This window comes from Cervus canadensis, chromosome 15 (genome assembly GCF_019320065.1).
Source record: "Cervus canadensis isolate Bull #8, Minnesota chromosome 15, ASM1932006v1, whole genome shotgun sequence".
In the NCBI taxonomy this organism is placed as follows: Eukaryota; Metazoa; Chordata; class Mammalia; order Artiodactyla; family Cervidae; genus Cervus; species Cervus canadensis.
In genome coordinates, this window is record NC_057400.1 from 53,724,635 (window position 1) to 53,961,962 (window position 237,328).

Consider the following 237,328-nt stretch of genomic DNA (forward strand, 5'->3'; position numbering starts at 1 on the left):
CCAGTCGCTGACTGCTTGTGTTTTTATCGTGGGTGGAACCACGCGTATCCCCTCAGAGTACTGAGAGGACACTGATTGTACTGGTGAAAAACTTAACAGAGCAGGAACTGAAGATACAGGAAAATAATGCATTCTGTCCCCGTTCTCCTCACTTCACCCTTGTTCTCTATCTTAACTTTTAACAGCCCTCCCTATTTGCCTTGAACCTGGCTACCTTTTTTTTTTTAATCTGACAGTATCTCAAAGCTGAAAGGGTTTATTTAGAAAGTTTGGAGATGAATTCAATGGAATATTTATTGAGCTTTGACTTTTAGCGAAAAACTGGAAGATAGGCCTGGACATGAACGGTAGGGTGAAACTCTAGGAAGTTTCTTAGGTTAGCCTTGGAGTTTGGACCATATCCTCTGACCACAATAAAACCATTAATTTTTTTTTCCCCCATGAGAACATGTCTTAGTGATTACACTAATTTTGGATATGCAATCTGGAAGTTTTCCCAGGTTAGTTGAAAGACTGAAAGCAAGAAAAACAGCTGACTTTGGGGAAAAAAACAAGCCAAGAGGAAATAAAAGTGAACTCTCGGGTGGTGGTAATGAAAAGAATGGAAAAGATTTGAGAGACATTACGAAAGAACTGTTGGGACTGGATTACTGACAAGGCTAAGAAAGAGAAGGAGATAATGAACCTAGGTATTTGCTCATCCATTACAATAGAGAAAGTGAAGAAGAACTAAAGAGCCTCTTGATGAAAGAGGTGAATGAAAAAGTTGGCTTAAAAAAGCTCAACATTCAGAAAACAAAGATCATGGCATCTGGTCCCATCAGTTCATGGCAAATAGATGGAGAAACAGTGGAAACAGTGGCAGACTTTATTTTGGGGGGGGGGGGGGCTCCAAAATCACTGTAGATGGTGACTGCAGCCGTGAAATTAAAAGACTCTTACTCTTTGGAAGAAAAGTTATGACCAACCTAGACAGCATATTAAAAAACAGAGCCATTACTTTGCCAACAAAGGTCCATCTAGTCAAAGCTGTGGTTTTTCCAGTAGTCATGTATGGAAGTGAGAGTTGGACTATAAAGGAAGCTGAGCACCAAAGAATTGATTCTTTTGAACTGTGGTGTTGGAGAAGACTCTTGAGAGTCCCTTGGACTGCGAGGAGATCCAACCAGTCAATCTGAAAGGAAATCAATCCTGAATATTCACTGGAAGGATTGAGGCTGAAGCTGAAACGCCAATACTTTGGCCACCTGATGTGAAGAGCTGACTTACTTGAAAAGACCCTGATGCTGGGAAAGATTGAAGGCGAGAGGAGAAGGGGATGACAGAGGATGAGATGGTTGGATGGCATCACTGACTCAATGGACATGAGTTTGAGTAACCTCCTAGAGTTGGTGATGAACAGGGAGGCCTGGAGTGCTGCAGTTCATGGGGTCACAAAGAGTCAGACATGACTGAGCGACTGAACTGTACTGAACTACAATAAAGAAAAGGAATCAAACTAGGGAGACTCTTAACACCCTTACTAGTTCTAAGACTCCACCCTTTCCTATCATTCTGTTATCTGAAGATGAAGAAATATGTCAAGTGAGGGAAGTGGTTACAGAAGATAATGAATTTGATTTTAGGCCTAAAATCTAAAATCTCAAGAAAGTTAGTCTCCTCTCTTGAAGAAGTTATCACCTTCTTCATTTGAGGTCCTGGAGATTAAGTCATTGGTCTAAGAACAGCCAGCAAGAGAATGGGACTCTAGTGCTCATTGTCCTCAGAACTAATTGCTCATGAAAGTATCAGCACCTGTAAGATTGCTAGCAGACACCGGAAGAGAAAACAAGCTCAAGACAAAGAAAAAACATAGCCAAAGATGTGGTTTGGAGCTAGCTGCACAGAGTGGACAAGTTTTCCGGTACAAGCAGCTGGCCGGGGGACAACGGCTCTAGGAAAAGTATTTACAGAAATGAAGGACTGCATCAAAAGTCATTCTTAGATAAGCATTTACTGATAAATGCCATAAGGTAACCATTTAATTCCATTATCATGTCTGCTAGTCCTTCTGTGAGATGCTGATCTGTATGTACTATTAACTGAAAATAGGACGTGGAAAGCACAACACTTCAGATAACTTCTGTTAACACTTTACTGTAAATGTATCACTTTTTCCTATGCATATAAAAACCAGTAAAGAAAAGTAAGTTCATACAATACACATTATTTTTCATACACATGATTTTTAGTAACCTTTTCATTTAATAATATTTAACATTTTTATGCATAAATATAGATCTCTATCATAACTTTCAACACCTATTGAATATTCCCTATTGAAAAGTTGAGAATTATCTCCCTTAAAATTCTTTGGACTTTCTCTCTTTGGACTCTGGACATCCATAGTGTCTAATCAAAGATGAGTAAAGAAGAGGAAGGTAAAATAGTAGAAGTGTTCAGAGTGACTTAAAATGTGTTGTTTGAAGTCACTACTGTGGGCCAGAATCTCTTAGAAGAAATGGAGAAAACCGCAGAGTCAACAAGAGTCCGAAATATAGTATTTGGGTGCAATCTCAAAAATGACAGAAAGATTTCTATTCATTTCCGAGGCAGACCATTCAATGTCACAGTAATCCAAGTCTATGCCCCAACCAGTAATGCTGAAGAAGCTGAATTTGAACTGATCTATGAAGACCTACAAGACCTTCTAGAACTAACACCACAAAATGATGTCCTTTTCATTGTAGGGGACTGGAATCCAAAAGTAGGAAGTCTAGAGATACCTGGACTAACAGGCAAGTTTGGCCTTGGAGTACAAAATGAAGCAGGGCAAAGGCTAACAGTTTTGCCAAGAGAACGCACTGGTCATAGCAAACCCCTCTTCCAACAACACAAGAGAAGACTCTACACTTGGACATCACCAGATGGTCAACACCGAAATCAGATTGGTTATTTTTTTTGCAGCCAAAGATGGAGAAGCTCTATACAGTCAGCAAAAACAAGACTAGAAGCTGACTGTGGCTCAGATCATGAACTCCTTATTGTCAAATTCAGACTTAAATTGAAGAAAGTAGGGAAAACCACTAGACCATTCAGGTATGACCTAAATGAAATCCCTTATGATTATATAATAGAAGTGACAAATAGCTTCAAGGGATTACATCTGATGGACAGAATGCCTGAAGAACTATGGACTGAGGTTTGTGACATTGCACAGGAGATGGTGATCAAAACCATCCCCCCCCACAAAAAAAAATGCAAAACGGCAAAATGGTTGTCTGAGGAGGCCTAACAAGTAGGTGAGAAGAGAAGCTAAAGGCAAGGGAGAAAAGGAAAGATATACCCATTTGAATACAGAGTTCCAAAGAATAGCAAGGAGAGATAAAGCCTTCGTAAGTGAGCAATGCAAAGAAATAGAGGAAGACAATAGAATGGGAAAGACTAGAGACCTCTTCAAGAAAATTAGAGATACCAAGGGGACAATTCATGCAAAGATGGGCAAAATAAAGAACAGAAATGGTATGGACTTAACAGAAGCAGAAGAGATTAAGAAGAGGTGGCAAGAAAACACAGAAGAACTATACAAAAAACTTCATGACCCAGATAACCACAATGTTGTGATCACTCACCTAGAGCCAGTCATCCTGGAGTGTGAAGTCAAGTAGGCCTTAGGAAGCATCACTGTGAACAAAGCTAGTGGAGGTGATGGAATTCCAGCTGAGCTATTTCACATCCTAAAAGATGATGCTGTGAAAGTGCTGCACTCAATGTGCTAGCAAATTTGGAAAACTCAGCAGTGGCCACAAGACTGAAAAAGGTGTTTTCATTCCAATCCCAAAGAAGGACAATGCCAAAGAATGTTCAAACTACCACACCATTGCACTGATTTCACATGCTAGCAAAGTAATGCTTAAAATTCTTAATGCCAAAAAAAAAAAAAATTCTTAATGCCAGGCTCAAGCAGCATATGAACTGAGAACTTCCAGAAGTTCAAACTGAATTTAGAAACAGCAGAGGAACCAGAGATCAAATTGCCAACATCCGTTGGATCATAGAAAAGCCAAGAGAATTCCAGAAAAATATCTAGTTCTGCTTCATTAACTATGCTAAAGCCTTTGATGTGTGGATCACAACAAACTGGAAAATTCTTAAAGAGATGGAAATACCAGACCACCTTATCTGCCTCCTGAGAAACTTGTATGCAGGTCAAGAAGCAAGAGTTAGAACCAGTCATGGAACAACAGACTGGTTCCAAATTGGGAAAGGAGTACATCAAGGTTGTATATTGTTACCCTGATTATTTAACTTATATGCAGAGTACATCATGAGAAATGCCAGGCTGGATGAAGCACAGCTGGAATCATGTTTGCTGGGAGAAACATCAGTATCCTCAAATATACACGTGACACCACCCTCATGGCAGAAAGCAAAGAGGAACTAAAGAGCCTCTTGTTGAAGGTGAAAGAAGAGAGTGAAAAAGCTGGCTTAAAACTCAACATTCAGAAAACTAAAATAATGACATCTGGTCCCATCACTTCATGGCAAAAAGATGAGAAACAATGGAAACAGTGAGAGACTTTACTTTCTTGGGCTGCAAAATCATTGCAGATGGTGACTGCAGCCATGAAATTAAAAGACACTTGCTCCTTGGGAGAAAAGCTGCGACAAACCTAGACAGCATATTAAACTGCAGAGACGTTACTTTACCGACAAAGATCCATCTAGTCAAAGCTATGGTTTTTCCATTAGTCATGTATGGATGTGAGAGTTGGACCATAAAGAAGGCTGAGTGCCAAAGAATTGATGCTTTTGAACTGTGGTGTTGGAGAAGACTCTTGGGAGTCCCTTGGACTGCAAGGAGATCAAACCAGTCAATCCTAAGCTTAAGCTCCAATACTTTGGCCACCTGATGTGAAGAGCTGACTTATTTGAAAAGACCCTGATGCTGGGAAAGATTGAAGGCAGGAGGATAGGGGGACAACAGAGGATAAGATGGTTAGATGCCATCACTGTCTCAATGGACAGGAGTCTGAGCAAGCTCTGGGAGATGGTGAAGGACAGGGAAGCCTGGCATACTGCAGTACATGGAGTCACAAAGAATCGGATATGACTGAGCAACTGAACAAACAACAACAATATAATTTCAAACTTCTTTAAAAAATATTTAGTTTCTTTGAAACTCTCTGTCCCCTTCCTGACAGAAGCAATTTCTCCTTCAGTCAGTTCAGTTCAGTCACTCAGGCTAAGCCTTATTTTTGTTAATTTCTGTAGTCCTAGCAATTATAATAATGTTTTCCTTGACATATGGTAGGTGTTCCATAAATGGTTTTTGAATGGTTGAATAAAACATAACTGCCTACCAACTATCCAGGATGTTAAAGCATATTTCTTTCTATTGAATGGGAATGATGGAGCTTGGGGCAGGTGGTTCCCGAATATGCCAAGGTGGCACATTGATTATTTTGATTTTAAGTTACTTGAGATAGAGCTGGTATAAGAACAGTCTCAACCTCCTTTGTCCCCCTGAAAGCAGGAAACAAAGCTCCCTAAGGAAGGTATCTTCCCTATTCCATGAGGATGAAGGGCACTGAGAGAGAAAATCTGAGGCCGAGAAAGCTGTATAAGGGCTCCCCAAGTGGCTCAGTGGTAAAGAACCTGCCTGCCAATGCAGGAGAGGCAGGTGACTCAAGTTTGGTCCATGGGTTGGGAAGATCCTCTGGAGGAGGAAATGGCAACCCGTTCCAGTATTCTTACCTGGAAAGTTCCGTGGACAGAGGAGCTTGGTGGGCTATATAGTCCATAGGGTCACGAAGAGTCAGACGCACTGAGCAACTGAGCACACATGCAGGCTGTATAAACAAACTTTGTTATTCCTTCATTAGTTTGCTACCCTAAACAAAACCCCCTTTATTTTGTCAAATTTTCACAAATGATTGATTCTTTTTCTGAAAAGGCATTTAAACAGACTGCTTTGGTCTCTTCTCAAGTATGTGTGAAATTAAATTTGTTTCTCTCTTGTTAATCTTTCTTATGTTAATTTGATTATTAGACCAGTCAAAGGAACATAGAAGGATAAAGGAAGCATTTTCTTCCCCACAGGAAGCTATTTGATACCAGCAACTATGGTATAGCTCTTTCATAGTGGCTGGATTTCTTATTTTTTCCAGCTTTTCACTTAGCCCAGGTTTATAGCTTTATATAAACATTCTCTGAAATTATGGCTTCTTTTTGCTGTTTTACATGCTATGTGCTCAGTCACTCAGTCATGTCCGTTGCTTTGCGACCCCATGGACTGTAGCCTGCCAGGCTCGTCTGTCCATGGGGATTCTCCAGGCAAGCATACTGGAGTGGGTTGCCATGCCCTCCTTCAGGGAATCTTCCCAACCCAGGGATCGAACCCAGGTCTCCCACATTGCAGACAGATTCTTTACCATCTCAGCCACAATTTCTGACCTGTCAAGGTAAAACCCTGAAAACTACTTTTTTAAATTCAACATTGTATTTTTGTAAATACATAGTGGCTTTTTCCCCTTTTCAGTTTGCTATTAAAATATTCTTACAAGGCTGAGTTGGTGGACACATGGACGTACCTGGAGAAGGATTCCTCCTGAGAGAGCATGGAAGTTCCAAGCTCTAGTCTCACATACTTTGCCCTATGCACCTCTTCCATCTGGATGTTCATTTGTATCCTTTAGCATATCCTTTAATAATAAACTAGTAAAAATAAATTGCATTTGTTATTGTTATTGCTGGAGAAAATAAGAAATCCAGCCACTATAAAAGAGTTATACCATAGTTGCTGGTACATATACAAATTATATATTATATGTATATTATGTATATTTTTTTTTCCTTAGGGAAAATAGAATCTAAACATTTCACCTTGTTACTGATTTGATTGATGTCAGGTGAGACTCAAGTGTAGTTAAATAGACAAGGGCTTTTGTCTGGGTCAACACTTCAGAAGTTTTAAGGAGAAAAACAGTGAAACCAGAATGAGATTATGAAACTAAAAGTTAAATCAATGATTTAGATAAGCTAGAGTGCAGAAAGTATGCAATAGCAACATGTTGACTTTGGAGCCCATCTGATTTGCCTCAGGATTTAGCGTCTTGATACAGTACTTGTGGTTTTGTTTTGACCTTTTTTTTTTTTTGTAAAAGGGTTAGAGATCAGGAAAATGAAAATGAAGAACAACAAAAAATACTCCTGTTGTTACTGCTAGTTTGTTCAGTAAAAAAGGTGCTCACAGACAGACTTATGTAATAGGCAGTCATTCTATAAAGAATCTTATAAATGTGTAGAACATTTTGTAATTTGAATGATCTCTAAGATGAGACACTGTAAAACTAACCAACTTTGTATGATATAAAGAGGAAGTGGCAAAACCGCAGATTTAGTTTTGACTTTGGAGTAAGGTCTTTAGCTGATTCTTGTTAAAATTTGGATGGAACTTTTGAGTTTAATAGCTAGTTCAAAAAACAAGTTATCTATCATATCTTCAGCATAAAAGTTAAGCATAGACCTCAGATGCATTCTTCCAGTAGATTTTGTGTTTCAGGAGTTCTACATTCCTTCCTTCCTTGAAAGGGTAGGCACTTTATCTGTGTTGATTTCTGTGGTATCCTTAGTACCTGAAACAGTGCTTGGCACATAGTAGGCACCAGATAAATATTTGTTACCCTGCCAACTCTTGGAATACCAGCTAAACACTTTTATGAAGTTTCCATATTTAGAGAACTTAGGACATTAACACCTGTTCTTTCTTGTACTGATTCTTTCAAATATCAACAAAAGTAACTGAAGAAGAAGTATCAGAACTCAAGTCTCTGAGTGGCAGTCGAGGAACCAGATTGTTTTGTGACTATCAATGGTTGAAAAAGCCAAATCATGAAGAACTGTCATTCCCTGATGGCTCAGCAGTAAAGAATCCGCCTGCAATGCAGGGGACACAGGAAATGTGGGTTTGATCCCTGGGTTGGGAAGATACCCTGGAGGAGGAAATGGCAACCCACTCTAGTATTCTTGCCTGGAAAATCCCATAGACAGAGGAGCCTAGTGGGTTATAGTCTGTGGGTCGCAAAGGGTCAGACATGACTGAGCGGCTGAGCACTGGACAGACTAAATGTGATAATGTCCCAAGAATCAATTCTACAAATATTTAAATGTCCCAAGAATTCCAAAGCAGCAGCAGCAGCAGCAGAATTCCAGAAGTTATTTAGACTTTCCTTTTACCTTAACTTCTATGCAAGCTTTCCCTAAGCCATTCCAAAAAGTGGAAATAGGACACAGAACTTAAGACTTATGAAGTATAAAAGCACTACCCAGACTGAGTCAGAAAGATGCCTGGGCACTAGGTTTGGAGTAAGTTGTTCTTGAAGAATAAAACTGATAAAAGTGAGTTTCTCAGTGCAGTGTTAATTGGCAGCTAGGCTTCTATAGCCTATAGCTAAAAGGACTATTAACTATGTCCTCAAGCCTGGCTCCAATAGCCTAACTCAAGCCCTCTCCCGTGGGTGTACATTTTGGAGACAAGATGTTTATATAATGCTAACATGTGATAAAATTCCTAGAAAAGCCTTAGAAATTTCATTTCATATGTTGCCTCAGTAATTGGTTAAGGATCTTCTTTTTACATGATAGTCTTTGTCAAATGAAAAACTCCTATTAAAAAAGCTTAAGCCCAATATTTGCCACAGTGAATGTAATTGTTTTAGAGGCAAAAGGAGATTGTCCCTGAGGGCAATTGAAACCGTATTTAGAAATCTTCAAACTCAGGCAGTGATCTCAGAGAAATTCAGAAGCATCTCCCTGAATCTTTCTTCTCAACCACTTTAACCTCACTCATCCAACCATGTTGTGTCAAAAACTAGAGTATGAAGGAAATGATCACTTTTCTTGTTTGTCCAAAATTCTTCTGCTAACTTTGGAAGGTGGTAAGCAGGAAAAGTGGTAAACTCCCTCTGTTATAGGGAGTTAGTCTATGTGAATGTACAGGTTTCCTGAAAGTAATTACGGAGTAATCTGAAAAAGAGCAGCTTGTCTCTTCCACTCCTGGAAAGGGAAATAAGAGAGCTTAGTATCAGTCTCTCTGAGGGAAGGTGACCAATGGGAAGCTGTTGCTAAGGAGCCAGCTGGTGCACGGATATTGCTCTAGGTGATGTTCTATAAAAGGATAGAGAGTGGAAGGTTAGTGTTCAGACACTTCCTCCATTTTGACAAGACCTGTTCCATTGTTTCCTCTTTTAGGCCTTATTCTTGATGTGCTTTCAAGCACTCTATCATTCTTTCACTTTCTCAGCATGTTCTCATCTTCTCGTTTCACTGTTTTTACAGGCATACTTTGAAGATATTGTGGGTTTGGTTCCAGGCTGCCACAATAAAATGAATATTGCAATAAAGTGAGTCACATGAACTTTGGGGTTTCCTATTGCCTATAAAAGTGATATTTACAGTATAGTCTGCTAAATGTGCAATGTGTACAAATGTACATTATGTCTGTAAAACAATTTACATATCTTAATTAAAAAATACTTCATTGCTAAAAAGTGCTAACCATCATCTGGCAATGCAGGGTTTCCACAGATGTTCAATTTGTAAAAAGCACAGTTTTCTGTGGAGCACAATAAAACCAAGTGCAGTAAAACTAGGTATTTCTGTACATGCTAGCAATTTGGTCCTACCAAGCTACCTGCTTGCTCCACACATTATTTGTTTAGCATGATTTTAATGTGTAGGTTACTGATCATGACCTAGGAGAGTCACGTGAGCAAAAGATGGAGTAACATGGGGCAGGGATCAACCATAAGGACTGAGGTACAGAGGGGTAAAAAGTAGAACGTTTAATCATAGTCAGAAGTCCAAAGGTCTGTCACATTGCTCAATCAGCTTCACACCAGAGTCATCTGGGGAATTAAATTTTTTAAATTGAAGCATAATTTACATACAATATTATGTTAATTTCAGGTGTATAACAATGATTTGACATTTCTATGCATTGCAAAATGATCACTTGGGGAATGTAATTTTTAAAAATATAGATGCCAGGCCCCTGTCAGACTTACTAAATCAACATCACTGGGATTGTGTCCATACCTTTCCCCCCAGATTCTGCACATGATTCTAATGCAAATTTTGACACATTTAGGGAATAAAGTCTAAATTATAAATCTGTTTCAAAGGCAGGCAGGAATATTTGTCTTAGATGAAGGCAGAAAAAATTTCGAGTCTCAGTCCTCTATGGGGAGAAATGTGTTCTTATTGTGGGAAAAAGGGTACACTGAGTCTGGGAACTTCCTTTGGAAATCCATCTCAATAGGGTTTTTCCTATCAGGATGTATTTCTCATATGAAACCCATTTCTTTTTGGTTTGTGGATAAAAACAAAACAAAAGAAAACTGACCCCTGTTTTCATTTCTCATATATTTACACTATTTCCTAACTATAAGGCCATTATCAGATTCCAGTCAAAAAGTTCATGTTATCGGTAAAACTGGATGAAGTAATTTTCGGATATATTCAGTAACTCAGTCAATACATTTACTGTATTATAGCAAAACCTCAGTGCCTTCATTTCATCATCTCTTAAAGCTTCAGTTTTTTAGAAACAGTCATAATTTCCTCTTATATTTCTTCAGGGATGTTATTTTCTAAAATACAGCTTTTTACTAATCTTATAGTTTGTGCATTTGGTGTCTTATTTAAGGAATCCTCACCTGTATCAAGGTCATAACAATATCCACCTACATTTTCTTTTAAAAGTTAAATGTCTTTGAAAATTGTTCTTCTTTACACCACTTTCCAAATTCTTATATGTGATTATAGCCCCACTCTAGACTCCAAGTGTAGAAAGTTCTCGCCCAGCACAGAGAATGTTTCTGTAGTTCTTGCTACAGAATCAAGATCCAAAAATCCTCAATGCAGAATAAAATAAACTAGGAATGTACAGAGATAAAAATCTGTCAAATGTGGTAAAAGAAGATAGCAGAATAGTATGAGCTAATGGGAATATTAATAATGGAAATATTATCTCAAAGTCAATGTGTATTTGCCCTAGAGATACCTAAGAGATGAGACCTTAAGCCTTAAGAAGGCTGAGCAAATGAAGGGCGTGTGGACTAATGACTGGTAATCATGCTGTGGTTATGTTTATTGCATGTTTGTCAGACGTCTAGCCAAGGTATACTTATCATGTGTTTGCCAATATGTCTAGCAGGGCCTTTAAGATGTCCTTGAGTAAAAGTCATTGTACAGCTCCATGTCAGCTCTAATAAAAAAAAAAACCAACTACCTCAAAGAAAGTAATCTTGTGATAAAATTCCTGGAAGACATCTCATGTCTGAACCCCTATTACATATCCGACTACTTGCTCAGGTTCTTGGCTCAGCTTTGGAGCTGGTGGCTGGATCTGGGGCTCCATCTCTGGCCCTGCTTTGTTGTTGCTTCTGCTGTTGTGCTCAGTCATGTCCGACTCTTTTCAACCCCACGGACTGTAGCCCGCCAGGCTCCTCTGTCCATGGAATTCTCCAGGCAAGAATACTGGAGTGGGTTGCCATTTCCTCCTCCAGGGAATCTTCCTGACTCAGGGATTGAACCCACATCTCCTGCACTGCAGGCGGATTTTTTGTCACTGAGCTTCCAGGGAAGTCTGCACTGCTTTATGAATGTCTATCATCTAGTGTCCCCCCCACCTCCAGGATTGTGTCAGACACTTGTGTCTACTGTGATTGACTTGGCTCACTTGTATCCTCTGCCCTAGCTAATCAGAATCATTCGGCCTCCATGTAGGATACTTAATACCATCTCAAGCCAATGAGAAGAAACTTCTGGCCCAAATTTCCAAACTGTTACCAGGTGGGAACCATGACTTGCACTAAGAAAACCAAACCTTTAGGATACTCTCCACATACTCAAACGATCTAATTGACAATTGTCCCAACAAAATAGGCATCTCTACTGATAAAAATAGTCCCTTTTCAAAGGTGTGACTTGTGTAGGCCACCCTGTGCAGAATAGCACCACATTTCTTGGGAAGCACCCTCTTGTCAAGTGAATCTGTTAGCTGGGTGGCCTCAGAGGGTGATTCTGCTTCTCGCCAGGAGCAGCTTTCCCTACTGTCCACTGTAAGAAGTGTTACTGCTGTCCTCGTGACCTTGCCTAGAGGAATGGCCAGACAGACCAAAATGGCCAGACATTTTCTCCGCTCCCCCCCCACAGTCACAACCTTTTTCTTTTCTGATTATAATAACAGACAGTATGTGTGCACACTTTAAAAAAAATGCAGTTAATACCAAAATGTATATACTAGAAAACAAAAAGTATTCAGTAATACCAACAGAAATAATCTTAGTTAATATATGCAGAAACATGTATACATATGTATATATGCACTCAAAAGCACATATATGTTTATTAAAATGCAGAATTTTATAACTTCCTTTTTTAACTTGAAATATTGAGAATAAATATTTTTTTCACTTCAACTCAATCCTTTTTTTTTTTAACTGCACTATAGTTTTCTATATATGTTTGTCATCATTCACTTAATTCTCTAATGGGAATTTCAGTAACTTTCATGAATATTTTCTTCATTTTTGAAGTAGTTACCATTAAATTATTAACATATGAATTTAAGTAAGCTTAACAAACAACCAAAAAACCACCAAAAACCCAAAGTCTGAAATTAATCTCTGGACCCTTCCTGGACAAGAATAGAAATTTTAAACACTTTACTATTGAACACAGTTCACCTGTCACTCTACCATCTTCCTTGCTAATATTGCTTAGAATTGTAATTTTGCCTCTTTGAAAAACAGAATAATTCAATTCTTTGAAGTTTAGAAAATATATTACCCATACGTTACTACTTGCTATGCTCTCTAGTCTTCCTGAATCTAACTCCCACCCACTCCCTCCCCTTGATCCTCTGGACTCTGGAAGTGGCAGGTACATGCAGAGACTCCAAAGTCAGACTGCCTGGATCAGACCCTTAGTTCTGCCACTTGAAAGCTGAAAGCTGTGTGGCTTTGGATAAGGGACTTAACTTTTCCATGCTTCGGTTTTCTTGTCCATAAAATCAGGGTAATTATAGTAACTAGCTTTTCAAATTGCTGTGAGAATTAAATTAATACCTTTGAACAGCACCTTTGCACTAGTAAGTGGCCAATAATTATTTGCTAATATTATAATTGTGGGCTTTCTAGGTGGCTCAGTGGTAAATAATCTGCCTGCCAATGCGAGAGATGCAGGTTCTATCCCTGGGTCAGGAAGATTCCCCTGGAGTAGGAAGTGGCAACCCACTCCAGGATTCTTGCCTAGAAAATCCCATGAAGAGAGGAACCTGGTGGACTACAGTTCATGGGGTTGCAAAGAGTCAGACATGACTGAGCGACAAAGCATACAGTATTACAATCGTTAGTTTCCTATAGTAGGCTCTTTCCACTAAGGGTCTTTTAGTTCCATACCTACCTCTACCATTATATTTTATATTTTCATATGTTTTCATGTTTCATTCTTTCATTTCAGCTTGAACTCCCTTCAGCATATCTTATAGTACAGGTCTAAAGGTGATTAACTCCTTCAGCTTCTATTTGTTTGGGAAGTCCATCTCTCCATTCCTGAAAGACAACCTTGCTAGGTAAAGTATTCTTGGCAGATTTTTTTAGGTTAGTTCTTGTACTCTTGAATATATTATCTTACTCTCCTCTGGCCTGCAAGTTTTCTGCTGAGAAATCTTGGTCATGGCTTTCTGCTGGTTCCCTTTATATGTGAGAATTTTTTTCCTCTTGCTGCTTTTAAAATACTCTCTTCATCTTTGGTTTTAGATAGTTATATTGTATTTTGGATAAAATCATTTGGGGTTGAAATTTTGGGATTTATTAGCTTCGTTGGGCTTCCCAGGTGGCTCTACTGGTAAAGAACCCACCTGCCAATGCAGGAGATAAAAGAGACATGGATTTGATCCCTGGGTTGGCAGGATCCCCTGGAGAAGGGCATGGCAACCCACTCCAGTATGCTTGCCTGGAGAATCCCATGGACAGAGGAGCCTGGTGGTCTACAGTCCATATCGTTGCAGAGTCCGACATAACTGAAGTGACTTAGCACACATGCCTTAGCTTCGCTGAACTTGGACATCCAAACATATCCTCAGATTTGGGAAGTTCTCAGTTACTGTTTCTTTAAAAAAAGACTCTCTGCTCCTTTCTCCCTTTCTTTTCCTTCTGGACTCCAGTGATGTGTAGATTGTTTCTTTTGATGGTATCTCATGATTCACATAGACTGTCTTCATTCTTTTCATTCTTTTTTCTTTTTGCTTCTCTGACCAGATAATTTCAAACGACTTGTCCTTTAGTTATCTAGTTGTTTCTTTTGATTGACTGAGTCTATTTCAGCTCAGTTGAAACTATTGAATTCTTCAAGCATTGTATTCTTCAATGCCTACGTTTCTGTTTTTCTTTATGGCTTCTATTTCTTTGTTTAACTTCTCATTTTCTTCATGCATTATATTCCTAATTTCATTTAATTGTCTATCTTTTTAGTTCACTAAATTTCCAATATTTTTATTTTTTAAATTATGAAAGTATGATAACACATTTACAGGAAACTTGGAAAATATAGAACAAGTTTACATGTAGTTCCACTATATATTACAATTATTTTTTAAAGTAGCTATATTATGATTTTTAGTTGGAGTTTCAATATCAAACTCACAAAAATAACTAGAATGTATATACAGAGAAGTAAAAGAATATAGTAGGCCTGAAAAGCACTATGAACCAATTCAACATAATTAAGATCTAAATTTCTTTAAGAGGATTATTATGAATTCTTTGTCAGTTCATAGATCTCCATGTCTTTAAGGTCAGTTATTGGACTTTTAATAGCTTTCTTCGGTGGAGTCATGTTTCTTTGATTATTGATCCCCTCAGGCCTTGTATTGGTGCCTATAAATTTGAGGAAGTAGTCATCTTTTCCAGTCTTTACAAACTGTCTTTGCCAGGCAGAAATCTTTCACCAGTCAGCCTATCCAGAGATTCTAGGTGGATTGTCTGGTGTGTCTATGGGCAGGCTTGCTACTGGATTCGTTGGGCAGGCAGGTCTGCTGCCTGCATCAGCATGTAGGAAGGCTTGGTCCTTGGATAAATAGGGGCCAGCTTGGTGCCTGGGTCCACAGTAGCTCACTGGGCAGGCCTGATGCTTGGGTCTGCACTGATGAACCTGCGCCTGGGTCATTATGGGCAGACCTGGATCTTGGGTCCACGGGAGCCACCCAGGTGTCAAGGACCAGTGGGGTAGGCCCATCATCTTAATCTGTGTGGGGCTATCTGGTACTAGGGTAGACTGGGAGCCTGACTGCACAGGAGCTGGCCTGAAGACTGGGGCCACAGCGCTACCCTGGCACTAGGACAAGCCTGGAGCCTGGGGATGCAGGAATCATCCTGTCACCTGGGGCCTGAGGGGCCAGCCTGGAAGTTGTGTCTGTGGGTCCAGACTGGTGTGGTATGGACTGCAAGCATGAGCCCATCAGAACCAGCCTTGAGGGTAGGGCCTCAGGGGCTGGCCTAGTGATGGAGAAGGCTAGGAGCCTGGGTCTGTAGCAGCCTATCTGGAGTCTGCACCCACAGGGGCCACTGTGGCATGAGGTGGCATGGGATCCTGGGATTATGGGAGCTGGCCTGGTGCTGGGTTGGATCAAAAGCCTGGTCCTTGGTAGTTGGCCTGGTGCTGGGCCCAGCCAGGAGCCAGGGTTTGTGGAAGCTCTTGGGAAGCCAGAGGCCACCGGAGTCACCCAGGGCCATAGGAGGTGGCTGGTGCTGGCATGTGCCAAGAGGCTGGATTAGCAGGATCCTGCCAGGAGCCTGGGCCGTGGAAGCCCTCTGGGGCTTCTGGAGCTGGCTGGCACCCAGGTGGTCTAGGGCCCTGGGTTTGCAGTTCCTCTGGGAACCTGGAACCATGAGAGTCCCCTGGTGCCACTGGGACCTGCAGACCCTGGAGTGAGCTGGGCCTATGTTCAAGGGAGCCTACAGAAACCACCTAAAGCCTGAAGGATTTGGCTGGGTTCTGGGGAGGGTGGCTCTGGGGTCCACAGTGAAATTGCCTGCTCACTACTTCTCTCTCTTTCTCCCTTGGGGAGGTTGTCTGTCTTGACCCAGGCAGTCTAGACTTGGAGAAGGGGTGACAGGAATAATGTGAATCTATCATTCCTACTCTCCTCAATGCATTTTTTTCTTATTCCTGTGTTTCGCTCAGACTCTGTAATTCATCACCCAGACTCTTGTGAAGGTATTTTTATATGTGGATAGTTGTTCAAATTGATATTTCCAGGAGGAAATCAGTGGTAGAAATTCCCATGCTGCCATTTTGCTGATGCCATTCCCCTCCTGGATCATGTTTTTTGATCCACCCTGACAATCTCTGTCTTTTAGTTGATGCATTCAAGCTATTGACATTCAAAGTGATTATTGATATAGTTGGATTAATAGCTACCACTTTTGTTACTACAATTGACCCTGGACAATGCTGGTTTCAACTGCATGGGTCCACTTATACGTGGATATTTTTCAATAGTAAATACTACAGTATTACATGGTCTGTTGAATCCACAGAGGCTGAGGGCCTACAAGTTATATGCAGATCAACCCCCACTGTTATTCAAGGGTCAATTGTATTTTCTGTTTGCTGCCCTTCTTTTCCACCATTTATAGCTTTAATTGACCATTTTGTATTATTCCTTTTTATCTGCTCTCAGCATATTAGTTGTATTTGTTTTATTTTTTTCCAGTGTTTGTCCTAAATTTTTCAACACATGGATACATTTGGATTTACTAACCCAAATCCACTTTCAGATAACACTATGTACTTCTTCATGAGTAGTGAAAGTACCCTATAATAACAAAATAATCCTAATTTCTCTCTTCTGTCCCTTACATCCTTGCTGTCATTCATTTTACTTATACATAAGCATACACACACACATACACACAACACACACACACATATATATAGCTATATGTAGTTGAGTACTGTGTTGCTATTATCTGTTAGATCTATAAGAATACAAAAATAAAAATTTTAATTTTCCTTCACTTATTCCTTCTCCAATGCTCTTCCTTTATATAGATAAGAGTTTCTGACATGTATCATTTTTGTTCTCTCAAAAGAACCTCTTTAAACCTCTCTTGCAAGGCAGGTCTACTGACAACAGATTCCCTTAATTTTTGTTTGAGAAAGTCTTTATGCTTCACTTTTGATGAAAGTGAAAGAGGAGAGCAAAAAAGTTGACTTAAAGCTCAACATTCAGAAAACTAAGATCATGGTATCCGATCCCATCACTTCATGGCAAATAGATGGGGAAACAGTGGAAACAGTGGCTGACTTTATTTTTCTGGGCTCCAAAGTCACTGCAGATGGTGATTGCAGCCATGAAATTAAAAGACGCTTACTCAATCTATAGATTCACTGCAATCCCTATCAAGCTACCAACGGTATTTTTCACAGAACTAGAACAAATAATTTCACAATTTGTATGGAAATACAAAAAACCTCGAATAGCCAAAGTAATCTTGAGAAAGAAGAATGGAACTGGAGGAATCAACTTGCCTGACTTCAGACTCTACTACAAAGCCACAGTCATCAAGACAGTATGGTACTGGCACAAAGACAGAAATATAGATCAATGGAACAGAATAGAAAGCCCAGAGATAAATCCACGAACCTATGGACACCTTATCTTCGACAAAGGAGGCAAGGATATACAATGGAAAAAAGACAACCTCTTTAACAAGTGGTGCTGGGAAAACTGGTCAACCACTTGTAAAAGAATGAAACTAGAACACTTTCTAACACCATACACAAAAATAAACTCAAAATGGATTAAAGATCTAAATGTAAGACCAGAAACTATAAAACTCCTAGAGGAGAACATAGGCAAAACACTCTCCGACATAAATCACAGCAGGATCCTCTATGACCCACCTCCCAGAATATTGGACATAAAAGCAAAAATAAACAAATGGGACCTAATGAAACTTAAAAGCTTTTGCACAACAAAGGAAACTATAAGCAAGGTGAAAAGACAGCCCTCAGATTGGGAGAAAATGATAGCAAACGAAGCAACAGACAAAGGATTAATCTCAAAAATATACAAGCAACTCCTGCAGCTCAATTCCAGAAAAATAAAGGACCCAATCAAAAAATGGGCCAAAGAACTAAACAGACATTTCTCCAAAGAAGACATACAGATGGCCAACAAACACATGAAAAGATGCTCAACATCACTCATTATCAGAGAAATGCAAATCAAAACCACAATGAGGTACCATTACACGCCAGTCAGGATGGCTGCTATCCAAAAGTCTACAATAAATGCTGGAGAGGGTGTGGAGAAAAGGGAACCCTCTTACACTGTTGGTGGAATGCAACTAGTACAGCCGCTATGGAGAACGTGTGGAGATTTCTTAAAAAACTGGAAATAGAACTGCATATGACCCAGCAATCCCACTCTGGGCATAATCACCGAGGAAACCAGATCTGAAAGAGACACGTGCACCCCAATGTTCATCGCAGCACTGTTTATAATAGCCAGGACATGGAAGCAACCTAGATGCCCATCAGCAGATGAATGGATAAGGAAGCTGTGGTACATATACACCATGGAATATTACTCAGCCATTAAAAAGAATTCATTTGAATCAGTTCTAATGAGATGGATGAAACTGGAGCCCATTATACAGAGTGAAGTAAGCCAGAAAGATAAAGACCATTACAGCATACTAACACATATATATGGAATTTAGAAAGATGGTAACAATAACCCTATATGCAAAACAGAAAAAGAGACACAGATGTACAGAACAGACTTTTGGACTCTGTGGGAGAAGGCGAGGGTGGATGTTTCGAGAGAACAGCATTAAAACATGTTATTATCTAGGGTGAAAAGATCACCAGCCCAGGCTGGATGCATGAGACAAGTGCTTGGGCCTGGTGCACTGGGAAGACCAGAGGAATCGTGTAGAGAGGGAGGTGGGAGAGGGGGATCAGGATGGGGATACTTGTAATCCATGGCTGATTCATGTCAATGTATGACAAAAACCACTACAATATTGTAAAGTAATTAGCCTCCAACTAATAAAAATAAATGAAAAAAAAATAAATAAAAGACGCTTCCTCCTTGGAAGGAAAGTTATGACCAACCTAGACAGCATATTAAAAAGCAGAGACATTACTTTACCAATAAAGGTCCGTCTAGTCAAGGCTATGGTTTTTCCAGTGGTCATGTATGGATGTGATAGTTGGACTATAAAGAAAGCTGAGCACTGAAGAATCGATGCTTTTGAACTGTGGTGTTGGAGAAGACTATTGAGAGTCCCTTGGACTGTGAGGAGATCCAACCAGTCCATCCTGAAGGAGATCAGTCCTGGGTGTTCATTGGAAGCACTGATGTTGAAGCTTAAACTCCAATTCTTTGGCCACCTCATGCGAAGTGTTGACTCACTGGAAAAGACCCTGATGCTGGGAAAGATTTAGGGCAGAAGGAGAAGGGGACGACAGAGGCTGAGATGGTTGGATGGCATCACCGACTCAGTGGACATGGGTTTGGGTGGACTCTGGGAGTTGGTGATGGACAGGGAGGCCTGGCGTGCTGCGGTTCATGGGGTCACAAAGAGTTGGACACAACAAGCGACTCAACTGAACTGAACTGTACTTTGAAGGATAATTTTGCAGAATGTGGAATTCTAAGTTGGTGAGGGTTTTTTTCTCTCAGCACTTTAAACATTTTACTCCATGGTGAAATGTTTTCTTACTTAAATGGCTTCTGAGAATAAGTTAGTTGTAATTCTTATCTTTGCTCCTTTATAGATGAGATTCCCCCAACCTCATCCCTCTAGCTTTGTTCAGGAGTTTTTCTATATTTTTAATTTTCTGTACTTTGAAAATGATATGCCTAGGTGTGGTTTTTTTGGGAGGCTTTAATTCTGCTTGGTGTTCTCTGAGCTTCCCGTATCTGTAGTTTGGTGTCTCACATTAATTTGAGGGAAATTCTTAGTCATTATTGCTTTGAATATTTTTTCTTTTTTGTTTGTTTGCTGTTGTTGTTGTTCTCCTTTTGGTATTCCCTTATGCATAGGTACACCTTTTGTAGTTGTCTCACAATTCTTGGATATTCTGGGTTTTTTTCCTTCAGATTTTTTCTCTTTATTTTTCAGTTTTGAAGATTTCTGTTAAGATATCCTCAAGCTCAGAGGTTCTTTCTTCAGTTGTCTAGTCTACTAATAAGTCCATCAAAGGCATTATTCTTTTATCTTTCGGTGTTTTTTATCTCTAGGATTTCTTTTCAGTTCTTTCCACCTCTTTGTTTATATTACCCATCTGTTCTTACATGCTGTCTACTTTATTCATTAGACCTTTAGCATACTAATAATAGTTGTTTAAATTATAAGTCTGATAATTCCAACATCCATGCCATGTCTAAGACATGTTTCTAAGGCTTGCTCTTTTTCTTATGCCTTTTTCTTTTCTATTTTTCACTCTTTGTATGTCTTGTTATATATAGGGCTTCCCTGGTGACTCAGATGGTAAGGAATCTGTCTACAATTCGGGAGACCCAGGTTTGATCCCTGTGTTGGGAAGATCCCCTGGAGGAGGGAATGGCAACCCACTTCAGTATTCTTGCCTAGAGAATTCCATGGACAGAGGAGCTTGGCAGGCTACAGTCTGTGGGGTCACAAAGAGTTGGACTTGACGGAGAGAATCTCAGTAACCAAGCATGATGTACTGGATAAAAGGAACTGCTATAAATAGGCCTTTAGTAATGTAGTAGTAAAATGTGGGGGAGTGGTGGAGGAAGGGACGTGTTCTATAGTCCTAAGATTAGGTCTCAGTCTTTTAGTGAGCCTGTGCCTCTGCATTGTGAACTTCACATGTCCTTCTCAGTCCCCTCATCCATACCCTGAAATGGAACAGGATGACTGTGGGGGCGGGTGGAGGGGTGGGGGGTGGGCGGTGGAGTTGGGGCACTGGAAGTCAGACCCTGAACTGGTTATTTCTCTTTCCCAGGCCAGTTAGGCTCTGATAAAACCCCAGCTGGTTCCACTCTGGTTAAACAGTTTCTTCTGAAGGCAGACCTTGTTAAGAAGAACTGAATGTTCTGATTTACTTCAAAATCGTTCCTGCAGAATAGTTCCAGTAGAAGCATGGTGGGGAAGCAGGTTGTGGTGGGATTTTTCTTCAGTATTCACTGTGAGAACCTGGAGGAGATCCAGAAGGTAAAACTCATGAATGTGTGGAAGCCCTCAATGACCAGATCCCTCTTGAGTTTTCAGAGTTCTCCACACTGAGCCTCCAGCAATTTGTAAATCACAGTTCAGGTTTCCCTACTTCAACACTGGTTCCCACAGAGGTTGCTGCTCCAGTAAGCTGTGATTCTCTGTATTTGCCTGTTGGTTTCTCCAATTTGGGGAGCAGCATTTTGCCCTGTGACTTCATTTGTTGATGAAGATTTGTTGATTTTTGCTTTACTTATTGTTAGGTTGGAGTGGCAACTTCCAAGCTTCTTACATGCTGTACTGGAAACTGATATCTCTTTTTACCTATTCATCTCAGAAGTATGAAAAGTCTCAGTGATTCTTTGTGAATCTTTGCTAGGCCTCTTTCTTCTAGCAGTTTCTCATCTGTTTCCCTTGTTTGCCCTATTATTTTACTGGGGCTCCCAGAAATTATATGTCAGTAGACTTCATATTCTATTGACAGAATGTCCCTTGGACAAAATTGTGAAAAACCTAATAACTGGAATGGCTTGATCGGTTCTACCCTTTCTAACAAGATTTTCCTAATCTGTCATCCAGTCACCCTACCCACTTCCTTTTGTTTCTTAATGACCCCTCTTCCATTCCAAAAAATAACCCAAAGTCCTCACTAGTTTATCTTATTTTCACAGGTGTCTATTTTTTCTTTTTACCATACTCATGGTTTTGCACATTTTTAAGGAAACTAGTTGTACATTTTGTGGTAAGTACTTTGTTTTGAATACTTCTGGCTTTATCTCTGACTTTACATCTTTTGTTGCTAGAGTGATAATATCTGTTGAATTATGTCTTCAAATAAATGTCTCTTTCATTTTCAACCTTCCAGTTCTCTTATGTTTTATATCTATTTCCTTGGGAGTGGGCTCAAACTTCTCACTCCTTATATTCCTTAAATATTTCCCCTTCCTCTTTTATTCAGTGTAAGAATTCTGGTTGTATTGATCTAGATTAGCCTCACATATCAATTCTCTCTTTTCAGTGACTCTTCTCACTGATGCCTTGTGCCTTATCTCTGGAGGCTTAGTCTCTCACTTGGTCTAACTCCTTTCAGTATCTCCCCATTTCATATTATTTTCTATGACAGTGGAACACTTTTAATCTCAAGTACCAGAAAACTCAAACATATTTACTCAGTGAATGTGATTTACTGGCTAATAGAACTAACAAGACCAAGGTAGGATAAGCTTCAGAGTTGGTTTAATTTAATAGTTCCACTATGTCCTCAAAGACCTGAACTCTTTTTTTTTTTTAATTAAACTTTTAATTTTGTCTTGCCATATAGCCAATTAACAAACAATATTGTGATAGTTTCAGGTGATCAGTGAAGGGACTCAGTCATACCTCTACATGGATCCATTCTCCCCCAAACTCCCCTCCCATCGAAGACCTGGATTCTTTAGCTTTCTCTGCTCTGCCTCCAGTCTTACCAGCATCATTCCAAACCTGGCTTCTCTCAGAGTGGCAAAATGAATCCAGAAATTAAAATTTCATATTTATATCCCACTCTGCCCAGAAAGGGAAAGAGTATCCCTTATGGTTTCTCTTCCAGAGAACCGAGAAAGCTTCTTTCCTAGAAGCCCATTACTGTAAAGGATACAGTGTGTGCTACTGGACAGAATTAGCCAGATGCCCATCCTGTACTGACAGGTATGCCTGAGAAATGGCATGCACTGTGTGGCTTAGGTGTGGCTTTTTATGAACCAATCATTGTAGAAAGAGGAAGGGTTGACCTGACGAATTTAAATCAATCTGAAACCATTTCTCTCAGTGAAAAGAGTAGAGCTTTTTTCAGTGCTAGGAGTTCAATCAGCGTCTAGACAAACATGATAGAGAAGTTGACATCTGACTGAGAGACTGGAAATTCTGAGGAAGGAGGGATGGGGAAATAGATATTGAGTAATTAAGAAATACCCAGAACCCTTACATGGCTATTTAAAAAATGGTTAAGACGCCACTTCTCTGTCATTGTTCTGATGCCCTAATCCAACAAAATCTGTCCCACCACCTGTTTTTATAAGATTTTACTGAAACAAAGCCATACTTATTTTAAAAGTATTGTATATGGCTGCTTTCACACCACAATGGAGAATTGAGTAGTTGTGGCAGAGACCCTATGGCCTGCAAAACTTAAAGCATTTATGATTTGATCCTTTCAGAAAGTTTGCTGACCCTTGCCTTGAAAGATTAAATCTAAACTCATCCTGGATTTCAAAGCTGTTCTGTCATCTTTCACCACTCTACTGATCTTATTTAATTGGCATTATTCACTGTATACAACCTCTAATCCAACCAGATTAATTTATTTACCTACCCCCAAAAGTGTGTGTTCATTCCCTACTTTTCTCTTTTGTTTCTGGCCTTTCCAATTTGGAATGTTTTGCTTCAATCTTCTGTATCTTTGAAGGCCCATCTCAAGTTCCTGAAGTTTTCTTTGTTAACTTTACCCACATTGGAACCTTTTTTCCTACACTTATTTCCTCTATCACACTATGAGGCATTTTGAGTCTGTATCTGTTTTATAAATATATAAATACATATCTGTCCAATTGAATGCAAAACTCCTGGATATTAGAGTCTTGGTAATATAATATTTTTGGTGTGTCTTTTTATAGAAATCCAAGCAATGCTGAACAAAGAGAAGGCACTTAACTGATATTGTCAGACTCTGCCTCCCACATAACCAGGATTAGTCAGTGTCTCTACACCCCTCTCCCACCCTAATTTGAGCTTCACCTCTTCTCATCTGGCCTAATGCTACAGTCTCCCAAGTGCTGCCTGCTCCTTCTGGCCCCACAGTCATCTCCCCACATGGCAAACAGACTGTGGTAGTTTAGTCACTAAGTCGTGTTCGACTCTTTGTGACCCTGTGGACTGTAGCCCACCAGACTCCTCTGTTCATGCAAATTCCCAGGCAAGAATCCTGGAGTGGGTTGCCATTTGGGAAATCTTCCTGACCCAGGAATTGAACCCGCATCTCATGCAGTGCAGGTAGTCTCTTGCATTGCAGGCAGATTCTCTACCAACTGAGCCATCTGCCTGGAATATTTCCCTTCCAGGTCACGAATGTCTGTCTTTTCATAATCTGGGTCTCTCTCTCCTCCTTGCCTGACCACCCAATCTGTACTGACTTCCCCTCACTTCCAGTATGTCACTTTAGCATCCAGTTTCACTGTCTTGATTGTCCTGATCTTGACAAAAATTGTCTTGTTTTCTTGTTTAGCCATTTCCCCTGTAAATACAGTTCAAGGAGCTTACCTGATTTGTTCATAGCTGTATCTTCAGCCCCTAGAACAATGCCTGGTGTATGAGGTGTTCAGTAGCTCTTTATGGAAAAAATAAAACCATTCATAGATTTATTTTCTTTTAAAATAGGAAAAAAGAACTTGTGTTCACTCTCATTAACATGCATTTACTAAGCACCTACTTTCATGGTATTACCATTTAGGGTTTTGCACAAATTGTTCTTAGAGGCGGTATTAGTTTCCTAGAGATCATAACAAATTACCACAGACTGAATGGCTTATATAACCTTATTCTCTCAGCATTCAGGAGGCCAGAAATGTTGGCAGGACTGAATCCTTCTGGAGGCTCTGAGGGAAAATTCATCCCATGCCTCTTTCCATGTCTGGTAGTTGCTGGCAATCCTCGGCATTCTATGACTCATAGGTACATCACTCCAATCTCTCCTTTCATCTTCACATCACCTTTTCTCGTGTGCTTCTCTGTGTACCCCCCGTCTCTTACAAGAACACTCTCATTGGATCTAGGGTTCACTCTAATACAGTAAAATCTAATCTTGATTTTTAACTAATTATATCTTCTGTTACCTTCTTCCCAAGATCACATTCTGAGGTTCCCCATGAACACGAATTTGGGGAGGACACTATTTAACCTGTTACAGGGGTCTCTTTGATACAGAGACTAATAATCTACTCTTCCTGTAATTTACTGCACTTAGGTTGTTAGTTGAGTGGCCAGCAATCACCTCCCTTCCCTAGAAAACCCCAATTTCTATTGGGAAATTGCTTCTTCCACTTTGTGAACAATCTTGGTAAAGATGTAAATCAAAATTTCTCATCCCAGCATAACCAAGGAACCACATTTGACCCAAAGGAAGACAAATGGACTCCTAGGATTTTTATTTTTCCAAATGGATCTTTCTTTATATTTTGGCAACCTTTCAAGATAGAGTTTTTACTAAATTTCCTATGATAGTAGCACTAGAAATCTGAATTGACAGAACACATTCCACAATCTGGACTCCTAGCACTTTTCACCTGGAGTAGGGACACACAAGGATGGGAAGTAAAGGGTGAGCGTACATTGGAGCAGCAGCACCTTGACAAGATCTGTAAGTTGCTGCTGCCTAGACCCCAGCAGCCTGTCCCCACTCCTGTCTTGTGTCCAGGTCTGGCCCTCTAGCCCCCAGCCCATCCCATGAGTCCCTGACTAGTACTCTGTGGAAGTCCCTGCTTGCTTGTTAGCCAAAATCCATTCCTATCATTTACAACTAAAGAAACTCAGCTGTTACTCTGCAATTCAGGTTTGTTCAGCATTGGTGCAGTTTTTCATATTTAGCTCTGAATTCTGACATGCTGAGTTTACTACTACAGGAGATACTACCTTCAAAATGTCAGTTTCAGCTCAAACCTACAAACTAGTGAAATTACAAGACAGTATATATTAGCTTTATTATTAATTTATTTATAACCCATCTTGTTCCAAAAGGATTGCATTGTGTTAAATTATCCTACAAAGGTACAGCAAAAAAAAAGTACATTTAAAATAAGAAACAAAAATGAGACAAGGGAAAAATAAGGTTAGAAAAGTGAGATGGGGCCACAAGTGAGCCTAATCCTTAAAATGGTTCCCACGATGGCCTAGACAATAGAGAAAAAAAATAATAACATGAGAGGGTGTACAAGTTACCGTTGTTGCTATGGTATTTGGCAACAATATTTTTCACTTGAAATAATACCTGCTCAACCCACATTTCTGTTAAAAGAACTTGAAATCTCTTTATAGTAAAATGGGACCATGAAATAGTCAACTTGCCAAATAGGAGCTGCCAAATCCCAGAAAAGACAATGAATTTGCTTAAAGTCATTATGCTATCACTTTAAAGATGGTTAAAAAAAGTCCTAAAATATCAACTTTAATTAATTAATTTATTTATATAGGTTAATAATACTCAAAAAACCCTTTAAGCTATAGTGCCTTATTTTATTTTTAAATTGTTTTAATTTTTTAAATTAAAAAAAATGTTATTGGCGTATAGTTGCTTTATAATGTTGTGTTGGTTTCTGCTGTAAGGTGAAAGGAATCAACTGTATGTGTGTATATATATCCTCTCTTGGACCTCTCTCCCGCCCCCCTCCATCCCACCCGTCTAGGTCACCGCAGAGCACGGAGCTGAGCTGCAGCGCCTTATTTTAAATCATTGATAATTTATTTTTCTTTACATGATAGATGGGTCTTGGCAAACTTAATTTTATAACATTTTGTTGCAAATTAAACTATTTTAAATTCAATAGAGAAATGCTGTTTGAAAGAACACCTGTGGTCAATCTTTTTGCAAACCAAGTATCAGTCCCTTAGGTATTAGTGATGTAGCGTTTTCACATACTATAGAAATGCTGGTTCCCCTCTTGCAGTTTTTATAAAAGAGGCAAAGCCCAGATTCTAAATGCAAACACTGCATAAAGATATTGCTCATACATAGTAACATAGTAAACATAATCATAAGATACTGATCTTCATTATTATAATGAAGATTTTCCCATTTTAATATTTATTGCATTTTTTTCCTACCAAACCTTTTCTACCAAAATGGATCTGAGGCAACTTTTGAATACATCACAAGTGCCACCTAGTGCTTTCTTTGAAAATAACATTTTTGTATCTTCAGAAACTAGACCGAGAAACAAGATGTGAAAGGCCCATACTCCCAGGGCAGAACCTGTTTAAATAGCTCTGCTTCCTAAAAAAAGAATCTGTTTTCAGCCAAAAAAGCAATTTGAAAGAAGAATTTGGCAGTAAGTTTGACTGTAGTCGGATCTTCCAATGCTGGTTGGTTTTATTTCTGCATAGATACAGATTTCCCCTCTATCTGAAAGCAGAGCGTTCCTGTGAAACCTTTTGTAAGCAGAAATGAAACCTTTTGTATGCAGAAATGACGTAAAGCAAAGAAGCAATTGCCTTAGGACACTCCTTGCTAAAGGATGCACAGAGTAAACTGAGGTATCAGATGCTGAGTTGCTGGGAGGCTGGTGGTGCCACTCTACTTGTGTGTGCTACTTCTGTTGTGGCTTGCTGCAAACCACGTGCTGAACGGTATTTTCGCTTTTTTGCCTTGTTTTGTAAAAGTGAAAATCTTTTTTCAGATTTCTTTTAATTAGCGAAAACAGGTACTAATGTAGGTCTTTTGTAGAGATGAAGTAGCATAGGGCAAACTTTGGCAAAGCAGGGGACACCTGTATGAATGGAATTAACTAAAGGATACTAAAGAAAGGGAAAATGAAGGTATTTCCATACAGAAGTAACAGCAATATTTTCAAAAGTTCTTCTTCCCAACTCCCAGTAGGAGCTGATAATCTCTTGGAAGCTCTAATTCTACCATCATTTATGCCCCAAGTCGCTCCTCTTCCCCACTGTCTTTAAAGGCACTGAACTGTTGTTACCATCATCGTCTTAACACCACCACCACCCCCACCTATAGTCATGATCACAACCACCATCTGAGTAACTCTTGTCGTAGGACCCAGTGCTGCTGTCAAGGAAACAAACACAGGTTTTAGCTGCTACAATCAATGCACTTAATGTCAACTGGGAGAGAGAAATAGAAGAAGGAGAAAGACAGGGAGGAGAAATATAAGTGTAATAGTAAAACAGCAATACTTTCAAAAGCCATCACCGTTTGCCCAGTTCACAGAACGGAAATCATTGGAACCATCCCTGTCCTTTACCCACTCCTGGTGCCAGAGCTTTGTAGCCCTCATTGGAAATGTCTTTCTGGTTGTTCTCTTTTCCTTCTCTACTGTCTGTTTATTCCTCCACCTCATGCCTGGAAAATTGCAACAGACTTATCCTTTGGCTTTCTGTCTCTCCTCCTGCCAGGCCAACATCATGGTAGTGCTGCCTTTAGCTTTTCATTCTCTTCCTCAGTAACTAGCATGGCTCTCTGTGCTTATCAGACTATGGACACAAATCTCTAAGACCAGAGTAGAAGGCCTTCCATAATTTACACCAACTTTATCCATTCAATCTGATAGGCCACCATACTCCCAACACTAAAACGTTTATCCTCAAAGGGCAGTTCTCTTTTTACTTTGAAACCCAGTGCCACACCATGCTTTCATTTCCTTTTTTAAATTGTGTGGGTTCCCTCCTGCCCACGCCAGTATTTCTACTTTTTTTTCTTTTGTCTTTTGTGGTCTTTGCCTAGTTTCAGCCTTTCCCAGTTCTTTCAGTTCAGTTCAGTTGCTCAGTCGTGTCCGACTCTGCAACCCCATGGACTGCAGCACGCCAGGCCTCCCTGTGCATCACCAACTCCTGGAGTTGACTCAAACTCATGTGCATTGAGTCAGTGATGCCAACCACCCATCTCATCCTCTGTCGTCCCCTTCTCCTCCTGCCTTCAATCTTTTCCAGCATCGGGATCTTTTCAAATAAGTCAGCTCTTTGCATCAGGTGGCCAAAGTATTGGACTTTCAGCTTCAACATCAGTCCTTCCAATGAACATTCAGGACTGATTTCCTTTAGGATGGACTGGTTGGATCTCCTTGAAGTCCAAGGGACTCTCAAGAGTCTTCAACATCACATTTCAAAAGCATCAATTCTTCAGCACTCAGCTTTCTTTATAGTCCAACTCTCACATCCATACATGACTACTGGAAAAACCATAGCTTTGACTAGATGGACCTTTGTTGGCAAAGTAATGTTTTGGCTTTTTAATATGCTGTCTAGTTGGTCATAACTTTTCTTCCAAGGAGAAAGTGTCTTTTAATTTCACGGCTGCAGTCACCATCTGCAGTGATTTTGGAGCCCAGAAAAATAAAGTCTGTCACTGTTTCCATTGTTTCCCCATCTATTTGCCATGAAATAATGGGACTGGATGCCGTGATCTTAGTTTTCTGAATGTTGAGTTTTAAGCCAACTTTTTCACTCTCCTCTTTCACTTTCATCAAGAGGCTCTTTAGTTCTTTGTTTTCTGCCATAAGGGTGGTATCATCTGCATATCCAAGGTTATTGATATTTCTCCTGGCAATCTTGATTCCAGCTTGTGCTTCATCCAGCCCAGCGTTTCTCATGATGTACTCTGCACATAAGTTAAATAAGCAGAGTGACAATATACAGCCTTGACGTACTCCTTTCCCGATTTGGAACCAGTCTGTTGTTCCATGTCCAGTTTTAACTGTTGCTTCCTGACCTGCATACAGATTTCTCAAGAGGCAGGTCAGGTGGTCTGGTATTCCCATCTCTTTCAGAATTTTCCACCGTTTCTTGTGGTCCACACAGTCAAAGGCTCTGGTGTAGTCAATAAAGCAGAAGTAGAATGTTTTTCTGGAACTCTCTTGCTTTTTCAATGATCCAGCGGATGTTGGCAATTTGATCTCTGATTCTTCTGCCTTTTCTAAAACCACCTTGAATATCTGGAAGTTTACTGTTCATGTACTGTTGAAGCCTGGCTTGGAGAATTTTGAGCATTACTTTACTAGGTTGTGAGATGAGTACAATTGTGTGGTAGTTTGAGCATTCTTTGGCATTGCCTTTCTTTGGGATTGGAATGAAAACTGACTTTTTCCAGTCCTGTGGGTACTGCTGAGTTTTCCAAATTTGCTGGCATATTGAGTGCAGCACTTTAACAGCATCATCTTTTAGGATTTGAAATAGCTTAGCTGGAATTCCATCACCTCCTATAGCTTTGTTCATAGTGATGCTTCCTAAGGCCTCTTGACTTCACACTCCAGAATATCTGGCTGTAGGTGAGTGATCACACCATTGTGATTATCTGGGCCATGAAGATATTTTTTGTATAGTTCCTCTTATTGTGCTCATCTTTGCATGAAATGTTCCCTTGGTATCTCTAATTTTCTTGAAGAGATCTCTAGTCTTTCCCATTCTATTGTCTTCCTCTATTTCTTTGCATTGATCACTGAGGAAGGCTTTCTTATCTCTCCTTGCTATTCTTTGGAACTCTGCATTCACTTGGGTATATCTTTCCTTTTCTCCTTTCCTTTTGCTTCTCTTCTTTTTTCGGCTGTTTGTAAGGCCTCCTCAGACAACCATTTTACCTTTTTGCATTTCTTTTCCTTGGGTATGGTCTTGATCCCTGCCTCCTGTACAATGTCATGAACCTCTGTCCATAGTTCTTCAGACACTCTATCAGATCTAATCCCTTGAATCTATTTGTCACTTCCACTATATAATCATAAGGGATTTGATTTGGGTCATACCTGAATGGTGTAGTGGTTTTCCCTACTTTCTTCCATTTAAGTCTGAATTTGGCAATAAGCAGTTTATGGTCTGAGCCACAGTCAGCTCCCAGTCTTGTTTCTGCTGACTGTATAGAACTTCTCCATCTTTGGCTGCAAAGAATATTATCAATCTGATTTCGGTGTTGACCATCTGGTGATGTCCATGTGTAGAGTCTTCTCTTGTGTTGTTGGAAGAGGGCGTTTGCTATCACCAGTGTGTTCTCTTGGCAAAACTCTGTTAGCCTTTGCCCTGCTTCATTTATTCTTTCATTATATTGTTATTCTGTCACTTATTGCCATTCCCCTCCTCCACCCCTCTCTTTTTTCCCCTTCTGCCTTCCTCCTGGGCATCACATTCTCCTCCTGTCTCTCCTGGTTGCTCTTTCATCTTGCTCGACAGCAAATCCTATGGGAACTTCCCTTTCCTGCTCTTTGGATTTATTTTGCTGTTTCCTAGGTCTCGGATATTCCTCTTTTTTTCCTCCTCCTTTTGTTGCAAAATATTTTCAAGCAATTTCCCCAGAATGAGCATGTTAAGAGATGAATATTCCAAATCCTTGCAGCCTGAAAGTGTCTTCTACTTTCACACTTAATTGTGTTTGTCTGGATACAATATTCTAGCTTATAATCATGTCGCAAAGAACTTGGTAGCTTTTCCTCATTGTGCATTAGTACCTTGTTTCTGATAAGAAGTGAAATGTCAGTCTAACTCTTGTTCTTCTGTAATGTGGAAGATGAATTCCTTCTGTTTCACTATTTTCAAGTCAAATCCTAACAATCGATTTTCCTGTTTTAAACCTGAGCCCCAACAGGTCTGTGTTCTTTTAATGCTAATTTATGATATTTCAGAGATTGACTTTGAAAATATAGAACTTAATCATTCAACAAAAAAAATCTAGTAAAGAGATGAAAAAGATGTTTCTTTTCTACTGCAGCTACAAAGGGAGAGACGTTCTTGCTCATCTTTTGGTGAAAGGATCTGATGAAGTAAGGTGTTACATGTGAACTCTCACAAGGACACCAGTCTTGTTTTCTATGTGAAGTCTTGCACATCTATTTGTAACTGCTACCAGTTCATCATGTTCTCTCTAAAATAAATCTGTCATTGGAATTATTATTTGAACAAAGGGCTCTTGTAGATGCTAGAGATTGTAGAAATTATTGCCATGTCATGTGAACATAACCTTCAGTGACCCTGTCTTACTTGTTAAGGCTTGTTAGGATAGTTTTATATGTTGTCCTGGTGATAATGCTATAGTTAACAACTATGTTCCCAAGTGATCTAAACATTATCAGAGGAGGTTCCTTGGCTCTCTCTTCTTCCTGTTCACATAATGGACAAATAAGTCTGATTTGCTAGAGCCCTTCACATGACAGAAAGTTTAAGTCTTGTCTATCTACGTTTCCACATGGTTGTATATTCAGTTGCTTCAGCACCATAGAACATAGCAACAATTTCTCAAACCAAGAACTGGTTTAATAAGATATTTTACTTTTTACCCTAATACCGAGTGCCATTCAAAGCATATCTCTTTTTCAGTGTTATTTGCAACATAATTGTATCATTTCAGTGTCTCTCAGGAATTTTGGGAGGGGAGAGGAAATTGAACAAGAATATTAAAAAGCAAAGTGGCAGTTCCTTTAATTTAAAAAAATGTTACTCCCTGATCTCAGATACACATCAAGGTGCAGGAAGACAATGTCCTATAGTATTCTTCTAAATACTGTAAAAATCTTCCTACCAAAACCAAAAGTATTCTCTATATTACTGTAATATTAAATCTTTACTAGATCTATTATTCTATAAAGTAATCAGTTCTAGGACATAGAACAATAGAAAAAAAATTACATTGTGGAAAAGAAACTTTCCTCAGATCCATATGAATCTCCACATTATCACTGAAAGTGATCAGATAGATAAAAGATGAGCAGAACAGAATAGGGTGCAAAAATAGGCCCACATATAAAGGATTATTTGATTTATCACAGAAGTGCCAATCAAATTCATCGGGAAAGGGAGGACTTTTTAATATATGGTACTGGTTCAAAGGATGAGCTTCCCAGGTGGTGCAGTGGTAAAGAATCCGCCTGCCAATGCAGGAGACACAAGCAATGTGGGTTCAATCCCTGGGTCAGGAAATCCCCTGGAGTGGGAAATGGAAACCTCTTGCCTGGAAAATTCCATGGAAACACGCTGAAGTCCATGGGGTAACAAACAGTTGGACACTTCTGAGCAACTGAGTAGGCACACACTGGTTCAAAGGATATTTGCATTTTAAAATTGGGTAAATAGTAGCAGATTATTCACCAGAAAGCTAACAGTAATTTACACTCTCACCAACATGCTTAAGAGTGCTTCACGACCTACTCAGTGTTCAAGGATATTTGCAAAGGATGGATGTTCTGTTTATTAAGCACAAAGTACTCTTTCTGTGTGTGTATATAATACAATTCATTCATTATTCAAGCAACAAGTATTTACTGGATGCCTCATATATGCTAGGTACTGCTCTAGGCCCTGGCGATATGGCTGAAGGCAAAATACTTACTGTCTTAGAACTTACATTCTTGTAGGGGGAAGACATAACAAACAGATATAAAAATACAATTTCATAGAGTTCTAAGTTGTATGAGGGGAAAACCCAACAGGTAAGAGCTTAGGGAGATGAGGGGGGAGAGCTCTAGTTCCTAAAGGAGAATCAGGGAAGGCCTCTCTGCAGAGGTGAGAAGGAGGAGGCCAAGCAAAGTTAAAGGGGAATGTGTGTGTGTCCAGGCGGAAGTTCTGAGAGTAGAAAGGCCCTAAATCAGGAAAGTGCTTGGTTTGGGAGAGACTCCAAGAGAGACTAATATGGCTGGAGAATGTATGCGAGATACAGAGGTAGGCGGGGGCTGGTTCATACTGACCTTGTTGGCTATAGGAAGACATTTAGATTTTATTCCAGTGTAATAGGAAGCCATTGAAGGGTCTTCAGCACTGCTGTGGCATAAGCTGATTAATATTTATAGAAGATAATTTTGATTGTTGTCAGGAAATGAATGGGAGGGGAAGGAAAGGGAGCAAAATGATCTTTAGTTGTGGCCAGAGGGACAGTAACTTGGACTAAGTGGTAGCCAGGAAAGTGTGGAAATGTGACCAAAATTGGGACATATCTGGATGTTGTAACAGTTAGGGCTAGCTGATGGTTTGGATATTGGGGTGGGGTGGGACCAGGGGCAGAGAGAAGTCAAGGATGACTCCTTGTTTTGGGAACCTAAGCAACTGGGTCAATGGTAGTGCCTCCAACTGAGAGAGAGATGATTGATGAGGGAGACAGGAGGAGGCACTGGAAGAACTGTGGTGTGCATGAGTGGAACAACCCAATATCCATCGATAGATGAAAAGATAAACAAAATGTAATATATCCGTACAATGAAGTATTATTTAGCAATGAAAAGAAATTACATACTGATACATGCTACAACATGGCTGAACCTTGAAAACATTATGCTAAGTGAAAAGAAGCCAGACACCAAAGGCTACATATTGTGTGTTTCCATGTGTGTGAAAAAAATATCCAGAATAAGCAAATCTTTAGAGTCAGAAAAGAGATTGGTATTTGACAGGGGCTCAGGGTCGGTGGAAGAACTGGACAGTGACAGCCTAATGGAGGTTTCCACTGGGGGCGGGCGATGAAAAACTTCTGGAGCTAGACAATAGAAGTAGTTGCACAACATTGTCAATATGCTAAATGTCATGAAATTTTATACTTTAAAATGATTACAGCAGTAAATGCTATGTTGTTTGTATTTTACCACAATTAAAAAAAATCTGAGACTAACAACACAAATTTTAGGGAAGTTTTTGTATGTAGGGAAAATTTTTGTATGTAGGGAAACTCAAGCATTCAGTTTGGGACATGTTAAATTTGAGATGCCTGCTACATATTCAAGTAAAGCTGGATTCAGGAATCCAGAGCTCAGGGGAAAGTTTAGGACTGGAGAAGTGAATCTGGGAGTCATTAGCCTAGGGGTGATGTTTAAAGACTGAGACCTGGGTGAGACCACCTAGGAAAGTAGTGTAAAGAGAGAAGAAAGGAGAAACTGAGCCTGCACTACCTTGATCATGGTCGGGAATAGGAGGAGGACCAGCCAAGCAGCTGTGGGCATGCTGGCTCCACAAAGCAGTAGGAGAGTTAGGACAACATGGCATCTCTGGAGCTCAGGTAGAAAGTACTTTGGGGAGAAGGGGCATCAAGTGTCGATTACTGTTGAGAGATGGAGTAAAATGCAGACAGCTGGATTTTGTGCGATGGAAGTCCCTGGGACCTTTACAAGGTTGTTTGTAGTTTGTGAGGAAATGAACTGACAACCCAGACTCAGCCAGGCTCTCCTGTCCCATGCTCTCATGGCCTCAGACCTTATGTTCTGTAAACAATGATATTGCTGACCGTGGAAGCCCGGAGCCTGTGTGCCCACTTGGCCACAGACCACTTTGGTCTGTCTTAGTGTATCTTTGAAGACTCCCTGTTGCCGCTGCTCCTGCCCAGAGAGAATGAACATGTCTGCAGTCCCCACAGCTCCTCAAGTCTTTTTCCAGCTTCCCTGGTCACGCCTTATCTACCGGGGGTTTAGTGAACAGTGTGAGCAGCAAGACATAGTTCCAAGTGCTTATATGCATTACTCAAATGCACTAGCTTAAAATATTTTTTTTGTTTGGTTTATCAATTTCTCAAAGAGATGTATTAAGGTTTCTAACATCAATATAGATTGATCAATTTGTATTTCTTTTTGTGAAAAATATTTATTATTTATTTATTTGGCTGCACTGGGTCTTCACTGCTGCATGAGGGCCTTCTCTAGTGGTGGAGTGAGGGGGCTGCTCTTTAGCTGTGGTGCACAGGCTTCTCATTGGAGTGGCTTCTCTTGCTGCAGAGCGCGGGCTCTCCCAGGCTCCAGCAGTGGTAGCACACGAACTTAGTTGCTCCGTGGAATGTAGAATCTTCCCAGACCAGGGGTGGAACCGGTGTCCCCTGCATTGCAAGGCAGATTCTTAACCCCTGGACCACCAGGGAAGCCCTAATCTTGTATTTCTAAGGCCTTCTGCTTGTTGAATTTAAAAATTCTGTATTAAGAGATTAAGTGTTCTTGACTCTCATGTCTTGTTAGTGAAATGTGATTTTTATCATCTGGAAATAGCTGTCTTTCTTTTTAATTGTAATGGCATATAGCTGGACTTTTAAAAATCCAGATCAAAACTTGGTTTTTTAATATGGGAACTTAACTCATTCACATTTTATATTACTAACATATTTAAATATACTCATGTTATCTTGGCTTATGTTTTCTATTCAGTTTTTTTCTTTCTGTTTCTTCTTGCTGTCTTTTATTAGATTGATCAAGTTTTCTCATGGTTATACATGTTTTTAAAATCAGCATCTAGAATTAATCCATCTTTATGTCTTTCCATTAAATAAGAAATTTTTACTCTGACTTCCTCCTTCTACCTCTACATGTATAACTGATTTTACCAAATTAATTTTATTCTAGTCAAGTTTTACTGTTGGTTTTGATTCAGTTTTTTTCTCTTTTATCTCACAGCCTCTGTTTCTTTGGATTATCTTTTGCCATTGTTGTTTTGTTTGAGTGCATTTTTGAGTCCTGTAATTATTTTAGAGATAATATGATTGTGGCAAAACTGAATCCTTGTATGTTAAAAATGTCTCCAATTTTGCTCTCATATTTGATTGTAAGTTTGCCTTTATAGATTTCTAGGTATGAAATCATTTTCTTTCAGAATATAGCACCCAAGATTGCTGATGAGAAGTCTGATGCTAATCTGCCTCTTCTCTGATTATAAGTAACAGAAACTGGCTCTGGCTAATTTGTGCACAAAACATTTTTTTGGCAGGTTATTGGGTAGCTCACAGAATTACCTTGAAGGCTGAAAACCAGGCTTAAAAAACCAGCAGGATCCAAGGTGGCCCCAAACAAGGATACTCTGTAGGAACAATCTGGTTAGGTCGTTGCTGCCAGTCTTTGTGGTCACTCCAAATTCAGGTCCTGGATGGAACAGTTAACACTCAAATTGCCAAACCTGAAAGCAGAGTTATCTGCCAGGCACCCAGTAAACATGTGTGATAGGCAGAAAAATGGCTGGAAAGATGTCCATAGCCTAATGCTTGGAACTTATAAACATGTTCCTTTAAATGGCAAAGAGACACTGCAAATATGATTAAGTTAGACAATTTGAGAAAGGGTGATTAGCCTGGATTATCCAGGTGGGCCCAATTACATGATTCCTTAAAAATAGAGACACTCTCCCAGCTGTGATCGGAGGGAGACATGACTAACACAGAGGGGTCAGAGAGATGCAGTGTTACTGTCTTTGAGGATGGGGGAAGGCGGCCATGAACTAAGGTATGTGGTGGCTGTTGGGAATTGGAAAACGCAAAAACCAAAGTCTCCCCTAATCTCCAGAAAGGAATGCTGACACCTTAGTTTATTCCTGGACTTTTGATCTACAGAACAGTAAAGTAATAAATTTGTGCTGTAAAGTAATAAATTTGTGCTGTTTGAAGCCACTGTGGAAAATTGTTACGGCCACAATAGAAAACCAGTACACCACACATTTGCAGTATTTCTCTGTTGTGATGCTAGAGCAATGGAAGGCCTCACTCTGGTGGCAGGCTATGAACATTGTGAGCCTTGCAGAGCTATTTTGTCATCTAACACTTCCTCCTGTCTTCTTGCATCCCATCACTCTCTGATGTCCCTCTGATGTCTTCTTTCTGCTAGTTTAGGGTCAGGGGAAGGCCAATGGACCCCATGTTCTGAATACAGTTCTTTAATAAGTTATCCTGATGGTTGATTCAGAGCTGCCTTCTGTATTATTGTAAATGTCCCTCTGAGTGTGGAACTCGACTTGCTCTTTCCATTGTTTTAATCATTTATTTGGTTTTTCAGCAGCCAGTTTGGGGATGTGATTTTTTTCTTCACTCTTGTCAATGTTGTTAACTTTTATATTTCAAATTTTTCTGATAATAGTGCCTTTTCCTGTTTATCAGTGCTATGTGAATTTCTTCTTTAAAAATGCTTTTCACCTGTCATTGTAAGAAAACTGGGGTGGAAGGGGACGTGATCTTATGTGTTCAATTCACCATCTTGATCCAATTGATGCCTATTACTTAGGCTGATTATTCTGAACCTGGGGCTCAGGTAGACTCTGAAGGACTAGAAAGTTCCCTGAAGGGTGGGCCATGTGGTCAAGTTTCAGCAGGGAGGCACAGGAGGAAGCCAGTGGAACACAGGGTTTAGGAGAACCCAGGTGTTGGTCAGGTAAGCCCCCTAACAGGAAAAGACAGAACAGACCTGAGTTCAAACCCCAATTTTGCCCCTTTTCAACCAGGTAAACTTAGGCAAGTTTCACCTCTATGAGCTTCCGTTTTTTCATTTTAAAATGGGGTTAACACCATCTATCAGACAAGGTTGCTCTAAGAATTAAATGAGACAATATTGGCAATGTGCTTATCATAGGCTTGGCAATATTGGGTATTTACTGACTGCCTTTACATGGATTAATCTTGTTTAATCCCAACTTTTAAACCTATTACACAGATCAGGAAACTGAGGAATAGGGAATTTAAGTAAGCTGCTTAAGGCTGTAATCATAAAGTGGCAGAGGAGGGATTTTGAACCTGGGCAGTCTGGCTGTCACGTCTGCACACACACATCATGCTGCCGATTACCCTATTGGGCTGAGTGCTCTCTTTTGCCTTTCAAAATTTCCTGTGTGGTTTTGGTGGAGGGAGCCAGATTGATTTTAGGAACTAGAAAAGGATTGAGTCAGCAAGAGAGGATTAAGTGGCCCCAGTAACAGGCAAGCTGAAGCTGGTGGATCTTGTAGGTTATTGTTTAGTATCCAAGTTTGTTGGCTTATTTGCTTTTATTACGTACTTATTTTGTGGAGTTAACACTTGCATAACAGTAACGTGTACATATCTTAAAGGCACAGCTCAATGAATTTTCACATGTGTTTACACCTGAGTATTTACTATCTGAACCAAGCCAAAGAATGTTTCTAGCCCTCTTGAAGGCTCCATTGGGCCCCCTCCCAATTGGTACCTGGCCAAAGGTAACTATTGTACTAACCTCTATCATTTTGGGTCGGTTTTTAGTCCATTTTTAAGCTTTGTATAATCGATTATAGGGTTTGTGTTCTGTCATGTCTGGCTTCTTTTACTCATCTTACTTATTTAATTTGATGAAGAATCAGATACTATGAGCAGATGACCACCTTCCATGAGCAGGTAGTTAAGGTCTCCGAGTGTGACCCCAAGGGCTCTGTATACAACGTACCCTTTTGTGCGTCTCAGTAGCTAGCTATGGGGGATGGGGAAGAAAAGGAAAACTTGCCCAGTCAGGGCCACCATCTGCTCTTGAAGGCTCTCGAGGTGCCCTGAGCTCGAGGGTGGACGTTCTAGATATACTGTGTGTGTGAAGTGAACGTTAGTTCCGTTTTTCTTTCTGGGATTCCCCTTTGAGGTGGGACAGCTGCCTGAGTTTGTTTGAGGGTAGAACTTTCTTTGCCTTTTTGCAGCTGTGGTGGTGCAGTGGAAAACTCTGACTTGCTCTACGCACTTGGGTGCAAGTAATGTCCATGCCTGACTCCAGCCTCTGGGAACCCATTTTCTCAGGGTAGGGGCATAGCTGTCTTCTCTGTGAAACACTGCCTTCCATGTCCTCCCTCTTAAGGATAATTCCAAGAACATTACAGCATACTAACACATATATATGGAATTTAGAAAGATGGTAACGATAACCCTATATGCAAAACAGAAAAAGAGACACAGAAATACAGAACAGACTTTTGAACTCTGTGGGAGAAGGTGAGGGTGGGATGTTTCAAAAGAACAGCATGTATACTATCTATGGTGAAACAGATCACCAGCCCAGGTGGGATGCATGAGACAAGTGCTCGGGCCTGATACACTGGGAAGACCCAGAGGAATCGGGTGGAGAGGGAGGTGGGAGGGGGGATCGGGATGGGGAATAAGTGTAAATCTATGGCTGATTCATATCAATGTATGACAAAACCCACTGAAATGTTGTGAAGTAATTAGCCTCCAACTAATAAAAAAATTAAAAAAAAAAAAAAAAGGATAATTCCAGCTTCTTTTCTGGAAGAACCAAGAATTCTCAACCAAAAAGAAGCTCTTAAAGTTCTCACACCTAAAGCATGAGAGAGTCCTGAGCTTTGGAATAAAAAGCTAGGTTTCCTTCCAGAGAGGAAAGGAAGGGGAAAATCGCTTTTCCCTTCTATCCAGTAAGTCTCCAACAGAGGTAGGAACGGGGTATAAGCGACTATATCAGTAATCTCTCCTGTCCCACAGTGCTGGGTTCTAAATCTGCTCTCCGTGAACCACGGGGGAAACCGGGCAAAATCACACTCTAATCATCTCAGTGCCAGGTTTTTCAGCTACAAAATGATGGTGATACCAACCTTGCAAAAATGTTTTCATTGGTAAATGAAACTAGCTATTTGTAAAGCTCCATATTTAGAATCCTAATAAATGTATTATTATTATTTTTTTCTACAGGAGGCATCACCTGCTTGCATGGAAGTAGGAATAGCTGAATTGGGTGGCCTGGACTGCAGAGGAGCGAAGCACTTTGTCAGGTAGGTGGGAAGCAGGCTGGGGCTTCTCTGTCTCCTTTATGTTTCTGAGCAGGTAAGTGGCATGACTGAGCAGGTACTGGGAGGTGGCCCTGTGCTGTCAACATAGTACCCAAACCTGACCAATAATAGAAGCTCATGGAGAGTTTAAAAACATTCCTACCTCAACCACTTACTTTCTTTAGCCACTACTCTGGTTGAGGATCTGATTCAGTAGGTCTTCAGGACATGGGGAAAAAAAAATCCTAGGTGATCCTGATGACCAGTAAGGTTTAGAAACTTGTTCTAGAATATATTCCTTCCCAAAAGTCCGATGGTTTGAAACATTTCCATATTATCTGAGAGGGGGGTATAAAATTAGAACTGGGGGTGTCCTAAGTCATCTTAACCACCGTGAAGGAATAACTTTTGTGGAACTGTCTAGATGACATGACCCTTATCACATACATTGTAAAGCCTGTGTCTTGATTTCTGTGACAAAATTTTCATCAAGGTAGAGGAGCAAAGCTCACCAGTACCTTGTTCGAGTAATTGCACGATGCTCAGTCCCAAGCTCTAACCAAACTATTCCTTTAACTGGGAATCGTTATTACATTAAAGTAAATTAGAATGATCAGGCATGCTTTTCTCTTCTTTGTAGCCCCTCCTTAGCTTCTGTTATTGAAGGCATATTAATAACTACCTCTCTAGAATGCAACCTCTGAGCATTCTGATGAGAAAGAACATGAGATGATAGGCTCTTAGGACTGTGAGCTAAGAATGTCCATTAGAGTCCTAACAGATTTTAAGTCAGCACCTGGAGAGAATGGGAATTAGAATTCTGATGGGAGATGGCTTGAGGGGATCAAACAAATCTAAGAATCTGGTAGTGCTTTATTACATATTACTGTAATTGAAACATTAATTTTGTAATTTATAATTGAGTTTGGGAGTATTGAAAATTTAGAGAGAGGGCAGAGATGAGAAAGGCTTGGGGAAGCCAGAGGATGTGAGCACAATACAAGTCCAGGTGGGAGATGAAGAGAGAGAGAGTCAGAGAGTAAGAAGGTTGTTAAAGTAGAACAATACCCAAGGTAACAATTATCTCCTTCAGCTTTTTATGGTCCTTGCTGGACAATTCCCACCCCAACTTTTCCCTGCCTCTTGTTACTATTTCACCCTGGTAAAAGGGAGAACTAAACTAGTTTCTTGAGGTAGTCTCAAGATGACTTAAGTAGAAGTCTAGGAGATGGCTTAGATTATAGCCAAGAAAATACCTAAATGTATCTGATCACAGCTTTGTCCTGTATTACTTAGATGCTTTACTGGGGGTGGAGCTCATGGAACTTTTGCAAACAGCCTGGAGCTTAGAGGGTGTTTTTGAGAATGTGAATCCTGTCTATGCTGTTTATTGTGTGTGTGTTGCATTTGTTTTTTTGAATTGAGTTCATTTGGAGCAAAACTGGCTTATTGCTGTGAAGAGGTTTGATTTTTGGTTTTGCTGCACTTAGAGAAAGCAAATAAAACCTAAGAATTAAGTTTCTTGGTTCTATGTGCACTAGATTTATATTATACCTTCTCAGAATGAAGAGGCTTTACTGCTAGGGAATAAGTGACTATAAATCCTCCTAGCTTGTCATTCCCCCAACTTTAACCTCCACCCCTACTCCCACTGGGTTATTTTGAGGCATTTGAAGTAAATCTCAGACGTCATTTCATTTCTGCTGTAAGTATTTTAGCATGTGTCTCTAAAAGATATGGATTCTTTTTAAAAACGTAGCTTCAGTTTGGATTAAGTGATTAGCAAAATAAAGAGGTGTACTTGCAAAACAAAACATGGCCACAATACTTTTTTTTTCCCACAATACCTTTATAGTACTCAAAAATATTGATAAAAATTCCTTATTATGATCAAATATCTAATCAGGTTTACATTTCCTCCATTTTTGGATTTTGCTGATTAGTTCACTGAGATGTTGCTTAACAAGTTCCTTTATTCCCTGTACATCCTGTAAGCTGAATATTAGCTCTAGAAGTTTAATCTGACTTGGCTTGGTTTTTTTGGCAACACACTTCGTAGGTTATATAATATAATTCTAAGCTTATATAATTCCATTGGAAAGCATATGATTGTAGCAGGCATTGACTAGAAGATTTGTTCATTTTTGACTGTCCCTCAACTATCAAGCTATACGTACCTTAGACATACCTCATATACATACCCTCTCCTTTGTACTATTTTAACTGATTAGGAAATGGTTACTTGGTATAAGCTCATCTCACAGAAGGTTCCATTAACCTTCAATATATGTAAGTAAGCATTTTCTCAATTCCCACCTGTGGTGATATTGCTGGTTGTCTATTCAACTACCATCCATCTCACCTGTTTAATGCACTGACAGAGCCTGCTTCCTGTTAAAAAGCCTGGCCACTTTTTCCAAAGTGCCTGGTTTCTGGGAAACCCTTTCCTTCTTTATGAGGATTCTTGTCATCTTTGGTTTTTTACATGAGGTGTGAGGTTGTCATTTGGTGTTCAGTGGCCATCTTCTGACCTTAAGGAGTAAGCTTAAGGATTAACACCGATGTGTCCAGGATGATGGGATGGAAATGTGGGATGAGTCCAGATGCTCAGTAAGTCATGGAGCCACTGGATTAGGCAACCTTGCAAATGCCATGCCTCCAGACTTCTTATGTGAGATTATTTAAAAAGGTGTATTTAAACCGCTTTCAGTTGATCGTTTGCAGCTATAAATAACACACCAGGTATATTCAAATAAATTTCTTTTGTGTTTCTGTTCACTATCTAAAGCCCTGATATAGGGGGGAAAAAACCCTATAAACTTTGATCTTGAGTCAAAGTCTCTGTTAACCACACTAATAGAGCTAAAATGATGATACAGATAGCACAAATCATTGAATCATCAAAATTAACTTGTTTTGATGTCATATTTTAAATCAGTTTTTGATTAGATACAAATTGAAAAAGCACACAGCAACTTAAAAGTAGAGATAGAGGCCTAAACCTTCTGTGTTGGTGATAAGAACTGGAGTTGAAATATTTTCCCAAGTCTCATCATCAAAGCACATAATCAAGAGGTGACTTTGAGTGCTGGCAACAAAGGGAAACTTTTCCTCTGTTACATTATGCTGGACATAATATTCGTATTAAATAGGAGAATTGGAATTTCTGAATCTCCTCCTTTGCAAGAAGACAATTCCCAGCATTCAAATTGAATGCACAAAGTTAGCAGGCAGTGATGAGGATTTAATTTTTTAAAAAAGGTATGATGTTTGAAATCTAAGAAGCAGCTACAGAACTGAAAAAAGCAAAGGCTATCTAATGATCTGACCTGTGCTTGTTCCTGATTCTGTTTTTTTTTTTGATTGATAAATAACATGATGCTCCTGCTTGTATTTTGCATTCTCAGACTGTTGAAAGCAAAGTTTTATTGTTTTTCGGTCAGTCGTAGATTGCACCTTTGTCCTTACAAACAAGGTGATGACAGTGAGTGATTCCATGAAACCCTTGGTAACAAACCTCCTTTGTGCTGTGTGAAGAAGCCCTGGCTCATAAGTGGATGACATCAGCAGGCTTCCCACCCGTTCCTATGGATCCCTCAAAGTACAGAGACTCATTGTTGATGACTTTCACTCTGAACAGCTGCTGGTCTCACTGGCTTCATTCACTGTGAAGATGGTGATCATACCTCCTAGAATTCAAATAATCTGTTTTCAGACCATGTGTCAGGCCATCTGCCCTCGGGTCTGTTTAGGAAAATATGATCACCTTAATTATGGCACAACCCCTTCCAGTTTCTCTGCCTGCTTGGAGGTTTTCCTCACACGTCTCATTGTTTTGGACAGGTCTCAGGTGGTGTCCCTTCTCCTTTGCTGACTACACAGAATTACATGTGTATTCAGTGGAAACATCCTCCTATAGGGATCCTGCCTAGAAGGCATTTCAACATAGTCAATACTTACACACAGTAAGGCAGAGCCTACCTCCCTAGGAAAAACTACCTGATCAGAATTCTGAGTGAGTTAAATGTCCATTAGCACAATAAAATTCAAAGCTTTTAAAATTGCATAACGTGATCCATTTAAGCAGGTGAGCATAGCTTATCTTGGAAAAGTCACTGAAAGGAAGAAGGCAGGGTCAGGGTTCAGCTTTGGAGATAGGTAAGAGCAAAGAGCGACATTTGAGCCCACTGGGGGCAGGCTCGCTGTCTGCAAGTGGTGGCTCAGGCAGCAGGCTTGCTGTTTGTCTGTCACTGTGGCTTGGAGAACGTACCAGAATTTCTGCTGTCTTTTCTGTCCTGAGTGCAGTGAGCCAGGCACATGAAAGGCACTCAGGAGATACTTGCCAAACTGCATTGACATGTAACTTTTACTTGAATCTACTGTTTGCTACCCCAGATAAATGCACTTGCAACCATCTTTCTGGTTCAGAGTCTCAAAGCTCGTCTGAAATGTCATAAAGAATGTTTGTACTTAAGGATAGTTTTTCATGGAGGTAAGACTTTGACCTTCTGAAAATTTTTTTAATCTGATTATGTAGCCAGAATATTAGAAATAAAGTTTAGAAGAGGACAGACAGTTCTTGGGTATAAGGAGATTGGTAATGGCTTGGGACAGGTGAATAAACATATTTATCTGGTTCTGTGAGCCTTACCCCTTTCTACTACTACCAGTATTTTATAGACACATTTTTCTATTCAGTAGTCAAGCTGTAAACACACTGAATCTTGATAGTCATGTCTTAAAAAGGGGGAGGCGGGGAGAGAAAAGAGAAGCACTGCCGTCATTATCCCAATGGAAATACCTTTTGTCTTTGGAAGCGCAGGCTTCCATGTGGACCATCACGGGCCTTCACTCCACTTTCAACCCATCCTGACCGTGGGCTTCCCATAGGTCTGCCCTCGTATGTAACTGGTGCTCTGAGAGGAGACTGTTTCCTAAATCCAATTCCAAGGTTTTTTTTTTTTTACATAGAATTGTAGGTACTCAGTAACTGTTGGGTAAGTAAAACAACAAGTGGTGTTTAGCAATATTGGTGAGTGGTGTAGCTTTTCCTTCACGCTCACAAGTTCCCTGGGCCCAGGATCAAATCTCCCCACCTAGATCTCTTAGCATACATATGGACACACTCAGTGTTTATGTCTGAGTAAGCAGAGCACGGACCGCGTTCATGAATACCACGGGAGACTGTGGTGTTAACTTCCCCCCATGTCACCAGCGTTGCCTGCTGAGCAACAGGAATGTCCTCCCAGGTCCTTTCGAGATCTCACAGGTTCATGGTAATTGGTGGGAAAGGACCAGAGAGGTTTTTTAAGCCAAACTCTTCATTTTATTGGAAAAGACCCTGATGCTAGAAAAGATTGAAGGCAAAAGAAGGGGATGGCAGAGATTGAGAGGGTTGGATGGCCTCACCGACTCAACAGACATCAGTCTGAGCAAACTGTGGGAGACAGTGGAGGACAGAGGAGCCTGGCATGCTGTAGTCGCATGGGTCGCAAAGAGTCAGGGTCGCAAAGAGTCAGACATGACTTAGTGACTGAACAGCGACAACAACTTCATTTTATAAGTGAATAAAACTGGGTCTGGAGAGGTGGAGCAACTTATGCAAGAATCACATATAGCTAGTCTTTGGCAAAACCAGGAAGAATCTGAGTCTCCTTGAAAGTCATTTTTCTTCCAGAAATATTTTAAAGCTTCATGTTAAAGATCCTCATTTTATGGCTATATATATGCCATCAAATAGTTATAATCAATTACTCCTCAAGGAAACTCTAAAAGCTTTTAGCTAATTACTTCCCATTTGACACATTTCAGGATGTCAAATAGTTCTTACATCAAGATAAAATACATGACAAGTTGAAAAGAAGAGCCATAAAAAGATAGAAAACTTTAAAGGAGTTATCCAAAAAACTGGTAACATGACTCCAATCCTTTGGGGTACATTCAAGGTAAAAGGCTGGGCCTCTGAGGAGGGCTTAATAAACAGTACCTATCTTCCTCACCTGGATTCTGAACAAATTGAGAAACAACAGGAAAGGTAGCGGATAGAGGTAAAAATATCACCTTTGTTACTGAAAGAAGCTGAGTGGAAAGCAGAACTTAGTGTAGCAGCCAAGTGGGCTATTAACTGAACCCAATTCAGGACCACCTTCTGGGCAGAACCAGTAATGCCTGAGGGCAGGACCACTGCCAAGAGGAAGAAGGGCCAGGCTAAGCTTTCCCAGTGAGTGAATAGTGTTGGAAAGTAGTGCCAGGAAGATTCCAGGATGTTACAGCTGGTGCTGGATTCAGCTATTCCCCATAACAAAAAGGGGGTTGAAGATGGGGAGGGAAGATATGTGAATGAGGTTTCTCTGGAGGAAGATGATCTGACTCCCACTTGTAAACTAAAAAGGAAAGAATTCTAACTGTGGGAACAAAGGAGAAGTGGTTGGGCTGGGTGGGCCAGTGTTGGGAGAGAGAAAGAGAGAAGTAGGGGGAACGAGGTGGGGAGGGGATGGGGGGGTGAAGAGAGGGAGAGATAGAGACAACTTTATTACTGTCCAATAGGGCCACCTAGGGGGGCTCTCAGGCTTTTGAAGGGATAAGCTGGAGTTTTGACCCAGAGCTAAGGAAGTTTTAGCTGATCTAGGGAACCTCAGGTGAGAAAAGGATGGTGGGTGTCTGATACTCCCCATGAGAGCTCCCCACACCAGAAAGAGGCAACTTTTAATACACTGCTGCTGCTGCTGCTAAGTCACTTCAGTCGTATCCGACTCTGTGCAACCCCATAGACAGCAGCCCACCAGGCTCCCCCGTCCCTGGGATTCTCCAGGCAAGAACACTGGAGTGGGTTGCCATTTCCTTCTCCAGTGCATGAAAGTGAAATGTGAAAGTGAAGTCGCTCAGTCGTGCCCGACTCTTTGCGACCCCATGGACTGCAGCCCACCAGGCTCCTCCGTCCATGGGATTTTCCAGGCAAGAGTACTGGAGTGGGGTGCCATTGCCTTCTCCGTTCAATACACTAGCTTAGTCCAAAAAGAGAAAAGCCAGTCAATTAAGAACCCCCAGCCCCATCCTCCTTTACTTCTTCCTTTTCCCACTTTGACCCTGTAACAACCATATTTAGTGAAATGGGGCAGATAATTGGAAACAGTAGGTAGAATAAAGGAAAAGATGGACCTTGCCCCTGTCCCTGGCTTCTTGACTGCCCGATGCCCCTGAGAACAAAGGGAAAGTTTCACTTTTAAATCTGATTCCGGGATTTGATTATTACACCAGGATTGGTTCTTTATTAATTGAGACTGTCGGAGACTTACAGTGGCTGTAGGACTTGTTACCTGGGAGTGATTTAAAACCAGTCCTAGCATAGGGTTATGGAGGTTTTCATCCAGGGGCAGGGAAAGAACATTCCTTCACTGGATAATTTTAAAAGTGACAGTGGAAATAAAAAAGTTGCTTTCTCATTTGGGAAGATTAGTTTCTCCTTCAAATTGAACAGCCTGTTGACTTTGTTTTGTTGGTTTTTATTTCTCTTGCCCACCAGCGTGGGATTGTTTGTGGTGTCTCCACATTTATTGGGGCTTCCCTGGTGGCTCAGACGGTAAAGCGTCTGACTGCAATGTGGGAAACCCGGGTTCGATCCCTGGTTTCGGGGAAGGGAAGATCCCTAGGGGATCCTAGGAAGATCCCCTGGAGAAGGCAATGGCAACCCACTCCAGTACTCTTGGCTGGAAAATCCCATGGACAGAGGAGCCTGGTAGGTTACAGTCCATGAGGTTGTAAAGAGTCAGAAATGACTGAGTGACTTCACTTTCCTTTCCTACATTTATTAAACATGCTGCCTAAACCAGTATTTGGGACACTGAGAACACCGGAAACTCCAGCTAACCAAGGGCCCCATCCCGCTGATGGCACTTGCTGCATCTTCCCCAGGTGGCGGGGCACATGCACAGCAACGTGGGGCTACTTCCCTAATGAGTTACGAACTCAAGAAGGAAAATGATCAATGCATTTGAGTCAGTAACAGTGGTCTTTCCATGATCTCTTCTCTTCAAAGCACCCTGCCAGCAAATAGCACTGCTAATTAAATCTGTTGGTGAGTAAACTTAAGGGAATATATTGAATGGCTCCCTCCAGTCCTGCCCAAAGCCTGGAAGAGGAGGCCAGCTTGAGTTTTTACCACCATCTCCAAACACCCTTTGTTATTTGATCAGAATAGTTTCCCTCTAAGATATTAATGATTCCTAGGGTTGCTTTAAAAAGTTTCTTTATTATACATGAAGTGATTGAAAACTGCCAATCATGAATCTGGCAATCCCCTCTCATGAGCTTAAAGACTGTTCTGATTACGATAATTACATTTTTATGAATATCCTACCTAGACAGTAACAATTTTACTGTGTCAGACTATACCACACAAAGATACATCAATTTCATCTGCAATGAAAAATAGATCCTAATAGCTCAGTTATATTTATATGATAGTCAAACATCAGGATGCAATGTAAGTACTTCAACTGAATGAATTCTGATCATTATTTAACCTTGAGATGGTGGTTAAGGATGAAGGCTTGTCAGCTTTCATGAATTATTTTTTCATGATTTTTGCTGTTTTGATTTGATTTTTAAAACTCTGTAATTTAACACTTATTAATATTTGGATTCTACCCCACCCTCCGTGATATGTGGACAAGGCAACAGTAACAAAAAGATTAATAGATATGATTGATGGTCAGAGAGGATTAGAGGATTGTAAGACCTAATTTATGTTTCAGGAACAGTGCCATGCCAACTGGTTTTCTTCTTGCCTAAGTTTCTTCAACCATGATACAAATAATGGACACAGTATTCAGGTTTGATGCTATGAATACATATTATTTTAATACCAAGGAAAAAACTGTTCCATTACTACAGATAGTCAACAGTGCTGGTCAAACAAGCAGCATCAAGGGTCACCTAGACGCCAGTTAGAAATGTAAATTCTCCCGCCCCAGATTTGTTGAGTCAGAATCTTTGGCAGTGGGGCACAGGACTCTGTCTTAACAAGCTCTCCAGGTGATTCTCTGAGGTTTAAGAACTGCTGCTTTAGCATCTTGTAGCTGTTTCCTTTGGCTACAGTGAAACACTGCCAGGAATGGAGGGGTAACCCTAGCAGCACTAACAGTGTTCCCTGTTAACTGTGGCCATGTCCGTTCCAGGGGAACTTAAATGAACAAGCTCTTTTGGTCAAATTCCCCTTAAGTGGGTTTTTTCTTTTCTTCAGATCCCCAGATGTCACAAACCATAGGTTCTTCCCATTACCACTCATTAGTTCATCCTCCCTGGTAGAGGTATGTTTGTGATTCCTTTCTAATGTCAAAAGCTTTCCGCCACCCTTGAACCTCTGCTGATCCTTTCCCTTTGTTACAACCTTTTCCTTATGGTCATCTTGAGTTGCTTAAAAAATTTAACATCCAACATGATGCTGTTTGTATTTCTTATGGCAGTAGCTGCACTATATATTTTGATAGCACTTTGAATCAAAACTATTTACCAGAACTCACCAGAAAATGTTATGAGGAAAGGCCACACATTGCAAGCACACTTAATTTAAGAAAACACAAAAGGACATACTTAATATGAATGCTGATGCAAACTCACCAGGACTGTGCAAGGATGTCAGTAACAGTTTTTCTTTGACTGAGAGATTAAGGAAATGTATTACAGAGTTTGGTAATAGATAACAAAGGGGGAGAGAGGAAGGGGAAGAGTTTGACAGAGATTTTTGTAATAAAAAAGTATTTCCAAGACTAATAGTATTCTAATGAATCAACATGCGTGGGGCAGTTTTAAATGGAGTAAATGGGTATGACGAAAGTGAATGGCATCTTATGATTTAATCTCCGTATTACTTTATAAAAATACATTCTTATATATACGAGTGTATGCTGCAGCAGCAGCAGCAGTATGCTTTTAAAGACCCAAATCTAAATCCTGAATGTGCATCAGAATGACCTTGAAGCTTGTCAGAACTACCAATTTTCATGCTTGCTATGGTAGCACAAATACCAAAATTCAAGCCTGCAGAGAAAATTAGCATAGCCCCTGTGCAAGGATGACATGAAGATTCATGAAGCATTCCATATTTTTAAAAATTTTCTGAGTTCCAAGAGACTTTATTTTGGTAGGCCTGAGGTGGAGTCCAGGAGTCTGTGTGTAAAAACCACTCTAGGTGATTCTAGTGCAGGTAGTCCTTAACTTTCATTTTGATGCAAATCTCACTCAGAAAGAGGGAAACCTTTTGATTTGTGATTGTGAGGTAGTAAGGCTCAACCAGTGTCAAAGTATCTTTGGATCCCCGTGATGCATTAAATCAAGCTCTTGACTAGCACATGCTTTCTGTCTAGTTCTAGAGTTATTTGTGCACTTGCCTCCACCCTCAAAAGGCTATAAGCTCCCCAAGACACAGGAATTATGTGGTATACTGACATTTGTATCTGCAGCTAGACTCACACCCTGCCTTCTCCTTATTGAGAAGATTGCTCAATAATATTTGTCAAATGAATGAAGACAGTAAGGGTTAGAATGCAATTCAGTGAGTGTGATTGAAACAGATCCTTTCACCCACAGCTTTTGAGACCTTAGAGTCAGGTTTCTGTCTGTGTCTCAGCCCTGCATTTGTTATGTGGGAGGTCAGTTTCTTCTTCTTTCATAGGGCTGCTTTGGGGTAAAATGATGTAATGTATGTGAAAATTCTTTGAAATTGCAGAGCCACTTGTTTCAGGTTTTTAGAGTATGACTCTCTTTTTTTCCCCTCTAACTTCGTATTTCCTGTGAATGAGTGCAACTTATATGACTGAGGCAAAGGACACAACATTCACTTCGGGCAACTGTGGGAAAGCGAATCCTATTATTTGAAATTGGAAAGAACCACCTGGCTTTTCCAACTTCAACACTAAAAATTGTAATACAAATAGAATAACTACCCCACAAATAATGGGCAATACAAAGGAAGGGAAATACACAGGGGAGCAAATGAGCTAGTCACACTGATGTTTGACTCTGAGACAGAACTTTCAGATATCTGTGTGTAATGAAGTGATCTCTGAACTTTAGTGGCTCCCCTAAGATCCCCTTAAAAGGTAACTGTTGTCTGATAAGATAAGCTGAAAGGTACAAGTATGTAACATCTCTTTCAAAACCTTAAGGTAAAGATTATGATTACTCCTCAAGCTAAAAAGAACTAAAGAGTCGAAAGAAACTAGGTCACTTAAAGAGGCGATGTGCCCTGGGTGGTAAATGCTGGTCCAGGTCTGAAGCAGTACATAGCCCAATGAGGAAAACAAGGACGAGTTTTCCATGGGATTATATGTATTCAGTTGAGCCTATATTGTCTTTTATGTGTGTATGTATTTATTATTTTACTTAAAAAAATTGAAGCATGTTTGATTTACAATATTTTATTAGTTTCAGGTATACGGCATAGTGATTCAGTATTTTTCTGACTGTAGTCTGTTATAGGTTACTACAAGATGATGGCTGTATTTCTGTTTTGCATATAGGGTTATCGTTACCATCTTTCTAAATTCCACATATGTTAGTATGCTGTAATGTTCTTTATCTTTCTGGCTTACTTCACTCTGTATAATGGGCTCCAGTTTCATCCATCTCATTAGAACTGATTCAAATGAATTCTTTTTAACGGCTGAGTAATATTCCATGGTGTATATGTACCACAGCTTCCTTATCCATTCATCTGCTGATGGGCATCTAGGTTGCTTCCATGTCCTGGCTATTATAAACAGTGCTGCGATGAACACTGGGGTACACGTGTCTCTTTCAGATCTGGTTTCCTCAGTGTGTATGCCCAGGAGTGGTATTGCTGGGTCATAAAACAGAAAAAGAGACACAGAAATACAGAACAGACTTTTTAACTCTGTGGGAGAAGGTGAGGGTGGGATGTTTCAAAAGAACAGCATGTATACTATCTATGGTGAAACAGATCCCAGCCCAGGTGGGATGCATGAGACAAGTGCTCGGGCCTGGTGCACTGGGAAGACCCAGAGGAATCGGGTGGAGAGGGAGGTGGGAGGGGGGATCAGGATGGGGAATACGTGTAAATCTATGGCTGATTCATATCAATGTATGACAAAACCCACTGAAATGTTGTGAAGTAATTAGCCTCCAACTAATAAAAAAAAAAAAAGAGCAAAAAAAAAAAAAAGATGATGGCTGTAATTCCCTGTGTCATACAGTACATTCTTATTAGCTATTTTATACATAGTAGTTTGTATTTGTTAACCCATATCCCTAATTTGTCCCTTACCCCTGTCCTCTCCCCTTTGGTAACCACAAGTTTTCTGTATCTGTGAGTCTGTTTCTGATTTGCATATATATTCGTTTGTATTATTTTTTAGTTCCCACATATGTGATAATCTTATAGAATATGTTTTTGTATGACTTTTCCCACTAAGTATAGTATTTTCTAGGTCCATCCACATTGCTGCAAATGGCAAAATTTTGTTCTTTTTTATAGCTGAGTAGTATTCCATTGTGTGTGTGTATGTAGCACATCTTCTTAATCCAGTCATCTGTTGATAGACTCTTGGGTTGCTCCTATGTCTGGGCTATTATAAATAGTACTGCTTTGAACATTAGGGTGCATGTATCTTTTTGAATTAGTGTTTTGTTTTTTTCTGGATAAATGCTAGGAATAGAATTGCTAGATCATATGGTAGTTCTGTTATTAGTTTTCTGAGGGATCTCAAAGGTTTCCTTTTCTCCACATCCTCTCCAACATTTGTTTTTTGTAGACTTTTTGATGATGGCCATTCTGACAGGTGTGAGGTGATATCTCATTGTGGTTTTGATTTGCATTTGTCTAATAATTAGTGGTGGTGAACTTCTTTTCATGTACCTGTTAACGATCCAAATATTTTCTTTGGGAAAATATCTATTCAGATCTTCTGCCCATTTTCTGATCGGGTTGTTTTTCTGATATCAAGTTGTATTAGCTGTTTACATATTTTGGATACTAATCCTTTGTTGGTCACATTATTTACAAATATTTTCTCCCCCCATTCCACAGTTCATCTTTTCATTATGTCATTTGTTTCCTTCACTAAGCAAAAGCTTTTAAATTTAATCAGACCTTATTTTTTGTTTTTGCTCTTCTTTCGCCTTAGGAAACTGATCCAAAAATATTGCTACAATTTATGTCAAAGCTGAAGCTCCAATATTTTGGCCACCTGGTGCAAAGAGCTGACTCATTTGAAAAGACCATGATGCTGGGAAAGATTGAGGGCAGGGGGAGAAGGGGACGACAGAGGATGAGATGGTTGAATGGCATCACCGACTCAATGGAAATGGGTTTGGGTGAACTCTGGAAGTTGGTGATGGACAGGGAGGCCTGGAGTGCTGCGGTTCATGAGGTCGCAAAGAGTCAGACACAACTGTAAGACTGAGCTGAACTGAACTGATGTCAAAGAGTGCTCTGCCTATGTTCTCTTCTAGGAGTTTTTTGCTTTCCATTCTTACATTTAGGTCTTAAACCATTTTGAATTTATTGTTTTATTTGGTGTGAGGGAATGTTCTAATTTCATAGTTTTAATCTCATTGTTGGCTGTCCAGTTTTCCCATCACCACTTCTTGAAGAGTTTGTCTTTTCTCCAGTGTATATTTTTGTTGTAGATTAAGTGACCATAGGTGCATGGGTTTATTTCTGGGCTCTGTATTGCTCTATTGATCCCTGTGTCTTTTTGTGCCAGTACCATACTCTTTAAGTTACTATAGCTATGTAGTATAGTCTGAAATCTGGGAGAGCTATATCTGCAGCTTTGTTGTTCTTCCTCAAGATTGTTTTTTTGGGGTCTGTTGTGGTTTCTGTGAATTTTAGGATTATTTGTTCTAATCTAATTATCTGTGGGCAGTACAATGACTGAATTATTTTAGAAATAGCTATAGGCCACTCTATAGTACAGAGGAAGCAAACACTTTTGCTCTGTACTCTTTATCTGGAATTCTCATTTTACTCTTATAGAAAGCCTGTGGCTTAAACTTTTTTTAAAGACAATCACTTTGTTCAAGTTCTATATCAGAACCTTGAGGGAGGACCATAATGTGAGGACAGATCCAGGTTTTGTGAGGCTGGAAGCTTTAGATAATTTAGGGGGCTCTATTGTTTAAAAAAATACAGTAATAAATTTAAACATTTGATACAAAAGTGAGGAATTAGAAGGAAGCAATCCTTCCAAGTGGTGGTCACAAAGGTGGAGTTTCATTTGTTTCCTAGAAACGTGCCTCTGGAAGCAAAATTTTAAGATAAAGGGATTTGCAATAGAATGTTGATGGGTGGGACATTTCCAAACATTCACCAGTGAGAGAAATACATATATGCTACATGTAGCTCCAGAGATAGACACTAAGCGCCAAATGGTCAGAGCAGAGAGAAGCAGGGCTGTGGTGCAGACAGCAGAGGAGGGCCACTCTAAATTCTACATGCAGGAAGCCTTCAGTTACTCAGAATGCTTAAGAGAACTGAGTAGACTTTTCAAGTTAATCAAAAACAACAACAAAACCCCTCATTTATTGGCCATCAAAACTTAAAAATAATACAATCTTTTTCTTTTTTTCAATTTCCCTGTAGGTTTAAGAACTTAAAAAAAAAAAAAATCAATCCATGTAATTTACCAATTGAGTTTAAGAAAAAAAGAAACCAAATAATTACTTAGAGGGGGAAATAATAAAGTATTTATTCTCGCCTTAATAGAGAATCCTCTGTTGATTGCATGACTGAAGGAGTGCCCATTCCAGCTTCTTAACTGCCTCTCAGAGATATTGGCCTTCTTAACTGGATGTTGGCCTTCTTAACTGCTTCTCAGAGATCATTCAACTGGTAGAGTTATGGTGGGAACATTAGTTTGACTGTGGTGAAGCTATAAATGCTCAATTAAAATTTATTGAATGAATTAATGAACCAAATGAATGGTTCCAGTTTGGACAAATCAGAGCAGTTTCAGAAGCATTTTTATTCCTAAGAATTCTATAATCAAATTTTATCAAACTCTTGAATGCATTGAAAACTCCTTCCTGAATATGGCCTACATGTGACAGCAAAAGGATTAGGAAATGGAAGGAAACTTTTACTGAGCGCCTGACATATGCCAGGTATTTTGCTGATGTCTGTATATTTCTTTAAGCTCTGTAACCATTTTGTGGTGTTGGAAACTAGATCTCAGGGCTAAATAACTTGTCGGTGGCCTTTCAGGGAGCAAGTGGCAGAGCTAGGATTGTTGTACTAAACCAACTGTGATTAGCACTCCCTTCCACTTTCAATAGTGTTCTACTGTGGATCATAAAGTCTAAGGCTGCCCTATATATGAGGTCTTGATTCTATGATTTCAAATTGAACCTAATAATTTTTTTGATTACTGAAGCAACAGGAATTTTCATTTCCCAGGCCTGTGAAGTATGAGGGACTGACAGCACATGAAGTGACCCCTGTCTAGAGTTTGCTTTACATTTCTGATACAGAAATTCTGCTATTTCTCCTTTAAAAGTATAATTGTTAATCCCCTTCTGGTCAGTTTGGTTCTAGTTAATTTGGGATTATTATATAAATATTTACTTCTACTAATAGTGGCTACCACTTATTGAGTGCTTAGAATAAGTCAGGCTAAGTACATGGTCTCATTTAATGCATTTATTAATATTATAAGATAGTTTCTTACTTTCTAGATAAGGAAACTGAAACTTAGATCAATTAAGTGACTTGAAGGAAGAGATGAAAGCAGATTTTCCTAATCTCTTAACCTTTATACTACATTAAGATGTGTATACAAACACACAGCAGATAATTTAAAAAACTGTCAAAGTTGGAGACAAGATGGCAGGTAGAAGGACTTGAGTTCACCTTCTCTCATGATAACACCAAAATCATAACTGACTGCTGAACCACCACTGACAAAAAAGATCCGAACCTACACAAAAAGACATTCTACCCCAAAGGAGAAGCCACAACAAGATGGTAGGCGGGGTACTTTTGTGATATAGTCAAATCCCATATTGCCAAGTGGGTGACCTACAAACTGTAAAATAATTATATTGCTGAGGATCTCCCACAGGAGTGAGAGTCTGAGCCCCATGTCAGGCTCCCCAGCCTAGAGGTCTGGCACTGGAAAGAGGAACCCCAGGAGCACTTGGCTTTGAAATAGGCAGGGCTTGAGTGCAGAAGCTCCACAGGACTGAGGGAAACAGATTCTACTCTTAGAGGGCTCACACAAGCTTTCACTCTGGGACCCGGGGCAAAGCAATGACACCATAGAAGCCTGGGCCAGACCTACCTGTGAGTCTTTGAGAGTCTCCTGCGGAGGCAGCAGTCAGCTGTGGTTTACTGCGGAGGCAAGGACACTGGTGGCAGATGCACCAGGGAATGCTCATCTGCATGAATTCTCCTGGAGGTTGCCATTTTGGCACCGAGACCTGGTCCCACCCAACAGCCTACAGGCTCCAATGCTGGGACACCTCAGGCCAAGCAACCAACAAGGTTGGAACACAGCCCCACCCATCAGCAGACAGGCTGCCTGAAATCATCCTGAGCCAACAGCTGCCAATAAACACACCCCTTAACATGGCCCTGCCCATCAGAGTGACAAGACCCCGTTCCACCCACCAGTGGACAGGCACCGGTCCCTCCCACCAGGAAGCTTGCACAAGCCCCTGGACCAAATTCACCCATAAGGGGCAGACTCCAGAACTAAGAAGAATGACAATTCTGTAGCATGAGGAATGGAGACCACAAACACAGAAAGTTAGGCAAAATGAGACAGTAGAGAAATATGTTCTAGATGAAGGAACAAGATAAAACCCCAGAAGAACAACTAAGTGAAGTGGAAACAGGCAATGTACCTGAAAAAGAATAGAGTATTGACAGTAAAGATCACCCAAGATCTCGGAAAAAGAAGGGAGGCACAGACCAAGAGGATACAAGAAATGTTTAATGAAGAGCTAGAATATTTAAAGAACAAACAGAGATGAACAATACAATAACTGAAATGAAAATTACACTGGAAGGAATCCATAACAGAATAAATGAGCAGAAGAATGAATAAGTGAGCGGGAAGATCGGTAGAAATCACAGCAGGGGAACAAAATAAAGAAAAAAGAATGAAAAAAAGTGAGGACAATCTAAGAGACGTCTGGGACAACATTAAATACACCAATATTCACATTATGGGGGCCCCAGAAGGAGAAGAGAAAGAGAAAGGGTCTGAGAAAATATTTGAAAAAAGGTAACAGTCAAAAACTTCCCTAACATGGGAAAGGAAATAGTCACTCAAGTCCAGGAATCCCTGAGAGTTCCATACAGGATAAACCCAAGGAGGAATATACTGAGACACATATTAATCAAACTGACCAAAGTTAAAGACAAAGATAAAATATTAAAAGCAACAAAGGAAAAGCAAAAAATAATATACAAGGTAATCTCCATAAGGTTATCAGCTGACTTCCCAGCAGAAATTCTGCAGGCCAGAAGGGAGTGGCTCGATATATTTAAAGCAATGAAAGGGAAAAACCTACAGTCAAGAATACTCTACCTATCAAGACTCTTGTACAGATTTGACAGAGAAAATCAAAAACTTTACAAACAAGCAAAAGCTAAGAGAATTCAGCACCATCAAACCAATTTCACAACAAATGCTAAAGAAACTTCTCTAAAAACCTTGCTGATGTCAAGTATTTATAAAGACATGGAACAAGAGGATGTCGCATGCAGTGTAGCACAGTAGAAATCCGTGCATCACCTATTAAAACTGGCCAGTCAATTCTATTCCTACACACTTATGGATGCTAGCAAAATTCTTGCACATGTACATCAGGAGATGAGAATACAGTTTATAACAGTATTATTTGTAATAAATAAAAACAACCTGAAATTTCCATTAACAGTGAAATAAACAAACAAAATGTGATATAATCGTAGCGTGGACTATCAAATGGCTGTGGACAGCAAGTGGCATGGACAAGTCTCAGTAATGCTGAGGGGGGATAAAGTAAGTCCCTGAAAAATATATTCCAGCAGTCAGGAAAAGATGAGATTTTGAAAACTGAGAAGTAAGTTAGACAAAGAGAAGAAAGGACACTGCAGTCACGGAGACAAGCAACAGCAAGACCCATTTAGGAACTGAGATGCATGACACCTCCTCTGACGCATGTGTCCCTAACACGGAATTCTGATATACCTGAATTCACTTCTGGATACCTTTTTTTGAACCATGAGAAATTCTGTAAGTGAATTAACTGCTTATTAGGAATAGTTGTAGGAGAAGAGTGAGGATGGAAAGTCAATAAAAGATAAAGCAGTTAGAAAAGAAATAGAGATGATTATAATTAATTCCTCTCTAGGAAGCCAGGTGGGGGAAATTAAATCTTGTGGTTCTGCCTGCCCTCCAGTAGCATCCTAAAGAGGAATGGAGCAAAGGTCAATGTCAGTCATGCTTCAGTGTCAAGATTACCAAGATTAAAGGAAGATACACTAACCTGGGGGCTTCCCTAGTGGCTCAGATGGTAAAGAATCCACCTGCAATGCAGGAGACCCGGATTCGATCCCTGGGTTGCGAAGATCCTCTGGAGGAGGAAACGGTAATCCACTCCAGTATTCTTGCCTGGAGAATCCCATGGACAGAGGAGCCCGTACAGTCCATGGGGTCGCAAAGAGTCGGATATGACTGTGTGACTAACACACACGCTAACCTGAAGATTGAAAGCTATACTAACCTGGAGATTGAAGAGAGATTTTAAAAGTCAAAGACAACTAAAGCTTTTCTCTGTGCTTTTTCCACCTCAAGCACTTAAGTTATGGTGTCTGAGATCACAATGGGAATGATCAATGGTGTTTTTAAAAGAAAATATTTGTGTCTAGAAAGAAAGGTTACTATAGTAGAGCTTAGTGCTCAATTTATTGAAGCTATAAACTCAGAAATTGTTTTTATGGCTGTTTAAATTCAGTTTGCAAATCTTGCTTCTTTTTTTCCCCCTAAGAAATATAGTAATTGTCCAAAAACAAACAAAAAACAAACAAACAAAAACTCTATTGAAAGTGAAAAGTAAAAAAACCCTATTGGGCCTCCTAAATTTCCACTGGCCTTTCCTTATTTATCAGTGTCAGTGATAATCTTTGTAATTACATCTTCCATTCTTTCCACCATCCATCATTTACCTCAGAGTAGAGGCATTTGCCTCAAGTAAACAGACAACAAATTCTGACTAAGATGCAAGTTCTCAGGAAATACAAGATTTGAAAGTGGATTGCACTAAATATTTACTTACTCTATGGACCTTCTTCTTTTTTCAGTTTGTCTTTCTTTACTAGAGTATAAAGCAGAAATCATACACTTGTTTTTTCACTTATATTTACATAGACAGTACTTAAAACCCACCAGTGCTCGCTTCGGCAGCACATATACTAAAATTGGAACGATACAGAGAAGATTAGCATGGCCCCTGCGCAAGGATGACACGCAAATTCGTGAAGCGTTCCATATTTTAAACAAACAGAAAAAAAAATTAAAAAAAAAATTAAAAAAAAAAATAAAACCCACCAGATGACAGTCTTACCATTCTGCTTTTATTTATTGTCTGGCTAATTTACAAAGACGCAGATATCTAGGGTAGGTCCTACCCCACCATATAAACTATCCTGATGACATAGGTACCAAAATGTGCATGTTTACACAGTACAGTGGTATGAAAAACATTTTCTTGCTTTACAGTCCCTCACTATAAATAGGGAAAAATTAATTTCATCATGCCAGAAAATTTTGGGCACTTTAACAGTCATCACATTTCTGCTACTAAAATAACAAAATTGATATTACAAGTTAAAATATAAAGGCCTAACAGTTTTTACAAATATGCAAATAATCTGCTACTTAGACATAAAAAGTCAATTTCTCTCAAATCACCAAGTAAGGCACCATTGGATTAAACATTTTTCTTGGTTTTTACTAAATAAAATGCATACTGAAATAAATACTGAACACTGAATTTTAATACTGTAATACATTTCCATATAAAATGACATGTAAATGTTAAAATACTGTATTGTATCTTGAATACATTTATCTGAAAACTTTATGGGAAAAAAAACATATGTAAGCTCTGGTTTCAGGGAAGGATGTATTAATTTCTGTTATCTGCTATAGTTAAAGATTTTAGCATAGAATTTATTCAAAGTTTTGGACACAATTAGGTTTCTAAATTTCAAAGAAAGGGTGTACATGTATTAATGGAATATTCACTTAAAAATACATTTTAAAACATCTCTATCCTGGATGAATAGCAACTCTGAGCTGTGACCCTGTTTCACACTTTAGGATGGTACCTGCAAAGTTGGAATATATATAGAAATTGGCTATTCTTACTACCCCTTACAAATTTTAGACCCATTTTTTGGGGGGTCAGATTTTTCTCTGCCATATTTGCTAGGAGAGTTCAACTCCATCTTTCCTGAAGTGGGTCAACATGCTTTTATCATAGGGATTTTTACCAACTATTGATATCCGATCAAAGAATTCAAAATAAAATGATGCCATATTATCAAAATATTAGAGATTAAAAGCTTTTTTCTGAAAATACTTTACCAAGTTTGTTACACCTTTATATTCCTTGATTTTCTTTGGGTAAAGGGCCCCAAGTGAATGTATGAAAGACAAATGGAATGGTAGAGGAGAAGTGGGGAAAAACCCAAGTTATCTAATGTACTAATAAACCCAGAACTTTGGCAAGGAAAGTTATAAAAATACAATATACTCAAATGGGCAACTTCATAATTTATTAGACATCCCATTTATTAGAATTCTAAGTTCTTTTGATTTTATAAAAATGAAACAATTATTCTATAAATATGAATGCTTCTTTCAAATTTTCCTTTGGATTGATTTCTTATTAGCATCTCCCAGGAATACATGAACAATACACTGAAACCATGATACAAAGTTTAGGTAGATATACATATACATATATAGCTGTGAACTTTTAAAAAATAAGTAATGGTAATTTTAAACATAATCAACTATATAAAACATCTAAATGGAAATAATTTTTTCCAAGTCTATAGCTAGATTTAAAAGTCCCAGTAAAGTTTTGTAAACAAAATCATACAAAAAAGGCAAGGCTGGCTCATCCCTATGGTCCTCTGGGGGAGCTTTATTTGCATAGATCCAAGGCAAACGATTCTCCCAGATAGATTCAAAACAAGTTCCCTCCAATTTCCAGCAGCAATCTCTTTCTCTCAACCCCATAAGCATCAGATTTCGAATTTTAGAGTTTTGCCCATCAATTCAAATCTGTTCCCTTCTTCCACATTTCTGATTTGCTACTTTTCCCTGACTTTCCCCAACTATGGAGCCTATGAGCCTCCTGCCCTAAGGAACAAGCTGGGCTGGAGAGGAGTGAAGCCACTTGAAATGCATAAGGCAGGAGGCCAACCAACAGGTGAGCTTAAGGAAGCTGGTTCTGAGCTAGAGCCCCGACTGGCTTTCAGTTTCTTTTCAATGGCTTTATTCCACATAACTGTAAACCCTATTAGATCAATTTCTGACCTTGGTACTGTGAAGCAACACTTGTATACAGATTTCAAGGGAAGAGGGAAAATAAGGGAGCAAAATCTAAGGAAAACTATTTGCCAAACAAGGGTCCTAACTTTATTTTTAGCTACCTCTTGAATTGCTATAGCTCATCTGGCCTTTTCTGTTTTTGAAACAAAAGGTGTTTGCACTAGGCTCTATCTTATAGATCTGTATTGTCCAACATGGTAGCTACCAATCATGTGTGGCTACTGAACACTTGAAATGTGACACGTCCAAATGGAGATGTGTTCCAAGTGTAAAGTACACACTGGAGTTTGAAGACTTAGTACCAAAAAATATATATATATATATAAAATATCTCATTAAAATTGTTATACTGACTGCAAGTTGAAATGATATTTTGGATATTGGGGTTAAATAAAATATATTAAAATTAATTTCACCTATTTTCCTGTTTTATGTTGCTACTAGAAATTTTAAAATTGTTTACCTGGTTCACATTATATTTCTATTGAACAGCTCTGTCCCAGGGCTTACCTCAGACCGCCCAAGATTGGACATCTTGTAACTGCAAATATTTTATGTGAGCAACTTGTTTAGGTGGTCTGTGGTTCATGGAAACAGACAGGAGGCCAAACATGCAAAAAAAGGCATGGAAACAAACAACTCTCAGGGACCTTAATACTGTGGTTTGTAGCAAAAAAGCAGTGAATGTTTGAATATGGTTGGTTGAAAGCTGGGACACAATTTCATCGCTGCCTACTTGTCACAAAAGCCTGTCGATCCCCAAAGCAGCGAACAGGCTGTAGCTGAAGCAAGCAATAGCTTTAAGGATATACACAATATAAAAAGCGAGGTGCATACCTTTGCCGCATACCCACCCTACACACACATATTCCCACGTCACCTCCCTTCTTCCCTGCTGCCATTAGGAAGGGAACAAGGGAGGACAGAGGACGAGGGTGTGCGACTTGGACAGCAATGACAGAGGGAGCTCTGGGGCTTGAATGTAGAAGAGCAGGCAAGGATCACCTCGGGATGGGAGGAAGGGGTGGGGCACCCCTCTCTCTTCGGTTAGATCCACCTTGATGAAAAATTAGACAAAATACAAATTTTGGTTAGAAAACTTATGTTCTCACTGTAAAACTCAAGAATGGTTGCAAAAGTACCCACCACCCCTCACCTACCCATGATCAAGGCTGTAAACAACGAGCACACATCCATGAGAAATGAAAGGAAGAACCGGTAAGGACCTGAACAAATTTTACTAGAGAAGGAGGACCTGCCACTGAACTTGTGGGAAGTTAAAGTACTTTAAAAATTACTTTTTTTTCTCATCACAAACTTCATATATGTGATTATACATATATATATTATAGATTGAGAAAATATGGATGAGAAAAACAAAACAAAAATTCATTAATGCTTGTACCACCTGGAGATAACCTATAATGTCATGTGTATATCTGTTCTTTTTTCTTCCAAAAGCAGGATCATTTGAACATTTTTCAGTCATTCTTTATAAATACAATTATTAATGACATATTGCATTTTATTATAGAAGTATACTATAGTTAATCTAATCAGTTCCCTTTTGTTGGGCATTCAGTTATCTTCTCCCTTTCTAAAAACTACTTTTTTGATAGCAGCCATCCTAATGAATGTTAAGTGTATTTCACTGTATTTTGATTTGTGTTTTCTTAATGGTTAGTGGTGGGATGACTCCACAATGGCAGAGTAGACAGAAGTGCGCTCATCTTCTTCTGCAAGAGCTCCAAAATTACAACTCACTGCTGAATAACCATTTACAGGAGAATGTTGGATCCCACCAAAAAAAGTTACTTCAGTATTCTTGCCATGATAACCCTATGAACAGTATGAAAAGGCAAAAACATAGGACACTGAAAGATGAACTCCCCAGGTCGGTAGGTGCCCAATATACTACTGGAGATCAGTGAAGAAATAACTCCAGAAAGAATGAAGAGACAGAGCCAAAGCAAAACAATACCCAGTTGTGGATGTGACTGGTGATGGAAGTAAAGTCCAATGCTGTCAAGAGCAATACTGCATAGGAACCTGCAATGTTAGGTCCATGAATTAAGGTAAATTGGAAGTGGTCAAACAAGAGATAGCAAGAGTGAACATTTTAGGAATCAGTGAACTAAAATGGACTGGAATGGGTGAATTTAACTCAGGTGACCACTATATCTACCACTGTGGGCAAGAATCCCTTAGAAGAAATGGAGTAGCCATCATAGTCAACAAGAGTGTGAAATGCAATCCCAAAAATGACAGAATGATCTCTGTTTGTTTCCAAGGCAAACCATTCAATATCACAGTAATCCAAGTCTATACTCCAACCAGTAATGCTGAAGAAGCTGAAGTTGAACGGCTCTATGAAGACCTACAAGACTTTCTAGAACTAACACCCAAAAAAGATGTCCTTCTCATTATAGGGGACTGGAATGCAAAAGTAGGAAGTCAAGAGATACCTGGAGTAACAGGCAAATTTGGCCTTGGAGTATAAAACGAAGCAGGTCAAAGGCTAACAGAGTTTTGCCAAGAGAACACACTGGTCATAGCAACCACCCTCTTTCAACAACACAAGAGAAGACTCTACACATGGACATCACCAGATGGTCAATACCGAAATCAGATTGATTATATTTTTGCAGCCAAAGATGGAGAAGCTCTATACAGTCAGCAAAAACAAGACCAGGAACTGACTGTGGCTCAGATCATGAACTCCTTATTGCCAAATTCAGACTTAAATTGAAGAAAGTAGGGAAAACCACTAGACCATTCAGGTATGACCTATATCAAATCCCTTACAATTATACAGTGGAAGTGACAAATAGATTCAAGGAATTAGATCTGAGTGTCTGAAGAACTATCGACGAAGGTTCATGACATTCAAGGCAGTGATCAAGACCATCCCCAAGAAAAAGAAATGCAAAAAGGCAAGATGGTTGTCTATGAAGGCCTTACAAATAGCTGAGAAAAGAAGAAGAGTAAAAGGCAAAGGAGAAAAGGAAAGATATACCCATTTGAATGCTGAGTTCCAAAGAATAGCAAGGAGAGATAGCAAAGTCTTCATAAGTGAGCAATGCAAAGAAACAGAGGAAAACAATAGAATGGGAAAGACTAGAGAGCTCTTCAAGAAAATTAGAGACACCAAGGGAACATTTCATGCAAAGATGGGTATAATAAAGGACAGAAATGGTATGGATCAAACAGAAGCAGAAGATATTAAGAAGAGGTGGCAACAATACACAGAAGAACTATACAAAAAAGATCTTCATGACCCAGATAATCATAATGGTGTGATCACTCATCTACAGCCAGACATCCTGGTATGTGAAGTCAAGTGGGCTTTAGGAAGCATCACTGTGAACAAAGCTAGTGGAGGTGATCGAATTCCAGCTGAGCTATTTCAAATCCTAAAAGATGATGCTGTGAAAGTGCTGCATTCAATATGCCATCAAATTTGGAAAACTGAGCAGTGACCACAGGACTGGAAAAGGTCTGTTTTCATTCTAATCCCAAAGAAAGGCAATGATACTCAAATGCACAACTGCACTCATTTCACATGCTAGCAAAGTAATGCTCAAAATTCTCCAAGCCAGGCTTCAACAGTATGTGAACTGTGAACTTCCAGATGTTCAAACTGGATTTAGAAAAGGCAGAGGCACTAGCGATCAAATTGCCAACATCAGTTGGATCATCGAAAAAGCAAGAGAGTTCCAGAAAAACATCTACTTCTGTTTTATTGACTACGCCAAAGCCTTTGACAGTATGGATCACCCCAAACTGGAAAATTCTTAAAGAGATGGGAATACCAGACCACCTGACCTGCCTCCTGGGAAATCTGTGTGCAGGTCAAGAAGGAACAGTTAGAGCTGGACATGGAACAACAGACTGGTACCAAATCAGGAAAGGAGTACGTCAAGGTTGTATATTGTTACCCTGCTTATTTAACTTATATGCAGAATACTTCATGAGAGATGCTGGGTTGGATGAAGCACAAACTGGAATCAAGATTGCAGGGAGAAATATCAATAACCTCAGATATGCAGATGACACCACCCTTATGGCAGAAAATGAAGAAGAACTAAGAGCCTCATGATGAACGTGAAAGAGGAGAGTGAAAAAGTTGGCTTAAAACTCAACATTCAGAAAATGAAGATCATGGCATCTGGTCCCATCACTTCATGGTAAATAGATGGGGAAACCACGGAAACAGTGAGAGATTTTATTTTTTTGGGCTCCAAAGTCACTGCAGATGGTGACTGCAGCCATGAAATTAAAAGATGTTTGCTTCTTGGAAGAAAAGCTATGACCAACCTAGACAGCATATTAAAAAGCAAAAACATTACTTTGCCAACAAAGGTCCGTCTAGTCAAAGCTATGGTTTTTCCAGTAGTCATGCATGGGATGTGAGAGTTGGGACTACAAAGAAAGCTGACCACCAAAGAATTGATGCTTAGAACTGTGGTGTTGGAGAAGACTCCTTGGAGAGTCCCTTGGACTGCAAGGAGATCAAATCAGTCAATCCTAAAGGAAATCAGTCCTGAATTTTTATTGGAAGGACTGATGTTGAAGCTGAAAGTCCAATACTTTGGCCACCTGATGCGAAGAACTGACTCACTGGAAAAGACCCTGATGCTGGGAAAGATTGAAGGCTGGAGGAGAAGGGAACGACAGAGAATAAGATGGTTGGTTGGCATCACTGACTCTATGGACATGAGTTTGAGTAAGCTCCAGGAGTTGCTGATGGACGGGGAAGCCTGGCATGCTGCAGTCCACGGGGTCACAAAGAGTCGAACGCAACTGAGCGACTGAACTGAACTGAATGATTAGTGATGTTGAGCATCTTTTCATGTGCTTATTAGCAATCTGTATATCTTCTTTCAAGAAATATCTATTCAAATATTCAACTCATTTTAAAAATTGGGTTTTGTTGTTGGGTTGTAGGAATTCTTTATATATTCTAGATATTAATCTTTTATCACATATATTATTTGCAAATATTTTATCTCATTTCATGGATTGTCTCTTCTCTGTCTTGATGGTGTTCTTTTCAAAACTATGGGGTGGGGAGGGAGGCATGAGGGGCGATCAGGATGGGGAATACATGTAAATCCATGGCTGATTCATGTCAGTGTATGGCAAAAACCACTACAATATTGTAGAGTAATTAGCCTCCAACTAATAAAAATAAATGGTAAAAAAAAAAACTATGCATATCTGTGGGCTATTAGCACACCATAACTTGGTTTAAAATCCATTCACAACTAAAAAATTCATTTGTCCCATACATATTTTTTTTGAGGATCTTACAGGTGTCAGGCATAAAGCCAGGTGCTCAGATGCTGTGAGCAGGTCAATCAGGGACTCGTGTCAATAAGGTAGGTCTGCTATGGCCACTGTTATTAGACTCAGGTGGGCTGGCACTGACAGATTCCTCAGCAGGCAGCCACTTTTCTGACAGAAACCAAAATAGCCCACTTAGGGATTTCTTAGTTAGAACAAATCTCTGACCAAGGGGAAGAGTTAGAGGAAAACATTGGCAGTCCATTACCTCACCTCTTCCTCTTTTTATGCTAGCCAGGTCTTTTTTGGGGCAGGGACCTGACGAAAGACCGCCTAGATGTAAGCCAGCCATCTGTTACGAAGCCCTGACCATCAACTGATAACACCACAAATGGTTAGCACATCGAGGGCTGGCCTTGTGCAGAGCTGCAAGTAGGCTGTGCTATTTAGGGCTGTCTGGGTGCCCTACCAGGGCACCTCTGCTTGGAGGCAGAGGCAGGTACAGGAGCAGGGTAAAACCACTCCACAGCACTTTGTGTTAGAGAGATGCTCAATTATATTATAAAATATTAAACATGCCTAATGCTAGAAATATTAAAGGTACAAGAACATTTTTGGAGAGCTGTGGAAATTGATTCACCAATTTAAGAAATATTTTTAAATGCCTACTGTATTTCAAGCTCTGTGCCACTTGTGGCAGATGCAGTAGTGAGCAGGGACATGGATCCAGTCCTCAAGTTGCAGACAGTCATGAAGACAGGAGGTTGGGGGAAAGAATGTGTTCAGCTATTAAATTAAAAATCTAAAGGGGCTGGGGAGGATGGTTCTGTTACTGACTTAAATACATAAATAGTGCAGATAGGGTGAGGTGAGGAGAGAGCAAACTCAAGAATATTTGTCACATGTGAAGACTTTTTCACCAAAAATTTCAACCACCAACTACTGCATAATAATTTTATTACAGTTATGCCTCTTTTATTAGGCATTATCTAGAATTCAGTATTCCACATAACTTTTTCTAGGACTTAAACTGGTCTTTTCAGTAAAATATTCTGTTTACTTTTGGCATTTTTTTCAGGGAAAATTTTCTAAAATATTTTCTAATTCTTTGAGTTCTTCAACAGAGGCACCAGGCAAAATTTGTCCGTTTTTAATAACCCACTAGACGCATCTGGTATTGTCTGGTGATACCTAGCACAGCTGTGTCCCTAGCTTCTCCTTTGACCCAAGACTGCCACCTATCATCTCTGCAAAGTCAGTGATTTTGCTTCTAACCAACCTTGACTTCAGCTGATACTAATCTACTCTAAGGCTGGGAACCAACCAACCAAAAATTAGGAACTATGTATTAAGAAAGAGTCAGTAGTCTCGGAGTATGTGAAGGAGTTCTGCTGGACAGTGAGCACAAGGCTAGGGCTATGTGACAGCTGTTTGACTTGCTCATATACTTTTTCTCCACACATCTGTGGCTTGGGAGTTTGGTTCTGAAGCTAACACTGTTATAAGACAGAGCCCCATCAAAGATATATGTATATTTCACGCTAATTCTTCCTTAGCTGTATACATTTTTTGTTAAAAAAAAATCTAAATGTCCAATAATGGTAAACTAAATAATTATATGCTGACTTGATGGAATCCTGTAAAATAAAAACCAAGGGATAAAATAGGGAAGTATTTACTTAGCAATGTTATATAAATCTCATCACCCAAAACCCATATTCTATAACTATATACATTAATCAGAATTAGATAAAAATTAAAGAGAACCTGGTAAAATGAAAATATGTTATGCAGAGAGATTATAGGCATACTTAAAATTTTCATGTAATGCTCTGTAAATTTATATTTAAAAGATCAAAATAGTTACAGTGAGTTTTTTTTAATAACTAATGAGACATCCTGCCAGTCTCAAAACTAGTAGAAACAGAAGAGACTCTAATTGTGCCAACTTTAGGAAGATCAAAATGGGGAAAGATTGTCCAAATAAGCAAAATAATAAAATTTAACTTACTAGTAAACTAAAGGTGTTTTGAACTTATAATGACACATTAAAATAATCGCTTCTCATATGCATTCTGGATGTCTCCATTTTCCTCAATGAATGTAGAAGGAGAGTTTACTAGAATTTAAATGGTTCCAAATCCAGGAGTAATTTCTCTGAAATCTCCCCACTCCAGACAAGAGACCTGGATTTCCTACACAACCCTCAGTTGTGTACGACCCAGGCTACTCAAGTATGAAGCCATCTAAAAGCCCTTGTAGAAATACTTACTCCGGCTTTCATTTCTCGCCAGTTTACTGGGATAACTTTTGGTTGTTGGTACATATGGCTCTGGAGGTGGCAAATCAGAAATCGGATGGAAGTAGAATCTGCTTTCCCACTCATCTGAGGGAGAGAAACAAACAGTATCTTCAGTAACAGACAATCTGTTCTGAAGACTACTATAATGAAAGGCACAGAATGAAATAGAACAGCAGAGATCACATCTGGTTTTACATCTAGAAGTTTAGAGAAAAGCCCCAAATGCTACCAATGTCACTGATTACCACAGTGATAAAATGTACTGGTCTGCAAATCAAACCAAAGACAGATCCAAGTGACTTTAACTAGAGTGACTAGGACCCAGCCAGTTCCTCTCAGGAGATGAGGGCTGGGGTTTGGGATACTTTTCTTAATTATTCCTCCACCAGTAGAAAGAGTAACTGATAACAATGGCAGAGATAAGCTGCTCAATACCTGCAGGCCATCAGGCCTCAAACCCACAGCAAACTGTTCAGAAAGGTAAGTAATAAGAAAGGAAGCTACAAAAATGCTTCTTTTCAGAATTCTAGAATCTCTGGAAAGTTAACAAAAATGAGACTCAAACAAGGAACAGAGAATAATGATCTGCCTTTTTGCAAGGAAAAGGGATTACTGTTTTTCATTTGAAATCATAGTGGGCCCTAGAATGCTTAGATTAGTGCTGTGCAGTGTGATAACAATGGAGGTCACATAAACAAGAAATGTTCATGCAAACATACAACACACCTGCCACTCAATTGCTGCCCCATCATAGCTTCCCAGGAGCTGGGACCACATCTTACCTTCACATGAAGAATCTTGGAAGCCATTTCTAATTGATGTTGATGGTGGAGGTGGGGGAGGTGCCCCAGTGCCAGGCCTTTCGGGAGGAAGAGGAGGCCGGGGCCCACTTCTGGGACTAGAATCTATTCCACTCCTGGACGGCAACTGAGGGGTGGCGGGCAGGGCCCGAGATGTGCTGCCATTTCTGTTCATTGGAGGAGGTGGTGGGAGAGGGCCTGGAGCCAAAGAAAAATGACATTCAGTGCTATACCTTACATAATATGTTACCATTATCATCAACATGCAGTTACTGAGTGCCTGCCGGATACATGCCCTTTTACTCAAGAAAATAGAGAAATGGTGGAGACTTCCTAGGAGCTTTAGCCAAGAAATGAGGCACATATAAACACAAAAATGCACAAATGTACACACATGTGGAACAAATGCACACTGATGGCTAACTGGCTATTTGGCTTTGAGTCAGTATTGAGATTGGAGATGATGTAGTTGAGAACAGGTAATCAACATCTGTTTATACTGACAACTGTGTACTTTAAAAACATTTAAAATTCCTTATAAACAGCTATTGAAATAGTTTCTGTGACATACTACTTATTAAGTAAATGTTTTATTTTTTATTTATTTATTTATTTAACTCTTTTTTTTCCCCAATTATTTTTATTAGTTGGAGGCTAATTACTTTACAATATTGCAGTGTTTTTTGCCATTCATTGACATGAATCGGCCATGGATTTACATGTGTTCCCCATCCTGAACCCCCTCCCAAAAGTAAATGTTTTAAAAATAAGATAGTTATGGACTTATTTTGGGTCTCCAGAGGAATTATCTTTTTAAATGCAGAGTATTATTGCTAATTATACAAGCATGTTTCTGTGATGCATATAATCTATTTCCAGACAGAAGTGGGATCAGGAAACCAAATAGTCATCCTGAGATGAGCAGGAGTTCCTTCTTGGTTCTTCATCTTAATCTGGGGAGGCAGATTAACACAGGGAGTGACAGCTAATCAATGTGCATGGTTATAAATGCTACTGCAGGACACTGGCCCCACACAGGCTGATTATCCTATGGAACTTGATTTCCTGTCTACAAAAGAGCACCTTTCTCACTGCACTGTTGCCAGAAACAGTCAAAAAGCATATAAAAGGAACTTGAGCATTTCTCATGCAAATCAAAATGGCCTTAGTAGTTATGCCTAATTTTCAGCACTGTGTTCCACTAGCAAGATGCTGACATTTTATGTAAACACAACATCTTATGGTGCTATAAGTATAAATATCTTTTGTTAACTACAGATTCAAAATCCAACCGGAGGACCTTATACTGAATGACCCACCCATCGAAGATATTCCTGCCTGGAAGTCTTGGCTCAGACCCCTAATGGAGGTGGGAGGCACACCCAGCCCTGGTTCATCTCAAGGAGTCTTCAGTGCCCCACCTGGCAGGCTTTATTTATTGCTTCTTTTATTGCTTTATTTATTGACTCTGCTTCTCAAAGCTGAAGTCCCAGTCAGTATAAGTAGATTCATTGGGGAAGAAGTGGCTCATACGCTGTGGGCTTAAAGGCAGTGGTAATACTACCTCGTACTGTCACTAAATGTAAACTAGACTTCCAATACTATGGGGCCTGGTACTGTGTAATGTCATCAACTCCAACATCTCTCTTTAAAAGTAACTGTTCATGTTCCTAACTGCCCAACCTTTTAGCCCCTACAAACCTAGGCAAGCATAACAGAAAAGAAAACAGATTTCTATTTCCTGTTGGCAGCATAATAATAAAAATGATCACTGACTCTTGAGAGTCCCTTGGACTACAAGGAGATCCAACCAGTCCATCTTAAAGGAAATCAGTCCTGAATATTCACTGGAAGGACTGAAACTCCAATACTTCGGCCACCTGAGGTGGAGAACTGACTCATTTGAAAAGACCCTGATGCTGGGAAAGACTGAAGGCAGGAGGAGAAGGGGACGTCAGAGGACAAGATGGTTGGATGGCATCACTGACTCAATGGACATGAGTTTGAGTAAACTCTGGGAGTTGGTGATGGACAGGAAGGCTTGGTGTGCTGCAGTCCATGGGGTCGCAAAGAGTCAGACAAGACTGAGCAACTGAACTGAACTGAACTACATGCAGGGAAGTAAGACAACTACTCTACACACTTGTCTCATTTAATTCTGATGATAACCCTGAGGAGTGTCAGGACAGCAGGCAAGGCCTCAGAGACATTGGAAGATTAAAGATCTCAAGTCAGGAGGCTAGTGAGTAGAAGAATAGGATATGACTCCATTCTGTCAAATGCTAAAGCACTCCCTTAACAATGAAGCCAAACCTCCTCTGAAAATATAAATGGCCCTTGACGACTTCTCACAGGTTCCCTGTGGAAACGTAAATTGGTGGGAATTTTTAGAGGCCTATTTAGCAATACCTATGAAATCCATAGTTTACTACGCATATCCATTGTCCTAGAAATTCCATTCCTAGAAATTCTTCCAAAAGAAATACACAGAGGCGTGAACAAATATTTAGCTCCAAGAATGTATCCCTGCATTATCTGCAACAGCAAAACTCTAGAGATGGCCTGTATGACCACATGACTAATAAATAAGCTAAGGTACTCATGTGGGATTTAATATTATGCAGCCATTAAAAGTCACATTGTAAAAGAACAGTTAATCATATCAAGAAAATGTTAGTGAGATATTGTTAAATAAAAGCAAATTAGTAAACAATATATGTAGTGTGATACTGATTTTGCAAACTTTTATATACATGCATTTATAAAAGACAGGGTATCTAAAAAATGTTACATCTAAATGTTGGTGATGGCAGAATTATAGATGATTTTTATTTTCTTTTATGCATTTCTATAATAAATAGGTATGACTTATGTAATTGTAAGAAACAAAATATATATCACTGCCTATCCTACTTTGGGAAATATTTAATCTTGGTAGAAGAAAATAGCTCCTCAACCACTTCGGGGGTTTTGGATAATGAGAAAACAACACACTTCATTTATCTGACTATTGTTCTTATTTGTTCACTGAAGCATCCTTAATGAGATGACACAGTGTCTAGATTGAACAGACTAGCCACTTTTTGTATCTGTAGCTGACTCTCCCTGGCAAGGTGGTTTGAAGGAGTGGTTCTCAAACTTTGTGACACGTTACAGTCACTGGGGAGCTTCCTCATATCCTGGTACCCAGTTTGCAATGCAGACCAATGAAACCAGAACCCTGGGGTACAAACCCAGGCATCATCATTTTTAAAGCTCACCAGGTGATTCCAGTATGTGGTCAAGTTTGAGGATTACTGGTGAAAAAATGGTGTTTATTAGGTTCTTGACGTCAGAGCGTGAAAAGTCAGTTAGCTTCTCACAGAGAAAAAAATACCCCATTTCCAAACATCTTGTATGTATGGTTAAATTTAAAAATGAGGTAATTCTTCTGAATCTGTCAATAACCAACAGAAAACAAAAAAGCATCTATCACAAGTAGGAGAGAGATACAAAGTCCTCACACTTTGTATACTGTGAAGGTTCTGCCCTTGGATCCAGGTTTCTCAGCCCTGGGTGTGGGCACAGATGGGCTTCAGCAGGTCCTTCAACCCATGAAACAGCAGGCAAATTGAGTTTATGCTTATGAGCATTTTTATGGAGAGAAGGCGGCCTTATACCTTTATCTAACTCTCCAAGGGATCTCTGTGCCCAAGATATGAACAGATAGCAAAACGGACTCTACTATGTGCCTTTACTGAGCATGGAAGTGGCCTCAAAGCTTGACCAATGAAGAGAAGTAGTACAGGAGAAGTTCACTTGCTCTTAAACAACTGCCCTTCTTGGAATAATGGGCTCTCCTGCTGGAGATGGGAATTTAGTTCCCATTAACACAGCAGAATTTCCCTTCCAAGAGAGGAGGCAGAGCCTCAGATGGAAGGTGAGTTGCCTATTCTTAATTTAACTCATTTGGGATCATTTCACTTCATTAGTTACTCAGTCACCTCACTTTCAAAACATGGACAGAAATATTGGCCTGCACTCTCCTCAGAGGTTTAGGGGCGGTCAAGAGGAAATCACATGGGCTATGTGTCTTCAAGGGTCAGAGCAGTCTGAGGGTTCACTGAAGCCCTTGTCGGGCTCCGGGCCCCTGAGCCTGTTAGTGACGTGTGGGCTGGCGGGGAGGCAGGGGACCAGCTCCCCGCGGTTTCCGGTCTGGCCTTACCTGATCTGCCCGGTGGGTCCCTCACCGGAGGAGGAGGTCTCTCATTGGGCGGGGGCGGAAGAGGGCCTGACCGTCCTGGTGAAGGTAAGGGAGGCGCCGACGACGACGACAGGGACACATTCCTCTGCGGGAGCCTCGGGATTTCGTCGCCACTGCCAGTGGACACGGGGGGCAGCGGAGGAGGGCCGGGCCGGCTGGGGGGCGGAGGCGGCGGGGCCTGCGAGGAGGAGGAAGGCCGCGGGGCGGACGGCACAGGGGGCTTGCTGTTCTGAGGGGGAGGCGGCGGCACAGGCTCCCTGTGGATGGCCGGCCTGTTGCCCACCGGGGGAGGCGGAGGAGGGGGCTTGTCATCCAAGGCCCTGCTCGGAGTAGGAGGCAGGGGAGGCCTATTGGAGAAAGGCGTGGAAGAGCCTGAGGGGGTCTGACGGATGGAGCCTCCTCCGAAAGCAGCACCTCGGTTTCCGGGGAAAGGGGGAGGGGTCAGCCCAGGACTGGGCTGCCGGGGGGCCCCCGGCACTAGGGGGGACCCCCGGTTGTGCAGACTTGACTGACTGGGTCTTGGCGTATTAGGCACTGGAGGGGGTAGGTTATCAGGCTTTGCGCCCACTTCGGGCCTCGGCGGAGGCATTCGGTTCCTCTGAAGCTCTGGGGGTCCGCTTCTGTGGCCTGCAGGAGGCACTGGGAACCTCCCTGCGCTGCTTGGGGGTGTGAAAGGTTTGGCGGATGTGGCTCTTCCTCCAGGTGGCAAGATTGGGGGTCGGCTTCCTCCGGACTCTGAAGAACAGGAAAAAAGCCGGAAAGTTAGGAACCTGAAAGGAAATCAGAGAACTAGAGTATATTGCCAGCTAATGGAAGCCCTTTCCTAGATGCTGTAGACTATAGGTAACTATTATTTATATAAATTGGGCTTCAGTGTGTCCTTCCTGGAGGCAGAGGAATAGATCACAGCTCTATTTCTCTTCTAGTCCCAGATTCTACAACCCATCAGCTTTCAAAGGGATTCTGGAGCACTCTCTTGGAATTATGGATGGACAAAAACCAGGATGATGTTGGTAAGAGTTCTGGAGAGATCACTGTTCATTACAAGGTCAAGAACAGAGGTCAAGAACATGGACCTTGGGACTGCTCCTGGGGGTTTCTGCTAAGGATTTTCTTTTCTCCCCATCACTATCGCAGTCCCCCCACCCTGTATCTCACGTTTGAGAAATAATTTAGCCATCTTCAGTTCAGTCACTCAGTCGTGTCTGACTCTTTGCAACCCCATGAATCGCAGCACGCCAGGCCTCCCTGTCCTGTCCATACCAACTCCCGGAGTTTACTCAAACCCATGTCCATCGAGTTGGTGATGCCATCCAACCATCTCATCCTCTGTCGTCCCCTTCTCCTCCTGCCCCCAATCCCTCCCAGCATCAGGGCTTTTTCCAATGAGTCAACTCTTCACATGAGATGGCCAAAGTACTGGAGTTTCAGCTTCAGCATCAGTCCTTCCAATGAACACCCAGGACTGAACTCCTTTAGGATGGACTGGTTGCCATCTTAGGTGAAGTTATCCCAACATAAGTTTCTATAGGGGAGGGCTTACCTAGCCCCTTTGTAAAGAAATGTGCAAGACAGGATGGGAAAATATAATGGAAGAATTATGGCTGAAATAAGAAACTGCAAAGGAAAAAAGAACCTGTTAAAAAAGAGCTGACACCAGGAAGTGGTCTTAATCTGGAAACAAGTAGGCAACTATACAGTTTTTTCCATAGTGGGTCGTTCCACTTCAATAATATAAGACAGAACCACCCTATTACGTAATTAATGTTTGACTGCTTTGGTTCAACAAAGGGCAGAACTAAAGAGGAACCAAAGTTATGGAAAAATTCAAATCACTACTGCAGAGTCTCTTGCAACCCAAACTAATTCTTTAAAAATGCTTAGCCTGAAAACTCCTACCAGTTCAACCATGCACCAATTATTTATTGAATACCTGCTATACTATAAACCATTATTCTAGCTGCTAGAGGCAGAGGAGTAAACAAAAATAGAAACAATCCAGTTCTCTTGTAGTTTATGTTCTTATGGCGGAGATGAACAAAAACCCGGTAAACATAAATATTTTCAGATCATTGTAAGTACTAAAAAGAAACTAAAATAGGCTGATGAATCTGAAGAGTGCTAGAGAGGTCTGGACAGATGGAAATGGCTGGGGATGGCTCTTCTGGGGATGTGACATTTGAGCTAAAGCCAGCCATGGAAAGGAGGAAGAGAGGTGCTTCAGCTGGAGTGTCAGCAGGTACAGAGGCCCTGAGGTGGAAGTAAGCTTAAGTTAAAAAACGAAGGCTCATCTGCCAGAGACACAGTGAGCACAGAGGAGAACACTGTCAAATGCAGCCTGAGTGGTCAGCAGAAGCCGAGTGATAAAGAGCCTTGTAGGCCAGAAGGAGTTCAGATTTCACCCAAAAGTCCAATGAGAAACATTTGGCTGGATTTATACAGTGGAGTAATGTGAACTCTAGAGAGAACTTTTTGTTTTGACTTTAGCTCTAGAAATTAGCTATGTTTTCTTTGGCTGTGTGGTATGGTTCTATGTCACCAACTTGTGATAAGTTTTATCTTCAAAGTTTGGATTAAAGTGAAAGAAAGTGAAAGTCACTTGGTCGGTTGTGTCCGACTCTTTGCAACCCCATGGACTATACAGTCCAGGGAATTCTCCAGGCCAGAATACTGGAGTGGGTAGCCTTTGCCTTCTCTGGGGTATCTTTCCAACCCAGGGATTGAACCCAGGTCTCCCACATTGCAGGCAGATTCTTTACCAGCTGGGCAACAAGGGAAGCCCAAGAATACCAGAGTGGATAGCTATCCCTTCTCTAGCGGATCTAACTGACCCAGTAATTGAACTAGGGTTTCCTGCATTACAGGCGGATTCTTTACCAACTGAGCTATCAGGGAAGCCCTAAAGGTACAGTTATTATCCATATGTACATCTACATGTAGGACCCAACATGCAAATTGTATACTGTGAAAGCATATACTTCTGGTACACCATTTTGTGCACTAACTTCAATTCCATCTTCATTTAATTATTTTACTTCCAATTGTCTCTTGCCTAAATTTCCTCACTTACTATTAGAGTACTGAATGTATGCATATGTCTGCTGCCTCAAGACCTTTCAGTGGGTTTTAAATATACAAATTTTAAATGCAGGCCTAGCAAGATAAAATCTCTTATATTAGTGAGTCTCCTTTGACAATCCAAAACTAAAATAGTCAGCTAACCCTGAGGATTCAGTGCCTTTATCTTCATGTGAATGTGAGAATTTCCCAGTGACATTTTAAAAGACCATAGGATTAGAAATAAAGTTCTTCCAGCACAGTAAACATTAAAAAATAAAATTTCATGGAAAAATTTCTTCAGTTTCTGTCGCAATCAGGGGAGAGCCTCACACACTCTGTAAGGTTTTTAATTTAGGCATGACCAGGTTCAACTTTTCTTTCTGCCATTCTGTTCATAGACAATCCTGTAAGACCCATTACCATGGCTTCCTGCAGAGAATAGTTAGAATCTCTGGCCCTGAAATGGCAAGTGTCTGTCAGGCAAAGTGCCTTTTTAGATTTTGTGAGATATGTAATTATATTCCATATGACATGCTCCACTGTGTGTTTGAAAAGAGACTCACAAGTATTTACTCCACTAGACAGCTAGGTCAGACTACCTCACAAAGAAAGCTGAATCTGCCAGGTCACCAGGCAGAGTTTCCAGGGGTGGCTCTCATTTGCTCCTTCCTTTTCTTCCCAATCTAGTTCATCCTCTAGAAAAGTACAAAAAATTACAATTTTCCCCAAGGACACTGGGCAAATATTTAACAGCTCGATGGAGCTGTCTGATCCTGATTTAAAAAGAAAAAACGATGCTAAATGGAGTCCCTCTTATAAAACGGCGTGAGCATTTCAAGCAATCTAAAATGTTTCAAAGGGCATAGTGCCTTAGAGGGGATGCCAAGTCTCAAACCACCAGATTGTGCCTTGTCTTTGGTTATTAACGGAAGGAAATGTTCTTTACCATTCTCCCTGTTGGCTGTGGATCTCAGCTTCGGCATTCCAGCCTGGAACAGTCCTCCCAAACCGGGTGGTCCACCTCCTCCAAAACTTCCACCACCTCCTCCACCACCTCCGCCATAGCTGCCGCCGCCACCACCACCACCAGCAGCAGCTCCTTTAGGTTCTGTAGAAGGAAGAAGACACATTCTTTTCACATGTACGAAGACACTTTCGGAGAACGTCACCAGTCCTGGCCCAAGTAAACAATAATGATACAGCAGGAAGCTGGCTGACCCTAAGCCCATGGTGGACAACTGGGATTTCATTAAAGGGTAGGATTTTAAGGACTCACCCTATCTCCAGTCAAAAGCAGAAGAGGGTTCTTTCTACTCCAGGGCTATCTCAAGCCCTATGGTGGAAGAATCAGTAATAGTTAATGTCTTTCGCCCACCTGGCTCACTGCCATATGAATTAATAATATCTATTTGCTCTATATCAGAAGATTTGGCAAATAAAAGTATATTCAAAGAAAGAATGTGTTAAGGGAGGAGAAGATGCAATAAAAGGTGAGAAGAAAGTAAGATAGAAGAAAGTAAAAGCAGCAGAAGAAAGTAAAATATCCCATAATTTTGCTTCATGGAAATACCCACTGTTTTTGTATATTTTTCCCCCTGCCAGTTTTTTCACTGTATACACTTTTTTTCTTAAAATTAACACCAAATTCACTACATAGTTTTTAGTCTGTTTTTTTCACTCAATATTGTTAGCATTTCCCATGTTATTAAATATTCTCTGAAAACATGAGTTTAAAGGATTGCATTGTGTTTTAGAACATGAATGTGCTATAATTTATTTAACAATTTACTTATTTGATGGCCTTTCAGGTTGATTTCAATTTTTAAAATAAAACCCAACAGTAGACTTTAACATTTTAAAAATTCTTTGCAACTTGAGACAATGTAAAGATTATTTTATTTTGCATTTGTTGCCAAAAAAAAATTGTGAAAGATTCTGAAATGGGCAGACCAACAAAAAAGGAAAGGAAGAAGAAAGAAAAGGATTACCAAGTATCCAGTTAGCCTTCTGGGCCATTTCCCATTGCCTTTGAGTTAGTCTGTAAGTTGTAGAAAACTGAAAATAATGTAAATGTATTTGTCCATAGAAATGCATATTGGCTGTGTTCAGTGTAATTCAACTGATTATTGACCTATTTTACATTTATTTGCAAATTTATTTCAACACTCACCTGCCTGCATATGTGTAGTACTTAAAATTCTCCTTTGAATTGATAACATCATATTGGTTTCCTCATTAAATTAATGAGCTAAATAAAATATTTGATATATGTTTATTTTATATCCATATTAGAGCCATGATTTTACCCTCTGTAAAAAACTCTCTCTTAACAATTTATGTATGTTATGTTTTATGAAGCTAAGTACTGTTTAAAGTTCTATCCCTGGAAAACCTTGTTGAGTCTTTGATAAGTATTACATGATATCTACAAAATAATCTGAGAGAACTGACACTTTTATGATATTTGGACTTTTGGAAATATGCTGTGTTTTCCCATGTCTTCTGATTCATTCAGTAAAATTATATAATTTTCATAATAAGAGTCACCCATACTTCTTTCAGGGTTACTTCGTATACATTTTTGTTGAAATGATGAATGTTTTTGCTACTATAGTTTGGATATGGTTATTATTGGCATCAGGAAATTTCATTTGATATTTAATAAATCACTTTGCATTTTCAAAATTGAAGTTTATTAATTTTTTACATTGGATTTTCTTTGCTTCCCTGGTGGCTCAGGTGGTAAAGATTCTGCCTGCAATGCAGGAAGCCTGGGTTCAATCCCTGGATCAGGAAGACCTCCTAGAGAAGGGAATGGCAACCCACTCCAGTATTCTTGCCTGGAGAATCCCCCATGGACAGAGGAGTCTGGTGGGCACAGTCCATGGGGTCGCAAAGAGTTGGACACAACTGAGTGACTAACACTTTCATTTTGGATTTTCTAACAGAAAAATGGTCTGCAAATCATAAAGGTTTTACCTCCTCTTTTCTAACAGTTGTATATCTTATTTCTCTTTTATATAAGAAATTACTTTGATGACTGAGTTTCCATAATAATGTTATTAATGTTTTATTAATTTAAAGATGTTTAAAAATTATTTAAAATAATTATAAAGAATAAATATACATTATATATTTATCTTAAAAGTAAGTTATTAATGTCACCAGTACTATAAAACTGAGTAAATCATATTTTTATTTTAATGAGAATTACTCTAATGTTTCAAAGTTACATATTGACTGTTGGTTTGAAATAACTTTTTTTTCTTCTAAATATTCATAGTTAGCAAGGATCGTTCCACTCTGGGTTTTTAAGACTATTTTATAGCATGGAATTTTATCAAATGCCTATTTAGGATTTACTGAGATCATTATATAGTTTTCCTTATTTGGTATGATGGATATATAGACTTTGTAACATTAAAAATGAGATAAACCCTGGTCTTGGTAAGTTATAAAATTATTATTTTTTAATACTGTATACTACTGAACTAGGGTCTGGTTTTTTAGTATCCTTTCATCTATGATTCTAAGTGGTCTATACGTAGTAGGGTTTCTTAACCTTGGAACTACTGACATTTTGAGTCAGATAATTCTTTATTGTGGGTTCTCTGTTGTTATTCTCTGTAGAATGTTTACAGCATCCCTCTGCCCACTAGATGTCAGTAGGCACACCTCCCTCAAGTTGTAATAACTAAAAATGCTATTAGGCATTGCCACATGTCCCCTGAGACACTGATACACAGCTGCCTTTGTCATGTTTTGATATTAGGATCATTTTAGTCTTATTACACCGAGCAGGTAGCTTTCCTGTCTATGTTTAGGGATGATTTATATAGTGTTTGAATTAGCTATGTCTTAAAATCTGAATTTTCTGATAAAAATTATCTGGCTCTAAAGCTTTGTAGAGAAAAAGTAATTTGATAAAGTTTTCAACTTTTCCCTTGTTCATTGAGGCTTCATAAGTGATTTCTGGTAAATCTGTACTTTTTTTAAAAAATTAAGATTTCAAAATGTTTTAGCATATAACTTCATTGTAGCATCCTTAATTTTAGAAAATCTGCTTTGAATCATTTATTTAATCTGCTTTCTGAGCTCTATTTTATTCATTGATGTTTTCTTTTTTTTTTGGATTAGACGTATTATAAGTCTGTGTTGGCTCTGTACCTTTTCTAGGTATAAGACTTTCTGGGATACTGATGGGAACTGCTAATAGAACAATCTGATAATGAGCTCACAAGAATTACTTCACATAATAAGATATATCAAGTTAGAATAACAGTTTCTGGAAGTGTGTGTAAAATTGCTTCCTAATAAAATTTAAACTTTTACTAATTTTAATTATTGCCAGTAATATGAATAATGTCCTTGTCATTCAAATGTTATTCACTGATGAATGATACATTTTGGAATACTACAGCTCATAGGACACCTTTACCTAGTATTGAACATTCAAAGAGAATGATGTACTACTGTTCTAACAGACATCATACATTAGCGTTCTTAACTTGCAGCATTTGTGCTGCTTTCAGATAGGAAAACTAAACTAGTTGAGGTTAGCTAACTGACTCCAGGTCACTTTGTTAGCATTAAATTGCAGGACAAGGCTGACCTCAACTGACCTCAACATGCATAACCATGGTCAATATTTTAACATAGAGCCCAGGGAGGTTTTACCTGCAAACAATACAAAACCATGGATGAACTCTGCCACTTGTAAAGAGCTTGAGACAACAGTATTAGTGTCCAATTAAGTTCATGGACAAAAAGGGCATGCATTGGTTTGCATCTGGGGTCCACAAAGCACAGTGCATCCTTAAACATCAGTGAGCAGCTGAAAGGGAGAACTAACACTTATTTCCATTTTAATGAGAGAAGTGTATCTTGAAGAATATAATGAATTTCCTCTAGTGGATTCAGAACTAGGCCCCAGACTGTCCATCCTCCTTCCACATCTAGGGACTTCACATCTACCTCTCCAGAGTCTGTGCTCCCTCTCATAGTGAGAGAACCACTGGGCTCTGTTCCGGAGGTTGGCAGTTTGTGGACGGAGTTCCTCTGGCCCCATAGCAGGCACCAGGATTCAATGGCGTTGGATGTAGGCTCCCCAGACTGAATTGCCTGGGCTGGGCAACCCCCAGGGAGAACCTTGTGACAAAGATAAGGAAAACTAAGGGACTGATTATACACTAACCATACCATTTTGTGGGCATTTTGACCCAATATAGATAAGAGTTTGTTGAAAGTCAAAGACCCCCTAGTTCCACTGAGGTGTGGTGCATTCTGATCTGTACTACCCTGCCCAGTAACAGAGCTGGGTAAAACACTCAAAGGCCTTTGTCATGACATTCCTCTTTCTACCTTCCTCCCACACCAGTGTTCTCACCTAACTCTCGTCTTTCTCTTCTACTCATTAGGATTCCCTGGTGGCTCAGCTGGTAGAGACTCCACCTGCAATGTGGGAGACCTGGGTTTGACCCCTGGGTTGGGAAGATCCCCCAGAGAAGGGAACAGCTGCCCACTCCAGTATTCTGGCCTGGAGAATTCCCTGGACTGCATAGTCCATGGGGTTGCAAAGAGTCAGACACGACTGAGTGACTTTCACTTTCACATCTCATAATTCTCATCTTTCTCTTCTACTCCATTAGGCACTCTTCCTAGAAACTCTTCCTAAGCTCTTCTAATCCTCCAGTCGGCTAAAATCCTACATCATTATTCCCTTGTCTACAAAGCTCCCTCTGGTGATTTTTGGGCAGTCTATTTTCTATTGAGTCCAAGTGGGATGCATAGTCGAGGACAAATTCTGGGCATACCTGGCTGGCAGTGGAAATGTCTAGGAGCGCTAGGAGATAGTCTTGAGGCCTAATAATTAACTTCTGGTAGATTTTAGTCATCTGTAATGTTTCATTCTGTTGTAAATGGTAATAAGTAGCCCTGTATGGTAGGTGCTTGTTTGTTTATACATACTCTGTTTTGTTCCAGAAAGTAGCTCAGATTTATGATGGATTTAAGCAAAGTTGTGATCTCATTTCCTCTCTCTCCAACCTCATAATAATCATATCTGTACATGTGAATTATACATTCTGGGCAACATAACACTCTCATAAGCATTGTCTCATTTGATGCTCACAGCAAACGTGTAAGGGCAGTGAAACAGGTATTATCTCCATTTTACAAATGGAGACAAAGGGTTGAAGATGGTCAGGGCTTAAATCTACATTCTTTGATTCCAAGACTAGGGCTCTTTCCATATTTCATGCTGCCTTTTGCTCTGTGGCAAGACAAGGGGTTAATTTCCAGAAAGTGTTGTAAAGTGTTGTGAATAATTCAGAGAATCACTGCTGTGTGTGTCCTGGACAAAGAATTATTATACTGGCTTCCTGCAGCATTAGAGGGAACCCAGGCCAGAGCCATGGCCTACAATGAATGATACAGTCCCTTATTCTGCTAGCTTCACAGCTGTTGTTAACCAAAAAAAAAAAACAAAAAAAACTTTTTTGGTGGGAAGGGTAGGGTTGATCGTTAGGTCATAAACCACTTATCTCCATGGAAAATAACTTTTTTTTTAACTTACTGTCCAATATTGGTGCACTTCTGTCATTGGTGACTGTCTTCTTTAGTTTCTTCCCTTTGCTGATGTCAGAAAGCAGAGCATTTCTCCCAGCCTGCTCTGACTTACTCAAGGAAGGCTTTTCTGTATTGGCCTGAAAGGAAACCATGCAAACATGTATTCATCTTCTGAATTAACATCATGTACTACAGCACTCAATGAGAACAGCTAGAGTATTGGAAGCTTGTTATTAAGGTTCTTGGCAATAGGCTGTAAATTCTCCGCAAGTTTTAGACCCAATGTCATTCTTTTTAAGATCCAGACATTTGGGAGCAGATGCAGCAATAAATTACATTCATTTTTCATGCAGGAAGAGTCAGTCCCTGATCAAAGTCTCTGAAAATTCAGACCACAATCTGGCGGTAACTGACAGAGCCAGGGTTGGGTGGCTAGAGACGAGACGGGAATTTTAAGTCTGAGAGGAATCTGCAGGATACTGTGAGGCTTCATCTTCTAGAATGTTCTCTGAAGAACATATTCTCTTTCCTGTCTTTTGGAACTAACCTGGTGCAAGAGGAAAACTGCCTTTAGTAAAAAGGGTCAGCTGTATTTTTTAATCCACCAAAATTTTAGAAAATAATTCCCTATGGTTACATTGCCAGATTATTTTTTCTTTTTAATTTAAAGCAGATTGGAGGTATATGGTACATATAGTTTTTACATTTTACATATAGTAAAATCCCCCCTTTAGTGTAAAGTCCTGTGAATTCTGACAAACATATATAATCGTGTAGCCTAAGATTTCCTTTACCTCCCAAGCTCCCTTCACATCCTTCTGGCCTAAGGGGTTCCTCATGTGTAATCCCTTTTTACAAATTGTTTATTTTTTAATTTTTTTCCACTATGGCTTATTACAGGATATTAAATATAGTTCCCTAATTCTTTTGAAAGCTTACCTCACAGAGGCTGTGCAGTAAACAAAGGTGCTACTTTAAAACCTTTGGGTATTTTCTATGATTTCAGAGTTTTTGGGAAAGCTCCTTACTGTGAAATTAGGATCTTGTTTTTCCAGAATTCCTTTGGGGAGCAGGGACACCAAGAGCCCACCAAATGGACTCAGAAGTGGGCATGTGCCTGTGTCTGTCACACCTGGAAACTGGCTTGGTCTGGCCTGGTCCCAGGCAGAGTCGTCTTCCCCAAACCCAGAGGTGCTTCTGGCAGGCGTGAGTCCTTCGAGGGACTCTGAAAGGCTCTGATTTCAGATGTGCCAGGAAGGGCCACAGGGAGCAAACCTGGGCAAGTGTAGCCTGACACCTGCCCCAGCTGTTTATTATAGTTAGAGGCAGAGGGAGAGCTCAGAAAACCCTGAAGCAGGTTAAACAGAAATCTGTGTTAAGCTGAAAGGTTTTTAAAATAATTAAGGTATCACTTGCTCATGATAATAACAGCTAACGTTTACATAGCTTTTACTTTGGATCAGGAATCATTTTTAGCATTTTATATATATTAATTCATTCAGCCCTCACCAACCCTGTGAGTTTATAGAGTCAAGGAAACTAAGGCACAGGGAAGTTAAATCATCACTCAGGTCACCCAGCTCATAAGAGAAGGAGCTCAGATTAAAAGCCTGGCAGCCTGGCTCCAGAGCCCAAGAACCTGACAGCAGGATGAACATGGGGTCCCGAATGCCTCTTCCCTAAATTGGGAAGATATTAAAGAGTACAAACTTGCAACTAAAAGATGACTAAGCTCTGGAGATCTTAACTGTACAGCATAGTTATTAAAGTTAACAATGCTGTATTATACACTTCAAAGCTGTTAAAGAGACCAGAACTTAAATGTTCTCACCACAAAAAAGAAATAATAATTATGTGATGTAATAGAGGCATTACCTAAAACAACAGTGGCAGTTATATTGTAATATATAACTGTATCGATTCAACATGCTGCACACCTTAAACTTATACAATGTTATATGTCAGTTATATCTCAATTGAAAAAAACAGATAAAATGCCCTTTGCCTACTGACCTCCAACCCTCCTCTGAAGCAAGCCTGTTTAAGAGCTTCTCGGCAGTCAGTTCCAGAAAGGCTCTTTGCATATACAGTTCACTTTTGCTAATGGGATCATCCTCTATTGCTGAAACTTGTTTTTATAACTTAACCATGCCTTGGGCATCTTGGAAAGCGCTTTCTGAATTACCTATTGTCTTCATCCTAAAGATAAAAAAACCTGAGGCCTAAAGAGGGTTAATAACATGTCCATGTTGGTTTTCTTCATGGTTTTGGGTCAGCAACCCTTCTTGGCCTCCTGTTCTGCCTCAAAATTTATTGATAACTCACTATTAAACCCTGGGTGTGCTAGTTATAATTTTTCAAATACACATTAAAATAAACACATGAGCATTTTTTAAAAAAAAAATCAAGGCATGAACTACCCAGCAGTGGTACACAACTGTAGTTTTCGGGAAATAAAAACTAGTTCTTCTATGTTCACCAGATCAGAGCTTCTCAAACTCATTTTAGGGAAGGGTGAATTTTTACGAAAAAAATTTCCAATCCATCATGGACCGATATTTTGTAAAATAACAATGAATTATTAGTAAAATGAATTAGTTTTAAAAAGACACACAAAATACAATCTTAGAAGCAACAGACACAACACCATTATCAGATTGCTCTAAATTACTCTAAATTTCCGTGTTTATTTTGGGGGGACTCTAACCAGGAGTTGGAGGATCACACTTGGAATAGCAACAAGCTAATTAACGGTCTGTTCTCCCAACTAGGGTCCAGCCTGAGATGGGCTAGAAAGAAGCCTGGAAGCCTGGGCAAAAGACTGTCTCTGAGCTTCAGTTTCCCCGAGTGAAGAGTGAAGGCATCACAGGCTAGGGGTGCGTCTGGGAGCCTTTCCGGATTACTACATGGAGGGCTGCTTGGAAGAGGCTTCCCGGAAGAGGGTGCACTAACTTCCGGGACACGTCCATCACGGGGAGGGATGGGCCCAGAGAATACATTCCTTGGGAAAGTACACATGGAAATGTGAGGATGGACTTACAGGGTAAAGTAAGGGTGTGGGGGAGGATGGAGTGGGAGATGGGGGTTATTTGTCAAAAACAGAGTGGGAAGAAAGATGGGGAGAGGCAGAGAAAAAGAAATGAGTGAGTCTGGAGGACACATTAATGGATGCATTTTCAGACAGATGGACAGACCTGGGTTTCTGGACTATCCTGCCCAGATGCTAAAGGCTAGAAGCTGAGTCCATTTGAATAGAAAAAGGGCAAACTGGGCAGAATTGGTCCTGCGAACCTGTCCTGGGCCAGCATGTTTGAATGAACAGGATGTCTCCCTTGACAGACGAGGTGGAGCAAACCTAACTAATCCACATTCTGCATGTGTCCTATGCATTGTATGAGACTTTAGACTATGAAACATTTTCGTATAGTACCTGCTGTATCTCAGGGTCTGGCTTAACTCCAGCACCTGGAAAGCTTACCATATCATTCATATTTAAGCCAGAACGTAAACATACTGAAAACTAACACATGTGTGCCAGGTTCGAGTCTGTTTAGCTTGCTTCACGCATGGATCACAGATGGGGAGAGCCACTCACCAGAGCAAATGTGGGCGGAGGCGGGGGTGCTGGAGGGGGCGGGACGGGCATCTTTAACAGTTAGCTTTCAACAGTCTGGCTGACAAATCTGTAAAACAAAACAGAAAGAAACAAAGCGCCGTCATGCATTAGATGTCTCCGTAATTCTCTGTCCTAATCTTCCTTCCCCTTTCGCCTCAAAGGGACAGTCTGAGTTTCTATAAGAGGTGGGATTCCTTCACAACATGGCTAGGATGTTACTCTTCTGGAAGGATGCCAGCCGGGGAGGATTCTCAGCCAGACCCTCAGAGTGCCCGGAGATACTGCGAGCAAAGTGCAGCGCCACAGGCTGCTTAATCCCACCACCACCAAAGCAGGTCGGGGAAGGCTTCTGGTCTGCGGCCCGAGGAAGCCGGGAGGTTATCAGGAAACGACCAGCAGTGCAGCCCAGCCAAGACTGACGTTCAAGTGGCTCCTCTCCCTCACTTGTCTCCCTGGCGCCGTCCTCTCCTGGGCTTGCCCACTCAGAGCCCCGCAGCGTTTCTTCTCTGTCAAGAGATTCCTGACATCTGTCTAGCTCTGAGTAACCCCGTATTCTTGCCCTCGAAGTTCTTCCAGTCCTCGAGGGAAAGGAGATGGGGACAAGGTAAGATGGGCAAGGAGGCCAGGTTGCTACCTCTGTACTACTCGGCATTTCCTTACAGGAGCCAGAGGAAAAAAGAGAGGAGGACTCCAACCTCTGACTTGGAGCTAGAAACAGGGTTCCTTAGAAAGGCTTTCTGCAGAGTGTAATGCTCAGGGGACAGAGGGAAGGCCAGACTCCAGGCTGTAGCACGTACAGGGAAGGCGTGGTGGGCAGCGGCAGTAAAGGCGGCAGCCTCGTCAATGTCAGGAGCTGAAGAAGCAATGGGAAGGATGTGCCCCAGGAGTGATGCTAACCACCACTCCTGGCCCCTTTTCCCCCAGGCCTCAGAGTCCCGTCCCTGGGTCTCAGCAGATGCCCCACCCCTCAGTCACTTTCACACCCTCAGCATCCCAGCTTCTCCCCCCTAGACCTTGCTACTCCTGGATCAGCAGGGCTCCCAGATCAGTCTCAGATCATCACCATGAGAAACGTCATATCTCAGCCCTGCTGCCCACACTGAATTTGTTTCAGCATTTTAACAAGATCGCTGGGTGATTCATATGCATTAATGTTTGAGAAGCCTGGTCACGGAGCCTTAAACCAAGAGAGCAGCCTGGGACACTGACCACATAAATAACACTGTTCCTATGTAACGTGTGTCCTGAATTTCAAACAGCAGAATTATCTTCCTTTTATTTTCAACAGTCTCTTAATTGCAGAAAACAGTTTCTTAGAATTTAAAGTATTAATTTAGCTCAACCACTAAAAGTTGAGGGAAACTTACACCTTGAATCAAATATAGATGGCCCTTGAACAACGTAGTTTGAACTTCACGGATCCACTTAGATATGGATGTTTCTCCATAGTAAACATTGCAGTGCTACACCATCTATGGGTGATTGAATCTAAAGATGCAGAACCAGGGTACAGGGGACCCGTGGATTTGAGGAGCGACTGTGTGTGGAGGATCGGTGCCTCTAACCTCCATATCGATAGTTCAAGGGTCAACTGTACTTTCTATTGAAGTTTTGCTGGATGGCTTGCTTTCTGTGATGTTAACAGAATGGAAAAGCTAACAGGACATGACTTGTCAAAACTTCTGGAAGACAGGAATCAAGACAGTTCTGTTCTGAGTGCCTTCTATAAAATGAAATTTAGAAACCTCTAGAGCAGCAACAGCTACGCTCATTTATTGACAGTCAACTGGATAATAAAGGGCACTCTATCTCCATCATCTCAAACACATTTTAAAGGGGAGGACGCTGGGACTCAGAAATCAATAACTCATTAAAATGATGTGAAAGTTGTTTACATCAAGTCCTTTTGATCTCTGCTCTTTTTAGATAAGCATTTTCAGGCAGGTGAAGGGCTCACTAGTATTGCAGCTCACCTTAAACTTGGTCAGAATCTGGTTTTCAAAAAGAGCTTGTCTCAGACAGGGATCTGTCCCTTACTTCTCTTGACAGAGAAGAAACACTGTGAGTACCAAGTGGGCAAGCCCAGGAGAGGACGGCGCCACGGAGACAAGTGAGGGAGAGGAGCCACTTGAATGTCAGTCTTGGCTGGGCTGCACTGTCCCTTACTTTGTTCTTTCCTGGGTAACACCAGTCACCCACAGGGCTGCATGGGCAGTGTAAACAGAGTTGGGGGCCTGTGTTTGGAGGCTATAAAGGGGGTGCTCCAACTGTAGGGGCACCTTCAGAGGCCTCAGAGTTGTGTCCCAGGACCAGGAGGAAGAACGAGGGTCTGAAACTGGATTCAGGCCCAACTAACTGTCAAAGATGCTGTGGCCAAAGCAACGGTATTAACAGAGCTAAGGCTCATCAAGGAGGAGGGTGGCCAGGTCCACCCAGAGGGCCTGAGAGACGGGCTCCATGGGACAGACCATCCATGTGCTCAGTGGATGAAAGACCCCTCAATGCTCCAATTCATATGTCAGATTCTGTGCTCACTGACTAGTCTGCCATCCTGTTATCCTGAGACCAAGAAAGAAGTGAATTCTAATCACCACCAGGAACCTCTTCTGGGTTTGGTTCTCAGAAGTCAGTCTCTGGTTGCAAAGATCAAATTGAACTTCTGTCCTGTACACCTTAGGGGCCAGGCGATGGGGCAGGGGTGCTCTCAGGAGACTGTCCTGCAAGGCCTCTTTAACTCTCTTAGAGTTTTCTGTTGCTATTGTGGTTCTCTCTGTGCATTAACTGGCTTATAAATAAACCTCTGGACCACAGAGCCGGGCTTTCCCCTGCCCCCGACCACCTCACATAAACAACAGGGTGAGGATCTGCGGGTGAGCGCTCTTTCCTTTCCCAGGCTCAATTCTCCTTTCTCTCCACTGCTGCAGCTCCCTTTGCCCTCCTGCCTCACTCTCCTCCAGATAAACCACTCCTACGCCTACCTCCACGCTGAAAGCTGATTCCAGAGGCTGCCATGGTCTCCTGGCTCCTTGCTAGCTGAACAGCTGCTGGTCTGGACTTGTCCAGGCTGGACCTTAGGGAGGTTTGTGAGAAACCCCAGACTCTCAACCTGCCAGCCCAGCACACAGGTCAAAGAAGATCAGTCTCATGTCCCGCATGCCAGCCCCTTGCTGGATCTCCTTCTTGGCTGTCTTTCCACCCCGCTGTGACCACCAGGTCTCCCCAGTACATGGCACATAGTCTCACTGATTATGTGGGGAAAGTGAAAGAATCAGGTATCACACAAACAAGCCATATGCTGGCCATTGGAACAGCTTCCAGCATCAGCCCTGAGCACCCCGGGGCCTGGGTAAAGAACCAGTCCCACAGCAGAGGGGCAGGCCAGCTTTAAGTCTGGGCGCTTAGTTTCTTGACTTCACCAGAGAAGTAGAGTCCAAGGCCACGGGAGAGCCATGTCAGAACCAAGACTGGGCCTGATGGAAGGGCCTCAACAGCAGCCTCAATCCTAACAGGCAGGCCTTCCTAGCCTGGATCTCCATACCCACAAGGTTTGTGGACAGAATTCAGGGAAAAAAGGGACATACTTATTTCCCCTAAATTCTAACTACAAGTTAGCATTTCCTTCAATTGTAAATCTAGGCCACAAACCACACCTGAAACCTTTTTACCAAGAGTCTTTCATGTGATATTTTCACATCATAAGTGTAATTTTGCAGGTCTCTTTGGAAGCTGGGGCAATGATCTGCTCCTAGGCCTTGTTGTACCCATTGCACTGCAACTGGTTTCCTTGGTCATCCTCTGTATTTTGTTTTACACATTTAACAGCAGTCAGGGAAGGAGTGGGAGTTTGGGGGCTTTACCAGACACCAGTGTGGCCTATGGATGAAAACAGTTAGAATCCCTGTGAGAACATGAGTCCTGGGTCAGGAGAACATGATTGTGAATTTCTGCTCTGCTGCTAATAATCTGGGATAAGACCGAGCTCTCTGTTAAAGGGGGGTGTGGGAAGGATGAAGTGAACCAGCGCAGCAGGGCTGGGCAGGGTAAGCAGTCAGCAGATGGGTCCAGAGCTGTGGTCCCTGAGGGGAGCACAGGTCCTGCTGGGGTGAGAGCCACTCCAGCACCTGGCAGAGGGTGGCCAGGCCTGGAGACTGAGCCGAGTCCTGTGCGGGTGTGGCCGCCCCGTGGGAACGAGGCCGCCTGAGGGCTTGGCCTCCTGCATTTCGATCTGCCCTCAGGAGATGAAGTCCCACAGGAAAGGCAGCTCGGTTCCCCGGGTGGGACGGGCTCTCAAAGAAGGGAAAGAGTGAGTAGGACAAGGGCTTCCAAAGTGCAGGCGGTCAGCTCTCGCATGGGAACCAGGCTCCTTGGAGTTGGAGGACCACAGCCCTACCCATTTAATGATCCTTGCTCTCCCACCCTCCCCAGGCACCGAGCTTTTAACAATATACACTTTTTAGAATCAGTTGCTTTTCGAGAATCATTTCACTGTTTTTTTGGTGTGTTTTTTGGCTGCCTCGAGGCATGAGGGATCTCAACTCCCTGACCAGGGATTGAACTGGGTCCCCTATAATGGAAGCTCTGAGTCTTAACCACTGGACCTCCAAGGAAGTCCCTCATTTCACTGATTTTAGTTGTTGTTTGTTTTAAAATTAAGACAGTATATTTAGTCCACAAATGATAACTTTAAAGTTTAATATAAAAATAGTCCTTCTGTGTTGTAAACATTCAACTCAGCAAATAATACTTTTCACAGTAAAACAATCTATTAAAGAAGAAAATGCTTGAATAAGTTAATCCATATGTACATAATTAATTAATTTTCAACAAAGTGATCAAAGCAACTTGATGGGGAGGTCTTTTGAAGGTCTTTTCCATTGAAGGTCTTTTCAATAAATGGTACTGGAACAACTGGATGTGCATGTAAAGGTCTCAGGGCTTCCCTGATGGCTCAAGTGGTAAAGAATCTGCCTGCAATGCAGGAGATGTAGGAGATGCGGGCTTGATCCCTGGGTCAGGAAGATCCCCTGGAGGAGGAAAAGGCAACCCACTCCAGTGTTCTCACCTGGGAAATCCCATGGACAGGGGAGCCTGGCGGGCTACAGTCCATGGGGTCACAAAGAGTCGGACATGACTGAGCATGTGATGGCTTATAAAGTCTCATTTAACTCTTTAAATAACATCACAGGGAGAAAACCCAGACTTTTCTGTAATGTTCACCTTGTGTGTTGAATTTTTTGTGCACAAAGAAAACCACACGAATGGAAATGGGTTTTTTGTTTTCACACACAGCGTTATGGGTTTAATTTATATGTTGAAGTGCTAACCCCTAGTATCTCAGCATATGACTGTACTTGGAGAGAGGGCCTTTAAAGAGGTAGCTAAGAGAGCCCCATTAGTCTGGGCCCTCATCTAATATGACTGGGGTCCCTGTGAGAAGAGGAAGAAACACTGGGGATGTGTGAGCACATAGAAAAGGCTGTGTGAGGACATGGGGAGAAGATGGCCATCTGCAAGCCAAGAAGAGAGGCCCTGGGAGAAACCAAACCTGCCGACACCTTGGTCTTTGACTTCCAACCTCCAGAAATGTGAGATAATAAAAGTCTGCTGTTCGAGCCACCCAGTCTGAAGTGCTTTGTTATGGCAGCCCCAGTAAATGAATAAACACAGTTTTAACAATACGTGTGACCTATCATGTCTGTTATCCACTGTGGAAATTAACAGCTTTTGACTAGAATCTATCAATTGATTTCTCACCCAAACCATCTCTGGATTGTCTGTCATACGTTAAAAAAATTAAAAATCAACCTGAACCCTAGGGTATGTGATTGATTACCAAAGTTTTATTTAATCACTGAAGGAATCAGTGATTCAAATTTTGGAATTCCCCTGGTGGTCCAGTGGTTAAGAATCCACCTGCCAATGCAGGCGACATGAATTTGATCCCTGGTCCCACATGCTGCACGGTGTGGCCAAAAAAATTAAAAAAAAAATTAAGTCTAAAAACCTCAAATTTTAGGTGAAAATTATTGAGGTGAAAGGAGGGCTCTATCAATTAACCTTTTATAAAGGAATTGACTCTGAGGGTTGAGAGAACAAAGTAGAATATCTTACATAAATTATTTCAAAATCCACTAATTTTTTCTTCGTTGTCACCAACACAAATATACAAATACACACAGGATACATCAATATTTAGAAATTCTGGAATTTCCTAGTTCTGTGAGAGAAATGGATGGTTTTGATGGTTTTACTACAGTTCTAGTAGGTCAGCATCATGGTTTAAACTCACAGTGAACAGCATCAAACACTGACCCTAGATCAACCAAGGTAGCTTGTGGCCCCAAGCCATCTGCTGTGTAATATTGGTTATGGGGGACACCTGTGAGAACGAGTGATTGTTCCCCACCGTACAGCCGCATATTCCCCCAACAGCATGGATAACTAGTCACTCACCCAGAGCCCAGAGTTCAGTCCAGAGCTGCCCCAGGAAACCGAGGCTTTCTTCTTCAATGCGTTCAACTAAGAAAGCAGAATTATCTCTGAATGTGAAATGACCAAGCGAACTGACGAGTTACTTAAATAAACTGTTTCTTAGTTTCTTGCAACCAATGTCAAGTTCATTCTAGATGATGCCACACGAGGCCCATACTACAGAACAACAGGAAGAGGGGAGAGATTTCCAGCACTGTCCAATGAAATAACCCGAAGAAGGCCAGCCTATAATCCTGAGGATGTATGTGTGAGGGTGTGTGAATCGGCCAAGTTCTAGCAAAGAAGATAAGAAGCAGGTTTATTCAGTTACGTTTTATCACCATTTTGGGCTATTCAAAGTTATAAAGCATTTTGCTATGCATATCTTGCCAAAAGTCACCCTTGAATACTATTCTGTAAAACGAATGAGAGAGAAGTAAACTTTTTTTTTTTCAAAAAGGTTGAATTCATCATTGTGGAGGGGGGCAGGGACAGGGAGTAGACATAATAGAAATAATACAATTGAAAAGATCCTAAGGTCCAAATGTTCCCTTGCCTTCATTACTTTCTATTCTGTGTCTTATTTTTATTTACATTCATTGACATTTTACTTTATATATAATGTTCTTAACTCATCTTCATGTATGTATTTCTTGTGTGTTCTTGACCTCTTCAGGTTAAGACTTTGAGAATTTTTTCCCCTGCTTCCAAAATGATAATGCTACTTATCACTTATCCACTTATTAATTTAGAAAATAATAGATAGGGACTTCCCTGGTGGTGCAGTGGATAAGAATCTGCCTGCCAATGCAGGGAACACGGGTTCCATCCCGGGTCCAGGAAAATTCCACGTGCCTTGGAGCAACTAAGCTCATGTGCCCCAATTACAGAGCCCACATGCTGGGGTCCATGAGCAGCAATTACGGAGCCTGAGTGCCGCAACGACTGAAGCCCGTGTGCCTAGAGCCTGTGCTCTGGGACAAGAGAAGCCACTGCAGCCAGCAAGAGCCCAAGCAAAGCAATGAATACCCAGACCAGCCATAAAGAAAGAAAGAAAACAACAGGTAACACTGAAATACAAAGATGAAAATAAAACATGACACTTGTATTTAACCACTGAACAAAGCATTTGATAGTAATTAAATTTCAGGTTAAAAGGGTTGGAGTTAATACTATCCAGAGATAATTCTTGTCAACATTTTAATGTATATTTTTCCAGCATTTACACACACACACACACACACACCTCTTTGTATCTGTATAAATACACACATGCACAACTGTTTCACCAAATAGTAACGGAAGGAAATTTATAATACATAAAATTCAGTAGTGTTTTAATAAGGAAAGGCCCTTAAATTCATACTGAATTACTGCAGCCATAAAAAAAAGAGTGCAAAGGCACTCATTATAAAGGTAATGAATCCACTCCAAGTTATACTGTAAAAATAAAATCATTTAGCAAAAACCCAAATTGCCGCCAACATCGTAGTTTTATGATTCCCACTCAGGATTATTTTTGGTTCTATTCTTTGGAGACTCCTCCATGAGGCAAACTTGGTTGGATGTGTCGAAGATCTGAAAACCATCAGAACTAATTAAGATGAAGTCGGCTTTGTTCTTCAACTTCCTGTAAAAATGCTCAACAGGAAAATTGATGCTCACAGCAAACCACAGCCATCCTGTTTCTTTAGCACAGTCTTTTCACAGCTGCAGTTGCCCGTAGTTTCTATTTTCTGACACCAGGCCCAGTGCAGCCGCTCAGTGCCCCACCCCCAAGCATGGCATGTCCTTTTGGCCATTTTAGAAACCTTTAATATCTTTGCATAAAGTTTGTTGCTATTATTGTGACTCTTCCTCTCCTCAGTTCAAGCTCAGAGGGCTGTAGGCAATGAGGCAATCAATAGAAGAGGAGAAACAAAACAGGCTGCTCAACCCAAGAGGAAGCCAAAGGTACAGAAAAGAAACAAGCGTTCTTTTATAAGCAAAGCAACTGCCTCACCTAGTTGGTGATCATTGTTTTTCTCAATCTGAGCTGCATGTAGCACCCACGCTTACTGTACATAGGACCCTTCATTTCTCAAAACGTACTTGCTCTTTTCTCAGCTGGGCATCAATTAAGGCAAGGCTTAAGTGACTTTTGCTTACGAGTTATGTTCTCAGTGGCAAGGGTTTGTGTCTCTGTGGTACTTGGAGGGTCTTTGGCTATTTCAGAAACATATCTTTTAGATAAAAAATTGATAATTTGGGGAGTAGAGGGAAGGCATTTTTCAGAGAAGACATTCTGAAGCATCTACAATGTCATTATGATTAGTTGGGAGCTTGGACACAAACCCACAGTTTTACTATAAGAATAACTTCTGGGGAAATAAAGGTTTCCCCAGTCCTATATGTTTAATTTTTAGAATACACAGTCCTATATGTTTAATTACATGAAAAGTTCACAGATTTCACAGCACAGTCCTATATGTTTAATTACATGAAAAGTTCACAGATTTCACAGCACAAATTCACAGATAGCTAAACCCTCTCAAAAATGAGAAAATGAAGGTAAGTTGAACGACCCACCTGTCCTTGTTTAACTGTGGGAAAAGGAAGGTAAATCTTTTCTACTTTATTCACTTAATTAAAAAGTACCGATTTTCCTCCCACAACTTCCCATCTCTAACAAGTACTTTTTTTTTTTTTTTAGTACTCTCTTTAAGGGGCTCAAATATCAAAGTTAAATCCTCAGCACCACATTTAGTTTTACCAAACCTGCCCCTCCCTATTCCCCACTACACACACACACACACTCACACATACACACTCACGCACAACACACAGCATATATGTCAACATAATCAACATATTTTATTAACTTAATCATTGAAAGTATAGCCTTGTAATATAAGCAGAAGTGTCACCAAATTTACTTTTAAAAAGGTCAAAAGACTTTAGAAAGGAAATGGTCTTACTTGAGATTATTCACTTAAAGATATTTACTATCTCTGTGACATTTTAAAACAAAGCATTTGTACAATCCCAGATTCTCAGGATTAGAAAAGGACATCTCATGGCTTCTAAACTGTACTTTTGAAAAAAGCTCTTGAAATTACATTTAATTGTTAGTGGCCTTGGGCAAACTGTTCAGCCTAAGTCTAGTTCGCACAATAAAATGGGGAGAAAGGTATCTACTCAATAGGACCATTGAGGAATTAAATGAGGCAATTGCTAACTGTTAGCCATTTTAAAAAAAAATAAAATAAGCAGAAGTCAAGAACTTAACATATAGTGAGTGCTCAATAAACATTATCTTTTCCTCTATTTAACCAGGAGAAAGAGAAATCATGAGCTGATTTAAAGCCTAGCCTACATGTGCATACCCATGTAATTTCTGCGTTACAAAAAAATGGCAAAGGGAGGTGTGTATAAAGTTCATTTAAAATTTCTCAGAAAAGCATACTAAGGCATTTCTTATTCTAATATTCTTTTCTCCAGTCTTAATTTTCAGAACTGAGGGTTGCCAAATTACAGACAGAAGTATTTAGTACTTATGATAGTCCAAGGGAAATGTTCTTTTCAACAAGAGGTAAATAAGTGACAATTTGGAGAAACAAAAATAAGTCAAACCTTAAAGCAGAAGTGGATCAAAATTTAAATAGCCAGAAACTCCCCCGAAAAATGACGTGTTTACAAAATGCTAAGCAGACTTCAAAGAGTGTAAACCTTGAAAAGTCCAGAAATTAGGTAGCTCACTTCCTCTTACATTTTAGCACAGGTCAGGAACCTTCAGGCTACAGGGCATATCTAGAACTTGATTTCATCAATGATCAGAGTGAAATTGCTGCTGGACCCTAGGGAAAATTCTTCACCCTGAATACTCTGTTCAGTATTCTCTGAATACTGCCGTTCATCCAGAGTATGCATAATATTAAAGGTTTAGTGCTAAATCACTTCAGTCATGTCTGACTCTTTGCGACCCCATGGACTGTAGCCCACCAGGCTCCTTTGTCCATGGAATCTTCCAGGCAAGAATACTGAAGCGGGTTGCCATTTCCTTTTCCAGGGGATCACCCCAACCCAGGCATCAAACCCTTGTCTCTTACATCCCCTGCATTGGCAGGCAGGTTCTTTACTGCTAGCGCCACCTGGGAAGTCCCTAAAAGTTCAGACATTAAGAGTAATTGAAGAGCTGTGAGCAATTAACCAATGGATGAAGTTTTTGAAAAGCATTAGAAAACTTGACTCCAATGTTAGATAAATCATTTAAGTGCTTTAGACTATACAAGGGAGAATTTTGACTAAATGTTGTTCTAGTTCAGAAGTAACATAACTTTATGAAGTTAATGCATAAGATTAGACCCACAATCCAAGTGACCAGAAAGGGTATGGTTTCCACACTAATGGTCCTCAAAGTCTTTTTCAAGCTTCTCATCTTCCTCTCTCACTATCCTGACTTACTCTTTCTCCTGCTTCCTCACTTTCTCTCAACCAAGCTGTCCTACTTTTCTTCATAAGAATCTTCCTGCAGCCTTTTCTTCATTTTACCACTTGTCCATTTTCTACTGGACACGCTAGTTATGCCATTGAATTATTTAAAAGAACTTATTGACCAAAGTTTTATGTACCCTCTTAACTTTTTAAAGCTTTATTTTATACTTCTTCATGGGGTAAAAGGAATATAAATCAAATTGCTTTCTCATATATGCTCCAAAGGAAAAAAAAAAGCTTTTTTTTTTTTTTTTGGATACAGAAGTTTCCTTAATCCTGCTCTGTAGATATTTGAGTACACTGCTTGGAATATGAAAATTACAATGCTTTGTGTCACAATATTAATCATATTAAATGTAACTGTTTATAATGAATGCTGCAGAATTTGATCAGCAATAGTTAATTGCGCACTGCACTGTTCAGATGTTGAACAGAATGGTTCTAAAAGACAAACCATCTTTGTCCTAAAAGACTGCTTAGAAATAGCTTGGGATTTGAACTTAAGTAACAGGTCTGTAGCAAGAGACTGGCAAGAGCTGAGTTCCATGGTACTTTCCTTTGAAGTTTCCAGTGACTTCTTTTGCTTTAAAAGCACTTACTGTTGCTGGCCAAAGTGAGAGTTCAAAGGTAATCACGTGGACAAACTGTATCATCCACTGAAAGGATACAGTTAGCGACATAAACCCCCATTTTAACTGGGAGAAAAAAATTACTGTGGATCCAAACTTGCCCAGTGGTCAGGAAAAATTCTGCTGAAAATCTTGCTTACATATTAGTTCAAAGCAGAAGTTCTAAATTGCCCACAAGCACCATAGTGGTGAAACTAGTCTTGTGTGCAATCGGAGGACCACATGGTGGTCTACTGAAAAATTAAACAACTTTATCTCAGCACACAATGGCCCACTAAAGGCCAGTTAGTCCTCCCCACTAACTGAATAAAGGAAATACACGGAGTTGGAATATAATTTTTCTTACCGTTAAAGGATACTGCAGGAAGGCATGATCAGGGACACAAGCAGGCAGGGAGCAAACGAGAAATGAGAGAGAAAACCGTCGCTGTGAAAGCCATCATCTTCCAACACAAACAGGGGGTCGTTTCTGGACCGCCATTTTGGACAAGCTCTGGCCTCTTGTTAAATGTGACATACTGAGTCAGAGGCAGACGTCCTTCTGTGGTTATTCACTTCCTGTCTGATTAATTTGTTGCTTGTTCCTTCCTCCTTTTCTGCAGAAAAGGGAGCTAGATTGGTTTTACTTAAGAAGCAAGCAAAAAAAAAAACAAAAAACAAAAAACCCTAAATTTGGAAAATTAAATGTTTCTCCTTCCCACCAGGTGTAACATACCTTTTGGCACAGGGGCAAGAGGAGATGGCAACTCGAGTTGGTTAACAGCTCAACTTTATTCTTGACACCTCCACAAAAATAACTGCTCATGGAACGCGAGACTCTTTCAGGAAATTTCATTTTAAAGTATCACTCTTGATATTGATGATAACATTTAGGATTGAGGAAAAGAGTCACTCAAGATCTAAAAGCTCCAAATGACACTGATAAATAAGGTAAGTGATTCTTCCTCATCTACAGAGAAGTCAAGTATGTAGGAAGTAAGTTACAAATCTGGTGAAGAAAGCTAGTCAGGTGTATGAAGGCAAATGAGTTTTTGAAATGTGATGATTCTGGTGCCCAAGTCAGAATACAAGAAATACAGGTTCACCTCATTTTATTGTTCTTTGCAGATATTGCTTTTTTTTTTTTTTTTTAACAAATTGAAGGTTTGTGGCAACCCTGAGATTAGCAAGTCTATTGGTGCCATTTTTCCTTCAGCATTTGCTCACCTTGTGCCTCTGCTTCACATTTTGATAATTCAAGCAATATTTCAAACTTTTTCATTATTATTATATTTGTTATGGTGATCTATGATTATTGATCTTTGACGTTACTACCACAACACATTGACGGCTCAGACGAAGATTACCACTTGAAGTTTTTCCAAACTGAGGTATAGTTGATTTACAAGAGCAATAAAGTAGTTATTAATTTAGGTATGTATGTAGATTAAAATTTTTTGCTTCTTAATTATTAGTTTTTGCTTTGTTTTGGTTTTTTAAAATTTTTGTGCACTTTTTTTAGACATGAGGCTATTGCACACTTAATAAACTATAGCAGAGTATATGCATTGGGAAACCAAAAAAATTGGTGTGGTTTGCTTTACTGCAATATTTGCTTTATCTTGGTAGCTTGGAATAGAATTTGCAGTGTCTCCACAGTATGCCTGTACAGGTCAAGTCAGCTGAAGATCAGAGTTTTCCATGCCAAAATATTTTGTTTCCATCCTCCACACTTAAATGGGGTGACAATACTCTCCCAGAAGATGCTTGACAGAAAAGCAGTGATGAGGAGCAGAAGGAAGAAGTCAGATTCCTCATTATTAAAGGACTCTGAGAAGTAGGCAGGCAATGGAATGTGCATAGAAAATACTACACCAAAACTTGAGGAATGTATAAAAATCTGAAAACGCTCCCAATTTTTTCTCAATCTATCTGAATACATCTATTCAGACATATTTGCAACACACACCATGTAACTCTGAGAAAACAGTATCAGCTGAAAGAATGAAAAATAGGCATATTTTGGAAACTAACATCATTGTAAAATTTGACTCTGGGGTCCTGATTCTGCTGGGTTCAGAGGGAAAAGGTATGAAAAGATCATAAGCTGCCTAATATTCCATTATACGTAAAATGATGGGACTGGGTGGATCAGGGGGCTGTTGGAAACGGGTGGAGGCATTTTCCACTGGGTGGGTTGGAAACGGGTGAGGAAGGTTTGTAGGATTCATGGGTGGAGCCAGGAATATGAAGTTTCCTGTGATGCTTAGGACAGTCTCACTCCAATACCGGAAGTACTCCTAGAGTGGAGTACTGGGATAGTTGACTAAGTACTAAGTATTGGAAGTTGACTAAGGTTCTTTTAGTTCTCAATTCTTTAAGATAGGCTGCACAAGTTTTGTGATGCCAAGTTATGACAGAATTCTTATTAAGTGGAGGTGGTTTAGTTGCTAAGTCGTGTCTGACTCCTGCGACCCCATGGACTGTAGCTTGCCAGACTCCTCTGTCCATGGGATTTCCCAGGCAAGAATACTGGAGTGGGTTTTACCACTGAGTCAGTGGGGATTCCCACTCCTAGAAATGGAACTTCCTAAGATTAGTAATCTGGACTCTTCTATTTTACCCAGTGCCACTGGAAGGCACAGACTTTATTCATCTCACCTAATGTAGGATCTGGAGTCCAAGGGACACTTAATACATGAAAAAATACACGCAGACCTGGGGCTGGACAAGAGGGGGAGGCCTGAAGTTATTATCTCTTTTGCCATCCACTAACCTTGGAAAAACAGAAAACTTGATCAACTGCTAAGTAAATGCCTGAATGACTCTTTGGGGAAGTCTAACTATAGTTGGGTCTAAAAAGAGAACATAGGCAATATGGTGATTTTGCTATGTATTTACAGAATTACTTTTTAGTTCTCTAATAAGTAATGCCCCCCAAACACACACGCCCCCCAGGACATGATAGACCATGACTATCCCCATCCATTAGGAAAAACTCAACTAGAAGGGAGTATGTCACTTCGAAGTCTGGAGCCCATGACACATTCAAGGGAGTAGTTGTCTAGGGTTTGGGTCTATTCCACCTTTAATAAGAACTTACAAGCACAGTCAACTTTGGACACATTTATGAGGTGTCTACTATGCACCACAGGACATAAATCAGATAATGTTCTTCCCTGTTTAAAACCGTCTCATGGTTTCTCATTTCACTTTAAAAATCCAAGCTCTGCCTAGCCCACAAGGACTCACAAAATCTGCCCACCCACCTGCTCCCAGCTCTCTGACCTTATTTCAAGTAAACTCTGTCTTGCTAATTACCTTCCAGCCCTTTCTGTTCCTTAAATACACAGGCTCATTTGCATTCTGGGTCTGACACTTATAAGCCCCCTTACCTTACTGTTCCTTCCTGGTTCCTTCCCATTCTCTATTTGTCAGCAAAACTGCCCCCTCTCATGTCCCATCTCTGCTCCTGTCTTCCTTTATCGCACTTGTCACCATCTGGTATTTTTTTCATTTATTTAATTGCTTATTTACCTGCACATCTCTCACCACTAGAATCCAAGTTCCATAGGACCTTGTTTCCTGTTGTTGCCTTAGGATCTAGAACAGCACCTGGTGGTGTCAATGGATGTTATTTGTTGAATGAAAGAGAAAATAATTAAAAATTGTGCCACAACATAACACTCCTTTATAAGCTTGAGACTGTTCCCTCTAAAGCAGTGACTGAGGAAAGTTAAGGACAGACTTGAACCCCCTTCTTGGGAAGGCTTAGGCTAAAGGGAAATCTTCCAGGGAAAGGATTCCAGAGATCAGCAGTGAGCCCTTTAGCTCACTGAGAGGCTTGGCAATGCAGGCAGAGTCTCACGCAGTGCAAGTGGTTCCTGTCATTCAGCAGTGCGGAGAGGAAAACGGCTAAGAAAGTTGAAGACTGAGACAAAGGAAAGATCACGTGGTGGGCGGGGGAGGGTTCCGACAGCATTATTGACAACGCGGACCTGGACCTGGAGGCCTCCCGCTGCAGTGAATGCCACACAGGTAGACGTGAGACAAGAAAGTGCTTTGTCCCTTCCTCTGTGCCCAGGTGTTCGCAGACCAGCGTCAGTTTCTTAGGATAAGGAAGTTTAAGGATGATGAGACTGCAGAGAACAGAGTCCACGCCACCATTTACAGAAGAGGAAATGGGAGTCCAGAGAGATTAAGTGACTCTGTCACACAGCGGGCAGCAGCAGAGCTGGTGCCAGAGGCCCCGTCTCTCTCTCCATGGTCCAGTGTCATTATGGTCTTAAGTTCAGGGGAGGATTTCACTTAATTCCTTTGTATAAGCATAAGAAGAGGTGGAAGGAAGAGGGGTAGGGAGAAGGCTGTAACATGGCGGGGAGCAGTTGATGGCAGTATTAGTATTGGTGTTGGGGATGTTTGTATTGATGCTGGGGCTTCCCTGGTGGCTCAGACTATAAAGAATCAGCCTGCAATGCAGGAGACCTGGGTTTGATCCCTGGGTTGGGAAGATTTCTTGGAGAAGGGCATGGCAACCCACTTTGGTATTCTTGCCTGGAGAATTCCATGGAAAGAAGAGCCTGGTGGGCTACAGTCCATGGAGTCAGAAAGAGCTGGACACAACTGAGTGACTAACATTTTCACTTTTGTTTTTCACTTTTTTCACTGGGTATGTTAGTATAATGAAGAGCTGAAGAAAAGTAGATTGAGAACCTGAGGCAAATAAAGACAATCATGACTCTAGACTTCAAAGGGAATTTTAAATGCATATATCACCTTATTCAACACGTGGACCAGCCCCAGCCTAAAGACAGAGCAAAACAATAATCAACAGTCTCCAGAACAACCAAGTGAAGAATCTTTCATATTAATCTACAGAAACAGAAAATGAAGAGCAGACAGAGATTACAGCACAACATTGTGGTTCTCACATGGAAAAAGCAGTAAAGAATCACAGCCAAAGACCCTCCTACGGTGACCCCAAATCAACAGAGACTGAGCAGGGGCAACAGTGCCATGAATAAAATATAAGGACATTTGATTTCTTTTAATTCCAGTTTTTCAAACTGTGTTTCCATGACTACCTGTTACGGTGCAGTATTTCCCCAGTAGTAGAAACATGTTTTAGAATACTGTACTCCCTCCATTCTAAAACACCATTTTCTTCAATAGCAAAACACCCCCCTTATCTTATAGCTTTTTATGGGGAAGAAGAAACAGTACCAGACTAAATGTATGCATTTATTGTAAGAGGAATTCTACTTTCAAAGTATTAAAATATGGGAATCACGTGATTTAAAAGAGCAGAAACAAAGGAATTAGCTTCTTGCCCATAAACCTATCAGTAGTTATATAGAAGGTTGATCATTTGAAAATAACATATGCCATCAAATTTGGAAAACTCAGCAGCGGCCACAGGACTGGAAAAGGTCAGTTTTCATTCCAGTTCCAAAGAAAGGCAATGCCAAAGAATGCTCAAACTACCACACAATAGTACTCATCTCACGTGCTAGTAAAGTAATGCTTAAAATTCTCCAAGCCAGGTTTCAGCAATACATGAATTGTGAACTTCCAGATGTTCAAGCTGGTTTTAGAAAAGGCAGAGAACCAGAGATCAAATTGCCAGCATCCTCTGGATCATCGAAAAAGCAAGAGAGTTCCAGAAAAACATCTCTTTCTGCTTTACTGACTATGCCAAAGCCTTTGACTGTGTGGATCACAATAAACTGTGGAAAATTCTGAAAGAGATGGGCATACCAGACCACCTGACCTGCCTCTTGAGAAATCTGTATGCAGGACAGGAAGCAACAGTTAGAACTGGACATGGAAAAACAGACTAGTTCCATATAGGAAAAGGAGTACATCAAGGCTATATATTGTCACCCTGCTTATTTAACTTATATGCAGAGTACATCTGAGAAACACTGGGCTGGAGGAAGCACAAGCTGGAATCAAGATTGCCAGGAGAAATATCAATAACCTCAGATATGCAGATGACACAACCCTTATGGCAGAAAGTGAAGAAGAACTAAAAAGCCACTTGATGAAAGTGAAAGAGGAGAGTGAAAAAGTTGGCTTAAAGCTCAACATTCAGAAAACTAAGATCATGGCATCCGGTCCCATCACTGCATGGCAAATAGATGGGGAAACAGTGGACACAGTGGCTGACTTTATTTTTCTGGGCTCCAAAGTCACTGCAGATGGTGATTGCAGCCATGAAATTAAAAGGCTCTTACTCCTTGGAAGGAAAGTCATGACCAACCTAGACAGCATATTAAAAAGCAGAGACATTACTTTGTCAACAAAGGTCTGTCTAGTCAAGGCTATGGTTTTTCCAGTGGTCATGTGTGGATGTTAAAGTTGGACTATAAAGAAAGCTTGAGCACCGAAACATTGATGCTTTTGAACTGTGGTGTTGGAGAAGACTCTTGAGAGTCCCTTGGACTGCAAGGAGATCCAACCAGTCCATCCTAAAGGAGATCAGTCCTGGGTGTTCATTAGAAGGACTGATGTTGAAGCTGAAACTCCAATACTTTGGCTACCTCTTGCGAAGAGCTGACTCATTTGAAAAGACCCTGATGCTGGGAAAGATTGAGGGCAGGAGGAGAAGGGGATGACAGAGGATGAGATAAGATTGGATGGCATCACCGACTCGATGATGGGTTTGGGTGGACTCCAGGAGTTGGTGATGGACAGGGAGGCGTGGCATGCTGCAGTTCATTGGGTCGCAGAGAGTCAGACACGACTGAGTGACTGAACTGAGTTATATAGAAGGTTGATCATTTATAAATAATCTCAAAAACAGAGAACTTCAAAACTAACATCACACTAGTCTATGTCCTGCTAATATAAATTGGTATAACCTTACTTGGGGAAACATTTGCAACATATTTCCTTGTGTTTTGGCAGCTCAGCATCCACTGATCCTACTTACAATGATATCCTTCAGTTTTTGTTTGGAGACACATCCCTCCCTCCCTCCCTCCCAGACCCTGTGGGTCCAGAGGAATTTACTCCAATTCCAGATACATGAATTGCTGGCTCATGGGAGCCTTGCATTCACGCAGCCCCAGAGAGTTTTCTTGGCGATAGCCCGTGGCCTCATCAGAACCAAGGGAATTTGTGTCTACAAGACAGAATTCTTCCCGAGGGATGGAGCTGGGTCTGTGAGAATGGAGGGGCTGAAACTGACTCACTCATCCTCTGACCACATGGGGTCTGAAAATGAGACCATCAAAGTGAGAAACTAGGGATGGAGAAAACCCAGCTGTTGATGTTATTGGCTGAATCCTTCTATACCTGAAGCTAGCTCTATTTTGGACTTTTAACTTATACTAGCAAATAAATTCTCTATTTCATGCAAGTTAGTGTGGTTAGGTTTTCTATTACTGGTAATACAAACACTTATGTGATACAGAAATCAGTACTAGAACTGAATATTGAATGTGACTAACCCTAAAATGTGCAACTGGCTGATTTAAGGTTGGGTGACAGCTGGTGCAGGCTCTCCTGGGCTAGGAAGTTGGCCATCCTGGTTATGTGATGGCATCACTGCTGGTTAGGCTGCCACCTACTGAATCCTGGGTCAAAGACCACAAGCCTACCGAAGGTGTGCCATTAAAGAATTCAGAGAAAAAATTAGAAGGCTGAAGTATGTCGGCTACTTTCAGCCTTCAGTAAGATACACAGGGGAGAGAGAAACTTAGGATGAAACTTATTGAGAGCCTGGTGGGGAGGGGGGCAGGGAAGGGCTTTGTCAATAGAGGCCTTTCTTTCCCCCCTACGATGTGCAACCAAGATGTTTGAGAATCAAATAATCTGGAGCCTTCTGGGGTTAAAACTCCCAGTTCTCTACGCAATGCTAACATTAGGCAGAACAGGGCCAAAAGATAACAACAATATCAGGAAAGAAGTCTGACACAAAGGAGAAGCTGAACTTCCCACTGTCTCCCCCAAAGACACTGTGGTCTCTCGTCCGAGCAGAAGGCTGTTACCTTTATTGTGATATGCTGGGTTCCATCTCAGGAGCAAGGAGTAAATTAACAGTGGCTTCACCACCTTAGGCCACTGTTTCAAAACTGTACCTAATCTGAGGCTGAGATAAAGGCCACAGAACTTATGAGCGGAGGGTGGTTCATTTGCTGGGAGACAGAAGTGCCCAGGCTTGGTGCCACATTCAAAGACTGCGACTCACCACAATTTTGAGTTTTGTTCACTAGTCCATGGAGCTCGGGGATTCTAGAGAATCTTATCACGTTTTTAAATACTAGAGGATAAAACCCTGGAATGGTTGAAAACAGTTTATGACTGCTTAAATCCTAAAGCAATCCCTAGATCCATGAAGCCAGAGAACAAGGCATAGACTGTGGAACAGGTGTGGCCCTGCTCTAGAGATGGCTCTGGAAGACAACAAACGAGGAAGACCCTTAAGCAAGAGCAGAAGGAAGTTAAGCCACTGACTGAGCAAAGTTCTCATATCATCGCCACACAGGTAGAATCTGTTCACTGGGTTATAAAATATGCTAGAGATAGGTGACAAATGACTCCTCTCCTTTCCCAAATGGAAGTTTAATTGTGAAATTCTCCTACTACCCTCCCTCCACCATTGTATACTGGGTGTTACATTTATAATTTACCCCTGGACCATGATATACTACATTTGGGGCCAACAGACAAGATTGTGGAAAGTTTGGTCTTGGCACTAGACTTGGACCTCAACTGTCCACTTTTCTGGGGGAGGAAGGTGAGTGATTTATTATGTGTGGGACATTTTTGAAACTGTATGTGTAAGACCTGTGTGTATGCATACGTGTGTGTGTTGGACAGGTAAACAGAGTACACACTGGTTGCTTTGGGGCTGTCTATCATCCATTTAAATTACAGCAGAGCCTCAGATCTGGGGAGAGAGACATCCACTGACCTTTCTTTCCTGCTCTTCCAGCTTCAGCAGGAAAATACGTTCAGAATCATGTAATAAACCAAAATGGAAATGAATATGAAAAAGAATATATATATATAAAACAGAATCACTTTTCTGTACATCTGAAACTAATACAACATTATAAATTACTGTGCTTCAATAAATGAGGTAATTGAAAATCTGAATATTGATATTTAATAATGCTAAGATTATTGCTAATTTTAAAGAGTGATAATATTATTGAAGTTATGTTGTTTTTTATAGAGTCTTTTATACTGAAATATTTGTATATGGAAAGATATGATGTCTAGGTTTGTCCTGAAGTGAAAAAACGGGAAAATAGGTACAAGTTTAAAGAAAACAAAATTGGCCTGAAATCATCATTCTTGAAGCTGGGTGAAGCATATGTGGCAATTCACTATAATGTTCTGAGTACTTTTCATATACATTTGAAATATTTCTATAGCAAAAAGTTTAAACAATGATATGAAAATGACTTGTGGCTCACTCACAAGAGTCCTCATCCACTAGAGGCTGTTAAAGGGGTTTGCTCCCTCTGTTATAATCATGTTCAGACCTGGGAGTTTTACAGAAGTTACCTTTTTCTCCTCAAAATGACCTCTTTGGTTGATGGATGGATGAAATGGAACAGAGACTGAGGGCTCCCTTATACAGATTCAGAACCCAAGTAGCTCTTCCTAGAAAACTTGGGGACTCTATTAAAGGCAACAAAAAAGCAAAAATCTAAATTCCAATATACCAACCAAAGAGCAAAAGAAAACAACCCTCCCCCTAGATTAGAACTATCCACCAGAAGTAAAATTTGGTCTATATGTGCAGTTCCATATTTTCTACTAGTTACATTAAAAGGAAAATAATATAAAATAGTAATATTTTATTTAACACCCTGTTTCAAAAATATTATCACTACAACATGTACTCACAATAAAAAGCCTATTAATTAGGTATTTTGCACTCTTTTTTTCCTATTAAGTCTTCAAAAACAGGTGTGTATTTTACTGTGAGTGACATTTCAAACACTCAAGAGCCACTACCACACCAGACAACACAGTCCAGATGGTGAGGGCCTGGTGGGAAGAGGCCTCAGCATGTTCTAGGTAATTTAATTAAAATGCAAACAGTTCCCAGGTAGTCACCAACATCCAATACACGTGGCCCGCAGCGGGGAAAAAAACCATGTGAGATGGAGGGAAAAGTTTCTTACCAACTTAAGAGGCCAATGGGAGGAAAGCCCTGTTTTCCCATCCTGCCAAGTATTTGCTTGTGCACACACCCAGAGAGAAGCTGCTGGCATATGGATAGTTGTGTGTTCCTTCTGGATGCTAATCTGGTAGCTTCATCAGGTATGAAGCTCAGGATGGGGTCTCTGCCATGATTTGTGGGGTGGGAACAACAGCCATATTGCTCCCTATCCAGTCTTCTCTCCAGCCATATGGCTGGTTACTCCATGTCTACTGCCAGAGGATAGAACCACGTGGACCAGAAAGCCTTCCCCTGACTCCTTAGGAAACAAGGGTCTATCCAGCTCTGTGCCTTTGGGCCTGAGGCCACTCAGCTGAACCCTGCAGAAGGGCTCACTGACCTGAGACTTCCCCGGGGGCCCCTTGACTGCACGGAAGCTGGGCTTGGCTGGTGCAGCTGCTACCTGGAGAGGCAGACCCAACCCTTCTGCATGTGGGCAGGAAATGGGGGTGTTTGTGGGTGTCACAACAATGGGGAGGCCCTCCTGGGATGCAGGCCAAGGATGCCAGTCAATGTGCAATGTACCAGACTGTCCCACTCAATAAAGAATTGACCCACATAACCTTCAAAGGTCCTGGTGGACACTGATGTAGGTGAAAAAACTGTTTAGTAATCTGAGCTGATAATTAAACTCCATTTTACACATAATTCAAAGTAAATAAATACTGTTGTATTAGTCCCCAAGTTTCCCAGTAATGCAACTGTCATATAAATGAAATACTATGCTTTGCACAGCTCTTTACCAAGAGTTGTTCACCTTGGCTGGAAAATGTGTCCCAATGCATTGCCACTTGTGGGAATGAAGTCTCCCTTACCCAAATTAGTCTGCACTCACAATGCCCCACTCACGATGATTATCAGTGTAACTGCAAAACCCTGACCACTTCATTTTGTTTGCTAATGAGTAGTACCTGATTGCTTACAATTGAAGTTATTTCATAATAAATTACATTCCTTGTATTAATTAATAAATTATAATTGTAATTAATCCTCTTCTTAATTAAGATAAAGATTACACAGAATTGGGGAGGAATGATGTGTGAGGTCAGATTATTTCCCTGGTGAAAGTTCACTGACATTTGTGAAGGGGACACTAGAAAACACTGTTATTCAAAGTGAGTCCGAGGTCAGACAGGCTTGTGAGCCACCGCTTCTGCGCATGGCCGTGACCGAGTTCCCTTTGAAGTCGGGCACCGCTGGGGCGGCTGGAGGACAGGCAGGGGCCGGGCAGCTGGCTTCGCGCTTCGCCACGTCCGCGAGGAAGGCCGGCTCCACCGAGGGGGCGGCGAAGAAGGAGCCCAAGAAGAGATGGGCAAGGTTGTCCACTAGACTGGCTCCCGCAAAAGTGGAAACAAAACCAAAAAATGTGGCAGGAAAGGATACATCTTCAGACAAAAAAGTGCAAACAAAAGGGGAAAAGGGGCGCAAAGGGGAAACAGGCTGAAGTGGCAAGAAACTAAAGAAGACTTACCTGTAGAAAACAGAGAAACTAAAAACCGAGGAGAGCCCAGCCTCTGATGAAGCAGGAGAGAAAGAAGCCAAGAATGCTGAATATCACACACCCAATCCTATCAAGGGTCCCGTCTCCCTTCTTGTATAATCCAGAGATCTATTTTTATCAACCGCTTTGAAATGCACATTTTTTAAGCAGCTCTAGAAACGTTTTTAAAAATGAAGGAATCCCACCTCATCCTATTTTTTAAGTGTAAATGCTTTCTCTTTTTTTTAAAGAGGTGAAAGCATTTGGGGGTTGTTTATTTTTTGGTACAATAAGAAAACAGTGGGATGTTGAGTATCGGAGGCTTTGATTGTCTTGGGTGTCAGTTTAACGTTCCATAGATGAGGGGTTGCTTTTATATCCTATTCTATAATACAAAGCATGGCAGTTTTGTATTATACTGCCATATATAAATTGTGGTTTGGAGTCAGTTGTGTATTTAATGTCTTGAACGCTTTACTTCTCTTCCCATGTTGCTTTTGGTAGAACTGTTGCCTAAAGCAGACCACTCACTCCTTGATCTTGGCTTTCTGGGACAGAACTTTGCACACTCTATAACTAATCTTTGGTCGAACCAAGTGATCGACAATTTAAGTATGTAGTGTATATGATTTAAATTGTGAATTCATGGGACATGTAATGTAACAGCATGTCAATATTTGAAGATATTGGTCCTTGATATTCTGTTAAGGAAAATCTGCCTCCAAATTTTAAGCTGGGAAGTTGCTGGAATAACTGTTCAGAAAAGAATCACAACTACATGATTTTTTAAAGATTTTTTGTATGTATATTGAGAATTGTGAACAAATTGAAATGTCTGTGTACTGATCCTCAAAACAACTACATGAATGTTTAGATCTTTGCTAAGTATTTTAAGAATTATGTGCAAACTGAAATGTCTGTATACTGATCATAGAATCTCAATTATAAAAGAATTTCTTGAAGCACATGAAAAAAACAGTCAGGCATGGCAATCTGACGGCTCTGCTCCTCCAGCCTGGGGAATGGGGAGAGGAGTCCACATGGACTGTCCCGGCTGCTCACCTACAGTCCTGGGAGGGACTCTCAGACTGTTTCCCAATGGTCACAGCTGCAAGCAGAGCTTCTTGCCGCTCTTCCTTAGTAGGCCCTGCTTCCCTCAGTGGTTTGGCTGAAACAATGTGTTCTACTCGAATGACCCCAGATTCCATCTGATTTTGCCACTTCAAGAACTTTCCGCCTCCCATTTGGCTGCTCTGGAGTCTCCAAATGACTGACTGGGAAAACAGACTGTTGGAAAAACACCTCCAGGTTGTCTTAAAGGGATGGCTGCCCCACCAGGCCGCTGGAAAGGCAGTGCAAAGTACCTCGCGCTGGACCAAACGCATGTGCACTGTTCCCCCCAACTCCAAACACAGGTGGAGGGGGAGAGATGAGAAGCGGCGCGGCCACAAGGTGACCCGCTCGGCCGCTGTGTGTATGTGTTGTTTTTGGCTTATTGGGGTTTTTTGTTTTTGTGTTTGCTCAGTGCTGACTAAAGGACTTCTCCCCCTGCTGCATGGAAGCTGCTTAATTCAGTCTTGGATCATTTCATCCTGTTGAAACCACTCCAGCAGAATGGACAGAACCATCAGCTGGTGGCTGGTGTAAAAAGCAACTCCATGACTACATTTAAATATTGACTAGTTTGAGAACAGCAAACCACAAAGACGTGAGGTGTAAAAACCACATGTGGTTTATGTTTTGTAGGACACCCTCAGGAAGGTAAATGGACACAGTTTAAAAAAAAGTCAAGATGGTTTCTCCCTGCTTCACCCCTACCTACCACCATTAAAAAATAATAAACAAAACAAAACTAAGCAACAATTAAACTGAGCCCAACCTGGGTGCCAGATTTGGCTTTGGGATGGCAGCTCTGTCCTAGCAAGGCAAATATGTAGCTGTCTGGGATCCACGGCCAAGGTCAAACATAACCCCGACCTGGGCCTACAGCCCTCCCAACTCCGGCCTCTGCCCCTCCTGGTCCCCACAGGTGCCTTCCTTATTGACTGGCCCCTCTGGCCCCACACGCAACCTCCTGGCCAGTCTTCTCCAGCCAAGAAGAAAAAACACCCAAGGAAGGTTATTTTCCAGAAGTAAAATCTTCTAGGATCTTTTATCTGCTCTCCCTGTGTACCTGTCTCTAACCACACGGCTGACCAGGAGCGGGAACCCTGTGAGGGCTTCCATGCAGCCTCAGCTCCCGTGGCGTGCTGAGCGCTGGTTCAGGGGTTAGGGATGCCACAGGGGTCAAACGGTAAGATCACACAGTGATCACCACGCTCACGGAGCATTCATACCTGAGTTGAGGATGTGATGGAAGGAAAGCAATTTATCTCCATTCTGTGCAGCACAGGTGTTACACAGAGAAGCCTTAACAAGGTCACACCCAGAGGAAGGGCTAACTCAGGCGGACTCTAGTGTAAATGTACAGTGTATCTGGGGGTAATCATTTCTATTTGAGAACCATTTCTATACAAACATACTTGAGGACATCCTGCCAGGCCAGCCCACAAAAGTCTTATTTAATTCACAATAGGGCTCAACTAAAACTTTAGTTTCAGTTTTTCAAGGGAGAGGGCTTCATGATTCTGCTGCACCAACCTCAGCTTCTGCCCCATCCCCGAGCCAGCCCTACACTTTGCCTTGACCCCACTCCGGACGTAAGGGGCCCCTGTCCCTAAGTACTTCTTACCCAGCACTCCTAACTCCCCTCCATAGGGTAAGATGATCTCATCAAGATGTCAGGAGGAAACTGACTTGCTTTTTAAAGACAGAGGAGTTGTTAACCCAAGTTTTTTGTTCAGAGAAAGGAAGACATTCAGGTGGAGGGAAATGCTGTCTAGGGTAAACTTAAGTTTCTCCTACTTTTTATAGTTTTCTTCCTTAAAATAAATACATATTATGAAAAAGTCATATGTGAAAAGTTTAGAAAATAAGAATAATGTAATTTTAAAATGACCCATTAATACTCAGAGAAAACCAGTTACCATTTTAGACTTTCCTTCGTCTTTTTTCTTCTCTGTGTATGCATCTGAAATGGGATCATACTATATATATATAGTTTTATATTCATCTTTCTCACACTCCCCCATGTTATCAAATATTAGCCTAACATAATTTTATTAGCTTCATGTTTCATTTTTATGGATGTTCTATTACCTATGTAAATATTTTTCATTGTTAGACATTTAAATTACATCCAATTTATTATTACAAAATCCTACCATGACTAATATACTTGTATTGAAATGTTTGTGATCCTTTCAGAGTACTTACTTAGGATACATTTATTAGAGTACAATAGCTAGAAATGAAATATATGAAGTTTTTCCTTTTTCCTCTTGATACATATTGTTATACTGTTTTCTCAGTTTTACCATTCTTATTCTCACTAGCACCCATTTCATTTCTTTTCAACATGCACTACTGTCACTTTTCAAAATCTGCTAATTTGATAGACAAAAAAATTGTATGTATGAGCCATTTTAATTTTCATTTCTTTGGTTATTAATGAGGTTGAGATGTTTTATATATTTACTATCTTCTCCATTTTTAGAATATCTTTTTCCATTAGCTATCTGTTATCTGGATTTTTTTTTTTTAATTATAGGCTTTTAACTCTTTTCCCTTATTTCTTCTGTTTTTGAATTTGAAGACCATCTAAAGGCTCCACGACTTTTCATAGAGAAAATAAAATGTTTTAACCATTGGGAGACTGGGTGGACAGCAGTGGCCATTTCTGTGTGTTTATAAAGCAAATTTCATAAATCAAGAAAATCACCCCTACTCCCAACACATAATACGCTTACAAAAGAATTCCCTGAGACTGCAACTATGGTAATTTTGTAGAGCCTCTGAGAATGTCCACCTTCTAAGCAATGTTTCCACCCCACGTTGAAAGGAAAGAGCAGGACATCCAGGCACATCTGACCACAGTTCCTCCCGTCTCAAAGGCAGAAGTAGGAATGCCCTGATTTATGTTATACACGTGCAGACATGTGTAAACTTCTAAAGTCTGAGTCCAGAAAATAACCATTATGACCCTGAGTCATCGTATTCCATCTTTCACAAGACCGAAGTTCCCAGGAACTAAGGAGTAATTTAGGCTGACCTAATAAGCATCCAAGCTTCCATTCCAGCTTTACCATCTTCCTTAGCCATTCTGCAAATATTCTGGAAAAAGTAAAATCTAACTTAGAATTTTTTGTTATTAAAAACTTGGTGATAAAAACCCTTCTGAGCCTAGGTCATTCATTCAAAGTAACTACAGTTAGCTATTTGATGATTAACCGGAAGACCTGGGCTGGAATGACATCCTCTGGTCTCCTTTTCACCTGGGTCTTCCCAAGTCAAGAGCTGTTCCTCACTTCATACAGTTTTCTCTCCTGGACTTTGATGATGTTCAATGTGTCTCAGTGAGAAAGATATATGCTTTGGGGTAAAATGCCTGGCACAATACTAAACACTCAACAACATCAGCTATCATTATTATTATTAAGTGAGCTCAACGTCTCCCTAGTTATACTTGGTAAAGGAGGGAACACAGCAGGCGAAGTGGCTCCTTTTATTTCTAGAGGGATAATTTGATGTAATTTAAGGATAAAGAATTTATTCTATATCATAGTCAAGAAAGAGCTTCCCAGATGAAACCGTGGAAAAGGATCCCCTTGCAATGCAGGAGATGCAGGAGACACAAGTTCTGATACCTGGGTCAGGAAGATCCCCTGGAGGACATGGCAACCCACTCCAGTATTTTTGCCTGGGAAATCCCATGAACAGAGGAGCCTAGGGGGCTACAGTCCATGGGGCTGCAAAGAGTTAGATATGACTAGGCATGCATGAAATAATTAAGAAAACCTGGGTACTCACAATTTCAGAGTCTCCATTTTATGCTGGTTCTACAGTTAGTTTTCAGGTCTCCTTAGGCCTGTCTCAAAAACCCGGCATCGATCTACACAATTTGTGCTGGTCCTATTCTCATTTACAAATGCCTCTGCATTTCTGTGCAATTTTATTTTTATTTTTTTCCATTTATTTTTATTCATTGGAGGCTAATTACTTTATATCTGTGCAATTTTAAATGTCACTGGACTCAGTGGACACAGACTCAGAAAAAATGCCCCAGAAACTGCCTAAAAAAACTGTTTCTTGTAAAAGTTAAGAAGACACAGGAACTTGTAAATTGATTTTGGGTTCACTGCCTTGTTTTCATTTCACCTGGAGAGGCTCCCTGGCAGTTGTCAGCTAAAGCTCCAAGAGGAGGATGGGGACCCCAGATCCCCCACTGCAGAGAGCTGGACTTGTCTTCAGTGCTCTATGAAAGGGTCCCAAAGCCCTTTGAGACTGTCTCACCCAACGGGGGAATGAAAGACAGAGGTTCTTCTCAAGCCTGCTTTATTCTAGTGGTTGGGACATGCAGAAAGAATAGGAATGGTGTGTGAATGTTTTCAGAGATGGCACATAATGAACTGAAAGAAAACAGGCCTTGAGACGAGATCTGATGTCTCTGAGCAAGTGAGAAAACAAAACCATGCTTCCTATCAATATGCCCAAGTTCAGCCACCACAAGTTGAGGGACTCTGACGTGAAAGCCAGTTGTGCCAAGAGTCAAGTGAAGCTTCAGCAAAATTTAATACCACACAGAAAACATGATGAGGATCCAACTCCTGTTGGCAGGAAATTCATGGAAAACCAATATGAAGATCACCAATGGGAAATTTTATTTTCCAAAGTACAAAGGCTTCTGAACACAAAATTTTATATTCATCCAAGATTTGCTCCTACCTCGTGCAAAATACTCTCTGGAGGTATATTTTTAATATTCTTCACTAATGGGGTTTACTGACTTCTCTTCAACTTCTAATTGGACAAACGTGGAGATTAGATTTTCTTCCCTTGCCTTCCACCTCCTCCCTATATATCTTGTAAATATAGACGGGAGTTTCTCAGAAGTGCTGAGAGACACACAGTTGAGGTGTCTCAAAGTCTTTATAGGCATAAGTTGTACAAGGTTGAGCAATGGAGAACACCACACATCAAACCCTAGATTCATTAACAATTACTTAAAAACAATGTAAAAGACAGTGAACAGGGCTTCTCAGGTGGCTCAGTGATAAAGAATCTGCCTGCCAATGCAGGAGACACAGATTCAATTCCTGGTCCAGGAAGATACCACATGCCACGGAGCAGCTAAGCTCGTGCGCCACAACTATTGAGCCTGCGCTCTAAAGCCCAGGAGCCACAGCTACTGAAGTCGGTGGACCTGGAGCCCAGGGTCTGCAAGAGAAGCCATCGCAGTGAGAAGCCTGTGCACCACAACTAGAGAGCAGCCCTCACGCGCTGCAACTAAAGAAAAGCCCAAACAGTAACGAAAACCCAGAGCAGCAATAAATAAATAAGTATAAAAGGCAGTATACAGTACACACTGCTCAGGGAAGTAACTGGGGCCTGTTGCTGCTTTGCTAGAATTCGCACTTTTACAAAAATAAAGTCCATAGAAGGGTTGGGTCAATTCAGTGGTGATTTTCCTTAAGTGTAACTCTTCCTATTCCCTCCCCCTATGCAAGAAAGCAGTAACATTTAAAAAAGTATAAAATCAGAACTGGATGAAAGTCAAATCAGTTTCCTTTAAATCCATAAATCTGGGAATATAAAATCACTATAAACTTACTATGATTGTATATTTTAAATCTCTAGTCCTATTTTCCTTAGCATAAGCATAAAAGAACTGAAAGGTTTAGAATTCACTTGTAAGATACTATAAAATATTACTATTCTCAAAAGAAAAGAAATGTATGAATTTATGGAAGAGGAATAATATTTATAAAGCATGTTAGTAAAAACACTATATGTTTGCACATCAACATTTAAGAGCATTCAAAGGTCATTTATTTAAAAATATTTAAAGTATAATAAAAAGAAACTTAAGAATGACTTTACTCAAACTTGCAGTTTCTAAAAATTTATCAGAACCAAAGAGCATGGAAGGATCAAAGATTAAGTAGAAATCCACATTCAAGAGGGTTCCATGGATTTCTCAGAGAGAGCAGGCAAAGGGTCATCTGAGGACACTATTTTAGCCTAAACTTTGAGTATCATTCAAACAGGGAGCCAGTGCCTGATGTTAACAAAACACAGTTTTCTACTGGGAAGGTCAGATGATAGCCCATCCTGTCTGCCAAAATTCGTGGATGAGGAATCATTTCATGAAGTCATGCACAAACACGAAATACACTGTTGAAGGTCTGCTGCCATCCCTCAATCATCGCTTGCTTGGCCAAGCTGATGGCCAGCAGGAATATCTCCCTCTGCAAAGCTGTTTCAAAGTAATGACTTGGAGGAAGTGGTGTGCTGATACCATGAAAAAAAAAAATCCCTCAAACACAAAGATAGTTCAAAAAGCATCTGTATACGCTCAGAGGAAACAAACAGCTCAGCTAATTTCAACTCAAAATAAACCCAAGAGACCAGTTTACCTTGGCCTTAGTCACACACACACATGCAGGAAAACTGAGGGTCAGCAATTATCCAGTGATTTCATTGTGTCAAAGAGGATGAAAGGGGGAAGATTATCCATCCTGGGGCAGGATGGAGTGAGAGAAGATACCTACCCCCAAGGCTTCCCACACAGATGCACATGGACGTAAGGGGGCTGCGCACCATTCTCTCCGTGAGGCCGGTGGGCCCCGGAGTCTGACCTCTCTTGCTGAAGCCAGTAACAGACCAGAAGCCATTCTGCACCTTTAATACCTGGTCTCTCCATCACTGAAGCCGTGCCATGGGTCTTTCTTCTGCAACGTTGTCCTTACAGAGCTAAGAAGGAGCAGGACACCTAAAATCTTTTTTCTTTTGGTCAACCTTAGGCTGAAATATATCTACAGTCTTTTAAACTGACCAATACTGAATTTCCAGCTTTCAAGCATTTATAAATATTCTTCAAATTAAGTGAACAAATTAACAACAAAGATCACATTATATTTGGTTTTGAAAACCATTTGGAATTTTCTATAAGATCAGCTACTTTTCTAACAGAATAGGTGGTGACTACTACCAAAATTTTATAATGATCCTTCTTTTTTTTCAAATAACTTTCATTTGAGATGATCATTAGATATGTCAGCAAAAATCTTTAAATTTCGTTTTTTTTCAGTCCTGGTTCTGTATCACTATTTTGATGTCTTTTCTTGCTGACAGGGTGAAGGAAGTTCCAAAAGCCCTTCAGTTCTGATCATTTGAGGAAATTCTCACAGCTGAAGACATATTTATTTTACTTGATTTTCATTTTTCTGAGAGGAAGACAGAAAAGACTGATTGACTTTTAATATCAGAAACATGTGTCACTGACAATCAACTGCGTAGTAAGATTTTTAGTTTAAAATATTTAGTAGCCAGATGACATGTGGGGACAATTGAAGTATTTTAGAGGATGCTTTCCCCTTCCCCTTCATGATATTCAGGCTGGGAGCAGGAAGCAGAGATTTTTGTCTCAGCTCAACAGCCCACCCACAAGGGCAGCTCCCCCCTGCAGTTTTTGACGTCTGTCTTTCTAGGTGGAACACCAGTCGGCAATCCTCTGCAGCTCACAAAACCCAACATAACCTTTTGGGCTTCTCTGGAAAAAACACATTGAGTAACAAGGGATAGAATGCTTTCTGTTCAGTGTTTCCATTGCTATTCTCTGGCCAGAAGAAATACCAAATCACAGGCATCTGGAGAAGAGAGATGGCCCAGAAGCAACAATGGTCTCACACAGCTTGTGAGCGCTGACCCCCTAAAAGTTTGTTTCCTGCTGTCTTGTTTCCTGTGGAGCTACAGGCATTGCAGCAAAGCGCCCTTGCTGTCAGACCTGACTCAGTGATCGACTTCTAAAGCAGTGGTGACTTCTAGGGAGTGAAATGTTATTCTGATCACCTTGAAGACACAGGAAGCGGCGAAAAGACGCAGGTCCATGGCAGTGACAGTCAGAGAAGGAAGTGTGGTCCATGAGAATACATACCATGTGATATTAGCTTCTGCCTATGAACTTTCCCAAAGGCATTGTCCAGCTTTAGAAAATAATCAGAACACCCATCACCATCTTTGTGTGTAGTTTATACACCACACAGTGATTTCTTGGCTGGTCCATGGCACGAAAGAATTGAATAAGGTACCAGAAAGTAGACAAGCTACACTGTGAGCTGATGCAGGTGGAAAGGGCATGACTTAGAAAGGCATAGATTCAAAAAAGGTCTCTGAGGTTTCATTTCCACAGTTCTTAGTCACATAAATTTCCTTTCTGGATCTAACAGTGACTAACAGGCCTTAGAAAATGCATCGGTGTACTAGGTGGAAAATGCCATAAGTCACTGGGTCTCTTCTACAGGGTGAAGTTTTTTTAACCCTTTCTTTATGAGTCCTCTTTTCAGAATAATTTAAAATTCCATAATTACAAGTGCTTTCTCTGTGCCTACATTCCCCTTCTGAGACCAAATGCAGCTAGACTCACCTTGTGAGTGTGTGCTCAGTTGCTCAGGCGTGTCCGCCTCTTTGTGACCCCTTGGATTGTAGCCCTCCAGGCTCTTCCATCCATGGGATTCTCCAGGCAAGAATACTGGAGTGGGTTGCCATTTCCTCCTCCAGGGGATCTTCCAGACACAGGGACTGAAGCCACATCTCCTGCATCTCCTGCATTGGCAGGCTGATTCTTTACCACTGAGCCACCAAGGAAGTCAAGCCATGGCCAACTAGACAAGAACAGCTCCCAGGCCAGGAACAGCCAGTCTTCAGGCTGGGGAGCACACTGAGCTTGCTGGGCATGAAAAACTCTACTCAAACGGGGCCGTCAGGTTCCTCCCAGCCTCGGAATGATGAAGCGGGGATCAAGGAGAGGGAGGGGCAGTCAGCTGATGGAAACAGACAAGAGACAGAAAGGAAAAGCTGAACCAGTTAAGCAGTGGACATGAAGAAAGAAGAGATGACCAGTCTCCTGGTGCATCATGGTTTTTCAGGTCCCTAAACTACATCCCAGTCTTCAATAATTTTAATAGTATTAATACTAACAACACCAACAATAATAGTTAACATTCACTGCACCCTTACTGTGTGCTAAGGAGCATTCTAGGACCTTTTACAAATATTGATTCAATTGTTTTCTCAATAATTCTATGAAGTAGATGATGATGGCAATGGGACACAGAGAAGTTAAGTAACTTGACCAAGGCTACATAGCTTTTAAGTGGTAGAGACACAGCCTGAACTCAAATGGCCTGGTCTCAGAGTCCATGCTTCCAACCAATATGTGCCTCCTTGTGGAGCTAGTCCTGAGTTCCCCCTTACTAACTTTCCTATAACAAACTCCCTCTATTAGTGAGGCCTGACAGAGAGTCTATTTCTTGCTCCCCTACTGCCTCACAATTAGCATTTTCCTTTGTACCACTCAACATGAATCTTAGTAACTTAAGCACATATGTATTAAATCAAGAATCATTTATATAATAGCCAGGACATGGAAACAACCTAGATGCCCATCAGTATGTGAGTGGATAAGAAAGCTATGGTACATATACACAATGGAATATTGCTCAGCCATTAAAAAGAATACATTTAAATCAGTTCTAATGGGACAGATGAAACTGGAGCCCATTATACAGAGTGAAGTAAGCCAGAAAGATAAACACCAATACAGTATACTAATGCATATATATGGAATTTAGAAAGATGCTAATGATAACCCTATATGCAAGACAGAAAAAGAGACACAGATGTATAGAACAGACTTTTGGACTCTATGGGAGAAGGTAAGGGTGGGATGATCTGAGAGAACAGCATTGAAACACGTATATTATCAAGTGTGAAACAGATCACCAGTCCAGGTGGGATGCATGAGACAAGTGCTCGGGGCTGGTGCACTGGGATGACCCAGAGGGATAGGATGGGGAGGGAGGTGGGAGGGGGGTTCAGGATGGGGAACACATGTAAATCCATGGCTGATTCATGTCAATGTATGGCAAAAACCACTACAATATTGTAAAGTAATTAGCCTCCAACTAATAAAAATAAATGGAAAAAAAAAAAAAAAAAAGAATCATTTAATGCTTACTGTGCCAGGAACTGCTATGAGCTTTGCAAGCTATTCCAGCTTTCTCACGAACCTTTCCTTGGTGGAAAGGGACTTGGTCTGCACACCCCACCACATTAAAATGTGTTTCTGACATCTATTTTGTTAGGTCACACATCCATGACATTATGCATGATATATACTATGATGTCCTACTTTTGTACATACTGTATTTTCTTTTTTGTATAATACTATGTTGTATCCTGAGCTCATTGATAAAATAATGTCTAAAAAGCACATTATAAAAGTCATCAATACTTAAAAAACTAAAAATAGAGTTACGATATAATCCTACAATCCCACTCCTGGGCATATAGCCAGATAAAACCATAACCCAAAAAGATACATGCACCGCCCCCCCAATGTTTACTGCAGCATTATTCACAATAGCCAAGACATGGAAGCAACCTACATGTCCAGTGACAGATGAATGGAAAAGAGATGTGGTATATATACCATACTCAACCATAAACAAGAATGGAATACTTCCATATGCAGCAACATGGATGGACCCAGAGATGATCATATTAAATGAAGTAAGAGAAAGCCATACATCATATGATATCACTTATCAGTTCAGTTCAGTTCAGTCACTCAGTTGTGTCCAACTCTTTGTGAACCCATGAACCAGAGCACGCCAGGCCTCCCTGTCCATCACCAACTCCTGGAGTCCACCCAAACCCATGCCTATTGAGTCAGTGATGTCATCCAACCATCTCATCCTCTGTCGTCCCCTTCTCCTTCTGCCCTCAATCTTTCCCAGCATCAGGGTCTTTTCAAATGAGTCAGCTCTTCACATGAGGTGGCCAAAGTATTGGAGTTTCAGCTTCAACATCAGTCCTTCCAGTGAACACCCAGGACTGATCTCCTTTAGGATGGACTGGTTGGATCTCCTTGCAGTCCATGGGACTCTCAAGAGTCTTCTCCAACACCACAGTTCAAAAGCATCATTTCTTCAGTGCTCAGCTTTCTTTATAGTCCAACTCTCACGTCCATATATGACCACTGGAAAAACCATAGCCTTGACTAGACAGACCTTTGTTGACAAAGTAATGTCTCTGCTTTTTAATATGCTAAGTTGGTCATAACTTTCTTTCCAAGGAGTAAGCGTCTTTTAATTTCATGGCTGCAATCACCATCTGCAGTGATTTTGAAGCCCAGAAAAATAAAGTCAGCCACTGTGTCCACTGTTTCCCCATCTATTTGTCATGCAGTGATGGGACCGGATGCCATGATCTTAGTTTTCTGAATGTTGAGCTTTCAGCCAACATTTTCACTCTCCTCTTTCACTTTCATCAAGAGACTCTTTAGTTCTTCTTAACTTTCTACCATAAGTGTGGTGTCATCTGCATATCTGAGGTTGTTGATATTTCTCCCAGCAATCTTGATTCCAGCTTGTGCTTCCTCCAGCCCAGTGTTTCTCATGATGTATTCTGCATATAAGTTAAACAAGCAGGGTGACAATATACAGCCTTGATGTACTCCTTTTCCTATTTGGAACCAGTTTGTTGTTCCATGCCAGTTCTAACTGTTGCTTCCTGACCTGCATACAGGTTTCTCAAGAGGCAGGTCAGGTGGTCTGGTATGCCCACCTTTTTCAGAATTTTCCACAGTTTATTGTGATCCACACAGTCAAAGGCTTTGTCATAGTCAATAAAGCAGAAATAGATGTTTTTCTGGAACTCTCTTGCTTTTTCGATGATCAGAGGATGTTGGCAATTTGATCTCTGGTTCCTCTGCCTTTTCTAAATCCAGCTTGAACATCTGGAAGTTCATGGTTCACATATTGCTGAAGCCTGGCTTGGAGAATTTTGAGCATTACTTTAGTAGCATGTGAGATGAGTGCAATTGTGCAGTAGTTTGAGCATTTGTTGGCATTGCCTTTCTTTGGGATTGGAATGAAAACTGACCTTTTCCAGTCCTGTGGCCACTGCTGAGTTTTCCAAATTTGCTGGCATATTGAGTGCAGCACTTTCACAGCATCATCTTTCAGGATTTGAAATGGCTCAACTGGAATTCCATCACCTCCACTAGCTTTGCTCATAGTGATGCTTCCTAAGGCCCACTTGACTTCACATTCCAGGATGTCTGGTTCTAGGTGAGTGTGAGTGATCACACCATCGTGATTATCTGGGTTGTGAAGATCTTTTTTGTACAGTTCTGCATATTCTTACCACCTCTTCTTAATCTCTTCTGCTTCTGTTAGGTCCATATCATTTCTGTCTTTTATTGGGTCCATCTTTGCATGAAATGTTCCCTTGGTATCTCTAATTTTCTTGAAGAGATCTCTAGTCTTTCCTTATATGTGGATATAAATGAACTTATTTACAGAATAGAAATAGACTCACAGGCACAGAAAAACTTACGGTTTCCAAAGGGGATGGGGGTGGGTAGGGGGCACAGGAAAGATAGGATAGAAATTTGGAATTAACATATACACACTACCATATTAAAACAGATAATCAACAAGGACCTACTGTATAGCACAGGGAACTATGCTCAATATCTTATAATAATCTATAATGGAAAATAATCTGTAAAAGATTATATATATGTACACATATACATATGTATAACTGAGTCACTTTGATATACTCTTGAAACTAAAATAATATCATAAATTAGCTACAATAAAAAATAAATCACCCAAACAAAAACAGATGTGGTAAAGATGGCTCCCCGCCCTTCCCCAGGGTTTCAAACGTCCTTCCTAAGTTTCAGAGGTCTTCCTTCCTAGGATTCCGGGTCAGAGTGAGGCCATGGGGAGGGCAACAAGTTAAGCTCTTGCTGGCTGGGAATGGCTTGGAAAGAGTATGTGCCTGGAGGTGGTGCTGCCACGCTCCCCAGACCCTGCAGAGCTGCAGTGGTTCCGGCAGGGCAAGTCAGCAGTGTGAACCACGGCCTTTTCTCTGGCCTGCCAAAGCTTCACTGTATGGAACCCCATCACCACTAAATGATGCTCATCTATGTCTGTAGCACTCGCAAGATGGGTGCTCCCAGACACTGGGGTGTCACACTGTCTCATCTCTACACCCCAACAGCACCCTGCTCTTCCTACTGAGAAGTATACTCTGCTAACCCTCTGGATTATTTCTTTTTGGTCCCTCTCTGTTTCTCTCTATATATAAATATAAATATAAATGTGTGTGTGTGTATGAAATGTGCATGTGTTTAAATCCTAATTAAAATTAGGATTATAATGTATCCAACTCTTGAATCCAGTTTTTTGTTATTCTTTTGTGCCACTAAATAGTCTTGATTTTTAACGACTGCATGATAGTCTATGTTCAAAATTTATTTAACATTCTTCTGTTGCTGGTCATCTAGTTATCTCTTATTTTGCTTTTATAAATGTGCCAATATCAGTTTCATTGCATGCAAATTCTTGTGCTCAGCTAGGATTATGCCATAGAATAAACAGAAATACTGGCTCAAACAGCCTTAACAATTTAAACTCTCTTGAAACACAGTGTGAAAGGCTTACACTTCCTCCCTATTCAATACCATACTCTTTCCAACACTGAATATTACAGTTTTAGAAGAGCTTTATCTTAAGCTGCTCTCTTCAACGGGTAGAACAGAGCATATATTGAAACTCTATACTCCCAGGTAAATGTCAGAAGGGTCGCTGACAAACAAGAGTAAAACAAGCCTATGATCAGCAGCCCCCATCTTCAGGCCCTTGAAACCTTAAAATGCCTTAGAATTTTAGAAATGGAAATTACTTAAGAGATCCCTGAGTAAACTGTTTCAGTTTACAAATAAGGTAACCAAAGCTCCCAGAGGTTATGGATCTGGGAAATGCATTCAAGTTAGAACTAGAATCTAATTGTTTTGCCTTGTGAGTCATTTTTTTAGAATAGGTTGAAACAATTTAACAGAAGCAAAAACCATTGTTAACAGAGTGAAAGTACAAAGGAAAAAAAGCATACAATATTTTTCAAGAAGGAAACCATTACTGTTCTAGATTCTATTTTATCTTCATCAAGTCAGAATAACTTGTTTTATAGACAACAGCAAAAGTTCACATCTAAGTACTACTTTGATCTTAAGATCCTTGCTTAAATCTCCAACAGATTTTTTTCCCCCACAAGCATGAAAACATTCAGCATTGATCTATTATTTTCTCACCTAGCCAACATTTACTAAGAAGATACTCTGGCCAGGGACTGTGCGGGTTCTGGGGTAGCAGGGGGAAGTATACCAAGGTAGGAAGAGAGGGGTTCATTCTTGGGGGATGGGAGGCAGGAAGATAATGTGAGCAGATAATCATAATGCATGTGACTGGGCGGTGACAAGGTACAAAGACGCCGCAAGGGTGGCAGAGCCGTGGGTATGGAAGGCTTTGCAGAGGAGCTGGCCATGAGCTGTGCTTGAAGGCAGTCTGCTAAGCAGAGGAGGGAGAGAAGCCTCCCTGGCCATGGAGAGCAGGGCTGCTTCTTAGACACAGCCGGCTGGAAAGGCACTCTAGGGTCGGACAGTGTTCAGGAATTTGGACTCCCGAACTGGAGGTGCTGGGGCCCCATGGAAGATGTTTAAGCACTGGTGCCACAGTCACATCTGTGCTTTATCAGTTCACTCTGACGGCAGTGAGGTGAAACGCTAGAGTCTTTAAGGGCAGGAGACTCACCTGCCCTGGCCCAGCCCTCAGGCTCTGAAGGTGTAAATCAGGGAAGAGGCAGAGGAAATATAAAAGGGGAGATGGATTCAAGTAATACAGCATGTTATTTGAGAAATAACAAGACATAGAGATTGATTAGACAGGGGGTGCCATTTATGAGACGGGGAAGGCAGAAGGAGGTCCCGGTTTTAGAGGAAGGGCATTGAGCTTGAGATCTGGCAAGATACCAGGTATATCCAGGAAGCAAATGGAAGCACAGTCTGGAGATCAGGGAGGGACAAGCAGAATCACAGCAGGTTAGCACAATCAGTACAGGGCTAGCCACCCCACCCCACCCCCTGCCTCCACCACCCCCAACGCCCCCTCCACACACTTGGGTACTTTCTCTCATCTGCGGGCAGGGAGAGCAGCTGCCCATTAGAAATACGCCAGCCACATATGCAATTTACAGTTCTCTACTGATGGATGAAATTAACTTTAAGAATATGTTTTATTTCATCCCATATATCTAAAATATCATTTCAACGTGAATCAATGTAAAGATTACTAACGAGATACTTTACAGCCTGCCATACTAAGTCTTCAAATCCTGTGTATACTTTGATCTCACAGATGTGAGTGACTTGGGGCCTCCCAAATCACTCCCCACCCCATCTCCCCCTTCTCGTGTTCTGGGGGGCAGCAGCAAAGGGGGCAGTGTGACACGTGACTGAAAGTTTGGGAGGGGTGAAGATTACCCCCCTGTTAGGTTATCAAGTACCCTGGAAGCAATCTGACTGAACTTAGACCTCCTCCCTTCCTGAACTTGAACTGTTATCTCTTTATCTGTTTATGGTCTCCCAATAAGTTTCCTAAGGCAGTGGTTCCCAAATGTCAAACATTTGCAAACCAACTTCATAATTCTGGGATGATTGCATACCACCCAAACTAGATCATTCACTTAATATTTTTTTAAAGTCAACTAACCTTAAAAAAATACAAAGCCATAATTTAGTGTCATCCTAAGTAACTAGATCCATGAAACTATTCATTTCAGGTGTCATTATGTATTTTTTCTAGCATACATGGTAACTAGGAGAGAATTTCCTTCCAAGCTCACTCACATGTTGGCAGGACTCAGTTCCTCGCCGGCTATTGGTCAAAGGTCTCCCTTGGTTCTGGGCTGTGTGGTTCTCTCTATGGGACAGTTCAGAACATGGTAGCTGACCTTCTTCACAGTGAGCAAGAGAGTGAGAGAGAGCCCCCAAGATGGAAATCATATAATTAAATATCAGAAGAGACATGCCATCCTCTCTGCTTCATCTTGTTCACCATAAATGAGTCACTAAATTAGCTCACGTTAAGGGGAGGGATGTAAATAAGGGTGTGAATTCCAGCAGGTGGGGAGCCTTGGGGACCATCTTAGAAGCTGCCTACCATTCAATGATGTAAAATGTCAATGACTTCTGTTGGGGATGTGGTCACAAATGCTGCTATAACTACTGAAGTTTGTGGGCTACCTTCATACTTGAGAGAAATGCAAATTTTTTAGTTAGAGGCTAGCGGAAATAAAGATGTATTATGTCCACTGATTTCAGGTTAACGGCCCCCTCCCCATGTTAAAGGACTCAGCACACCTCGCACCACCTAAAAATTAGTCTGATGCTGTGTCGATGGGCCCAAGGATTCCTCACACACCCCTGGAACCACCAAGTGTAGGCATTTGCTGTGTTTGTGAAAGAATCCTTTTTTTTCTTAACCATGTGGTACTGCTAGTCCAACTCAGAAATAAATCAGCTTTGAAAACTGTTCCCACAGCTGCAAAAAGCAAGTGTTTGGCACTAATAAATCAAGATTAGTGGAGCTCGGCTTATAACGAAACTTTCACCTCCTCTGGGCAGGTGGTCAGCAACTGCTCTAGCGGGGCAAACAAGCCATGTTTCACAGAGAGAACCATTTTTCTCATGACAGGCAGGAGAGGAGTAGAAACCAAGTAGAGGAGAGATGTATTCCTAAAAAATCCAATCTTCTGAAACTGGGGGCCCTTGAAACACTAGACAAAATTATGTTTCTAGGGGCCCTGCGTGACCTCTACTTATTACTTTCCCAATGACAACCACTGTAGATGCTTTCCTTCTAGATGATAAAAAATAGCCTGGGATGCTAACCACAGGCCCAGAACAGAGAACCAGTGATTTTGGGAACAATTATAGTTTAAATTTTGCCCTCCTGGGCCCCCATCAAAATCATCAGACTTCCATGATGGTCCAGTGGTTAAAAATCTGCCTGCCAACGCAGGGGATACGGGCTCGATCCCTGGTCTGGGAAGATTCCATATGTCAAGGGGCAAGTCAGCCCATGTGCCACAGCCACCGAAGCCCATGCTCTAGGGCTTGTGCTCTGCAACAAGAGAAGCCACAGCAATGAGAAACCCACGCACCTCAACTAGAGAAAGCCTGTGCACAGCAATGAAGACCCAACACAGCCAAAAATAAATAAATAAATAATTTTTAAACATCGGTCCTCACCGGCTCACAGTGTTCTGCTTTATTAGGGGTGAGACAGGAGTTACAGTCAAAATATCTAACAGCCCATAAGGCACAGGCACTAACCAATCCAAACAATGTTGGATGCTAGAGCAGGGTCACCCCCTGCTGTGCCAGGCACTAATCCTTAGTTGCTGAATCATGAGAGAGGTCTTGGGGTACTGGGAGTGCACTTGGGTGACTGAGGTTGGTAATGAATCACCAACAGGTTTTGAAGCATCTTAGTATTTTAGTAACCAGCACAGCTACACCAGGGCCAACAGTCTGAATATCATCTGCTGAGGTGGGGGCTGTTCCTCTCCAGGGTCCCATGGAAGGTTCCAGTGTGGGAACTGACCCTGTTGCCCTTCAGCCCTCTGTCTGGCTTGCACTGGAGGGATAGAGTCCAGCCCTTCTTTCTAAGCCTGGAGCTGAGGTCAATGCCTCCAGTTCCTGGACCACTTCCAAGGCTCTCGGAAGCCCCTGTCAGGCCTCCTCAGGGCCGGCTGGCTTCAGACTCGCAGCTCCCAGGCGCCTTCCAGGAGCAGCGTGGACAGCTGCCGTCAGCTGGCACCAGGGACTCCTACACAAGACAGGGTGCGGCGTCTTCCTGTGGGGCTGGCGGGGGGCATGCTCTTAGCCCGCAGCCATCACACCACTCAGGCAGTCCCACCACTGTGTGGGGCAGAGATGAAAAAAGAGACTTCTTTTCACGTATCTTCTCATTTCAAGGACTGCTTTAGCAACTACCTGAAATTTTTGAGAGGAGCCCCATGTTTTTGTTCATGATAAAGAGGTCACTCTGTGGTGCCACTCGGTCTACGTTATTTTACTGAAATGCTCTGGTTGGTTTATTTTGCTAATGCTTCTGGGAAGCAGAGTAGGGGAGGCTTTGGATACTGGTAGCCCTGGGTCTGAATTCTGGCTCTGGGGTCTGTAGCCCTGTCTCTTCCCTTCTGAGGCGAGGTATTAGATTGGGTAAAAGTTCATTTGTGTTTTTTTGTAACATTGTACAGAAAAGACCTGAATGCACTTTTTGGCCATCCCAATAAATAGCTCTGTAAATAAGGCTCACACAACACCTGGTTGAGGGTCTAATGAGACAAAGGCAAAACTGATAGATGCTCTTACAAACTGAGCACAAGATTGAGAATAAAAACATTTAGTCTCTGTTTCAGGTAGGAACTGCTAGCGTTATTCCAGTGTACCAATTTAGGTCTTTTAAAAATATACCCTTTATGTTCATTCAAGCTGACTAAAAAGCAAACAAAGAGTGAATTTAGAGGTCAAAATGTTTGTTTTGTACAGACTTTGATCAAACCCATGAGAACTCAGAATTCTCCCCACTGAATGAAGTTAACATACTTCCTTTTTTCCAGGAAAACAGCTAACATACTTTAATTCATTAATATTTGTGTAACTAGTTAACATTTGCTTAAATTACAATAAATGCAACTTCAATTATCAAGATAATAGTAATATATACATAAACATTAAAAGGTGCAAAGGACCTTACAAGAGTTTCTTCAATTGTCTTGACATAAACACAAAGAAAAACTTGATTTGTTTAAATACTGAGCATCTGAACAAAAATAAACTTTGTTTTTGCCTACTTTGCTAAAAATTTCTTTTCTTAAAATAAGAATTATGGGGACTTCCCTGGCAGTCCAGTGATCAAGACTCTGCATTTCTACTGCAGGGGGTGCAAGTCTGATCTCTGTTTGGGGAACTAAGATCCTGCATGTGGTGTGGCCAGAAAAAAAAAAAAATTATGGAATCCCTGAGGCTTAAGCAGTAAAAGGCAAGGCCTAAAACAAAAATCCCGATCCTTCCACTCTCATTTACTTAAGTAAACACTCTCTGATTTCAGTCCCAGAAATCAATCAATGAATAAGTCCTTAAGCAAAGTCCTAGTTCATGTTTTTATAGGAGTTTTAGCTACAGATGTATTTAGAAGTAATATCCAACCATTAAGACCATTAAGGAAGATTAATTTCTTCTGGAATTCTATCTCCTACATGTAGACACATATCCAACTGCCTACTCAACATCTCCATATGAAGTCTGTCCAACAGACCTCCATGCTCAGCACAAACTAACCTCCACAGACCTGCCCTCCACTCCACCCACCTTGCTCTACTTATAGGCTTCCTCATCTCAGTCTGATGGCACTTCCATTCCTCCTAGGCCTAGGACAAAGTCCTTGGAGTCTTCCTTGATTCCTCTCTTCTACGTACCATCATTCAATTCAACAGTTAATTTTGTTCCACCTTCAAAACAACCAGGCTCTGCAGTATTCACAATAGTTAAGACATGGAAATAACTGAAATGTCCATCAACAGATGTATGGATAAAGAAGATGTGGTACAGATATAAATGGAATACTACTCAGCCATAAAAAGGAATGAAATAATGCCACGGGGAGCAACAATGATGGGACCAGGGATTATTATACTAAGTGAAATTAAGCCAGACTGAGGACAAATACCATATGATGTCACTTAAATGTAGAATCTAAAATACAACACGAATGAACGTATCTACAAAGCACAGACTGTTTCTCTGTCTGTGTCACAGACACAGAGAAAAGACTTATGGTTGCCAGCAGGAAAGTGGGCTGGGGGAGGGTTAGACCGTGAGTTTGGGATTAGCAGATGCAAACCATTATACATAGTATGGAAAAACAGCAAGGTCCTATTGTACAGCACAGGAAACTCTATTCAATATCCTGCAATAAACCATAATGGAAAAGCACATAAATAATTATATATATATATATGTAACTGAATCACTTTGCTATACCCCAGAAACTAATACAATATTGTAAAACAACAATACTTTGACCAGGAGAAACAACAAACAAAAACCAGACTTTGATTAATCCTCACCACCTCTAGTGTTGCCCTTCTGGCCCAGAGCACTGTCATCTCTCACCAGATATTGCAGTGGCCTCTCTCTTCAACTCTTGCTCTTCTCAACATAGGAGCCAGAGGCATCCTTTAAAGAGCAAAGTCAGAGCATCAACTCTCATGGCTCAAAGTCCTCCCAAAGCTCCCCCTCACTCTTGAGTGAGAGCTAGCATCCTACATGGGCCTACAAGGCCCTCTAGGACTCCTCCCTACTTCCCTCCTCCTCACTTTGTCCGGTCACACCAGCTCCTCCTCATTCCTTGAATACACCAGATTTGCTCCGCCTCAAAGCCCTAGGTAACTGCAAGGCAATTTCTCTCACCTCTTCCAAGTTCTCACTCGAATGCTACCTTCTCTGTGACAATCACCCCCCACTCCGCCCCACTTAAATCTGTATGCCCACCAATGCCTTCCCACCCTTCCTACCATGCTGCGTGTCTTCCTTAGCCCTTGTTATTTTCTAACCTTGTAACAGACTATGTAACTTCCCATTTTGTTAGGTTTACTGTTATTATCCACATCTCCCACCTAGAATATAAGATCTACATGGAAGGTGCTCAAAAAATATTTCTGAATTAAGGGAAAATGCCCCTCGAAAAGCAAAAAACAAACAAACAAAAAACCCATGAAATATCAAGAGTCCTAAAAGGGCTTGTAATGTTCCACTGCAGGACCCACATATTACATTTTATTTTCTTATTTAGAGAGGAGGGACAAAGACGTAGGACTGACACGGGGGAGAGTCTGCCGCTTGCCCAGGAAGACCCTGTGGAGGGGCGTTCCCAGGGAGGAGTGGATCACCACACCTCCAGCTCAGGGACTGCACCTAAAGGTCCCCAAATGTTCTTACCTAGAGGCCCCCAAATCTCCTTATCGGGAGCCAGAGGGCTCAGACTCAGAATGACTGACCGATCTTACAAATTCATGAGAGGCTCCCAGGCACACCAGTATTCACAAATGATGGCATTACTTTCCACTGACCATGGCCACTGTCCAGAATATACTCTGAGATATTGGTATCCAGGAAACTGATGTACTTTTTCAGAAGGGATCTTGGAATCAGGGCTAAGGCTGAGTAAGCCTCTTGAAGGCTACTTAATCCGGGCCATGGTGAGTCCTAATCTTCATCCATGCTACACAAGGGACAACCCCCTCCCCTTACTCCACAGTCCTGTCCACAGTATTGAGGGTCTCTTTTTGGCCAACCCTGGGCAACACTGGGGATTTTTCCTTTCTGGGCTGTCCTTTTCTTTGCTCCAAGGGAGCCATCACTGCATACAAACTTTCTCCAGGTAGGATAGATTAGGTATCTACTGTCAAGGTTACACCCATATTGCTATAGCTCCCTCCAGGAACAGAGGTCACTTAGCTGGAGTTTTGTGAGCTCATAAACTCCTCAGTCTCTTGGCCTGCTCTTTTTAGGCATGGGTCTGGCCTCTGTAGAGTCCAGAGGGGCACTGATATCAATGTCAAGTCCTTGGGAGTTCTCAACACTGCTGCCCATGCCACAGTCAGGAGCCTTGATCCACGTCCACCACTGTCACTAGCTCTTTCAACCAAGACAACTCTCCTAGCCATTCTGGGCCTCAGTTTCCAAATCTAAAACCGAGGGGATTGAACCCGTGACTTATGCATGTGTGTTAGTCTCTCAGTCCTGTCTGACTCTTTGCGACCCCATGGAATGTAGCCAGCCAGGCTCCTCTGTTCATGGAACTCTCCAGGCAAGAATGCTGGAGTGGGTTGCCATTTCCTTCTCCAGGGGATCTTCCTGACCCAGGGATGGAACCCCGATCTGCTGCATTGCAGGCAGATTCTTTTTTTTATTATTATTTTATTTATTTATTTTTATTATTATTTTTTCTCTTTTTTTCATTGATTTTTATTAGTTGGAGGCCAATTATGAGGGTGGGATGATCTGCAGGCAGATTCTTTACTGTCTGAGCCACTGATTGAACCCTTGAAGGTTCCTTCTATTTCTAAAAACCCAGGGTTCTGTTTTTTTTACCTATCTCTTTAAGTTCTGAATAGTGACAACAGCATCCAAAATCCTCTTTCTGAAACTTTCCCCAAGGCCAGATGTTCCTGGCACTGAAGTAGGAGAAAAAAATAGTTTTTGAATAACCTAACATTTTTGTCTTTTGGAGCACATTATCCTCTGGCCTTTTCAATTCCCCTTCCCCTATTGCTACTTCCTTATGAGTCCTTAAAAGCAGTTTTTAAAAAGTAAACTGTCTACCCTTCCAGATTCACCATGATCTATCTTATAATAACATTATTTCCTCCCCAGTTATTTTCCCTACATAAAACCTCTCAAACACTTTCATTCTGGCAACTGTGCTTATTCATCAGCCTTGATTTGCAGGGGAAAGCATTAACTGGTCCAAGGAAGTAGAGCATGAAGCTTAGACGCAGGGCTGGGGAAGGAAGTCAGCGGTCCACGCAGGTGAGTTCTTTTCTGAGCCTGTTTTCAGGAGGTGACGGGCATTTGAGGCAGGAGTGAGAGTGAAGCACAGACAGAAGAGGGGCATACAGAGGGAAGGAGAGAAAGAGTGAAGGCGCAAGTCTGCTTTCAAAGAGCTTTCAGGCGAAGCCCTGGTGGCAGCCCATCAGGAATGTTGGGTTGGTGAAATGGCTTCTGGAACTGAGACTTTCCTAAGAAGCCACACCGCAGTGGGAGGGCGGGGCTGGCGCCCTCTGTGCAGCTGTCTGCGTAGCAAGCTGCTGAGGTCTTGGGCAGCCCCTGCACTGGTCCCACACCCAGTTTCCAGGAGGCAGGATCATTCTACAGGTCTCTAAAGTCTTCAGGGAAGACCAGGTCTTTCTGTAGCCAGCCTGGAAATCAAAAAATGCTCCAAACCACCCCGTAAACAGTCAGATATTTATTGAAAGAATAGCAATTCACTAGCAGACCCTCCAAATGAATCTATAGGCATAATACACGAATAACTTCCTAGCTTGAAGTTAGCAGCATATTCTAAATAATTGTAGGTGCCAAGATACCATCTAATGACTTTTAATTGAGGAAGCATCTCCAGGAGATAGTGAAGGATAGGGAAGCCTGGCATGCTGCAGTTCATGGGATCCCGAAGAGTCTGACATGACTTAGAAACTGTACAACAACATGTGTGTATGGGTGGCTGCATATGTGTGTGCAAACATGCATCCTAATATTAAAAAAACAAAAGAATCTGTGTTTTTATGTCACACTAGGATTACAAACCAATACAATGAGTGAACCTAAAATATGACATATTATTAAAACCCAGACACACACAAAAGTAGGAAGCAAGCCTAACTCATACCAGAAAGTATCAAAAACAGACACTCTGGTAAGTATCCAGCTAGTTAGACAGTCTCAAAGCAGTAACTTCTAATTAGTATTGAGAAATTACGATGTTGGTGGTATATGAACACCTCCTGGTGAAACTGGCATAGGATGTCATGTACACCAGGAAGAACTGCTGCTGAAGTTTGCTCATTTGTTGCATCATAACAGGGTTCCACCTCCAGGATTCATCTTGTCCTAGTTTATTTATTTATTTATTGAGAAAAAGTTTTCCCTGTCTTTCATTAACAAACAAATGCAAGCATTTTGGTCATTTTCTGATACCCTTTTGAGAGGGGTGGAGAACAGCACAAACTTTCTGACTGATGAAGAAGAGGAGGGAAACTGAAATGGCAGAGGCAAGAATCAGTCAGGTACACAGGCAATCCGTTCCCTAATCTCGATGGTACTTCACTTAGAAGTCAGCGCCTCCAGCAAAAGCAGTCCCCACAGGACTGTGTCCCTCTGCCCATCACATCTTCCCTACAAGTTCCTTCCTGAAAGTCTGAAATCAAAACAAACACCATGGCCACAACTCCAGAAGAGTCCCACTACTCTTGTTCCTTTTCCTGGGACACAGTTCAATTCCTCTTTGGGTCCTTACTATCCAGAAGCAAAATACACTTTTTTTTTTTTTGAGGCATTCATGAAGAAAAATGACAATGATTTTGTAATCTGAGCTATCTTTGAGTCTGTGCATTTGGAGGGAGGGTGGTAATAGGAAGACATAATTACTGGATGATTCTCAGAAGGTATTTTTATCCCAGCACGGAGTTCAGTTTTAGTCAACAGAATTGAGGATAAGGCTTTTTCCCGAAGTTTACATAGCTAAAAAAGTATAAAGTATGGAAAGACTAAAAAGCACTACCCTAAGCTCTTCCCTTTCTTCCCTTTCCCTTCACTTTTGTCAGTTTTCAAAAACCAAACTGAAAATGACTGAGACTTTATGTAGCACTCTGAAGAGTTAAAATAAAAATTAAACTGTTGAAAAAAAATATTATTGAAACTCATGCTCTTTCCCAAGGGTGGAGGTCACAGGAGGCAGCTGGTACCAGTAGACAATATGAACATTAGAACCTGCATATGCAATACTTTAAAAAATCTACAGTTCTCTAAATATCCAGAATATATAAAGAAACTTAAAGTTCAACAACCAAACACCAAATAACCTCACTGAAAAACAGGCAAGGGACTTGAACTGGTATTTCTCCAAAGATGATGTATAAATGCCAACAAGCATATAAAAGGATGCTCAATATCACTAATTGTTAGAAAAATACATATCAAAACTGAGATATCATCTTACATCCTTTAGGATGGCTGCTATGGAAGGGGAAAAAAACAGAAATTAACAAGTATTAGCTAGGTTTTGGAGAAAATGAAACCCTGGGGCACTGTTGGTGGGAATGTAAAAAGGTACAGCTGGTATGGAAAACAGTAAGGCAATTCCTCAAAAAATGAAAAAGAGAAATACCATATGATCCACCAATACCACTTTGGGGTATATATACAAAAGAACTGAAAGCAGTATCTCAGAGAGGTATGTGTACACCCATGTTCACAGCAGAAGCATTATTGAAAATAGCCAAAGGTAGACATAATCTTGGAGAAGGAAATGGCAACCCACTCCAGTGTTCTTGCCTGGAGAATCCCAGGGACGGGGGAGCCTGGTGGGCTGCTGTCTATGGGGTCGCACAGAGTCGGACAAAACTGAAGTGACTTCTCAGCAGCAGCAGCAGCAGCAGACGTAATCTAAATGTCACCCACAGATGAATGAATGAAGAAAATGTGGTATATGTAGCAGACTATACTATACAGCCTTACAAAGGAAGGAAATTTTGACACATGCTACCACATGGATGAACCTTGAGGACTTTATGCTAAGTGAAATAAAGCAGTCATAAGAAGACAAATATTGTATGATTCCACTTATATGAAGTATCTAGAGTAGTCAAACTCATAGAAACAGAAAGTAGAATGTGGGTGCCAGGGGCTGGGGGGAGGGGAAACGGAGAGTTGTTTCATGGCTACAGAGTACCCATTTCTCAAAATGAAGAAGTTCTGGAGATTAGTTATACAAGGTAAATACATCTAATGCTACTGAACTACACGCTTAATAGTTGAAGATGGTAAATTTTATGTGTATTTTACCACAGTTAAAAAACCAAACCTATGCTCCCAATATTTCCCAGTATGGCAGTGATGATAACAACAATACCCTCTGCCCCGCCCATGCCCAGGAACTTCTCTCTGAGAAAGCCCAGAGAGATAGATGGCCTACAGACCTGCTGATGCCGACGCAGAAAGACGGCCAAGGATGAATTCAACTGTAAAGGTTGCACTCATCAGTTTCATTATTTTCTTCTTCTCTACTAGCATGAATACTTTGTGTATCTCACCCTTTCACTCCTCTGAAGCCCAAGCCACTCCAATATCTGTAGATGCTGCTTCTGGCGTGTTACTCTGTATTATCTGAGACTCTGGGGAAAAGAGACCTGCCTATATGTCAGGGTCCCGGAGAAGACGGATTGTGAAGTCAGCCCCTTCCTCTTCTTATTTAGAGAATTCAGTGACATGCCCATGTAGTCCCTCCCCATAAAATTTAGCATTTTTCAACTCCAGGTAAAAGGTGACCATTTATGTTTCTACTTTTGGCCTCCACATTGAACTGGCAGCACTTCCTGTCTAAGAATTACATGTGAGATTAATATTTCAGGTGTTATCCACCATCCAACAGGATCTAGCACCTTCTGCTCCTCTGAGTCCTCCTTTTTTTTTTTTTTTTTTAAGAACCACTTTCAGGTTTGGGGATCAGAGACTTTGCATAATAATGACACTTAATAAAGCTTGTCTTGTATCTCAAACATAAAGGAACACAGGGAATGTGGAAAGTTAGAGGAATGGATGGGCAGAGAACAGATGTCCCAAGGGGAAAAGGAAAGAGCTTTCAGAAGGATGCATTCTGAAAAAAGATGTCAAGTCCATCTGGAAAGCATTTAAAGAAATAAAAAACCCTTTTCCGCTATGAGCAGCAGATTAGCAGACTACAAAACTCTCTGAACAATAAATCTCTAGGACCAATTAAAAAATCAGAACAAAACTGAAAGAAGAGTTCCTTCGAGGCATGTCCAGCTACCACGAAGATGGAAGCCTCTTTCTGCTGTTCAGGGGTGCTCCTGGTGCCATATGCAAGAGACCTCTCCACCACAGTTCCCCCCCATGAGGCTCCTCTAGGCATTTATTTGTGCAAAGGACTCCAACACAAAGAAAGTCCAATCTCTCCTCTAGCCCCCACCTCTGACTGGAAACATGGACTGCCTCCCTCAGAGCCAGTATAGGGTTTCTAAAAGCACTAGGGCTGAGATCTCTAGCTTCCAATCCTCCCTTAGTCTGTCAGCTTCCTTACCATCTTCTTGCACAACATAGTAGCAAAAAATGGGGGAAAAAATGTGGCAATCTGAGCACATTATCAACAATTTTCTCTTGCCTCATAGTTTTGGATTTCGCATTACTAGGATATAAACAACACGTGAGTCCGCTAACCCCTCACCCCACTGTTGTTCTGTTTTTCAGTACAGACACTTTGTAGAACCCTCTGGGCTGGAATGAAGACAGGAAACAGGAAGCTCCCAAACCTGGGCTCTTCTCTGCTTTTCTCTCTCTACCTCTATTAACACATGAACACAGCTACGCAAGAATTAGTCTGTTTTCAAATGGTCCAGAAAAAAAAAAAAAACAAAACTCGTCGCTGGCTAACCTGTTCTAGTGCTTAATAAGAGCCCAAGAAGGTAGTGACTTCTTTCCTGTCACTCAGATTTGAGACATTTTCCTTTTTTATTCAGGTCTGAAAGTGGCAGGCCATTGTGCAAGAGCCTTTTGTTGAAAGTTCCTTATTAAACTGTCCCTCATGGGCCATCAGATGAATAACCTTGGGCCGTTTAGCTGTATCTGGGCTCTAATTTCCAAAGCTTCAACCATCTCTCAGGTTCTGCTCTAGACACTTCAGATTGTCCTCTCTGGAGATGTACAGCCTGAAGACAAAGCCCCGGTAGCAGGCAGACCTCATGGCTCCCGCACAACCAGGACAGGACAGCTCCAAGCTGTGTTCTCAGAACCCGCGGTGGGGGCAGGGCAGGCAGGGGACTTCCTCATCCCACATTCAAACTGCCCGCACCCCTTTACTTCCATTTTCAATAAAAGAAGGACATTCTTAAAACAACAGTAGAAGACAAGGAGGAAGGAAGAGAGCATAAAAAAATTTAAAAGGGAACTTGAGACTTGATAAAGATATGAGAAATAATTTTAACAGGAAATACAAGCCAAAAGATTCATTCCACCAGAAAATAAAAAGTGCATAAAAGCAACAGACTTTTGCATAGTCTTGTAGCATGTTTGTCCATACAATATTGCTGCATTTTCTACTGCCCTTTGAACACCCTGCGACTGCCGTAAACACAAGCTGATGGGTCCTGGTTTATGCTAACAGGTGAACTTGATGAGAAGCTTAGCTAAATTCCATGAAATAAGTAATTTAAGGACCATATGGTGGTTTGCTTTTTAGGGCACAGAAGTTCTGAACCGGGAAGCAAGAGATTCTGAGAATTTCATTTTCATAATAAGGGCCTGATGCTTATTCCTCTAACAGCGCGTGGCCACCAGCTACACCCTGGCTCCTACATTCAAAGCTGGAGCAATTTCTTCATGTCGCAAAAAGGCGCTCAGGGCAGTTTAAGGAAAGAGAACCAGTTAGGTATTTTAGAGCGGCTATGAAAGATCTTTCAGGGGGAAAAAAAGGAGCACTAACCTGTGTTGTTTTAATCCGCTGAAAACGACCGAGTTCTCAAGCTCCCCTGCTGTCTTGCAGCCGACTTCCTGTAAGTGTTGCATGTGACATTAGACTTCCTCACTGCACCTTCTCTGACTCGTTCAAGGAGCGGTCAGAGACATGTGATAAGATCGTCTCCCTGCCTACTTCATGCTGGGGTAACCCTGTGTCTCAAGAAATGGCTGCGTCCCCACAGGGGTCCCCAGCTGGCCTCAGACATCCCCAGGGCTCAGGTAAAGAGGAGAGAAGCAAGGGGATGGGGTGGGGGAGGCAGGGGACAGTGGTGTCTGGGCTCCTGGCTCTTCTGATGCCCTAAGGAGGGGGAGAAAGGGACAGACTGAGGCTCTTGGGCCCCTGGGTAGCCCCGCCTTGGGGCAGGGTGGCACCTGGGAAGGGCAGCCAGCTCACGGTGGAGCCTGGAGCTTGGGCGCTGGCCTGTCACCAGGATGGGCCCAGTGCCACCGCCCTGGGGACTGCTGAGGAAGGGCGGCCATGCGCTGCACCCAGGGCGTCCCCAGGATCCTCTCTGGAGGGCGCCAGCGCGGACAGCACACCCAGGGCCTGGCTCACGTCCTTCTGCACCTTGCAGCCACAGGGGCCACTCAGCCTGAGTATCCTGGGCCAGTCCCAAGTTCATGTCCAGTCTAGTTAGTCCTGCTGTCAGACGGTGTGCCCTAACTTTGGGTTCAGCAAACAAAGCCATGGTACTCTCTGCCTCCAAGGGCTACATAACGGGCATACATTTTCCCCTTGCTGGTCTCCAAAATATGCCAGCCTTTTGGTTTCTCCTGAAAGGGTTGACTTCATCTTCCTGTGGGATGGATGTGGTTCCTAGGGGCATGTGAGCCCTGGTTTTGGGGGCCCTGATGCTGGCCTGCCAAGAGCAACAGGGAGAGTGCCCCTCTGCACCCCCAACAGGGGCGAGGCCTGGAGCAGAGCTGAGGCAGGACCAAGCAGGAAGCTCAAGGGTGCCATTCTAGCCTGCTTGTCCCTGTGGTCAGTACCCTCCTCTCTCCTTTTATAATTCCTCGAGCTTTCTGGAGGTCCAACATACTGGAATTTATGGATGCAGGCAGTGGTGTGTGGAAGTGAAACAATGTCCTGGACCAAGGGGAAAATAGTCTGTAATTTATACAACTTGACTCAGTGCAGAAACCCCAATGACTGTTTCTATTTGGCTACCCTGGTGTAATTCTTTAAAAAAAAAAAAATGCTTTTAAAGGGATTTTTTTCTTTTTGGTTGTTTTTTAGAAAGGTAACTGTAGACAAGCTCACTGTTCCAAGTCTTGAAAATATGACCCTATAATTCCCCAAAGAAGTTTTCCATGTGAGAACACCAAGTGAGGAAACGGATCCTGGGAGTCAGGACTTTGGATAACACGAAACTCTGCAGTCTCACCACATGAGTGCCTTTCTGGCTTTGAAAACACACATAACTGTTTTTACCATTCTGACAGCTGATGGCTGGTTTTCTGACTGAACTGTACAGTTAGATTAGCCATCTGAGTCAACATGGCTAAAAGCATAGCCATCACTTTAAAATAAGAATAATGGTAAAACTTTGCCATCTTGGAAAAACAAAATACTCCATGGATGATAAATAGTAATGAATCGACTTGAATATTTTTAGAAGTGTCACATTCTGGGCTAAGCTGCCAGTTCCATTTTTTTAAACTAAGCAGTTACATATGTTCTACTTCAATCACGCTCTGTGTGGAATTTTCAACGGTCTCAACAAAATACATTATTAATTCCCTTAAAATTCCCTAACCTGGCCTCCTGTCCATGATTTTTGTTTTTTCTGTTTAGGCATTAAAAGAATTTTAACAACTTTGTCTTTTAGAGCAGTTGGAGATTTACAGAAAAATCAAGAAGATAGTCAGGTTCTCATTCTGTACCCAAGCTCCCTGATTTTAAATTTTACATTTAGTATGACAGATAAATAGCAATTAAGAAACCAAAATTGATAGAGTATTATTAACTAAGGACCATAGGTTATTTAGGTTTTCTTAATTTTTCCCCATGTCCTTCTTCTGTCCCAGAAATCCCATCCAGGATACCACATTATGTTTAGTCATCGCACCTACTTAGGCCCCTCTTAGCTGTGACAGTTTCTCAGACTTTCCCTGGTTTTGATGATCTTGACAGTTCTAAGGTCAGGTATTTTGTAGAAGGTTCCACAACTGGGATTTGTCTAATGTTTTTCTCATCATAAGACAGGGTGATTGGGTTGTTTAGAGGAAGACCACAGAGGTAAAGTGCCATTTTAATCACATTACATCATGCATATTTACTGTCAACATAATTTAACACTGTTGATCACGGCCTTGATCACCCAACGTAATGTGTGTCATGATTCTCCACAGAAGGTTGCTCCTCACCCTCTTCTATACTGTTATACTTTGGAGAGGAAAGCTTGAGGGTGGAGTATCTATATAAATTATTTTGAATTTTTCTGCACAGAAGACTTATCACTTCTCCCCATATATTTTCAGTCATTTGTTATATCAGTATGGTCTCACAGATATTCATTTCATACTTTGGGTTATAATTCAACACAATTTTACTAACTTTGTTGCTCAGATTAATCACCTTTGGCTGGTGGGAGCTCTTTCAGTGGGCTCCTTGTTCCTTTGACATTCTCCTATCAATATTCTGTTTGCTACTCTTTGCTATAGATGGTTTACCATCTATAACTCACAAATGGGCACTTTATTGAATATAGTCCTATTCTCTAATTAGTTTTTGCACATGTTTTTCATCTCATCCAAAGTTAACTGACAGTGAGGACAGAAACAATGTCTTTTGCTTGTTTTGGCCACATCATGCAGCATGTGGGATCTTAGTTCCCCAACCAAAAATCAAACCTGTGTCCCCTGCATTGCAAGGCAGATTCTTAACCACTGGATCACCAGGGAAGACCCTGGGACAATGTCTTTTATCCCACAAACTCTGCCTCATTCCAGCAACTATCCTGTTAACTCTGCACTTCTGCCTTACTGCTAATCAAATTTTTTATTAGGAAAAAATTCACAATTTTTCTAATAAAAGTAAACAATTAAGCTTCATAATTTCCCTCCCCCTACATTATTGTTTTATTTTTCAGTTATTAGCTTCTTAAATTTTAAACTTATTTTATTGTTTTTCTGTCCTTTGGCTTAACTTTTTATCTAACTATATTTTTAGTATAATCCTCCATAATTCAATGTACTCTATTTACACTGTTAATTTTAAAATAGCCTATAGTTGCAGTAGTGATTTCCTTTTTGATCCAAAAATTATTTAAAAGGATCATATCTCAGTTTCCAAGTGCTCAGATGGAGGTGGAGGTAACAGCCATCCTGTGTAACTTTCAATGCTATGTTTTTGTTATATGTCTACTTTTTGGTTAGTTTAAGTTGCTTTGTGGTGTAGTATTTCATCAATTCTTGAAGTTATCCATGGTCATTTGAAAAACTGCATATATTTCCTATTTTGGGGGTTAGGTTAATAACTGTTATCTAGATCTTTTGTTCCTACTTAATTCTGTCTGCTTGATGAAATTCTGAAAGTATTTTGTTAAAGTTTCCCACTATGATTATGGAAAATTTTGTGTTTTTAAATTTTTATTTCATGTATATTTTTAATTTGCATTATTTTGCTTGTATTTTTCACAGATTTTGCTTTATCCAATTCAGTGTTAAATGTTCAGTACCTAAAGTTTCATTGTTATTGAAGCATTGTTATTGTTATTGTTATCTTGTTTGATAAATATCTTTTGTTTTATATCTTGTTCAATATTTCTTTTATATTTAATCCTACACTTTTTAGAGTTAATATTAACACTCCTATTTTTATTTGTTAGAATTCACCAACCTATCCCTTTATTTTCTGCCTTTCTGTGTAATTTTGGTATACAAACACTTCTAAAGACAGCATTTAGCTAGAATATCTTTTTAATCAATCTTATTTTAATAGAGGGATTTAAATGTGACTGAATCACATTTACCATTGTATGCTTATCTTATGCTTGCCATTTTATCATATATATTCTGTTGTATTGCTTTTTTGGTTTTTTTGTTCCCCTTTTCGTGATCTTTGCTGACTGACTATGATTTATATTATTGTAGCACCCCTGGCTCTGTAGGTGTGTTTTAATATCTAATGGTTTAGAAATCCTCCCTATTATACTTTTTTTCTACAGGTTAAAATACATGTACCCTTTCTTGGTGAACATCAGAGAACTGCAATAGTAAGATCCTGTTAATCGGTAAGGTCAGTCCATTGTTTTGGGAAATTTAATGGTAGGTTCATGTCAATAACAATAATAAATTTTGTGTATATGGGAATAACACTACACAGGCATTAGAAACTCTTCTAACGAGTATGTGGCCAGGTCTCCGTTCACTTCCCTCTCTGCTTCCAACAACAAGAACTGGCTATAAGCTTTCACAAATCATGTGGATGAATGTGGGTAGAGGGGCAGTCAAGAACCTAGTGGCTGGGATGTAGCCAGGAGCATGCTGAGGAATGCCTGTGCGAATTTTGGACTCAGATATGTGGGCACTTTAGAGATCTGTAAAAGGGAGGCTCTCAAGGTGAGCTTCCTGCTGTCTCACTTCCAATCACTAGAAGTCACCATCAGCTGAGAAATCTAACCTAGAATTAGATAAGAGCACCAAAGTAAGACCACAGGAACATAAATATATCCTTGAAAGACATGAGAAATCCAAATGAGAAAATAATGTTGCTAGACCAGCTCAGGGGGCTAGAATTCTCAGTTTCTTAGTGTCTAGTTAAAAAAACTAAGTAATCAATAAGAATCCACCCCTTCTCTCCTAAAAACAAGGTGTTTTCCACTTTTTTAAAAACTTTGATATAGGTGAAAGGGTGATGGGGAAAATTCTGGCCATAAAATACCTAAGCAGGTATTCTTTGTATGTGTTTCTATTTGTGCATGTGTTTGAATAAAGGTTAACATTAAGATTCCATAATTACTTTTTTATGGAGAATCCCAGTGGGAGGGAAGCAATAAGGATAAAGTTTGAAGGATAAACTGTTTGAAGACTTGCCATTATTAACTTTCAGTTTACTGGACTGAGATCCTGGTTTGAATCACAAAGAAGTGATTAAATACCTTAAAAGAGCATTTCTGTTCTAACTTAACATATTTAAAAAATTAATTTAGCCACATAAAATTTTATGAAGCAAATCTTTTTTAAGTATTCTCAAAATACAAAAGGGGAGACTAAGGGATTCCAAGAGTTGAAGGGATTTGTTCAAAAAGTAAGTAAGTGATAGAACTGGGATTTAAACCCAAAGCTTCTGACTGCAAGTCCAGTGTCATTTCCAATATATACCAAAACTTCTTTTTTTGTTGGCATGTGGCATTGCAGTTCCCTGACCAGAGATTGAACTCATGCCCGCTGCATTGAGAGTGTAGAATCTTCACCACTGGATCAGCAGGGAAGTCTTACATCAAAACTTCTGTCTCAGAGAAAGCTAAACCCCTGCACACCACATGCATGGTGTACAAAGAGAAACTGCAGCGAGGTACACCGTTGGTAGTCAGTGCGTCCTGATGTAGGTCAAACAATCCAGCTAGACCTAGAACAACTGTTTCTACACTGACCCCGAGTGACTTCTGGAGCATTATGTCATGCCAAAGGCGTTCCTTATTAGCAATCAAGCAAAAAGACACCATGCACCACATTTCTGAGTCCTAGGAACAGCTACAAGGAAGAAGAAAGGTCAAAAAAGTTCTCTTGCTGATGCACTGCACTCTGGTACATCTGATCATGTCCTTGTAATGTAATTGAAGAGTCATTCTTTGGCATACTATAGGGCCTGATATCGACAAACAAACTGGCCCTTTACAATATCATGCAGTTTAACTCCCAGAGAAGGCAATGGCACCCCACTCCAGTACTCTTGCCTGGAAAATCCCATGGACCGAGGAGCCTGGTAGGCTGCGGTCCATGAGGTCGCTAAGAGTCGGACACGACTAAGCGACTTTACTTTCACGTTTCACTTTCATGCATTGGAGAAGGAAATGGCAACCCACTCCAGTGTTCTTGCCTGGAGAATCCCAGGGACGGGGGAGCCTGGTGGGCTGCCGTCTATGGTGTCAGAGTCGGACACGACTGAAGTGACTTAGCAGCAGCAGCAGCCGCAATTTAATTCCAAATAACTAGGCCCCTCACTCATCTTTGTTATTGATCAAAACATTGAAAAGATATGGCAAACTCCCTTACTCATAAAGAGACTGGCTAGGAACACAAAGAAAGCCTTGCCATTCACCTAGGATGAGTTTTAAGAAGCCTATAAATACAGAACGCCAGAGGTGGCAGACAGTATTGAGAACCAAGACCCTCTCACACATTTGTTGCTCCATTTTTTTAGGCTGAATAGTGAAAAAAAGAATGCAAGGCAATCTTAAAATTCCAAAGTGAACCAAGGTTATTGGGAGAGATTATGAGTGGGTTTTATGCAGATTTGTAGCCCCAATTCAGGATTTGTATTTTCCCTACACAATACATAACATAGGATCAGGAGAACAGCAAATTGCCTATTTGTACAATCTTCCTACTCAGATGTAACCCTCTCTTCCACATTTAACAGCATATAGAATAGGGCAGAATTGGTAAACAAGCTCACGTCACTCCTAAAAGGAAGGATTCTGGAATCAAGCTACATGGGCTCAAATCCCGGATCCATTACTTACTAGTTGCAGTGAAATACTTTATTGTTTGGGGCCCAGTTTACTCATCTGTAACATGGAGATAACTTTCTGAGTACTGAGTGTGACCATGCATTCAAAGAGCTGAGCCAGTGCAGTGCATAAATCGTGGCTACTATTAGTGTTAGTAGGTGGAAATCTTATTAGGAAATTCTACATTAGAACTTCTCATAAGAAATGTAATCAGAGTCAAGCAATGGGCTTTATCTCTGGGTGCTGTGTAAGCAGGAAATAAAAGATCTTCAGAAATCAGGGGCAGTGGAGTTACAGGTCCTCCAGTCATCCTAGAGAGGCACAGTCCAGCCAGGAAGTAGAATAGGAAGCCTGGAAGTGGAGTAGCATTTATGCTTCTAAATTTGGAAGAGTTGGATGTATTTGTGTCTGATCAAAAAATGAGGAAAATGGTTTGTGAGTTACATCTCCATTAATTTTGTTTTTTAATGATGAAGATTTCATAACCAGTGAAAAACTATGTGGATGAGAAAGAGATGCTTAGAAATGGCTATGAGTGTAGTGAGGGAGAGGAACAGATGGCTACACAGGATTTTGAAGAAGCTGTTTATGTGGTGCGAAGTCTAACACTTTTAAGCCATGCCTTTTGGAAAAACTTAGATGAAACAGATACGTCACTCTTCAAGGCTATCTGGCTTTCTGATGTTTTCTTTGAATGAGACTCTAAGCAGGATCTGCACCATGTAGTGCCTCCGGATTTATTCAGGTTACAATTAAAGTGTGGGTCATATCCAGCTGAGCAACATCAAACCCAAGCACATGTGTTTATCACATATTTACTGGATTATGATTTGGATTTTGAAGTGGCTACAGACAGGCTGAATTACATAATTCTATAAATGAGGTAACCTTTCAAATGATAAACATCTCTCAAGATTCTATTAATATTTACATTCATTCTGAATAACAATGCATTGTATATACCATTATCTATTATTTTCTTTGTCTAGAAATAAAACTGGTGCTTTGGGAAGTACCTAAAATAAAAACAAGGTGCTGTTTGTTGAACTGGGCTTCCCTGGTGACTCAGTGGTAAAGAATCTATCTGCCAATGCAGGAGATGCAGGGGACGTGGGTTTGGTCCCTGGGTCAGGAAGATCCCCTGGAAGAGGAAATAGTAACCCACTCCAGTATTCTTGCCTGGATAACCCCATGGACAGAGGAGCCCAGTGGGTTACAGTTCTTGGGGTCACAAAGGGTCAGACATTTGCTGAATTACTGTTGCACATCTCTCAATGACATACTTACTGCACTGAAAACCACATAGCAACTACTAATTAACTTCCAAGCATAAATTGATGTACAACAATGATCAAACATCTCTTTATCTAATAACAGTAGTGTGTTTATTGAAATGTTTGCTGAACATCTTATATAAACTGCATTTTACCCTTAGGACACAGTGGATCATTAATAACACTGATGGAAGTGGAGGCAGAATAGGAATTAATCGAATATCACAATGAACTCATTATAGTTTTTGTTTTAATAAATTATACTTCCCTTTTTATTGAAAAAATGACCACCATGAACTGTAATATTCATCAAAATACACTGAAATTTTTACTAACTAGGAGCAAATAGGTGTAAAATTGGTGTAAAACCTAACAGGTGTAAAACTTTCCTAAGCAATAAGGAATATGCAGGGGGCAGATAAGTTGTGACCAATAGTGTGCTACTAAATGTACCACTAAATGTATAAATTCAGGTTAAAGATAATTCATTTAGCTTGATTAAAGACAAGCATTTAAGGTTACAAAAATAAAAACAAATAAAGCAAGGCAACACCAGTACCATCCTGGGCTGTCATTAATGATAAACTGTGTTGCTATCCAAATTGTAAAGAAAAAAAAAATCCAGGAATCCACTACCAAACTGTGCTAACAGTGCACAGACACATCTTGGGGTTATGTTTCTCATTCGCTAAGTTCTCATAACAGATATATTTTATTTACAGAAATCCAACTCTTTATGCTTGAAAGAGAAAGAAAAAATAAATACACAGTGACAGCCATTTCACTCACCATTCTGTACAATCTCTCTTGACATGAAAGCTGTGAAGCTATGGTTGTCACTGGCATGCCATGCTGGGTGTAGTACCAGTCTTCAAAAACACGTATCATTCACATGCCAGGGCTCACAAATGGCAGCCGACCGCTTCATGTGGAGGTCCACCCCCAGTGATCAAGAGTAATTCCCAATGGAGGGAATTTCTACCTTAGCCACAATTGTAAACTTCACTGAACTCTGCTCGACCACAGATATCTTTATCTCACTGTGGTTCCTCGTCCTGACAACAGCAGCTCAGAAACTCTGCTGCTGCAGTGACATCGAGGCTCAGTTATAAGCCACCATGCCTTCTGGTGCATCCTTCCCTCATGTTCTCCTTACACCAAAGGATGAAGTAAAGATTTGAGACAGAGTTTTGGAAAAAAAAAAAAAAACCAACCCTTTTATTGTGGCCCAGTACCTGTGATAATTTCATGTCTTTTAAAAGGAAGTCTGGAACATTACCACTGCTTTTAAAGGAAAAGAGGAGCAGCTAGGCTCACGGAGAGATTAATGACTATCTTAACACATGAAAATGTCCTAATGAAATGCTCCCCACCACAGTCTTAAAAAAAAAATATGGAACAATATGTACTGAAATAAAGAAATGACTTTCCATCTCTCAGTATGTCTCTGAAGTAGACTGACACTTCAGGCAATAAGAACCTGAGAGAAAGGTGTTCTGTCTCCTGTGAAGCCAATCTTGGCCTTGGTTAAAGGTCAGCCTCTTCCTTCCAGACCCTCCCAGTAGAGGCTTGCTCCCTCCACTGGACCACCGGTTCCCTTGACCCCTCTTACCAGTCCACCTGGGGGTCGGAGGAGAGAAATGGGTTTGGCACCTTGCAGGGGTTTACTGAATGAATGAAAGATCACTGCCTCCCAACAACGAAGAGCGGAATCCCTCATTCTCAAATACACAGTCTAGTTCACTAGTTTTCTAAACAGTCTACTCCATGTATGCACAAAGTATGAAAACTTCAAAATGAAAAATGCTGATTCCAATTCTAAGCTAACCTGCCTAGTAATTTATATATCTTAAGGCAAAACTGGACATAAAACTCCCTCTGTCCCTCCTCCCATGATCTCCTGTACTAGTGCTTCTTGAACCTTTTACTTTTACTGAATCATAATACCATCTCAACTGCTCTTCTCAAAAAGAATTAAACTCCTTAGCTTCTCAGTTTTCTTTCTAGGACTAAACATAAGCAGTATACCTCCTGACAATATTTTTAACAGAGAAATAGGAAGCCAAGCAAGACAGAAAGTCTTTGACAAATAGAAGGCAACCAATCTATCTTCAACCATCCTGTGCTGGTGACCACTATTCTGGTCCAAGGTGCCCATGGGCTACCTTCAGACGGGTGGACAATGAGGAATGGCTAAGCAGGGGCCTGCCATAAGAACTCGCATGAGATGGCCAAACAGCCATGAGGATGAGATTAGCACTATGGTGAACTTACGTGTATATGGACAGCCTAGTTTCCTGGCATCTCATGTGCTGTGAATTTGCTCCCTCTGATCTAGAAACATGAGTTCTGACCCACAAGAGCTGAATTTCTCTGTTGTAGGCTGAGCTGAAAAGACAACAATTAGAAAAAATAAAGATTTATCCACACAGCCTTTCAGAAGGGATATGGCCTGTGATCTGCCATACCGTGATTTTCAAAATTCAAATGGATTTATCTGTTCATGAAAAGACCACTAAACTGAATGTAAATATAAGTACTAAGATTATTATTACAGTTCAGCTGCTTCTGAAGCACTAGTTACCTTGGGCCCTAATAGCCTAATTTTCCTATATACGCGCAGACTGCTTTGTAAATGCTCTTAATAGCACAAACTACTAGCACTATCCATTAACCTAAAATATAATAATTATGACATTAAGTGTTTATGTGTATCAACAGTGTTACCTTTAAAAAAAAAAAAAAAAGAAATCCTAAGTGCTTTCTAATGCATTGCCTAATTCATCATCATGGAAGAAAGCTGCTATTTCTACTTAGAGGTGGTGACATGAACTTATTGCTAAATGAAAAATAGTAACATACTCTCCTGAGCAAACTATTACATTGCACACATATCTGTTAACTGATTAGCTCACTCCCCCACGTTTTTCTTCTATGGAAAAAACCTAGCAGCAACATGGTACATTTTGATGGGACCAGGCGGTTCTTACAGTCAAGATCCTATAAACACAATGGTGTGACACAGTAACTACCCAAGCTATATCGCCAGGCCACCTTGGTGGGTGAGTGCTCTAGTTATCTACTGCTGTGTAACAAATGAGCCCAAATCTCAGCTTCATAAAACAACCATTTCATTATCCCCGAGAATTCTATGGGTCAGGAATTTCCAATGGGCATGATGGAGACAACTCTTCTCTGTTTCATAACATCTGTGGTCTTAGCTGGGATCACTGATAGACTGAGGGCAAGAGAAGACTGGAGCTAGAGAGTCCACTTCCGTGACCGCTTCATTTATGTCTGATGCAAGGCTGTGAAAGCTGAAGGATGGGCTCACCAAGACTTACATCTGGCCTTTCTAGCATCTAGTTGGACTCCTTACTTAGTGGCTCAAGCCTCCAAAAGCAAGTGTTCCCAATAAGGCTGAAGTATGGCCTTTACTTTGCCAACAAAGGTCCATCTAGTCAAGGCTATGGTTTTTCCAGTGGTCATGTATGGATGTGAGAGTTGGACTGTGAAGAAAGCTGAGCGCTGAAAAATTGATGCTTCTGAACTGTGGTGTTGGAGAAGACTCTTGAGAGTCCCTTGGACTGCAAGGAGATCCAACCAGTCCATCCTAAAGGAGATCAGTCCTGGGTGTTCATTGGAAGGACTGATGCTGAAGCTGAAACTCCAATACTTTGGCCACCTCATGCGAAGAGTTGACTTGTTGGAAAAGACCCTGATGCTGGGAGCGACTGGGGGCGGGAGGAGAAGGGGATGACAGAGGATGAGATGGCTGGATGGCATCACCGACTCGATGGGCATGAGTCTGAGTAAACTCCGGGAGTTGGTGATGGACAGGGAGGCCTGGCGTGCTGCGATTCACGGGGTCGCAAAGAGTTGGAAACAGCTGAGCGACTGAACTGACAGCCTTTTATGATCTAACCTTGCAAGTCACATGCAGCCACTCTGTCTTCCTCTCTTGGTCAAAGTACAATCCCCTTTCCCCACCAGAGTCAAAGGAAAGGACACAGACACACCTCTCACTGGAAGAAGCATCAGCATACCTGTAGCCATGATTTCAAATATCTACAATGAGTCTTCAGTTTCCTGTGTCTGGTACAACAACATTTGGGACTTGAACTTTTATTGATCAGCAAGTATGTTTTCAGAATTAAAACCACAAATGGCTGCAACTGTATTTCTAAATAATCAGTTTCTCAATTGTAATATAATGCCTTCTTGGGTGTTAGGTAAATATTAATTTGGAATAGCAACAAAGTATTTTTGGAATTGTTGGAATAACAACAATGAATAACAACAGGCAGATTTGTTGGCTTGTTTTGCCTTTAATTTTATAAAAATTATTCAGTTGGGTCAAAAACATTTCCCCCTATTTCCATATAGGTTTTATAGCAATCAGATGCCCCAAGTTATATTAAAACACTTATGGAAACTAAGTTAAAACCAATTTAACTTTATAGAACTAACTTTTCAGCTTGAGGTGGCAAATTTTAAGTTTCTATCAGAGCAGGTAGAGAAGTAAAAGCCAATGGTAATACTGCAGACTGGGGTTAATTGGAGCACATGTGTCCTTAAGATATCTGAGTTCAATTTTTTATAAAATACTGCACTTTTCAGAAAAGGCTCTTAGACCACAACTTATGATCTTTGATTCAGATTAGGTGCAGATATTTGTTAAGTTCACAGTTTTTTGTCCTAGTTCTATTGGTCTATTTCACACTGCTCTGAGACTAGAAAACAAATACTCAATACATAATTCTCTAGTTAACAATAAACACGTATTGAGCATTTAGTATGTCACAGACACTGAGCTAAGCTAAGCTAAGCTACTGACATTTGTATCTCATTTAATGTGCCACAGTACTTTGGGGTATTACTGAACCCATTCTACAAATAAAGAAATTACGCTTCAGGGATGTTAACTAACCCGACAAAGGTGAAACAGCTTGTGAGTAGTAGAGAGCGGTTCACACCCAGATTGGGTTTGATCCTAATACCTATGCTCGCAGCCACTGCCTGGTATAATATGGTGCTTTTGATGAATGTGGCTCCCCTAAACCATAGATGAGCGGTACATAAGAAGGGGGGTGTGTAAACACTTGGTCAACACGTCTTTGGTTAGAACTCATCCAGTTACACTAATTTGGGGATGGAAATGGAAGTTTACCTGAGGCACTGAATATGCAGAGATAGTCCCTTCTTCCCAGAATCCTGTAAGTATAAGACTGTGTAAGACACTGTACTCCACCACCCAGACCACATCTCTCTGGACACCTGGAAAGAGATCTGGAGTCTCAGGCTTCTAGAAGATGGACAGTGCCTCTACCATTGATCAACCTAAGAGAATACAATCCACTAGCAAGGCACAACTCACGTATTTATCAAATGAGCATAAGATACCGGATCAAGGAAATCAGCATTTCTGTGGTCAACACCATCTCCTGGCAGATCATCACTTGATTTTCCTTTAAAAAAAATGTGTTTTGAAAAGTCCCCTTAAAAAAAAATCCTCCTCTATTTCCTTGAAGAGAAAGTTCAGAGAGTTCTCATACATCAAATAAATGACAGAGGCAGTTTTTAATCATTTAAATTATTTATCCTCCATTGTTTAATGCTTTATACCACTCCCCCATGCATAATTTATTACACCATTTATGTTTATTAAAAATTGATCACAAGGACATGCTCTCTCCCCATCCTCTCAGGCTACAGATATTTCTCTGTCAGATTGCTTGAGAACAGACAACAATTTTTTAAAAAATTTACTCTAATGGTTTGTATGCAGGTCCTTTTCTTAAATTCCTTTTCTTCCACAAAAGGACTAGAGGTTACCTTTATGGATTAACTACTCATTTTCCTTTTTATATAACAAGAATGTTTGCCTGAAGACCCACTGAGGCTTTCGAGAAAAAGGTTTATGTTGCTTTTCTAACTTTTAGAATGCAGATGTGAAAAGGCTACATGAAAGAACAAGATTCTAGAGTCTTCTATGACAGAGGTCATAGCTGTGGAGCCGTCTCTTTCTCTTTGCTTTTTCTATTCTGTTCTGTATTTCCTCCACAAATGATTAATTTTCCTTGCCTTAACTGAAGAGCTTTTTTTCTCTTCTCCTTTTCCAATTTCATCCCAAATCCCTCTGCCTTTGCACTTCTCAACTTGTGATTTGCGTTGTTCTCAGCAAGTCACCAACCGCAAATCCTCTAACTCCCCACCACCAGTGTTCCCAACCCACTGCCCTAAGAACGAAAGGTTCAAGAAGGTGATGTCCTAGGACACTCCTGCCTCAGACCTGGTCATTCTTCTCTTCCCCACAGGAGGACAAGAGAGAAGGAGAAATCAACAAGGTGGGCGAGAGGTGGGGAGGAAGGAAGAAGCAGCACCCAAGGTTCTCACAATGTATTAGTCTGAAAAAGGTTTGCAGTGGACTAAACCCCAAAGTAATCAAACTTGGTACATTCCAGTTGGCTCTCCTTGGTCCTTCCAGCCCACCCCAATGGGATCCAGCCCTTTCCCTCTTCCAGGGCTCCCTGCTGAAGCAGATGGCTGGCTGCCCAAGCCAAAAGCCTGAAGGTAACCCTCACCTCTTCCCTTTCATTCACTCCCATAACCAATGAACCACTTACCCAGACTTGTAGATTCTCCTTTTCAGTATCCCTGGAGTCATGCCCTGAGCCATCCACCACTCTCCCCTGCCTGGCCCTGGAACAGTTTCTTGAGGTCTCCAGGCCCAGGTCCTTCCATTCTCAGCATGATGTAGCTATGATCTCTCTGAAAGGCAGATCTGCTTACAGTTCTCTTCCTATCACAACTGAAGCCAAGTCTAACCCTAATATGGCTTACCAGGCTTTCAATATGTGATGAGGCTCCTGCTTATTTCATGGGCCTTTTGTTTCACAAACCCTAGGTGTGACTCCTCCTCACCCCCACAAACACACCCAGGCAACTCTACTCTCTACACTCCACTCTCCAGCCACAAAGAACTTCTCCAGTTCCACAGAGGAGCCATGTTTTCTCTTGTCTCTTGCCTGGGGAGTATGCCTCCAATGAATGGTGTATGGAGTATGCCTCCAGTGAATGGTGGCCTCCAATGAAGCTTGGCTCCTGGTATTCACACCTTGTATAGTCCCCTCTCCTGGAACTGGACTGTACTTGTGACTTGCTTTTTTAAAAAAAAGAAAGTACAGAACCTGCTAGTCATGGTCTGAGACTTAAGAAGGCCTGGAAGCTTCTGCTTTTGTGATCCTAACTACCATGGAAAAGGTCCAGCAATCCTGCTGAAGAGACCATATGGAAAGACCACATGAAGAAGCCACTTGGAAAGTAAGAGGTCCTGACATTTCCTGGAGAAGAAGAAAAGCCCAGCTCAGTTCTGCCCCGGCTAACCTGCCATCTAAATGCAGCCCCCGTCTGACCATAAGCAACAGCAGAAGAGCTGCCCAGTGGAGCCCAGCCAGATTGGAGAATTGCAAGCAATGAAATGATTGACACTTTTAAGCCACTACGTTTTGGGGAGGTTTGTTACATACCAAGATATAACTGTAATAAACTCAATTTATAAATGAAAGGGAATACAAAATTATTTCACAGAATAAATTTTATGCAATGACAAGTCAATATTTCTAACAGGCAGATCCAAAAAAAAAAAAAGGAGTGGAAAATTAAAAGGATTTAGAGGAACTCACACCACCGGCTTCCATTTAGAATATATCACAATTTTATTCTGTCATTTTTTTTGGTTTTTAAGACATTTTCCAAAGAAAAATTTTCCTACTTTTTCTTTCTTTTTTTTTTTTAAAAGGATTCCAGGTCTGACATTAAAGTTAAGGAGTCCAACCAAGGATGTGATGTGAACATTAAGACACAAATGGAAACTAGCATGTATGTGGCCAACCCATCCTGCTCTTCCATTTTCCCTTACTTACAGTAGTGCAGATCCAAAACTATGGATGAGGGCATGGAGATTGCTGTGTTCAGGGCAGACTAGAACATTGTGGGGGCTCCCAGCTTAGTTGGACTGAACATCAGTTCAACTTCAGCAACAGTTCAGTTCAGCATGAAAAATCACCCAAAGAACAAAATGCCCAATTTTGACTAGTAACTAAAATGATCAGTAGAAATAAAACAGTTACCCATAACTTTAGCCCAGGCATCCAATCAATTACATACACACATATACTCACACACTATAATGATGCCCCACGGAGACAGCTGAGGCACTGTTACATAACCCAGGATATGGCCAGATTATTTTTAAAAGCTCTGTAGATATACAGAAAGAAGAGAAAGAGTGCTAAATTTATAGCAGCTTGGTGGAACTTTGGATTGTTGCTTCTAATAATTACTGCTCTTTCAGAAAGAAAAAGGATCGTTATATAAGAAATAGGATCTAAGCCAAGTATCTGTCTTCCACAAAAATCAAAAAGCAGAATGTCAAAAATATTTTCTAACAGTTTATACTGGATTAATGCTTTGATGTTTCTGAATGATCTCTTGTAGGTAAAATTATCGATGTATGTTTTGCAATGTATCATGTCTTTCAAAACTATCTCCAATTAATAAATCTTACATGGTAGAGAATGAAGAAGTAGGTTTAAGAAAAATCTGGTGGCCTAAATGTCACATGTTCAGAAAGAGAAGGATCAGTTCCCAGTGATTGCAAAGCTGCAGACACTAAGTCAGAGAAACAGAACCTTCAGCATAAACATAAACCTTCAGCATTTATTAAATGTTCTGTCGGTTGATGAAACTGAGCATGAGCCCCTTTTAAACACTGCTGAGAGAGAGCAAAATCTAGACTTAAAAATGGGAACTATTTCCCACTCTCTTTTTTTTTCCCTTAGATAAGAGGGCTCTGTGAATAGATGTCACTTGGCTGCTCCCTGCGACCCAGCAACCCCAGAGAATGAAAAGCTTGTTCTCTAACTTTCCCTCTTCTATGGAGTAACTTCTGGTGGGAGATAGACTTGTGCTTTTACTATGGAGAGAGGACAGGATGTGCAGGCAGTGAAAATGAGCCAAGCAACTCATTTTTACCTTCAAGATAAAAGGCTGGCTTAAGAGCAACAGGGTTTCTCAAGAGAAGGGACCTGGGAGATTGTCATGGGGAAGGCAGTCATCTCAGACACAAAGAAAGAAGGGGTACCATGCTTTGTAGTAGGGAAGGGAACTCGTTTTCCTTATGTGCCAGTTGCTAGGCTGGGCTTGCTCACGTGATTTTATTTACTAGGTAGTTAATAAGTGTTTATTGGGTGGGTGGATGAATGACAAAGGAAGGCAAGTCATATCCAGCAAGGACACAGGAGTCTGTAAGTGGTACAGGTGGGGCTGGGATTCAGCAGAGCAAAGTGGACAAACAAGGTGGGGAGGGCCATAACTGAGCCTTGGAGGGTTAGGGGAGTATGTGGATGGGGTGGGGAAGGAGGGAGTCAAATCTCCTAGCAAAGACTGTGTCCACACAGCTGACACAAGTCCCACAAATGTCTGATCAAATGACTTAAAACCACAGGTAAGCTTATTAAATGCAACAAATTCATGTACAACAAAATTATGCAGAATCCCACAAGCATTCTACATCCTTGCAAAGGGCAAAACAGTGTGAGGCACCTTGGAAAAGTGCAAGGTTGTTCAAACCATGTTCTGTGGGGGCTCGGGGTTCCATGGATCCCCTCACAGAACACCATGCAAGACAGATACACCCTACTTTATCCAGAGAAGCTTCCCTTCTGCTTGAGAAAAATGAGTTCTCTGCTAAGAAATTCAAATACTGAAAACTACTGGTGCAGCGCAAAGACTATGTGTGCTGCACCTGTGATAAGGATCCTGGGGATGTAAATCTGAGTTGCAGCCCCACTGCTACTAACCAGCTGTGTGTCCTCAGACAAGTCATTTTGTATCCTTCAGCCTCTGTTTCAATATCCAGAAAACAAAGGTGACACCTATCTTACACGGCCATTTGAGCATCTAATGGGATAAATTATGTCAAAACACTTGGAAATTATTTCAGAGACACAGGTTTTAGGAAACATAAAATGTAAATTTTTTTTTTTTAAATAAAGAAATTTCTCAGTAAGTCAACAGGCACTTTCTATGGAGGTCATTTTCTGTCTCCTATGTTTCTATCAAAAAAATCCATGGCTGTCTAGAAGGAAAAGCTTTATTTAAAGAAAACAATGCTCACCACAATTTCACTGACAGCCCCAAAGCAGACAAGAAAAGGTGCTCTTACTCTCAAAATCTACCTTTGGGGTTTGGCTAATAAGCTGGTAAGTAAAGTGTGTGAAGTCGCTCAGTCGTGTCCGACTCTTTGCAACCCCATGGACTGTAGCCCACCAGGCTCCTCTGTCCATGGGATTTTCCAGGGAAGAATACTGGAGTGGGTTGCCATTTCCTTCTTCAATAAGCTGGCAGAAGAGCTAAAAACCTCCACATTCTATGTTCATGGCTTCAAAGACACAGCTTACACTTTTACTTGTGTAGGGAAGATTGACATGGGATCAGAGTTTTAGAACTAGAAGGGACTTCCAGATTATCAACCTCTATTTTACAGATGAGCAAACGGTGAGCCCGGGATGGGAGGTGACTCATCCAGGGTCACAGGAGCAACCTCGGGACTTGACCTTATATCCAACACTGTTTCATCAAGAAGTCTGACTGATGGCAGGCTCCTGAAACCTGATTTCCCGTCAACAGTGTATCTGTGTAAAGTTAGCTCAACTTCTCCATAATCCACTTGAACAGACTGCTCAGAAGGCACGCCAAGTGGCAGCATTTCTGCTGTGGCCTGGGGGCAGGGTAAACCACTTCCCGGTTTGCCTAGGACAGTCCACATTTATGCCTGTTGTCCCAGCATAATAATTAACTGTACTCCCTTGCCTCTCACAAGTATCTGGATTTGGATGGAGAATTATAAAGCACTCTTTGTGCTTTTCTGGGAGGAAGAGGGGGACTCAGGGTAGGACTGCTCCTTGGGAGCTCGGCGTGGTGGTTTGGAACCAGAAGAGATGTGATAACTGTCTTCAAATATTGACAGGTCTGTCCTATGTTAATAAGATTAGACCATTCTGTGGCTACAAGGAATAGAGTATGGACCACCATGTGGAAACCACAGGGATGGGAATTCTTCAGTATAAAGAAGTATATACTCTAAAGGGTCTCCAGAGCCAACCTGCCTGGGTCCAAATTCTGGTCCTACCATTTACTAGCTCTGTGACGTTAAGCAAGTTGTGCTTTAGTTTCTCCATTGGTAAAAGAAGAATAAAAAGAAAGCCAGGTCCACAGGAAGTGCTTCATAAACACTTGCTCCTACTATTATTACTGAGTGTTATTTGGCAGGTGGTGGATGTGGCTAGGGTGGAGCTTTTCACAGAAGGACTCAGAGAGGACTGTGGGGCTCACCCTGGAGAGGAGTGAGCGCCAGCTGAGCTGATGCTGGAGACACAACCTGAACTTGGTGAGCTCAGCAGGTCTGCCCGTTGCTTGAAGTCGAGTGTGCCCACAGGGAGCGTCTGGGGAGGCTGCACCCTGGGCTGACCGACCACTCTGGACGAGGACCTCGTTCAGGACGTCAGATGGTGGGAGGGAACAGCCATGCCCACTGCATGCAGCAGGAGAACGTAGTGATTGAAGAGCACGGGGCTATCAGACCATCCAGTGTGAGCCTGGGCTCAATCACACACGCTAGCTGGGACTCTGGAAAAGTTACTTAACCTCTCTGTGCCTCAGTTTCCTCCTCTGTAAAATGGGGATGGCAACAGAGCCAATCTCAGAGGAGTGAGTGTGATACACGTTAAGCCCGGCACAGAGCAAGTGCCTAACAGATGTGGTGACCGTGACAGTGTTGCTGCCCACTGCGGCTGACGGCTGGACAGCACCTGAGAGAGGAGGGGACTGAGGCAGGAGGGGTGAGAAGTCTGTCCAGGGCCTCACGGCCCAGCGAGCACCTCGCTCTCTTCTCTGCCCAGTGCTCAGTCCAGCTCAGGGCAGACTGACTCACCCATCCTCTGAGTCCCCAGGCACGGCTGGTCAGCTGGTGCTGGGACTACCTGAACTTGGGCGGCAGGCACGGTGGGGTGGGGGGCAGTGCCTAGACCAGGGCCAGAGTGCAATGGGCAGAACTGAGGGCACCCTACCCAACAAGGGGGGTGAGTCAGGGTGTGCAGCCAGGAGCTCCAAGGCAGGTGGAGATGGGATGGAAGCAAGAATGATTTTACCGAAACACATATCAGGTGGTATCACTCCCTGGGCTAAAACCATATGAGATCCGAGCCTCTAGAGTACCTGGCTGGGCCTGCATCTCTGACTTCATCCTCCCCCCTTCTCCTCACAGCTCTCTTTCTTTCCCTGGGACCTGTCCAGCTCGTCCTCACCTCAGGGCCTTTGCATTTAGCCTTGCCTGACGCATGCTTCCCCCCAGATACTCAGCCTGGCTCCTTGTCATGCATCTCTCAACTCCCATAAAGTTCCCTGACCAGCTGTACCTCAGGGAGCGTTCCTACCATTCCATCCCATCAACCTGTCAGCCTTTTCCATAACCCTTATCACTTCTAATTAATCTAAATATTAATTAATTACTGAAGCATTCACTAGTCTATCTAAGTAGTTGCTTGTTTGCTGTTTCTCCCTTCTAGAACACACATTCCACAGGGACCCCACCTTCAGCAAGCTTCAACAGTGAGTACAATGAGATCAAATGTTTGGTGAGTGATGAGATGAAGCAAAAACAGGCTGCAGAAGAGCGAGGAGGTTTGGGGGTGACCGACCTGGAGAGGCGGGTTCAACTGTACTGGTCATTGGGAGCCTGGGGTGTGGGTAGGTGTGGCTGCGGCTGCATTAAAGATAAGAGGCCACCCTAGGTGGGGAAGGAGGCCCTGGAGAGAAAGGACAAGTGAACTGAACGGTCTTCATCTTCTCAGCAGAGCAGGAGGTGGCATCACCCTGGCTGGCACAGGGCACCTTCCCGGCCCCGAGTTAACACTGCACACAGGGGTGGCAGGAACAGGCCTGCACTCGGGAATTCTTCTCCTGGAGCGTGGTTTCAGACTTTCAGCACCTGATGGACAGGAGGTGGGTCGGTTGAAGTTCTCTGAATAGTGCTGAAGAGAATCTAGCATCTACAGAGATGGGCTTAAATATTCCTGATTATGGTTCTACAGAGAGGCAAAGTTTAGCTACTTTAAAACAGGCAGGAAACTCCACAAAGAGGGAAACGTATGTGTGGAATTACAACCCTAGTTTCTGAGTGTCCTGAAACAGGGCGGCTAGGCATGTGAGGTTCCCAGAAGTGTTTCTTTCTTCATGTCATACTTGATTTCTGGCCCTCCACGGCAACAATCCCAGATGAAGTAAACCAGAGTCATAAACATGCTCCCTCTGAAGAGGAAAGAGAGGGCTGCTCTGACCAGAAGGCTCTGTGCTTGGAGACCCAGCAAGAGCAACAAAAAAGAATGAGGTCCCCACTAAGAGTTTCAGCATGCATCTGCCTACTGTCTCAATTTTGAGAGTTTTTTTCCAGAAAAATTATCTGTGATAATTTTAGTGATAAAATTAGGAATTTAGTGATAAATTTAGGAAGTGATAACCTTAGACAGTTATGAGAACATTGATGCAACAGTTTTAGCAAGCATTGGTAAATGTTCATTGAGCTTTCATTACTCAGATTTCATTTCTAGGAAGAATAACATTAATAGAATTAATATGCTTTACAGATTAATTTTTAAATGGTAACGTTGGTGGGGGATTAGGCAGTAGAGAAGTTAAGAGACAGACGGAAAGGGGAACAAAAAGCATTTCTCTATAAACATGTCCTTTTCAGTAACCTTCTTTCCCAAGAACTGAGGTTAAGGGTGGCGAGAAAGGAGGGGGAAATAAGGACCTTAGGACCATTTATGGGGACCAGGACCACAGATGAGGTTTTCTCAGTAAGGTCATGTTCTAGGAAAAGTTGCTCTCCTAACCGCTCCTAACCAAAATTTAGGAGTAAATGCTCCGCGCCTCCAGCTTACAAGTGACAAGATCTACCACCCAATCGCTACCAAAAGCCCCTACCAAAACCCCGGAGGAGCTCAGAAGAGGAACGTCGGTAAAGGGCTGCTTGGCAGAGAAGGAACTAATAAAACATTTTCCCCTTCAAAGCACTTGGCCAATGTTTCCCAATTCAACTTCACAGAGAATCTTGAAAGCAGCCATTAATAGTCCTCATTTTAACAGACCAGAGAGAAAGATTACAATAAATGTGGGAACAAAACTCTGGAATTTGCACTCCTCCCCAGCCTCCAGCCAGAAGCTTCCAGCGGGAAAAGGCAGGGGCCTTCAGCCTCGGGGGAGAAGCAGTGAGCTCAGCTCTCACTCGATCTTTATCAGGATTTTATCTGTGGAATGCCCCAAAGCCACTGGCACATCCCCAGACATCAATGGCATGGGGGATTTTCAGATGTTAAAGGGCACATTCGTAAGAGAACGCACACAGGCTTTTTTCTTTTTCCACTTTCCACTGCCGTGCTCCTCTGTTTCAGTTGAGCTCAGCAGCACAAGTGCCTTGGATCATCTAGAAATTGCTTCCATATGTGGGCACAGGAAAGAATGTACTCATTGGCTGCCTGAGAAGGAAGCTCCGGGCAGCCTCTCTTTCCTGCCAGAAAACGTTCCCTGGGCTGCAGACAGCCACAGGGTGTTTGAGCTGAGGGAGACCAGGGGGAGCGTCTCCAACAGCCCCCCTCCTTAGCCCCCCAATTTACCAATGAGGACCCTGAGTGGCCCAGGGCCACACAGATGGGGACAGAGCTGGAGTTAGAACCTGGGGCTCCGGGCCTGCCTTTCGTATTTTGAATGCTCTTGTGCATTTAGATTTGATCTTACCTAAGAATTGTTTTTATCTTAAATAGGTGTAAATAAGGGCTTTGCCTGCAATGCAGGAGACACAGGAGATGCGGGTCTGATCCCTGGGTCAGGAAGAACACAGAAGACTCGAGTTTGATCCCCAGGTGGGGAAGATCCCTTGGAGGAAGAAATGGCAACCTACTCCAGTATTCTTGCCTGAAAACACCCACGGATAGAGTAGCCTGGCAGGCTACAGTCCAAAGGGTCACAAAGAGTTGGATAGGACTGAGAGACTAGGCACACACAGGTGTAAATAACGAGGCAAATTATCAAACCCAGACAGTTTGCAAGGTGGATCTGCCATCCTGTGAAGCCTTGCATACATCCAAGGTCCCAAGCCCGCATTCAAGCTCCTGAGCCAAAGGGGTAGCTGTTCTTTGTGCCTGGATCCCAGTTCCCAGTCAACCCTCACTATTCTCTCTGGAGTTGGGCCATGGAAAACTTGAAAAAATGTCTAATGTGAACAGCAATCACCCTGAGGTTGAATTTGTCCACTGCTTTCCGGGGTGTCTCCTTAGTCCAAGCTCTTCAACTGAGGGGACCTCATTCGGAGGGAAATCATCCTACCGGAGTATTTTTCTCAGGTACCCATCATTCTTCCCTCCCCTCTCCTCACACCCCTGCTTCCCTTCTACTCCCCACTCCCCCACCCTTCACCCCACAACTGCATGGAAGAAGGTCCTGTACCTAATTCAGTTAGCAGCTGGATGGCAGGTTGGGGTCCAGACCACCGGGCCTCGCTGGGCACGGAGGGCCAGACCAGGGGGCTGGACCCTAACAGAAGTTCAGCTCAGACAGCACCAGAGAACTCCTCTCACTGTGCCGTGGGACCCACGCCCGGGTCTCCACAGCCCCTGACGGCTTCTCAGTCTTAATGCCCAGCTAGTCCAGAACTTCAAACACTTCATTTATGACCCGACACACAGTGGTCTGCAAGCACCTTCCTCTCTCCAGAAACCTACCACCCAGGACCCTGGGAGATTCAAGCCTCAACCACATCCTCTTGAACTGCCCAACCTGAGTGGTAAACTCAGCAGTTTCAGATGCTCAGGGGTGGGAAGTCAGAATGCACTCTGCCTGTGGTCCCTGCTCCGCCAGGGCCAGTCACCCCTCACCACTGAGACATCTCACCTCCAGGCTGAGAGCCAAAGTAACTGATCCCAAGGTCCACCTACGAGACACTCAGATGTACAAGTCAGGCAGACAAACCACAGCGTCTTAAAGGCTTGCCATGTGGAGAACCCGAAGCCCAGGTGGGGTTCAGCAGTTCTGCTCTTTAATTCCAACTTTTGGGGGACTTTCTTAACTGTCCTATCCCTTGTGATGTTCAAGTGTGTTAAAGTGCCCTACAAAACTGTTTTCTTTATACTATCAAAGATAATTAGAATTATGACTAGTTTAATTGAAAATATTAATTAGCTAACATGGTCTTTATTGGGTTTCCCTGGTGACTCAGATGGTAAAGAATCTGCCTGCAATGCAGGAGACCCGGGTTCTATCCTTGGGTCAGGAAAATCCCCTAGAGAAGGGAATGGCAACCCACTCCAGTGAGGATGAGATGGTTGCATGGCATCACTGACTCAATGGACATGAGTTTGAGCAAGCTCAGGGAGGGAGTTGGTGATGGACAGGGAAGCCTGGCATGCTGCTGTCCATGGGGTCGCAAAGAGTCAAACACGACTGAACTACTGAACTGAACTGATGGTCTTTATATCAAACACTTACTGAATATGTATTCTATGTGAGACACAAAACTAGAGATGTAACACTGAACATACTCTTGCCTGAAACACGGCTCCTGCTTTTAGGGAACTCAGAATGAAGGGGCTTTGGCTACCATGGAGCATCCAGTTTATACTTCCATTTCACTGTAAATCTGTTGGAGCGTGATGAGTGCACACTTATTCAACTGTGAGCACCCTTGCATGATGAACAGGTCTTGTCTTATCTGTGCCAGGACAAGGCATCACGGGCACTTGTCCTCTGTACAACCAGAAATAAAATTCAGCTTCCTCTTCTTCCATCAACCATCGCCCCTCCTCCCTCCCTGGGTTCTCCATCTCCACCACCACCTCACTAACATCCAGGGATTGGAAGAGCAAGGAAAACCTCTTTGAGGACCACAAAGCCTGTGTTACTGCATCACCTTCTGCAGAGATCTGACCAGAGCAGCAGTGACAATTGGTTTCTACATGCCTGACACATTTTTGTTTAAATCAGTTATTTCTCAAACTGTAAGTTGCTGCCTATTTTCTGGCAGTCAAATAGATATTAACTCAATTGGCAACCAGCTGTTGCTCCTTTTTCTTAAAAAAAAAATAATAATAATGTATTGCATTTGGTAAAGATGGGAATTGTTTTATGAAACTTCCGTTTCTATCATCCATCTATCTATCTATCTATACTAGATATCAAAGAAGAACGCATTTCTTACTGTGGGTTATGGTCAAAAGAGGTTTCAAAACGCTAGTTTAAATAATGCTTCTTTATATGGAGTACTCACTGTTCACAGAGATTCCTTTTCCAATACTGCCAGATGCAGTCTTCCCTTCACATCTGACATTCAAGGATCAGGGCACTCTAAGCATGCTTCTTGTTGTTGTTTTTTGAACTCTAAATCACGTGTAGTCTCAAACTCCCAGACCCCAGAACCTACACAGTGCGAGGTTCCTGCCTGTGGGCTCTGCACCAAGACTGAGTTTTTTCATGCAGCTCCCGTGCCTTGGGTCCTTCTGAGGTGCCTCATGGGGCGAAAAGGAGGAACTCACTGGACTGACTTACGTAACCGGGTCCATTACAGCACACCCTGCCCTCCAGTTCCTCCTGGCAAGCAGGCCACTGCTGGTTTCATGAGAGTTCATGAGTTCACGCTGGAGCTGGGATGGTAAATTTCAGGAGAAGGTGGGCCTGCTTATACCCGTGGGGGCTAGCCCACAGCAGTCCCCTCCATACCTGGGACCACACAGAGGGGGCCCGGAAGCCACGTTCCTACTCTGCACACCATCCAGGTGTAAGGAGGGGTGAGGATCAAGGAGGCAGCAGCCTGCACATGCTCGGGAGACGGGACAGGAGGCGGCGGCTGCAAGCACAGCACACGCCACCAAAGCCGTCATCCTAACCACGCACAAGGCACGGAGTCCCCGGGTCTGGGCAGCAGAACCTTCTTCATTCTAATTCCAGCTCTGCCTCTGGCTTCTTGCTTAACTCTACAAAGGGTTCCGGGTCACATCAGTAAAACACAGAGATGCTACTGCCCTCTGACCTCTGGATTTGAGGTTGGAAATGCCCGGTGGGGCTCTGAGCAGTGCGCCTTCCCACATCAGACTGCGCTTTGGTGGGTTCTGTTTTACCTCCTCTCTCTGGAGAAGAACTCTTCTATTCTGTCCTTCCCTGGACTGGAAAAGATGGCCAGATAACCGGCCAGCAGAGACACACGCCAGAGCCGACAGCGCTGCAGGGCCTGAAGGGAGGGGAGGGAACAAAGCAGCCTGCCCCTGGGCCTCCACGAGGAAGGGACCTCGGAGAACTGCTGCAACAGGTCTCTGCAGGGGCTGTGGAGAACACCCCTCAATTTTCCCCAGACGCTTTTGCTGAAGGTGTGCGCACACTGACCAGGATTGAAACCACCACCTGGTGGCTCAGTGGTAAAGAATCCACCTGGCGATGTAGGAGACATGGGTTCGATCCCTGGGTCAGGAAGATCCCCCGGAGGAGGAAATAGCAACCCACTCCAGTATTCTTGCCTGGAGAATCCCATGGACAGAGAAGCCTGGCGGGCTACAGTCCATGGGGTCTCAAAGAGTCAGACATGACTAACACACACACAGGAATTTCACCTTCCAGCCCAGCCTGGGCTTACTTTGAAGGACTGTAGCCCAGAGGTGGGGAAGGGAGCTCTGGATGCCCTTCCAGGCTTGGGTTTCTGCCTTTATCTTACCTCCCCCTCTGCATTCCTGCCTGTGGAGACCCCCAGGTCACTGCTCTGCAGTACAAAGGTGACCTGGAGTTGTCCCTGTCCACAGAAATGTCTGTTGAGCCCTGTGGTTATGGCTGCAGACAGGGGCAGGGCTGCCCAGCTGCTGGTAATACACAGGGCTCCCCAGGTGGGCCTCCGCAGGCTGCTGGAGCCTCTTCCAGGAAGGGCTGAAGTTCTCCATCCCACCAGTGGAGTCGGCGCCCTGCAGTAGCAGGCCTCTCAGGCTCCAAGGCCAATACAACCAGAGCTTGGCTAAGGCCTGGCTGTCTGAGAGCAGCAGGGCTTTGAAAAACATTCTTCATTATGGACAGAAAAGGGACCATTTCCTCTTCTCCCTCATGCCCCTCACAGAACTCTGCTATAAACTGAGTCAGTGTGACTCCTTTACCTCCAAACGACTGCCTTGAGCAGAGGGTGCTGGGGACCGCCTAGAAAGCAAAGGCCCGGCACTGCAAAGTCCCCAGGAGCAGCTGCGCCTGGGAGCCTGCCTGGCCTTCTCCTCACCTGGGTTTACTGCGCACTGTACCTGAAGGAGGCGTCCAGCTGCATCCCTTCCATCTGCAAGGCGATGCTAACCTTGGCCAGACCTCACAAAGAAATAGGCCATTCCATGTCTCATCTGTAATATACCAAGAATATCACTTACAGAATACTGTATCCAATCTCAGGCAGGGGAGAAAGAACTGGACTGGAACTTGGTTGCAGGCCTGGGTTCTTGTCTCAACTCTCTTACCAGCTAGCCACTGGCCTTGAGAAAGTAACTTCTCTGGGGTTCTCATTCTAATGGAAAGTTAGGCAAAATGGTCTTTGTCTTCACTTGGCTTCCCATGTCTAACACTCTGGGATTTTATGAGATGCTGCATTTTACAGTTGAATACTATACTCTTTCCCCATGAGCTGAACGTCATTCATTTATTCTTAAGACCATCGTGTCACGAGTCACTGATACCAGGCAGCATTTGTGACACTCTGGGAAGATTTTCTGCTCACTAGAGACTGCTGAATTCTTAGGCGTCACTGAGAATGTATGGCTGTGATGGGTGTCAAGTGTTAAGTTGGGTGATTCAGAGTAAAGTAAAGGTGCGACACCGAACACCATGCAAAGAGCAGACCTTTCTGCTGATAGCTCAGCAGTTGGTCTTTATTTGTCCTGGCTGTCCTTTTTGCAACACATTGGTGACACTAACCCAGAAGTATGCAGAGAAACAGGAAGTCCAGGTTACTTCCCCAGAACACTGTATCAGTGGTCAACCATCTGCATGAAGAAAACTGGGGCCACCTAAGTCCTTTACTACCAAATCTCCTTTACTGAAGAGGCAAGTGGGTATCATGGCTCAGCACAGGCTCTGAAGCCAAATGGACTGGATGGACTCTTGCCTCTTGCCACGTTAGCCATGTGAACTTGGGCAAGCTGGCTAACCTCAAATTCCTCATCTGTAAAATGAAGATAATAGTGCCTGCCTCACAGGGTGGCTATGTGGACTCAGTGAGCTAATTCAGAGCACTAAGAACATTACCTGGTACATACTAAGCAATATCTATGTTATTAGAAGCTGTTATTATTACTGCTTGTCTGAACATCATTACTAGAAATCAGAAGCAGAATAATTCATTCCTGACTTCTGTGAGTGAACAAGAGAAGGTAGGCAGCCTCTAGTTTCTGCTTCCTAATGGCTTCTTTCTAAGGGCAGCCACAGCCTTCTCCAGCTCCCCATGTTTCCCTGCACTGCCAGGGCCCCCACCCAGCAACCATCTTAGGTCGGGAAGCTTCTCACCCTGAAGAGGATCCAAGCTTAGGATCCATGTCCCTTCACTCCCACTGCTGGGCCTCTTCTCCCTTTAGCTCAGAACCACCAGATCCTCTTCCTACGGCCACTGCTGACCTCTGCACTCTCTCCACCACCAGAACTTCCTCCCATTTCCTGTCTTCCTCGGTATTGCTAGGGCTAGAGCTGAAGGGGACAGAGGGGAAGTTTTACTAGGCCTCCATCTTCCCTTGGGCATCTGGGTTGGAACTCAGAAAGTTTCTTCTCCTCGTCACAACCTTATCTGCAAATGGTGGCTGGGCTCCCTCGGGCACCAGTACTAAGGTTTGACTTCCCAGGTAGACGTGTATGTGCTCATGGGTGCATGCTAAGTCACTTCAGTCATGTCCAACTCTTTGTGACCCTAAGGACTATAGCCCGCCAAGCTCCTCTGTCCATGGGATTCTCCGGGCAAGAATACTGGAGTGGGTTGCTATTTCCTTCTCCAGGAGATCTTTCTGATCCAGGGATCGAACTCGTGTCTCCCGAGGCTCCTGCATTGCCAGTGGATTTTTTACCACTGAGCCACCAGGGAAGCCCTCCCAAGTAGATAAGTTTGTCTAACCTCTCTGTAGAGCAAAAAGTTCACAGGGGCCCCATTTACCAGTGTGTCGCCAGGATCTTTCCATGCACAACTGAAGGCCCTGGAATGTCAGCACCAATATCAGGAAGCAAGAGCAATGTGCAGTTTCTTGGGTGCCATCCAAGACGATCTGCCTCTGAGCCAAAACAGCAATGTGTTGCTCCTCAGACCAGGAGTAAGAAACACAAACAAAAGACTCAACCAGCAGTGGTCACAACCGCCAATCAATGGCCGCTGCAGAACTCCCAAGGCAAAGCCCCACACGGGCATTTTTCTCCACCCTCTGGGAATCCCCACCATCGAAGGGCACACCCGAAGCACACACTTACATTCGCCTGCATACGATGCTTGGTCTGAGAATATACAAAGGGTACATGGCTGAGCAATAGCCTCTGCCTTCTGAGAAGCTGCAAAGGCTGATGTATGCAAAACTCAGGAATACGTGTGTTTTCCCAGGAACGTTTAGAATCGATACTTCCTGGTTCTATCTGAAGTGTTCTTTAAAAGGGGTAAGCCAAAGACGTGTGTGTGTGTGTACATGCAGCTGTGGGTGGCAGATGATGAGGACACGTGGTTTCAGGGTTGGGACCATGCGTGCACTAACACAGGATAAGGGTGCGTATAATGGATGAGTGTAGGCTCATGTGAGCTAGTGTGGTTTTCACTGGATTTAAGAAAAACAAGATCTGCCAGACATACCTGGACTTATCTGGCTCATTTCCCACTCCTAAAAATAACATTACAAGATAATCTAATGGTCTTTTTCTAAGAATAAAATAAAATTCAAGTATAAATGAAGAACCCTATGAGTGACACATAATACAGCCACCCTGTTTTAGCTAATGAGAAATATGACATCTATTTCTCTCCCTTATTTATCAAATGCTTAGTCAAAAACAGGCAAAGTAACATTTCAGACTTAAATGGAATTTCCAACTGATGAGTTAAACTGTTAACAACTGCACTGTTTAGAAGCACCGTATCTGGAGATGTCAGGTGTATCCCATCAGAGGCATTGCAGACATCCTAGCCTCACCTTTCTCCTCATTCTTACAAATTCCTTTTGCTCTTTGCACAGGGCTTTATTGCTGTCAAGGTCACACGATGACTGGGCAACAAAGCTGGGGTTATAAAACAAGCGGTAAACGCCTATTCTATGACTCCTATAGCTTTTTTCACTTCACTACTCTACCTTTAGCAGAGAATTCAGTGCAAAAGCAATTAAGTAAATAAGCTAGTTGATATCAGGTCTTAACATGGAAGCAACTTGGCATTCAAAAGTCTATCTCTGAGGACTGAGGGACATCCAAGAACAGGGGCACAGTGAAAGTGAAGGTAGGGCAGTGGGGACCCATGCCCTCAGGCAACAGCATATGGGAGCCCCGGGAAGGTGAGTGTTTGCAAATCCCCAAACTGTGATCAGTGCCCAGTTCCCGCTGGGCACCACCTTCCCTCACTGTCACTTTGGCTAAAACTTAATACATTTCCCTACCAAGGCCAAGCAGGTACCCAGAACCCAGTCCGGCCTTAGGACTCTGGCCAGTTGGGGGCCAGCGGATTTCTGGCCTTAAGAAAGACCTGTGTTTTTGAGAGGTGGAGAGTTCAGAGTCCTGTAGGACCAGGCCAGCCCTGCAGACTCAGGGTCTAGAGATCTTTCCGTTCTCATCAGACCTCACGCCTGCCTGCACTGAAGTCCGCCTTAGACTTAACTGTGAGAAGCATATGGACGAGGTTGCATTCTTTGAGCTCACTCAGCTCCCGCGGACCTTTGGGCTCTGCAAAAGGACACACATTCTGAGGAATTCCTCTGGCTATGTGATGCCAGGACTTCAGCCTCAGCCTCACTGGGGACCATGTGTTTCTCCCTAAGGCAGTAAGGCTCCCTCCAGGTAGACATTGCCAGTGAGCCCATCTGGCCTGTGGTCATTTCCCAGCAGGAGGCCCTTGGCTTATTTCGGCCCTGACAGTCTGGCAGGAAGTACAAACTTATCTCTCCGGGGACACAGATCTGGACAATCCCACCTCATTCAGGACACACAGCTCTCAGAGGGTCCAACTCTGATGTGTTCTTTCCTAAACAGGACATCCCTTCATGAAGTTTCCTAGCCTTTAAAACACTCACATCAAAAAGACAGCAACAATTTATTATGGCAGACATCAAGGGCTCACAAGGTTTCTTAATTTTCAGTTCCAACGTCTGCTGCCCAGACACAATCTTTTTGCCATCTGTGTCAGGTTAGTTACAAAGCACTGTTATTATTCTGGGCTACACAATGTTGGCCCGACCTCATCGAATACAAGAAATTTTGCGGATTGATTTAGCTATTCTGTTCATATAAACGAATCCAGTTGTACAGCTGTTTCTGATTAGTCAATGTACTGCTGGAGTTATATACAAATAATTTTATAATGAACTCAGCAACTACAAGGACAGGAGCAGTGGAATCGAGCCTCACCTCCCAGAAAAATAAGCAGGAGCATAAGAGCAGGGGCTTTCACTCACACTCCAGGTCTAAATTCCTATCTGCAGTGATTCACTTTTTCCTCTTGATGTAATTCAGCATAACTTATAACTAATGCTCTCAAAGAATGCTTGTTTTCAGACTTTAAGAGTCAAGAGGGAAACCCAGTTAGTTGTGCAAGCTTAAAACTCCTTTAAAATTTCCCATCTTTGCATTTTATAAGTTTCCATTTTTCCTGTTAAAACATTTATATTTCCTGAGACAATTTCTTACATAATATATTTCAAAAATAGAAAACTGGAATCAAAAGATCTATATTTACTTTGTTATATGCAGATTTCAAGTGTTTTGTTTCATTTCAATACAGAACAATTAAGCTCAGTGAGTTTAGGCTGAAGCTTCTCTTCTTCAGGTCTAGAAGACAAACCATATGTACCTTAGAAACTTAAGGAAAAGACAGGGCATGAATAATTCAAATGAATGGAATTTTTTTAAAAAGTGACAAGTGCTCCCGAAAGAAATAATGTGAAACAAAACAGGAAAAAGAGATTATAAAGTTTATACTTCTAAAATGAATTACATTGGCAAGGATGTGGGGAAGCAGATACTTTCAAATAGTTTTAGTAAGACTGAATTACTACAGCTTTTAGCAAGTAATACCACTTTAGGGGCTCTGACAGAAATCAAAGCTTCTGTTCGGAACACACGGATGTACAGGGAAGAATTGCAGTAGCACAAAACTTGAAACAATTTGAATGGTTAAATTATGGAATATTAATCAGCCATAATATAAATGAATTTTTAATTTGGAAGGAATGTCTATAATGTTCTGTTATGTGAAAAACTCTTGTGGATATCAAAAAGATATCCGCACCTCCATGTTTATAGTAAAATTATATATAATAGCCAATATAAGGAAACAACTTAAGTGTCCATCAGTGGATGAATGGATACAGACAATCTCTGTCTCACACACACATAACTGGAATATTATTCAGCCAAGAGAGAGAAGGAAATCCTTCCATTTGTGAAAACATGGATGAATCCTGAAGGCATTATGCTAAGTGAAACAACTCCAAAAAAGACAGATACTGTATCATCTCACTTACATGTTATATGTGGAAGCTGAAAAAAGCTGAACTTGTAGAAACAGAAAGTGGAATGATGGTTACCAGGGCTGCTGGGAGGAGGGAGGAAGAGAATTGTGACATGTTGGTTAAAGGTTATAAAGTTGCAGTGGGAAGATGAGTAAATTCCAGGGATCTAATGAACAGGACTGTGATTATAGTTAACATTTCTTTAAATACTTGAAAGTTGCTAAGAGACTAGATCTTAAATGATTTCAACACTAAAAAAGATGATAATTTCATGACATGATGGAGGTATTAGCCAACTTATGGTGGTAATATATTACAATACATGAGTGAATCAAATCAATACGTTGAATACCTCAAACTTACACAATGTTATATGTCAATTATACCACAATTAAAAAATCATGTAGCCTAATGTGTATAATGTTTCTATTCTTAATAGAAAGATATATTTACATATATATTTGTATATAGTTTTATAAGCAAAGAGAAAAAGAAGGGCATATCCCAAATTGATAGTATCAATTACCTCGAGTGGTTAGATTTGAGAGACATAGGAGAAAACTTATAAACTTTTTCTTTGTCTACTGCTTTCTCATTTATCTTATTTATGTCAAATACATAATACTTTAATAATCTCAACAAGGTAAAAACTATAATCTATTTTTTTAAGTGATAAGAAACACATTTTCAGCAAAAACAAGGAAGCAAAGACTGAATTATAAAGACTGAGCCCCTGGCTTGGTGGTTAACAAAAGGGACATGTTTCATCACAGTAGACATGATGTACACAATAATCCTGTACAGAAAGGAATGTTACAGTGAAATTAACACCATAATAACTCCTGCATAGTCCTTTAACCAACTTGAGAACTGTTTTTTCTTTTTGTTCTCCCAGTTCCTCATCAAAGGGAGAAGATTAAGGGGGAAAGTTTACAATATTTAATTAATAAGGTTCTAGCTCCAACAGCTTTGTAAAGTATCACACAAAATAAAGTAATTCCCAATTTTAACAATGTTCTTTTTATTTTGTCTCAAATAACATGTGAGGCACTTTTTTAAAAAACAGTGCTAAAACTCCAGGGAAAAGAACAATGTAGAATTTTACTCACAAAATCTGAGACTATCTAAACTGATACTTTGAGTTATATCTTACCATCAATCCCTAACCTTTCTGGCACCAGAGACCAGTTTTGTGGAAGAAAATTTTTCCACAGACCAGGGGGTAGGAGATGATTTTGGGATGACTCAGTGCTTCACATTTTTTGTGCACTTTCTATCATTATTACATCAGCTACACCTCAGATCATCAGGCATTCGACTCCAGAGGTTGGGGGAAAAGTGAAAGTGAAAGTGAAAGTCGCTCAGTCGTGTCCAACTCTTTGGGACCCCATGGACTATACAGTCCATGGAATTCTCTAGGCCAGAATACTGGAGTGGGTAGCCTATCCCTTCTCCAGAGGATCTTCCCAACCCAGGCATCAAACCCAGGTCTACCGCATTACAGGCAGATTCTTTACCAGCTGAGCTAAAGGGAAAGTAGAGGTGGGGGACCCCTGTCTGAAACTATGCATGGCAATCTAATTCTGGCTTTAATAGATAAGAAAAGGCACTTTTAAAGTAAATTACTACTTTTGAAAGATTTTCTTTAAAAAGACCTCAACTCTTTTGCCTTTTTCTAGTTCCTCAATTTTTGAATTAGAAATTTCAGTACCATCTGGAAACTCAACTTAGCGTCCCTCAGCCTGCCGTCTGGGACTTGGGAAAGGTAACTGGTTTTGTCTTCTTTTATCCTTCCTGCCCCCACCCTTTTCTCCCTATCCATCACCCTAGTCTTTCCTGAAAGTCCCTCCCACAGGACATATATGTTCTGCTTACATTACATAAGCCTCTTCAAGAAGAGCCCATTTCTTTCCCCTTTTATCTTGGGCTGATCTGACTGCCTCCACTCTTTAAATATCCATCCCCATAACACAAGGCTATTGTGGTTAAGACACTGATCTCACTGTTTACATTTTTTGAAAAAAAATAGCTAGGGTGCATGTTTTCTCAAGATATTCTCCAAAGTCTAAAGGTTCTCTGCTTTCAAAATCTATTCCCCTATGCCTAAGGGGGAAAAAAGTTTCCCAGTTTCCTGAAATATTATTTGTTAACATAGTCAACACTTTAAAATGACATCATTCTAAGATGTAGCCAGATTTCTTTCTTGGTCCTTCCCAGGCCTAAATCTTCAGTCAAGAGATCTTATCTCCTGCTTATGTCTATAGAAAAATGCTTGGGAAGTTTCAGAAATGGGCTGGGTGACACACAAGTAGTTGAAGAGCAAGAAATTCAACTAACTGTTCATTTGGTCTGTTTCATAATTATACTGATGCTGTCACTGAATTGGCTGGTTCTTTAACTTGACTCAATGAACTAGTTGTCTGGGCATCATTAGCAAGAGCTAACAGGTGGGAATATGGTCAGTGAACAGACATATATATTCACCCAACAGTAGAATGCCATGCAGCTACTAACAGCATAGTAGCAATATGTCCAAGAAATACTAAAAAAATCAGGCAATCAAAATGCAAATATCCATAAAACACAGTCTCAAATAAGGGAAGTGGAGAAGGGAGAACAGGAGGAATGTAATCAAACTGTGTTTAGCTGTGACAGTGAGGCAAGGTGCACACATTACCTATACAATATTTAAGGTAATCAAGTACTGTCTAGGAGAGAAAATTAAATTTAAATAATGTCAACGTGCATAGATATTCAATCCTGAATATTCATTAGAAGGACTGACGTTGAAGCTGAAACTTTAATACTTTGGCCACCTGATGTGATGGGCCGACTCATTAGAAAAGACCCTGATGCTGGGAAAGACTGAAGGCGGGAGGAGAAGGGGATGACAGAGGATGAGATAGTTGGAAGGCATCACTGACTCAGTGGACATGAGTTTGAGCAAGCTCCAGGAGATGGTGAAGGACAGGGAAGCCTGGCGTGCTGCAGTCCACGGGGTCGCAAAGAGTCGGACACGCTGAGTGACCGAACAACACAGCAACATACATAGACGTAAAACATATACAGATGTGTGCTGCCGTAAGAAAAATAGAAATTATATAAAACTAACTTTTATTTTCAACTGTAATGGACTCCCCTGGCTCAGGAAACTATTTGGACCTCAATTTTCCATTTTATTCACAATTTCCTTCCTCCTGCACACAGCTCTTACCTAAGAGAACTATTTATCTTCCAAATACAAAAGAATCTGTGGCAGTCTGGGGAGCGGGTAGTGTCCTTCAATTCTGCTTATACTCCTTTCTCAAGTTTAACATCTCAAGTGATGTAAAAGAAAAAAAGAAAAGAAAAAGATGGAAAAATCGGTGGGTAGGAGAGTCCAAAATCTCACTAATGTGGAAGTGAACCACATACAGGTATTAGATCAGGAAATGCTACTTCTTAAGTTCTACAATAATAATTCCCATGTTCCCCACCAGATCACAATCTCATTTCTTTATTATTAGGATCATTGTTATTGTTCAACTTGGAAGATATACAGATAAACAGCATTTAAAGGTAACTATGTATGTGATAAAAAGTATGGTGAAGGATGAAATCACTCTTAGAATGAAATGAAACTTGTTCACCAGCATCTTCAGAAACCAACATCAAGATCTACTTTGCCTTCATAAAAAAATTAACTCACTTCAAATCTCACAACCAGAGTGGCACAAATAAATTGCCATTCAACAAATATTAATTGAGAACCTTCTATTTCTGAGCCACTTTTTTTAAAGTTTTTTTAATTTATTGCCTCCAGAGAGTTTCCAATCTAACAAGGAAAAAGAAAAAAAAAAAAGCACATGCAAATGATTCCAAAACGGAATAAAGTGGATTCTGAAACACAGGTGAGGTCCAAACAGACAGTCCTTAGAATTTACTAAGAGGAAGAAACGAACTCTAGGAGAGCATTTCAGTTTTTCTTAAGCATTTCAGCATGTTTTTACAATGTGAACCATGTTCATCGAAACCACTAAAATTTGTCGGTGATTGTGTCTCCTGTTTATTTTAGCTAATTCTTCTTTTGGTTGGTTTAGTCGCTAAGTCGTGTTTGACTCTTGTGACCCCATGGACTGTAGCCCACCAGGCTCCTCAATCCATGGGATTCTCCAGGCAAGAATACTGGAGTGGGTTGCCATTTCCTTCTCCAGGGAATTCTTCTTTTACTGAGTATTAACAAAGTCTGCAGTCTTTCTTCTCAACAAGTACTTGTGGACTATTTGAAGAATCTATAGGACTCAACATACACATGAAAAGAAGAGTAGTGTCGATAGAATGCAGAGGCATACTGATGGGGATGGAAAAGCATCTTTGGCTGGAGCCCACAACCACAACGTGATAGGTAGTGTATAATATGGCAGAAGAGTTAAAAGTGCGGAGTGTGGAATCAAGACTGCCCCAGGCTTGAATACTAGTTCTGTCACTAGCTATGTGACCTTGGGCAAGTTACCTAACTTCTCTTGGTCTCAGGCTCCACATATATGTATAGAATCTACCTAACAGGGTTGTGTGACTACTAAATGATTAAATTAAAACAAACACATAGTAAATGATAATGTTAAAGAAAGAAAGGAAAGGAAAGGAAAGGGGGTAGGGAAGAAGGAAGGAAGGAAGGAGGAAGGAAGACTTTATAAAATTTGGGCTAGATATAGAAAACTTTGAAAATCTGATTCACTTTAATACAACTAAGTAATAAAAGGAAATTAGAAAGAAAGAACTGAGCAACACTGGAAAGCTGGCTTAATAGAAGAGTAAAAAAATATATCACTAGTGTATGCTTAGTCACTCGGTCGTGTCCGACTCTTTGTGACTGTAGCCCACCAGGCTCCTCAGTCCATAGGATTCTCCAGGCAAGAATACTGGAGTGGGTAGCCATGCCTCCTCCAGGGGATCTTCCCAACCCAGGGATTGAAGCCAGGTCTCCGGCATTGCAGGCAGATTCTTTACCATCTGAGCCACTAGGGAAGCCTGGTGGCTAGTAGGCAATGCTAAAATGTTAGTCAGCCCTCCAAATCTCAGACTTTGGTCTCCACAGGAGGTCCTGACCAATCCTCAGATACCGAGGGATGACTACTTATACAACATCACAGCAACATGGTTTTACAATACGAACCATGTTTCTGAAACTTCTGAACTAATGAAAATTGTAGATGATTATGTCGCCTATTTACTTACTTTAGCTATGTTCTTTTACTGATTATTAGCAAGGTCAATTATTTTTGACTTCTCCCCAAGTATGGATGCCTGATCTGAAGCCTGCGATGTTGAGCAGGCTTGGCCATCAGAGAACACGGGAGCAGTACTACCCCACCCTGTGGACGTGGGTGCTGGACCTGTGACCAAGGCAGCTCGGCCGGGAGCAGGCAGACCCCCTGGTCATCCCGCATGGACAATGACCACTGTGTGACCGACCACCGCAAAATGTTACACTGGTACTTCCCGGTGCCAGAGTGACAGGAGGTAGCACTCTCCTCCCTCCCCACTGTGGTCCCCCACCTTTAGCTGCCCTGGTCATCTCAGTGACCAGCTCGAGTGGCTAAGCAGATACCACACGCTGGCAGCCCTCCTTCCACCCATACTGACATTCTCCCCTGTAACATCCCTCCTCCTCGGCTATGAAGAGAATCCATGAGGTGATCACTGTGAAATGCTCAGGTGACTACAGATGGCTGAGGGATTATTACACAGAAATTTATATAAAAAGCAGTTCCTATGTTTAGGCTCTTTTTGTATTTCCATATGGAAAGGAGAATACCAACCCAGTGTTTTGCACAAGCTAACACTGATAATAATGAAGACCCACACATACCTAGCAGCAGCACTGTCCTGGATAATCTGCCAAGTGATGCACATCCACGACATCATCCGGCCTCAGCACAACCCCAAAGGCAGAGATGGTTACTCTGATACTAAAGATAAAGATGCAGAAGGTGCAGGACATGTAAAAGACAAAGCTCTGCCTGACCTCCCGGCCCATGCTTTTACCTTTACGGAACTTTGCAGGTGGTATGACATCAGTACCACTGGGGGGCTTTCAAAAATAGATTCCTGGGCCTCACCCTAGCCTTATAGAATCAAGACTCTAGAAGTCACACCCTTGACTAAGGACAGCATACTTCAATCATGGTTAAAGTGTGGCTAGGTGGCATAGCATTACTCAACTAATTGAAGGTATTCTGGGGAATTGGTGAGCCTCAGAGTTTTTATTATTCCAAAGTGTACAAGAGACAGAGTTAATCATTTTAACCCAATTGCAATCTCTACACAGTAAGGAACAATCGATAGATGTTGAGCTGGGCAATGAAGTGGGTAAGAAAGTGTTTATTTCTTCCAGGGAGGAGACAGCAGCACGTTTCCTTGACTGGAGCAAGGAAGATGGAACACAGTGTACACATGTCCATGAATCTCCCCAGGCCTGGCACACGGCAGACCCTTTAAATACTTGTTAGATGGACAAATGAGGGGAGACTGATTCCCTCCAGCTGGAAGTAATTTCATTCTCCTCTACATTCCCCGTATTTGATCTGTACCTTTTTTCATCTTATTTACCATATTCTGCCCTGCATTCCTGCTGTTCAAAACCGTATCTCATCTCCACCAGAAGGTAAGCATTCAGGGCCAAATTCCACCTCCTTCGGAGTCAGGTCTCTTCTTCTCCCCCTGACACAGGGCACAACAGTGATCCCCAAAAGGAACCCTCAATGCCAAATGAGCATCTTGCTTGTTTTCAACTGTGACTTGATTCACATATGTGGGTCCTGCTTATTTACAGGCCCATGAAACCTTCCAGCACTGTAGTGTAATTGTGGATTGCCGGGGCACGGTAGTAGAGAAACCTCTGTATGAAAATCATGAGGAATCTGGTAGACCTCATGGGAGGGTGGGCTTCAGGAAGATGACGGCTCTGGGAGACAGGATTCCAAACAATAGATGCTTAAAAGTGAAGGGGTTACAGCAACAACAACAAAAAGGCACTAAGGTTTAATTCTGTTCTTCTGATGTGCAATGCAAAAACCCTATATGTTCCTAGAATTACAACCATAGTGAGGACCATCCTAGAATATTTAAGGCAGTGACACAGACCAAATAAGAAATACTTCCCACAAAAGCAGGCTCATCCCTGGCCTGGGCCACTGAGATAGTACAAGATAGTAAGTTTAAAAGGTAAAGGCACCTCACCTTCTCGTCACTGCCCTATGTTGTGCTGCTTTTTGCTGTTTCACATATCATTGTCATTATTCCACTTGATCCTCACACCAAGAGATGGAGGAAGAGCAAAGATTATCAACCCCAATTCTTGGATGAGATAAGTGAGGCTCAAGGCACACCTAACATGCATGATATGCCTAAAGTGAAAGTGAAAGTCGCTCAGTCTTGTCTGACTCTTTCGTGATCCCATGGACTGTAGCCTGCCAGGCTCCTCTGTCCATGGAATTCTCCAGGCCAGAATACTGGAGTGGGTAGCCATTCCCTTCTCCAGGAGATCTTCCCAACCCAGGGATCTAACCCATGTCTCCCTCATTGCAGGTGGATTCCTTACCATCTGAGGCACCAGGAAAGCCCACGATATGCCTAAGCAACCAGAAGGCAGTTGCACACACAGTAGACACTTAATTGGTGAAATGAACAAACAAGTGAAAGAAGGCATGAATCTCCACCCCGGAAGTAACCCCATTGTCTCTAAATGTATCAGAATCTGATCTAACTTACTTACAAATCTTTCTGTTCTACATCACACAAACCTAAGAGTTTAGGTGCTGCTCAGGGAACCAAAGCTATGGCAAAGGTTGGGTAGGTCCCAAGAAAGAAGATGATTTTAATAACATCTGCAGAGGCTAGTCTGCACAATTCCACTCAACAAGTGGCTGAGGATTTAGTCCCTGAGAGACTCAACCAGGGGATATTGGGCAGGTAAAGATACACAGCAAAAGTGGAAGGCCGAGTTATAAGCACCCTAAAGAAGGGTTAGGGCTTCCCAGGTGACGCTAGTGGTAAATCAAAGAATCTGCCTGCCAATGCAGGAGAGGTAGGTTCAATCCCTAGGCCCGGCAGATCTCCTGGAGAAGGGAATGGCAACCCACTCAAGAATTCTTGTCCGGAAAATTCCATGGACAGAGGAGCCTGGCCAGCTACAGTCCATGGGGCTGCAAAGGGACGGCCACGATTGAGCACACACACATTGATGGCCTAATGAAAATTCTTTGCAGTTATTTTATCCGTTACAGAAAAAAGCATTTTTGAAAGGGAAAAATATGCCAATGACTCAAAACGAAGCTACAGTATTGTTTTGGAACTGCGTTGGGAAACTGGCAAAAGAAAACCCACCACGGGCGGGACCCTGTCCAGGGCTCCGTGGCTGCACCGCCTTAAGTCTGCGACGAGCCACGGCCAGCGGTCCAGAGACCATCCGGCAGACGACAGTGAGACACAATTTTCAGAAAGAGGGACCAAGTCCATCCAGTTACTGCTGACAACCTGAGAGGCATCCCAGAGGCCTGAGATCAAGTCAGGAGCCCAGGAAGGAATCTGTATTACCCCGGAATTCAGCAAGACCACAGGATCTAGCCAGGCTCGGTTCCTCACAGACACACCCTTTGTCAATCTCAAAAAGTTCAAAGTCTAACCACGAACTGAAGATTTGGGTCACCCAGACTGGGTCAGCTGGTTTCTTTTACTTACTCTTGCAACTTTAACTGTTCTTTTTTTAAAAAGAAAAAATAGAGTGAGACTGTAGCGAAGCTGTCCGGAAAGTTCGGGAGAGGCCCCGGGAGAAAAGCGCTGACACGGATTGGAAGTCCTCTAAGGTCGCCGCACACATCGAACGCGCGCCCGGGGCGCGAGCAGCAGTCTGGGGCACCCGGCGGGAGGAGAGTTGGGGAAGCTGAGTTTCGGAATGGGCACAATTCCCTAGCGAAGAAGGAGAGGCGGCTCCAGAGCAGGAACTGGCCCCGGAGATGCCCGAAAGCCCCCATTCGCCTGCGCTGGGGCTGGGAAGCAGTGGGGGGAGTCGCGCCCCAGCGCATCCACGCGAAGCCCCTGCAGCGGGTACCTACGGCGCGAGCGGGGGGCGAGACCCCTGGGCGGCCCCAGGCTCGACAGAGCCCAGCAGCGCGTCCAGCCCTGAAAACGCCCGCGTCCCGAGTCCACCGGTCCGCGGCCCCTTCTTCCCCCACCCGCCGGCACCCGGAGGACACGCGATCCGCAGGGCCCGAGTCGCGCCCCTCCGGAGACCGCGCGCCCGCGCCCCCGCCCGCAGCGGACGCAGCCCCGACGTTCCCCCGGCCCCCGCCCGCGCCCACCCGGCGCCGAGCCGCGCAGCCCAGCCCGGCCGTCCAGTCCAACCCTTCCCCGGAGTCCCCGGCGGCTGCGAGGGTCTCCAGGGGCGCTGCCCGGAGTCCCCGGAGCCCGATCGCACCCTCGGCGGCGGCGGCGGCGCGTCCCTTACCGAGCGGCGGCTCCGTGCGGCTCCAGGGCCCCGCGGCGCGCCGGGCATTTTTTTCTGTGAAACTTCTCCCCGGTCCGTAGGGCTGAGCCGGCCGGGCAGGAAAAGCGCTCAGCGCCGGGAGGCTGAGACCATCCGGGAACTTCGCTGGATGTAAACCCTCCCCCTCGGCTCCCCCCACCCCGCCCCGCGGCCCCGCCACATGTGGACGCGCCGCGAGGCCGCCGCCGGCCCTTCGCCCGCCTCTGTGTGCGCCGCGCCCGCGCTCCCTGGGGCTGAGGCTCTGCGTCCCACAGACTGGCGAGCCCCGAGGTGCACGGCAGGAGTGGAGCGATTAGGAGGCTGGGGCTCGTGCGTTGCTCCGTCCACCTCCCTTGTGCTTGCAGAGCAGCGGGAACTGGAAGGGGTGTCCAGCCGAGGGCCCTTTCCCCCATGGACTGCTAGTTCTCCAGCTTCCCGCTGTCGGGGTGCCCCCTCTCCAGCCCCAAGCGGAAGCCTTTTTCCTCGCCTTCTCTGCTCTCCAAAGAGAGCTTTGGAGAGCTTTGTCCGTGCTTCCAGACAGCTTAAATTCAAATTCATCTTAAAAATGAATTTTAATATGAAGTGGCACCCACGGAGGCCCAAGGTCCGTCTGCATCTGTCTCCCTGACCACTGCATGGGGAAGCTGTGCTGCTCTTCTCGTGGAAAATGCCCTTTGTCCCCACCAAGAATCAGCTGGGGTTGAGTAGTTTTGCTCCTAGTGGAGATTGATTTGTCAGCCACCCACATCTTCAAACACGGTAGCATCAACTGCAAACATTTGGAGAAAGCTGAGGCTCTTCTCTCTTGCTTGAGCTGTTACTGGCCGGCCCTAAAGCCGCCACCTCCAGGCTCCAAAGAAAAGTTAACACTCACTAAGACGACGCATGTTAGAACGTGTGCATTTGAAAAGAACAAGTTATCATTGATACAATAACCATTTAATCATAGTGCTAAGATATCAAGGGTGTGTATCCCCTTAAATGAAAGCAGAGAAGCTGGGAATATATGCACTTCAGAATTGATGTCCTAGACTAAGAAGGTGCTGGGTCCATCCTTCACTTTAAGCTGTCTGCTCCTATGCCAGTTCCCATGTACACACTTGTACCTTGACATGCTGTTAACAGATATAGTAATCCTTCTGACAAAGAGATTAGTAATATGGGAAACTTCTCAATGACAAATTTTGTCCCTAAGTGTACCCATTTTTTAAAGCTTCACTGTATACTTCATCATTCCTTTTGGAAGGAATTTGGAAGCTTTTCCTTTTCAACCATTTCTATGATGATATGCATATGTTATGTTTTATATAAAATGAATACAATTGATTTCATTTATCAGTATATTATTCCAGACTAGAAAAAAAATCAGTAGCACTTAATCACAATCATGGAAATTAAGCCGAGGAGCTGCCTCCCATCAGCTCTCTAAGTCTCAATTTTTGCCTCAGTCAAATGGGCTTCCCTGGTGGTTTAATGGTAAAGAATTCGCCTGTAATGTAGGAGTCACGGGTTCAATCCCTGGGTTGGGAAGATCCTCTAGAGAAGGGAATGGCAACCCACTGCAGTATTCTTGCCGGGAAAATCCCATGGACAGAGGAGCCTGGCGGGCTACAGTCCAAGGGGTCACAAAAGAGTCGGACGCAACTTACTAACTAAACAACTAAACAACGACAAACGTAAAGGCAGATGGTTCACTGCAGTATTCCCAGCACCTGGAACATTCCTAGTATTCATTACCATGGGATGAAAGAATAACAAGCATTAACCTAGGTCCTTTTAGCAATACATCTATTATCTCATTTAATTCTCAAGGCAAATTGGCTAAGTAGATATTTGTCACTGTTATACAGATGAGGCAGAGAAGGCAATGGCACCCCACTCCAGTACTCTTGCTTGGAAAATCCCATGGACGGAGGAGCCTGGTAGGCTGCAGTCCATGGGGTCACTAAGAGTCGGACACGACTGAGCAACTTCACTTTCATTTTTCACTTTCATGCATTGGAGATGGAAATGGCAACCCACTCCAGTATTCTTGCCTGGAGAATCCCAGGGACAGGGGAGCCTGGTGGGCTGCTGTCTATGGGGTCACACAGAGTTGGACATGACTGAAGTGACTTAGCAGCATACAGATGAGGAATTTGCAAAGGCACGAGGTTTTCCAAGGAGGGGTGGTGAGAGGCGCAAGTCCAGAGGAGTTTGATCCAACTGCTGGTTTCTGGTGCCCCTACAAGAGCTTCCATCCAGGCCAGAGAGGAAGGTAAAAGGCCTGAAACTCACAGCTTCTGAGTAAGTGTCTCAAGGAGAGCATGTGGGCTGTAGGTTTTACTCATGGGGGGAATGGACTTAATGACATGAAAGGCATTTGTTCTGATGACTCTGGTGGATGATGAAGCTTTGCTTCTTGGTCCAGTGTCAGGACAGGTACCTTCAAAGACCTTGTGTGTGTGATCAGTCACTTCAGTTATGTCTGACTCTTTGCAACCCTATGGACTGTAGCTCACCAGGCTCTTCTGTCCATGGGCTTCTCCACGCAAGAATACTGGAGTGGGTTGCCATGCCCTCCTCTAGGGGATCTTCCCAACCCAGGGATGGAACCGGTGTCTCTGGCATCTTCTGCACTGGTATGCAGGTTCTTTACTGCTAGGGCTTCCCAGGTGGCGGTAGTGGTAAAGAAAGTGCCAAAGCAGGAGACAGATTTGGGTTTGGTCCCTGGATCTGGAAAATCCCCTGGAGAAGGAAATGGCCACCCACTGCAGTATTCTTGCCTGGAGAATCCCATGGACAGAGGAGCCTGGCGGGCTACAGTCCATGGGGTCACACACAGTCGGATATGACTGACATGACTTAGTTCGTATGTACGCAACCTGGGAAGCCCACTGAAAAGACCTTAGGGTCTTCCAAAGTCACAGGGTTTTCCAAATGTCCTCCTCGCATCACAAGAATCCAGGTGCCTAACTTCAGTGAGATGCAGCTGCGCAGCTGGAGGACCAGGAGAAGTGGACCCTTAATACCATAAGCAGGAAGTATAGCGACCCCAGGACTCAGTGTGGGCCTTTTCCTCCACAGTGTCAGCATTCTCAGGGAGTCCCTGTCCAAGTGTGGCCATGCTGGAATGTATTCCACACTCTACTCAAGTGGAGAATGTTGCAAGAGGGCAGAGAAGGCTGAATTTGTTTGCTTTGTTGTGGCAAATTGATAATTACTTTTAAAAAATGCTTTATGATTGATCTGGAAGACAACTCTTTAAAAGGTGAAGTGGGCACTCACTAAAATATCCCAAGAGTATTTTGAAAAATGATAATGTATCATGAACCCAAGTGAATGATGAACTCAAGTTTCTGCAGTAGGTTTTAAAAGTTACAAAAGTTAAATATATATAACAATTTATTGTTATATAAATATATATAACAATATAACTGGACTGAACAGTTGAGTTCAGTTCAGTCGCTCAGTTCAGTTCAGTCACTCAGTCGTGTCCGACTCTTTGCGACCCCATGGACTGCAGCACTCCAGGCCTCCCTGTCCATCACCAACTCCCAGAGTTTACTCAAACCCATGTCCATTGAGTTGGTGATACCATCCAACCATCTCATCCTGTGTCTTCCCCTTCTCCTGCCTCAGTCTTTCCCAGCATCAGGGTCTTTTCAAATGAGTTGGCTCTTCACATCCGGTGGCCAAAGTATTGAAGTTTCGGCTTCAGCATCAGTCCTTCCAATGAATATTCAGGGTTGATTTCCTTTAGGACTGACTGGTTGGATCTCCTTGCAGTCCAAGGGACTCTCAAGAGTCTTCTCCAACACCACAGTTCAAAAGCATCAATTCTTCGGCGCTTAGCTTTCTTTATAATCCAACTCTCACATCCACACATGACTGCTGGAAAAACCACAGACTTGACTAGATGGACCTTTTTTGGCAAAGTAATGTCTCTGCTTCTTAATATGCTGTCTAGGTTGGTCATAACTTTTCTTCCAAGGAGTAAGCGTCTTTTAATTTCATGGCTGCATTAACAATATAAAACATATCAAAATAATGATAATAAAATTAGCAAACGGTAGAATCTATGCAATGGGGTTGAGTGAAAATCTGTAATTTGAGATTTATTATCTGTGTGAAAGTACTCAAAGATATTACTAAACTTAAAACTCCTAAAAACTTCATGCATACACTCCTTTTTCCCCCCAAAAAAACAAGTGTTCTAAATTTGCTCTTCTTTTCTGTGATCATAAATGTCCATTAGCAATATGCTACCTATTCAATAGTTTAGAAAAAAATAAGTTCTCTTAATCCATCCTTTTAATGTAAAGTGACATTTTAATGATGTGAGAAACAGCCTTTGAAAAGAAATTTGTACTCTAGAAAGTATTTTTGAAAATAAATATTCAGAAGTATTTCTATCATCCTATAGTTTTATTTTTTAAAATGTTTGTTATCTATTTACTTTGAAAATTTGAAGAATTTTAGATCTGCCTAAAAATCTTCCTATCAACATATCTGGAAGAGAGAGGGACAACTGAGTTCTTTGTTAAAATTGTGAAATGCATCCAATTCTAATAAGCTTGCAATAATAAATTATTGACCGCAGGGAACAGAGAAATTTACCAGCTGAATGTCAATAAATATATTTACGTAACAGGTGAGTGGGACTGAAAAAAATCACTGTGATTTCCGAAGTGCACTCACTGCTGTTCTTCTTTGTGGGGAGTCAGTAGCTGTTGCAAGGCCTCTTCTGCTAGGTCAGCCACATGGTTCATAAGCAGGGAGTGTACTTTGAACTGGACCTTCAAATCCAATTTTACCACAAAGGGTTAAACCAAAGTTGTGAAAAAATAATGGAGCAGTAAAAAGATCTACAGCTGCCAGAGGCTGGGGGCAGGGAGGAGAATGAATAGGTGGAGCCCAGAGAATTTTTAGGGCAGTGAAATTACCCCGTGTGATCCTGCCATGGTGGATTCGTGTCATTATGCATTTGTCAAAGCCCAGAAAACGTACAACACAAAGAGTGAACTCTAATGCAAACTATGGACTTCAGTTAATAATCACATATCAATACTGGCTCATCATTTTATAACAAATGTACCATACTCATATGAGCTGTTATTAATTGAGAAAACCAAAGAGGAGAGGGTTTTGAGCAGGTATGTAAGAACTCTTTGTACTTTCTGCTCCATTTTTCTGTAAACCTAAAACTCACCCTCAAAATAGAGTCTATTATTTTTTTTTAATGAAGCATATTCAGTTATAGCTCTCTCAGAATGTTTTCATTGCATCTTTAAGTGAGAGCAAAATTTTTTGTACTTTAATAAGTAAAACATTTAGAAAATACCATTTATCTCTAACTCGTTTGCTTTAATTTATATATTTACGTGTGTTTACTAATACACCATGGATTAGTACACTAAATACCTGATTATAATCTGTAAGTCATTATCAGTCTGTGTGTGTGGGGGCTTCGTCCTCAAACATTTTGTTGACATTATGCACATTCAAAATGTTGGCTGCTCCCTGAACTAGTGCTTCCCTGTGGAGAAAGTCGGCTTCACACAGCTCAATGACTGTCTGGCAGCGGCTTAATAAGCACTGTTGGAAGGTGGTGCAGAAGCATAAGTCACTGAGGCTGCCTTCCTGGGGCCGGGGTGGCAGTAGCCAGGCAGCCTGCAGGGAGTGCGTCCCACGGAGCAGCGGTAGGATCAGGGGCTGAGGGACTTGGCTTCTGCGGAAAGCATAAAAGAATTGGAATATTCATGACCAGACCAAGTGACAGGCAGGCTGGGAGGCAGGCGTGGAGCACTGCAAAAGCCAGGGCCTCTGGCAGGATGGGGGGGATGAGATTGGCTTACCCCCAGGCTAAATCAACGTGGTACGTCATGGTGGTCATGGGTAGGCCTAGCAAAGCTATAAAATGGGTAGATTTCCCCAGCAAGGTCAGTTCTGGCAGCATGATAGGGGCCTGTCAGACCTGCAGTATCAAGGGTCACCACAGTGATAAAGCCCTTTGGGCTGGACTCAAGAGATTGGACTCAGAGGAGCTGGCAGGGCCGATGTGGCCAGAGGAGCCAGTGAGGGCTGAGGGGTCAACCAGTCAGGCCAGGCTAGCTGGCTCAGCCTTCCCTTCAGTTGGGAGGGAGGTGGCTCCCACTTCCTTACTCATCACAAAACTAAATTAGGAAATGAAATGGTCACTTCTTGGGGCTTCCCTGGTTGGAAGTCCAGATAGTAAAGAAGCTGCCTGCAATGCAAGACACCTGGGTTCGATCCCTGGGTTGGGAAGATCCTCTGGAGAAGGGAATGGCTGCCCTCTCCAGTGTTCTTGCCTGGAGAATTCCATGGACAGAGGAGCTTGGTGAGCCACAGTCTATGAGGTCGGAAAGAGTCGGAAATGACTGAGCTACTGACACTTTCTCTTTTATGGCAGCTTCTTGGCCTGTAGAGAGGGCTGCTGGGCCATCCACCAGCTAGAGAAAACCCCCAATGCCACCTCTCCCAACCTCTGAAGCCCCGAGTTCCTCTCAGATGATGTCCCATCATGTACAGCGGTGGTCAGTCACGCCTTTTAAGAGCAGAGCTCTTGCTTTACACAACATTATGCAGAGCACCAAAAGTGTAAGGCCATCCAAGGCATAGCCGCCCTGGTGGAAGGGAGCTCAGATGTCTGTCCACGCTTGACTTCCAAAATAGACTCCCAGGCATAACTTGAGAATCGCTGTCTAGAGAAGCAAGTGCAGGCCCCATGACGTTCCTCCTGTTTTACTCTCCAATCTCGTCCTTGGCCACCCCGCGCTTTACTTTTTTTTTTTATACCCTAAAGCAGAGCACTGTTCCCACACATCTTTTATGTCTCTGTTCTTTCGCTTGTGCTGTTCCTTCTGCTTGGGATGCCTTTCCACTGGCTGCCTCTGGCCCAGTGTTCAGAATTCTACCCGTGACAGCGTCTCCTCTGATAAGGTCTCTGGGCTCCCATAGCACCTTTGAGGTGTCCACATCTGAGAAGTTACCTCTTTCTACTGAAATACTTTCTGTATCTGTTACCCCACTAAGGTGGAGACTTCCCAAGGGGCAGGAATTCACCTTTCTAGCACCTGGCATAATTGATACAATTGTGTAAACACTCTCAGTCATCAGTTTAGAATGCAAAGTGTCCTTTCTGGAAAGCATGTGGGAGACGACAATGACAATGTGTAATAAAGAAGGGAGGGGGCACAGTGTCTGAAAGCAGAGGGGAGAGGAGGTCAGGGGCTAGAGGGAAAACAAGCAGGTCCTGTGGGTTTTTGCATAAAGTCACTGAAAGTTCATTCCCAACAGGGCTTGGGCCTGACACACCTGGCACCATTGCTACCAATTAAACCTGGAAATAAGTAACCCTGAGACGGTGCACTCTGGTGTGCAAGAGAAAGAGCCTTGCCAGGAGTTCTGGAGGCTTCGGATCAGTTCCCTGAGGTGCTGCGGGCCTCCAGGGATTCTAACCAGCGTAATGGACTTTAAAAAGGGAGACAGCTGAACGAGGAAAATTGGATTGAGTCCCAAGGGAACGATAATGGTTTGGTTAAGGACTCCTTCAGATCTGTCTGAAGGAAGAAAACTCTTACTGGAATTGTTTGTTCATGATTATGGAAGGGGAGAGGGAAAAGGCACTGGATTTTGTATTATGAGAACCAGATGGATCCCAGCCTTGCTTTAATATATTGAACAATCTCTCTACCTTGATTTTCTCCATATATAGAATGAGCTAGCAATGCTCACCTTCCAAGCTTCCCAAGTGCATTGCAAGAACAAATAGGACCAGCCCTGCCACTTGCTGGGCTTGTGACCTTGAGCAAGTTTCTTTAAACTCTGTGCACCTCAGTTTCCTTACACTTAAAACGGGACACTAATTGTATCCTAATTCCTTTACTTAATGAGGTAATCCACAGAAATCTCTTGATGCAGGACCTGATATAGAGTGAGCACTCAATAAAAACTAAAGTTATTACCAACACACTGAACCATTTGGAGAAGTTTAATTGAGGATAAAACAGCAGAGTATTTAATATTATAAAGCTGACCCATGGGTCAGCAGCATTAGCATCAAGTGGGAGCTCCTTAGCAATAGGAAGTTTGGGGCCCAACCCCAGACCTACTGAGTTTAACAAGGCCCCCCCAGGTGATTCACATGCACATTAAAGCGAGAATGTAGAAGCGCTGATGCATCTATCACTTTGTCATTTGGGGCAGGTTCCTGAATCTCCCCATCTCCTTTGTCATCTATAAAATCCTGGCTCACGGGGCCGAGGTGGTGGTTAAATGACGTTATCTGTGCCAGGTGTCTTAGATGGCTCCTGCACGTGTGAGGGCCCTTCAGGACTGGCCGCCCTGCTCTTCAGCCCCCGCCCCCCGCCCAAGAGCCTCCGCTCTCCGGCCTGCCCCTGCCCCCAAGAGCCTTGCAGCTGGGGCCATGGTTCAGCGGGAGCCACACTGCCAAGTTCGCGTCCTGACTTCCCTCATCCACAGCAAAGTCTGCCTGTGCGGCCCGGACAGCTACCTCTCTGCTCCAAGCCTCAGTGTCCCCTCTAATAAAGTTGGGTCAGTGACTGTACCCAGCTCTCAGGGATGCTGAAGCACTCAGTGAGATGTGCAGCTGAGGCTAGCGCTCAGCTTTACCCATAGGCGCCTACTGAGTGGGGTCCACGCTGCAGGCTCAAGGGTGCCCCTGACCCTCTGGAGCTTGCTGCCTCTTGCTGCCCAACCAACAGGTGCAGGAATCCCCTTGGTACCAGGGATGACAGGACCCACTCCCTACCAAGCAAAGAGACGAGAGAGGGCAGGCTGGCCCAGGTGAGGAGACCTGTCTGACTTCTCCCTCTGGCCTCTAAGCCCCATGGGGTAGGACCTCTTCTGTCTAGCTCACCAGCAAGTTTGTGGAGGGTCTAAGAAGACTTAGTTTGAGGAGCGTTTTGTCTCCACATGATGAATGCATGTGCTAGGTGTACCTGTGGATAACGGATAGAAGAGCACTGAAAGTATGAACGCGGTGATGAGAAAGGAGACCCATCCCCACCTATCTGTCCTGCGCCAGCTAACCTGCTCTGTTAGGACTGAAGGAAAGACAATGACATTATTCCATGTTCTCATTCTTGCCTCTAACACCCCATTGTCACAGTTCCTCTCAGTGACTCTGGCGTCACCACGAGAAGTGTGTCCCCTTAAGGAATGAACAGTCTCCTGAAACCCCAGCTGGCTTCTGTGAGGTTAGTGGAGAACTTTTCATCTACTGCGGTTAATTTGGTGGTGAGATCTCATTGCCTGGTGAAGAATCTTGTGCAATGAAGGGTGTTTTTTTGGTATGCTTTTTATTTTATTGAAATATAGTAGATTTATAGTATTGTGTTTACTTCTGGTATACATCAAAATGATTCAGTTATACATACATCTACATTATTTTTCAGATTCCTTTCCATTATAGATTACTACAAAATGTTGAATATAGGTCCCTGTGCTATACAGTAAATTCTTACTGTTTACCTATCTTATACACAGTCGTGTGTATCCCGAACACCTAACTTCTCCCTCCCCACTTTTCTTCCTTTGGTTATGATGTTTGTTTTCTATGTCTGTGAGTCTGTTTCTGTTTTGTAAATAAGCTCATCAGTATCATTTTTTTTAGATCTCACATGTAAGTAATATATATTTGTCTTTCTCTTTCTGACTTACTTCACTTAGTATGATAATCTCTAGGTTCATCCAGATTGCTGCAAACGGTATTATTTCATTCTTTTTTATGACTGATATTCTATGGGGTATGTGTGTGTGTATGTGTGTGTGTGTGTATAGTGAATATATATGTATATACCACATCATCTTTTATCCATTCATCTGTCGACGGACATGAAGGTTGCTTCCATGTCTCTGCTGTTATGAACAGTGTGGCTGTGAACATTAGGGTGCACGCATCTTTTCAAATTAGAATGTTTTTCCAGTTATAGGCCTGGAAGTGAGGTTGCTGGATCATATGGTAGTTTCTATTTGTGAAGAACCTCCACACTGTTTTCTGTAGTGGTGGCACCAATTTACATTTTTGCCAACAGTGTAGGAAGGTTCCCTTTTCTCCACACCCTCCCCAGCATTTATTTGTGGTGACGGCCGTTCTGACTGGTGTGAAGTGATGCCTCATTGTGGTTTTGATTTGCATTTTTCTGTTGGCGATACTGAGCATCTTTTCATGTACCTATTGGCCATCCATATGTCTTCTTTGGAGAAATGTATATTTAGGTCTTCTGAAGGTGGGCTCAGGTTTGACTCCAAGTCCAGAAGGGACCATGACTAGTCAAGAGAGTGAGCCCTGTGGAAGCTGGGACTTCTGTTTGCCCCAACTCCACAGCCTTCCTCCTGAGGGGGGCAATGTCTGCCCCTAGGAGGCTTTGTTGAGGGGAGACTGGGCCAGCGTGCTGGCACTGCTACTTCTTGCTTCCTGTGTGACATTAGGCTAATTATTTCTTTCTCTTGAAAATCAACTGACTTGTCTGCATAATGAAGGTAATGTTCTTGTGTTGCGTTGTCACGGGAATGAAAGTATCCAAAGTGAAGCTCCTGAGGTGAGCAGGGCACTGTTAGTAATTCCCCAGGAGCCTGGCCTGGTGGCAGTCCCCCTGACAAAGGGGCATATGTGTTCTGCTTAAAGAGCACATCCTAGGAGCTCCATGAATGGTAGATCATTTCTATCATTACATCTACTTAAGAAGGATCACCAGATTTAGCAAAGAAAGGTGTGTCACAGTGCCCAGCAGTAAGGCCAGGTGAGAATTATAGGGTTAGAGATAAAGAAAATGTAGCCAAGATTCAATTCATGAATCACTGGGTTTATTGCACACCATTAGCATGAAACACAGGTTATCAAAGTAGGGAGAAAAAGAGGGTAGGTCATAAACCAGTCCCAGGAGAAGCTTGGGAAGGAGGTGTCTAACAAGGGCAGTGGCCTCTGGTCCAGCAAGAGGTCTAGCGACAAGTGTGAATGAGAAGTCACCCTCTGCTCCAACTGGGCCCCTGGTGCCCCTGGATTAGCTCTCAACAGCGTGGAGCCAGGTCCTCCAGCAAAGAGCCTTCAAGTCACCGGACTCGGCGGTCCCAGGTTGCAGAGTCTGCCGGAGGGGAGTAAGGCTGCGCCTCAGAGGTTCTTGTCCCTACCAGTTACTCCTTCTGTCCCAGTGAAGTTTTCCTGAGCACATTATGAAACAATTTCCTTATCTAAAGTGACACTCTTAATTTATCACACTAAGACCCCACAGTCCTACACCAGATGTTCCAAAACAACTAATAGGGAAGTTCATGTTGGCGACTGTGACTCCATCTTGAACAAACACAGCTCAAGTTCTGCCAGATGAATGGGAATCATGGCATGAAAGAAATCTCATTATAACACAGGGTCTGAAATGTTGCCTGGAATGTGCTTACACTAAAAAAGAAAAAAAGTTGTTTATCTGAAATTCAGATTTAACTGGCTATACTGCACTTTATCTGGCAACTCTTGTTTAAGAGCTTCGGGTCACAGAGAATTAAGAGATCAACCAGACAACGTCATAAGAGGGAGTGCCTCTTAGAAACATATTGTTGCATTGGTTCTTTTCTCCCAGTAGCCACTGGGGTTGTTTTGGAGCTGGCCTTAGGAGAAAGGGGAAGAGAAACCAGATGAGGGTGAGAGGAATGGAGGCAGTGATGGAAGGTTCAGGGAAACTGGAGGGAAGATATAAGATCTCCTGAGGAAGGAATGGAGACGACCTTAGACCCTTTCAGAGCTTGGAGGTTTAAGAGATGAATGACAGAGTGAACCCTTTGGGGGAAAGATGAAGAGGGGTTTGAAAAGCTCAGGGTGAGGTTGCTGAGTTATACTTTCAAAGGCCCGGAGGCAGGAGGATGGTTACTGGTAACTGGGGTAAAGTTTCAGGCGTTTATCTCAATCCTGACATGTCGACATGTAGAGTTATTTACCAGAATGTTCAGAGGAGAAGGTTAGCAGGTCTTTTTTTTTTTTTTTCCATTTGCTGTGTTGTTGTTTCTTAGCTAAAAGAGGTTTAAAAGCAAGGGAGAGGGAAGCACGGCCTCCTACAGAGCGCTGAGGCCCTGGTGAGCGGGCTGTACTGTGGTAGGAGCAGGGCCAAGGCTGGGCTTCCGTCTTGGTCCCGTCCGACTCCGAGGGACACCTGCTTGTTAGAGGCAGGGATGTCCTGGGACTCTGCGGAGCCGGGACAAGTGTGAGCCCCGAGGCTGTCGTTGTTGCAGATGGAGTCTGGGGAGGCTGGCCTCTCTCGGCTGGGGCCTTGCCTCGGTGGCCATCAGCCCCATTGACCCCTCATCGAGAGGCCCTCCCTCTTCAGGAGAGGGTGGTATAGTTAACGTGATTTAAGGAGTGATGTGGCAGATGCAAACAATAGGTTTATTTCGCGTGACAGCCCACAGACATTCAGTCTGGGTACACACACATAGGCATATGCATCCCCTTATTCTGGGTGTGAGAGGAGCAGCTGAGCCTTTCCCCTTTCCTAGATGAATCCTGGTGTGGGAGGGAGAGATTTCCACTTGTCAGCCCCCCTGAGATCAGATGGCTCGCTCGTGTGGGGATGAAGGAACTATTTGAAAGCCTTTCGAGAAAGTAGGGCACGTGAGAGCTGCGAGTTCTTACTCTGCTGTTTTCACCCTGTGGTCGGTAGAGGAGAGAAATTTGCTTCCGGCAAGTGGGGTCAAGTCCTTCTTCTCTCTTTCCCCTTCCTCCCCGTAACCCACACAGGCTGCCCCAGGCATTCCCGTACAACTCAGCTAACCAAACCTCACTCTGGGACCAAGAAACGGGAGCGAGAAAGCGGAGCGTGGAGCCAAGGGCACACACCTGCCTCCCATCTTCCACCCACCTTTCTCTGTTGCATGCAGACTTTCTTTTCATTCGGCAATCCCCTCACTCGGGTTTCGGCATCAGCTCGTTTCCACCTGAGCTCCCGTTCCCCAAGAGTGTGACTTCTTGCTCATCCTCACACGTGACAAAGCAAGCATGAGTGAGGGAACTGTCGAATGAAAAGCTCTGAAGCCAATAAAGGAGACGCACGGACAGAAGATGAGAGCCCGCTCTGTGCCCCTGGTGTCTGCCCTCCGCTTTCTCTCCCCAGTGTTTGGATTTGAGTGTGCGGTCCAGATCTAGAGTTAAATGTACTCAATAGGGAAAAAGCTTATTTATTCTGAGATTATGCCCTTCCTACTTTTTGGTGTTAAAATTTTTTTCCCATAAAATGAAGGTCATAATAAGTGGTTTTAAAACTGTTGAGAGTAAGCAAATGTTAGTAGCCTCTTATCAGTCCTTGGAAACAATTTCTTTAAAACATTTTACTCTCACACTTGAAATCTCAGAGTCTGGGAACCACTGGTTTGGAACCTTGGCCACCGCAGGTGGCTGGGCCCGAGCCAGCGTTCTCAAGGTGCCTGACGTGGTGCCCGCGGGAACACCTGTGTGCCGCAGCATCCTTCATGACGGGTGGGAAGGTGATAGAGCAGACTCCTGACATCATGGATTCTAGGATAGGACAAGTCTTACCTCCCACTGATGTCCTTATCATACCATATAAGTTGATGAGAAATTCAGCATGCATTTTGGCAGCCACAAAATGCTATCTGCTCTGTTTTGGGGCTTCCCTGGTGGCTCAGATGGTGAAGTATCCATCTGCAATGCGGGAGACCTGGGTTCGATCCCTGGATTGGGGAAGATCCCCTGGAGGAGGGCAACCCACTCCAGTATTCTTGCCTGGAGAGTTCCATGGACAGAGAAGCCAGGTGGGCTCCAGTCCCTGGGGTCGCAAAGAGTAGGACACGACTGAGCGACTAAGCACAGCCTGGCATCTGTTTTTGAGTTATGAGTAGAAAGAACCTGAAATAGCTTCTCCACTGGAATCTGTTTTTAATTAGCTCTGTTGCCTTCTAATTTAGTTAAATTGAACAAATATGTATTTGACTACTAACTGGGCAAATGTGGAATGAGGGGCTGTGGGAAAACTAGAAGTAGATCAGATGCGGCCTCTGCCTTCCAAGAGGTTACAACCCAGTAGGGCAGTAAGACAAGAAAATGACCAGTTGTGATGTAAGGGAGGACCATGGGGGAGAGGTGTGAGATGAAGCAATCTCAGGAGCAGGGTGGGGAGACAGGGAGCAGTTCAGAAGAGACAGAGGTGACGGGGGACTGGCAGGAGCATTGTGAGAAATGTGACATCTAAATGGACCACACTGCGTGAGCATCGTGGGGGCAGCAGCTGTGTGATCACTAGCGTCCCTAGATCCCTGTAGCTATATTCTCAGTTACTTCAGTCGTGTCCGACTCCGCGTGACCCCATGGACCGTAGCCCACCAGTCTCCTCTGTCTATGGGATTCTCCAGGCAAGAATACTGGAGTGGGTGGGCATTTCCTTCGCCAGGACATCTTCCTGACCCAGGGATCGAACCTCCGTCTCCTGCATTGGCAGGTGGATTCTTCACCACTGAGCCACCTAGGAAGCCTCAGGGGATGTTCTCTCACATTTCAATTCAGTGGCTGCAGTACTTATTTTCCACCACAAGAGGGGGCTGCTGCCCAGTTTATTTAACTAAAATAGTATTTCTCTAGGTTTACCCTTACTGCGCCATTTAACTACCCTCCCCCTAAATGGCCCACCAAGCCAAAATTTCTTATCACAATACAATAAAATTATTATTGATTATGTATAATTTTCTGAAATGAATTTCTCCTAAGTTACATGATTAGTGTGTGTGTGTGTGTGTGTGTGTTTGTGTATTTAAAATGTTTTATAAACAATTACCTTAGACCAGGCTGGAATGTTCTTCAGGTCCTAAATAATCCAGGGCTTGCCCAGTTATGAGAACTTTGCTTATAAAAATGCCTTAGGGGAAAAAAAATGCCTTAGGACTTCCTATGTGGGCAACAAATCTGAGTCAGCAATCACTTCTAAGTGCCTAAGAATTCATGAGACTCAACCTCTAGGAGAGATGTCAGTTGAGTACAGACTTTTGAACTTTGATGTGCAATTTCATTTTGCAAAGAGCTACAAAGTATAGAGGGCTTCTCAAGTGGTGCAAGTGGCTGGCTTCTCAAGTGGTAAAGAATCCGCCTGCCAATGCAGGAGACACGAGAGACGAGTTGGATCTCTGGGTTGGAAAGATCCCCTGGAGGTGGAAATGACAACCCACTCCAGTATTCTTTCCTGGAGAATCCCATGGACAGAGGAGCCTGGCGGGCTACAGTCCATGGGGTCACAAAGAGTCGGACACAACTGAGCACCTCAAAGTATAGATTACAAAGTAGTCAAAATACAGCTTTGTCTTAAATAAAAACACTTGGTATATATAGTAACCAGAGCTTAGAAAGAAAATTAGCAAGTAATTGTGTATATAATTTCAAAGGATTTCTTGATTTATAAAGGATTCTTTATAGAACTTTTCCAACAGAAAGCTTCCTAGTACTGTACATTTGAAAAAAAAAAAACACACTTGAATTCCCTAAATTGAATCTACACGCTATTTTTCAGCAACATCATTTCTGTCAAATAAAGTGTGTGCTGTTATCTAAAAACAGCCTCTCTAAATGAGTGTATAGATAATTCAAATGTGGAAGGTAGCATTGTTAAAGTAAACTGAAATCAACGTGTTTTTAGCTTCCTGAGAATGAAATAATAGAGTTTAAAGTGAAAGAATATTAGCCCAATTCATAACCAAATTCAACTTATGTAAAGAAATCTGAATTTCATCTTCAATAAAGAAAACAACCCTTCTGGTCCTCCCAGAACTGTTTCATTACTGCCGATTCTTTTGGAACAGTAAGTCCCAGCTTTCTGCCGTCACCAGTGGCCACACTCTGCCTTGTCTGAGTGCCCGTGTCTGTATATCCCCTTCTACTTGTGCTGTTGTTCCACGCTCTTCACTCCTGGAGGGCAAGTCCCAGGGCTTCTTGGGTTTTGTTTCACTTACAGAGCCCAGCCGAGGGCTGGTGGTGGGCTCTTCAATCGCTTTTAGAAAAGAAACAAATCACAGCCAAGGGTGACTGATTTTTAAAAAGGAGGAAGAAAATGGGCTCTTAACGCTTAAGGTTATGTGTTTGCTTATTTTCTGGCTGCTTGGTTGTTAAATCTTAATGCTCCAGTCAAGAGGCAGCAGGGGTGGTGAGGCGCACAGTCGCGGGGTTCGAATCCCAGCTCTGCCGCTTGTCGCTGTGTTCTTAGGGAAGAGTCCTGTCTCTGTTTCTTGATCCGTAACATGGGATGATGCTGATGTGGATATGAAACTTCCCACACAGGGTTTATTCTTTACAAAATACACAGAACAGCATCTGACATCTAGTAAATACTACTAGTGATTATGAAATAGAATAATTATATTGATTGAGATGTAGTCAAAGTGTACTTTGATTTATTAAAAGCCAAAATAAAGCTTTTAAAAAATGTAATGGAGATGGGGTGATGAAAATGTTCTGGAATTATATAGTGGTGATGGTTGCATAGCCTCGTATACTAAAACCCACTGAAATGTATATTTTCAAATAGTAGGTTTTATGGCATGTGAATTATATCTCAATTTAAAAAATGTAGTGGAGGAAAATTCGGCAAATATTTATGGACACATAATAGATACTCAACCATCTCCTGGGCTTGGTGGAGGGTACGGAGCAGTTTAGGACATAATCTTAGCTCTGAAGGGTGTCACTGATGGGGCACCCTCAGAATGTCATGGGCACCTTCCCCAGCAACCTGGGTGATGTCGCTGTCCATACTGCTTGCTGCGAGACTCAGAAGGGTTACATCGCTTGCCCAAGGTCCCTCAGGAAGTATGAATATCAGGAACCAGCCATCTTCTTCCAGCAGGGACCGTTTCATTGAGGACAGATGACTTACATCTCTAGAGTAACTAGTGAAGCCGACATCACAAGAGGTCATGCGCATGTGTGTGCTAAGTTGTGTCCAACTCTTTGCGACCCTCTGGACTGCAGCCCGCCAGGCTCCTCTGTCCTTGGGATTCTCCAGGCAAGAATACTGGAGTGGGGTGCCATATTCTCCTCCAGGGATCTTCCTGACCCAAAGATTGAACCCAAGTCTCTTATGTCTCCTGCATTGGCAGCCGGGTTCTTTACCACTAGCGGCACCTGGTAAGCCCCACAGGAGGTCATCAGGCCCAATAAGGTGAGGTCAGGAGAGGCAAAATAAGCTGCCAGTGACAGAGAAGATTTCTGGAGGCAAAGGACTTTAGATGGGTCTTTATAGAAAGGGAAGGTTTGTGCATGTCGGTCACAGTGGGAGTAGGTATCCTAGATGTGTAAGAAGTGCTTGCTGACCAGCTTTTCCTAGAATTATGCATATTCTCAGGTTGAAAACCTTACATGACCATGTAAACAACGTGGTGGATGAGGCCTTCAGATGACATAGCTGAGGCCGTAGGCATTTGTTCGAACGAATGACACCAAGGTAGGATACCAGTGAGAGAACAAGAGGATCTAAACACAATTTGGTTGGCTTGACTCACCACCCATATGCTTCTTTCATCATTTATTCAGTGCATTTTGTTGTTGTTGTTGTTAACACCTACCTAATACCTGAGGATATAAACACAAATAAAATACAGTGTTTGACTTTGGGGAAGATTCCAAGCTAGGAGTTGACATCAGATAGATATACAAGAAAACAAAGTGAAGTGATAAGTGATATATAGCAAAAGGCTATAGAAAGGAGAATGGGAAACACTACATTAAATTGATGTTCAAAAAATAAAGGTTGTTCATGAGGTTTATTTTTCTGGCTAAAACGTTTTATGAAGTGCCTTAGCAGGGCCTTCACCCGCTGACAGGAGGGTGAGAAGGATTTGAGGAGGAAGTGCCCAAGGGCCTGGAAGAGAAAAGCGATCTCTCTTCTCTTTGCTCTTGTGGGCTGTCTGGTGGTGGGTGGGCTACTTGTCCCAAAGTGGGTTTAACTGTGAAGTGGGGCAGTTTCCCATCCTGAGGGGAAATATGTGGGGGACTGGGACTGGTTGGAGGAGTGAGTCAGGCTCCCTAAGGATAAGTGTGGAGAGTGAGGCGGTTCATCTCCCCCAGGAGGGAGCTGGTTTCTCTCTCCAGGCCCCATTTTCACCCTGTCCTCACTCAGGGACTATATATCAAGGATAAGAAAGGAGCAGTTTGTGATTTAAAAAAACAACACTTATTAGTGTGGTAAAATACACGCAGCATGAAATGTATCATTTTAATCATCTTTAAGTATGCAATCTAACAGCGTTAAGTACACTGACAAGGTTATGCAACCATCACCACTCTCTGTTTCCAGAACTTATTTATCATCCCAAACTGAAACTGTACCCAGGAAGCACTAACTTGCCCCTTCTGTCCCCCTCTGGTGACCACATTACACTTTCTGTTGCTATGAATTTGACTACTCTAGATATCTCATTTAAATGGCATCCTTTAGTATTTGTCCTTTTGCATTTGGCTAATTTCACTTAGCATAATGTTTTCAAGGTTTATCTCTATTGTAGCATGCGTCAGAATTTCTTGCCTTTCTAAGGCTGAATACTATTCCATTGCATATATGTATCACATTTTCTTCACTTATCCACTGGTGGACACTTGGTTTGTTTCCACCTTTTGACTGTCACGAATAATACTGCCATAACCATTGGTGTACAAGTGCCTGTTCAAGTCCCCGGTTTAAATTCTATTGGGTTTATGCCTTGAAGTAGAATTTCTGGGTTGTATGGTAATTCTGTTTAGCTTTTCTGAGGGGGAACCACCAAACTGGTTTCTACAGTGGCTGCACTATTTCGTATTCTCAGTAACAATGCACAAGGGTTTCAATTGCTTCACATCCTTATCAATAGCAACTGCAGAAGAATGTGGAAAGGATCCTGAACTTCAGTTGAAAGAAGTCAAGTAACACTTCTGTTTTTTTCTTTTAATTATCCTTCCATACTAAAGGAAAACAGTCCTGAATAGTCATTGGAAGGACTGATGAAACTGAAAATCCAACACTTTGACCACTTGATGTGAAGAACTGACTCATTGGAAAAGACCCTGATGCTGGGAAAGATTGAAAGTAGGAGGAGAAGGGGATGACAGAGGATGAGATGGTTGGATGGCATCACCGACTCAATGGACATGAGTTTGAGTAAACTCTGGGAGTTGGTGATGGACAGGGAGGCCTGGCATGCTGCAGTCCATGGGGTCGCAAAGAGTCGGACATGACTGAATGACTGAATTCAACTGAATCCTCCCTTCCCAGCTCTGCTTTTTTAAAAAACGTATTTTATCTTTTGGCTGTCCTGGGTCTTCATTGCTGCATGGACTTTTTCTCTAGTTGCAGCAATCAGGGGCTACTCTGTAGTTGGGATGCACCAGCTTCTCATTGCAGTGGCTTCTCTTGTTGTGGAGTTCGGGCTCTAGGCGCCCAGGATTCAGTAGCTGTGGCTCCCGGGTTCTCAAGCTTAGGCTCAACAGTTGTGACACTCAGGCTTAGTTGCTCTGCAGCATGTGGGATCTTCCCAGATCAGGGATCAAACCTGTGTCTCCTGGATTGGCAGGTAGACTCTTTACCACTGAGCCACCAGGGAAGCCCCCTGCTCTGCTTTTTAATAATTTTTATTTGGAGATAATTTTAGATTTACAGACAGTTTATAAAGGTAGTAAGTAGTCTTTGTGTGTTTGGGCTGCTATCACAGAATACCATAGACTGGGTGGCTTATGAACAATAGAAATTTATTTTTCACAGTTCTGGAGGATGGAAGTCCAAGATGAGGGTGCTGGCAGGGTTGGGTCCTGGTAAGAAGGATCCGACTGCAGACTTCTTGCTGTGTCCTTACCTTGTGGAGGGGGTGAGCTAGCTCTCTGGAGCCTCTTTAATGAGGGCATCAATATTATTCATGGGAGCTCCGCCCTCATGACTTAAGTACCTCCCAGGAACCTGACTCCCTGACACCTTCATATTGGGCATTAGAATGTCAACATATGAATTTGGGAAAGACACAAACAATTAGACCCTTGTAGCAGTACAAAGAGTTCCCACATGCCTTTCCCCCAGCTTCCCTCACTATTGACATAGCCACGGTACATTTATCCAAACTAAGCAGCTAAGATGGGTGTAATACTATTAACTAAATGATAGACTTTGTACAGATTTCATCAGAGTTCCACTAAAGTCCTTTTACTGTTCCAGAGTCCAATTCTGAGTGGCACTGAGCAGCTCTCCTCCTCCATTTTTTTTTTTAATCGGGGTATAGGGCTTCCCTGGTGGTCCAGGGGTTAAGAGTCTGAACTCTCAGTACAGGGACGGGGGTTTGATCCTTGACTGGGGAAGTTCTGTATGCTGCGGGGCATGGTCAAAATAATAAACATATGTTCTTTTATATTTTTTTAAAAGAAAATAGAGCAAAAAAAATCGTGGTCTAAATGACATGGAGCAGTATGTTAGCTTCAGGCTCACAACATAATGATTTGGTACTTGTTTACACTGCAAAACAGTGACCACAGTAAGTCTGGTTAACATCTGTCACCTTATATGGTCACAAAAATTTTTTTTCCTATGATGAGAACTTGTAAGATATACTCTCTTTAGCACTTTCAAGTATGCAGTACAGAATTATTAACTATAGTCACCATGCTGTACATTGCATCCCCAGGACTTACTTATTTTATAGCTGAAACTTTGTACCTTTTGGTTCCCTTCACCCATTTTGTTCCTCTCCCCTCCAGTCTTCTGGCAATCACCAATATATTCCCTGTATCTATGAGCTTGGCTTTGGATTTTTAAATTATTGTAATTATTTGTAGATTCCATATATAAATGAAATCATTCAATATTTGTCTTTCTCTGTCTGGCTTACTTCACTTAGTATAATAATCTCTAGGTCCATCCACGTTGCTGAAAATGGCATTATTTCATTTTTTAATGGCTGAGTAGTATTCCATTGTGTGTATGTGTATATAGATATAGATATATATCTTCTTTATCTGCTCATCTGTTGATGGAAATTTAGGTTGCTTCCCTGTCTTGGCTATTGTAAATAGTGCTGCTACGAATCTTTTCAAATAGAGTTTTTTCCAGATACATGCCCAGGAGTGGGATTGCTAGATCATAGGGTAGCTCTATTTTTAGTTTTTAAAGAAACCTCCATACTGTTCTCCATAGGGGCTGCACCAATTTACATTCCCACCAACGGTGTAGGAGGGTTCCCTTTTCTCCACATTCTTTCTAAAACTTATTTCTTGTCTGCTTGATAATATCCATTCTAACGGGTGCGAGGTAATGCCTCATTGTGGTTTTGATTTTCATTTTCCTGATGGTTAGTGATGTTAAACATCTTTTCCTGTGACTGTTGGCCATCTGCATGTCGTCTTTGGAAAAATGTCTATTCAGGTCCTCTGCCTGTTTTAAAATTGGATTTTTTCTTTGCTATTGTATGATTTCTTTATATTTTTTGGATATTACCTCCTTTTCAGATATATGATTTGCAAATATTTCTTTCAGTTCAGTAGGCGGCCTTTTCATTTTGTGAATGGTTTCTGTTGCTGTGTAGCCACTCAGCAGCTTTTAATTTGCCGAGACCCTTCTGACACACTCCTCTCCCAGCCTCAGTTTTCTCTCGTGTCCAATGGGAACAAGGATAACAGTAACCTCCACCCCAAAGGATCTGATGAGGATTGAGGGGCTAGAGCGTTTTGTGGGCCATTAAGCTTCATGTTCACAAAAAGGATCGACATTGAAGCCCGAAGCATCCCTCCTCTCACCCGCTGGCCTCCCTGCCCTGCACTGGGTCTTGTGCCTCTTGTCGCCTCAGGCCAGTGGGAGGGAGGCTGTCCCCCGCTTCCCCGAGGCCTGCCCTGGTCAGAGGAGTCCTGGCACTCCTGACCCCAGAGGGGACACTGACCTGATTGACCGACGGCTCTGGCCTCCATCAGGGCCTCCTCCCAAGGCTTCCTGTGTATTTAAAAAGCTCCCCCAAGTGCCAGCAGCTCCATGCTTTGGGGTGGAGAGAGGCTGGAGGTTACAGGCTCAGCTCTCTGCCTGGGTGTCTGCCTGGGGCGACTTGGGATGCCCCGGCAACAGAGGGAGGCGGAGACCTTGAGTCGGCTCAGCTGCTTTGTAAGTCTCTCCAGGTTGGGTCTCAGGCTTTGGGAGTAGCGTTGAGCGCTGAATCTGTTGTGAGAGATGTCAGGGGTTGAGTTCAGTGAGCTCCCTCCACTCCTGGCTCCCCCTGGAGCTTCCTGGGAGGGTTTCTTCTTTGCCCACGGCCACTCATTCCCACAGGTCTCCTTGGTTAGTGCTCAATAGTGGGATGAACGGTGGCCCCCCAAAATCCTAACCTCTGCTACCTGTCAATGTCACATTCTTTAGAAATAGGATCTTTCAAGGCAAGCAGCTGTTTCATGACTCACTTAACACATTGCAGTGGACCTGTTTACAGAGGATTTTCCCCTTTTTGCATGATATGGCAGTTCCAACCCACAGAGAACCCCTTTATTTGTAATTTGGAGGTGTGTACTATGCCTCATAGAGCTTAAATTCAGAAGTCTGTGCCTCATATCTGAAACAAAGGGAAATAACACACCCTGTTTAAAGGTACATAAATCCCCTCAAAGTGTTTGTTTTTAAACATATTTTCATGTAAAGAGTTCTGTTGAACGTCATGAATAGACTGGGAAGGGGGAGGAATATTCTAAAAACATGCATATGTTGTATACTAGCAGATGACCATCTACAAAAGGTATTTGAAAGACACCTGAAACTTGTATTTTTTTGTAGGTTAACTAGCAGGTCTAATATTTTAAAAAGGTAATTCTTCTAAAGAACAATTTTTGTACTTCAGACTATCTTGATTGTCAAGGTGTACAAACTATAATTTTAAAATTTATACCGTCACATGATTGTAAGTTTTAGTTGTCTTAAGTTAGGAATCAGTGAAAAGCTATGTATGCTGGATATGGGTCAAAAATGACGATTATTTGCAAAAAATTTATAAAGAAATGGGAAGAAAAGATACTGCAAGACTCAGATACTGGTTGGAAATAATCTTCAAGTTACCTCAATCTCCCATTGTTTTCAGTTTCTCCAAAAGAGTGAATGAAATGAAATACAGCAGAATATTAACCCATATAAAGAGGCTTCCCTGATGGCTCAATGGGTAAAGAATCTGCCTGCAGTGCAGGAGACACAGGAAATGTGAGTTTGATCCCTGGGTCAGGAAGAACCCTGGAGAAGGAAATGGCAACCCACTGCAGTATTCTTGCCTGAAAAATCCCAAGGACAGAGGAGCCTGGGGGACGACGGTCCATGTGGTATCAAAGAGCTGGACATGACTGAGTGAGTATAGTACAGCACAAAAATAAAGTGCGTCCGAATATTGTAACGTGAGAAAAAAAGAAATAGGATCTTTGCAGATGAAATTGAATTAAAGATCTTGTGATCAGAGTCTTTCAGACCCACCCTAAATTCAATGACAGGTGTTTTTTTACAAGCAACACAAAAGGAGACCACACCGGTGGGGCAGAGGAGACGGTCACTGAAGACAGAGGCAGAGACTGTAGTTATACTGCCCCAAGCCAGGGAACAACAAGGGTTGTGGCAGCCACTACAAGCCAGGAGTGAGGTGTGGAGACTGTCCTTCCTCAGGCATCCAGAGGGAACCGGCCTGTCAACACCTTGATTTTGGACTTCTGGCCTTGTCTTATTCAGCTCCAGCTGTCATAACAAAGCACAACAGACTGGGTGGCTTAAACAACAGAAATCAATTTCATCACGGTTCTGGAGACTGGAAGTCTGAGCCTCGTCTACTGGCCTGGCTGGGTTCTGGTGTGGGCCCTCCTCCTGGCTGGCAGGCTGCTGCCTTTTCACTGTGGCCGGCGCATCGCAGAAAGAGTGACAGACAGCATGCTCTCTGGTGACCCTCCTTAAAAGGGCACTAATGCCATTATGAGGGCCCCACTCTCAGGACCGCATCTAAGCCTGAACTCCATAAAGCCCCATCTTCACATACCATCGCCTGGGGGATAAGGACTTCAACCTGAGAATTTGGAGGGGACACGAGGCAGGCCGTAGCAGAACTCCGGAGCTATAAGAGAGTAGCTGTCTGTTGTTTTAGGACACCCCAGTTTGTGATGACGACCTTTGGAGCCTGAGACAGTGGTCCTGCAACTCTCACAGTGCCCTTCCTCAGTGAGACCACCAATCCAAGAGAATATTTAGGGGCTCAGTGGGGCCAAGGCAGGTCATGTGCTGGGGGACAGCTGAGGATGTGGGCAAGTGGTGTGACAGCGGCCTGGGCATCCTGGGTCCAGCTTCAGTGGCCCCAGGAGGATGGACACTGGGCAGCTGGGAGCTGTCATCGATGCCCCTGGCCTTTGGCTATGTCACTGAGGGTGGGGGCCTGGCCGTGCACTTGGCAGAGATTTATCAGCAGGGGCCCTTCCTGGGTTTCCTCCTAGGCTTGCAGCCTGGGCCTGCAGGAGGCACTGGGCCAAACAGCCCAACACCTGGCAGCCATTCTGGGGAGGCATCCAGGGTGCAGCGGTCCTAATAGCAGGGGCCACATTGCACGTGGTAGGGCATGGGGCCTCAGGGTAGTGCCCGTGGTTGGCCCTGGGGATGCTCCAGCGCCCATCTGGTACTCAGAGGAGCCCCCCCACCAACCTCACTCAGAGCATGACCCCACACTGACATCAAATGCCTCCTGTAGTCTTGTGCCTGGAACCTACCTGGAGAGGAAAGAGGAAAGTGGGGGTGGGGGGTTGGAAACTGCAGCTCTATGTTGAAAATTTTGAGGTCACACCCCCATCCATGTGCCTCCATCCTCAAAGATGGAGAAACAGTCCAGCTGCTCCCAGGAGGCCAAGCTGACCTCAGCAAACCAGCCCGCATGGGGCCGGAGCCCCCTGCACTTGGTAGTAGAGACCTCAGCAGCTGACTTGGGAGAGACGGTCCTGAGGGCAGGGTCAGGCCCTGCTGCCCCCTGGTAGGCATGTGCCTACCCTCCTCGCCTGCTTCCTCCACTCATGGAGCAACTGGATCTGAGAAAAGGATGACAAACCCAGCTTCTGCAGTTCAGTTCAGTCACCCAGTCATGCCTGACTCTTTGAGATCCCATGGACTGCAGCACACCAGGCTTCCCTGTCCATCACCAACTCCCAGAATTTATTCAAACTCATGTCCATCGAGTCAGTGATGCCATCCAACCATCTCATCCTCTGTCGTCCCCTTCTCCTCCTGCCTTCAATATTTCCCAGCATCAGGGTCTTTTCCAGTGAGTCAGTTCTTCACATCAGGTGGCCAAAGTAATGGAGTTTTAGCTTCAGCATCAGTCCTTCCAATGAATATTTAGGAGTGATTTCCTTTAGGATTGACTGGTTTGATCTCCTTGCACTCCAAGGGACCCTCAAGAGTCGCCTCCAACACCACAGTTCAAAAGCATCAATTCTTTGGTGCTCAGCTTTCTTTATGGTCCAACTCTCACATCCATACATGACTACTGGAAAAACCATAGCTTTGACTAGATGGACCTTCGTTGGCAAAGTAATGTCTCTGCTTTTTAATATGCTGTCTAGCTTGGTCATAGCTTTTCTTCCAAGGAGCAAGCTGCAGTCACCATCTGCAGTGATTTTGGAACCCAAGAAAATAACGTCTGTCACTGTTTCCATTGTTTCCCCATCTATTTGCCATGAAGTGATGGGACCAGATACCATGATCATGATCTTAGTTTTTTGAATGTTGAGTTTTAAGCCAACTTTTTCACTCTCCTCTTTCACTTTCATCAAAAGGCTCCTCAGTTCCTCTTCGCTTTCTGCCGTAAGGGTAGTGTCATCTGCATATCTGAGGTTATTGATATTTCTCCTGGCAATCTTGATTCCAGCTTGTGCTTCATCCAGCCCAGCATTTCACATTATGTACTCTGCATGTAAGTTAAATAAGCAGGGTGACAATATACAACCTTGACGTACTCCTTTCCCAATTTGGAACCAGTCTATTGTTCTATGTCCTGTTTTAACTGTTGCTTCTTGACCTTCATACAGATTTCTCAGGAGGCAGGTAGGGTGGTCTGGTATTCCCATCTCTTTAAGAATTTTCCACAGTTTGTTGTGATCCACAGTCAATGATTTTTCCAGTAGTCATGTGTGGATGTGAGAGTTGGACTATAAAGAAAGCTGAGTGCTGAAGAATTGATGCTTTTGAACTGTGGTGTTGGAGAAGACTCTTGAGAGTCCCTTGGCCTGCAAGGAGACCAAACCAGTCAATCCTAAAGGAAATCACTCCTGAATATTCATTGGAAGGACTGATGCTGAAGTTAAAACTCCATTACTTTGGCCACCTGATGTGAAGAACTGACTCACTGGAAAAGACCCTGATGCTGGGAAAGATTGAAGGCAGGAGGAGAAGGGGACGACAGAGGATGAGATGGTTGGATGGCATCACCAACTCGATAGACATGAGTTTGAGCAAGCTCCAGGAATTGGTGCTGGACAAGGAAGCCTAGCGTGCTGCAGTCCATGGGGTCACAAAGAGTCGGACATGACTGAGCTACTGAACTGACCTGACATAGTCAAAGGCTTTGGAGTAGTCAATAAAGCAGAAGTAGATGTTTTTCTGGAACTCACTTGCTTTTTTGATGATCCAACAGATGTTGGCAATTTGATCTCTGGTTCCTCTGCCTTTTCTAAATCCAACTTGAACATCTGAAATTTCTTAGTACACACACTGTTGAAGCCTTGCCTGGAGAATTTTGAGCATTACTTTACTAGCGTGTGAGATGAGTGTAATTGTGCAGTAGTTTGAACATACTTTGGCATTGCCTTTCTTTGGGTTGGAATGAAAACTGACCTTTTCCAGTCCTGTGGTCACTGCTGAGTTTTCCAAATTTGCTGGCATATTGAGTAGCAATGGGGAAGCCTCAGGGCGGGTGACTGTGTGATTCAAAAGGAAAGGTGGCAGCCCGGGGGCGGTGTGTGTCAAGGAACACTGGCAGGTGTGAAGCAGGAGAAGAGATGTCATGCTGAGCGTTGAGACTGACCTTGGGCTGCAGCGTATGGAGAACTCAGGCAGCAGAGAGCAAGTGTCCACTCAGAGCCCCGTCAGCACAGACCTGGACCAGGTGATGGGAAGGACTCAGGCAGCAGTGGTTGAAAATCGAGGCAATGGGTGGAGGCAGACCTTAGACAGAGGTGGAGACAACGGTCGTAGTGATTGGCAGGCAGAGGTGGGGGCAGGTGATTTGGGGGAGCAAGAGATGAGGAATTCAGGTTGCAGGGGGTGGGGGGCTCAGTGGCTCTGCCCCTGAAGAACTGGAGCAGACCTAGAACTCAACAACAGCAGTGAGAGAAATGACCTAGAAAGTGGTGAACTGAGAACTAGAAACAGGGAAACTCAGGCTTCAAAGCAAGACCCAGTAGTTAGGGTGTGAGTGGAGACCTCTGGCCACGGGCAGGGAGGCCGCCTGAGCTCCTCTGCCCCACCCGTCACCCCCAGAATGAACACGATGGCATTGTGGTCCACAGTGATGGGAGCCAAAACCAAATACCTCCCACCTCAGCCCGAAACTTCTCACCATCTGATTTAATTGTTCATACATTTTCCAATTTAATAAAATCCCAGTTCTGACAACTAGAAAAGAAAGGAAAAAACAATGTAGGGATTCAAAGTCTGAACAATTCCTCCTTCCATTTTCAGTCTATAACAGCCTCCCTACTCCCCACCCCCAAGAACACTTGTCTTGTTCCAGTCTGAGGATGCTCCTTATTTTCCCCAAGTCACCCCTTTACCCAGACACACTCATCGATAAAGCCACATGGGGGCAGGCGAGGGCTGGGTGCTCACCTCTGGGGGAACAGATCCCAGAACCGTCTGTCTCCCCTCCCATTTCATCAGGAAATCAGCCCTTAATGAAGGGAAGAGATTCCAAAGGTGAAAGTCCTCAACTTGGTGACAGATTGATGGAACAGGTATTTAGGGGCTGATGGAGCTTCACACTGTGACGTTATTATACGTACTTGGGGCCTCTCTGCTGGCTTCCAGGCCAGAGGGTGAGCAGGGAACATGTTGGAAGGTCTCACTGTTGGAGGACAAATGGGCTATTTGATATAAAGGAAACAGCATGAGAGCAGGAATTAAGAGAACTGATTTGTCACTAATAGCTCTGTGACCTGAGGGAAGTCACTGATCAGGGAGCCTCAGTTTCCTTGTCCTTAGAATGGACATGACTTTTAAGTTCCTTCTCTGAATCATGAGTGAATCCTGGGGGACTGCGATAAATTAGGCAAGCAGATTTAGGTACTGAATCTCTCTTCCTCTTTTTTTAATCTAATTGTTGTAAAATATACAGAACGTGAAACTTACCCATTTTTTATTTTTTATTATGGTCAAATGCACATACAATTTACCATCTTAACCATTTTTAAACATTCAGTTCAGTGGCATTAAGTACATTCACAATGTTGTACACCTACCACAACTATCCACTTTCAGAACTTTTTCATCATCTCAAACTGAAGCTCTACCCATTAAGCAATAACTCACCCCTCTCCCCAAACCCTAGTAATTGCTATTCTGTCTTCTGTCTCTATGAATTTGACTACTCTAGGTACCTCCCATAAGCAGAATCATACAATATTTGTCCTTTCAGATCTGGCTTATTTACTTAGCATAATGTTTTCAAGATTGATCCATATTATAGTATTTATAGAAACTTCATTCCTCCATACATTTGCTCTTATGCTGATGGACATGGGTGGTTTTTTACCTTCGGGCTATTATAAATAATGCTGCAGTGAATATTGGTATCCAAGGATCTGTTCAAGTCCCTGCTTCCAGTTCTTTTGGGTGTATGCCTAGGAGTGGAGTGGGTGGATCATATGATGATTCTATGCCTAGTTTTTTGAGGAAATGCCAAACTGTTTTCCCTTTAGTTTACTCATAAATGAGGCACTCAGTCCTGCTATGGGTGTGTCATGGGGAATGCCAAGGAGACAGAGATTGAAATCGCCTGAGTTCAGACAGGTCGTCTGGTACTGCCATTCCCCACTCTCTCTGCTACTGATGTGGATCAGATGTGTTCTGGGGATGATGGTCTTTACTGAGCCCAGGGCTGTACATTTTCTGGTACTGGGGTGCACTGCCTGTGGCCAGTAGGTTGCTATAAAGAAAGGAAATAAATTTCCTCTCCTACTCGTGTGTCCAGAATTATAGAAATGATATGGGCACACATTTGTGATTTCATTCATAGAACTAGAACCTCAAACAAGATTGGGATAAAGACTGGGGGAAAGGCAGATGCTTTAACTGGGAAGGCAGGAAGATGGCTAATACTAGGACTGAACCTCTCGAAAACACTGACCAGAGTCACAGAATGGCCCAGATGGAGCCAGGGTTGATCCAAAGAGCAAGTGAGCAATGAACCGGCCCAGCTCAGAGCTACTTTGAATCCACAAGATCTGGGTTCAAATGTCAGTTCTACTTGCTAGTTTGGATAATAAACTTAACCTCCCTCAAGTTCAGTTTTCTTATTTGTAAACTAGGGACATTTACAGAATTATGAGGATAAAAAAGAAACATCATGTGATCCTATCCCACAGTGCCTGGCCCCACACTCCAATCAGGTTAGTTACTCTTTTCCCTCAAACCCCAAACATCAAACTCAGGTGCTGTGTTAGATTGGGAAGACATTCCCTCACCTCCAAATTCTAGAAACTTCAAAACTTGGGTTTTTGAGGCAGTTTGTATTTTGGTGGCCATTCTAGAATGCCCCTGTTGTCTTTCTATTGCTTTCCTTCTCTCCAAGTCAAATGCTTTATCTTTGGGGGACTGGCAGATGGGGATTTTTTAGTAAGTACAAAACTGACTATTAAGCAAAGAATAGACTCTTTGCTTAAAATTAAAAAAAATTTTTTTTTAACTAACAGAAAACCTCAGTTATCATGGGCAAAATTCTTCCAGATGCTGCTGGAAATGAATGCCTTTTGTAGCAATCCGGGTTCACTTACTGCAAAGGATTCACTCTCCAGGCAGCCACAGCAGGAGTGAAGGGAGAAGCAATGTGAACACACTTGGAGGCCATAACCTTATGTAAACATAAACCGTTGCCATGAATAATAAATACAGAAAATTAAATATCTGATCAGTGAGCATGTATCCAACTAGACAGATCTCCCTGGCACGGAGGTTCAGGCCAGCTTTCCACTCATCCTTGCTGATTTAATTCAATGAGCCGACCTGCAAACACAGCCAGGGTTCCGATGATGCAGACGAGCATGAAGACTGCCAGGAGAATGTGGTCCATCACCATCGCAACATACTTCCATTCCTCAGCCGCCTGGGAGAAAGGAAAGTGTCAGAACGTCCTGAAGGTGATCGCGGCCTCACAACATTCATGCTATCCATCATCCGGGGGCCCTTTGACTGTGGATCCTCCCTCCACTGGAACTGTGATCTTTATTTTTAAAAGAGGTTATTCACAATGTGATGACTTGCTAAGATGGCCTAGGGAGTCATCAGGCACATCTGACATCACTAACTGCCCTTTGAATGCCAACCTTCCCATCAAGCCAAACACATCAGATGCTCTGTGCTCGAGCACGTGACCATTTAAACCCCAAGGTGCGGATCTTAAGCCACAGAGCTTACGTTATTGGACTCCTGGTCCGACTTCATGGTCTCTGCGATGTATTTGATGCCCTCAATGGCACTTTTCACCTCGGGGTGTTTGATCAGGGGAGAGTGGAAACCCATTGGTGGAGGCCCTGGCTTCCCAGAAATGTCAGAAATATCAATGTCTTCTGTAAAAATCTTTTTGTCTTGTTTTTCTCTGGATGGTCTTTTCATCGTGGAGAAGAACATGATATTTGGGATAGTGTCGATAAAAACCTAATACAAAAGAAGTCCAGGTATGGGAATTATTGTCAGCAGAGCAAGCATCAAACTATGATTTTGAGTAAGCAATGAGACCTTAGGCAAGTCATTCAGATTCTCTAGGCCTCAGCCACTTTTGTCCCTAAAACAAAAGGACCATACTAGATTTTCTTAGATTCATCTGTGGCCTGTTAAATGACTAAGGCTAATAGAGATGATCCTGTAATGCCAGCAGTTGGCCACTGGAGGGAGCCAGTGTGCAGCTATTGGACTCCTAAGAAACCACTGATGCTTAAGCTTCCAGACCCCCTATAAGCTCCTGCTTTCTTCAAAGCCCCTATTCTCATGACCAAAAGATTAAAGGGCCCCTCCTGCCAAAAAAAAAAAAAGTAAGGTTCCAACCCCACAAAACAGCTAGACTCTTTTCTTCTGTTTCTTGTTCCTGAAGAAATGCAACATAGGTATTGCTGCATTGGTGCTCAGTCATGTCCAACTCTTTGCGACCCCATGGACTGCAGCACTCCGGGCTCCTCTGCCCATGGGATTCTCCAGGCAAGAATACTGGAGCGGGTTGCCATTTCCTCCTCCAGGGGATCTTCCTGGCCCAGGGATCAAACCCAAGTCTCCTGTATCTCCTGTACTGGCAAGCACGTTCTTTACCTCTGCACCACCTGGGAAGCCCTATAGATATTGCTAGGAGTTACTTAACAGCCTTTAGAGAAGCAGAGACTACTTCTCCTCCCCAAAGAATGCATTGCAAGCAGTAGTTTCTCTGTCAGTTCATGACAAATCTTTTGCATTGTGCACAAAAGCCTGGACATTAGTGTCTGTGTGAATGTGCATGAAAGAACTGATATACCTGAAATGTTAACACATTTTAAAATTCAGTAAAATAAGTATTTGAGACCAAGTTCTTCATTAAAACTTAACTTTCCGACAATCTCTCATCAAGCCCAGCCACCCCGCCCCCCAAGTCTCCAGCCCTTATTCTAGTCTCAGCAGATGATTCCACCAGCAAAGAAATAATCAGTCTGTTCACATACAAACAGGTCAAGATTTCATGGTATTTGAATTAAAAGATTGTGATTTGTCTTTTCTAATCAAAGAGGTTCTTTAAGGTTGACATTGAAGTGGGCTTTGTTAATTCTGGTTTTCTTATCTCCTTGGAGAGGCTACATGAGTTATTTATCTTCAGCCAGAGTCCAGAAAACTTCCTCCCCCAAAGCCCCTACAGCCCAAGAAAGCCTTTTTGTTTCTAAGTGCCTAGCAGGGTTACCTAGGACGCCACTGGCCAGATGGAAGGGGAGACTTGCGGATGCCCTGCAGGGAGCGGCTGCCCCATGCAAAGTGTCCCAGTGCCTTATTCACTCACCTTCCGCACCCACTCGGGCATGACGTGGGTGCTGGGGGAGCGGTGGTGCGTGTTGATGATGATGACGGTGATGATGATGGATGCGATGACGAACACCATGGTAAACAACATGTACTTCCCGATCAAGGGCACGGCGCTGGAGGTGGAAGGGATCAGCTCCACAATGACCAGAAGGAACACGGTCAAGGACAGCAAGACAGAGATGCTCAGGGTCATCTTCTCTCCTGGATGAAATGAAGAGGAGACAGACACAACCACCCACCTGTTATGGGCTAAACTGCTCTTCCCCCCAAATCTATAGGGCTTCCTAGGTGGCTCAGCCGGTAAGGAATCTGCCTGCAATGTAGGAGACCTGTGTTTGATCCCTGGGTGGGGAAGACCCCTGGAGGAGGGCATGGCAACCCACTCTAGTATTCTTGCCTGGAGAATCCCATGGACAGAGGCGCCAGACAGGCTATAGTCCATGGGGTCACAAAACATTGAACACAACTGACAGTGAACTTATTTGTTGAAGCCCCAAACCTCAGCACCTCAGGGACTGCATTTGGAAACAGGGCCTTTACAGAGGTAATTAAATTAAAATGAGGTGTTAGGGTGGGTCTTCATCCAATAGGACTGGTGACTGGTGTCCTCATCAGAAAAGATTAAGACACAGACAGAAAAGGCCATGTGAGGGCACAGGGAGAAGACAGTCATCTGCCAGCCAAGAAGAGAGGGTTCAGAGGAAACCAATCCTGCTGACACCTTGACTTTGATTTCCAGCCCCCAGAACTATGAGAAAATAAATTTCTGTTGTTTAAGCCACCAGCCTGGGGTCCTTGCTAGGCAGTGCTAGCAAATGAACACACCAGTGAAACCCAAGGGTGAGGGAGGAATGTGACTGGCCTGTTCTCAAAGCCTCATACTGGGGAGTTTTTTCCTGCAGTATTTCCTGTGAGACCCTGGCACCTTAACTCTGCTGACAATGGCAAGTGGCTGGTGTTTCCATCAGCTGCTGCCAAGCAGGAAATGCTACTTCATCTCCTGCCCCAGAATTCTATTTCTTGTTGGAATCCAGGGAAACCAGAGAGGTTCTGGGTGGCAAGTGAGAACCCAGATGGCAGTTTTTCTGTCTGCAGCAGAACGTCTTAAACCTCACAAAACTGAACCGCAGCCTGGCCTACTTGTTACTCAGCAGATGGATGTGTAGGTCAGAAGTACATGTATCTTTCTCACTGTGGAAGCAAGCTTTGAGACCAAAGCTGAAAAAGGACAAAATCAATGATTTCACACCACCCACTTTCTCATATTCTCTAAGGGGATGACTTGTTTTGTGTGTGTGTGTTTTGATTTTTTTTGTTTGTTTTTGTTTTCATGTTAAGGGCCAAGGGATTCCCTCTCCCCTGAATCTTTTCCCCAGGCCCTTCAATTTCAGGGCAGACAATTCCCGGATGGTGTCTTGCCTGGACAAGTAAACAAGAAAGCCAGAGAGTGAATGACACTGGAATAGTTTTGTGGGATTGATCAGCTCAGAGGCAGTAAAGAGCCTTTGGAAGGGACTTTCCTTGGGCTGGTCTTGCTGTTTGTGTCCTGAGAAACCCTCATGTGGCCCTGCTTTCCAGTGTGGAACTTTGCCCATTCGGGATGCTTTCAGATGTTAGTGATATACCCAGGATCCAGAGTAGAGGCAAACAAGAAGTTGTCAATTTCTGGTGGATAGGAAGGTCTTCAAAAGTAAAAAAGGAAACAGAATTATAAATGTAAAATATGGATCAAAGTACATCAAATTTCTCGATTAATGATAATAGTAGCTAACACTTACCAAACTGTCTCACTGCTCTAGATGCTTTTCTAGCATAAATCATCTAATATTGATAGAAACTTTGTTTAGTTCCCATAGTGTCCGGCCTACAGTTTTCTCTCTTCACTTTGAGAAACTTCATTTGATGAGAAAGTTGAAAAAATATTTGTGACCATTTGTTTAAGAACAAATACAATCTTCCTAGAACATACATTCTGTGGGGCAAATTCTGCCTTATTCTTTACCTTATCCCTGTCTTGCAACAGTTGTTTAAAAGGTATATGATGAGTGAGTGAATGTGTAAGCTTTTTTTTTTTTCCTTATTGGAAAGTTGGATTTAGACTTTTGTGGGAGTTTTTCTGTGGCATTTTGGTACAATTGTTTTCTGGCATAAGTTTGAGGACTATCTTACTATCTTTTTTTTCTACTTGTCTGCCTTACATTGTTTGAGAGCAATGACTTGCTGGCAGACGTGTGTGTTTCCTTTCCCCCTTTTCTCTAGAATGTTGGTGTCTGGTGAAATTATGTCACAGATGTGATTACTCAGTAGGAGGCCCAGGCTGATGCAGGAGAAAGAATTGCCACTTGGGAAGTATGGTCTTATGTGTAAAGATACTGCCATCCAGAGAAGAGATACACAAAAGCTATTTCCAAGCAGCAAGCAGTAGATACAAGAGGCAAGACCTGGGCTAGTCATAGAGAGCAAGTGACTTCATGGGGGAAGGGGCCCTGGGAGTGTCTGTGATCCATGCCTTGCCCAGCATGTTTCAGGGCACACAGCAGGTATTTAACAAATAGGTGCCGGTGGTTATTCACTTAACCAGAGAGGTGTGTGCGCATCTTCAGGGTCTCTGCCCGCCCTGCTGTCTGCCCCAGTGGCCTTCATCCCTACACATGGCCACTCAGGGCATGCATCCTTCCAGGGCTGCTGCTTTGGGTCTGTCTGCCTGTATTTGTTTATCAGCCATGGTTATTTCTGGCTTCCCCTAAAATAGCAGCGAGAGATCCATCCGCGTCAGCAGCCGCCACCATGGCAACTGCACCCACCTGAGTCTGTGGGCAGGTAGAACACCAGGCCGGTTAAGAAGGAGAAGAGCAGGCAGGGGATGATGACGTTGACGATAAAGTAGAGGGGCAGGCGCTGCATGACAAAGTGGTAGGTGATGTCCAGGTAGGGGGTGGAGGGGCAGCAGGCGTAGAACACCCAGTGCTTCCAGCCCCGGGACTCCTTGATCACCCATTCTCCACTCTCCATGAAGTTGCTCAGGTCTGGCTGGTCGCTTTCCTGGGAAGACAGAATGAAACTTTGAAATCCCAGCCTTGTCACCATGAGGAGGGGCAGGGTTTCCTAATCAGCTGTGACAAAGCAACGGATTCCAGTGCTGTCACATACCTAGGAGGGAATCTTGTGTATGTTCCTTTCCTATAAAAGAGGGGGGTTGGGGGCTTTCCTGGTAGTTGGCAGATGGGAATTCACCCTCCAATGCAGCGGGTGTGGGATGATTCCTGGTTGGGGAGCTGGAGTCCCCCATGCTGCTCTGCCAGGGAACCAAAACACTACAGAGGTAATATTGTACCAAATTCAATAAGGACTTTGAAAATGGTCCACATCCCAAAAAGTCTTTAAAAAAAATAAAAAATAAGTGGATTGGGACTCTTTGGATTTTTTCCATGTTGACTATATATTCAAGTCACCTGGGAGCTTTAAGAATAGCAAGGAGAGACAAGAAAGCTTTCCTCAGTGATCAGTGCAAAGAAATAGAGGACAACAATAGAATTGGAAAGACTAGAGATCTCTTCAAGAAAATTAGAAATACCAAGGGAACATTTGATGCAAAGATGGGCTCAATAAAGGACAGAAATGGTATGGACCTAACAGAAGCAGAAGATATTAAGAAGCGGTGGCAAGAATACACAGAAGAACTATACAGAAAAAGATCTTCACAACCCAGATAATCACAATGGTGTGATCACTTACCTAGAGCCAGACATCCTGGAATGTGAATTCAAGTGGGCCTTAGGAAGCATCACTATGAGCAAAGTTAGTGGGGGTGATGGAATTCCAGTTGAGCTATTTCAAATCCTAAAAGATGATGCTGTGAAAGTGCTGCCCTCAATATGCCAGCAGTGCCCACAGGACTGGAAAAAGGTCAGTGTTCATTCCAATCCCTAAGAAAGGCAATGCCAAAGACTGTTCTAACTACTACACAATTGCACTCATCTCACATGCTAGCAAAGTAATGCTCAAAATTCTCCAAGCCAGGCTTCAACAATACATGAACTGTGAACTTCCAGATGTTCAAGCTGGTTTTAGAAAAGGCAGAGGAACCAGAGATCAAATTGCCAACATCTGCTGGATCATCAAAAAAGCAAGAGTTCCAGAAAAACATCTATTTCGGCTTTATTGACTACACCAAAGCCTTTGACTGTGTGGACCATAATAAACTGTGGAAAACTCTTCAAGAGATGGGAATACCAGATCACCTGATCTGCCTCTTGAGAAATCTGTATGCAGGTCAGGAAGCGACAGTTAAAATTGGACATGGAACAACGAATGGTTTCAAATAGAAAAAAGAGTATGTCAAGGCTGTATATTGTCACCCTGCTAATTTAACTTATGTGCAGAGTACATCATGAGAAACGCTGGGCTGGATGAAGCACAAACTGGAATCAAGATAGCCAGGAGAAATATCAATAACCTCAGATATGCAGATAACACCACCCTTATGGCAGAAAGTGAAGGAGAACTAAAGAGCCTCTTGATGAAAGTGAAAGAGGAATTGTAAAGTGATTAGCCTCCAACTAATAAAAATAAGTGAAAAAAAAAAAAGAAAGTGAAAGAGGAGAGTGAAAAAGTTGGCTTAAAGCTCAACATTCAGAAAATAAAGATCATGGCATCCAGTCCCATCACTTCACGGCAAATAGATGGGGAAACAGTGGGAACAGTGGCTGACTTTATTTTTTAGGGCTCCAAAATCACTGCAGATGGTGATTGCAGACATGAAATAAAAAGACCCTTACTCCTTGGAAGAAAAGTTATGACCAACCTAGACAGCATGTTAAAAAGCAGAGACATTACTTTGCCAATAATGGTCCATCTAGTCAAGCCTATGGTTTTTCCAGTAGTCATGTATGGATGTGAGAGTTGGACTATAAAGAAAGCTGAATGCTGAAGAATTGATGCTTTTGAACTGTGGTGTTGGAGAAGACTCTTGAGAGTCTCTTGGACTGCAAGGAGATCCAATCAGTCCATACTAAAGGAAATCACTCCCGAATGTTCATTGGAAGGACTGACACTGAAGTTGAAACTCCATTACTTTGGCCACCTGATGCGAAGAGCTGACTTATTTGAAAAGACCCTGATGCTGGGAAAGATTGAAGGCGGGAGGACAAGGGGATGACAGAGGATGAGATGGTTGGATGGCATCACCGACTCAATGGACATGAGTTTGAGTAAACTCCAGGAGTTGGTGATAGACAGGGAGGCCTGGCGTGTGGCAGTCCATGGGGTCACAAAGAGTCGGACATGACTCAGCGACTGACCTGAACTGGGAGCTTTAAAACATATTGGTGCCCTAACTCCACCCTAGGCTGATTCGATCAGATTTATTGGGCTTGAGCCTGGGCATAGGAAATTATGTAAGCCCCAGATGGTTCTCTTATGTAGCATGTCAAGAACTTGCCAAGCAACTGAAAAGCAGGAAAGTAGATGATCCCCAAAGAGCTAATGGACGCAGTGAGCCTGCGATAATGGAGAGGCAGAGTTGAAGACCTAAATCTTGCTTTTCCTGCATCCAAGCTCCTCCCAAGGGGTCGCCACATACCGGGTTGATGGCCACCACGGAGCCGTCATAGGTCCACGTGCCCAGCTTCATGCTGCAGTTCTGTTCATCAAAGGGAAAGTGGGTGACGATGATCTCACAGTAGCTTTTAAAGATGGCGGGAGGTGTCCACGTGATGTGGCCAGTGTAGTCCAGGAGCACTTTGGTGAACTTGACAATGGCAAAGTCACCATCTGCACTACAATTGGGATAAAAGAAGAACAGGGCTCCAAGTGACAGATGAACCTTCAGTTCTGCTTGGGGATGTTAACGGGAGACAGCTGTTAATTATTCAGGTGCTAATTATAGAAGCTTTCTTTTGAGCAGCATCACTTTTTATCTATGGCAGTGTTTTCCAAATTTGCCTGATAATAAGGATCACTGGGGTGTTTGTTTAAAATATAGATTCCTGAACCTATCAAATAATATAAGTGAATCCATATACAAAACAGACTCACAGGTATAGAAAGCAAACTTATGATCAACAAAGGGGAGGGGGAGGGATAAATTAGGAGTATGGGGTTAACAGATACAAACTACTATACTTAAAATAGATAAGCAACAAGGATTTACTGTGTAACACAGGGAACTATATCCAATATCTTATAATAACCCATAATGGAATTTATCTGCAAAAAATCCAAGTCACTATGCTGTACACTAGAAATAACACATTAACTATACTTCAATTAAAAAAAATTAAATATAGATCCCTGAGCACTGAATCTAAGCACTGAATCAGGATATTTGGGGATGAACCTGAGAATCCATAGTTTTAAAACACTAACTGGTAACACAGATCCACTGCATCCCAGATTTTTTTCTTCCCAGTCCTCAGTAGTATTTGTAATGTTGAAAAAGTGAAAAGCTAAAGTGTTACTTGCTCCGTGGTTTCCAATTCTTTGCGACCCATGGACTGTAGCCCGCCAGGCTCCTCTGTCTATGGGATTCCTCAGGCAAGAATTCTGGAGTGGGTAGCCATTTCCTTCTCCAGGGGCACTTCCCAACCCAGGGATCTAACCTAGGTCTCCTGCATTGCAAGCAGTTTCTTTATTGTCTGAGCCATCAGGGAAGCCCGACTCTCCATCTATGCCCTCTCTGATATACTTTAAAAGCTAATTGGGGGCGCTCCTCTGGTGGCTCAGTGGTAAAGAATCCACCTGCCGATGCAAGAGACACAGTTTCGATTTCTGATCTGGAAAGATCCCGCAGTAACTAAGTCTGTGCGTCACAGGTCCTGAGCTTGAGCTCTAAGCCCCTGAGCCACGACTACTGAGCCCACATGCCCCAACTACTGAATCTGCTGCACCCTGGAGCCTGGGCTCTGCAACAGAGAAGCCACTGCAATGAGAAGCCCGCGCACCACAGCTAGAGAGTAGACCCCACTCTCCTCAACTAGAGAAACAGCCCTCGCAGCAGCAAAGAGCAGAATAATTAATTAAAAAAAATTTTTTTAAGTTAATTGGGGAAAAAATCCAGGAATTTTAAATAAAAATATGGCTAGTGACTCATTACTGTGATAAGCAGGTTAAAGAGGATTCTATTACCTTTGAAAGAACTATTTAGACTCCAGTGGAGTAGGATCACAAACTCAGATGCCTCTAGGCCTGGCAAGTGAGGAAGGAGGAAGAGGTGAGCCTCACAAAGGAAGAGCCCCTCACTCCGGTGAGGAAGTGTATCTGCATGGGAGTGAAGGCTCCATGTTGCCTGATGTTTGATCCTTCCTTGGAAGCTGGAAATCTAGATTTCTAATCCAAAGTTTTCATATTTTTGAATGTTGGAATTTTCTAGAGAGGCTCAAGGGCTTCCAAGGTGGCAGTAGTGGTAGAGAACCTGCCTGCCATTGAGGAAACGTGAAAGACACGGCTTTGGCCTGGGTTGGGAAGATCCCTGCAGAAGGAAATGGCAACCCACTCCAGTATTCTTGCCTGGTGAATTCCATGCACAGAGGAGCCTGGCAGGCTGCAGTCCATGGGATCACAAGACTGAAGCGGCTGAGCATGCATGCAGAGGGGCTAAAAATTCAGGTTTTGATGTATTTTCCTATTTTCAAATGTTGGCAATAATTTCTCATTTGAAAAAGCAGCATGGTGGATACTGAAAAATAAGAAACTCTCTCCGCAGGTCTACTCATCCCCCAAATGGCCTGTCCCCTAGGGCCTTGGCAGAAAGCAGGAGAGTATAATTAGGGGCTGAAAGGTGGGTGGGGTCTGCCTGGTGCCCCAGGGACGTATGGGATATGTCATGCCTCACTTTACAAATCAAGAAATTTTCTTCCCATTGATTTTTCCTTGGGACTGAGGAGAGGCTCTATCCAGAAAACTGTGCAGATTTAGACCCTCCCAACAGAGCTGAGGGGGAGGGTGGTCTACATTTCTCCTTTCAAGCAGGTGAAATGGGATTCTCTCCCCTGTGAGAGTGTTTCTGACTGAGCTGATCTAAAGGACCAGAGGGTTTTAATTGCTTCCCTTAGATTCTAAGTGAAAAATAAACTTAACTCTGAGAGAGAGAGAGACAGTTTCCTTATCAGCACACCTGTCCCAAAGTTTACACAAAATGATGGGATTCTTTGGCTCAAGCTTGAATCCCAGGTCTGATTGGAAAATGTGCAATAAAATATGAAAGTTGGGGAGGGTCACCTTAAAGGGTATCATGTCCGCTAACTAGCCCTGGCCATCTTCCCTGGAGAGTCTGCTAGTATGCACAGCCTGCTTGCCCCAGACGCGTGCTGCAGACTGTCAGGCCACAAATCCTCTACGCCAGTGTTGAATGCTGCTGCCTGGAAGGATGCTGTTTGCAACGAACACTCCCTGACAAATGAAGGGTGTATGATAATGAACGTGTCATTAAAGCAGAGTGTCTTGAATCACATTATAATTTCACAACGTGCAGTCTGTCACAGAGCCCAGCGGATGGGCTACACAGGCATCCCGGGCCATCAGCAGCACGCGGCGTCCTGGGATGCCATGAGGAGGTGATGAATAACAACCCCGGGAGGTTCAGACCTATTGGTCGGAAGGACATTTAATTCCAAGGAACTCAATTATAGGACGTTTGGGTTCCTTGGATAGTTGCCACATACCCTTCAGGAGTTCTCAGGGATTAAATGTCCCCCACCCCACAGCCCTGATTCAATTTGGCTCTGATAATTGTTTCTATTCATAACATGAGACACCATATGGCACCCCTAGCATGTCAACTTGGCTCTCGGTTTTTAAGGGTTATTTAATGTGAACAGTGGTGAAACACCTACTGAGAGTGGCAGCCCTTCCGTTAGGACACTTGGACTCCCCCCGCCGCCCCACCCCGAATGTCTGCCTTCTCATCCTGGCTGTTTTGCTCACTTGTTATAAAGAACGATGTCTGGACGCCAGATCTTTTCCGAGGGAATGTGAATTTTTTTCACGCCACCATAGTCATCTGGATTCCATTTTAAGTTGTAATCCACCCATTGCTAGAAATGAAGACATTTTTAGTCAATGAAAAAATCTGGGGTTATCAAGCACTCTGATGGGCATGGTAATTCAGGTATGGACAAAAATTGTGCTCCAGTAAGAAGGGTTTGATTCAGAGTTTAGCTTTCACTTTGGTAAGAAGTAAAAGCAAACATAGAGCACTGAGTACATGCTGGCACAGTTATAAGCATTTCAACCCATATTCATCATTTGGTCCTCACAATGTTCTCATGAGGTAGGAGTGATTATTGACCCCATTTTACAGATGAGAAAACAAAGGTAGCCCCAAGTCATGCCACCAAGTACACTGCCCACCTTAGCAAAGGAGAATGACCCTATTGTGAACGTTTTCCTCAAGCAAGCAACCTCACTTTTTGAAAAGTGCTATATTTTTTCTGCATTATAAAAGTTACATATTCCCAATGCAATAAATTTGGATAACACCATGTTGAACTGTCTACCCCAAATTAATACAAAGTTCTAATCCCCTGTACCTCAGAAAGCGACCTCATTTGGAGATAGGGTGTTTATAGAGGTAATTAAGTTAAAGTGAGGTCATTAAGGTGGGCCCTAATCCAATATGACTGGTGTCTGTATAAGAAGGGGACATTGAAGAAGATGTATATTCAGAAAGAAAGTCATGTGAACATGAAGACAGCCAATTCTAAGCAAAGGAGAGAGGCCCAGAACAGGTTCTCCCTCATAACCCTTAGAAGGAACCAGTTCTACCAACACCTTAATGTTCGGCTTTTGGCCTCAGAAACTGTGATACAGCAAGTTTCTATTTAAGTTGTCTAGGTTGTGACTTTGTTCCAGCAGATCTAACAAACTAATACACACAGTAAAAGCACAAAGTAAAAATAATAATAGTAATGAACACAAAACATGATCCCACTACCCCAAAATATCTGCTTTCAATATTTTGGTACATATCCTTGTTACCCAGATTGATTTCCTGTGGGCCCATGTTAAATTTCAGAGTGAATGAGAACAACATGAACACACTTATCTAGCTGCATTACCTGTTTCAGACGAACATTGGTTGTCACGATCTGATTTACTTCATCCTGAAAAAAAGATAAGGCCCGCCTTTAGGGGGACAAGTGGGGAGTTGGAGCGGATGCTCCGGACTAGGTGATATGGGAGCTGTGGGGCGCTGGGAACTCTTGTCTCACCACGTTGATGAGCTGTATCAGCTGCAGGCCCACCGTGACCTCCACGACATTGCGGTGGTCTTCCACGGGCCGTACCACACTGTTGTAGCCTTCAAAGAGCTTTGCCACCAGACGGGTCTCATGTTTGGAGCCCAGGACGAGGCCAGCTGAGATGGCAAAGGACACAGTCACTGTGAGAGTCCACGCCCACACTCCACACACACTGACGTGAGTATATCTATCTATCTGAATCACCGTGCTTTATACCTGAAACTAACACAGCATCATAAATCAACTATACTTCAATTAAAACAACAAAAAAACAAAAAATGTGCACATGAATGTTCATGGCAGCAATACTTTAACAGCTATATGGTGAAAATAACACAAATGTCCATCAACAATAAATGAATAAACAAATTGTGGTATATCCACTCGTTAGAACGTTATTCAGCCATGAAAAGGAATGAAATTCTGATACAGGCTGTAATATGAATGATCCTTGAAAACATTATGCTAAGTGAAAGAAGTCAGACACAACAGGACATGTATTGTGTGGTTCTATTTGTATGAAATATCCAAAAATAAAAAAGAGAAATATCCAGAGTAGGTAAATCCATAGAACAGAGTCGATTAGCAGTTGCCAGGGACTGTGGGAACAGGAAAAGGGAAGTAACTGCTCATGGGCTCAGGACGTCCTTCTGGGTGGTGAAAGTTATGGAATTAGATAGCGGTGATGGTTGCCTAACATTGTGAATATACCTGATGCTACTGGATTGTGTACTTTATTTTATTTTATTTTGATTGTGTACTTTAAAATGGTAATTTTACGTAATGTCTATTTTACCATGGTAAACTTTACATACATATTTATGTATTTTTACCATAATTTTAAAAATAGAAAAAAATATCATCTATGTCCCAATTAAGTTGCTAAGAGAGAAAATCACATATTCTGTTGACCTGGATTTGGGTCTCCTATTTGGAGCATATTTAATTCCAAGGAATCTTTACTGCGTTTTCCTTCAGGATGAAGGGCAGTATCACGCGGTGTTCTCAGAGCCCACAGCCTTCAGGTGTCCACCGTGACACGTCTTCACTGGTGAGCAGGCAGAGGCCTTCTCGCCTGAGGTTCCGAGCGGTGGACTGACTTGTCTGTGGCCACACGATGAGGGCAGAGCTCAGGTTAGAGCCCGTCACTCTGCGCCGTGCTCCTGAACTCACTTTTAATATTATGAGCGTGCTGTGGGCTGTCCTGGAAATTGTACAACTACATGTGCTGCTATTCCTATGAGAAAACGTGTTCCAAATCCAAGCGCCTTATGAAGGATCCCTGTAACTCAAGCCCTGGTGGTTTGGGGATTGCCTGTTCAGGGCTGGGAGAGGAAGTAGACACACAATCCATCTGCCCGGATTCATGTAACCAGATCTCCCCTTTCCGCAGGTTATTGCTGAAACCACACCTTTTCCCCGGGCCAAGACAACTTTTAAAATGAAATGAGTGAGACGCTTTCCCTTTCCCCGCAGTTGTGTTTATATTAACTGATCACCTCTAAGGCAGGTTATTATTATTTTTTATTATTTTTCTGCTTGGATCCTAAGTTTGGAAGGGTTTGTCAACAAAACAATTATTAAGTAAAAAGTAGTCCCCTTTTCTATTTCTATTGATCAACAAAAATAATCACATATCCAACTTGTTTTGTGTCGGATACTCCTCTACATGCTTCATATGTACTAAAATTTTCAGTCCTCATAACAATGATGGTATATACTGTCATTGTCCTCCATTTACAGGTGGGGAAATGGAGGCCCAGATTTCATCAGTGGTGGAGCCAGGATCGCACCCTGAGTCTATGCTCTCATCTCATCCAGAACTTTAGATCAAGTTGAAATGACTAATGAGCTGAATGAGCTGTATAATGAGCTGAAACACTTTCATCCTCCCCAAAATATGTTTTAATTAGCCTGTCGAGCTTTATTAAAGGTCCTATATTCATGTTACGTTATTGAATCCTTATAAAATTCTATGAGGATTTTACTCATATGAGGATTTTTGCTCCTACTTTACAGATGGGAAAACTGAGGTTGGAATAGCAGAGGCGCTCCCAGCTAGCTACAAGTGGGATTCTAAGTGAGGACAGTCACAAGGACCTGTATACTTCACCACTTCCCTAAAGGCAAGCGTATTGTGTCCATTCAATGTTTTGAAGCTTTCAGCGTTGCTAAAATATCTTCATTATGACCTTCCTGGACTCTGTGTGTGGAACTCCCAGCTAGCCTACCTTTTCATTTCTAGTTTCTCAAAATGTCTGAACCCAAAGGGTTCATGCAGAGCTTTCACACGGCATCTCCCCCAGGCCACTGGCATTGGAGACCCCTTAGAGCTGCATATTGTCCAAAGATGCAGTTTTGCGGTGGCCCCTTGGGACACAGAAATCCTCTGTCTTCCATGCTGTGTCTGTCCCTGGCCCCACCCAGCCCACAGTGGGGGCAGGGGGAGCTGCTGGTGTGGATCACTTCGAGCCTTGGCCACTGGGTTTCAGGTTATTGCTTTGATGTTATCTTGGGCTGCTTATTTTTAAGTGACAGTTTATGCCAGTTTGACAGGAAGAACATACTAGAAAGCAGCAGAGAGAGCAGATGATTAGCATTATGTGGCAGGAAAATATGCAGGCGGACCCTAAGTTTAACTAGGGAGAAGGGAGGACTGGGGAGCCAGGCCCGGGTGGCATTCCAGGGGTACCACTCCCTCCTTTGTGCCCTTGCCAAGGACAAGGGTCCCTGTGCCTTCCACCACGAGTTTCTAAGGAATTCCTGAGGAGGTCTCCATTTCTTATACCACATTCACTGGTATTCTGTTCTTTTTTCCTCCTCAAAGCGGGGCAGAGTATCACTCAAAGTTTTATCACATAAAATTTAAAGGACTTGAACTCAGAATTCTAGGTTTTGTTCCCAATTCCAGTGTGGTCTGAAGAATTGGACAATTTCTTCACAGATTCAATAAATCACAGTAAATACTTTCTTTGGAAGGCAGGTATAAATGGACAAACACAGATAAACACATAAATAATGTCAAAGTTTCCTTTTTCAGCAAAATCATGTTGGTCATTCTTATTCAGATGGTGGCAACACTAATTCATTCATTTATTTGTCCAACATTTGCTGCATGCAAAGCATTGTTTGAAGAGCTTTGAGGCTTTCAGACATGAATCTGACACAGATCCTGTCTTCCTATTCTCATGGACTTCGACATTTGTCATTTACATAAATAACTGTGAACAAGTTGGAAAGCAATATGCCATAAGGAAGGTGGCAATGAAGTGCTTGAGATTCCTGAGCTGGAAGAGAGGAAAGGTTGTAATGAAAGTGCTATAAAAATAGAACAGAGATCATTATGTGTTAAGCTAATACCGGAAAAAAGTGTCACTGATATAAATGAGAATTTTGCCCCCAAGGGATTGAATCAAAGCAGGGGAACCAGCCACAATTTCAAAGTGCTCTTTTGTATTATACTGGTCCAATCTGTATTTTTATTTGGGCGACAGGTTGGGCAAAAGGAATTCTGTCCTGTTCTTCCCAGGTGGCTCAGAGGTAAAGAATCCACTTGCAAAGCAGGAGACACAGGTTTGATCCCTCAGTTGGGAAGATCCCATGGAGAAGGAAATGGCAACCCACTCCAGTGTTCTTGCCTGGGAAATCCCACGGACAGAGGAGCCTGGTAGGCTACAGTCCACAGGGTCACAAAGAGTTGGACATGACTGAGCGACTAAACAAAACCAAATAGCCACCCCGGGTCATTCTTATCTTGACTGGTGCTGTGTCTCTTGCTACCTTTCCAATTTCAGGCTATATTTTCTGACTGTGCACATAAAAAATGGAGTCTGATCACATTCCAAAGTTTACACATCAAGGGACTTTGGGATGGTCCCAAAGTCAGTTTGGGATGGTCAGTTTGTGTCTCTTAGCTTCAGTTTCCTTATAATAAAAAAAGAGATGTTGGATTGCCTCACCTTGCTCTAACTTTCCATGAATCATCCATGGGAACTGACATCAGCAAACTCTAGGTTTGATCTACATACATATCACATACTTTAAAAAAGATAGTTAAACATGAATTTCTGGAGGTTATCGGTGTCCTAAGAGATCTCTTAAAGATTTTTAAGTGTAAATATATCACTTAAGAATTTCCATTGAGTGTGGTGTTTGCAAACACACACACCCCCCTCACCACCACCATCACCCCCAGGCCAGCTTTGGTTGGATTGAGTCCAAATCCCACAGGATATAATTTACCAGAGTTTAGGCTATTTCCTTCAACTCTGCTATTGAAAAACACTAATAACAAAACTCTTCACCTCTTTTGCCCAGAAGACCTGTGTTTGTCAGAGCAATAATGAAGAAGGAAAATCACAGCATGTCCGTTTCTCAGTTGGGATGATATCACCGGTAAACTTTTATATGAAACAATCAGCCAACATCTATTTCCCTCGACCGGAAGTTTGGGATTCAGGATAGCGTTTCAGTGGCTATGTTGTGACACAGTCCAGAGTTGAATGCAGGTCAAGGGCTGTGCAAGATTTTTATGGGTTCAATTCAAACCCAAACCCACATAGGGTAAGGTCCTTTAAAAAAAAAAAGGCAGGAATGCATTCATATGAATTTTTTTTAACTTCAGGAGTTTAAAAGATTACAAAATAGTTCCTCTCTCATGGAGAGTTTAGTTGTGGTTATGAATAAGTTTCTCCCTCCAGCACATGGAGCTGTCAGTCAATCCTCTTCATTTTCAGAATTCTCCTAGAGCCATAAAAGGACTAGTTAACTATACTACTTATGATCATAAGTCACCCTGCTAAGTCCCTATAGTTGTTCAAATATGATAGTGACTTTGGGATGGCAGAAGAGGTGCTGAATCCCATCATCCAGGTGACTCAGATGCAGACACTGATGGAGGGAGAGAATGGCAGGTTTACTTTGTAGCTTCTGATCAGCCAGCTCCTATTTTCATTGGATAACCCAAGCAAAAAATCTTTATCCACAAACACAATCAAGCCAACATCAGTGAGAAACTGACAGAGCAGCCTGGGACTGGTGAAGCCCTGCCGTTCTGTATTCCCATCAAAGAAGCAAGACTCTGGTTTGGGGGCTTCTAGAGCCTCAGCCTCAAAGGAGAGCCCCCAGCCCCGGCGCTTACCTGAGCAGAGTCCGAGGAGCAGGAGGAGTGGCCGGGGCTCCATGGGCTGGTGGCGGGCTGGTGGCCTGTGCGGCTCACTGGCACTCTCTGGATGGACACCCGGCTGCTGGAGGGTTTGGAAAGTGAGCTGGCTGAGCCGAGCTATTGTTTCACACCACCTGTTGGTGGCGGTGACAGCTGGGTTGCCCAGAGTTCGCAAGCCCAGGGCTGAGGGCGTTAACGTTATTACAGGGTGTGCGTTTTACACAACTGCTGGATCTTTGACAAGTTGAGTGTATACTGCACTGTGTTTTAAATGCACCATGAGTCTGGTCTTAATGAAAAAAAAAAAAAGTTTCCCTATTGAATAATTTATTTTGCATGATGAGCGACCCCCTCTCTTTTGTACAAATTAGAATCTCATCTGTGTGGGTTGATCTGATCAGGACGACTTGGTCTGAGCAGATAGTCAGCTGTGTGTGTAAGACTTTATCCTAAATCACAAAAGTCCACACTCTACAAAAAAAGGAAAATTTTCTTGCTCTTTTTCCTTCTAGGCTGAGCGTGCCAGGGACTTTTATGACTGAATGAATCTGAGAAGAGTTTGGTTCATACTGAATCGGTTGCTGGAGAGAATTCCATTTTTGATTGGGTTTGGTTTTAAACAACGGTGACTTCTTCCATAAAATTGATTTTACGATGGCCCCCAGAGTGCCTGTTCCAACCCGTCTCTGTAGCAGGCAATGCCTATTCCGCAATGAGCCATTAGTGACAGCAAACAGCCCACCTCCTGTGGCCTGTTATTCAAGTGAAAAGTAGTTAATGGGAAAAGAGCCCCACTGCATAAGCACTGTTCCAGGTTCCTACTTCCTGCCATCCTTCCTCTGCCTACTCTCACTCAGGGAAGCAAGGAGCAGAGTGGTTCAGGTTTTCAATTTATTTGTTTAAAAAAAAAAAAATCTCAAAAACCTGCCATTAGTAATTGCTCAGTCTGAGAAGGACTTTTTTTTTTTTTTACCAAAATAGAAAAGGGAGCAGTTATTTAAAGACATCCTGACCATACTTTCCTTGCTTCCTTCTCAAATTGAATCAGGTGAACAAGGTCCTTCACCTTAAGGTCAAGAATAGCATCCTGGCCGATTCCCCTATTCCAGTGAGTCCAAAGAAATAATTAGGGAAACAGTTGGAAGTGTAGTGGAGAGGGCTTGGGGTCTGCAATATATACGTATTTTTTCTTTTAAATTGTGGGGGATGCACTAACTGTCCACCGAAAAGATTGGTTCCCTCCTTTCCATAGCATAGCACTGTGACTACAAGCCAGGAATGCATCTTTCCACCATGCCCCTTACATCTAGATGAAGCCGTGGGACTGAGTTCTAGAAAATGAAATGGGAGGGGAAATTTTATGAGACTCACCGTCCACCCAGTGGAGCTCATCCATGCTCTTCTAGTCTCTGACTGGCTGGAAAGGACCTAGAATGGACATGCCTCTCAGGGTGACCTGGGAAACCCACATGTTGAAAGGGGCTTTGATATCTTGCATCCTTGAATAACTCCAGGGAGGAGGGCAGCACATTGGCCTGGTCACCACCCAGCTCTATTTCATGAATGGGAACAAGATTTTTACGGTGTTAAGTCCATTGAAATTTGTACAGCAGATGTTTTTATCATTTTTAACATAAATTTTGCTCCCTTGCATTGGGGATCCTAAAATATGTAGCACAGTGGAGGAAGGCAAGAAAATTGGTATTTGAGGCAGAAAAGATGAAGATAATGTTGCTGCTAAGTCGCTTCAGTCGTGTCCGACTCTGTGTGACCCCATAGACGGCAGCCCACGAGGCTCCCCCGTCCCTGGGATTCTCCAGGCAAGAACACTGGAGTGGGTTGCCATTTCCTTCTCCAGTGCATGAAAGTGAAAAGTGAAAGTGAATTTGCTCAGTCGTGTCTGACTCTTAGTGACCCCATGGACTGCAGCCTACAAGGCTCCTCCATCCATGGGATTTTCCAGGCAAGAGTACTGGAGTGGGTGCCATCGCCTTCTCCAATGAAGATAATGGCAAATTACTTAATAAAACTGTTGTCTTTGATTACTTCACGAGCATAGTGTGTGACAAGCCAGTGGCTTTAGAAGACGTTGGAAAATGCAGAGTTAGTGTTTTTTTGTTTGTTTGTCTGTTTTCACCAAGCCGCGCAGCCTTGGGGATCTTAGTTCCCTGACCAGGGATGAAACCTCTGCCCTGCTGTGGAAATGCAGAGTCCCAACCACTGGTGGTGGTGATTCAGTCGCTCAGTCTGTCCGACCCTTTGCGACCCTGTGGACTGCAGCACGCCAGGCCTCCCTGTCCTTCACTCTCTCCTTGAGTTTGCTCAAACTCATGTTCTTTTGAGTCAGTGATGTCATCCAACCATGTCATCCTCTGCTGCCCCCTTCTCCTCTTGCCCTCAATCTTTCCCAGCATCAGTCTTTTCCAATGAGTTGGCTCTCTGAATCAGGCGGCCAAGGTATTGGAGCTTCGGCTTCAGTCCTTCCAATGAATATTTAGGGCTCATGTCCTTTAGGATGGACTGGTTTGATCTCCTTGCTGTCCAAGGGACTCTCAAGAGTCTTCTCCAGCACCACAGTTGGAAGGCATCAATTCTTTGGTGCTCAGCATTTTTTATGGTCCAGCTCTCCCTTTCGTACATGGCTATTGGAAAAACCATAGCTTTGACTGTAGGGACCTTAGCTGCTGGACCACCAGGGAATTCCCAGTTCTTGTTGGTTTTACTTCGTGAGTCTGTGCAAGGAAGAGTCAAGCTCAGACAATAATTGGCTAGTTCAGGAACAGAAATGAAGGGGATTAGAATGAGTCCAGAAATCTGGAGCCTTCTGCTTTGAGCCCTAAGAGTAAGTGATAATGTGAAACAAAGGCTTTGAGCAAAACAAAAGCCCATTAGGATTTCTTGACAGTCTCACCACTGTAGCAAAACTCCTTTAAGGCTGTGCTCTTCATGCTCAGGCCCATCTCTTTCCCAGAGGGCCTTCACGGTGGTTTCCACTAAGGTGGGGGAGAGAGGCCTAGGGGTTAGGATGCATAGAAGTAAATTGGGCTTGAGAGTTGTGTCTGGTAGAGAACTTCAGGGATGCATACAGGCACGTAAAAGTGACTGCAAAAGAAAATTTCAGCTTACTACGTATTTGAAGGAATTCTACGGCCAAAGAGTTCTTGAATTCAGGCTACAAAAATTTTGGCTGCCCAAGCCTTGAATGAGTCCTTCCTTGGGAGCCCAAAGACGCACCGGCCTAAAATGGGCTGCAACCTCCTCAATCTCCGCAAGAGGGCGGTCTCCGCACTGCTCGCCTCACAGGTGGCCTTGGAGGTAACGGACCAGGTAGAACCCGGCAGGGGCCACATCCAGGAGCCACGGAGGACAACGGATAGGGAAGCTCCGCCTGGGAGCGAAATCAGAGACTAACCACGGAATCACTGCAGGCCCTCCCGGTGCTCAGCCACGTCCCCTTGGCCTTCATCTCCACTTGGAAGAATCTACGGACTTTCCACACCTGCAACCCTCTGCCTGAGTTTTTTTTGTTTTTTGTTTTTTCTTTTTTTCTGGCTCTGGGAACACAGGGGGCGTGTTGGAAATTCAAGGGAGTTAATGCCCTTAGAAGGAGTCCTCGGCAGCTGTCGGAGGATAAATTCCCCTATCTGATGGGGTAACCGGGCATGCTCTGCACCCTTGAGTGCGTCCGTGGGATGCAGTGCTCGATGCCCGTGCTGGAAGTGGCCTGACAACCCTGCCTTTATTGGCTTGCTTCTCTCTTCTGTCTCACTCTCCCTACCCTGCCACTTCTCTGATCAAGTACTTGCAGGGTCTGCTTCTGGAGAAATTCAAATCAAGACAGGATTTCTCACCCTGTCTGGTCAGGGGACCATCACCATGTCTTTAGAATGGTGTGAATGGGTGCCTTTCCCACATTTCCAGTGTCTTACCTATTCTCTTTTATAGGTGAACCATTGGAACTGTAGACTAAAAAATTATTAAAACTGCTATCATCCTCAAGAGTAAACCTATTTTTCTCAGTGAAAAGTTTATTAGTCAAGTAATTCAACTTTATTATAGAAAAATTAGAAAACATGAACAAAAAGAAAAATGCTTACCTATTAATCTTCTACCAGAAAACCTATGGTTAATGGGTTATTTTATATGCATTCAGTCTCTTTCCATGCATATATGTATATATTTCTGTATTTGTGTATTTATTTTCACTATCCCCAAACCCTGTTTTATGTTACTTGAAGTCAAAAGATTTCCCATAATTTTTAGGTTTTTATGGATTAAGCACTGCTAGGGAAATGCTATTTTCAGGAGAAGATTAATCTTTTTTTGCAGTTCTACTGAGATATAATAAAATTGTAAGATATTTAAAGTATATAATGTGATGATTTGATACATATATATACTGTGAAAGGATTCTGTCCATGTATTCATTTATTAGAAAATTTTGTCACTGGGCATTGCTGTGTGCTAGGCACAGTTCTAGGCATTTGGAATACATCAGTAAATAAAGTGAAGGTTTCTCTTCCTCAGGAAAAGTGCATTCTAGTTGGTGGAGATTGTCAATAAAAATATATAGTAAGTGGATTATTTAGTATCTCAACTGGTGAAAATGCTATGGGAAAAGGGGAAAATCGAGCAGGGTTTGGGGGGGGTCAGGACAGCTGGAGAGGGGATTGCAACTGTAAGTGTGGTAGGTCAGAGGGTCAGTGAGGATGAAGCATTTGAGCAGAGACTTGAAGGAGGCACGGATACCCATGCGCTGAGCGTTCTGGGCAGAATGAGCAGCAGTAGAGGTCCCCAAGGGGAACGGGCCTGGTGTGCTGGAGATGAGCAAAGAACCCAGCCAGGCTGGAGCAGGGTGAGTGATGGGGAGCTGGCCAGAGGATGAGGTCAAGGTGTAGCCTCGGAGTCAAGGGGACACAGCACCGCCTGCAGACTTTTATTCTGCGTGAGATGCGGAGCCCCAGCCAGATTTTGAGCAGGAGAGACATGGTCTGATACATGTTGTAAAAGGGCAATTCTGGCTCCTATGGTGATAGGAGCTGCAGGGGAGACAATTTAGGGGCTACACAACAATTCAAGCAGTAGATGGTGGTGGATGAGACCTGAGCGGATACAGGGAGGCAGATGAAAAAGCTGGATTTGGGAACTATAGTTTGATGCTAGGGCTAACAGGATATCCTGAGGATTGGACCTGGATGCAAAAGACAGAGAGGATGATGATTAAAGATGATTTGCAGGGTTTTGGCTTAAGCATTAGGAAGGCTTTAGGTGCCAACAAGTGATTTAAGGAAGGCTGTGGATGGAGCAGGTTAAAAGGGAGGAAAATCATGAGTTCAGTTAGTTTGAGGTGTCTATCAGAAATCTGAGCAGGCAGTTGGATTCAGGAGTCAGGAGTTTAGAGGAGAAGTCTAGACTAGGTTAAATGGTGCTTAAAACCACGACTGAGTAAGATCAAAGGAATGAGCATGGGCAGAGAAGAGAACTAATGTCAAGACCACAATGAGCTAGCACCTCACACCTGTCAGAGTGGCTATCATCAAAAAGACCACAGATAAATTTTGGCAAGGACATGAAGAAAAGGAAATACTTGTGCACTGTTAGTGGGAATATAAATTGGTGCAGCCGCTGTGGAAAACAGTATGGAGATTCCTCATAAAACTAAAAGTAGAGCTACATATGATTCAGTGATTCTACTCCTAGGTATATGTCCAAAGGAAATGAAAACACCAATTTAAAAAGATACATGCACCCCAATGTTCATAGCAGCATTATTTACAACAGCGAAGATATGAAAACAAACAAAGTGTCCACCAACAGATGAATGGATAAAGAAGATGTGATACACACACACATACTGAAATACTACTCAACCATGAAAAAGAAGGAAATTTGCCATTTGCAACAAGGATGAACTTGGAGGGTATTGTGCTTAGTAAAATAAGTCAGACAGAAGACGGCTGCTATATGATATCACTTATATGTGGAATCTAAAAAATACAACAAACTAGTAAATATGACAAAGAACAGACTCACAGATACAAAGAATAAACTAGTGGTTACCACTGGAGAGAGGGAATGGGGGAGGAGCAAGATGAGGATAGGGAATTGAGAAGTACAATCTACTGTGTATAAAATAAATAAGCTACAAGGATCTATTGTACAACAAAAGATATAGCCAACATTTTATAATAACTACATGAAGTATAAGTGTTCAAAATTGTGAATCTTATGTTATACACTTGAAACATATAATGTTGTGCATGCCAAGTTGCCTCAGTCATGCCTGACTCTGTGTGACCCCATGGTCTGTAGCCCGCCAGGCTCATCCATCCATGGGATTCTCCAGGGATGAATACTGGAGTGGGTTGCCATTTCTTCTCTAGGGCATCTTCCTGACCCAGGGATAGAACCTGCATCTCTTACGTCTCCTGGATTCGCAGGAGGGTTCTTTACCTCTAACGCCACCTGGGAAACCCCATATAATGTTGTAAATTTTGTATATATATATGTGTGTGTATTATGTATGTATATATGTATGTACGTATACATATATGTATGTATACATATATGTATGTATGTATACATAAATATATGTGTATATTATTTATATATATATATAATAAGATTGGGATGAAGAGGATGCAGCAAAGATTGAGAAGAAGGGAGCACTGAGGCAGGAGGAGATCTGAGAGCAGGTAGGTTCTGGAAGCCAGGTAAACAACTCTGGAGGAAGAGGGAGCCGCCCACTGTGTTAAACGCTGCTGTTGGAGCCCTGGAGCTGAAGATGGAAATGAACACGGAGCTTAGCAATATGGCAGCCGCTGGTGACCGTGACTTGCACAAAACCTGACTGGAGTAGATTTAAGAAGGGAGGGATTAGAGGGGCTTTATTGCAAAGCATAAGGAGGAAGTAAGGTCATAGCTGGTGAGAGAGGTCATCAATAGAAGTTTTTTCTTTTGTGCTCTTTTCTGGGGATGGGGAAAAGAACAGCATATTAGCGTGATGATCACAAGGA

General features: G+C 42.4%; 2 protein-coding genes, 2 long non-coding RNA genes and 2 other non-coding genes across 9 annotated transcripts; 4 read left to right on the forward strand and 2 right to left on the reverse strand.

Annotated features, from left to right (window-relative positions):
* The first annotated feature begins 50,417 nt into the window (after positions 1–50,417).
* On the forward strand, positions 50,418–50,519 carry LOC122454070. Its single transcript, XR_006273290.1, has one exon. It is a non-coding gene; the product is annotated as a U6 spliceosomal RNA (small nuclear RNA).
* A 9,289-nt stretch (positions 50,520–59,808) lies between these two features.
* Positions 59,809–59,915, forward strand: LOC122454114. Its single transcript, XR_006273324.1, has one exon. It is a non-coding gene; the product is annotated as a U6 spliceosomal RNA (small nuclear RNA).
* Positions 59,916–59,972: 57 nt separating this feature from the next.
* Positions 59,973–182,847, reverse strand: WIPF1 (WAS/WASL interacting protein family member 1). 3 transcript variants are annotated; one of them, XM_043487685.1, is made up of 8 exons: positions 182,644–182,847; positions 87,838–87,925; positions 84,250–84,379; positions 78,622–78,783; positions 74,577–75,350; positions 70,355–70,570; positions 69,543–69,656; positions 59,973–63,041 (listed from the first exon to the last, which is right to left on the reverse strand). In XM_043487685.1, exons 2-8 carry the CDS (start codon positions 87,886–87,888, stop codon positions 62,986–62,988), a joined length of 1,503 nt encoding a protein of 500 aa, XP_043343620.1. In that variant the 5' UTR covers positions 87,889–87,925; positions 182,644–182,847; the 3' UTR covers positions 59,973–62,985. The 3 variants fall into 3 exon arrangements, with proteins under 3 accessions (XP_043343620.1, XP_043343621.1, XP_043343619.1); XM_043487686.1 differs by lacking the exon at positions 182,644–182,847 and adding an exon at positions 140,371–140,438; XM_043487684.1 differs by lacking the exon at positions 182,644–182,847 and adding an exon at positions 99,778–99,972.
* On the forward strand, positions 75,320–87,115 carry LOC122453622. Its single transcript, XR_006273125.1, has 3 exons — positions 75,320–75,458; positions 75,542–75,628; positions 87,014–87,115. It is a non-coding gene; the product is annotated as an uncharacterized LOC122453622 (long non-coding RNA).
* On the forward strand, positions 140,511–162,465 carry LOC122453621. 2 transcript variants are annotated; one of them, XR_006273123.1, is made up of 5 exons: positions 140,511–140,624; positions 144,575–144,640; positions 160,986–161,028; positions 161,271–161,421; positions 162,332–162,465. It is a non-coding gene; the product is annotated as an uncharacterized LOC122453621 (long non-coding RNA). The 2 variants fall into 2 exon arrangements; XR_006273124.1 differs by having other exon boundaries at positions 161,274–161,421.
* Positions 182,848–211,070: 28,223 nt separating the features above from the next.
* CHRNA1 (cholinergic receptor nicotinic alpha 1 subunit) lies at positions 211,071–230,386 on the reverse strand. The gene is made up of 9 exons (XM_043488325.1): positions 230,289–230,386; positions 225,119–225,264; positions 224,966–225,010; positions 223,833–223,942; positions 220,492–220,687; positions 217,715–217,952; positions 214,888–215,111; positions 213,291–213,530; positions 211,071–212,979 (listed from the first exon to the last, which is right to left on the reverse strand). Exons 1-9 carry the CDS (start codon positions 230,329–230,331, stop codon positions 212,848–212,850), a joined length of 1,374 nt encoding a protein of 457 aa, XP_043344260.1. The 5' UTR covers positions 230,332–230,386; the 3' UTR covers positions 211,071–212,847.
* Between the last annotated feature and the right edge of the window lie 6,942 nt (positions 230,387–237,328).

What these genes read in the sequence shown, in the direction of transcription:
- WIPF1 (XM_043487685.1), bottom strand. Translation starts at nt 87,888, where the DNA reads ATGCCCGTCCCGCCCCCTCCAGCACCCCCGCCTCCGCCCACATTTGCT. An exon ending in AAGTGCACCAATATTGGACA is followed by an intron (nt 78,784 to 84,249) that starts GTAAGTTAAAAA and finishes TTCCTTCTACAG; the next exon opens with AACCTAAAGGAGCTGCTGCT. An exon ending in GGCGAGAAATGAAAGCCGGA is followed by an intron (nt 63,042 to 69,542) that starts GTAAGTATTTCT and finishes TTTTTCATCAAG; the next exon opens with GTGGATCTAACCGAAGAGAG.
- CHRNA1 (XM_043488325.1), bottom strand. Translation starts at nt 230,331, where the DNA reads ATGGAGCCCCGGCCACTCCTCCTGCTCCTCGGACTCTGCTCAG. An exon ending in TGATACAGCTCATCAACGTG is followed by an intron (nt 225,011 to 225,118) that starts GTGAGACAAGAG and finishes TCTTTTTTTCAG; the next exon opens with GATGAAGTAAATCAGATCGT. An exon ending in CCGTGGTGGCCATCAACCCG is followed by an intron (nt 217,953 to 220,491) that starts GTATGTGGCGAC and finishes CTGTCTTCCCAG; the next exon opens with GAAAGCGACCAGCCAGACCT.